This window comes from Anolis carolinensis, chromosome 2 (assembly GCF_035594765.1).
Source record: "Anolis carolinensis isolate JA03-04 chromosome 2, rAnoCar3.1.pri, whole genome shotgun sequence".
Classification (NCBI taxonomy): Eukaryota; Metazoa; Chordata; class Lepidosauria; order Squamata; family Dactyloidae; genus Anolis; species Anolis carolinensis.
Window position 1 is genome coordinate 167,136,859 of NC_085842.1, and position 253,067 is coordinate 167,389,925.

The following is a 253,067-nucleotide window of genomic DNA, read 5'->3' on the forward strand; positions in this document are numbered from 1 at the left end:
GTGAAGCCCTTTAGGGAAGATAGGCTCTGCTTCAAAGATAAGTCTTGCTTTGACCATATGCAGAGCGAAGTGTGGGTGGTTGTTGCATGGCTGTGCAGAAATTACTATGGACCACCACTAACCACGTAGGATCTTGGAGCATAGTGCTCACTCCCCACAGGATCCTTTTCTCTGTCCGTTGAACTGCAATCTTCATATTTGTCCATGGTGGGGAGAAGCATCCACCTTTTTGCTTGTGAAAACATCATTTTGGATATAGAATCACACAATGCCATAGATCAGGTAAGGGCTGAATGCTTACTAAGATATCCCTGAAACTCTGTACTTTCCTAAATTAATGCTGAAAACTGTGTAGTATTAGGAATCACATATGTGGGGCATTGCAGTATCGCCAATTTTAGGCTCTCCACAGTTTATATCTCATTGCTTAGTCAATTTTACCAGGTGAGAAATGTGACTAGTCCTCATCTTAGGACACTGGAGCTTCCTATCCTAGTTTTCTCTTGCCGTACTGCCTATTTTGTATATTCAGGAGGGCAATAAAGGTATTGATTATAAGCAAAGGAACATCACTTGGTTTTTCCTGCTTCAGATAGCCATTTCCTAAATCAAGAAAAATAAGTGAATCAAAAAAGTTGTCTGTTGAAAAGGTTGTGAAAGGAAATTAACCATACACACACACACAAAAGAATAGAAGCAAGTTCAAAGCAGCATTATTCCTTCAGCTCTTTCTAAATCTCAGAGAAATTTTATTTAGGTTAGGTCCCATGCCTACACATAGACATTTTAAAATGAGTTGTTAAATTGTTTGAATAGCCTTCTAGTCATTATGTCTTTTGTAGTTGGGTCATATTTCCATGGCTGTCCACCCTTTGGTGAATCTGTAATTCGACGGGGCCAAGTCAAGACAAACAACAGCATTCTTGAATACAAACTATATTTTAATGATGGAAAGCATTAGGAACTATGTAAATCATACTATAATATTAACACTGAGAGTTGTAACTAAGTACTGTCCCTCTAATATTCCCACTGCTTTAATACTGTATTGCCTACCCCATTAATTACTTGAGCAAGAACCGACATTGACCTTCTGCTTTCTTCAGTCATGCTTTACTGCAAAAATTGTAAGTCAATTTTGTTTTCAGCTGGATAAAAATAAGTTACAGAATTCTTGTTTACGACAACATAGGTTTGTGAGACTCCAAATAACTGATGCAGTAACGTCAGTTTTAAGTTGACATGATGGTGGATAATAGTCAGCAAGGAAACTGTAAAAACATATTGAGTGGGATGGAAATGGCTATTTAACAAGAAAGAAATGAAGGTTATTGGATAACTCCAAACCAAACAGACTCATTCAATCAGTTGTTGCATGGGAGCCAAAGTTGGCAAATCCCATTGATTCAATTAGTCTGTTGTAGGAAGGACTAGCAAGAGGGCTTAGGCCTAGTTATTTATGTCCTACAACTTAACACAACTTTAATAGAAACTACTGGAGCTAGATAACCTTTCTCTTGATGTCTGAACCAAAAAACACTAATTGCCAAGATGTTAGAAGAGATGTGGAAATGTGTAAGGTGACAATTACATGTTAATGTTTTGGATACCCTCGTACTACAAAATATATTTTCTGCTTTCAAACGAGTATCACTCTAACCTAATTCTTACCCCACCCTCAAAAGCAACTGTTCCCCTCCCTCCAGTCTGACCTAACTAAGCAACAGTCCACATTTTATATCAAAATGTTTTAGTTGACATGATGGCACTGACTCAAAATTGGGAAGATGTCAGCCACTGTATCCACTGGACTGCCACCTTTATTTCCTGGCATGGCTCCATGGTCTTAAACAGAAGCAGTTCAGCTTTTTCCATAATTGAATTTCTGTATTTAACACTGCAGGAGTCCTGACAGAAACCAGCAGTAATGAACAGGTGCCAAGCACACATTTGTGCTAGCCAAGTTTAGTTCCTGCTCTTCCTACTCACATTCTCCACCTCAATGTACAACTCTATTCAGTCTTCATTAATGCTAAGACCTGGAGGGATTTCTTTCCCTGCCACCTATCTTAGATTGGCCATTCCTCTAAGTAACAGCATCAAAATTATGACTGCCTCTCTTTACTACCATGTATGAAAATAACTTTCAGGTTTCATCTCTAGCTGTCAAAGTCAGAGGCCATAATTTAGTTGTAGAAGTCCTTGCCTGCATAAAGTTTCTGATCTGATCCCTGTCCTTTTTTGTTTCACACATCAAGGCTGAGCAAAACCCTCTCTGAGATTCTGGAATGCCAGAATTAGTCACACTAATTGCTACCATTGGGCCGGGTAAGTATAAGTCAAATCTTTACATTATTAATCAGCCCTAGTTTGGGAGTTGGCAGTGAGGGACGAGACCAGGTATGAAAAGGTGATGATGGCAGCTGACTAGGCATCATCCTGTCTGGATCGACAGCCCATGGGTTTGACACACAAAAAAGAAAGGGAAGATGGAGTCACTACTGGTGCTTAATATGGGATGATGCATGGAATATGACTATCTTACACCAGTATTTAGGACCTATGTATGATACTAGTTTTGTTGGTTTATGCGTAATCTGACTACATTCCTTCGTCCTCTGATGACTATTCTCTAGCAGAAAAGAACTTGATTCATTCTGTCCCCAGCTAACAATGTATGAAGAGGTCATTGTCACAGCCATTCCTTGGGTTGAAGTATAGCAGATGAATGCCTTCAGCACTTCTTTCTCAATGTGGCAGAGAGCTATTTGTTTTGCAGAGAGTTCTTGTAACTATTTCATCTGGCCAACAAAACACAGACTCATTCCTAGGAAGAGGGTATCCCCTCCCATCCACATTGCTGCATCCCAAACAGATTGCATGATTCCAGCTTCTTCCAAAGGTCACAATGACCAAGAAAATCAGCAGTGTGGAGGAGGAAAATAACATTTTTTTTCAGTGTCATTTCCATACTGAATGTACAGCTTCTCTCCAAAATGCTTCTTCCTTCCCATACTTGTAACCACAGCCAAGTGGAGGGCAGCAATGGTCAGCTGCTCTCACGACCAGACCTAGCCAGCACCAGAGGAAAGGGAGAAGAGAGCACAATGGAGACTTCCCAGGGTTATGCTCAAGATCGTTGCTCCTTCTTGTGCAGCTGTGTAGGGATGCTGGGCATCAGGAACTGGATGAGGAAATCAGAGGGATTCTGCCAGGTTCTCCTCCTCTTCCTTTATGTCCTGAATGCTGAGTTCCTGGTTGGCTTGCAATTCCAACTCACTCTCTTTTGGATTCTCTTTTGAGTGACACTTCTGGTGCTTCACCAGCACTCCCCTCTGCCTAAACCTTCTCCCACACTCAAGGCAGCGATAGGGCTTCTCTCCCGTGTGAATGCGCTGGTGCGTAATAAGGTCAGAGAGCCGGGTGAATCTCCTCTCACACTCTTCACAGGGGTAAGGCTTCTCTCCCGTGTGGATTTTTTGGTGCCTAGTAAGATCGGAAGGGTAAGCGAACTTCCTGTCACACACTTTGCAAGAGTATGGCTTCTCCCCTGAGTGGGTTCGCTGGTGTGAGACTAGGTTTGAATGCTGGATGAATCTTTTCCCGCACACGCCACAGGCATGGGGCTTTTCCCCTGTATGGATCCTCCTGTGGGTTGAGAGGGAGGAAGAGGAAACAAACCGTTTCCCACAGTCAGTACAGGCATAGGGTTTCTGGCCCATGTGGTTTCGTTCGTGGATCTTAAGGGCCGACTGATGGCTGAAACATTTCTGGCAGTATGAGCAGCGGTATGGCTGTTCTCCCGAATGGCTTCTCTGATGGCTGACCAGGTACGCCCGCTGGCTGAAGGTATCTCCGCACTCAGAGCAAATGTGTGGTTTTTCTCCTGAGTGGATTTTCTGATGTCTTGTAAGGTGAGACAGCTGGCTAAAGCTTTTCCCACACTCAACACACAGGTATGGTTTTTCTCCAGTGTGAACATTCAGGTGTTTAGCCAAGTCCGAGGGACGAGTGAAGCTTTTGCCACATTCAATGCAAAGGTGGCATTTCTCTTTTCTTTGGATTCCCTCGGATGGTTGAAGGGCTTCTTCGTCTTCCTCTGCTTCTCTGGACTCCTTAGAGTCACGCTGTTCCTCAGTTTTGCTTGTAAGATTGGGACCTTCAGGGCAAAGAAGAAGATCACAACTTTATCCAATGCCCATCTCTATTGTCCAAACTGACCTTACTTGGCAACCTACACATGTAGTAGATGAGAACTCCCATAATTCCCCAGCCATATAAAGTAACTGTCCAAACTTTTGCAGGGTGGCAGTGTGGGAAAGATTGCTCTATTTTGAGACATTTACAACAGGGTTGGTAAATGTGCAGTCCTAAATATATTGTTGGACAGCAATTCCCATCAGCCTTAGCCACTGTTAAGAGGAATGCTGGGAGCTTTAGTCCTGGATATCTAGAAGGTCACAACACTCCCAAGCACCAATTATATACAAACATTTATACTTCCACACAGCCAGTAAGGTAGATATCTGTGGTGCAACTCATGATCACGGCCATTGATCCAGAATTCTGCAGTAAGACTAACAAAAATCTGCAAACATCTTCATTCGTTTTAAAGGACTATGTGAGTTTACCCACAAAAATGCTTTGCATATCTCTCATGAATTGTTTTGTTTATAATTTGATTTAGAAATTCCTTCTGGGTCCAAGGCCTTTAAAGAGCCTTTCCATAATCAAAAGGCCATGCAGCAATTGTGATAAAATGAGGATATATTTACAAATAAATAAAACAGTATAAACAGTTGACATTTAGATTGCAGAACAATGGTTACCAATCTTTTTTTTTTTTTTTTTGACCAGGGACCACTTTGACCAAGGACCACTCTCCAACATTAATACCAAAAGGGCTACAAATCAGTTTTTGGTCAACTTTAGATTTGGTTTGGCTATATGGGGTGCTGATTCATAAAATTGCATTGGATAGACCACATCAGTTCTAGTTTCTGATACAGAACATATGCCATTCAGTAGTCACCATCAGCTCGCCCATATTGAATAATCTAGGGCTGATGTGATCTATCCAATGCAATTTTCTGAACCAGCACTCCTAATAACCACAGGAACAGGCCTAAAAAAGAAGATACAGAAAAAAATTGGTTTGGGCTGCGTTATTATCCATAGTAGTAACAGTGAGGCCACAGACCATATTTTACTTCTTGCGGACCACTGGTGGTCCATGGACCACAAGTTGGGAGCCACTATTAGAAGGAAAAGAGCAAAATCCATTTCTGCTCTCAAAAAGCACCGATGAATTTGACTTTTTACTGAAGTTAGGTTGTAAACTAGTCAAGCTCAATAACAACTTATCTTATATGAAGCCTATGAGTTCAGAAGCTAAAAATGAGCTGCCATGTTATAAGTGGAAGTTTCCAATGAATTTTCAGTGTCAGCTTTATACAGGGAGCATTTAAATTAAGATAGACTTCTTATATAGTGAGTTTATGCAGATAAATATAAAATATAGAACTCTGGAGAAATTCCAAAGGATAATTCTGGTAGCAATCAGCTTGAGTTTCTTGACATCACTTCCTGGAAGCATCTAACAAGGCAAAAGTTGAACTAGTGCAAAGTGGAGCCCATAGCAACACAGAAACAGTGCAGGAGGATATGATAGGGTTAATAGAAGGGCCAGTTTACAACTGTTCCTTAGAACTAACAGCGGAAGTAATTGAGGCCAAATATATCCTTACCCAAAGCATTATCCTGCCTTCTCGCCTCCTTGGCAAGCTGCCTCTGCCTGGCATTTGGAGGAACTCTTTGTGCTTCTGAAAAATCCACAGCCGCTTCTTGGAATTGCTCAGGACCCTGGAACCACAACGGAAGTTCAGTTCACAAACAGTCTTAATGGGAAAGGGTACATTTTCCTATATCAAAGTAACATTGATTTCTAGCATACCTTTAGAACACAAGGATGCATGTGTTGGATCAGACCAAGTTTCCATCTAGTCTAACACTTTATTTGTTCAATGTTACAACCCATTACCAGAACAAAAACATAATACCAACCTCCTTCTCATAGTCTGTAGCAACTGATATTGCAGGCATGCTACATCTGGGACTGCTGGAAACACTTAACCATCATGACTTGTACCATTGTAATGTATATGTAGCAGGTTCCTCGCTCCCCGCTCTTCTTAAACATTGAAAGGGTATATGACACCTTATAGCAATGGTATTCAGTTTCATGCAGAAAGATAGCAAGGGTTGCCAGAGTGAAAACTGGAGGTGGCTCCTGTATCTTTAATGGTTGTGTAGAAAAGGAAATTTCAGACAGTATTATTTTATTTATTTACTGTATATACTCAAGTATAAGCCTAGTTTTTCAGCCCTTTTTTAGGACTGAAAATAAACCTCCTCGGCTTATACTCGGGTGAGGGTCCTGGTGGACTTATATTCAGGTCGGCTTATACTCAAGTATATATGGTATATTTATTATTTTTCTCTAATATTATTGGTATTGTTACATTTATTATTTTACCCTGTTATTGTTGTTACTTTTCTGTTTATTTTACTCTATTATTATTATTATTATTATTATTATTATTATTATTATTATCTTAAATTAGTTTGATGTAAAGATTCAAAAACATTTAACCTACTGATGCCTCAATTAATGTAATTTTATTGGTATCTCGGCTTATACTGGAGTCAATGTTTTCCCAGTTTTTTGTGGTAAAATTAGGTGCCTCGGCTTATATTCGGGTCGGCTTATACTCGAGTATATACAGTACTTCATTTCTACCCCGCCTTTCTATTGTTTGTTACCTGTTGTCGGCATGACAGGAACTTACTGAAATGCCGTCTTCTACACAACTACAAAAGGTACAGGAGTCTTCTCCAGTGTTCAATCAGACAAACCTTCAAGAGATAGACAAGACAACCACACCAAAGAAACAGAGGATATAGGCCAGGCATCTCCAGGTGTTTTGTACTTCAACTCCCACAATTCCTAATAGCCAGTAGGTTGTTAGGAATTGTGGGAGTTTCAGTCCAAAACACATGGAGGGCCAAAGTTAGCTCATGCCTGAATAGCCTATGCTCTCCTGCTGCTTTTGCCACTCTGCTCCTCCTGAGAATTATTCACCTCTTCTTCCCGCAGCTCGCCTTGCTGCTGCCTCAGGATGAAGCCTTCTGCCAGGGCCACTGCTTGGGCACAGGTCTCCGGGCTTCGTTCCCTGACCTGCCTCTGGATCTCCTCCGGCAGGACGGTCAGGAACTGCTCTAGGATCAGCAGCTCAAGGATCTGCTCCTTTGTACGGCTCTCTGGCTCAAGCCAACAATGGCAGAGTTCTCGCAAGTGGCTGCAGACCTCACGGGGGCCCTCGGCCTCCTGGTAGCAAAACTGCCTGAAGCGCTGGCGGTGTATCTCTGCACTGACAGAATTCCCATGCAGGAAGGCAGCTTTAACCTTCCCAAATTCCATTTTGTCTCTAGAGTTCAGACAGTTAGCGGCCTCTTGGGTATCTGAGTGAAATGCAGGCGTTAGCCGAGCCACCGTGTCTCCCGGAGGCCACTGGCAGGCCCCAAACACCCTCTCAAAGGCGATCAGGTCATCCCAGGAGGTCAGTTCTGGCAAGGGTGGCCTTCCCCATCTCAGTGGAGTGGACTGCATGGTCTTCAAGAAATCCTGCCACTGGGATTCCAGGTGGTGCGGGATGCCCTCCTCTCTCGGTACGGTCCAACGGGGTAGATCTCGCATGATCCCAGACTGGATGGAAAAAATGTCTCTTCCTGTACTCTCCAGTCCCTCGGTGGGACCTTCCCAGGTCTGCTTCTCCATTTTCACGACTGGAGTAAGCCTCTTGTCAAACTTTCTCTGAACTTGGAGACCCAGGGTTGCCACCACCTTCAGCTATTTTATGTCTCTGGAGACATATTTATCTTCACTCACATCTGGATTTCTTTGTCCCCTTTATTGTTTCCTCACTTAGAAGCCTCCCTTGCTTTTTTTTCCTCTGTGAGATATCAAGAATTCCTGCTTGATACATGCTTCTGACAGCTCACAGGGCACATGGGTTGGAGTCAGTTTGGGCATGCGTTCCTCTTCATTTATCCGGAGCTTGTTCCTAAGAAGAAAAACAAATAATATAAAAGAATCAAAGGAGCACAAGAAACAAAATATCATCTATGACAGTGGTTCTCAACCTTCCTAATGCTGTGACCACTTAAGACAGTTCTTCATGTTGTGGCAACCCCCAACCATAAAATTATTTCTGCTGCTACTTCATAACTGTAATTTTAATACTGTTATGAATCATAATATAAATATCTGATCTGCAGGATGTATTTTCATTCATTGGACCAAATTTGGCACAAATACCTGATACACCCAAATTTGAATACTGGTGGGGTTGGGGGGGGATTGATTTTGTCATTTGGAATTTATAGTTAAGCTACAATCAAAGAGCATTTTGAACTCCACCAACAATGCAATTGAACCAATCTTGGCACACAGAAGTCCCATGACCAGCAAAATATATTGGAGGTCTTTGAGGAAAAATTCACCTTAATTTGGGGAAGTTGTAGTTCATCCAGGGAACACTGTGGACTCAAAACAATGATGGTTCTGGACCAAACTTGGCACAAATCCTCAATATGCCCAAATGTGAACACTGGTGGAGTTTGGGGAAATAGAACTTGACATTTGGGAGTTGTAGTTGCTGGTATTTATAGTTCACCTACTATCAAAGAGCATTCTGAATCCCACCAACAATAGAATTGGGCCAAACTTTCCACATAGAACCCCCATGACCAACAGATAATACTGGAGGGATTTGGGATGAATTGACAGTGATTTAGGGGAGATATAATTCACCTACATCTGGAGAGGATTGTGAACCCAAACAACAATGGATCTGGATCAAATTTGGCATAAATTTGGGAGGATTAGCCATCTGTTTCCAAAAAGGATGAGAAGGACAGGTGGAGACATCTTCAGTCTTCTCTGCCAGTGGGGTTCCCAAGACCATCAGAAATGTTTTCTGATGGTCTTTGGCGATTCCTCTGACACCTCCTTGCAACACCCCCCCCCCCCAAGGGTCCCGACCCCCAGGTTGAGAAACACTGATCTATGAACATTCTCTGTCTTTTCTCCCAAAATGCTCAGGATAGATAAAGTATGTTTACTCATTCTTTCACTCACAAGTTTACCCATTTTTCACTCTCAAAACAGCTCTGTGAAGTACATTAGCCTGAGAAAGAATGACTGACCACCAAATGAACGTTGTGTCTCCTCTTGGCAGACTTGATCAAACCACACCTGGAATACTGTGTCCAGTTCTGGGCACTGCAACTTAAGGGAGATGTTGAGAAGCTGGAATGTGTCCAGAGGAGGGCGACTAAAATGATCAAGGGTCTGGAGAACAAACCCTATGAGGAGCGGCTTAAAGAGCTGGGCATATTTAGCCTGCAGAAGAGAAGGTTGAGTGGAAACATGATGAGGGCCATGTATAAATGTTTGAGGGGAAATCATAGGGAGGAGGGAGCAAGCTTTTTTCTGCTGCCCTTGAGACTAGGACGTGGAACAATGTCTTCAAACTACAGGAAAGGAGATTCCACCTGAACATGAGGAAGAACTTCTTCACTGTGAGAGCTGTTCAGCAGTGGAACTCTCTGCACCGGAGTGTGGTTGAGGCTCCTTCTTTGGAAGCTTTTAAACAGAGGCTGGATGGCCATTTGTCAGGGGTGCTTTGAATGCGATTTTCCTGCTTCTTGGCAGGGGGTCGGATTGGATGGCCCATGAGGTCTCTTCCAACTCTATTATTCTATGATTCTATGACTGAGAAAGACAGGCGAGATATTTTAAACAAAGCAGCATCTCGACCATATTGGCCGCAAATACATAAGATGCAGCCCAGCACATTTATAAATACACTACTCAATGAGGGAACTAAGTTAAAATGCATGATGTAGCAGCAAAAGGGTAAAATCTACAGCAAGGGGACAAAGATTAACGCCACTGTGTGAATTATAAGAGCAACATAAACATACTGTCACTATTATAATGTTACACACCAAAAATGGTAGAATGAGTATTCATTTATGCCTGAAACAGCATTGCTAATTTTGACCGTTCAGATCTTTCATTTTTGTGCTGAAAGCGGGGAATGTTTATCGATTATAGATATTGGAAATCGGGGTTTAAAGGTTATCTTTGCTGGTTTATTGACTCAGTATCCGTCTTTCTTCTGTAAGCAGTAAGATAACGTGGGACAGCCACAGATGGTGGATTATTTGCAGGCACTCTCTTGTGTACAAACAGATAATGCCACGATTATGTCCCACAATGGATTTAAGTCAGGAAAAGCCTATAGCCTGTTGATGGGCACAAACCTCTGCAGCTCAAAGTAAATCAAAGCAGTTCAGCTCAGTTAAGGGAGCACATGGTATGTTCCTGAATACTGTAATGTAGGTCCCTTCCACACAGTTGAATGAAATCCCACATTATCTGCTTTGAACTGGAATATATGGCAGTGTGGACTCAGATAACCCAGTTCAAAGCAGATCTTGTGGGGTTTTCTGCCTTGATATTCTGGGTTGTATGGCTATGTGGAAGGGCTTTTAGTTTGTTCATTGACTTGTGGGACTATTTAGTGGCCAATTTTTTTTTTAAAAGAGGCACCAATAATGGTGAGCAAACACCCTTCTAGAGACCACATCCTATAAATTGAAAGCTCCTAATCCCAGACAAGAAAGCCCTGGGTTACGATGACTTGAATGCATGCTTACTTCTGAAGAATGCAGAAGATCCAGGTTCAATTCTAACATTTCCACTGGAAAAGTCCATAAGAGAGGCAACGGGAAAGACCCTGGCTTACTTGAAGCCCTAGAGCAGTGGTTCTCAACCTGTGGGTCCCCAGATGTTTTGGCCTTTAACTCCCAAAAATCCTAACAGCTGGTAAATTGACTGGGATTTCTGGGAGTTGTAGACCAAAACATCTGGGGACCCAAAGGTTGAGAACCACTGCCCTAGAGAACTGTTTCCAAGCAGCAGAAGCCATATTGGGGCGAGGAGGATAAATAAGTGGCTTCTTAAATTCCTAGTGTGTTTGGTTTAAGATTGATTTGGGTGTGAGGATTGGCAATAATAGCTGTAGTAGTGGAGTAACAACAACAAAGCTATAAACAGCCTGTTGACAAGAATGGAGTGGATTGTCCTGACCTGTTTTTGCGGATTAAAAGGCTTGATTTTGCTCATGATGTTTGGAAAGAAGTATCAGTTTAGTTTCTTTTTTAAAAGAATTATTGGCCAGATTCTCTATTACAGTGTTATGCAGAGTAAGCTATGTATCAGTGGCACTAAGAAATACTGATAATGAATTGCGAGGATGCATAAAACAACATTATGCTTATTGGCACTCCTTAGTCCCAATACACAATGAATGGATTTAGATGCACATCGGGCTCAATTCTGGCATGGCCCTGGTCCTAATCCCTGTGGGGATTAGGATATGGCAGGCATCCTCAGGGAGTGTGAGGTATATTAGAATCTAGGCATGTGAGGTTTATATATCTGTGGAAAGTCCAGGGTGGGAAAAAGAACTCTTGTCCGTTGGAGGCAAGTGTGAATGTTGTAATTAATCACCTTGATTAGCATCAAAAAGCCTTGCAGCTTCAAGGCCTGGCTGCTTCCTGACTTGGGGAATCCTTTGTTTTGAGGTGTTAGCTGGCCCTGATTGATTCATGTCTGGAATTCTGCTTTCTGAATGTTGTTCTTTATTCACTGTCCTAAACTTTTTTTTAATACTGGTAATAGAATTTCTGGACCACTCTAACAACCACAATGTCAGACTACACAGATAAGCCATTGAAATCTACTAGCATGTGGACAATTTCAACAGAAAGGAGGAAACCATGAAAATGAACACAATCAAGCTACCAGGATTTTTTAAAAATCTAAAATCAGGACAGTAAATAAAGAACAACAGGGAAATTTCAGACACAATCAGGGCCAGCTAACACCTCCCAACAAAGTATTCTCTCAGGCAGTAAGCAGCCAGACGTTGCAACTTAAAGGCTATTCAATGCTAATCAAGGTAGCCAATTAAAACATTCACATCTGCCTCAAGCAGGCAAGAGTTCTTTCATCCTGGACCTTCTACAGATATACAGTAGAGTCAAACTTATCCAAGCTAAACGGGCCAGCAGAACCTTGGATATGTGAATATCTTGGATAATAGGGAGGGATTAAGGAAAAGCCTATTAAACATCAAATTAGGTTATGATTTTACAAATTAAGCACCAAAACATCATGTTAAACAATAAATTTGACAGAAAAGTAGTTCAATACGCAGTAATGCTATGTTGTAATTACTGTATTTACGAATTTAGCACCAAAATATCATGATATATTGAAAGCACTGACTACAGAAATGCCTTGGATAATCCAGAACCTTGGAGAAGCGAGTCTTGGATAAGTGAGACTCTACTGTATAAACCCTCTTGCCTAGTTTCCAACAGACCTCACAATCTCTGAGGATACCTGCCATAGATGTAGGCAAAATGTCAGGAGAGAATGCTTCTGGAACATGGCCAGACAGCCCAGAAAACTCGCAGCAACCCACCAGTTGGACTTGTTTCCTACCCAGTTTATGATAGGTGGACACATGCTGTGCCTGTCTGTCTGTCTGTGGTACAATCACTTCTCAACTTCTCACTTCTCAATTTCTCAACTTCTCACAACCTCTGAGGATGCCTGCCATAGATGTGGGCGAAACGTCAGGAGAGAATACTTCTGGAACATGGCCACACAGTCCGAAAGACATACAACAACACTTCTCAACTTTACTGCAGGGTCTCTTGTTTGTGGACCCCACTTCCCTGGAAGTGGCTCTGCTGAGACTGACAGGTGCTCAGACCGACAGGTTTCTCCGAGGGTCTTGAGGTTAAAATACAGTCAACCGACCCCCTCCCCGCCGCCCTCCAGAGCTGGAGCAGGAGGCCAACAGGGCTGTTATTGTCTGGGAGCAGGAGCGCCCAAGAGCGGGCTAAGCGGCGTCCTTAATCGGGTTAGGAGTTAAATCCGCTCGGGAGGAGAAGCCTTCAGCGTCGCCTCCTTCAACGCCCCTTTCTCCAAGAAGCCAGATGGGAGGACCCCCCCCCCCGCTCCTACTCCAGAGATGGACTCGTCCTCTCTCTGCCAACGGGGGGAACCAACAATGACACAGAAAAGGGGGGGGGAACGCGGATGGGAAAACTCGAGGAAGAAACCCAAGGGACAGGATTGGGCCATTTTAAAAAAGGGAACGGGGGGAGGTTGATCCTATTCTACCAGGAGAGGCCGTAAAATAAGGGGGTTATTATTTATCAGTGTCCAGTGGGGGTGCAAAGGGGGACAAAGGGGGAGACCTCAGAGAAGACCCCCCCCCCGGCAGAGACACATATACACACGTTGTTTCCCCGCCTTTTTCCCTCCTCCTCCTCCTCTTGCTTCTTTTCTGCCCCTGAGACTCACCTCTCTCCTCACGGCTCTGTCCTCCGCGTCTGCAGGGCAGTTGCTGCCCCCCAAAGCCTCCCCTTCCTTCCTTCATGAGATTCAAATCCCGAGGCCTTTAATCCAGGGCGGAGCGGGAGGGAGGGAGGCAAACTCGGGCATCCCCCCTTCCTTCCTCCCTTCCTTGATCCATCCCTCCCTCCCCTCCTCGCTCTTCCCGGGCCTCCTCTTCTGCTCCAGGGCTTAGCGCTCGCTCACTAGCACTAAGCCGGCTTAAGTCCAAGGGCTCCTGTTCAACTGGTTTCAGGATCGGGCGGAACAGGCGGTTTAACTCTTGCAAGGACTCCCTCCGGCCTTGTTGCTTTGGGCGGGGAAGGGGACTTGGCAAGGGAAAGTCTCCTGGCAGTGCCCGACTCGCAAAGCTCAACTCCTCTGATGTCCATCGCCTTCACCAAATTGAGGCCCACTCTTTCCTGCAGCCTTTGCATGACATGAATTAATCACAGTTTTAAAAAAAAATGCCTCTTGCTTGCCCTAACTGGGAGGGATAGCTAACACTCCAGAAGACAGGAGCAGAATTCAAAACGATCTGAACAGACTAGTAATTTTCTAGTAAACTTTTATTACAGCTCCTAACAGGGGTACCCAGTTCTGTACATCCATGTCAGACTTCTTTATTTCCAACATTTATATCCCGCCCTTCTCACCCGAAGGGACTCAGGGCGGCGTACAAAATTGGCAACAATTCGATGCCTACACATAATTAAAACAGCAATAAAAATCCAATAAAACAATTAAAACAATATAAAGATATAAAACATATGATTAAAATCCATTCCTCCAAAATCCTCGTGCTGTAGCCGTTAATTAGACTTCGTTGATAATAATAAAATTATAATTAAAAAAATTAAAAATCATTACAAAATTGAATTATTTACTGATTTAAAATCTAGGCTAAAGACTACATACAAGTAACAGACTAGAGAGATGGGCCGAAACTAACAAAATGAAGTTCAACAGGGATAAATGCAAGATACTTCACTTCGGCAGAAAAAATGGAAATCAAAGATACAGAATGGGGGACGCCTGGCTAGATAGCAGTATGCATGAAAAAGATCTTGGAGTCCTCGTGGAGAGGAAGGTGAACATGAGCTTACAATGTGATGCGGCAGCTAAAAAAGCCAATGGGATTCTGGCCTGCATAAATAGGGGTATAGCGTCTAGATCCAAGGAAGTCATGCTTCCCCTCTATTCTGCCTTGGTCAGGCCACACCTGGAATAGTAAAAAGGTAAAGGTTTCCCCTGACGTTAAGTCCAGTCATATCTGACTTGGGGTTGGTGCTCATCTCCATTTCTAAGCCGAAGAGCCGGCATTGTCTGTAGACACCTCCAAGGTCATGTGGCCGGCATGGCTGCATGGAGCGCCGTTACCTTCCTGCCGGAGCGGTACCTATTGATCTATTCACATTGGCATGTTTTCGAACTGCTAGGTTGGCAAGAGCTGGAGCTAACAACAGCCACTCACGCCGCTCCCGGGGCTTGAACCTGGATCTTTCGGTCTGCAGCTCAGTGCTTTAACACACTTTGCCACCGAGGCTCCTTGCACCTGAAATACTGTGTCCAATTCTGGGCACCTCAATTGAAGGAAGATGTTGCCAAGCTGGAAAGCATCCAGAGGAGGGCAACTAAAATGATCAAGGGTCTGGAGAACAAGCCCTATGAGGAGCGGCTTAAAGAACTGGGCATGTTTAGCCTGCAGAAGAGAAGGCTGAGAGGAGACATGATAGCCATGTACAAATACGTGAAGGGAAGTCATAGGGAGGAGGGAGCAAGCTTGTTTTCTGCTTCCCAGCAGACTAGGACACGGAACAATGGCTTCAAACTACAGGAAAGGAGATTCCACCTGAACATCAGGAAGAACTTCCTCACTGTGAGGGCTGTTTGGCAGTGGAACTCTCTCCCCCAGACTGTAGTGGAGGCTCCTTCTTTGGAGGTTTTTAAGCAGAGGCTGGATGGCCATCTGTCGGGGGTGCTTTGAATGCGATTTCCTGCTTCTTAGCGGGGGGTTGGACTGGATGGCCCATGAGGTCTCTTCCAACTCTACTATGATTCTAACTTCTGGAAAAATCAGGGTAAACCATTGTTGACAAGAGGCTACTGAGTTCCAGTTCTGGTCCTTCTACCTTGTATGTATTCCCTTGTGGCTTGACACAACCTGAAACCTGTTATGGATGGACTATAACACTTTTCTTCTGGTGGATCGTTGTCTTTACTCTCGTGGCTTGTTCTTGGCCTTGCAGCTCCTCTGATGTCCATGGTGGGGGTCTCCATTGGCCTGTAGACCCAGTTTAGGTGGTTCTGTTCACCTTGGAGGAGGTGGGCTTCGCAGATTCTTTTTGCGTGGTCTGCTAGAGCTTTTATTGTGCCTTTTAATTATCTATCTATCTATTTATTTACTACATTTACATCCCGCCCTTCTTACCCCGAAGGGGACTCAGAGTGGCTTACAAGTTATATGTACATACAATATATTATATCATTAGCATAGCACAATATTAGCATTATAATATGATTATAATGGAGCGTTTCCATCAGCGTTGCCTCAGAAAAACCCTGAAAATCTCTTGGGAAGACAGGTGGACAAATGTCAGCGTGCTAGAGGAAGCAAAGACCACCAGCATTGAAGCGATGCTCCTACGCCATCAACTCCGCTGGACTGGCCACGTTGTCCGAATGCCCGACCACCGTCTCCCAAAGCAGCTACTCTACTCCCAACTCAAGAATGGGAAACGGAAAAGAGATTTAAAGGAAAAGAGATTTAAAGATGGGCTTAAAGCCAACCTTAAAAACTGTGGCATAGACACTGAGAACTGGGAAGCCCTGGCCCTTGAGCGCTCCATTTGGAGGTCAGCTGTGACCAGCAGTGCTACGGGGTTCGAAGAGGCACGAATGGAGGGTTTAAGAGAGAAACTTGCCAAGAGGAAGGCCCGTCAAGCCAACCCCGACCGAGACCGCCTTCCACCTGGAAACCGATGTCCTCCCTGCGGGAGAACATGCAGATCAAGAATAGGTCTCTTCAACCATCTACGGATCCATCCCCAAAATAAAAGAAATGGAGGACCATCATCCTCGAACTACGAGGGATCACCTAAACAAACAGAAACAAATTAGCATTATATGTTACTATATTGTACATTTACTATATAATATATAATTAATTATAATTAAAATTAGAGGACGAGGAAAAGCCACTTCCCCCCCTAGCTGCCAGTTAAAAGGGTATTCCCCACCCACTTCGTCTCCTAGCAACCCACTCAGCAACAATGGAGCTCAGGGCTTTTTCACTCAGGCCTCTTCCACACTGCCTATAAAATTTGAACTGGATTATATGGCAGTATAGACTCAAGGTCCTTCCACACACCTATATAACCCAGAATGCCAAGGAAGATAATCCACAGTATCTGCTTTGAACTGGATTATCTTGAGTCACACTGCCATATAATCCAGTTCAGTGTGGACTTTATACAGCTGTGTAGAAGGGGCCTCATATAATTCAGTTCTAAGAAGATAATATAAGATTATAAATATAATATATAATAATTACTGAGGTATAATAATACAGAACAATATAATCTCTAAAATCAGGACAGTAAATAAAGAGCAACACTCCATGGCTTCAAATGGTGAAGGTGTCATCCACAAATCTGAACCATATAGTGGGCTCTACAGGCCAATGGAGACTCCACCACAGACATCAGAAGAGCTGCAAGGCTAAGAACAAGGCATGAGAGTAAAGACTAAGATCCACCCAGAGCAGTGGTTCTCAACCTGTAGGTCCTCAGGTGTTTTGGCCTACAACTCCCAGAAATCCCAGCCAGTTTATCAGGATTTCTGGGAGTCGAAGGCCAAAACATCTGGTTGACCCACAGATTGAGAACCACTAAAAGATTAAACCCGTTTTGGTGGGGGGGACGACTACGAATAGCTGCATGTGTGCAGCTACAAGATGCAACCACAAGAGAGCAGCATATACAGAAAGGCAACCTCAGAGGCCGAGAGGACAACTAGAAGAACATCAGCAGGGAGACATTCTAGGAGGTGCAGACTATGCTAAGGAGGCATTCTCAGGGGGTGGAAGTAAGCTGGAGAAGGGAGAAAGGAGTCCTTAATATGACACAATGTGAGGAATATTTTCGTTCTTCACTTACTCCTATATTCAGAAGATTTATTTATTTTGTGTCAAAAGCATTGCATAATAAGTATGTTTGAAAGTGATAAAATAAAGAAATCACAAGCAGCTTAATAGTTTTAGACCAAAAGCGGACAACAGCAACCGTATTGTCCGTAGCTTTAAACAACTCCTCCTCTGTGCATGAGTCAGGACATCGTGGGCAAGCATACATATGCGGAGTTGTTTGTTCTGCTCCACAGTCACACAAGGTGGAGGATTCCTCCAGGTAGTGCCATCTTGCCAAGTTGTCTTTTTTTGTCTTTTGATCTGCCCACTCCACTTCTGAGTCTGTTCAGGGACTTCCGAGTTGCCCATTCTTGGTTTGCCCCGGGAGGAAGACCCTTATGGGGGGTCATCCAGTTGGGATTTCCTGGTTTAGCTGCCCAGAGGGATGCCCTTGATGTTGCTGGGGGAACATCAAGAGGAGTGGTGGTTCTCATGAAGCTCCTCCTTGACCTGAGTCTACTGGGATAGTCATAGCTGATAGTCATGCAGTGGGTGGCTTTCACAAAGTTCGACCTTATTTCTCTCACCATGAATTTCTAGATCATGGAGCACAACTCTGTGGTCAACTTCTGTTGGAAACTGAATACAGAATCGCATTGGAGGACCTACAGATTCCTAGAAAAATCAAATCTGAATAATCAATTCTGCAAAAAGTTCAAAACCACAAATGCGGAGGAATGGTGGCATATGGCTTTTAGGAAATCAGATTTAAGGAACATTTTCCACTATGTAATCTCATTAAAATAATGGAACTGATTGAGAGAGAAAGCAGCATTGCAATTGGATACCAAAACTATGAATCTTCTGTAAACTCCTTTCAAAAAGGCATCGGATTTGTAACATGACTGCTGTACTCTCGCCGCAAACAACTGTGGCTGCTGGGTTGCGGTGAGTTTTCCGGGCTGTATGACCATGTTCCAGAAGCATTTTCTCCTGTTGTTTCGCCCACATTTGTGGAAGGCATCCTCAGAGGCTGTTAGGTCTGCTGGAAACTAGGCAAGTGGGATTTATATATCTGTGGAAGGTCCAGGGAGGGAAAAATAACTCTTGCCTGTTGGAGGCAAGTGTGAATGTTGCAATTAATCACCTTGATTAGCATTGAAAATCATGTCAGCTTCAAAGCCTGGCTGTTTCTTTCCTGGGGAAATCCTTTGTTGGGAGGTGTTAGCTGTCCCTGATTGTTTCCTGTGTGGAATTCCTCTGTTTTCTGAGTGTTGTTCTTTATTTTCTGTCTTAATTTTGGATTTTTTTTAATACTGGTAGCCAGATGGTGTTCATTTTCATGGTTTCCTCCTTTCTGTTGAAATTGTCCACATGCTTGTGGAGTTCAATGGCTTCTCTGTGTAGTCTGTGTAGTTTCCCCCAGGAAGGAAACAGACAGGCTTTGAAGCTGCCAGGGTATTCAATGCTAATCAAGATGGCCAACTGCACCATTCACGCCTCCAGCAGACCAGAGTTCGTTCTCCCACCCTGGACCTTCCACAGATAAACCCCACTTGCCTAGTTTCCAACAGACTCACAACCTGAGGATGCCTGCCACAGGTGTGGGCGAAACGTCAGGAGAGAATGTTTCTGGAACATGGCTATACAGTCCGGAAAACTCACAGCAACCCAGTGATTCCGGCCATGAAAGCCTTCGACAACTGTGGCTGAGTTTTTGCACAAGCATGGACAAACTGGCAAAATATGATGCTGGCAGAGCGGAATTTCCGTAGGAGATGGTGCTAATAGGCTGTTAGGAATTGTGGGAGTTGAAGTCCAAAACACTTGGAGGGCCGAAGTTTGCGCATGCCTGTTTAGCATAAAACTAGGAGAAACTACATCTCCCAGCACGCACCTCTCCAAGAAAGGCCGCCAAGCCCTCCCCGTCCGCCGCTGATGCATTGTTTGAGAATCACACCTTTTTGTTAACAATAACCTTCCGCTCCAGAGGAGAGGAAAAATAGTCCCTCTCAAAAAACACGGCGAGGGTTGAATTTAGTGGGGTGGAAGTGAGATTTAATTCCATTTTCGTTCTGTGCGGCGTGAGGGGCGCTTTCTTTCCCTCCAGGATTCTTTCTTCCTTCGCGTCGCGGGAGGAAAGGGTGGGCGAAGCACTTCCGTTTCGCGGAGGGAGCGCATATAAGGACCGCGGTGGGGGAGCCGGACCCTCTTTCGCCTCTTCAGCGTCGACATGGTGGGTAGTGCACGCGCCGCTTAGATGAGGCCTGATACTATTAGGGGACAACAGAAGGTCCGGCAAAAGGAAAAAGGGGGGGAGGAGCTTTGAGAAAGAAGAGCCGCGGTCATCTTTGAGGGTATCCGTGTCTCTTTGTAAGCTGGCTTTGGTGGGTGGGTGGATACAATAGCCATGGCCTGCCATCTCCTCGTAACAGATTCCCTGCGAATCTTTAAGCGAGCCATTATTTTCCTCCCCGCCTCCCCCACCCCCACCCCGCTTTGGAAATGGTACGCTCCCCCGTTAGAATGCGATAGCTGGGCCACGTTCTGTTGGGGCGCGAGGCTCCCAGGAGACGGAAGGCCGCCTCCCTTCAGGCCTCGCGCTCTCTCTCGGGCCACCGACCGGGCGGAAGTGACGTCTGAGAACGCGAGGCCTCGTTCGGGCCCAGTTTCAAGAGGAAATAAATGGGCCATGCGTTGTCGAAGGTTTCCATGTCCGGAATCAATGGGTTGCGGTGAGTTTTCCGGGGTATATGGCCATTTCCAGAAGCATTCTCTCCTGACGTTTCGCCCGCATCTATGGCAGGTATCGTCAGAGGTTGTGAGGTCTGTTGGAAACTAGGCGAGTGGGGTTTATATAGCTGTGGAAAGTCCAGGGTGGGAAAAAGAACTCTTACTTATTTTGAGGCAAGTGTGAATGTTGAAATTAGCCAGATTGATTAGCATTGAATAGTCCGGCAGCTGCCTGGGGGAATCTTGTTGGGAGGTGTTAGCTGGCCCTGATTGTTTCCTGTCTGGAATTAGTCTGTTTTCTGAGTGTGGTTCTTTATTTACTGTCCTGATTTTAGTGTTTTTTAAAAAATACTGTTGGCCAGATTTTGTTCATTTTCACTCAGAAAACAGGAATTCAAAACATGAATCAATCAGGGCCACCTAACACCGCCTAACAAAGGATTTCCCCAAACAGTAAGCAGCTAGATCTTGAAGCTAGAAAGCTTTTCAATGCTAATCAAGGTGGTCAGTTGCAACATTCACACTTGCCTCCAGCAGTTCTTTCTCCCACCCTGAACATTCCACAGATATCTAAACCCCACTTGTTTTAACAGACCTCACCACCTCTGAGGGTGCCTCCCATAGATGCCGGCGAAATGTCTGAAAAGAATGCTTCTGGGACATGGCCATACAGACCGGAAAACTCAAAGCAACCCAATAAATTGTTCCTTTCTGAAAACAGCCTTTGTGGTGCCTGTTGTTTTATGTTCACAGCAAGGGCACCTTGCTTGCAGGCCCTTGTGGTGGTTGCCACTTTGGCTTATGAGATATATATCTATGTTTAACTGTTAAATCAAATTGATGATGAATCCTTTAAAATCCTTTAAAGGCAAGAAAGAACATTTGTTGAACAAAAGGCATTTCTGGACTAGAACAGAAGCCCATCTAATGGAAGGATTGGTTGGCTGAACTGTCTTTAGTTTCAATCTGTAACATGGAACCTGTTTTAATGTTAAGATGCGTAAGTACATAGTACTATGCATCTGCCATTGTCCTATTGTCTCATCTAGTCGGGATTTTTCTTAAATTACACAAGCCAACGTATTTTTCATCAGATATAATTTTAAGTCATTCTTAGTTTTTTTGTGCTGAATTCAGATCTGTGTTTATTTTTTTTTTCTCTATCACGTGTAGCTTTTGCCATGAGGCTAATCGAATAATTAATTCATTTACGTATGGATATCAATTAGATTCTATTGATATCAGTGCGTAAATGCATTAATTAAGTCTAGTTGTGTCCAACTCTGAGTGTTGGTATTCATCTCCAGGGAAGAGTATGGACACCTATTAATGTTTTCTTTTCTGTTTTACCAGACGAAGAAGAGAAGGAACAACGGCCGTGCCAAGAAGGGCCGTGGGCATGTCCAGCCAATTCGCTGTACCAACTGTGCCCGCTGTGTCCCCAAGGATAAGGCTATTAAGAAGTTTGTCATCCGAAACATTGTAGAGGCAGCAGCTGTCAGAGACATCTCTGAAGCAAGCGTCTTTGACTGTAAGTACCTTCTGCCACCACACATGTTTTATTTTACCATTCTGTAAGTGGTGAGATAGAAAATTAAAGGATGATGATGTGGGGTGATTTTCTCAGATCCAGGGGTCACCGAGGAGTTGCTAGACTGGGAAGGCCCTGTCGCCTCTTACCTCAGCTCCATTTTTGAACAATTTTCCAATATCTTCCAGAGCACAGTTTTGCAAGGTTTCCCCACCCCTCCCCAGGCCCTGAAAATTCAAGAGCAATAACATAAATTAATCCAAATTGGAGGTAAATCCCAAACTAGATTGTTCACAAAATTTGTCAGAATAATTAAATGAATAGTGTGATTAGATATCTTGCCAAGATATTTTATTTATCCACCATAACTAAAAAGAAAAATCTTCGTGCGGAAAAGAGTAGATTCACCTGTCGTAGATTGCTTACTGAAACATGTTGGATGTTACCCATGTGTTGTTTTGCCAGAATAAACCTGAAGGCTGTATATGGTTTTAAACTCCTAGTAACAATTAAAAATGTTTTCTTATAAATCATTTCCTTTTGGGAAGATTTTGTGAGCCCTGTGGGAGTTTTTCACCCACAGGGAGTCATGGAGATATTGTTGTTGGAAGTATCTGGCTGACTTTGGCTTTTCTGGAATGACTCTGTGGTTCTGACCCTGCTGTTTGTTCTTTTCCCAGCCTATGTGTTGCCGAAACTCTATGTGAAGCTTCACTATTGTGTGAGCTGTGCCATCCACAGCAAGGTGGTGAGAAACCGCTCTCGTGAGGCTCGGAAGGACCGCACCCCTCCGCCTAGGTTCAGGCCTGCAGTAAGTAGACTGACTCCAAAGATGGAGGCTCACTTGCAATTAAATGAAATGAACGCTCCTGATATCAGAGGTGAAGCCCTCTCATGGCTGCCTGTCCTCTTTGTATTGCATAGTGCAGTCATGTAAGCAGATGAGATCAGTAGTTGTCATGTTCAGAGATAGAAAAACAAATTGTATCTAAAATACACTAAAATGTCCCGCCATAGACATGTGATGGGGTATCAAGTAATATAAATCAGCATTCATTTAAGTGCGTGATCTGGAAGGTGAGGATTATGCGCACTTGCCTGTTCTGTTGAATCCACCCTGCAAGTTGACTAAAAGCAAAATGATTTGCTACAGGGAGAACTGATAAAACCACACGAATGTTTTCTAACAGATGGTTTCCTTTTTCCCTCCAGGGTGCTGCACCAAGACCACCCCCCAAGCCGATGTAAAGAGATTGTTGGAATGATGTCAGTTTGCTAATATCAGCTAAATAAATACATTTACAGTCATTCTGCATGTTACTGGACTTTTTGTTTGTGGTTGTATCATAAAAGGAGCAGGCTTTTAAAGCTGTTGAGATTGACGGGCATATAGAATCAGAGTTGGAAGAGACCTTGTGGGCCATCCAGTTCTGCCATGCAGGAAAAGTACAATCAAAGTACAGATGGACCCATCCAGCCTCTGTTGAAAAGCCTCCAAAGAAGGAGCCTCCACCATACTCGGAGGCAGAAAGTTCCACTGCTAGACAGCTCATACAGTCAGGAAATTCTTCCTAGTTTCCAGGGGAACAGAAAACAAGCTTGTTCCCTCCTCTTTATGACATCCTTTCACGTATTTTTACATGACTCTCATCATGTCTCTAAGCCTTCTCTTCTGCAGGCTAAACATATCCAGCTGCTTCTCATAGGGTATGGTCTCTAGACCTTTGATCATGTTAGTTGCTCTCCTCTGGACACTTTCCAGCTTGTCAATATCTCTAAAATTGTGGTGCCCAGAAATGGCCACAGGATTCCAGGTGAGATCCGACCAAAGCAGGATAGAGGGGCACCATGACTTCACTTGCTTTAGACACTGTACTTCTTTTGATGCAGCTCAAAATCCTGTTGCCTTTTTTAGTTGTTGCATCACACTGTTGGTTGAAGTTCAACTTGTTCTTCACAGACTCCCAAGATTCACATGTGCTGTTTGTCAAGCCAGGCATCACCCATTCTGTATCTTTGCATTTCATTTTTTCTACCTAAATGTAGTATTTTACATTTATCTTTGTTGAAATTCATTTTGTTAGTTTTGGCCCAGCTCCCTAATGTGTTAAGGTCGTTTTGAATTCTGATCCTGTCCTCTGGTATATTCGCTATCCCTCTTAATTTGGTGTCATCTGCAAGCTTGATAAGCATGCCCTCTAAACCTTCATCCAAGTCATTAATAAAGATGAGCAGTGCTGGGCCCCAGGACTGAACCTTGCGGCACTCAACTCGCTTCTTTCCAAGTTTGAACACCCTTTGGGTTCGGTTGCTTAACCAATTAGAAATCCACCCAATAGTAGCATTATCTAGCCCACATTTTATTGGTTTGTTTGCAATGATTTGGTGTACAGTACAAGGGAAAAGGAGATCAGCAACAAAAACAACTTTCTATCTCCTTGCAATATGTGAAGTAGTGACGTCCCTTTTTATTTAGTAATGAGGTCTTTTGTGTGCTGAAAACAGTTTTCAGATAAAAAGTCTGGCATAACAGTGAGAGCAACCGGAATAATAAAAACGTAATTGGGACACTGCACAGCCCAGGCACCTGCTCTTTCCCTTTGCGCTTGCCTTTCCTTGGAGGGGAGTTGACTGTCGATTCTATTCAAATCTTCTGATTTTGTTATACACTGGTTTGTGTTGACATTCTTATTTCCACTTTAAAGAAAGGAAAGAGATGGATGAGGGTAGCTGTCTCTTTATCCCCTTGTTCAGAGTGTGTGCTGTCAAAAGCAGTTGTCAGGCAAGTGTCAAAAAGAAGCAAAAGTGCATGGCTCAAGTTAAGGGTAAGTGGCTTGCCTCTCTAAATTGAATGGCCAAGCATTACTCCAAATGTTTGTTTTAAGCTTCCAGCCTGTCCCATCTTTGGCTATGCTAGTCCATGTTGCTACTATTTGAAAGGAACAGTGAGTGATCAGGAACCAGAGAGTAATCTGGTGTTTTTGCTGTCACAAACCATTAATCTTTGGACTCCACCTAATACAGAGTAGAAAATCTGGAGCAACACTGAAGTTTCTACAGACTTCCCCTTTGTGTGGGTGGGATGGGAGGATCCATTTAATAAACAATAGATTTTGGCTCCAGATTTTACTATTTGTACGTGTATACATCAAAGTGTAAGTTTAAATTGCAGAATGTAGTTCAGTCAAAAAATGCATACTAGTTCTTCAGATTAACGTGGCATGGCGATGTTCAGAATTACTAAATCTCTTTCAAGGTGTTATCCTTCACTCACTTATGCGTGTGTCTACACTAGAAATGTATGCTGAACTTAGAAGTGCTAGCATCAAGGAGAAACATACACACTGTTTTGACATTTTGCTGTGAAAATGTTTATAGGTGAATGTTTCCCCCTGACATTAAGTTTAGTTGAGTCTGACTCGGTTGGTGCTCATCTCCATTTCTAAGCCAAAGAGCCGGTGTTGTCCATAGATGCCTCCAAGGGCATGTGGCTGGCATGGCTGCATGGAACACCATTACCTTCCCACTGGAACGGTACCTATTGATTTACTCACATTTGCATGTTTTCAAACTGCTAGGTTGGCAGAAGCTGGGGCTAACAGCGGGAGCTCACCCCGCTCTCTGGATTTGAACCGCCAACCTTTTGATCATCACGTTCAGCAGCTCAGCGGTTTAATCTGTTGAGCCACTGGGGGCTCCTGAATATGCTTATACATGTTGAGTATCCTATATTGTAAAAGCTTAGAACCAGAAGTGTTTTGAATTTTGGAATACTGTATTAGCATATACGTACATAATGAGATCTTAGGGAACCCAGTTCTACACATGAAATACATTTATGTTTCATATACCTCTTATTGTACTCATAGCCTGAAAGTAATTTTATATGCAATTTTTAAATAATTATGAGCATGAGACAAAATTTGTGTACACTGAACCATCAGAAAGAAACGTACCACAGTCTCAGTCACCAATGTAGGCAATTTGGTGTTTTGGAGGAATTCAGCTTCATACCTGAAAGCAACCATAACTCCTGAGTATGTAAGTATCACTACTGTAACAGCTGCTATTGTTCTGAAATACTGGCCATTGCATAGAGTTAAGATCTGTTGATATTAAAGATCACATTAATGTATGGTAGAGCTATGAATAAATTGTGTGCTTTGCTGTAGCATGAAGCAAGAACTCTTATAAATATGATGAAACTAATGGTAGATTTTAGTTTGCAAGACCAACTTGCCTTGCAAAAGCAAATAGACATGGTTTATTTTGCGCTACTCAGCTTATAATGCAGATTGTGTGATATCTGTCATGTACCAGGTTCACTTATGTGAGGCAGAAAGCATTTTCTGCATTTTATGGCCTAGTTTAAACCTGGTGTTGAACTGAAATTCCTAGAATTTGAGTCCATTAGGGATATTGTTCATGGTGCCTGGAGGTATCTTGGAAAATCCAATCAGATCTTTAAAATGACATCATATATTCTTTGTTCTGTATTCCATTTAATGTTCTATCAGCTACATTATGGATCTGTTGCAATACTGGAGAAAGTACAGTAACCAATAGTGTGTCACAGTAGGACTTTCAGCCTGGTGTTGTCCCTGTTTCACAAAGCAAGGATAATAGTTTTTGTTAGTAAATACTAACCCAGTGGTTCTCAACCTTCCTAATGCTGCAACCCCTTCATACAATTCCTCACGTTGTGGTGACCCCCAAACATAACATAATTTTCATTGCTACTTCATAACAATTTTGCTACTGTTATGAATAGTAATGTAAATATCTGATATGCAGGATGTATTTTCCTTCTCTGGACCAAATTTGGCACAAATACCCGATATGCCCAAATTTGAATACTGGTGGGGGGTTTTTTTGGGGGGGGACGACTGATTTTGTCATTTGGGAGTTGTAGTTGTTGGGATTTATAGTTTACCTACAATCAAAGAGCATTCTGAACTCCACCGACGATGGAATTGAACCCGTCTTGGCACACAGAACTCCCATGACCAACAGAAAATACTGGAAGGGTTTGGTGGGCACTGACCTTGAGTTTGGGAGTTGTAGTTCACCTACATCCAAAGAGCACTGTGGACTCAAACAATGATGGATCTGGACCAAACTTGGCATGAATACTCAATATGCCCAAATTTGAACTGGTGGAGTTTGGTGATAATAGGCCTTGACATTTGTTAGTTGTAGTTGCTGGGATTTATAGTTCACCTACAATCAAAGAGACCCCACCAATGATACAATTGGGGCAAAATTTCCCACACAGAACCCCCATCACCATCAAAAAATACTACAGGGATTTCTGTTCCTAAGACCATAAATATGTGTTTTCTGATGGTCTTTGGTGACCCCCCCCCCCCCGAAACCCCCTCAGGGCTCCCGATCCCCAGGTTGAGAAATGCAGGTGACTCGATTTTTAGAAGCCTTCAAAAGCAGCCATTACATTATGTCTCAATAATCGCATCAGGGCTTCTAAGAATTAAAGGGATGTGGAGAAAAAGAAATTTGGCAGCACCTTTAAGACTAAATGGTTTTTATTTTAGCATGTGCTTTCAATTGAATCAATTTCTACAGAAGCAGTACAGAGGGATCCTGGGCCTCATTAAACTTAAGTAAAGGTAAAGGTATTCCCCTGACGTTAAGTCCAGTCATGTCTGACTCTGGGAGTTGGTGCTCATCTCCATTTCTAAGCCGAAGAGCCGGTGTTGTCCGTAGACACCTCCAAGGTCATGTGGCCGGTATGACTCATGGAGTGCCGTTACCTTCCCACTAGAGCGGTACCTATTGATCTACTCACATTGGCATGTTTTCGAACTGCTAGGTTGGCAGAAGCTGGAGCTAACAGCCGGTGCTCACTCCGCTCCCGGGATTTGAACCTGGGACCTTTCGGTCTGCAAGTTCAGCAGCTCAGTGCTTTAACACACTTCACCACCGGGGCTCCACAGGAGGCAGCCATAGGATTTAAAGTGAGATGCCAACTCTATGCCTGCTCTTTAAAGTATAGTGTGATTAAGGCGCTTGTTTGGAAACGATCAAGGGATTTCACCTTGGCTGGGTTTACAGTAGTGATTGGCTTCCCAGAGTGTAATTCAAAGCCGTGGCCACAGGGAGGCGCTAATGGGCAGCCAAGGCAGCGTTGCCGCCTTCTGTTTTGCTTCTATTTTGGAAGGAGTGGACCATACAGAGGCAGGAACTCTGAAGCCCACAAGACCAAGGCCCTGCAAAAGTAGGGAGGGAGCACTTAAATGTTTTAGTCAAGACTTAGCAATCTTGTCTGCCTGGAATCCTCAGTCATATTTGCATGAGGCTTGTTTTGATTGCGTTCCCTGCGAAGGGAGAGCCCTGGCTGCTAATTAGGTCAAGAAGGACTTTTTCCTCCTTAGTGGCACCATGTTTCCTGCCTGTGATTCGCCCTCTGGGAGGGGTGGAGGGAAATCAGAGGTGGAAACGTAGCAACACCTAAGAGAAAGAGGCCCAACAGGTGCCGGTTAGGAAATGTAGACTCACTTAAGGGTCTCCAAGTCAGAATTGGCTCCCATCAGAAAGAAGCCCTTCAAATGAGGAGGGGTGGATCTGACCGCAACTTCAGATCAAAGCAGATTTAAAGTCCCACTTATTGAGTTTGTTCTCCATCATGCTCCTACTTAGTAGCTAAGCTGCAGAACTTGCTGACCGGAAGGTCAGCGCTTTGAATCCACGGGACCGGATGAGCTCCCGTTGTTAACCCCAGCTTCTACCAACCTAGCAGTTAGAAAACATGCAAATAATAATAATAATAATAATAATAATAATAATAATAATAATAACTATTTTTATACCCCGCCTCCATCTCCCCGAAGGGACTCGGGGCGGCTTACATGGGGTCAAGCCCAAATAAAAACAATAACTATAAAACACATCCAATGAAAAAAAGACATGCACAGTTAGAAAATTTAAACATTAACATATAAAGATAAAAATGTGAGTAGATCAATATATCCCTTATATTCGGAAGGAATTGGGATATACAGTAGAGTCTCACTTACCCAAGCCTCGCTTATCCAAGCCTCTGGATTATCCAAGCCATTTTTGTAGTCAATGTTTTCAATATATCGTGATATTTTGGTGCTAAATTCATAAATACAGTAATTACAACATAACATTACAGCGTATTGAACTGCTTTTTCTGTCAAATTTGTTGTCTAACATGATGTTTTGGTGCTTAATTTGTAAAATCATAACCTAATTTGATGTTGAATAGGCTTTTCCTTAATCCCTCCTAATTATCCTAGATATTTGCTTATCCAAGCTTCTGCCGGTCCGTTTTGCTTGGATAAGTGAGACTCTACTGTACCGCTTTGGTGGGAAGATAACGGCACTCCATCCAGTCATGCCGGCCAAGTGACCTAGGAGGCGTCTATGGACAATGCCGACTCTTCGGCTTAGAAATTGAGATGAACACCACCCCCCAAAGTCGGACTTGACTAGACTTAATGTCAAAGGGAAACCTTTACCTTTAGGGAAGGGGAATGATTTGGGTCAGAAACACAGAACCAAGGAGAAGACACACCGTACAGAACTCTGTCCTGACTGATTAGGAGAAGAGCACTTAAAGCAATGGGTCTCAACCTGTGGGTCCGCAGATGTTTTTGGCCTACAACTCCCAGAAATCTCAGATAGTTTACCAGCTGTTAGGAGTTCTGGGAGTTGAAGGCCAAAAACATCTGGGGACTCTAAATTGAGAACCACTGACTTTAAAGAAAAGCACATCACAGCTTAAAACAAGAGTAAATCACAACTCCCATTGACCCTGACTAACGCTCTGTGGTGAGGACTGATGGGAGTTTCAGTCTCATGCCCAGAAGACCCCATGTTGGACTACTCCCGGCAAAAGCCAAACGATACTTGAGACTCCTATTTTTAACATTTTAAACTATTTTAAACATAGTCACTGCTGGATTTAATATTTTCAAAAACAGAAGAAACACTTGTTCTTTTTTTTCTAAGAAGACCTCAATGGAATCTGAAATATCTTGACCACCTGCCAAAAATTAACATAATTAAAAATAAAATATAACAAAACTTTGTTTCTAGACCATCCTCTCTCCTTTATACACAGAAAAAAAGGCAAAATTCAATGCCCAAATTAATACAAACACATCAAAAATCAAAGTAATACAGTAGAGTCTCACTTATCCAATGTAAACGAGCCGGCAGAACGTTGGATAAGCAAATATGTTGGATAATAAGGAGAGATTAAGGAAAAGCCTATTAAACATCAAATTAGGTTATGATTTTACAAATTAAGCACCAAAACATCATGTTATACAACAAATTTGATAGAAAAGGTAGTTCAATACGCAGTAAGGTTATGTTGTAATTGCTGTATTTACGAATTTAGCACCAAAATATCATGATATATCGAAAACTACAAAAATGCGTTGGATAATCCAGAACGTTGGATAAGCGAATATTGGATAAGTGAGACTCTACTGTACACAATAATAACAGTAAACTTGTAGCAAAAGAATTAAAACAGTATAAAATAATCAAATAGACATGATAACACTAATAACATGAATCAACATTAAAACATATACCTTGTAGGACAATTAAAATACATTAGAAATGGCTATAATTGGTCTTCACTTAAAATATGTCATAGCCACCATAAGGTGAAAATATATTAGTATCCTAGTAATCCTACTAGCATCGTCTACACTCAATTTTAAGACTAAAATGATGCATCCTTTGAGATTTGAACATCATGGTTCTCTGCTGCCCACATATAAAGATAGTTAAATACTGTGCTATGTTTATTGTAATAGCGGCATTACTGTCTGTTTCTCCAAAGATGCAGCTATGTTAGTTTTTTTCTGTGCAAAATGGAGGAAGGAATCAGAAGAAAACCACCAGCATCATCATCTTTAAGACTGATTCTTATGTTGGCAAGAGCTTTCGTTAATCGCTACTACAAAGGCAATATAGAAAGATATCAAAGTCTTTGTTTATTAATCATATTTACACAGTTGTGATACTGGGATGGAATGTAATCCAAAAAGATGCAAATCACAACCCTCACCCAAAATCTTCAAAATCTTCATGTGTAACATGATACAGGTCTTTCAGATCGTTAGTGATCAGTCTTTGTTCATATCTCTGCTAATAAATTGAAATTTGTGGATGCAATTGCATTCAGCTGTTTCCCTGTTTCATTGCAATTTCTTTGTTCAAGGAACTTCATCTTAGAATCATAGAATCATAGAATAGTAGAGTTGGAAGAGACCTCATGGGCCATCCAGTCCAACCCCCTGCTAAGAAGCAGGAAATCGCATTCAAAGCATCCCCGACAGATGGCCATCCAGCCTCTGCTTAAAAGCCTCCAAAGAAGGAGCCTCTTGTAATGTGTTGTCAAAGGCTTTCATGACCGGAATCACTTGGTTGCTGTGAGTTTTCCGAGCTGTATGGCCTTGTTCCAGAAGCATTATCTCCTGACGTTTCACCCACATCTATGTCAGGCATGTTTTGTCGAAGGCTTTTATGTTCAGAATCCCAGGGTTATTGTGCGTTTTCCAGGCTGTATGGCCATGTTCCAGAAGCATTATCTCCTGAAGTTTCACTCACATCTATGGCAGACATCCTCACAACCTCTGAGGATACTGAGGCGGGAGGTTAAAGAACCCCAGGAAATGCCATATATGGGCAGAGATGGCAACGGCTAGCGACCCGGGTGCATAAGCTCACAGAAACATGTGATTTCTGGGAAATCACGTGTTTCTGAAGAAATGAAAGCTAAAGATAAACAAACAGCGCATGCGTACGCAGGCGCTCTGAATGATTTGTGAGCACGGCACAGAAAGAGTGCAGCCGGCCTGCTGGTCAGCACTGATTGGGCAGCGTCACAACTCTAAGCCAATGAATTTGCTTGTGGGCGGGCATAACCCGAACCCTGTAGTGTGTATAAATATTTTCTCAGCCCGTCACTGGGGGTTCTCCCTGGAGAAGCACTTACTTTGTGCTAGGGGGAACCCTAGTGGCCATTAGCGAAATAAAACTGCTTTCTTGGAATTCCTTCAGTTGTCCGTCTCCATTCCTCCACTGCGCTCAAACAAGGACCGGAGCACAAAGGTTCCGCTACATTTTCTGGTGACCCCGACGTGATTTCCTATAAGACGGGCCAGGAGATTGGAGACAGATCCCGTTGGCGGGACGGCCTCAACTCAGCGGTGGGGGCCTGAGGCAACTACCGTGAGACGAGAAGGGGCCCCTGAATATTACAAGACCGGCTACGGTGCTTGCCTCTGATGCCAACGCCGACTGACGGTGAGAGCTGCAACATCAGCGAGGTTCCATAGAAACCGGCTAGGAGGAAAAGGATCCAGGGAAAAAAGCCCAGGGGCGAAGGTTGGTCCGACGTCTACAGAAATCTGGCAAGTATAGGGGTTTGCATGAGATATTAAGGGAACGCCAGCGCTGGGAGGGACAAAAAAAAGTTCCCAGGGAGGTAGAAAGGGGTTCTGTCTTGTGTTTCCTGACGCATGCCATTGAGTGGCCGGGTGCCCAGGCCAGGACAGTCCCCTCTATTAGGCAGGATGGGAGGGAAAAATTCAAAGAGCTCCACTCCCTTACAATGCATCTTAGATAATTTTGGCTCTTTTGCTAGCAGAGCCGTAGCAGGGAATCCAAGGGACCTGAGAGATTATAGACTGAGGAATTTGTGTCAGGGAGAATGGCCAGAGTTTGGTTTAGGTTGGCAAGTAGAAGGAACGTGGGATCTGAAACTGATCCGAACAGTGGAAGAATATTGTGCTGTGAATCATCCGAACCAGTGGGTCTATATTGCTACGTAGGAACGGGTAGTTAGAGAAGATCCAGGTTGGGTTCGACAGTGCAGGAATGGCAAATGTATGGTGGTGAAGAAGGAGGGGAAAAAGAAGGAAGTTTTCCAATCCAATGAGGAAGACTACCCAGATTTACAGTTGAGTGTACAGGCTAGACAACAGGAATTATTGCCGCCACCCTTGCCACCGCCCCCCCCCACCCCAGGGAACAGCCCCCGGTGCACCTACACTAGGAACGAGACCCCCACCCTACTCTTCGGAGTCAACCGAAGCGGCCAAGAAACACTATCCTAGCCTAGAAAAATATCAGGAGGAAACAAAGGAAAAGAAGAAGTCACAACGGATGCCCAGTGATGCTTCTCCGGCACAAACTCGGAGACATGGAGCTCCGGTGTGGCCTGGTGATTCACCGACCGGACTGGCCCTCCAGATGCCCTTGAGAACGGTGCCTGTGATAAACAACAGGAATGAGATAGTTCAAGCATACCAGGTGACGAGGTTCTGGTCAAGGATTGGAAGATTGAGCCATTGGGACCCAAGTGGCGAGGACCCTATGTTGTGCTCCTGTCTACCCCCACTGCAGTGAAGGTGAAGGAGATTAAGCCGTGGATACATTACACCCGTGTAAAACTAGCACCTGAGGAGTGGCGGACGGAGCGAGTTCCTGGTGAGGACCTGAGACTCAGGATCATCCGGCAACTCCCTAAGGGGTCAACAAGGCCATGAAGCTGATCCCTTCGGGTGCAACGGAGCGTCGGTGGTCAAGTATGTCGCAGCATGGCCCAACAAAGGCGCTCTCCGGGAGATGGTGGCTAGACATTTTGAGAGGAAAAAGTGGGAGACAAGTTATGAGGAGGGGAGGAAAGCGCACTGTGTTTGGTATATTATTTGTGCTGAGTTTTATTCTCTCTTTTGGAAAAAGAGCACATGGGAATTGGATAAAAGAACATGCCAATTATATGTTTGAGCAGCACGGGAAAGAGGTAGCATTAATATATGAACACCCCCTCACCGTAGGAGATTTTTCATTTCTTCCCGATTTAATTGATGAACCACAGATTGTGTTGGAGGGATTGTCCAAGGCTCAGGAGGGTCCACCTACCGTGTTTTCTAGCATACCGCAAAAGATAAATAAAACTCGGTTTCGACGGTTTAGATACCATACCTCCACCAGGGGTTTGTGCTTCTGTTGTGGAGGATCGGGAATATGGAATTCTGAGTGGAAACACTGGGGAACTAGGCAGGCGTTCTTTTCCCGATTAGGCAATTATTCCCATTGTCGAGACCGGTTCTATCTACATGGACGATTTAATACATCTTATGTCTCACGATTAAATCTAACCGCAACCGAGTGGGCTAGCATGTATCCAGATTATCCCACATTTAGTGTGAATGATTCTATTGAGGGCCTAAAATCTTATATGAACATACTGCAACAATTAACCCAACTGAGCCTAGGTAAAAGCCTCTGTCCGTTATGGCAAATTAGGGATCCAAATCTATGGTTTTTCTTTGATAAATGGGCCACAAATTATCACCCCGGCAACTACCAGTGTGTCGGTGTGGGTTATTTGACATTCCCAGTTCAGGTCTTACACAAAAGGCATCAGCGCCTGAAACGGGACATTGTGCAAACAGGCCCTCTAGGACCAGAATGCTCGGATGAGGTCATTATTAACAAGGCCCTGTCAGGTTCAGAAGCCTCCCGTGTAGGAGGAGGCCTGATCACAGGCTTGTTGACCCTGGGTGCTTACCCAGGGATTGTAGCTCAAGCAAATCGTAGAAGTGTTCTAGGCCTGACTTGCCGCCTTGAAAAGTCCATAAATGCCACTGGTAAAATTTTCCGGGAAATCCAGTCTGAAGTAGAAGAAATCAGCCAGATGGCCCTACAGCATAAGTTGGCCCTTGACTACCTACTGGCGGCCAGGGGGGGGTTATGCGCCATGGTTAGAGGGCGTTGTGTAGTGAAATTTCATAACTTGAATAGTACTATTGAAGATGACATCGAGTCATTACAAAAGTTAATTTACAATAATGTCCAGGAGATAGAAGGTTGGTCTCCCTTCTCCTGGGTGACTAGCTGGTTACCCTCAATAGAATGGTTGAAGAACATATTGTTGATAGGGATTTTAGGATTGTTCATTGTTCTCATAGTTATGTGCTGCACTCCAATAATGATGCAAATGTGTACTAGGTGTGTCACACAATCCTTACCTGAAAAAAAGATAGCCATACTCCAAGCCAAGCGGGATTGGATGGAACCATAATGCTTTGCTTCAGCTTTTGTACATGCGCTTCGCAAAAAGAAAATGGGGGAGTGAGGCGGGAGGTTAAAGAACCCCAGGAAATGCCATATATGGGCAGAGATGGCAACGGCTAGCGACCCGGGTGCATAAGCTCACAGAAACATGTGATTTCTGGGAAATCACGTGTTTCTGAAGAAATGAAAGCTAAAGATAAACAAACAGCGCATGCGTACGCAGGCGCTCTGAATGATTTGTGAGCACGGCACAGAAAGAGTGCAGCCGGCCTGCTGGTCAGCACTGATTGGGCAGCGTCACAACTCTAAGCCAATGAATTTGCTTGTGGGCGGGCATAACCCGAACCCTGTAGTGTGTATAAATATTTTCTCAGCCCGTCACTGGGGGTTCTCCCTGGAGAAGCACTTACTTTGTGCTAGGGGGAACCCTAGTGGCCATTAGCGAAATAAAACTGCTTTCTTGGAATTCCTTCAGTTGTCCGTCTCCATTCCTCCACTGCGCTCAAACAAGGACCGGAGCACAAAGGTTCCGCTACAATACCTGTGGGCAAAACGTCAGGAGAGAATGCTTCTGAAATATGGCCATACAGCCCGGAAAACCCACAGCAACCCACAGTTGAAATGCTCTGCTACTAGTTTTGGGGGTACTGCCATTTCTTATGTCAGATTTGAGTCCATTTATCCTTTTGCGTAGAAACTGATGCAGAGCATGGAAGGGCACTGTAGAAATAGGATGGTGTATATCACAACGGAGGAGAGAGCAGGCAAATGCCCCTTTTGGCAGTGTGAAATATTTTTAGCCCTTGTAATATTGCTTCCTGAAAAGAGGTGTGGACAGAGTTGGCATCTGGGTTTGTGGTAGGGCCTTGTCCTTGTCCTACCACCCATATTAGGAATTCTGTTGTAAATTAGTAGTTGTTTCAGACTGGAATGCTGTCTGTAGACTAATGAATGCCTGCCTCCTGGAGCTTGCAAGAGGGCTGTATTGTTCTGCAGAATTGATTGTTGCTCAATCATATGCTTCAGTGATCTCAGCTGGTGCCTGGAGATGACACATAGAGGTGTTCCTTCATTGTCTGTCTTGTAGTAGACGTTTCCTGACCTTGCCTCATTGGTTTACTTTTTCACCTCTTTAGGCGAGTCTTGGGGTTTGAGAAATAGCTTTTGCAAATCCACGAGTTTTGAGTGTCTGTCCTGTTGGTCTGAGCAGATATGTCAGAGACTTTGGCTGTAAACAATAGATCTGGCAATATTTTCTGATTAGAAACTGGAAGTATGTGCACATATGTAGTCATCATGCCTAAAAGTTCATTATGCAATGGCTCAGAAAGGGAATTGCAGTGTGGATTGTTCCAGGCTCAGGTTGATCATAAGGTTAAAGTTATTAAAATCCTGGCGAAACATCTGTAATGGACTGTAGTATGACATGTCTGAATTGCTTTCATTAACGAAATATTTCTCTCCCAGCTCTCAGTCTGGAGATGATTGCTACAAACTATATAGCCCAGGGGTCCTCAAACTTTTTAAGTGGAGGGCCGATTCATGGTCCGTCAGATTGTTGAGGGGCCAAATTATCATTTGAAAAAAAAAAACGAACAAATTCCTATGCTCACTGCACATGTCTTATTTGTAGTGGGAAAAAAACAAACCTAGCAACAATTACTTATTTATTTATTTACTACATTTATACCCCACCGTCTCTCACCCCGAAGGGGACTCAGAGCGGCTTACAAGTTGTATGTACATACAATATATTATATTATTAGCATAGCACAATATTAGCATTATATAATACTATATTGTACTATACCATTATACCGTAATATTATTAGAAATATTACATTTAATATATAATATATAATTAATATTATTATATTATACAATATTATTATATTGTATTATTATTATTAGCCGCCCTGAGTCCCCTATTGGGTGAGAAGGGTGGGGTAGAAATACTGAAATAAATATTATATTGTATTACATTATAATATTATTATCAATATTAGATGTATACACAATACATTATATTATTACATATCATTCATTTACAATATTTCATTTACAATATTGGTAAATAAAAGAACAATACAATATTTAAAAATAAAAAATAATTTTAACCAACATACTGTAAACTTATCAGGATTTCAGTGGGAAGTGTGGGCCTGCTTCTGGCAAATGAGATAATCAAGTAGGATTGTTGTTTTTGTGCCTTCAAGTCATTTCAGACTTTGGGTGAGCCTAAGTCTAAAACTGAGGACGGGGGCCAGGTAAATGGCCTTGGAGGGCCGCATCCGGCCCCCGGGCCTTAGTTTGGGGACCCCTGATATAGCCTATCAGTCTATCAGGAATCCATCTCCCTGGTTAGGTGTACCTTCGCAATCTACCAGGTTTGAGTGTGTTCACTTGAAAGTGGGAGGCCGGGACAGTTTGGGGAGTCTGCTGGTGTACCGACCACCCCGCGACACAGCAGTCTCCCTTCCAGAGCTTGCTGAGGTGGTTTCTGCCCAGATCTTGGGAGTCCCAGTGGCTAGTTGTGCTGGGGGACTTCAATATCCATGCGGAATCCACCTTATCTGGAGCAGCTCAGGACTTCATGGTTGCCATGATGACCATGGGGCTATTCCAAGGGATATCAGGACCCACTCATAAGGCTGGGCACATTTTAGACCTGGTTTTTATTGTGGACGGAAACATGGTTGGAGTGGAAGAGCAAAATATTCTTCCATTGTCATGGACCGATCATCACTTGATCAATTTTAGACTATTCGTGGCCTCAAACCTCCATGGGAGTGGACAACCTGTTAAAATGGTTTGTCCCAGGAGGCTTATGGATCCTGATGGATTCCTGACGGCTCTTGGGCATTACCTGTCATGATGGCTGACGATCCTGTTGATACCTTGGTCAATCTCTACAACACCAAGATGACCAGGGCGGTGGACACGATCGCCCCTGAACATCCCCTCTCGTCTTGCAGACTCAAGCTGGCTCCTTGGTTTTCTGTGGGTCTGGAGGTGATGAAGAGGATGAGACGGAGGCTAGAGTGCCTCCGGCAGAAGACTCGTAGTGTATCTGACTGAACACGGGCTAGAGCCTCACTTAAGGCCTACTCTGCGGCGTTGAGGACAGCCAGAAAAGCTTTCTTGACTGCCCGCATCGCGTCTGCAACTAATAGATCTGCAGAGTTGTTTCGGGTGGTTGGGGAGCTTCTCCACCCTCATGAGGGGGGGGGGGAATGGCCCCCAACCAGCCGGCAACTCGATGTTGCGATTTCGCACATCATTTTGCAGACAAAGTCGCTCAGATATGGCCGACTTAGATTCTAGTTTTTCTGCAGTACCAAAGGAGGTAATCGATGCACCAGCTTGTCTGATTTTGATGGATTCGTTTCAGCTTGTTCAGCCCGAGGATGTCAGAGGGATCCTTGGGGCAGTGAGGATGACCACTTGCTCTCTGGATCCTTGCCCTTCTTGGCTTATCAAACCTACCAGTTCAGGATTGGTAGATTGGTTTGCGAGGATCATAAATGCTTCGCTAGATCAGGAACATATTCCATATAGCCTCAAGCAGGCAATAGTAAGGCCTAGCCTGAAGAAGGCATCTCTACGATCCAATCTCCAATCTTCCCTTTTTGGGACAGGTTCTGAAGCAGGTGGTTGCCACGCAGCTCTAGGGTTTCCTTGACAAGACCAACTATCTGGATCCATCCTAGTCTGGTTTCGGGCCTGGTCACGGTACCGAGATGGCTTTGGTTGCCTTGGTGGATAACCTCTGCAGAGAGTTCGACAGGGGGAGTGTGTCCCTGTTGGTTCTCTTGGACATCTCAGCAGCTTTTGATACCATTGACCATGGTATCCTTCTGGGTCGACTCTCTGGAATGGGCATTGGGGGCATTGCTTTGCAGTGGCTCCGCTCCTTCATGGAGAGTCATTACCAGTTGGTGAAGCTACCCTGTTTCCCCTAAAATAAGACATCCCCAGAAAATAAGACCTAGTAGAGGTTTTGCTGAATTGCTCAATATAAGGCCTCCCCCGAAAGTAAGACCTAGCACAGTTTTTGTTTGGAAGCATGCCCGCCAAACAGAACACCAGGGCATGCAGGATCGGTAAATGTATGTACCATAGATTGTTGTACATGGAAATAATGGTAGTAACAAGAAATTCTTTATAAGGTTCACAGTTTGTCTGGTTATGCTGGTTTGTGATGACAACTACTGTATAGTATACAATAAATGTTCATTTTTTTGGTTCAACAATAAATGTGAATTCTTCTTCATGGAAAAATAAGACATCCCCTGAAAATAAGACCTAGAGCATTTTTGGGAGCAAAAATTAATATAAGACACTGTCTTATTTTCGGGGAAACACGGTAGGAGATACTTGCTAAGACCCCTGGCTTTTGACCTGTGGGGTCCCGCAAGTTTCTATTCTATCTTCTATGCTATTTAACATCTACTTGAAACCGCTGGGTGAGGTCATCTGGAGTTTTGAAGTATGGTGCCATCTCTATGCAGATGACACCCAACTCTACTACTCCTTTCCACCACATTCCAAGGAAGCCCCTCGGGTCCTGGACCAGTGCCTGACCGCTGTGGTGGACTGGATGAGGGCTAACAAGCTGAAGCTTAATCCTAACAAGACAGAGGTCCTCCTGGCCAGTCGCTCGACCAATCGGGTTATAGGGTGGCAACCTGTGCTCGGTGGGGTCACACTCCCCCTGAGGGCACAGGTCCGCAGTCTGGGGGTCCTAGATTCAGCGCTGACGCTTGATGCTCAGGGGTCGGCGGTGGCTGGGAGGGCCTTCGCACAATTAAAGCTTGTGCGCCAGCTGTGACCGTATCTCGAGAAGTCTGACTTGACCAAGGTGGTCCATGCCTTAGTTACCTCCAGACTGGATTGCTGCAATTCATTCTACGTGGGGCTGCCTTTGAAGACGGCTTGGAAACTACAGTTGGTTCAAAGGTCTTCAGCCTGATTGTAAACAAGAGCCAGTTACAGGGAGTGGTCAACCCCCCCTGTTTAAGCAGCTCCACTGGCTGCCGATAAGTTTCTGGTCCCAATTGAAGGTGCAGGTTATTACCTAGAAAGCCCTAAATGGTTCGGGACCAGCCTATCTTCGTGACTGCATCTTTCCCTACGAACCTGTGTGATCTCTAAGATCTTCTGAGGAGGCCCTTCTCTCGTTTCCTCCCCTTTCGCAAGCACGGTTGGTGGGGACGCGGGAGAGGGCCTTCTCGGTGGTGGCTCCCCGGCTCTGGAATTCTCTTCCCAGGAAATTAGCTCCTGCCCTCTCCATATTCCATTAAGAACTAAAAACATGGATATTCTGCTGTGCATTTTATTAGACAAGTCCTTATAACCGCCCCCTATTTGGATTTGCAATTTGCACTGGTCACTTTACTGTTGTTCTCCACCTCAAGATCATTTTCCTCACCCTGTTTTGTCCACCCCATGCATTTTACTTGACTCATGCACTTTATTCATCAGTTCTAAATTTTAGTGAGTGTTTGACAGCTACCCACTCATGCATAGTTTGATTTTTCAATGGCTCACGGACGATTGATTAAGATTGTTTTTATATTTTATGTTTTATAATTTTAAGTTAACTTAAATTCCAGTTTGATTACTCTGTTTTTAACTATGATGTATATGTTTTTTAAACTGTCTATTTTATGATGTTTATGATGTTGATTGGGCTTGACCCCGTGTGAGCCACTCTGAGTCCCTTTGGGGAGATGGAGGCGGCATACAAAAATAAAGTTATTATTATTATTATTATTATTAGTCAAATGTTCACATTTACAGGTGGATTTATTCAGGTTTGATTCCACTGATCCAACACACATTTTGGTACCTCAAATGTCAGCCCTGTTTCTGGGTTTATTTGACAAAAATGGCACATTTTCCCTTATCAGCTTGTTTTTAAAGCACAGAACACATGCCATCTGCTTGCTCACAGAAAACCATGATAACCACATCTAAGACATAGAGCGGTGTGGTTCGTCCAATGCAACATTTTTCCAGCAGGTGTAATTATTCCTTAATTTTATGAATTATGTGGACTCAAGTCCAGGATTCAAATCCTATCAGTCTCGAAGGAAGACAATGGCAAACCTCTTTGGAACAAATCTTGCCTAGAAAACCCTGTGATACGTTCACCGTAGGCCATTATTAGTAGGAAAGTACTTGAAGTCATACAACAACAACAATATAAAAATTAGTTAATTGTTGTATTTTTTTAACTGACAGTGAAGGGACTTTCTGCTTTATGTAGCAATATAAATTGGCTGGCATAGAGTGCATTTGTTTTCTGCTTTTCCTCCAAAGAGTTCCAAGTGGCATCCATGGCTCTCCTGGTTTTGACTTTCTCCCTGTATGACTGGTGCAAGGTCACTCTTTTGAGTTTCCTGCCTCCATGGCCTTGTACTGTCATATGGATCTCCCCAGCACTGCACTCTCACTGCTGAAGGCCACTAGTTTTCAAGTTCAGGGAGCCTATTTTCCTCAGGTAATAACTATAAGGTAAGGTAAAGGTTTCCCTGTGACATCAAGTCCAGTCATGTCCGACTCTGGGGGTGGTGCCCATCTCCTTTTCTAAGTCGAAGAGCCGGCGTTGTCCGTAGACACCTCCAAGGTCATGTGATCAGCATGACTGCATGGAGCGCCGTTACCTTCCTGTCGGAGTGGTACCTATTGATCTACTCACATTTGCATGTTTTCGACCTGCTAGGTTGGCAGAAGCTGGGGCTAACAGCGGGAGCTCACCTCGCTCACTGGATTTGAACCACTGATCTTTCAGACAGCAAGTTCTGCATCTCAGCGGTTTAACCTGCTGTGTCACCAGGGCACCGATAACTATAAACCCTGGACGAAAACCTTGCATTCCTTACTACTCCATTTTGGCTTTCCTTTCAGAATGTCATATAATATGAAGAGGTGCACCGCAACTCTTTTTCTTTGAGATGCTACACTGCACTCCCACTGCAGCATATTTGTGGGTTGCAGACATAGCCTGGTACCAGCCTAGGATGACCTTCCCAAAGCAGCTGGCATGAAGGAGGATCCTGTTCTACTTCTTGATGCTAACAGATTCTGAATGTAATAGAATGAAAAACCGGTTCTGTTTATCTTTTAATGTGTTGTTCAGTGTACTGGAACACCAACCCTACTTAAGGGGAAGAGCAAGGACTACTGCTAAATGGTTGTTTGTCAAAGTGTCCTCTGCTACATGATGTCTGTGTCCGATGAATCACGCCTGCCTGTGGCAGTCTCAGGCAAGGACACAGAAGTTGTTTACAGCAGGCCTCTAATTGATGACTTCCCTTCTGAGACTGATTTGCCTTGCAAAAATGGGCAGACGTGGTGGTTTACACCTCATCCTTTAGGTTTTTAATCGGGGTGCAACTGGGGCTGGATTTGGAGTCAGATGTCTGGAGCCTCACAACTCAGGTGCCATCTACATCTAGATCATCTGCTTTAAACTGGATTATATGGCAGTGTAGATCCAGTTTCAGTCCCCCTCCAGAGTGCAGCCAGTGATGCGGGGATGGCAATGGCATAAAGCCGGGCCAAGCCCAGCTGGCACTATGGAACAATATAGTTTTGTAAGGTAAAGGTTTCCCCTGACGTTAAGTCCAGTCGTGACCGACTCTGGGGGTTGGTGCTCATCTCCATTTCTAAGCCGAAGAGCCGGCGTTGTCCATAGACATCTCCAGGTCATGTGGCCGGCATGACTGCATGGAGTGCCGTTACCTTCCTGCCAGAGTGGTATCTATTGATCTACTCACATTGGCATGTTTTCGAACTGCTAGGTTGGCAGGAGCTGGAGCTAACAGCGGACACTCATTCCGCTCCCAGGATTTGAACCTGGAACCTTTTGGTCTGCAAGTTCAGCAGCTCAGCCCTTTAACACACTGTGCCACCAGGGGCATAGTTTTGTAGAGATTGATAAAGACTATAAGTTAAAGATACAAACTGAAACGTTTTAAAGCTTGACCTGACAAGAAATGTACCTGTATATTTAAATACATTAAGTTGTGAGTAAATCAAACATGTTATTCTAAAGAAGCCTACTTGAATCTTTGTCTACTGAGAGCATTGAATAGATACAAGATATTTATGTACCCAGTGATCTTCCATTACCCAATAAACTAAAGGAACACTCCTGAAACTCTGCTAACCAATACGTTATGATCCTAACAGGTCATAATTCCCAATAGGTTATGATCCTAACAGGTCATAATCCAATAGTCCAACATAATGGAGATTATCAAAGCAGATAATCCACATCTGCTTTGAACAGGATTATATAAATCTACACTGCCAGACAGCTGTGTAGAAGGTCCCTTATTCTGTCAGGGCCCTGAAATTATGGCATATCCTTTCTTGGGATATTTGTATCTTTTCTGATTATAATTCCTGTCCCAAGATTATCCTTTTTTGTAAGGCCTTTGGGACTCTGTGAGTACTTTCCACTTGATAGTGGAGCCTCTGAACCTTTTCCCTGCAGCTTAGTTAGCTTTGATAAAGTTGCCATTTAAAGGTGTGTGTTGTGCATTTGTTGATTTACAATCTTACCATCTTGATCTTTAGAGCAATGTTTTAAATACATGAACAATTTACCACATGCTTTTTGGCCTCTTTCTTCATTTCCGTGAAGAAATGGTGCCACATGCAAGGTTGACTTTGTTTTTAAAAAGTTCCAAAATGAGAGGGCTGGTAAAAAGGAATATCAGAAGGAAAGCCAAAATAATCATCGGCTTTATCGGAAACAGGATACAGAACTAGACTGGGTTTTCTTCTGATCGGACAAAACTTTACAAATGTTCTTAAGAGAACCATGTTCTTAAGAGAACTCCCATATTCGTCCCCTCAAATTTCAGGATTAGGGATTCTGCTATGCAACAAAATAAAACTTCTCAGGGAGTAAGAGACTCTTAACTATCTTGAACAATGAAGTACTGTGATATCAGGCAGCGAGAACAGTGCACACTTTTGCCCATAAACCCATGTCCTACCAATGGTCATGGATAGTATCAAACTTCTAGGCAGGGCCATTTCTACCATTAGGCACCCCAAGGCAATTGCCTGAAGAGACACACATGAACAGGCAACCAATTGTTCATTGTAGACCACTTGTTGGAGTAATTCTGTTTCAATGAGTTGAGTTTATTTTGACTAATTTTAGAATGGTGGTGACTTTCCCCTGGTTTGTTCCGGTTTAAAACCACTGGGAGGCGCCAGAGGGTGGCAACAGGTGTCTTTCCTTTCTCCTTCACAATCCCATTCCCATCCTAAGGAGCTACATTCCAATTGGCAAGGGTGATTATTATATTTTAACAGGGAGAGAATTTTAGCTTGTGTTATAGCTGTGTGCAATATATTAGAACATACAGTAGATGGGAAGGAAGAATTACAAGAAGGCAGAACAGGAAAACAGACTGGAAATTGTTTGGGAAGGACAGGGTGAAGCAAAAGGGAGGAACCCCAAAGCCTATGAGAGTAAGACTATTCAGAAACAAGAGCACTTAAATGTCCTCTCCGCAAAATAATGACACCTCTCAAACCAGGGGCAGTTTGTGGTCCTCTAGATGTTGGACCAGATCAGCATCACAGATAGTGGTGGATGATGGGAGTTGCAGCTTAATAACATCTGGAGGGCCACTGAAACCTTGCCTGCCTGGCATCTTCTGTGAGGCTTGTCTTGACTGAATTCCAGGCTGAAGGAGAGTCCAAGGTCCTAATTAGGTCAAGACAACCTTTTCCTCCTTTGTGTCACCCGTTTCCTGTGTGTGATTCACTCTCTGGGTGGAGTGGAGAGAAAGCAGGGGTTAAAACTCAGCAAGAAACAGGGTGGACAAGCAGTGGGTTGAGTTTTTGATCTCCGGATCAGTGCCTGGGCAGGACTTCAAGGGGGCCTGGATTGGGAATGGGTCTCAGCTTGAAGGTTGTTGTTAAAAGAAGACCAAACCCTTAGGTACTCCAAGATTCTAGCACTGAATACATTTCAGGGCACTTGATATTTTGCCTGTATGTTTGTCCTTCCATGTCCAGCTAATAATAATAATAATGACTGAAAAGTCAACGACCGATTCCAAGTGTAGACTGCAAGGAAGCAGACAAAATGACGGATCACATTCTCAGCTGCTGCAAGAAGATCGTGCAGACATACTACAAGCAGAGGCATAATACCATTGCTCAGATTATCCATTGGAACTTGTGTCACAAATAACATCTGTCTACGACAAAAAATAAAAATAAAACAAAATAAAAAACTGGTGGGATCACAAGCCTGGAAAAGTTACACAAAATGAACACGTCAAACTACTCTGGGACTTCCGAATTCAGACTGACAGGATTTAGGAGCACAAGACTCCTGACTTCACTATTGTGGGGGAAAAAACAAAGTATGGATCATCAATGTTGCAATCCCAGGTGACAGCAGAATTGAGGAGAAGCAACTGGAAAAGCTTATACAACCTGAGGATTTAAAGATTGTACTGCAAAGACTTTGGCACAAGCCAGTAAATATGGTCGCAGTGGTGATCGGCACACTGGGTGCAGTGCCTAAAGACCTTGGCCTGCAGTTCAATCGGCCCTGATAAAATTACCATCTGTCAACTGCTAAAGGCCATCCTGCTCGAATCTGCACACATTATTTGCCAATACATCACACAGTACTAGACACTTGGAAAGTGTCCAACGTGTAATTGAATACAACAGCCAGCATAGTGATCTTGTTTGCAGTGTACTAAACTTGTTGTGTATTTAATAGTAACAACAACAACAACAACAACAACAAACATTATTTATAACCTGCCCGGTCTCCCCAAAGGGACTCAGAGAGGTTTATAAAAATAACAACAATGACAAACATTCAATGCCCAAAACTTAGTGTACAATAAACTAGGCAAAAAACTAGGCAGATGAATAAGAGGCATTTTTGGGTCAGATTTGTGGGATAGAAATGGAGGACCTCACCAGCTGTCTTCCTGCTGTGATCGAGGATGATTTGAAACAACAGACAAAATCACTGAGAGTCAAACATGATTTGGTCTATAAATGATCTGCTGCCCATATATCAGGTGCATTTACATTGTAGAATTAACACACTTTGACACACTTTAACTGCCCTGGCTCAATGCTATGGAATCCTGGAAATTGTAGTTTTACAAGGTCTTTAGTCTTCTCTGCCAAAGAGAGCTGGGGGGCTCACCAAACTACAATTCCCAAGTTTCCATAGCATTGAGCTAAAGTGATGTAAAGTTGAATTAATTCTAAAATGGAGATCAGGCATGGGCAAACTTCAGCCTTTCAGGTGTTTTGGACTTCAACTCCCACAATTCCAGAAAGTCTACTGGCTGTTAGGAATTGTGGGAGTTGAAGTCCAAAACACCCGGAGAGCCGAAGTTTGCCCACGCGTGGTGTAGATACACCCATAGTACTCAGCTTTCATTGCTTTGGGTAGCATTCAATTTCTCCTCTGCTTATGTACTACAATTTATTTTCCTTTGAGGAGTTGTAAGAAAACAGTCATTTCAGTAGTGTTAGGGTTAGGAAATAGCTCATGGATGTTTCTTATTGCTTGTTCATTAGTTATTTACGGTATTTTTAAATTAATGTTAACTGTATCCCTGATGCTAGTGCACTGCTTTCATATATTTCAGTTTTATGAAAATTATTAAAAACATAGCTCTAATGATCAGAGAAGTCAGCCATAGCAGAGCACTTGATGAACCAACCTGGACACAGCATATTATTTGAGAACACAGAAATGCTGGACCACATTAACAACCGCCATATCAGAATACACACAGAGGCCACTGAAATCCACAAGCATGTGGACAATTTCAACAGAAAGGAGGAAACCATGAAAATGAACAAAATCTGGCTACCAGTATTTTAAAAAACCTTCTAAAATCAGGACAGTAAATAAAGAACAACACTCTAAAACAGGAAAATTCCAGAAATGAAACAATCAAGGCCAGCTAATACCTCCCAACAAAGGATTCCCCCAGGCAGGAAGCAGCCAGGCTTTGAAACTGCAAGGTTATTCAATGCTAATCAAGGTGGCCAACTGCAACATTCACACATGTCTCAAGCAGACAAAAGTTCTTTCTCCCATCCTGGTTTCCAAAGGACATTGCAACCTCTTAGGATCCCTGCCATTGATGTGGGTGAAATGTCAGGAGAGAATGCTGGAACATGGCCATACAGCCTGGAAAACTCACAGCAACCCAGCATGGCTCTGTTTTTGTTTTTCAAAATATGTTCTGCCCTTTCTTACAAACAGCTGTGGCAAAAAGCTCTTTCAGGCTTTAGCGAGTGGAATCCTATCCATGTCTACTCAAGTGAACATAGTGGGACTTCTAAATAAATATGTATAGAGTTTCAGCTTGAGAGCAACAGAGAAGTTATCCATCTTTCTGCTCCGATACAGATATCACTCACACTTCGGAAAAAAAAATTGAGCACTGCCAACAAATGTCCAAACTGTCCACATTAACCTCAATGAAGCGCCGAGAACTTCCTTTCCCCAAATATTTGTGGCTTTGTGGTTCACACTTCATGGTTCAGCCTTGATTGTTATCCTCCTGCCTTCTTTCCTGCTCTGGTATATACTCTAGACTATGATTTTTTTGGAAAAATATATTAGCTGATCCAGCAACTGCAATATACACACATTTCCAAAGGAAAAATCATTTGCAAGATGTTACTGCTTTATCCTAATTGGAAAAAAAAATGAGGGGAGGAATTAATCAAGAAAAGAAAAACTCCATTAACTGTGCAGTATTTCAAGTTGTATTATTTTGAAAAATTCAACTGGAATAGGGGAACCTTCACCCATCTTGATCAACAATCAAAATCAAGCATCGTCCAGATGTCTTTAGCAACTTCCAGCATCCGTAAGGAATCAGTGGGATTAAAATTCAAAGAGGAGTCCTGTACCTTTAATGTTTGTTCAGAAGAGGGAATTTCAGTAGATGTTGTTTCTGCATGAAATTTGTCTTCTGTACAATCATTCAAGGTACTCTTGTTTTTAAATTGGGAGCGGTAGAGTCTTGTGAAGTGTAGTTTAGCCACATCTGCACTAGATGTGACTAGATGAGTTGTTGACAGACTCCCGCTCCTGTCATGCTTCATCATCAATGTAGTGGTAATGCCAAAATGTAGACTATCATATTTATTTATTGTGTCAGTAGCAAATTGAGAATACAGTTATAATGTATAAACAACCACAAAGTTAAAAATTTGGCATTATGTTAGACTTCCTTTGATCAGAAGCTGGCCACTTTGAGTGTGTCTGGTGTCGCTGTAAGAAGTTCTCCATTGTGCATGTGGCAAGGCTCAGACTGCATTGTAGTAGGTGGTCTGTGGTTTGCTCACTTACTACAATGCAGTCTGAGCTCTGACACACGCACAATGGGGGACCTTCTTACAGTGAGACCAGATTGTCATCATAACAGCCTTTTAGGAAAACCCATAAAGAGTGGCCAGAAAGCCAGACTGCTGGGCAGATTATTTTATATATAAACATTTGTGTCATAGTCTTGCAAATAATAAATAAGTCACTGCGATTTTGACCCTGTGAGCCCTGGCTACACTATCCCATGGCTCACTATTGGCCTGGCTAGTGAAGGATGGAAGCAAGGAATGCAGGAAGCCTATCTGGAGGGACACAAGTTGCCACTGGACAGCCTGCCCATTTGTCCTGCAGTATCAGATGGAGCTCTTGTCTGATCTACTGATGGCCAAGGAAGGTATATGAAGGACTGTCCTTTGGAAGATTGAGTGGGACTATTTACTGCTGCTTCAGAGAACAGGGCCTGAACTGATGCCTTCAAATGACACAAAAGAAGATTCTGGTCAAAGGAAATTCCTGATGGTCAGCACTATGCATTTGATAGTGGGAATGAAGCCCTGAGCCCTCAAAATGTGGTTGTCTCCTCTAATACTAATACATTTTGAGTTGCTGTGAGTTTTCTTGGCTGTATGGCCATGTTCCATAAGCATTCTCTCCTGACGTTTTGCCCACATCTATGAAAGGCATCTTCAGAAGTTGTGAGGTCTGTTGGAAACTAGGCAGGAGCAGTTTATGTGGAGAAAGAGCTCTTGTCTGTTTGAGGCAAGTGTTAATGCAGCAATGATTAGCATTGAATGGCCTTGCAGCTTCAAGAATTGGCTGCTTACTGCCTGGATGAATCCTTTGTTAGGAGGTGTTAGCTGGCCCTGATTGTTTTGTTTTGTTATTTGCCTTTCCTCATGGCTTGCGGTGGGGTAGAATATGGTTAAAACACACAGATAGAATAGGATACTACTAAAATGCATGTATTAAAATATATTGACACCAATAATAATAAAGGGTTGTTGTATGTTTTCCCGGCTGTATGGCCATGTTCCAGAAGTATTCTCTCCTGACATTTCGCCCACATCTATGGCAGGCATCCTCAGAGGTTGTGAGGTATGGATAAACTCACAATCTCCCATACCTCACAACCTCTGAGGATGCCTGCCATAGATGTGGGCAAATGTCAGGAGAGAATACTTCTGGAACATGGCCATACAGCCCGGAAAACATACAACAACCCTGTGATCCCAGCCATGAAAGCCTTCGACAACACAATAATAATAAAATTCACAGTATAACATTGACTGGGTTACCCGTCTACACTGAGTTTGGATTCCTACCTTTCAGGGTCGTTTTAGCTCATGGATTTCCTAGTGCTGGCAAGAAGTTGGATTACAGAATGTCCAGGATTGGAGAAAGAACTCTTGTTGGGATTAGCTGGCCCTGATTGTTTCCTGACTGGAATTCCCCTGTTTTCTGAATGTTGCTCTTTATTTACTGTCCTGATGTTAGAATTTTTGTTTTAATACTGGTAGCCAAATTTTGTTCATTTTCCTGGTTTCTCCTTTGTTCATTTAACATGTTGTGGATCACTTATTTTAGGTGAGGAAAAGTCCTAAAACAAAAGGGAGGTGTTCTGGAGAAGATGGGTACATCTATACTATAGAATTAATGCAGTTTGATTCTACTTGGAAATGACATGGCTCAATGCTATGGAATCCCGGGAGTTGTAATTTTACAATTTCTTTAGCCTTTTCTGCTTCAGCAAATGAAAGCTCTCAGGATTCCATAGCATGGATCGATGCTGTTCAAGGGGTGTCAAACTGCATTAATTCCCCAGTGTGAGGACTGCCTCCAGTTTTGCCCTCCCCATAAAAAAAACGCAAGCATGTGGACAATTTCAACAGAAAGGAAGAAACCATGAAAATGAATAATAATAATAATTTTAATAATAATTTTATTTTTATACCCCGCCCCATCTCTCCAAAGGGACTCGGGGCGGCTTACATGGGGCCAAGCCCAGGCAGAAGACAATATAAAACACAACAATAAAACAAGTCAATCAACAATAAAACAAGTCATAAACAAATGAAGTCACATACAATAAATATACTATGATAAAATCCTGGGTTGGCTCCAAAAAAAAAAAAAAAAAACTGGGCCCAAGAAAGTGCAAGTAGTGACAGTTACAATTAGGGAGAGGGGTAGATACCAGAACTATTGTTCCCATTAAAGTGCTGGGGAAAGCGTACACAAAGGGCTAAAGGAATGGAGTGCAATGAAGATAAGATAGGGTTGTTGTATGTCTTTCGGGCTGTGTGGCCATGTTCCAGAAGTATTCTCTCCTGACGTTTCGCCCACATCTATGGCAGGCATCCTCAGAGGTTGTGAGGAATGGATAAACTAGGCAAGGAAAGTAAATATATATCTGTGGAGAGTCCAGGGTGAGACAAGAGTTCTTTGTCAGTTGGAAGCCAGTGTTAATTAATTAGCATTCGAAAGCTTTGTCTCTTGCCTGGGGGGCATCCTTTGTTCAGAGTCATTAGCCGTCCTTGGGGCTTCTCTGCCCTCAGAGTGTTGCTTCCCATCTACTTTTCTGATTTTTGAGTTTTTTTAATACTGGTAGCCAGATTTTGTTCATTTTCATGGTTTCCTCCTTTCTGTTGAAGTTGTCCACATGCTTGTGGATTTCAATGGCTTCTCTGTGTAGTCTGACATGATAGTTGTTAGAGTGGTCCAGCATTTCTGTGTTCTCAAATAATATACTGTGTCCAGGTTGGTTCATCAAGATAAGATAGGCAACAGGTCGATTCTTTACTATGGAGTTCAGTTGCCAAAGACCTGTTGGAAAAGCCAAATTTTCAGGCTCTTCCGAAAAATAATCTGGCTACCAGTATTTTAAAAATCTCTAAAAACCAGAACAGTAAATAACGAACAACACTCAGAAAGAATTCCAGACATGAATCAATCAGGGCCAGCTAACACCTCCAACAAAGGGTTTCCCCAGGCAGTAATCAGCTAGGCTTTGAAGCTGAAAGGGTATTTAATGCTAATCAAGGTGATCAATCGCAACATTCACACTTGCCTCAAGCAGACAAGAGTTCTTTCTCCTACCCTGGGCATTCCACAGATATATAACCCCCACTTGACTAGTTTCCAACAGATCTCACAACCTCGGAGGATGCCTGCCATAGATGTGGGCGAAACGTCAGGAGAGAATGCTTCCAGGAGAGCCCGGAAAACTCACACAGCACCTCAGAAAACACAAGCCTCCCTCTTTCCATTCCTGGATTCGGGAGCTCCCTCGGGCTGCCCTCGGATTGGCCAGAGCGCGGCGCAGCCCCGGCCAATGCGGAGCGAGCTCGGCTTCCCCTTGAATGAAGTGTGTGCAATTAGTGAGTTGTGGTGCGTAAAGGGGAGCGGATCAAAGTCTGGGCGCTGAGCGGGATCGGAGGTCCGATCCAGCCCCAAAGAAAAAAGAAACAGAAGAGGAGAAGGAAGAGGAAGAAGAAGCGATGGCCGACTAAGACCTATTTCCTTCGGGGATCAGGTGGCTCCGGACTCTTGTTCACCCCGAAAGAGGAGGAAAGGGACGCCTACGCGGAAGGAAAGGGGAGAGGCAGCACCTGAGAGAGTCCCAATCCCGGTTCAGACATGAGGCAGAGCCACCCGGTGCCAAGTCTCCTTTTGGGGCTGCTTTCTCTCTCGAGGTATCTCCTGCCGGCCGCTTCCCAAGCAGGTAAGACCACAGGAGAATAGACTGGGTTGTGTTTGATTCCCGCTCGGTCTTGCTCTTCCTGGAAATCCGAGACCAGGTGTTGACTTCTCTCTCTATCTCTTTACTTTCGGTTGAGCCTAGGTTTCGCTCCCTGCTCAAACATGAGGGTCTATTTATTTACCTCAGGCATGGGCCAACTTGGGCCCTCCAGGGGTTTTGGACTTCAACTCCCAGCATTCCTCACAGCCTCAGGCCCCTTCCTTTTCCCCCTCAGCCGCTTAAGCGGCTGAGGGGGAAAAGGAAAGGGCCTGAGGCTGTGAGGAATGCTGGGAGTTGGAGTCCAAAATCCCTGGAGGGCCCAAGTTGACCCAGGCCTGCTCTCTGCCAAGGGGAATTGAACTGGGGTCCAACTGCATTCATTCTGCAGCGTTAAATGCCCTCCGAGGGGCCAAAGTGTTAGAAGGCGTGGTGCGCGTTTTTCTCCCCCGCCAAAACCCGCAGCAGAAACTTCAAGGCAAACTTTTTGGAATCCGCGAGATCTTGTTCCACCAGATTCGCGGCTCTCTGCCTTCGGGTGGAGTCTCTCTGTCTCCCTGGGCCCTTGCACACAGCCCTGCTATATTCCCAGTCCCAGAATATCCCACAATATCTGCTTTGGTTCTCAGATAATGTGGCATTTTCTGCCTTGATTTTCTGGGATATAGGACTGTGTGGAAGGGCCCTCTGTCTTTCTGTCTGTCTTTCTGGAGGCTTTTGGTTCAGGCACCTGTCCAGGTTGTGATAGAAAGAGGCCCAAGGTTGAAAGCCCTCAATCCGACCCTAGACCCGGAGGGCGCATCTGTTGGCACCTGCTGCTGCCTCCCATGAAAAGGCAAAGCCCAGAACCTCCCACAAGGTCTCTTCCCAACCAGACACTTAGTCTCCTTCCACACAGCCATATAACCCAGAATATCAAGGCAGAAAATCCTTGAGGCAAGTGTGAATGTTGCAATTGCCCACCTTGATTAGCATTAAATGGTCTTGCAGCTTCAAGACCTGGCAGTTTCCTGCCTGGGGGAATCCTTTGTTGGGAGGTGTTAGCTGGCCCTGATTATTTCATGTCTGGAATTCCTCTGTTTCCTGAGTGTTGTTCGTTATTTGCCTGTTCTGGTTTTAGCGATTTTTAAAACTGGTAGCCAGATTTGTGGGGGTGGAATATAACGTAATAGGATTCAGAAAAGTGCAAATCATGTCTCTTGCCCTCTTTCCTAATCTGTACCGTACAAAACTATTTGCACTTTTCTGGCCCACTACCCCTTTTAGAAGCCAATCCAGGTTTTTATCAAAGTGTGCTTATTGTTTATTGATATATGTGATTTTATTTGTTTATGATTTGTTTTTATTGTTGAGTTTTATATTGCTTGTTGCCTGGGCTTGGCCCCATTTAAGCCGCCCCGAGTCCCCTTGGGGAGATGGGGCGGGGTATAAAAATAAAAATATTATTATTATTATTTTGTTCATTTTCATGGTTTCCTTCTTTCTGTTGAAATTGTCCACTGGCTTGTGGATGAATTTTTCGGGCTGTATGGCCATGTTCCAGAAGCATTCTCTCCTGACGTTTCGCCCACATCTGTGGCAGGCATCCTTAGAGGATGTGAGGTTTGTTGGAAATCCCATCTTAGTTGGCCTTTCTTTGGTACCTAAACAATGAGTAGTAAAGGTGAAGGATACGCCAGAGAATGGATCTCCAGTGAGCCATCTGCCCTTGGTTTCTCCTTGGCCCCATCAACACCGACCATTTAATGCAGTTTCAAAGTGGTATTTAATTAAGTGGTTTCGCTGAGCAGATACAGTAGAGTCTCACTTAACCAACACTCGCTTATCCAATGTTCTGGATTATCCATTTTTGTAGTCAATCTTTTCAATACATTGTGATATTTTGGTGCAAAATTCGTAAATACAGTAATTACTACACAGCATTACCACATATTGAACTACTTTTTCTGTCAAATTTGTTGTATAACATGATGTTTTGGTGCTTAATTTGTAAAATCATAACCTAATTTGATGTTTAATAGGCTTTTTCTTAATCCCTCATTATTATCCAACATATTTGCTTATCCAACATTCTGCCGCCGTTTATGTTGGATAAGTGAGACTCTACTATAGTTACATTGAAAACCAGTACAAGGCCTTGATGGTGATGACACAAACCATAGAACACTGATGTGCACACTTTTGTGGGGTTTTGTTTGAAATAGCTGTTTAAAATTAGCTCCGAACTGCATCAAAAGATCAGTGTAGATGGGGCCCTCCTTCCTTGAATTTCTGTTGCCGGAAAACAGGACTGCTTCCCACTTCAGCCACCTAGGGCCTTTCCACACAGCCCTATATCCCAGAATATCAAGGCAGAAAAATCCCACAATATCTGCTTTGAACTGGGTTATCTGGGTCCATATTGCCATATATTCCAGTTCAAAGCAGAAAAGGTGCAATTTTATTCAGCTGTGTAGAAGGGGCCTCAGATTTTTATTGGAAACAGAAATGTCCCTTGTTTGACTTTTGGCCATTCCCATCTTATAAAAAGAGGAAAGTTTCAACTTGGAAAGTGCGCCTCCCCAAACATTGAGCAGACGTCTCACAAAAGTGTCTATTTAGCTGTCTCTGTGACGGCATACATGTGCCACAGTTCGCAGGGTGGCTCCCTGGTGCAGACAATACACATTTGCTGCCATGGACACGAACATCCAGTCATAAACACATTCGGCGAATGCAACACACAGAGATACTTTCAGAGGGTCCCCACCCACCCCGTCCATTGCATGGATTCCATCACTCAGGCCTCTCAGACATAAACGCAGCCCTCCATTCGAAACCCCATGCTGTAAAAATACAAATGAATCTGACCCATCACGCAGCTGTTAAGAGCACAGAAGTTCAAATAGCAGGGACAAGGACTAAGATTTCGGGACAATAACATATCTTTTCCCAAAAAAACCCAAATAAGTCTAGGCTTCTGCAGTGATACTCTTTTGATTTTGGATTATTTAGGTCACTGATGAGTTGCTTCCTTGTGTTATCATGCACCTTCAAGTCCACTCTGACCTGTGGCAACCCCATTGTGGGACTTTTTTTTTTTGCAAGATTTATTCTGAGGAGGTTTGCCTTTGCGTCCTAATTGCCTTTAATGACCCTTTCTTCCTGTTGGTTTAAAAGTGGCAAAGGTGTGATTTATCCTGCCCTTTCAATGCCTGTTTATTGGTTATACAAGGGGTTTATTGGAATTATATAACAGGGTCAGAAGAATGGCCCATGATCCTTAGATAAATCAGGAGTACTTCAGAAGAGACTGGAGTTTGGAGGCACTACTTTTGGATATTGTTGTTGTTGTTGTTGTGACTTATGGCAACTCTGAGATGAGCCTATCATGAGTTTTGCTTTTGTCTTCCTCTGAGGCTGAAACAGTGTGACTTGCACAAAGTCATCCAGTGGGTTTTCTATGGCTGAGCAATGATTTGAACCTGATCTTCAGAGTCATAGTCTAACACTCAAACCAATACATCACACGCCAAACAAAAAATACACCAATTCAGATAGGAATCAAACCCACAATCCCCAGCTCCAAAGGCTGATGACGTACCTATTGGGGGTGCATCTACATCAGTGGTTCTCAACCTGTGGGTCCCCAGGTGTTTTGGCCTAAACGTCTGGGAATCCACAGGTTGAGAGCCACTGATCTGCATTGTACAATTAATGTTGGATTAATTCTTCTTTAGCTGCCACAGCTCAATGCTATTGAATGCAGGGAGTTGTTGTTTTGCAAATCTTCTCTGCCAAATATAACTCATCCAATGATGACTCCCATGATTGTATAGTATTGGGCCATGGCAGTTCAAGTGCTGTCAAACTGCATGAATTCTACAGTGTAGATCCACCCCAGGTTGTCTACTTTTGGAATTCAATTCTTGTCATTCTTGTGCCAGTCAGACCATTGACTGGGGAGGGAATCTGAAAGCTGGTATAAAACAAAAGTCCTGCACTCAGCCTTGAAGATTTTGCAGCCCTTTCTTTCCTTGCCCCCAAATGCCCAGAGAAGCACAGAAAATGGCATTGCTCCAGGGCATTGTAGGAAATCAGAGGGGATGGCCAGGCCCTGCTCATTTTTACCCATTGCTGGAGGGCATTTGCGCTCCAAAAGGCCCCTCCAATTTAGGTCTGCTTCTGGTAACTATATTAGGGAGCGGTGACCATTCCAGGTTAATAGAGTACCAGGGTGTGTGAGCCTTGTGTGTCTGACATTCCAGTCACTCACATAGATTAAAGTCCTTGCTCCACCCACGTCAAAAAAGCAGCAGAAAACAACAGCCAACCTACCAGTGTCACTCGATGTGATTGCGAGAAAAAAAAATCCAAAACAGTAACTGAATTCTCTTGAGTTGCTACTATGGATGGATTTACACTACCATAAAATGCAGTTCAATGCATTTAAACTGCATTATATCAGACTCTACACTGACCATATCATGGATTATATGGCAGTGTGGATTCAGCCTATGAGTGCATCTAAGTGTAGAATAAATGCAGTTTGACACCACCTTTACAGTCATGGCTCCATGCTATAGAATCAGGGGAGTTGTAGTCTTTAATTTTCTCTGCCAAGGAGTGCTGGTACCTCACCAAACTACAAATTCTAGGATTTCATAGCTTTTTTTCCGTGTCAGGAGTGACTTGATGGCGTGAGATGGTCAATTCTGGTGCGAGAGAATTGGCCATCTGCAACAACGTTACCCGGGGATGCCCGGATGTTTGATGTTTTACCATCCTTGTGAGAGGTTTCTCTCATGTCCCTGCATGGGGTGCTGGAGTGGACAGATGGGAGCTCACCCCGCTCTCTGGATTTGAACTGCCAACCTTTCGGCCAGCAGTCCTGCTGGCACAAGGGTTTAACCCATTGCGCCATTGGCGGCTCCATTTCATAGCATTGAGCCATGGAAGTTAAAGTAGTGTCAAACTGCATTAATTCTGCAGTGTAGATGCACCCCTATGACAACAAATTCTGAGTCAGTAGACTATCATCATGATATTTTGAGGTTAACTTCTATTGGAAGTGTTCAGCCCTTTTAATACAGCCTTCTCATAGCTGATGTCTCCTTATCTACAACTCCCATAAGCCCTATCCATGTTAGTTGGGGCACATGGAAACTGTAGTCCAGAAACACAGGTCTGTGCTAGTCTTGGGAGGCTGCAGCCGGTTCTACACTGTAGAATTAATGAGTTTTAATTGTATGCTATGGTTCAATGCTTTGCAATAGGGAGCTGTAGTTTGGTGAGGCACCAGCACTCTTTAGCAGAGAAGACTAAAATCCTTGTGATACTACAACTCCCATGATTGCATAGCACTGAACCATGGCAGATAAAGTGGTATTAATTCCATAGTATAGTTGCACCCTGCCGCTGTGTGTTTCTCCCTTTCAGGGCACCTGAGAGGAAATGGATATCTCATTGTGTTAAGGGTTCAGAGACAAAAAGGTGGCTTTGCTGTTGGCTGGTGTCATGAATTTATGAAGAGGAAGCTTCAGGTGAAGTGAAATGCTTTTTCTGCCTGTGGCTGCAAGGCCTTCTGTAGTTTTTCCTGCCTTCCCAATAGTGGGAAAGGCAGGAAGTCCTCCCACCTCTGCCTATAGGTATTTTAGGACACTTGTCATTCCTTCACTCTGTCCAATTCATCCATACCTTGGTCAGGAGAGGTCCAAAGTGTGCCCATTACACACTGCAAAGGCTTTGACCTGCACAGGGCTCAGTCCATTGCTGTGTCTATTTCTCTGGCTTCTTAAAACAACAGACTTGGCAAAATAGAGAAGTCCCTTGAATGGATGCTGGTCAAAAGGTTAACCTCTCCCACTGGGCACTGTAATTTTTGGGGGAAGATTTTACATATCTCCTCCCACCCCTTTGGCTACTTGTCACAAAATAAACACTATTGTTTGGGGTGTGGTGGGATAGAAAGCACCCTAAGTGTTCAATTACTCTGTCTTGATGCCTAGTGTTTGAATGCTACCAACAAAATGGCATAGTTGTTTTGTTTATGTCTGTCTGTCTGTGTCTTTGAAGCCCCTCACCACATTCCTTCTATATCAGGCTGTCCTTGCCCCAAGCAATCTGGAAGGTCAGTTTTCTTGTTGTGTTGTAAGGCAGTGGCTCTTGACCTTTAGTCTTTCTAGGGCTTTGTCTGTCACAGTTGGCCATGCTGGCTGAGTCTTCTGGGAGATGAACTCCAAAACATCACCAGGAGGATCAAAAGTAAGCAGCAGCTGCTCTGAGAAATGTTTAATGGTGCTTAGGCATCAGATCCTGTCTGATTATGAAAGTTAAGCGGAGTCAACCTTTGTTAGTACTTGGATGGGAGACTGCCAATGAATACCAGGCACTGTAGGCTATATTTTAGGAAAAGAAACTGGCAAAACTACTTCTAAGGAGTCCTTACCCTAAGAAATTCATGGGGTCGCCATAGGTCAACAAGTGACTTAGAAGTACATGCACAGACAGACAGGCCATCAGATTTTTTTTATCGTGTCAGAAGTGACTTGAGAACATACTGCAAGTTGTTTCTGGTGTGAGAGAATTGGCCGTCTACAGAGACATTGCCCAGAGGATGAACAGATTTGTTACCGTCCTGCTGGGAGGCTTCTCTCATGACCCCGCAAGCTAGAGCTGACATACAGGAGCTCACCCTGTTTCACAGAATCAAATTAGCAACCCAACCTTCAGGTCAGCAGTCCAGCCAGCACAAGGTTTGCATCACCACGGCTCCTTAGGCTTTGAGATGATTATCACCTGTGGGCAGAATAGAAAAGAGTACATAAAGTTATTTGTGCCATAAAATCATAAGAAGAGTCCTGAAATTCTTATCAGTCCAAAAGCCGAGGTAGTTTAGCATCCTGTTTCCAGTGGTGCCAAGAAAAGCTGCAGGGAAGTCATGAAGGCAAGAGCAAGGTGATAAAAACAAGGACAAATAGGTGGAGAGATAGCTTCTATCCTAGAGCTGTGACTATATTGAACTCTGCTTTCACATTGATGTGGCTTTAGGGGTTGTGCAATAGCTATTAGAATCTGGAAGGATGGGTGCTTTGTTTTGTAATTTGTACATGTATAATGTGATTGTGGATGGAGCCGTGGTGACACAATGGGTTAAACCCTTGTGCCGGCTGAACTGCTGACCTGAAGGTTGGGTTGCTGACCTGAAGTTTGGCAGTTTGAATCCGCGAGACGGGATGAGCTCCCATCTGTCAGCTCCATCTTGCGGGAACATGAGATAAACCTCCCAGCAGGATGGTAACACATCCGGGCGTCCCCTGGGCAACGTCTCTGTAGAGCAGTGATTGTCAACCTGTGGGTCCCCAGGTGTTTTGGCCTACAACTTATCCTAGCCAGTTTACCAGCTGTTAGGATTTCTGGGAGTTGAAGGCCAAAATATCTGGGGACCACTGATCTAATGGACTTAGCATCCATTGGGGGGGGGGGGTCATGGAACCAAACCCCAGCGGATACTAAGGACACACTGCTGTTTGTTTTCTGTTGTTTGTTTTCGGGGTGTGTGTGTAGAAATTTCTGTGCGAGACCTTTAGTAACTGCAAGGCAATGTATTAAATCATAACAAACAAATAACATGCCACTGTGGCCACAGCAGTCCACTCAGTGCCAAGCTTTTGTTCATTCTCCTTGTCTGGAGTCATGTGATGACACACACACACACAGAGTTGTGAAGTATCCTGCATAACAATGTCTTTGTTGTTTTCTGTGTGGTCCCTTCCATGCAGAAATATAAAATCCACATTGAACTGGATTATATGGCAGTGTGGACTCAGATAATCCAGTTCAAAGCAGATATTGTGGATCATCTGCCTTGATATTCTGGGTTATATGGCTGTGTGGAAGGGTCTTGCTTTGTCCAGTTCTGGACTTGCAGAAGTTGGCTTCCTTGTTTATTGCTTTGCCTACTTCCTTTGCCACCTGATGCTCTCACAACATTTTTTCAAGATTTTGGGCAGGGTCATTGATCACATCTGTGTCAATCATTTGTGTATTTAAACATCATGGCACTTTCACCTTTGCTGTGACAGCTTCACTTTTTTCTTGAGATTTGTTCCTCTTAGGGCCCTTCCACACAGCCCAATATGCCAGAATATCAAGGCAGAAAATCCCACAAGATCTGCTTTGAACTGGGCCATCTGAGTCCACACTGCCATATATTCCAGTTCAAAGCAGAAAATGTGAGATTTTATTCAGCTGTGTGGAAGGGGCCTAAGAAACAAATGATGTCTCTTTTGGGTTTTCATGCTGAATTTTTAGTCCTTAAGACTGTGCCACAAGGTACTTGTGTATTCAAGCTGGCTGCCAGTGAGTTGTGAAGCTATGTAAGCTGCCAAAACTCTTTTAAAAAACGTTATATTAAGTTTATATTCCACTCCACCTTCCTATATTTGGAATCCAAAACAGCTCACCAAACATTTGTTTTATCAGAAGTTAGATCAATCTTTCTTTATCTCACCAGGAAGTGGACAATTCTATGAATTGCGAATTTAGAGATCATGCTTCCACCAGGCTGGTACTTTCCATGTGTAGATGAGGCTGATCTAACTGCAATTGTTATTCCCCACTAGAGTAAACTTAGTGAATCAATGAGAATTTATTAACTTATTAATATTTATTGGCATTCCGATGACTCAATAGTTTTACTCTCATTCGGTTCAGAATTGTATTTAGGTCCTATTTTACTGGCAGCACAAACATACATGACACATATTTAAGCTTTAGAGCTACTACCTGCTTGTTAAGGTAGGAGTTATGGATTTGTGTTTGTGTTTTTAAAAGACACAATGAAACTGGACAAGAAATGTCTCCGTAATCCCTATCTGATCAGGAATTATTTTTATTTATTGCTCTTTTATTTTCTGTACTTGCATTCCACTTGCATTCCACAACTATATTTCTTTGGTACCATTTTAACAATTATGGTGACATTCTGTTGAGTCCTGGGATTTGTAATTTGGAAGGTACTTAGCATGCTCTATAGGAGAGCCTTAATCCCCTTCTAAGGTAAAGGTAAAGGTTTTCCCCTGACATTAAGTCTAGTTGTGTCCAACTCTGGGGGTTGGTGCTCATCTCAATTTCTAAGTCAAAGAGCCAGCATTGTCCGTAGACACCTCCAAGGTCATGTGGCCAGCATGAATGCAAGGAGTGCCATTACCTTCCTGCTGAAACGGCACCTATTGATCTACTCACATTTGCATGTTTTCGAACTGTTAGGTTGGCAGAAGCTGGGGCTAACAACGGGAGCTCACCCCACTCCCCGGATTCAAACCACTGACCTTTCGGTCGGCAAGTTTAGCAGCTCAGTGGTTTAACCCACTGCACCACTGGGGGCTCCTTATTCCAACATAGAGATCATTTATTTGTGACCAACTTCACACTCACACCTTTGGGGTGACACACAAATAATCCAGTTCAAAGCAAATAATCTGGGATCAAATCCTGGGATATAGGGCAGTGTAGAAGTGGTCCTAGTGGTTGTTGTGTGTTTTCCAGGCTGTATGGCCATGTTCCAGAAGTATTCTTTCCTGATGTTTTGCCCACATCTATGGCAGGCATCCTCAGAGGTTGTGAGGTATATACCTAACAACCTCTGAGGATTCCTGCCATAGATGTGGGCAAAACATCAGGAGAGAATACTTCTGGAACATGGTCACACACAGCCCGGAAAACACACAACAACCCTGTGAATCTGGCCATAGAGCCTTTGACAACACAGAGGTCCTAGTGTTTATATTTCAGGAAAATGAGCTGATGCTCTAAGTCCTCAGTTGAAGTTGTATCAGACTGCTGTTACTCTGAAAACTAAGTACTGTGCACTCATAGAAACAGTAAAAAACAAACTCATGTATGTATAAACTGATATGGTTGCCATCTCTCTCTACTGATGGGACCTTGGTACCTTCCAATTACCGCACCAAACTACAAATCCCAGGATTTCATAGGACGGTACCATGGCTGTTAACATAGTATCAAACTAATATAGACTGTATAGTGCAGATAGTCTCTTTCCCAAAAGAAACAGACTCTTCTCTTTTGATATCAGTCAGGCAAAGATATCTATATCAAAAGGCTACAAGAATGGTATCAATAGGAATAAGCAATTCACAAAACAATTTCAGTGCTCACTCTCATGTTAAAGTGATTCTAGAGTATTGACATTCTCATATAAACTCAAATATATATGTTCTCATACAAATTTAAATGTGTGTATTCATAAAGCAATATGTCTGTATTTTCTTTACAATCTCAACTGTTTTTTGAATTGTTTATTTCTATTAATACCATTCTTGTAGCATCTTCTCTTTTGATAAACTGGTGTTTGAATCTCCTTGTTATATACTGTTGCATTGCACCTACAGCCTGTGTGTTGTGGACCTTGTTTACAGTTTCACGACTGCCTAATGAGTCCTCCTCCCTTAGTTATAATAGAGGCCAGGTTTCCCTGGTTGCTTGAAACCAGCTCTCTGTCAACATTCTTGACCTCTGCTAATTGCTTTCCCCTTGGATGCTGTAGTCATTGTGCGTGGAATGAAAAAAACAAACTCTGCCCATCAGGTAAAGTGGAAGGAGGCCTCTCTGTAGAGATCCCACCTGCATGAGCAATTCTGAGAAAAGTATTGCTTAGGTGTCTAAGGATCACAGTTCTATGTCCACACACAAGTTGGCCAACAATCACATTCATCTAGAAACACTTCATATTTTGTTGCATTTTCCCCTTCTAAGTGCCATGTGTGTGTACACCCACACCAGCTTCCACTGACACTTTCAAATGCATATACAATCCCTTTCACATTTTCAGGAGTGGATCTACAGCACTGCTTCTTCAACTATGGGTCCCAACCCCAAATTTATTTGTTTATTGTGTCAGAAGCGAATGGAGGGTGCAGTTATCATGTATTTATAAACACAAAGTTAAAAACTTGGCATTATAATAAATGTCCTTTGACCAGAAGCTGGCCACTTGGAGTGCCTCTGGTGTTGCTATAAGGTCCTCCATTGTGTATGTGGCAGGGCTCAGGCTGCATTGTAATAGGTGGTCTGTGGTTTGTACTTCTCCACACTCTCATGTTGTGGACTCCACTTTGTGGCCCCATTTCTGAAGATTTCCTATGCACCCTTAGCTCAATGTTGGGTTTGTAAAAAATTGGCAACTGTAAAAGGTTTCTGAATGCCATCTAGACATTTTCACCAATTTATTAGAGACAACATGCAATGTTTATTACAGTGAACACTGCAAAAATGATTCAGCTGTATCACAATGACCAAAAAAAAAAAGGAAAATCAGCCTGTTTAGCAAGCCTCGGAAATGCTCATTTATTATCAGTAAATGTTTTATTTTTATATCTGTTTTTGTGTCAGGAGCAACTTGAGAAACTGCAAGTCGCTTCTGGTGTGAGAGAATTGGCTGTCTACAAGGATATTGCTCAGGGGATGCCCAGATGTTTGATGTTTTACCATCCTGTGGAAGGCTTCTCTTATGTCCCAGCATGGGGAGCTGGAATTGACAGAGGGAGCTCACCCACTCTCCTCGGATTCGAACCACCGATCTGTCCATTAACAGTCCTGCTGGCACAAGAGTTTAGCCCTTTGCACTACTGAGGGCTCCTATTTATATACAGTACCTATATACCCAGGGTTATGTAAAACTTTCTTGGGTAGATAGGGATTGTCAGTGTAAAAAGTTTTAAGAGCCCTGATCTATAGGATGTGTCCCAAAGATGGCAATTCTCATGTCTGCCTGTTTCCATAGGATGAGAAGATGGGATGAGGTAATGAAGCTGATAGTGGCACACTCCTGTTGTCTGGTGTGATGACATCAGTGTAGGCGGAGGAGGCAAGGCAAGAGTGGCAGCCGTGATGTAAAATGCCTTCAGGCACAGCAGTGAGGGGGCAGAAAAATCTGCCCTGTCAGGAGAGACACCCGCCAGGGAGCCGGCAGGGCAGCTTTTTCCATTGATGGAGATGGTGTTGTAATGGGAATCACATCACAATAAGGTACGAACAAGATCCCAGGCTCTATTTTAATTATTCATGTAGTGCCCCCAGGCCCAGTGAACACACGATCCCAGAGACATCAAGGCAGTACTGGCACCAGCTCTCATTTTTGGTGACTATGGGCACAAGGACTTCTGCTTTGCCCCATTGTGGCATGGAGGTGAGCCTGGATGAATGCCTGCATAGCATGAATTCAGGCATAGTTTTGAAACAGTGGTTAGTCTGTGAGGACATCCCTGAAAGAGGATGACAATCTCTGTTAGCCATGGACTAAACTAGCTAGTAGAGTGAAGCTCATCACTGGGATGTTGGCCACCAAATGATGAATTGGCCAGAGCAGTTGCGTGTGATTTAGGCCCCTTCCACACAGTTGAATAAAATCCCACATTTTCTGCTTTGAACTGGAATATATGGCAGCGTGGACACAGATAATCCAGTTCAAAGCAGATATTGTGGGATTTTCTGCCTTGATAGTCTGGGATATGGAGCTATGTTTCCCAGTCTGTACTGGAAGAAGGGCAACCTGCACTGCTGATTGATCATTGATCTTCAGGGCAAATATCAATAGATCGAAGGCCCTTCCACACAGCCCTATAACCCAGAATATCCAGGCAAAAAAATCCCACATTATCTGAGTGTGGACTCAGATAACCCAGTTCAGAGCAGATATTGTGGGGTTTTCTGCCTTGATATTCTGGGATATAGGGCTGTGTGGAAGGGCCCTGCGTGGTGGGATCTCCCATACCAAATATTGAGTTTAGCCTTACACTCCTCGCATTGCTTAACACTAAAGAACAACCTTTTTAAATATACAAAAACACCAAGAGATTGAGGATAGGGGGATCTCATACGAGATATTGAGCTTTGTGTCATACTCACGATATTGCGTAAGAATAAAGAACAATCTCTGCAAACGTGTTGGGTAACCTTGCCTGAGGAATTGCATTCAGCTGACGTTTGGACAAACACAATTCGTCAACGTGCCACTTTCCACAAAGGTATCCTGCCATCACTTGAAGGCTATGGAGATAAGAGGAAATCTATTTTGGCCACCCGGAGCGCCACTCTCTCGCTAGCAGCACTTTGGCCCCATATCATCCCAGCCTCACAATCCACACAACACTTTTCACTTCTCCTAGAGCAGTGGTTCTCAACCTGTGGGTCCCCAGGTGTTTTGGCATACAACTCCCAGAAATCCCTGCCAGTTTACCAGTTGTTAGGATTTCTGTTATTTGAAGGCAAAAACATTCGGGGACCCACAGTTCAGAACCACTGTCCTAGAACTTCTCATAGCCCTTTTCAGGAAGGCAATACATACATGAAGTCAGATACTGGATTTTTTTTTTTAATGCCTGGATTCTATGAGCCAGCATGTCACTAGCTTAGGGAATCTTGGAAATTGTAGTTTGAAAAGTACCTTTCCTAAGATGGAAGTGAAAGCCTCTCTCAACTTTGCATGCATCAATTATCAAACTACAATCCCGAATGGTGGAGACTGTGCTTCAGCAACCCTGGAGGGAACCAGATTAGGAAAGGTTGACTTCTAAGATTAAAGAGAATGGCCACAATCATGTTGGCTTTCAGAGCTACAGCAGTGTTGGTGATGGTAGGGATGGGGTATAGGGAGAGAGGATGTTGTCTCTGTAGAGACAGAAACTGCCCAGCCAGTTCCCAAATGGGTAGGAACTTCAGAGCCAAGAGGCAGCTTTCTCTTTCATCCACCCATCTACCCCTTGCTGCTGTGAATGCCAGTCACCAAGGTGCATTTTTCTGTCCACACAACCATGAATAATGTGCTTTATTACTGGTTTAAAAAGAGACGTGTAGATGTTTTCTAGGTTATGTACAAAATAATTGTATCTTAGGGTTGGGAGGGACCAGAAAATCTTCAGTTCAGGTCCATCCTGCCTCTGTGTTGCATGAGCCACAAATTGGCTCAGAAGTAGAATAACCTGCCATTCAATTTGGAGAGCCGAAGTAAATGAGATGCACCATCCCAGAGTTCCTAGAAAACACACAGCTCAAAGTTTACACAACAGACAACTGAGTCCAGACACATGTCACAGGAAAAAGCAAGGCTTCATTGCTTTAGGAGCTGCAGTGGTGCAATGGGTGGACTGCTGACCTAAAGGTTGGATTGCTGACCTGAAGGTTGCCAGTTTGAATCTGCGAGGCGGGATGAGTTCCTGTGTGTCAGCTCTAGCTTGCGGGGACATGAGAGAAGCCTCCCAGCAAGATTGTAACACATCCGGGCATTCCCTGGGTAATGTCTCTGTAGATGGCCAATTCTCTCACGCCAGAAGCAACTTGCAGTATGCTCTCAAGCCGCTTCTGACACAATTAAAAAAAAAACTCCAAGAGCCACATTAAATCTATTACACTATGTAAAACGATTTTTGTCCCTGGGTTATAAATGTCATTTCCTAATTGTCTCAATCATTAAAAACATGGAAAAGGTTTATTAAACTGCATATCTTTGTTTATGTGGGACATCCTGTAGCAGATTTTGTTATAATTTTTCAATGAATATCTCATTGAGTCTCAACCAATTCAACATAGTTTGTGTCTGCCACAAAAACAAAGTTTATGGAGTATAACAACTAGTTTCATAGTAAGAACCATACATTTGAACAGGAAATAATACTTTCAAAACAGGAACAGAACACTTGCCAAATTTTGTTACATTGTGTTACTGGTTTGTCATATTTGTGTGTCATTCATCTTTCTAGAGTGCAGAGTTATTTACTATAAGATATTCTATTTTAGATTTACAACAATCCTGTTAGGTAGGCTAGGCTTAAGAGGCAATTAATCTTTTAGGTCAACAGGGATTTAAGTCAGAAACACAAAATTGAAACCCAGCCTTCTGCCCACTTCAGTTGTTGTTTGTGTGTGTGTGTGTGTGTGTGTGTGTGTGTGTTATTTTTGTTGATTTATTTATATCATGCCATTCCAAAGCCCTGGAATTCAAGGGCACAGCTAGAAAGACACATCATACAAAACTTCAAATATAACTAAATTTTGATAGAATTAAATCCAGATCTGCAATTTCCAGCGACCATAGATTGTTGTGTCTCATATTAGTAAACGGTGATGATATGGACACGCTGAAAATTTTTACTAATACTGTATAGGCAATAATGGGGCCCCAAGTGGCACAGCATGTTAAAGCGTTGAGCTGCTGAACTTGCGGCCCAAATGGTCGCAGGTTCGAATGTGGGGAGCGGAGTGAGCGCCCGCTGTTAGCCCCAGCTTCTCTCAACCTAGCAATTCAAAAACATGCAAATGTGAGTAGATCAATAGGTACCATTCTGGCAGGAAGGTAACAGCGCTCCATGCAGTCATGCCGGCCACATGACCTTGGAGGTGTCCATGGACAACGCTGGCTCTTCAGCTTAGAAATGGAGATGAGCACCAACTCCCAGAGTCGGGCATGACTGGACTTAATGTTAGGGGAGAAAACCTTTACCTTTACCTATATAGGCAATGGCCATCCACATTTTTTTGGGACTGTAGCAGGTCCTAGAACTGAATCCCCACGTATATGGTATGGCTGTTGCAATGGTAAAAACATGCCCATTAAAAGAAAAGCAACAAATTGAAGGTTCCTTCCCAAAGTGCCATAGTTTTAGTTTAGGTTTGATGTTTTAGCCATGGATAAGTCTGTGAAAAGAGACATGAAACCTGTGTCAAGAATGAAGACGTGTGTAGTTGTGGGTTGTGTGCTCCTGATGCCGTTCTATGCATAGAAGCAGGAATGCCTGACTTGCGTGGGGGGGGGGGGGGAGATAAGCATCTGTGGGTCTGGGATGGGTGAGAGGCAGCGGTCAAACAATGGGGCTTATTTCCCTGACATATTTATTTCTGACTGGAATGTGTCCAGTTTCCAGCCACTGGTTCAGACCCTGCCTCCCCGCTCTGAGATAAAAGGTCCCTTTGTCTTGCTGTTTTCCCCCCAGTAAGTTAAAAAGACCGGGCTTCTTAAGTCTTTTCTTCGGTATTTAATTTGGAAAATGAGGAATCTTGGTTGATAAATGGAGTGACTTTGCAACCAGAGGGTTTACCCGTATTTGAGTAGCATTCAATGGCAGAGCCAGCTTAGTCTGTCTATGCATAATGGGATATAAAAGAATCCTGTAGCGCAGACTGAGAAAAGGAAAGTTCTAAAATAAGCTTTTGTGGACTCAGCCTATTCATCTGGACTGATGAAGCATCTGATTAATCTGATCATCTGATTCATCCAAGCATTTGGTGATGTGGACTTAACCTATGAAAACTTAGGCTCAATTTCCCTTCTCTGCCTCAAAGATGCTGCATGATCTCTTTATAACTTTTTATACCTCTGTTTCAGTTAGTTTTCATCATGGATCATTGAGTGCCAATTTTCATATTAGATGTAAAGAAGGTGTTTATGTCTATTGCTGAAAGGGGGAAAAGGGGGCTGCACTTTAGCCATGCTCATACCTCATTTTTTTGGAGAAAGGGCACCTACTCTTAGAATACCCAAAGGCATAGTGATGGCTAGGCTCCAATTTTGGAAAAAATACATTTTAGGACTTTGCAACTCCCTGAATACTTTGGCCCCAACAACCAGAAAATTCAAGAGAGCCAGCTGATCCAAAAGAAGCAATTTTCCTAAGCTCTAAATCTGTGGTTTCCAACCTTTTTTTTGACCAGGGATCACTTTGATCAGGGATCACTTTGACCTGGGACCACTTGAGCAAGGACCACTCCAACATTAGTACCAAAATGTTTACTAATTGGTTTTTGGTCAACTTAAGATTCGGTTTGGTTATTTGGGTGCTGAGCCAGAAAACTGCATTGAATAGACCACATCAACTCTGATACAGAACATATGCCATCCAGGAGTCACTATCTGCTCATCGACAGAAAACCATATTTAATAAACTATAGATGATCAACTATAGATGATGTGGTCTATCCAATGCAGTGTTCTGAATCAGCACCCCAAATAACCCCAGGAACAGGCCTAAAAATGAAGACACCAAGGCGCCCCTGTTTCCAGGTGCCACATGGAATGGCTCTGCTCAGGGGGAGGAGAAGCATCAGTCAGGAGGCTTGCTGTCACGCTTTTTGTGGGTAGTCAGCTTCTCCCCTCCTGACATCCCCATTGCCTCGGCACTATAAGAGGGTTTCACGAGACCAGTCGCTCTTGTTGCAACGGTGTAGTAATGGTGAGGCTGTGGGCCATATTTTAGTTCTTGGGGACCACTGGTGGTCCACGGACCATAGGCTGGGAACCACTGCTCTAAACAAAAGGTAAAAATTTGGCCATTTCTGGTGGACCATCACCCTTCCAAAAGAGAGCCGGCCTGCTCTGCTTCTTGTCCAGAAGGGCACTTTGCATCATCTTGAACATGCAGAAATACCCAAAAGATATTCAGCACAAGGTAGTTATGGTTTAATAGGCCAGAAATTGCACTCACCTGCTCTTACTTCATCAAAGTGCAATATACTGGAGGACCATTGTGTGTTTTGTTTTTTTAAACTAGACCCCTGAAGACAAGAGTCTGGATACATCAGATACCAAAGGCTCTACATTAACTTATTTCACTGTTAGGATTTGACACATGAGAGCCCTGGTGATATTTGATGCCTGCTTTGTTTGTTTGTTTTACATACCGGTATATGATCCAAGAAACTTAAAGGTCATATACATGATTGTTATGCCTACCCTGTGCCATCACAACAATCCTGTGAAACAGTTGAGTTTAAATGGCAAACATATATCCATAAATCTACTGTAGAGTTTGGTCCCAACTGAATGAGTCCTATTAAATCACTTGTTGTATGGTGAATTGACTCTTATTTAAATTAATCAGTTTACTCTCATAGGGGTAGCAAAAGGATTTACATTTTTTTTAGCATGAAGGAGCAAACCTGTAGGACTGGTGGATTCTGTTTTGTATTAAATTATATGGCCTTCTTGATGTTGTTAGACCAGGAATGGGCAAACTTCGGCCCACCAGATGTTTTGGACTACAACTCCCACAATTCCTAACAGCCTCAGGCTTAAGCGGCTGAGGGGGAAAAGGAAGGGGGATGAGGCTGTTAGGAATGGTGGGAGTTGTAGTCCAAAACATCTGGTGGGCCGAAGTTTGCCCATTCCTGGTCTAACAACATCAAGAAGGCCATATAATTTAATACAAAACAGAATCCACCAGTCCTACAGGTTTGCTCCTTCATTTGCTTCTGGGTCTCTTCTGTGAGGCATTGGTTTCTGTGAGGCACTGGTGTGGTAGATAACTCCCAGAATTTCCTCAATTCTCTTCCTCCTTGGAACTTTCTCTTGCCCTCTTCCTCCTGTTTTTCATGCAGATCTGTGTAATGCAACCTTTAGCATGGGGCCAAAAAGGGGCTGTGCCCGTAATGTTTCATTTTCTATTTGCATGGCCAAGGCTGGGCAGGATTGTCCCTCCCAGCTGAATCACTTCTGGAGAACCCTTTCACAACAGGTAGCTCTCTCCTGAGTAAACAGCTACGACCTGGAGACGTGGAAGCAAGGCAGGCTGCTTCATCGCAAAGTGATTCAACCCCAACTGCAAAACAAGAGGGAGGATATATCTGTGGGTTGATATCTTTGAGGGATCATTTCCAAACAAGGTGTTGACAAACATTGTGACCGCTGCCTCCTCCCACAGCTAGGGTGGGAATCCTCTTTTTTTCTGGACTGACTCAGGGTTTCTTTATAGACAACTGAATTTATTTATCGTGTCAGAAGCAAACTGAGGATATAAGTTGTAATGTATTTGAAAACACAAAGTTAAAAAAACTTGGCATTATGCTGTCCTTTGACCAGTAACTGGCCACTGGAAGTGCCTCTGGTGTTGCTGTAAGAAGGTCCTCCATTGTGCATGTGGCAGAGCTCAGGTTGCATTGTAGTAGGCGGTCTGTGGTTTGCTCTTCTCCATACTTGCATGTCGAGGACTCCCACTTTGTAGCCCCATTTCTTAACGTTGGCTCTGCATCTCAGACAACTGAATGAGAGAAAGACAATGCAATCCTATGGTTAAAGTGGGAACCCAAAAGTTTGCTGCTGGAAGCAGAGGAATGCCATCTTCAAGGAGAAAGCCAACAATGAACTAGCTTTAAGAAAAGGAAAGGATTTTGCATTTGGCTCTCTGCTTCCGAAGCCTCTGCTTAAATAAACGTGATTTCAATTCGGCTGGGTGGCTCAGTCATTGCCCCACTTTGAAAGGATTCAGCTTTTGAGGATAAAGTAGAAACATGGTACTGTCTATGTGATGTTAAAGGCAGCAAAATCAAAAGAATGAAAGACCACAGTCCCCATTTATGTGGAAGTGAACCCCACTGTGTTAAGTGCGGTTTCCCTCTGGGTGGACACATATGCAATTGTGCTGTAGATCATTTTTTCTTGTGTATACAGTCGAGTCTCACTTATCCAACATAAACAGGCTGGCAGAATGCTGGATAAGCGAATATGTTGGATAATAAGGAGGCATTAAGGAAAAGCCTATTAAATGTCAAATTAGGTTATGATTTTACAAATGAAACACCAAAACATCATGTTATACAACAAATTTGACAGAAAAAGTAGTTCAATACGCAGTAATGCTATGTAGTAATTACTGTATTTATGAATTTAGCACCAAAATATCACGATATATTGAAAACATTGACTACAAAAATGCGTTGGATAATCCAGAACGTTGGATAAGCGAGTGTTGGATAAGTGAGACTCTACTGTAATTGCAACTGTGTAGATATGTGTGTTTAGGTCTGTGTTTCTCCATCTAATTTTTCACTCCCTTGGAATTACCAAGGCTCCCAATTGCAGGGAAGCCCTCAGGGGAGTGGCACACTTGCTGCTTTCCTCTTTCCTTGGAAAGATGGGAGCGGAGGAAGTGGGTGGGGAGAAAACACACACAGAGGCACCTGTGCCCTCAAGTGCAGCTGCCTGGGCTAATTTTAGGTCTTTCGGCTTTGACATAGCCCCCTGTAAAAATGCCTTTCAGAGTCTGCCTTTCCTGCATTCTTCCGCCTCCTCCTCTGAACAGAGTAACGCCTTTGGACCACTGGCACGAAGAGAAATGTGCAGCTTGCATTTCCCTTGTAGTATCGCAAACACTCATGACAGACTTAGTACACGACATACTTTTAGCAGCCAATTGTCAAGGACTATTTATACATCCATCCTACAGTTTCTCTACGAAGCTTGGGGAAAGCTGGGAGAAGACAAGCTCAGTTTATCTAGTTCAGTAGAAGGACATGATGCCCATTAATAATTTCTATCTGCGTGAGACTTGTGCATTGAACTACAACTCCCGAGATCAGGCTTTGATTCCCCACTTGACTGGAAACCAACTGGGTAACTTTGGGCAAGTCAAACCCTCAGTCCAAGAAAACCCAGTGATAGTCTCCACAAGTCAGAAACAACTTGTAGGCACATAACGACAACAAACTGTTCAAAAGCTAATGTTTAAGCATCATGATGGGCATGTGACTGTCTGGTAGTGACTGTCATAGCAAAGAGGTGGTCTGAAACATATGTGCCTCCAAAAAATTATAGGTTGCAGAACATGCTTTGGAACTTTATAGCAGAATATGTAGAAAAATGTATAGATACTGAGTTGCTGTGAGTTTTCTGGGTTGTATGGCTATGTTCCAGAAGCATTCTCTCCTGATGTTTCACCCACATCTATGGCAGGCATCCTCAGAGGTTGTGAGGTTTGTTGGAAACTAGGCAAGTGGAGTTTATATATCTCTGGAATGTCCAGAGTGGGAGAAAGAACTCTTGTCCAGACAAGAAACAATCACCTCCCAACAAAGGATTCCCCCCAGGCTAGAAGCAGCCAAGCTTTGAAGCTGCAAGGTGATCAATTCCATAATTCACAAGTGCCTCAAACAGACAAGAGTTCTTTCTCCCACCCTGGACATTCCACAGATATAAAAACCCTACTTGCCTAGTTTCCAACAGACCTCACAAACTCTGAGGATGCCTGTCACAGATGTGGGTAAAATGTCAGGAGAGAATGCTTCTGGAACATAGCCATACAACCAGGAAAACTCACAGCAACCCAGTGAATCCGGCCATGAAACCTTCAACAACACATTGTGTAGATATTGTGCTTCAAGACTCTCCAGTCCCTGCTTTTTGTTACTCTTTCATGTAGATTCCTAATCTATCTATCTGGCTCTTCCTAAAGCCTCTGTCAGATCATTCACAATTACACTCAAATAACTTTTTTAAGGGAATCTAGTCTGGGAGCTTCGAATTTTCCTTGGAAAACAAGAGTTTAGAGATGATATTTTTCCTTTCTTCCTCCTCCACATCATATAGCACTTGTGCAGTCAGAATTCTTACTGTACATAATCCTTGCTATCCATACAGCCCAGTTGTAATTTAGTTCTCAGTTAATAATTCCAGATTGCATCAGAGGAAGGGACTATCAGGAGACAGACAAGCTTCTATCCCTACTAGAGAATTCATAGTTGAAACAAGTCCTGAACTGTAAACTTCCAAGGTCTAAAGATCCACAATTCAGCCCTGATCAACTTCAGGGTGTATGTTGTCATAATAGAGCCGCAAACTCTGTTGCTGACATTTAAGACCAATTTAAGCAATGTTTCCATCATACAAATCCTCCCTGTACCTGGCCGGGGCCCCAATTCTCCCCATCCCTGCGACTTCTGAATCCACAGGAAAAGCATCATGCGTTATTCTTCGCCAAGATAAGGATGGTGATTGTCTTTCTTCTCCCTGATGTCATGATGGCATGGCCCCAGTTGGCACCAAGGAACAGAAAGGGTGGATGGAACTGATGGGACTCTTTGGCCGTTGGAAATGGCCATGAGCCAGGTATGAGAACACAATTGGCAGCCAATGATTTATAGAAACCTGAGCTGTAGATGGAGGAATTGGAACTTGTCAGGATTTAGTCAATTGGGCTGTGTTCTGCATTTTTCTGCCCAAGCCCACTTCTTCATGAGTTTAATTTTAACCCCAATTATTCTCAAACTGTCAACCAAAACCACACAAATGACAGCTGTGTCACGTACAAGAAGAACAATTGTAGTTTCATGGTTGCCTAAAGTGACTGAAATGCCTTATGCAAAGATTGAAAAATAAGCCAGATGTTACCTATGGATTTAACAGATATGATGGAGTAGAACACTGAAGAGGTGCAATGTAAGAGGAAAAAGGAATGGGGAGAGAAGAGGAAAATACTCGCAGGTGGTTCTGTGTTGAATGTGAATGCAAAATGGCTTGCTTTGTTTCCTTTGCTATCTTTTTAGATTAGAAATATTCATGTAAACGTTTTCCCCTGACATTAAGTCTAGTCGTGTTCGACTTTGAGGGTTGGTGCTCATCCCCATTTCTAAGCTGAACAGCCAGCGTTGTCCATAGACACCTCAAAGGTCATGTGGCCTGCATGACTGCATGGAGCGCTGTTACCTTGTTACTGGAACAGTACCTATTGATCTACTCACATTTTCATGTTTTCAAACTACTAGGTTGGCAGAGGAGCCCCCGGTGGCACAGTGGGTTAAACTGCTGAGCTGTTGAACTTGCTGACCAAAAAGTCAGCTGTTTAAATCCAGGGAGTGGAGTGAGCTCCCTCTATCAGCAGCTTCTGCCAACCTAGCAATTCGAAAACATGCAAATGTGAGTAGATCAATAGGTACCACTCTGGCAGGAAGGTAACAGCGTTCCATGCAGTCATGCTGGCCATATGACCTTGGAGGCATCTACAGACAATGCCAGCTCTTCAGCTTAGAAATGGAGATGAGCACCAACCCCCAGAGTTGGACACGACTAGACTTAATGTCAGGGGAAAACCCTTACCTTTACTACTAAGTTGACAGAAGCTGGAGCTAACGGCAGGAGCTTACCCTGCTCCCCGGATTCAAATCACTGACCTTTTGGTCAGCAAGTTCAGCATCTCAGCGGTTTACCCTGCTCCATAAATGTTCAATGCAGGCTTAAACTTGTTTCAGACTTGGGGCTGTTGTTTCTGAAAGGCAGTAGTGAAGAGCAATGTATTTATAAATAGAAGAATGCATTGAAGGTGTAGCGTTCTCTGCCTTGTGGGGATATATGCATCCAACCAACCCTATCTTGGGAGGAGAGCAATGACCAATCTTGATAAAATATTGAATAGTAGAGACATCACACTGGCAGCGAAGCTCTGCATAGCTAAAACAATGGTATTCCCTATAGTAACCTATGTATTCAAAATCTGGACCATAAGGAAGGCTGAGCGAAGGAAGATGGATGCTTTTGAACTGTGGTGTTGGAGGAAAATCCTGAGAGTGCCTTGGACCACAAGAAGATCCAACCAGTCCATCCTTCAGGAAATAATGCCCGGCTGCTCACTGGAGGGAAGGATATTAGAGGCAAAGATGAAGTACTTTGGCCACATAATGAGAAGACGGGAAAGCTTAGAGAAGAGAATGATGCTGGCGAAAATGGAAGGAAAAAGGAAGAGGGGCCAACCAAAGGCAAGATGGATGGACGGTATCCTTGAAGTGACTGGCTTGACCTTGAAGGAACTGAGGGCAGCCACGGCTCTGGCGTGGGCTGGTCCATGAGGTCACAAAGAGTCAGAAGCAACGGAATAAACAACAAAAAACCCTATCTCACTGTGCTGACTATTTCTCCCAACTGCCACAGAACTCATAAACTCTTTTTGTAGGTTCACACTTCCTCTGAGCATAGTATTAATCCTACTTTCCCCACTTGTTTTATCAAAGGCACTGAGAATCTCCATGTGAAAAATTCTTATTCTGTAGAGTAGACTAGCAATTTTAATACTTTGCTTTAACCGTGTTCCCCGGTGATTGTTGCTGTTGTAAGCTTTTAAGCTGTTTCTGACTTATGGTGAACCTAAAATGAACCTATCACATTTTTGTCTTGGCAAAAGGGGATTTTGCCTTTTTCCTTCCTCTGAGGATGTGAAAATGTGGCTTGCTTAAAGTCACCCAGTGGGTTTCCATGGTTCAGTGGGGATTCGAGCCCTGGTCTCCAGAGTCATGGTCCCATGCTGAAATCACTACACCAGGCATGTGCAAACTTCAGCCCTCCAGCCAGTAGGCTGTTAGGAATTGTGGGAGTTGAAGTCCAAAGCACCTGGAGGGCCAAAGTTTGCCCATGTCTCTACTACACCATGCTGCCTCTCTCCACGATGATAGCAACAATTAAATAGATGGGCTTTACAGAACTGAATCCGAGAGCTGTTTCATCTTCACTTGGATTGGGAGATTTACCAAGTGTCGGTTGGAGACTGGGATACAATTTAGGAGCACTTCACTGTTGGAGCAGATGGGGGCAAAATTCATGGCAAGGTTCAAACACTCATGCTTAATTTCAAGATCAAAGGAGTCAAGGCTTAAGAATAGCATTCATTGTGACTGCCTTTTCGTACCTCATAATAAAGATATGACACATTTGCAGGATGATCAGAAGTTGTCACGTAATCTGAAACAAGGGAGGGAAGTGGTACAGTGCGATGTCCCCACCACATGTCACCACAATTGTGGTGGTTTCTGCCCCTTCAAGATTCAGCAGATCCTTTTGAGAGGCAGTTCTTTCCAGCAGGAAACAAAACAACTCCCCGTTGATAAAAATGCATGCATTCAGCTTTGCTATGCTTCATCGTCCATCTCCCAGCCAACTCTTTCTTCTCTTTCTGCCGACTTTTTAGTCATAGCTCAGTCGAGCCCAACAACCTTTTCTTCCTATCTGAGTCACTTTATGTCTCACCTTTTGGTTTTAGTTTGGGGGGTGGGAAAAGAGCAATGGTGGTCTCCTGCTAGAGGACAAAGGCAAGGGCATTTCTGAGAAGGAGAGAGATAAAAACGCTGGCCAGCAGCAGACCCAAAAATGGAAACAAACCGCAGCAGCCGCAGCAGCATTGTCGCCAGAGGCAGCACATTGTGTATGTGTGTTGCTGGGCGTGTAGGAATGTAGATGGTGTAGTACTTGGTTTCACGTGGCAAATACCAGCTCGGCAAAGGAATGCATATATATTGCTTCTGATGGGGATTTAGGATTGGAGGATTTTATCTTGAAAGTGCCAAGGAATGCAGGAAGTTCATGGGACTCCATTAAGAAATGGCTGGCCCTGATCAAAATCTTGGTAAATGTGAAGAAAATTATTCTGCAGCAACGCACATTAAAAGCATCATTATAGCCACCCTCTTAAAGTATATTCTGTGCCAAGTTAAGCCACATTTTGACTCAGGCAAAGTTGAATTTTGCACCTGTGCTGATGATTTCACATACAGCTGGCCATAATAATAATAGCAACAACAACAACAACAACTTTTTTTCTAGACCACCCTCTCTCCCCAGAGGAACTCAGGGCGGTTAACATACATATAAACGGCAAACATTCAATGCCACGACTACTCCACTAATATCAAAAGTATAAAATGACAATAACATACTCGTTATAATAAAAATTACAAATTAGAAAAAATAATAAATTTAAACATGACACTCAGTAAAAACATTATTACACAGTGAGCATATACCTGGACCGATTTAAATGACCAAGTTACTGAAAATGTTCAGTATTTGTTGTAGTTTCGCTTAGAGATCCACAGACTCTGTATCCTCAGATTTCACCACCCATGGCTAAAAAATATTTTTTTAAATGTCAAAAGCAAACAATGTTTTTCCTATTTTATACAAGGGACACAATGTTACTGCACCATGCTATATAATGAGAACTGAGCATCTACGCATTTTGTTATCCATAGTTGGGTCCTGAAACCCGATCTCAACAGATACCAAGGACCAACCATACTCACACATATTACTTCACTTCACTTCACTTCACTTTATTTCTTAATTAGTCGCTCTCCACCAGAGTACTCCGAGCGACTTACAATTTAAAATATCATTCCACAATATTATATTTTATTTTATTTATTTATTTTTGCAATATAATTTTTATTTATATCTTAAGAGTGTCAATACATCGAAAGTGGGAGAACAAAATAAATAGTAAAGAATAGTGGGAAGGGAAGACAGAAGAGAAAAGAGAATTAAAAAAAAAAAGTCTCCCAGCAGGATAGTAACACATCCAGGCATCCCCTGGGCAACGTCTCTGTAGACGGCCAATTCTCTCACAGCAGAAGTACTTGCAGTATGTTCTCAAGTCGCTTCTGACATGATAAAAATGACATTTTATTGTGTTGTTGAAGGCTTTCATGTCCGGAATCACTGGGTTGTGAGTTTTCTGGGCTATATGGCCAGGAGAGAATGCTTCTGGAACATGGCCATACAGCCCGGAAGACTCACAACAACCCAGACATGTTATTGCTTCTGCTATTTACAGGAATTGCGGACCTGTAGGCTGCAGAGGTGAATATCTAGTAGATGAAGAAATGGAAGAGACTGAATTCTGCAGCTGTAGCAATGTCTCTCTATGTTGGGCTTACTTGCAGAATTGCATCATACACACACAGAGAGGCCTGGCCTGTACTTGAACATTTCCCCAGCCTTTGCTTCTCCTTCTCTTTGGCTTCTCCATCCAGTGAAGGGTAAATTGGAAGGAGCCGCCTCCCCCGCTGAGAACATGGATTTCTCTTTCCTCCCTCCTTCTTTTTTAATCTTGGGACATGGTGCTACTGCTTTCTATCTCTGTAGCTCTTTTGTTTCAAGCTAGTAGCTGCTCTGAAAAGAAAGCATTATAGAAAAGTCCCCTAATGGGCTACAGCAGTGGAATGAAAGCCAGCCCAACGCCTTTTCCATGCAAGGGCATAAAGGCTCCCCATTGTGTAGCCATGACAGCCCTTTAATTGGCAGGGCTCTGGGTCGGGACCCTGGGGCAGCCCGCGACTCAAAAACGCCTGCCCCTTTCGCCACACACCCACCACCGGCCGACTACAACGGCAGGCCCCGGCTGTGGGAATGGTGAGGCGGTCCTTGGCACATCCGCCTGAGAGATGCTGAGAGAGGCGGGAAACTCCTTCTTCATGTGGGAGGGAGGGGAGATAAGGAGATGGACTGCTTCAAAGCACCATTGTGATCTGTGCCTTTCCATCAGCCATAGGAATCTCTATAGGGATTGCTTCAGTCACAGGGAGAAGCAAAAAGCTAAGCAGGGTCATTTTCTCTCTCCAGTCTTGCCTTTTAAGATTTCACCTTCCTTGCATTTTATTTTATCGCATTGATATCCAATGCTTTTCTCCCAAAAGCACAAGGTGGCATACATGGTCCTTCCCTCCCATATCTTGTAAGAACCTTGTAAGGTTTGGAAAGTGTTTATGGGTTTTTTGATCAATTAGCAGAGCCCCCGGTGGCGTAGCGGATTACACCGCTGAGCTGCTGAACTTGCGGACCAAAAAGTTGGCAGTTCAAATCCAGGGAGCGGAGTGAGCTCCTGCTGTTTGCTCCACCTTCTGCCAACCTAGCAGTTCGAAAACAGCTGGACATGACTAGACTTAATGTCAGGGAAAAATCTTTACCTTTACACTGATCAATTAGCAAGCTTATAATATGATAGTGGATCCCCCAGTGGCACAATGGGTTAAACCCTTGTGCTGGCAGGACTGCTGACTGCTGACTCCCCAAATCCAGGGAGAGCTGGTGAGCTCCTTCTGTTAGCTCCAGCTTCCCATGTGGGGACATGAGAGAAGCCTCCTACAAGGATGGTAAACCATCAAATATTTGGGCATCCCCTGCGCAACGTCCTTGCAGACGGCCAATTCTCTAACACCAGAAGTGACTTGCAATTTCTCAAGTCACTCCTGACATGAAAAAAGTAAGGTTTTTTTTATTTTTCTTTCCATTTTAGACAGGACAGAGGAATCAGAGCCCTACTCTGTTTTCATTATCTATCTTTTTCTTTTCTTTGTGCATTCTTCTGTTTCTTCTTTTTACAATGTATAGTATTTTGATTGTATATCAGATCGTCCTCCCTGCGCCGCATCAGACTCTTGTTCATGCATGCTATTTTCACAGCTGCTGAAGACTAGACACCTGAGGGATTAAACACATAGGGTGGAATCCTGTGGTTGTATGTACTAGCATAACCTCCTATTGCCACAGTGTATGTGTTCTTTCCATAATTGAGGAAGGAAGATATTGAATACCTCCTTGTGCAATGAGGCCTTCACCCAGAGCGAGGGAACATTTCAGCAATGAAGCATGCTTCCGTTGTGAATTAATGGTTGAGGGTGGAAAGGGGGCTCTGGGTAGCATCTAGCTGCACTTCCGCCACCAGGAGGAAAGAACAGCCTCCCCATATTTCCAGTGAGTCACTGGGCTTTTCGATGGAGCTTCCTGTAGATTTAAGAGGATGACATCTCTCCTTTTGTCCCAGCTGTGGAATTGCATCCGGATGCTGTTGTGGCACCCCTCGCCCACTCTCAGTCACCAGTTGGCCATGGGGATGTGGAAAGATTCCTAGTGTCCGGGGTGGAAAGGAAAGCCAAGCCCAGAAGTATGCTGTGGGCATATAGGACCGAACCTCCCCAAAACGAAGGGTTGTGATGCTCAGGATTTGGGGTTCTGTCTTATATACTGCTTGCTGTATTTGCTAGCTTACACAGATCTGAGTGAGTTTTGAATGTTTTTGTTTGACCATCAAATGTTTGTTTTGTTTGATCCTTTGCAAGATAGGAGCATCTGCTTTGCCTCCTGTTAGAGGTTTTGTTCTGAGAACCACAGCCTTTTTGGTTCACACCCCATAGTCCTTTCCCATTCAAAACATTGTGTCCATGTTTTGCTATCTCTTGGATTATGCCTGCCATAATATTCTCCCTGAACTGCCTGGCTGCCTGGTGCTATTTTCCTGAAAATCTGCTGCTCTACATCTCTCAAGTGAGATCTATACTTCCCCATACCCATCTTCAGCTGGAACTAGGGAGCCACGGTGGCGCAGTGGGTCAAACTCTTGTGCCGGCTGAACTGCTGACCTGAAAGTTGGGTTGCTGACCTGGAGGTTGCCGGTTCAAATCTACGAGACAGGGTGAGCTCCCGTCTGTCAGCTCTAGCTTGTGAGGACATGAGAAAAGCCTCCCAGCTAACACATCTGGGCATCGTCTCTGTAGATGGCCAATTCTCTCACGCCAGAAGGGACTTACAGTATATTCTCAAGTCGCTTCTGACATTATAATTTTAAAAAGCTGGAACTAAATTTTAGGAGCCTCCAGTGGCACACTAGGTTAAACCGCTGAACTGCTGAACTTTCTGACTGAAAGGTCGGCGGTTCGAATCCAGGGAGCGGACTGAGCTCTTGCTGTTAGCCCCAGCTTCTGCTAACCTAGCAGCTCAAAAACATGCAAATGTGAGTAGATCATTATGTAGTGCTCTGGCAGGAAGGTAACAACACTCCATGCAGTCATGCTGGTAATATGACTTTTGAGGTGTCTACGGACAAGGCCGGCTCTTTGGCTTAGAAATGGAGATGAGCACCAACCTCCAGAGTTGGACACAACTAGATTTAATGTCAGGGGAAAACCTTTGCCTAAACCATGTACTGAGCACCATGGATTAAGGCCTCTGCATAGAATAGCAACTGGTCCTTCAATGGCATCACACCCCATTTGTTTACAGTCCCAGAGAAAGCTCTGTCACCAACAGCCCTCATCTTTAATCTCCCAGCTGGAGCCAAGCCTGTGAGAGACACAGAAGTGTCAGTCTATGCAGGGAAAGCCTGTGGAAGCAGGGATGGACCTAAAATGCTCCTCTAAAAAGAAAGTACACAATGGCACTGCAGTTTATATTGATTTATGTAAGTATTTCATTTCATATATTTGTACCCTGAGCTTTCTGTCATAAAGTGTGGTTATGGCAGTTAGCAATAAAAAAATATAGACTAAGAGTAAAAGCCTAATTAAAACATAACTGAAGGATAAAGTAAAATAAAAACACAGTGAAAGACATATAGCTGGGCCCAAGCTGATGAGACCCTCCTGCCCTCCTTCTGTATCCTAGAATTACCAACTAAAAGGCATGCAGATTTCTTTCCCCCCTCCTTAACAGACGTGTGTGAAGTTTTAAAAAAAGAGAAGCTCAGACCAAGTGGTGGGAAAACATGGGAGGGTTATCATTGGGAGACAAGGTCATCTGGACCTCCATAGAACTCCATGAATGGGGCAGAGATGGCACAATGGACCCCTTGTTTGGAAGCGCCCTCAAAGAAGCCAAGTCTCAGCTGGAACCTCTGAAATCTGAGGCATTAAAAATGTACACCTTTGCCCCTTGCCTAATAACTCTTTATCCATTTGATGACATGCAACTTCCATTGTAAGTCGCCTCTAGACCTTTGGTTAGTGGGCAGAGTATAAATACCGCAGATAAATAAGTTACACATAAATAAATATAGCACTACTGGCAATCACTGCCGTATCTGGGTTAGGAACGGGAGAGTGCCAAAGAAGGCAACCAAGCAAACTCTCAGGCATTAGCAGAACTCCAGGCATCATGTTTTCCCAAAGGAAAAAAGGAGTATGTGGGAGTGTACGGTTAGGGACGGGAAGAGTATTCCATGCCACTGAACTAATTGGAATTACAGCTGAAACTTTCAGACACAAGACGTTCTGTGTGGTTTGTATGTTTCCTGCTGCTTTCGCCCTTCCGTGCCCCTACACCAAGACGTGCAATCCTTATCCGCCTCAAAAAAGGACATGCTTTCTTTAGCAGCTGTGCTCCCTCCTCTGTCCCCCCTTCTTTCCTTCCTTCTCTCGAAAAATGAATCCCCCTCCTGCCCCCATTCAGGCGGCCCTATCAGTCCAGCATGCCATAGATATCAGCCATATTCCACACATGCCTTCTATACTCAGGGAGAAAGAGCTGCGGCAGAGCGGTTTCATCTGATAATGTATGACAGCATGAGCTACTGTTCATTGCTGGACACCAGCGCCTTTCATCAAACATCTCTCAGCTCCTTGGAAATGCCTGGGGAATAAAAGTGACCAAGCTACAGCGTGCTTACAGTTTGGATGTGCCACAGCACCGCAGGAACATAAACATTATCAGACCACCAAAGGAAGACATGAAGTGGGGTGTTTCTAAGGAGATAATGGCAAAGGAAGTATAAACCTTGCCTTACCTGTGGACTGTGCCATCCCTTTGCTCTCCATATGCCAATTAAGCTTCCCTTTTGGTGCCAGTGGAAGGATATCTTTTTGTCTAGATTTAACTTGCGGTAGCTCAGTGGGTTAAATTGCTAAGCTGCTGAACTTGCTGACCAAAATGTTGCTGGTTCAAATTTGGGGAGCGAGGTGAGCTCCCGCTATTAGCCCCAGCTAATAGATCGATAGGTACTGCTCCAGTGGGAAGGTAACGGTGCTCCATGCAGTCATACCAGCCACGTGACCTTGGAGGTGTCTATGGACAATGCCGGCTCTTTGGCTTAGAAATGGAGATGAGCATCAACTCCCAGAGTCGGACACGACTGGACTTAATGTCTGAGGAAACCTTTACCTTTACCCTTAACTTAATGGGTCCCTTGAGAGGGAGCGAGTTCAAGTCTGGGTTTGTGTGAGTGAGGAGAAAGGGAAGTTGAGAGAGAATGAAGGAACAAGAAGTAGAGATAATGAGAGGGGGAACTAATTGTGTTTGTCGACCTTACAAAAGCATATGGTGGAACTTCTCTAGGTACCCAAAGCATGTGAAAGACCTGGGTATGTGTGAGTGTGTGTATATGTGAATGGGTGAGTGGATGATTGTTGATGGGCTCGTTTGATCTCTGAGTGTCTCTCAGCCAAGTATTTGCCAATATTTATTTATATTTTCTTACTGCTCAAAAATCCATAAATGGTTTCCGATCTTTACAAACAATAAATCTTCAGTTGGCTTATCCTTTGGAAACCCATGTCAGTTTGGCAATTTGGGCTAACTCAGCAGCCTTAGCAATCCACCCTTCTGCTCCAACCCAGCCTTGTAGGAAGAGGTACTTAGTGTGGGCTGAGTCAGGAAAAAAGGAATCTAGATTCCTGCCCCTGCAGCTGAATTCTACCTCTTCAACATGTTTCACACATACCTGTAGACCCAACTATTAGAAGGGTGGGATGGATATGGAGATGTGAAATGGAAGGGATCTGAGTTTGCAGTATTGAAGAAAAAAGGCATGAAAGGTGTGCAGAGAAGATTTGTGCAGTTAGTACTGAACAGAAAAGGCATTAGTACAAAATGTGTTGCTTTTTGGTTGTCATTCCTAACTAGAAATGGAAATATATCTGGAAGGCACCAGTTTGGCAAAGAATGACTGTAGGCAGTGAAAGTGCACTAAGTGCACCAAGAGCTAAACTTTAGCAGAACGTTAAACTGCAGCATTTCTGGGATTCTACGTCCGGTGAAGTTCATTATGTTAGTTTCGTCATAAAAGAACTAACAAGATAAAGAAGTTGATTGCAAATACGGTTAGACTGTATATGGTTCATAGTGGCATCATAACTGTATATCTTTGTTTTATAGTAAGTTTAATCTTTGCAAAGTCTTCTATGTGGAACAGCTAGAAATGTTTCAGTAGCTGAGTTCTTTTCAATTTCACTTGTGACATCTTCTTCTTCACATTTTATGGCTTCTATCAGGTTCCATCAGCATTGAAAAAGGTCAGGAACAAAGAACTAAAATTTCAAAACAGAATTGTAAATACATCTAGAGCCTGCTTCAAATCTTCTGCACTCTTCTGTTGCATTCCCCTGTTATTATCCGGGAGCCGCAGTGGCACAATGGGTTAAACCCTTGTGAACTGCTGACCTGAAGTTTGGGTTGCTGACCTGAAGACTGCTGGTTCGAATCCACGAGACGGGGTGAGCTTCCGTCTGTCAGCTTTAGCTTGCGGGGACATGAGAGAAGCCTCCCAGCAAGATGGTAACACATCCGGGCGTCCTCTGGGCAACGTCTCTGTAGATGAACAATTCTCTCACACCAAAAGCGACTTGCAGCATGTTCTCACATTGCTTCTGACATGATAAAAAAATCTGTGAGCTTGAGTTTAGGAACTTTTGTTCCTAGGTGAAATCTACTAAGAGGGTAAAGCAGAGAAAAAGGAAACACAGAGTTGAATTAAGATGGCTGTGAAATTAGCAGAAATTTCCGTGCACATTAGCTAAGAAAAACTGGAATTTATTTTGTATGATTGGAAGACCAGTCCTTTCTCCCTTGATTTCCTTCTCATCATTGTATAGATATTAAAAAGTTAATATGCAATTGTCGTCCCTCCTCTTCCAAAGGACCCAACTTTTAATGTCCACCTTTGGTTGCCCTAATAAAGATATTACATGGATAAGGAGTTTAGAAAGTTTCTTATAGGTGATACACAAGTGTTGCTTTTTAATATGAAGTCGGGAAGTGATTTTGGATTAGGTTTAACCCATGCAGAGGAGCAGGCATTTCTGATGTGCTTTTCTGTTATTGTCTGGGAAGAGTTTACTCTTACTCTTACTTACTGCTTACTGCCGGATCTCTTCTTGAGTCCATTTCCATACCAATAAAATGCCTTTAAAGGAAGGAATTAGCTGTCTTTTCACAACCATTTGTCTCCCTGAAACTGTTGAGAGCAAATGGTTGAGTCATTTAGATGCTGATGGACCACAGACTTTTTACAACCATGACTTAATCCTGTGGATCTCTTCTACCCTCAGCTGATGACCTTCCTGTGAAAAATTGTGTCTGCAATCTTACTTTTTTGTTGTTGCTCCTGACACCTTTTCACTTCATGATGAAAGCTGATAGGAGCCATTAAATGTGAGGAAGGGGATATCACAACTGGAGGTGAGAGGAACCAGGTTGGAGAAGCACACTAACAATGTTTTGACCTCACAATGTAGAACTTAAAATGGAAATTCAGAACAGTTAACAATTCAAGATTGAAGGGAGAATTTTTCCTAAAATGTAAAGCAAACAAAAAATTTCCTTGATTAGAAAATAAATTCATATTTCTGAGAAAGCAGCTTGACATATTTGTAACTTCTCACCCAATGCCTTTATGAGTCATTGAATGCTGTGTGAATCACAGGGGCAGTAAGGCCACAGGGCAAGCCATAGAGTCCTTGTGGCAGTGAAATATACGGAACTGTATCAGAATAAACTTATTTAGAATTAATTAGTTAAACTCCAGATCACTGATCTTCCTATTATTCATTTCTTTTTACTTGCTTTTTGATTTTTCAAACCTCTATAAACACACTCACATTTAAACTGTAAACTGTGACACCACTGTGATGTTTTCTCTCCCTATATAAATATTATTGACTTGAAAAAATATGATATGATGGTTTACTGGATATGTACTGTATATGCACCCTACCGAATAAGGCTAAACTTGATGGCTGCAATCTCTGTTTGTTCATGTGAGAGTAAATTCCACTTCCAAGTAAACATCCACAGAATTGTATTGTTAGCATAGGAAACTAGAGTAAGTAGCATTTTACTTTACTGATTTTATTTTCGTGATGTTGTGAAAGGAGGCATCTAGTACCATCTCCACATTGTCTTTCAATGCAGTGCATAACTGTGTCTCAGTCAATGGCTGTGATGCAACTGCCTATGGGTATCTCCAACTGACACTATTGATCTTATTTTTAGTAGATATATATATCCATTTGCTCTGTCTGCCTGAAGTAAGAAACATGAAGGAATAAAGACCACTGCATTCAATGTGTTACTGTGTTCAGTAAACATGCATAGGATGACATGACACTGCTACAAGATGCAGACATTGGTACAGTGTCTTCTTTGGTCTCCAGCATGCATCTGTTTTGAATGTAGCGTGACCCTTTTGGGAGAAAAGAAATGGTAAAGTAGAGAGAATTGGTTGCACGCTGTGGTCTGGGCCCTGAGAGTGACATCAAGCTCTGCAGGCTCCACAACAAGCCCTTTTGTGAGCTGACAGGTCCTCGAAGTCTTGGCGCACTCCCCAGAAGCTTTCTCATTTGGCTTTGATGAATTTTGCTGAAAACCTCCTTTGAGTTTCTGTAGGATTGGTCAGAAACAGAAGTTGCAATTCATGCTCTGTAAAATGTTACTACGGCAGGTTAAAAATAGCTCAGCAGGGCCCTCCCTTGCATTTCGAGGGAGCCTTAAGGTGATTAAAATGGAAAGGAGTCAAATACTGGGTTTAATTCCTTATCTTTCAGCTTGACCTTTTGAAAACAGCTACTTAAAAGCCAAGAACTGTCTATAGAGTCCGTGCTCTTTCCTTCACTTTATGGGACAAGGCTTCTATGTTATATTGAACACTATGCATCACTTAGAGTTGTCAGGGTGAAAACCGAAGAGGACCCCTGGCCTTTCACTGGTTGTGTAAACCAGGAAACAAGCATCACTCCTGAAAGTTCCTCTTTTACACAACCATGAAATGTACAGGACTTTATTCCAGTTTTACTCTGGCAATCCTAGTGTCAGTTCTGTTGGACTAAGCTAACAGATACACTTTATCTGGGGCAGTGTTTCTCAATCTGGGGGTCGGGTCCCCTGGGGGGGGGTCATGAAGGGGGTATCAGAGGGGTCGCCAAAGACCATCAGAAAATATATTTCTGATGTTCTTGGGAACCCCTTTGTTGGTGAACTATAAATCCCAGAAACTACAACTCCTATATGTCAAGGTCTATTATCCCCAAACTCCACCAGTGCTCACATTTGGGTATATTGAGTATTTGTACCAAGTTTGGTCCAGGTCCATCATTGTTTGAGTCCACAGTGCTCTCTGGATGTAGGTGAACTACAACTCCAAAACTCAAGGTCAATGCCCAGCAAACCCTTCCAGTATTTTCTGTTGGTCATGGGAGTTCTGTGTGCCAAGTTTTGTTCAATTCCATCATTGGTGGAGTTCAGAATGCTCTTTGATTGTAGGTGAACTATAAATCCCAGAAACTACAACTCCCAAATGACAAAATCATTCCCCCCCCCAAGCCCAGCAGTATTCAAATTTGGGCGTATGGGGTATTTGTGCCAAATTTGGTTCAGTGAATGAAAATACATCCTGGATATCAGATATTCATGGATAAATCACACAGATAAAACAAAACAGTACAAAATGAAAACAATGGGCACAAAAATATCTTTCCATTTTAAAATTCCATCTAAAGATGACAACATTTGGACACTTTCCATCTATTGTATTACACTTTATATGAAAATGCTACACATTAGCAAATATATATATGTGGCATACTGTATGTAGCTAAATGAACACCAGTGTGGTGGTGAGGTTAGAATGGTAGACAGGGAATTGGAAGAGACTTCACTGAGCCATAAAATTCATTGCATAAGCTTAGGGCCATAGTTATTATTGTAACTTACATACCTCTCCGGTCCAGCTTGGAGGTAGCTGGTCACAATTACAGTTGTCCCTCCACATTTGCAGTTTTGACTTTTGCAGATTTTATTATGCCTGGTTTTGATTTAAAATGTTCTCTCCAGGAATCCCTAGGTAACCCAATATTGCTCTTTAGTGAATGTCCTTTTCATACTGGAGGATCTAGAGATTTTTTAGAAAGAATATCACTGCATTCATGTAGGGTACAAATGGTGCACAAGGACCTAAATACCATAAAGGTACTAGATCCCATCTGATCTTGGAGACTTTTTTCATGTCAGGAATGACGTGAGAAACTGCAGATTGCATCTGGTGTGAGAGAATTGGCTGTCTGCAAGGCAGTGCCCAAGGGACGCCCAGATGTTTGATGTTTACCATCCTTGTGGGAGGCTTCTCTCTTGTCTCTGCATGGGGAGCTGGAGATGACAGAGGGAGCTCACCTGCTCTTCCTGAATTGAATTCGAACCACTGACCTGTCGGTCAGGAGTCTTGCCAGCACAAGGGTTTAACCCATTGCACCACCAGGGGCATCATGGAGGTCAGTTCTAGTTCATATTTGAATGGGAGACTGCCAACAAATACCAGGCTATATTGAAATATGTAGGCTATATTTCAGAAGAAGGAACTGGTAAAATCACCTCTCAGTATTCTGTCAAATTCATGGTGTCCCCATTAGTCAACAGGCAACGTGAAGTCACACAATACAAATGATGCACTCCAAACCTAACAATGTGCACGCCCCTGTGTAAATGGGAATTCCCTGCATGGCAGAGGGTTGGACTTATGGCCCATGTGGTCTCTTCCTTCTCTGTCATTCTATGACAGGGCACAATAGATCCAGTCTCACATTCAAATGCCAGTTATAGACACTGCATACCCATATATGTTACATTTTAACTCAGTGCAAGAATGCAAATGAATATGTATTACAACTCTGTTTTTAGGAGAAAACAGCATATTCTGGCATCTATTCATAGAGAAAAAGAAACCCCATGTAGCTCCTTTTATAATTTCAGATGTTCTTTGGACTTTTGTTGGCCAAGTGGCAGTTTTCTGTATAACAAGCATCTTTTGAAACTGAGTTTCAAACCTGGTTAGTGATAACGCAGAGCTGGTGAGTGAGCCAATGTGCTAAGAAAAGCAGAGAAGTCAGGATGGCAATGCCCTAAACTGTGGGTGTGTCCTGAACATAGATGGTCTTTGGAACGCAGCCTCTGTGGAGTAGTGACAAAATGAAGAAAAAGCACACCCAATCATTCTACATACACAATCGGTATACACAACATACATGCAACTGTATTTTCAAGTTCCGAATAAAGTGCATTTTAATTTGCAACAAAACAATAACAGGCAGAAGTTTGTCCATACGCCATAACTACAATACTCAATATTTGTAGGCATACATGAGACTGTAAATCTCAGGGTTATCAAATTACACTTTTTGAGACAGCAAATGTATTTTTAACTTTCAAATGGACAGCTGCTTGTACAAGCTAAACCTATAGCCTGTAGGCAATGCAGTCTTGCCTTCACAGATATTCTGTTGGAAAGGCATTACTGTATACTATGGGTTTTTTTCCGTATCAGGAGTGGCTTGAGAAACTGCAAGTCGCTTCTGGTGTGAGAGAATTGGCCTTCTGCAAGGATGTTACCCAGGGAATGGCCAGATGTTTTGATGTTTTTACCATCCTTGTGGGAGGCTTCTCTCATGTCCCCGCATGGAGCTGGAGCTGATAGGGGGAGCTCATTCGTGCTCTCCCCAAGTTGGATTCAAACTGGCAACCTTCAGGTCAGCAACCCAACCTTCAGGACAAGCACAAGGATTTAATCCACTGCACTATTGGGGGCTCCACTTATACAGTGGTTGACAAAATGTCTTATTTCTATTTCTTCCTAAAGAAGGCTGGTTCCCTCCTTTCCAAGGAATTTGCATCGTCCAGGATTGTCTATAACAGATGAAAACATACCCACAACAGAAATATCCCAGTGAATTCTATCCTTGCATATGCATTTGAACTTTAGGAGTGTCTGGAAAATATATCTAGGGAATGCTGGTTCCTCATTCCACACAGAACCACAGTTGAAGCCAGCATATTTCCTTAGATAAAAGCTGCTTCACATCAGGTCAAAATATTTGTCCATCTGATCTAGGAGCGTCTACTACTCTTAGTAGCTTTAGGGTTTCACATACAGACTGTTTCTCATTATCTGTTCCTTGGTCTGTTCTGTTCCTAAGTATACCAAGGACTGGACCCTATTCCTGCTCCTGAAATAGAATTCATCCCCTGTCAGTGCTGCAGTCCAAAGGCACATATTTACCATAGTTTTGCAAACATACTTTTTAGACTACAGCTCCCAGAAAAATACTTCTTGGACTACAGCTCTCTGTAGCCTGAGAAGTAAAAAAAGTATTTTCAAGCTTTGAGAATTATATGCATTAGGTAGCAAATTAGACTATAAGTAAAGATTGCAATTTGGGAGCCACCGCTGGTGCAGCATGTTAAAGTGCTGAGCTGCTGAACTTGCGGACCAAAAGGTTGCAGGTTTGAATCCGGGGAGCGGAGTGAGTGCCTGCTGATAGCCCCAGCTTCTGCCAACCTAGCAGTTCAAAAACATGCAAATGTGAGTAGATCAATAGAAGGTAACAGTGCTCCATGCAGTCATCCCAGCCACATGACCTTGGAGGTGTCCACGGACAACGCTGGCTCTTCAGCTTAGAAATGGAGATGAGCACCAACCCCCAGAGTCAGACACGACTGGACTTAATGTCAGAGGAAAACCTTTACCTTTACCTAAAGATTGCAGTTCAGGCTTTACTCCTTCAAAGAGGGTGTATCTTTATGTGTGTGTGCCTTGAAGCCACCTATCGATTTATGCTGGCCCAATTGAATTTTTCGTAGGGCTTTCTTAGGCAAGGCATGCTCAGAAGTGGTTTTGCCAGTTCCTTCTTCTCAAATGTAGCCTACAGCACCTGATATTTGTTGGCAGTCTCCCATCCATTGTTGTTGATGTTGTTGTTATTATTATTATTGTTATATATATATGAGCCTTCAAGTCATTTCCTACTTATTGTGACCCAAAAATTAATCTACCAGTATTTTCCTGGCAACATTGAGGGCCTTTGCCTTCCTCTGAGGTGAAGAAAGTGTTTCCATGCTTGACTGGCTCTTTGAACAATTTCCCCTACAATCCTAGTTCAACATCTAAATCACTACACCACGCTTGCTCCCCAATGAACTCAGGTGTATGCTTGAATAAAGAAATGAAGCACCCTTTCTCAATCTGGCACCCATTAGGCATGTCAGACTACAGTCCCCATCCTCCATAGTAATACACATGTGGGTTGCCAGCCTGAATTGCAGCTCTAACTGAGTAAAACCACCATGAAAAAAAGCAATACCAAAAATTTTTGCTTTGGCCAAAATCCAAAGACATTTCGGCGATACCTTTATTACTCCAACCAAAAGGCACAAAGTGATTTATGGGAGTCCTTAAAGCTTGCTTTCATCAGACAAAGATATTAAAAATAATAAAGACATTTACTTTAGCCAAGGCCCCAAACATTTTGTACATAAACTGAAAGAATCCACTAGTTTTCCCAACAGTGAACAGGTGTTGTGGCTGCAAAAGGAAATTTCTGTAGGACAGACTAGGCTCACAATCATCCGACTGAGGCCCTCTTATGGACAGTGTCTTTTACAAGCTTTTGGTGTAATAAACCCCTCAATCCCCAGTGTTAACACCACCCTCGTTAGTTAATCCTGTGTATTGATTTACAATAGAGAAAGCTCTTTAAGTCTGCTGTTGTAAAACAACAAAGAGGGATGTGCCACTATGAGTATTAAGAGATTTATTATAACATGCCCTTTTGTGACTACTTCGTACTACGTATGCATGGAGTACATAATCTTTAAAGAATTGACATATATTTCTAGTTCTGCATACGGTTGGGAGTGTCCTCTTATAGGGTTGCTGTGAGTTTTCCGGGATGTATGGCCATGTTCCAGAAGCATTTTCTCCTGACATTTCGCCTGCATCTATGGCAGGCATGCTCAGAGGTTACTTGTGAGGTATATTGGAAATTAGGCAAGTGGGGTTTATATATCTGTGGAAGGTCCAGGGTGGGAGAAAGAACTCTTGTCTGTTTGAGGCACGTGTGAATGTTGTAATTAATCACCTATTAATCAAATTAGCATTTAATGGTCTTCCAGCTTCAATGCCTGGCAGATTCCTGCCTAGGGGGAATCCTTTGTTGGAAGGTGTTAGCTGGCCCTGATAGTTTCATGTCTGGATTCCCCCTGTTTTCAGAGTGTTGTTCTTGATTTACAGTCTTGATTTTAGAGTTTTTAAAGTACTGGTAGCCAGATTGTGTTCATTGTCATGGTTTCCCCCTTTCTGTTGAAATTGTCCACATGCTTGTGGCTTCTCTGTGTAGTCTGGTACGGTGGTTGTTTGAGTGGTCCAGCATTTCTGTGTTCATAGAATCATGGAATCAACACCTCCCAACAAAGGATTCCCCCAGGCAGGATTCAGCCAGGCCTAGAAGTTACATGGCCATTAAATGCTAATCAAGGTGATTCATTATAACATTCTTACTTCCCTCAAAGAGACAGGAGTTCTTCCTCCCACCCTGGACCTTCCACAAATATATAAACCCCACTTGTCTAGTTTCCAATATACCTCACAACCTCTGAGGATGCCTGCCATAGATGTGGGTGAAACATCAGGAGAGAATGCTTCTGGAACATGGCCAGACAACCCAGAACACTCACAGCAGCCCAGTGATTCTGGCCTTGAAACCCATTGACAACACAGTGTCCGGGTTGCTGTGAGTCTTTCGGGCTGTGTGACCATGTTCCAGAAGCTTTCTCTCCTGAGGTTTCGCCCACATCTGTGGCAGGCACCCTCAGAGGTGTGAGGTATCCTCTTATACTGTGATGCACATTGACGGTTAAATAATGACCACTAGTAAAAACAATTATTCATTTACTAGCAAGAATTCCAATGGTAGTTAATAATAGTAATTTATGTATTCAGTAGCATATCTTTTAATCATTGAAAAGTTTTTCATACAGTGTGACCCTAATCTTCAAAACAACCCTGTAAATATTGTTCATCTCCTTCCATTATATCTTGTAGCAGGAATGGGAATCTGCTCCAACTGTTGGTGTACTACAAATCCCGCATTCCTCACAATGTTGGCTATGCCAGCCAGGTTTGCAGGGAGTTATAGTCCTACAACCTCTTGTGCCCAGTGTGGTTTTTATTCTTGTGCTGAACGGTGTGATGAGATGCTAAGGCAGAAACCAACAATATGGTTTGCCCAAGGCCACCTTTGACTGAGTAAAGGTGTTATAAGGCTTCCTGGCTGGCTTTGCAGACGGTTGTTGCCCTTAACCATTGCACTGTGCTGGTCATTAAAAGGCATTTGAAGGGTTAGCTGGGATTTGCTGGGATAACCAGTTATAAGCAGTTGGAATGGAGAGACATTAGCACAAAGGAATTATGGGGTTGTGTAAATATCAGTGTTATGTTTCAGGTCAGCCAGGGCCAAGGCCACGTCTATTTGTGTGTTAATCTGTAAAGGAGCACAGTGGGTGGGTAATTATTTACTCTGTGCAGCTTGTATCCTAGGGCACCACTACTCCAAAGTGCTCTCCGAGTAGCACAACAACAGCCTACACTGACAAAGCTGAGAAACAATGCAGAAACTTTGGGATAAGAACTATGTTTTTAATGAAAGCTACTGAGCCCCATTCCCCCCATTTTAAATCTGTGTCTCAGGATGCACGGCCTTGACCGTCAGGAGTATGTCTCTCGTAGCTTCCAAGGACAGGCATTGTGATGTAATATAATAATAATAACTTTATTTTTATACCCCGCCCCATCTCCCCGAAGGGACTCGGGGCGGCTTACATGGGGCCTTGCCCGATAAAACAATCAAATATCAAAACACAGCAATAAAACAGTTATCCAATAAAAACATCAGCAAGCAATGTGTTCTTCTTGAACTGAGGAGATCCAGGTTCAAGTCATATCTCTTCATCTAATGTATGTCTTAGAGGAGTTGTGAAGATAAAATACAGCCAGCTCCATCTTGAGCTTCATAGGGGAAAAACTCAGAGTAAAAGTATAATAATAGCAATGCAAGGGATCCCCGTGTTTTCAGCAGTAGAAGCAAGAGGCACAGGATGGCATTCTAGTAGCTCTTGGATACTTTTTGTTACTTGATGTCTTCTTACAGTCCTCTCTCTTGTCCCTATTAAGATTTTACACTTCCCAGTCTTCTGGTAAAGGCCAGACCTCGCTGTGCGATTCCATCGATTGGTCACTGTGTGTCACCTCAAAGATGTGACTGGGAAGTTAGTCACAAATAAATGATATCTATGTTGGAATAAGGAGCCCCTGATGGCACAGCGAATTAAACCGCTGAGCTGTTGAACTTGCTAACCAAAAGGTCGGTCGGTCGAATCTGGGGAGCAGAATGAGCACCCGCTGTTAGCCACAGCTTCTGCCAACCTAGCTGTTAGAAAACATGCAAATGTGAGTAGATCAATAGGTACTGCTCCGGTGGGAAGGTAATGACACTCCATGCAGTCATGCCAGCCACATGACCTTGGAGGTGTCTACGGATAATGTCAGCTCTTTGGTTTAGAAATGGAGATGAGCACCAACCCCTAGAGTCGGATACGACTAAATGTCAGGGGGAAACCTTTACGTTTAACCTATGTTGGAATAAATGAACAGAAGGAGGGGAGGCAGAGCTAACTGGTGGTTAATGCGCATTAAAGATAGCATTTTAAAGAATCTGCCAGAGCATCCTATGCTGAAGGCCCTTCCACACAGCCCTATATCCCAGAATATCAAGGCAGAAAATCCCACATTATCTTAGTGTGGACTCAATAATCCAGTTCAAAGCAGATATTGTGGGATTTTCTGTTTGATATTCTGGGATATAGGGCTGTGGGGAAGGGCCCTGAGTTTATATTTTTGTATTTTTTTACAGAGCATGTAGTATAAAGATTTATTTTGAATCTGCAAGAGCAAAATAAGTTTTGATGTTGGAAGGACAGTTAGATCATCCTTCCCTAGCAAAGAAATATTTCTGATGTGGTCACACTACTAGGTGATGGTGGTTATTGTAGTCCACACATCAGGGGAGTGCCATACTGATGAAGGTAGGGTTAGAGCAGTGGTTCGCAACCTGTGGGTCCCCAAGTGTTTTGGCCTACAATTCCCAGAAATCCCAGTCAGTTTACCAGCTGTTAGGATTTCTGGGTGTTGAAGGTCAAAACACAGGTTGAGAACTACTGGTTAGAGAGATTGCTTCACCACTACAGCAAAATAGATTTCAAGTTAAGAACTCTGTGGAATATTGGAGGTGTGTGTCTTTCCATTAGTATGGTTTTGAGTCATCTGTTGGGTAAGTTCCGGATGATCCAAGTGCTGAATTGAGTTGGATGCTTGTTTGTAGGTTGAGGTTTTTGTGTTGACTTGTATGCCGCTCCTCCCAGCCCTTAAGCCTTCTTCCTGTATTTCAACCCTCAATTCTTACCCAGGTCTGTATGATTTCATTCAGGCAGGCAAAATAGACCTGACTCTCTCTCTTTCTCACCCGAATAAGGTCATACACTCATTTCCACAAAATAAGAAATTATTCAGTTTTAAGTGACTGGATAGAAGTAGACTTTCCATTGTTATTTGTGTTCTAGAGAGTCAGAAAAATATAAACAAGAATAAGAAAATTCCTTATTCTTGCCTCTTCTGAATATGGTAGTATAGACCAGGGCTTCTTAAACCTTTATAGTTGCAACCTGTTTTGGCCCAAAATCTTTTTTTACGTGACCCCAGGAAAATAGGTATATTAAGGTATAAAAATCAGGCATTTACCAATCAGTGTTTGCTAAACAGGCTGATTTTCCTTTTTATAAAGTACAGCTGAAGCATTTTCTGCAGAGTCTACTGTAAACATTGCACAACAAATTCATGTAAATATCTAAAATAGACATATTTACTGCTTCCCCAGCATTGCAGTAAGAGACCCACAGTTTTAGAAGCAGTGGTATGGACTGTCAAGAGTCAGACGCCAATTAGCGAACAAAAATAGAGTTTATTCAGCAGATAAGCCAAAAGGTAATGTTAACACAGAAAAGAACCTTGAAACACTTCACTATCAGTGCTTCAAGAGCAGTTCAAACAAAAATATAATTCAGCAACACAAGCAGGTAAAAACAAAGCTAAACAAACTTAGTGCAAACTGCACTTTCTGAGTCCAAGCCCTGCCAGCCGGCTCTGTAGTTTTCAAAGGAACAGTTCCCAAAAGAAAACACCAAATTGGTCAGGAAACAAACAAACAAACAAAGAATGCAGTAGACTGCTTCCACAATGTGGATAAAGCCGAAGGCTCCAAACGGATGGTGAAAAGACGTCGTCCGGGATTCCAAGGTCAGGTCAGGAGATAACAGCGGTGTCCAAAGAGCAAGCCAGGAGTCAAAAGCCGATAGTAGTCATCAATCAAAGGGTGAAGGCAGTAGCAAGGTCAAATTCCGATCCAAGGTCTGAAGAGGGTGCAGTCATCCAAAACAGGTCCACGATAAGACACAGCGAGAGCCAAGCTAGGTGATAACAGCAGATTCAAATCATAGTCCAAGTCCAGTCTTCATGGAAACACAGAGATCCCAATGGCGCCTCAGCAACACCTTGCCACACGCAAAGTGCAGTGGCCAAACATTCCCATTTTATTCCCCTTCCTCCTGGGTGACCAAACACTCACACCCAAACACCAGGTGTCCCAAATCTACTCAGAGTCTGAGCTCCACACAGCTAGAGCTCGTGGATCTGGAGTACCTAGCAATTCGTCGGAGTCCCAATCATCCTACCCACACTTAGCCCCATGAACACTTAAAGAACCATCCTCCCTTCTCCAAGCATCCCAATTGGGATCAGCTCCTGCAGAAACCCCAGGTTCAGAAGTATCCATAGACCCCAAATCCCCAGACATCTCCGGTGGCTGTGCCCATTCAGTGCCCGCTTCCCCAGCCACCACCTGTTCCTCAGCATCCATCTCCCCATCTGAATCTTCCTCAGAAGATCCCCATATAGCTCTCTAAGTCGCTTCCTGCGCAACTCCTCCAGTGAACCCTCATCACGAGGGTTTTTTCTTCCTCTTCGAATTCCATCACCATCAACCATAATCCCCGAAGGCGCAGTCACAACATGGACTGTGAACTAGCATTGTGCAGTGGTTTGAGCATTGAAATATGATTTTGGAGACCATGGTTGGAAACCCCAGTCAACCATGGAAACACAGAGAAGGGCAAGGTTCTGCATTCTCCTTTCCTCTCTCCCTCCTACTGAGATAACTGAGTGCAAACTATTACTTTTGTAGTTCAAACTCAGTTTGCAGCTAAGAACAAAAGGGGAAAGTGACAGAAGGAGAGAGAAACTGTGAAATGTAAAAGCACCTGAAAAAGTGGGGCTATGAATTTTTTTATTGTGTCAGAAGCGACTTGAGAACATAGTGCAAGTCGCTTCTGGTGTGAGAGAATTGGCTGTCTACAGAGATATTGCCAAGGGGATGCCTGGATGTGTTACCATCTTTCTGAGAGACTTCTCTCATGTTCCCGCAAGCTATAGCTGACAGGTGGGAGCTCGCCCCATCTTGCAGATTCGAACTGGCAATCCTCAGGTCAGCAACCTAGCCTTCAGGTCAACAGTTCAGCCAGCACAAGGCTTTAACCCATTGCGATGAATCGGGACTGCCCCTGCCAAATCAGGACAATTGGAGGGCATGAGCATGGGAATGTTATTTTGTAGATGATCATTCCTAGAATCTCATGCCAGCATCAGCAGTGGCCTTATCGGCTGAGTAAATGCAGGAGTTGTAGTCCAATAAATAAACCTCATTGTTCTGCTGAGAAGGACAAACAAGGATTGTACAGTCAGCATGGCTGGCTCTCTATTTTCATAAACAAGAGGAGGGTGGAGGATCTTTGGTGTTGGACTTCAGCAGATACCATCCTTTCCTATTGACTTTGTTTGACTGCAGTTTGGGAGAGCTTAAAACCGAGAGGGAACCACTCTACGGGCTCTGTGTCCTAGGCAAGATTATCTTTGTTATCACATTCACAGAAACACTTTTGGTTGTGCCAAATGGAGCCAAACCAGGAAAGCAAGAATTTTCTTGCCAGACTAAGGAAAGAGGCTCATTGGGTCTGTCTTTGATCTCCACAGTGGATGTAGGACAGTGGTTCTCAACCTGTGGGTCCTGAGGTGTTTTGGCCTACAACTCCCAGAAATCCCAGCCAGTTTACCAGCTGTTAGGATTTCTAGGAACTGAAGCCCAAAACATCTGGGGACCCACAGGTTGAGAATCACTGATGTAGGATGAGTGAGAACATGGATTCCTCCCATCTATGATGGGTTTTAACCAAGCTTCTCTAGTATGATAAAACAGCTATGGGGACTAGAAACTGCACACTTTAATATGCTCCCTTTCAAGTACAGTTGCTGCGGAGACCTGAACATTGACTTTTTTTGTACTACAGTGTCCCAGAACACTCCACAACGAATATGCCTGGATAATTCTGGCAGCATTACAAGCTCTGGTTGCCCCCACTGGTGTTTTGAGCCCCAAGATGCCAGGAAAGCAATTGTTTTCCCTGTTAAAAGCAAACCTCAGGTGTCCAAAGCTGGGTGGGAGAGTAGAGCGACTGTGGTCATGTTGGCGCGTAGAGCGGTGCTGGTAGGCATGATTCCTCTTATCTCAGCCCAGCAGAGACAAAACAGCTCTTTCTCCTTCAGATGCTGAGCTCTGACTCATGTCTGGGTCTTGAATAGCAGCCCCGCAGAAGACTTGTCACTATGACAGGGGAACAAAACCCAGCAGCATTGGCTCCTAGCCGTCTTCGGCTTATAACCATTTGCTGTCATTTCCCTCTCTTAGCCTGGAACCCAAGCTGAGCACTGGCCCTCAGAAGACCATCCAAGTCTTCAGTGCTCTAACCCATGTTAATTCATATTATACTGCAATCTAATCTATGTCATCTCAGAAATACATTCTGTTCAGCTCAAAGGCTTTTGCTTTCCCCTCATAAAGTGAGGTGGCTTGATCACTGGATTACGATTCTGGAGATCAGAGTTCAAATTCCCTGCTTGGCCATGGAAACCAAATGGGTGACTTTGGGCATGTCACACTCTCTCGGCCTCAAAGGAATCATAGGATCCTCATGGGCCATCCAGTCCAACCCCATTCTGCCAAGAAGCAGGAAAATCGCATTCAAAGCAGATGGCCATCCAGTCTCTGCTTAAAAGCCCCCAAAGAAGGAGGTTCCACCACACTCCGGGACAGAGAGTTCCACTGCTGAACAGCTCTCACAGTTAGGAAGGAGAAGAAAACATATGCTGAACAAATCTTACAAGAAAACTTCCTGATAGGTTCCTGATGTACAGAGTGGCAGCCTTGTAGTTCCCTGCCTGCAGGGCTGATGAAAGGAAATGGAGGGGGGCTTAGAGAGATGATGGAGAGGTGGTAAACACTTCCTCCTGGCCTTTCATGTTCCCCTCCTCCCTCTTGCCCTCTTATCTCTTCAGGAAGGGGCTTGACATGCTTGGCTGTGATTTGCCTCCCAGGCTGGAGACACTGGTCTGGATTGGGGAAATCAAGCAAGTGGGGGGTTCTTAGGGCTGTCTCACCCTCTCCTCCATTCCTGCCTTTTCTTTACTCATTGAGTAAAGTGGCTGCAAAGCCAGAGGTGGGGGCATTAAGGCCTGTGGACTGATCTGTATGAACGCTCCACTCCTATAATACAGGGTGTTTGAAAAAGAACTCCCTAGTTTTAATGTATTTATACTTATACTATGTGCTGGCTAGGATTCTGGGAGATCACGGTTCAAATGCCTGCTTGGCCATGACACTCACTAGATTTTGTTGTTGTTATATTGCAAGTTGCTTCTGGTATGAGAGAATTGGCCATCTACAGAGACATTGCCCAGGGGATGCCTGGATGTGTTGCTGGGAGGCTTCTCTCATGTCCCCACAAGCTAGAGTTGACAAAAGAAAGCTCACCCCATCTCGCAGATTCGAACTGGCAACCTTCAGGTCAGCAACCCAACCTTCAGGTCAGCAATTCAGTCGGCACAAGGGTTTAACCCATTGCGCCACCGCTGCTCCTGGATGACCTTGGGCCACACTCTCAGTCTCAAAGGAAAGTAAAAGCAAATCTGCTTTGAACAAATCTAGCCATGAAAACCCTATTATCAACAGCTAGTCAGAAACAACATGAAGGCACACAACTACAATAATTTCACAGCAGTCCTGTTTTGTCCATTAAGGAGACTTTCACATCTGCAGTAGAGTAGTTGGTAAAGCCTACTACAATCCTCTCCATCTTTCCCCCATGATAATCAGCTCATTGTTGTCCAGCCAGAACATTGCTCTTAGGCTATCTCTTCACACAAAGGGGCTTGGAGAGCGCAGCAGCTCCATTCAGGCACAATGAAATCCCTGTCTCCCGTTCCCTCCTCTTCAAGAACGAGCAGAGGCTTCCATCTCGACACCCCAAAGGTCTGGTTCCTATGTGGCTGCTCAACACTAGGGATGACTACAGGCAGCCCCCATGTTACGAACAAGGTTGTGTAGGTTTGTTCTTAAATTACATTTGCAAATCAGAACAGATACATTTTTAAGTGTAACTCCAGACACACACATACACACACACACATTCATTTTTTTGGATAGCATGTTGTTCTTCAATCACTCAGTCATTTCTTGCTATTTGTGACCTCATGGACCAGTCCACACCAGAGCTCCCTGTCAGCTGTCGCCACCCCCAGTTCCTTCAAGGTCAAGCCAGTCCATCCATCCATCTCACCCTTGGTTGGCCTCTCTTCCTTTTGCCTTCCATTTTCCCCAGCATCATGATCTTTTCCAAGATTTCCTGTCTTCTCATGATGTGGCCAAAATATTTCATCTTTGCCTCTAATATCCTACCTTCCAGTGAGCAGTCGGGCATTATTTCCTGGAGGATGGACTGGTTGGATCTTCTTGCGGTCCAAGGCACTCTATCTTCCTTCGCTCAGCCTTCCTTATGGTCCTTATGGATAGCATAGGGAACGGTTAACACTACTTGGATGTTTGTTTTACTGCCTGTGCCCCTGTTCAGAAGATTTTGCCTCACTTGTGTCCCTGTGATAATAGGATTTTGAAAAATGTGGCTTGCTGTGGAAACAAGGATTGATGAATAATAATAATCATAATCATAATCATAACAACTTTATTTTTCTCTCCCGCCTCCATCTCCCCACGAGGACTTGGGGTGGCTTACACAGGGCAAAGCCCAAAAACAAGTAAGAAGCAAAGTAAAATACATTTAAAACTGTTTTAAATGTATTTTACTTTGCTTTAATGATGTTTCAGTGGAGACACCTTTTCCCCATGATAAGTCTTTCAGGAGTGAATTTCCCTTTCTAGGGATATATTTTTCTCATTTCCTGTTGTCTCAGCCCCATTCTTAGCTATGAGTCATTTGTAAGTTGGGGACTGCCTGTAATGAGATTGTTTATTGTGTTGATTTATGTTGTGAGGCGCCCCCGAGTCCTTTCGGGGAGATGGGGTGAGATAGAAATAAAGATTATTATTATATTGAAGTGTGTAGGACCTGCTGGGATGACTTCTTTAATGCATGTTTAATTGTTGAGAAGCCCCGGTGGCGCAACGGGTAAAACTGCTGAGCTGCTGAACTTGCTGACCGAGAGGTCGGCAGTTCAAATCCAGGGAGTGAGGTGAGCGCCCGGTGTTAGCCCCAGCTTCTGCCAACCTAGCAGTTCAAAAACATGCAAATGTTAGCAGGTCAATAGGTACTGTTCTGACGGGACAATAACGGCGTTCCATGCGGTAATGCCGGCTAAATGACCTTGGAGGTGTCTATGGACAACGTCAGCTCTTAGGCTTAGAAATGGACATGAGCACCAGTGAGTCAGACACAACTAGACTTAATGTCAGGATAAACTACCTTTATAGAAGGGAGATGTTTTGGGTTAGAAACACAGAAAACCTTTACCTTTACCTTAATTGTTGAATAGATTAGTTAATGCCTTGACCAATTTGTGAACTGCCTTTCAAGTTAAATTATTCCACCAGTAGGATCCTTTTCTCCTATCCCACTAGAAAGGCACACAAAGCACACATTTCTAGCCACTTTGGCCACTCATGAATCTCTGTGCCCTCAGACTCTCCCCACTCCCTTCCCTAGATAGTTGTGTGTGTGTATATATATTTATGGTATATGTGTGTGTGTTCAGAGGATGCCAAAGTCCTGTTGTGTTCCGGGTACAACAACAACCCCTGGCCAGCACTGCCCTTCCCTCGCCCTCCCTCCCCAAATGACAGTTGTGTTGGTTTGTTGATTGGCTGGAACTGTTGGTTGCTTGGATTATTTGTTTGTGCTGCATTTGGCAAAAGAAGCTGCCCAGCCAGTTTGGTGGTGTGTCAGTTCTGAGGCAACTGCGAGAGGCTTTTGTGGGCTTAGGAAGGTTCGTGCTTAACTCTGATGAACTTTGTAGATACAAAGGTACACACCCAAACCGGGGCCTCCGATACTGCAGAAAATAGTTTAACAGTGTGAAACCCAATGTTTTTTTTCTCACTGGGTTTCATGTAAGTAGATTTTCTTGCAGGTGCATGCATCTGCGTTTTTTTATTTTCTGAAATGCGATGTCCCAGGCTCATGCTTGCATGGAAGCCATGCCAGGGGCGCCGTGGGCTTCCCAAGCCTCATATCTTGTTGCCACACCTTTTTATTACTATAGTGGGCATGAATCATATGCGCAATGCATGTGGTCATCTGAACTGGGCATTAGGCTTAGGCTGGAAAAGCCTTGGTATGTTTTTTATATGAACAAATCACTATCTTTTCCTAGGTTGCTGTGAGTTTTCCGGGCTGTGTGGCCATGTTCCAGAAGCATTCCCTCCTGATGTTTTGCCCACATCTATGGCAGGCATCCTCTCAACCTCAACAGTATCTTTTAATTTAAACTAACTTTGCAGGATAACGCGAATAAGCAATTGATTGATAATTTTGTGTAATATCCCCTTTTCCTACTGATTTGATACATAAATTAGGCAGAGTTCAAAAACAGAGTATAAATAGTTTCTGCTCCAGAATTCTTCCTCTTCCCCATAACCTAAAAAAGAACTGATAGTGATTGTGCAAAGCCATTACCAGCTTATCAAGCAACCCTATTTCCTTATGATTTCAGACCTCTGCTGCCCTCCTTCTTACAATGAAGTTATTATGTGCCCGTTTAGCTGTGGGTTAGGAGTAGATTGCTTGTTTACCTTCCAAGGGGGTTGAGCTGGGTGTGCACGAGCTCACGGTTGTCCATCATTTGCTGGAAGCAGGCCATCTAGCTCTGGGTGAGAGTAGTCAATGGCAAGCAGCCAGTATACTATGACGAATGCTATTTTTATTTACCCACTTCCTCTTTTTGTAGAGAAGTAAAACGGATCAGTTGTACCTGTGGGTCTTCCAGCAGAACTTCTGCATATACACAGTATTTTTGAGAATGTTGTTTCTGATATTCAGTGGATACTTTTGTGTGCATATATATCATTAGAGCCATAGACAGACAGCAAAACCTTATTGTTCAGTTTTTTTTAAAAAAATTCTGAGCTCTTACCATAAAACTGAAACACTTTTTATTACATCATCGGTAGTTAAGTGAAGTTTTACACTTAATAACACTTGATCCTTTACACTCTTTTCCCTCTTTCTCTTTGTCCATATCACATTTTTTTTCCAAAATAGAGACTTAGGTCCCTTCTACACTGCCATATAAAATCCAGATTATCTGCTTTGAATTGGATTATATGGCAGTACACTCAGATAATCCAGTTCAAAGCAGATAATGTGGATTTTCTCCTTTGATAATCTAGTTTATATGGCAGTGTAGAAGGGGCCTTAAAGATTCAATTGCAAAATTTAGAATAAAATAAAGATAAAATAACATGCAAAGGCACAAGTAAAACATTTTTAAAGTTATTGTTAAAACAAAATTAAATTTTAAACAAATCCATGACATTCTGTAATACTTGCTGAACTGAACACTATTTGTTTCTTAATATTTGCACTAAAATGTGCAATGCAAGGCTAGGAAGTTATAATAATAATAATAAAATTTTATTTATACCCCACCACCATCTCCCCACGGGAACTCGGGGCAGCCTACAATGTTACAAAAGAACAACACACATACATTAACACAATATGCAGAGGTTAAAACACAATATGGTAATAAAAACAAAAGTTAAAACAAAAATTAATACAACAGTAATAGTATTAAACAATCACCAATACAATTCAGTCAAATTCATAGGTGGGGGAACTGTAGCAGCAATATAAATATAAAAATAGAATCATTAGATTAAAATGCCCAATTAAGAGAACTAGTAGAATTCAGAATAGAGTTATAGTGAAGCTGGTCTTTTGTTATTTTTGTTCTTTACAATATGTTCTGTCTACTTGATCTTTATGAAACAAATTGCAAAAGTACATAAAACAGGACGCTTTTATAAACTCTTGAGGCCAGTTCCTTAAATGCCTAGGTAAAAATAAAGGTTTTCTCCTTGACATAAAGTCTATTCGTGTCTGACTCTGGGTGCTCATCTCCATTTATAATCCGAAGAGCAAGCATTGTCTATAGATTATATGGCTGGCCTGGAGCACCATTACCTTCCCGCCGGAGCGGTACCCATTGATCTACTCACATTTATATGTTTTTGAACTGCTAGGTTGGCAGAAGTTGAGGCTAACAGTGGGAGCTCACCCTGCTCCCCGAATTCAAACCACCGACCTTTCAGTCAGCAAATTCAGCAACTCAGTGGTTTAACCTGCTATGCTATCGGCGGTTCCTAAAATGCCTACTGAAAGAATGGTTTTCACTTTTTGATGGGAGGACAACAAGGAGAGGGCCATCCTGACATTCCTGTTGAATGTATAGCTCTGTCCCTACAGTCTTGTGCGTTAATTTTTTGTGTGCCTAAATGGACATGTTTTTTCTTGAGCAGAAATGTTCGATATGCCTAAGAAGCATGAGACATGCCTTTTCTTACCATTCCTGTTTTGAACCTTGGCTTCAAAAATGTTTGCATGTGGCAACAGGGTCAGTTACTCTGAGGGGAAAAGTCAGAAAGTTGTTTTTGTAAGAGCTGTTCCACATCTGAGGAGCTACATGTTTTCTTACAGATGGCTGTTTATCATTAGTAATGATAGTGCCAAACAGGAAGTAGAAAGAGATTTTGTAAGCGATAACCATCAGGTATGCTCATTTGGTGTTACCGTCACTGTTCTTTTTTCTCATCTTGTGATCCTGTTAGTCAATTGAACCAGTAACAATTAGCTTTAGGGCAGTATTGCATGTGCCCGTACTTCACAAAAGGCCCTTCAGATTCTGGAGACATCCCAAATGAGTCTAAAACAATGCTACTCAATCCAATTATCTCTAGACATCTTAGACTGTAACTCCCATAATCTCCCACCCAACTTGGAATTAAGCAAGTTGTACCTCTGGAGGGTGGCAATTTGGAGAAGGTTGTTAAAAGACATGAGATGCATCCAAACAAATGATTTAGATAGTCATTCCTTGTCTTCAGGGAAATATGAAAATTGTGATTCTGTGAGTTGGAAAGTATGCAAATCCAATTATCACCCCCATGATTTGGGGTAGGAAGTTATCATGTTTAACTGGCATGAAGCTGATAGAGGTTGATATATGTTCCATGTGATCAAGTGGATTAACTCATTTGATTGATATCTTGTGGATATTAGCTTGCCTATGAGCACAGCTAATATTCACCTATGGCATTTTCTGAATTGGTTTATGAAATAGTGATATGTGGATGAGTCTACCAACGATGGGAGCTTCACTCAGATGCAGTAGGTGGTTTCCATATCAGTGAACACATATCCATTTTTCCTCTGAAATTTAAAAGATTTAGGAAAGGCCCTGCACCTTATCACCAAAATAATTTCAGTACCTTGGACAACACACTCAAAGATTGGATTAAAACTGTAGTGCGTTGACACGGAAGTCCAAGGAAGGAACTGGCAAAACAATCTCTGAATATATCTTTCCTAAGAAAACCCTATAAAATTTATGGAGCGGGGGGGGGGGGGGGGTGTAACTGAAGGGGCATCTTGGATGCACCCTCCACGACAGAGCCCTCCGTGGCCAATGGGTTAAATCGTTGTGCCGACAGGACTGCTGACCAAAAGGTTGGCAGTTCGAATCCAAGGAGCGGGGTGAGTTCCCATCTTTCAGCTTCCCATGCGGGGACATGAGAGAAGCCTCCCACAAGGATGGTAAAGCGTTCCCTGGGCAATGTCATTGCAGACACAAATTTTCTCACATCAGAAGCGAACTTGCAGTTTCTCAAGTCACTCCTGACATGGATAAAAAACAAAACTCAGCCATGACTGTCTGGACTTGATTGTTCCTATTATGGCAATTACTTATGCACTTCTTTCTTTCCCTTTTTGCAGTCTGTGCAGGCACCCTAAATGGATTCAGCGTGACAGGAGATGCCCACCAACGGTACCAGACACTACAGAAAATGTACAACAATTGTGAGATTGTTATGGGCAACCTCGAGATTGTGCTCATTGAACAAAACCATGACCTCTCCTTCTTACAGGTAAGGAGGGAATCAGAAAGTAGATCGGTTTGTTATGTTGTTAGATTTGTTATGCCAGCCTCATATAATCTGTGTCTGAAAAGGGTCAGTAAGAAGTGAAGCATACCTTGTTTCCCCCAAAATAAGACAGGGTCTTATATTAATTTTTGCTCCAAAAGATGCATTAGGGTTTGTTTTCAGGAGCAGTTATTTTTCCAAATTGACTTTTTAAATGAACTATATCTAGGGCTTATTTTTGAAATATATTTCGAGCATCCTTAGAAATGCTGAAAAATCATGATAGGTCTTATTTTCAGGATAGGTCTTATTTTGAGTGAAACAGGATAACAAGGTGCCCGAACACCGCAAAACAGATGGGAAAAGATGCTGCTGTTCTCGCAGCCCTCATGCCATTCTTTGTTAAGATTAAAATGTGAAATTGAACCAATTGCTTCCCTGTATCTCCCTCTACATCCCTGTCTACCCTTTTGGTTGTTGGCTCTTCTGTGTCTAATTTCCAATGATTGATTTCTTGAGATGGGAATCTGTTTTCTCATACTCTGAATATGATATTCACTGAGGGCCATAAAAACATCTATCTCAACACAGCAACAATAGTAGTACAACAGCAGCAGAAGTTGTAGCAATACAGATACACCTGTTAGATATTTGCTTCCCCACAAATATTGGCTTGCAAATCAGGAACTAACTCTGTAAATATATATAAATATTTCCCTCCATGTTTACTAGCCATTTCCTGGTTCCATTCTGTTTACTTCTCAGAATTAATCATACGTCCCCTAAAAGGATTATGGTTAATAAAGGATTGTGGTTTGCATTACTATGGATGAGGCTGGGACATATATAACGAAACTATGGTTAATATTTTGAATGAAGGAGAAAAAGAGGGTTCTGAAAAGAGAACTCATTTCTGAACCAGGTCTCAGTTTAAAAAATATGGTTTGTGAAGACCCAGTGTTATACTTTCAGTAGATTTATATTTATATTGTCTAACTCTTATGAGTTATAGATCAGGCATGGGCAGCCTCCAGGCCCATGAGTTGGATGCAGACCATTGGGTTTTCCATCCTTTTGCATGCTTCTCTTTCTGTTATCTCTGATTTGTGTTCAGAGAGTATTTAAAGGTGGCCAATTGCAACATTCACACTTGTCTCCAACAGACAAGAGTTCTTTCTCCCACCCTGGACTTTCCACAGATATAAAAACCCCACTTGCTTAGTTTCCAACAGACCTCATAACCTCTGAGGATGCCTGCCATAGATGTGGGGTAAACGTCAGGAGGGAATGCTTCTGGAACATGGCCATACAGCCCGGAAAACTCACAACAAGCTGAAGACATTTATACTGTGAATTCCCTAAATATAGCTGAGGTTTTGAGGCCAAGAAAAGTTGTTACATGGAAGTAAGCAGTCCTTTTCAAGGGGGATGTTTATTGCACTGGAGATTACTCTTAAGCAGCCAAGTGACAAATGGAACTATGTTCTGAATGGTGAGTTGGAGAATGTCCACATTGATAAGCATTAAATCTGGCCCCACATATCTGACTTTATTTCTCGCTACTCATCCTTGCCCCCCTATGCCCTTAGCCCTGCTCACTGTTGGACTAGACCCCTCCCAAATGGGAATCCAGCCCTAGGGTTGAATAATGTTCCCCACCCAGTTAGAGAGAAAAGCTTGAAAGTCTACATACTTTTCCTCCTGTTCCACCTGTTCTGTTTTTTGTTCTCTCCCCCACACCTTGAAACACCTGAATCACAAAAGAAAAATAACTTGGCACAAATATATGAAAAATCATATCAAAGAGGGCTATTTTAATCATATTGAACTATCACATTTCCTTGTATTTAGTGCGCTGACTGCTTAATAAATAGGTTAAAGCCTGATCACAGGGTCGAGGTTTCTTGGTTGGAGTAGTTGGAAGACGGCAAGGTGGGGCAGGGAAGGACATGAATATGCACTCCTCTTGGTAGACATATGGTTGGCCATAGATGTGGTACAAGATGGAAGTACAAAATGGAATTGGATTTGATGTTGTGGCTGGAAGGCTGTGAAGTAAGCAACACCGAGCTACTCTTTCTCTTTCATCCTTGGAATCTGCCGTATCTCACTTGCAGGGAGAACCATGCTGGTGACTTTATCTTTTCTTTTCCCTCCTTTCACCTAGCCAGACAAGGCCCTGCTGTGACTTGCCTTTTGCAAGCACCAAGCAGGAAGACTGTGCATGTGACATAGCACCTAGACTCTGCCTTTGTCAAAGAGCCAAGGTGCATCTTTAGGTGGGGAGCATCAGACCGATGCCAAGGCTGAAGGAGACATGAAACAGTGCCATGTCTCTTCTGTCAGGGCTGCGCTTTAGGGATGAACAGAAGCAAGGACAGAACAGGCGGTTTTCAGCCTCTGGGGTCACCAAGGGACTGCATAGCGCAGTGGTTCTCAACCTGTGGGTCCCCAGGTGTTTTGGCCTACAACTTCCGAAAATCCCAGCCAGTTTACCAGCTGTTAGGATTTCTGGGAGTTGAAGGCCAAAACATCTGGGGACCCACAGGTTGAGAACCACTGACGTAGACCATCCAAAATGTTTCCTCCTCCTCCTCTCCCAAAAGACAGAGAACTGGAAGTTGATACATGCCTATTTTTTTGAAAAAAAATACATATTTTTTTATTTTAAACAACAGTTTGCTGCTCTCATAGCCCCCAAAAGAACAATTTGTTCCTTTTCTCCATCATCAGAATAAAGACAGTTTGAAGCGTAGAGGGAAAAGATATTTGAAAAAAAAAAACAGCCTATATATGGCTGAAGGTTTCTGTGTTGGTTGGGCAATTTGCTGCAATCCACAGCTGAGGCAATGGAGATTTAAACCGTGAGCCACGGGATGAAGCTGAGATATCCAGCCCTCAATTGCCCTGTAATATCTTAATCTAGACAGAGCTTCCCTGTGGGGTGTGGGATCCATGCCACTGTGAGTGGGAAGCATTCTTTGCAATGTGATTGTGCAAATGGGGCCAGCTCATCAAAACCAGCATTAACTTTCTTCCTTCCAAGGGCAAAGAGAGTTGTCAACAAGTAACAATGTTTTCTGAAATCACAGGGTCCCTTTCCATGCCCATTCTTTCTTCATCTCACAAGGGAAAGTCCTTTTTCTCTAATAATCGCTTCCACTTAACAAGAGATGAGACCTCGGTGAACCAGTGGGTTAAATCCTTGTGCTGGCAGGACTGCTGACCTGAAGATTGGGTTGTTGATCTGAAGGTTGCTGGTTCGAATCCAGGGAGAGCATAGATGAGCTCCCTCTGTCAGCTCCAGCTCCCCCATGCAGGGACATGAGAGAAGCTTCCCATAAGGATGGTAAAGCATCAAAACATACAGGCATCTCCTGGGCAACGTCCTTGCAGACGGCCAATTCTCTCACACCAGAAGCGGCTTGCAGTCTCTCAAGTTGCTCCTGACATTAAAAAAAATTAGATGAAGATAATGTTACCTCAAGCCTTGTTATGTATGAAAGAAACCACCCCCCAACTCTTTCCTATCACCTAAAATGCAAAAAATTGCTTAAAAATATATGGAAGACTTAAAGTGCAATTTGGAAATGAATTCTGGCCACTCCTGGACCATATTTGTGCCTTTTTTTCCACCTGAAACTGCCCTTGTGGGTCCTGCTTCAGGAGCACAGAGAAAACAATCAATGTAGAATTCATATGTTCTGCAGTGACTGCAAGATCAAGCTCAAAGAGAATTGGCTGAACACATGAAGGAATAGAACTGCCAGTATGTTTCCATTTTGGAGCTTTCATGTACAGAGATTTCATGGTTGACACACATTAACAGATGGACACAGCTCTGTGCTAGTGAACTTCTTTGTGGTATTTGCAATAGGAAGAACGCTAGGACTCTTGCTCTGGCCCACTTTGGTCAGTCATGTAAATTCTGGGAAACAGACTTCTGCCTCACTTAGAACCGAAAGAGTTGTGTTCATTTATGAAACCCCACTTGCCTCGTTCCTCATAAAACTAGGTAGGAAGAGATTATTGTTTGTATCAAAATTAGTCCAGAGGGTATAAATCTTGGCTTCCTGTCCCGTACCTTGCAACATTAAGACACCTTAAGCCAGTAATGTAAATGCTACTGCATTGTAGGCCATCATAGCTCGCAGTTGGCTATGCCCAATGGGAGCTGCAGTACAGCAACATGGACCCTGTTGTTTCAGCTCTCAATGTCCATAAGCCAATGACTAATGTTAGAAGTGAGCTGTACTGCTGCAAGGGGCTAAACTAATATCACTGCAATGAATGAAATGGGAAAGAATCAACATAGCCCCCCATGTTAATTTATAGCTAAGTGGACAAGCATGTGCTGAATAATCATGAGCAGCTAGAGTTTGCCCCTTAGGCTTGTTGGTCACATGAACAGGCTTCCACCTTGACCTTTTTGTTGCAAAGTAAAGAGTAATCTGGCTGCCTGTAGAAGACTTCCTGGGGGTGTTTCACCTTGGTGAGGTAAGATTTTTCAGGGAGATGTGCATCATTAATGCTCCACTCTTGGCAAGTACAAATTCAGACTGGAGTTTAATAACCCTTTTCCCCAGCCCAGGGGAAACCAAATTGTAGCTACTAGTAGAAAGCAGGTGGGGAAACAGGGTGAAACTCAGAAATTACTTTTGCTTTAATGCTGTAAACACAGAGATATAGAAGATGTTATCAGATATTCTAGCAAGTTGTCTCACTGCAAAACAAGAGCAAACTGTGTCTAATCTCGGAAGAGGGAGGATGTAATGTAGTAATGACTCTTGCTGCAAATGTTATGAGCAATGCAAATAGGGGATCGGTGTGTACCAAGAAAGAATGTGGGAATTTGAAAGTAGGGCAGGCTTGCGTGTGATGGAGGCAGGCCTCCATATATAGGTTGTCTCCAAACACCATTAAAGGAGAAATGGAGACATTGGGGAGGAGAAGAATTTTTCATCTGCTACCTGCAACTCACCAGTCTTTTCTCCAACCCACTTTCATCATTTCCAGTTAGGGATTACTGGTCGTGGCAGTGGATATTCTTCCCTTCCCTTCCCTTCTTCCCTTCTTCTCTTCCCTTCCCTTCCATGGGTCAAGAGGTTTTTTTCGTGTCAGGAGTGACATTGCCCAGGGGATACCCGGATGTTTGATGCTTCATCATCCTTGTGGGAGGCTTCTCTCATGTCCCCACATAGGGAGCTGGAGCTGACAGAGGGAGCTCACCCACTCTCCCGGTCAGCAGTCCTGCTGGTACAAAGGTTTAACCCACTGCACCACCGGGGTCTCCAAGTAGGTCAAGTGAAAACCACTTAGCGAGCTCCTTTGCAGTTGCTTGGCAATAGCTCACCTTTGAAGACACAGTCTGTTGCAATCCAACGTCTCTCTTAAAACAGTATTAGAGTGGCCTTCTTAGCTCTAGGTTTCTTGGTGGAATTTCCAAATTCTTCCATCATACAACCCCTTGCAAAACACCTTGGTTCTAGAATATCTGCCCTTAGAGTTTCAGCTTGTTTCTCAATCTGTCATCAAATGAGAATATGCTGAGCCAATGACTGGAAATGAATATGAGTCTCATCTCCTGTCAAGTCCAAAAATCCCAAAATGTTGCTTGTTTTGAGTGGCGACCACATGATCTATTAGTAAAATGATTAGCAGTGCAATTTGGTAATGGCCAGCTGGGTGTTTTGAAGTGCTTAATCTTTCCCTTTGGCTCTTTCCAGACTATCCGAGAAGTTACTGGCTATGTTTTGATTGCCATGAATGTCTTCACATACTTGCCGCTTCAGAATTTGCGCATGATACGAGGGACACAGTACTATGAAGACAAGTATGCCCTCTACATCGTTCTCAACTATGAAAAGAACGTCACCCATGCCCTCCACCAAGTGGGCTTCAACCAACTCACAGGTGGGTCAACAGCAGGACTGAAGTCTCATACTAACAAAACAGGTTGCACTACACTTCTCCTTACCAACATGTTTCCACTGTGAAATCTTTGCAGTGGAAATTAAAGGGTGTCTTGTAGTATTACAAGACTCTGGTAAAAATGGCCTGTGGTCAGGAAGGAGTGAATAGACTGAAGTTGCCTTTTTGTGCAACCAGGGGATATCTTAAGCTTGTTGGCATTTCTCTCCTGATACTACCTGGGTCCCCACTTCCTCCTCTTGCTGATGACTTGTCCATTGTGTCACCCATCTGCCTTCCCAATTTGTCTCTTTGAGCGGGTGCCTTCAACGTTTAGCCATTCAAAATAATGCTAAAAAGAGTTGATCTTACACATGTGCAGAATGTCTTATTTTGCTAACATTAATGCATGTAGTCTCACTGGCTATGGCTTACCAACATATGCACTTTATGGTCATCTGTATCTCCCCAAACTCTGAATCACTTTAACAACAACAATTTCCAACAGAAGAGGGCTTTTATCATGTGGTATATGTTCTTATCTCATTTCTTAGTGGGTAGGACTACTGTCTACTTTCTCCAAATTATCATTTCATGTTGCCCTCTGTACTTTACACTGCTAAAGCTGGGAGTGGGGTAGAATCCTTTGGAAGCCTGGATTAGATTGGCAAATCAAACTAAATACATTCATCGATCTAATTGTTGGATGGTGAATCAAAACTTGTGTAAATCTTACTAATTCTCCAGATCTAGTTGGTAGTAACAGTAGGATTCAAGCATTTGTTCTCTTTTCAGTTAGTATATAAGCTTCTTTAGAAATCCAGCTCTATTTATGATAAGAAAAACAGCACATAGTGCTGGATAAGCCATCGTATCTTTTGTGCGTATCATTCTCCCTGAGCTACGCCTTACAGGCAAGAATGGGGTATATTGGCAGGGAGTCAACATATGTGGGACACTGGGCTGTTGCTGGGTGGAGTACGATTGCTCAGTGAAGAAATAAGATGACTTCAGCGTCACCTTGAAGTAGTAGAAAATGCATTCCACTGCTGAGAATTTGCACCGTCAGCCCAAACGATCACCACTTGTTGTGTTGCTTTTGGGGACTCCTAAACCAGCTGGTCTTTTTCCTTCCTTATTGCATGATGCCATTTTACTCTTGTTAGGCGAGTGGGCTTATTAACAAAAGACCCTCCTCATAAATGCACAGCAAAGTAACTTATTAGCAGCAGCGTAACCCATCACCAGTAGCCAAAAGTGATAAAAATAACAAAACACACAGACCAATGTTATCTCTTCCTTAGGAGGCTTTTCTTTGAAGCCAAATAATATGGTTGCACTATTTACAAGAACAAGGTTTCCATAACACAAATAAAGTTCCTTATACTTCCTTCTTTGCTTCCACGCTGAGCTTCTTTCCCATGAAGATAAACAGCTTCGCTCTCACAGAGCCTCTTCTCACACCAAACTTACACAAGAGCTTCACACACAGCAACCTTCACACTGGAGCTTCACACATGAGGCCTTCAACCCAGAACTTCTCACACCGAAGTTTCTCACACCAGGCCTTCTAACACTAACTAACAGGCCTACAAACACCGAGGCTTCTCTCACTGGGTCTTCTCTCGCACAGAGGCAATTTCTTCAGACATGCCTACTAAGCTACAGGCACACCTGCTTATATAAAACTGCAGCTTTTGCTGAGACAATGCATCCATTTAACCCTTTCAGTGCTTGACTCACATTTTTTTAAATTAAAAAAAAACCTAGTTAATTTTTTAAATTTCTGACAACTCTTGGGAGAAACTCTATAAGGATATGTTTCCTAAATACACATAGAAGCATTCCAGTAGCTGGTTCTGAAATATGAAATTCATGTTGATTACAAAAAACGCAATGACTTTTGATTTTCACACTTAATCTCTGTAAATCTCTGTAAGTGAGGAAGTGCTAGGTTAGTATCTTTGATTATAATTATGATGAGTGAAATGAGAAAATGGGTTTATGTGGTGGAAAGGGAAGATGATTTAGGCTGGATCTACATTACTCTATATCCCAGGATCTGATTCCAGATTATATTCTTATCCCAGATTATTTGGCAGTGGAGACTCATATAATCCAGTTCAAAGCAGATAATCTGGGATTAGATCCTGGTACACAGGGCAGCATAGATCCAGCCTTAGTAAGGCTATAAGCCTGTGTTTAATTTAATAAGACAGGAATTCTGAAAGTCATCATTTTGTAATGATTGTGTGGGCTTGAATCAGAGAATTATTTGCACCAATTATTCAGCAAGAGTTCATTGGATTCGTTGATGGAAGCTAAAATGGTTACACAAGATTAATCTGCATGTGGACAGGCCTTTACTTGTGACTTTGGGGAATTTGCTTTGGTATCTTCGCTGTTACATTTTGTAGAGAAGGGGAACAGGAGGATGAAAGAAAATGTAATTAGATCCATTGGGCTTGTATCAATAGTGTGAGATATAGAAGGGGTTTTGAAGTCTCTGTGTTTAAAGCTGATATTTAAATGTACCAGCCATCTCTTTGAGCTCTGTTGAGGGAGTCTAGGGGCTTGAAATGGTACGCATGCAGACCCATGCTTGATCTCTAAGGCTTGTTCTTTTATCCTTCAGAAGTAACATTCACTCACTGGCCGCAGATCAAACTAGATTTTGAGCAGCTCACATCTACACCGAGTAACAGCTTGCTCTTACTGGTGCTGCTAGATGGGATTAACCCTCTGGGAAGAAGTGTCTAAGAGTTTGCTTGGCTGTGTTCTCTCCAATTCTGGACTCTCTTCTGTGATTTTTATTGTTGTTTCCAACTTGTGGCAGCCCTAAGGCCATCACTGGGTTTTGTGGGGCCAAGAGTATATGGCTCATCCAGTGGGCTTTATGCAGTCTCCAGAGTTATAGTCCAACACTCAACTACCTCTCTCTTTACATACCATAATTTACAATAATCCATTTGGGCTATTTAGGTAGGAAGTATTATAGGTAAAGGTAAAGCTTTCCCCTTGACATTAAGTCTAGTTGTGTCCAACCCTAGGGGGTGGTACTCATCTCCATTTCTAAGCCGAAGAGCTGGCATTGTCCATAGACGCCTCCTAGATCATGTGACCGGCATGACTGCATGGAGCACCGTTACCTTCCTGTTGGAGCAGCACCTATTGATCTACTCACATTTTGCATGTTTTTGAACTGCTAGGTTGGCAGAAGATGGGGCTAACAGCAGGAGCTCTGTGTATTTTAAATAGATTCATATATGTCTTGGAATGTAAGAGGTTAAACCTTTCAAAAACTGCTGCTAAATTTTAGAAAGCAGAATAGATGGAGATCCTAGTATGAAGCTGAAGAAAGAGGTTCATTTATAAAGCACTGCTCAAATCTGTTTTTTATAGTCTGCGTTCTCCTAAAATCGGCAGCAACAAAATTCGTGTACAAGACAAAACACACACAGTAAGCAACTGATGTGACTTAGGGCTTTGTGATTTTGGAACTTCAGAGTTTTAGTGCAAAATTCTTAAGCTCCACATTATGGTCTATATATGTAAAACACTGGCAGTTATCTTTGTCCAGTGTGTCACGGATAAGTCCCGCATTGATGCACTTAGGCTACAATTAGTTCTTTCTTTCGTGGAAACTTAACAAGGTCAGGCAACCAATGGCTCAAAGAATGGCACCACCTTATGAAAAAATAATAATTATTTATGCATAGAGTTCTCCCTTTCTTTCTCTTTTCCCCCTCTCTCTCTCAGATCTTACAGCAATACAGTTTTTGCCCAATATTACACTATCCTAGCCTGGTAACTATCAGGAATTACAAAATTGTTATCACTTAGAACTCTTAGGGTACATCTGCACTGTAGAATTAATGCAGTTTGATGCCACTTTAACTGCCAACGCTCAATGCTATGGAATCCTGGTAGCTCTAGTTTGATGAGGCACCAGCACTCTTTGGCAGAGAAGACGAAAAATCTTGTAACCACAAATCCCATGATTCCATAGCATTGTGCCATGGCAGATGAACTGCATTAATTCTACAGTGTAGATGCAACTTTAGATTTTGAAGTGTCTGATTTCTATGTCAAATAAAATTCAGTTTCTCTCCTCCACTTTCTGCCTTCAAATTATTTATAGAACTGAGTAAAAGGGCGTTCAGTGTTACAAAATTAGAACGGGGTGAGCTCTCTTTAAATGCTGCTTTCCAAGCAAGACAATTTGCAGGGGCTCAGGGTTGAAGGGACTTTGTTGATCAGATAAAATAAGAATCATGCTTCTTTATTTCTAACCAAATGGGACAAATAGTCTTAAGACAACCTACAGCTCTGTTCCTATTCTTACCAACCCTCTGTATTTCACATAATATCAGAGAAGACAATATCTTTGCCCTCTGATCTGGAGATTTATGGGTGAAAGTCCAATCAACAGAAAGGATTTATAGATATACTCAGCCAATTAGCACCCAGGATTTGACTTAACTGCCACCTTATCAGTTCAAAGAGTAAGTTGATGGTTCGGTCAAACCACTCAGCCCTTTATCTGACCAAGTTATTGAATAAGGTAGAAGCTTGTAAACAACTTGTGGGGTGGAGACTCTTTCCAGGGTTGGATCGAAAGGAATGCTATAATCGAGAAAATGGCTAAACAAAAGAGGCTCCATCAATAGCACAATTTTCAAGAGACTCTGAACCAACTTAATCAGCAGTGAGATACAATGCTGCTTCTTGTCTCACTTATCACAAAATAATCCTAGGATTATTTTGCAAGAAGGGCTAGATTTACAAATATGCCAGTCACGATTTCGATCATCAGATTATGAAGGGTCTCTAACTGCAACACCCCTATTACAAAAACAAAAAGTGTAATCCTGTCTGGCTTCTTAAACCTGACATAGCTGAGGATCTCTGGATATTTTTTATCTGATCCTGTTTGCTCTACAACAGTGGTTCTCAACCTGTGGGTCCACAGATGTTTTGGACTTCAACTCCCAGAAATCCTAGCAGATGGTAAATTGGCTGGGATTTCTGAAAGTTGTGGGCCAAAAACACCTGGGGACCCACAGGTTGAGAGCCACTGCTCTAGAAGAATGTCAACTGTTTTGCATCTTGACATTTGCCCAAAGAGATTGTGTGAGTGTGTGCGCTTTTGTCGTTTCCCAGTTTATGGCAACCTCATGCTTTTCATGGTATTCTGGCAAGGAATACTCAGAGGCAGTTTGCCATTGCCTTCCTCTGAGTTCAGCTCATAACACCAAGTATTCATTGGTGATCTCCCATCCAAGTACTACCCAGGCTTGACCCAGTTTAGCTTCCAAGAGATGACATGAGTTCTACAAGCCCTACATTGGCTTCTTTTGAAGACTTCTAAAATGCAGTTGGTCCACAATGTAGCTTCTGCTTTCTGACACCTTTCTGTGCCTACAGAAAGCCTATAGCACCTGGTATTTACACTGCCATATAGCCCAGGATCTGATCCCAGATTATCTATTTATCCCAGATTGTCTGGCAATGTAGACTCATGCAATCCAGTTCAAAGCAGATAATCTGGGATCAAATCCTGGAATATAGGGTTGGGTAGATCCAGCCTCAGTTTCCCATCCAAATACTAACTAGGGCTAAGTTTCCAAGATCAGATGCATTATGGTGCCTAAAGGTATTTACGCCCTATGGTTTAGTAGAGAGCTCCTATAATGATTGAGTTTAATTTTACTACCGGTACTTGATTGGTGACTTTCAGAGATGTTTTTATATTATGATGAAAATGTACCTTAATTAGATGAATCAGAATGGTCAACCAGACAGATGAAGGTAGTTTCTACTCTCAAATGTTGTGTGTGCCCACGCACGCATGCCATCTAGTCACTTGTCTTATGGTAACCTCATGAATTTCGTAAGGTTTTCTTAAGCAAAGTGAATTCAGAAGTTGTTTTTCCAGTTCCTTCATTAGTATAGCCTATAACACCTGGTATATATTGTTGGCCTCCCATCCAATTACTAACCAGGCTGGACCATGCTTAGCATCCACGATCTGACAGGGTCTGGTGCCTGTAGGATATTTAGACCCTGTGATTTAACAAAGGGTTCCTGTTATCCTTGATCTTTCTACTGACATAGGACTGAGCTTGAGATTTTCTTGACTGATTGGAGGTGGCAGCACAGATAAACCATGTGTAAAAGATACGAGATCGTATGGATCCTTTAGTAGAATTATTAAAAGAGGAAAGTAGACGAACAGGAGCAAGTCCCTGCTTGTCCTAGGTTCTTGCCTCAACCAACCGGTTTGGTTGATGTTGATGTTGTTGTTGTTGAGTGTTAGTGGCACCAAGAGACAACACCTGTCTATCAGCTTTCCCATCGCTTGATCTCTCTGCTGGCTGACAGAAGAAACCTGTGCTGGGGAGACAGGATGGGTTTTCAGAATTACCTGGGCAACGTTCCATGTTACACGAAAGTGCCTTTGGCATTGCTAGTGCTTAAAATTGTATTTTGAAGCCAAATAACAGCATGCAAAGTATTATAAAACAATGCAGTAATATTGCATTCACCCTCCCAGCACAAAATGAATAAGAATTGTAGTCTCATTAGAGATTGTAAATTTGGACAAAGTTGTTCGACTGACAAGTGAATGGAAGTGGAGCAGCAAAAAATGATGGTGTTTTGGAGTTTTTGGCAGTACTTTATCAAGTGTACGTCAAAAAGCAGATATTAAAATCATCATGCATAAAGAACCCTATTTACAGTATTGAAGGTATCTGACTTCCTTACAATGCAGAGGTTGACCACATGGTCATTTCTTCTCATGTATTCATAGAATATGACAAATGGCCCCAAGGATCAGTAGAAATGTTCATCCCAAAAATCCTGATTTTCCAGAACATTGTCCAATCAGATTTGGCAATAGAACTGTGAAACTCTGGAATCCCAGGCTTTTTGGGCTGGCTGTTTCTCTCCATAAGTCATTTGGTTTCTCATCACCAAGAGGGAATGTGATTACATGCTATCCCTTTTGCCTTCCAGAAATCCTCTCCGGGGATGTCTACATTAGGAAGAACAAGCAATTGTGCCATGTTGACACTATTGACTGGAAGGACATCATCCGAGATCCACGTTTCCAAGCAGTGGTCCAAGATAATGGGGAGAAGTGTGAGTATATCAACCAGGAGTTGTGTGGATGTGTTCCCTTACAGACTGTCCTGGTCAAAGCCCCAACCTGTTCACCAAACCAGGCTGGTTTAGATCAGTGCTTCTCAACTTGTGGGTCCCCAGGTGTTTTGACGTACAACTCCAAGAAATCCCAGCTGTTTGGATCTCTGGGAGTTGAAGGCCAAAACATCTGGGGGCCCACAAGTTGAGAACCACTGGTTTAGATGGACCCACATAAAATCTTTTTAAAGGGATATTTGCAAAAATTATAACACACTTGTCTTGAGGTTCAGCACATATGAGAAAACCACAGAAGAAGTACACACCACATGTTAGAAATTATATTTGAGCCATCCTACCGGTTTCAGTGTCTAATGCTGTGCTTTTGTTCCTCTCCAGGTTTGCCATGTCATGAGAACTGCAATGGCCATTGCTGGGGTCCTGGTCCGGAGGACTGTCAAAAATGTAAGTGTTCCAGTGACTCTTGAGGCCTCATCCAGATAGTGCCCTTGAATGAGAAACTGGTATTCATCCATCTTTGGGGAATGAACGTGATCAACTGAAGCACAGGATATGATGAGTGCCTCAAGGTCTGCTCTAGAAAAGGACCTTACATGTTTTCATGGCAGCTTGGAACAAGAGATGCATCATATGTGTTGTTGAAGACTTTCGTGGCCGGAATCACTCAGTTGCTGTGAATTTTTCAGCATGCAGCAACCATGGGATTGAAGATTCTCTTTTCTGGTTAGCAAAAGTTGATCAAGCATTTCTCTTTATCCTGAGATGTGACCAAACTAGACCAGTCTTTTAAACCAGATCAATTGCCTAATCACTTTTAATTGCTCACTCTGCTTAGGCTCTATAGGCCTTGGAAGGAATAGGTTGGGGACAAGAGGAAAGCGTCCCCCTTTCCCTGCTGTTTATCCATCCTAATTGACAGGTGGTGCAGCGGGTTAAACCACTAAACTGCTGAACTTGCTGACTGAAAGGTTGGCAGTTCGAATCCAGGGAGTGGGGTGAGCTCCCACTGTTAGTCCCAGCTTCTACCAACCTAGCAATTCGAAAACATGGAAATGTGAGTAGATCAATAGGTACCGCTCCGGCAGGAAGGTAACGGTGCTCCATACAGTCATGCCGGCCACATGACCTTGGAAGTATTGATGGACAACGCTGGCTCTTCGGTTTAGAAATGGAGATGAGCACCAACCCCGAGAATTGGACACGACTAGACTTAATGTGAAGGGAAAAACCTTTACCTTTACCTTTTTAAAAGCACAGTTAAACAGTTGGCCTTTCGTCCAGTTTTTAAGTACTCTAATAGGGCCATCCTTCTGTCCCTTCAGGAAACATACATTAACCCTTTTGTCGTTGTTTGCTTTCAAGTCATTTTTTACTTATGGTAGCTTTGTCTTAGGGTTTTCTGAGCAAAATTTGTCCAGAGGCATTGTCATAGCTTTCTTTTCAGATTGAGAGAATTCAAAGACAAAGCTGTGTTTGTTTGTATTATCAAGATGCAAAGGGGTCTTGTAGCACCTTAGAGACCTAGAGAACATAAATTGGTAGCATAAGCTTTCATTGACTAAGTCTGTTTTCTCAGTGAACTGCCTAGGAACAGACCTTTATAGGAAGACTGTGTAGATGAATAGCCACAGAAATGCCATACTTGTGAGAATGGTAATGTGGTGACAAGTTCAGTTTTACCAAGGCTGAGAGAATGTGACTTGCCCAAAGTCATCCAAAGTGTTTCTGTGTCTGAGTAAGAATTCAAACACCAATCTTCCTAAATCCTAGTCCTGTATTCAAACCACTGCACCACACTGGCTTTTGCCTGAACTTCTACTCAGCAATGCAAACCCATAGTTGCCACCCTACTGCCAACCCTCTGCACATTGGCATATTCATTGAGGCCTCACAAATATCTCACAACTCACTCAAGGCAAGGTTTTGTTTTCCTTTTAAAATATTTTGCATATGAAGATTGATTAAATCTCTGGCATCTGAAGTTGTGAGAGCCAGCAAGATGAGTTCCTCTCCCATTCATTACGTGTGAGTATAATATCACGTGGATAGTGTTGAAACTGAGGGTTGTATGATGATCGCACTAAAAATAGAATACACTTGAGCTCTGCTTTAAAAAAATGCCTAAAAGTTCTATGTTAAGTGGCAAATAATCCAGATTAAGTGGGCCATATGCCCAGGCCATGGATAGAAGAGAGTGGGAGGTAGTATTTGTTGCATGGACAGCTTTTCACCAATATTTCTTCCTTCCTTTGCCATAGTGACCAAGACCATCTGTGCCCCTCAGTGCAATGGACGCTGTTTTGGTCCCAACCCCAATGAATGCTGTCATGATGAGTGTGCAGGAGGATGCACGGGGCCACTCAAAACGGAGTGTTATGTAAGTAGCCAGATGCCAATGTCCAGCTTTATGTCTGAGCCTTGTTTGCTGTGAGGATGGGGACGTTCGTCTTTGGTCAGGACAACAGTACTGAGCTCTCTTGGTTTGGAATGACTGAAACTAGTGTCTCAATCTTTCTCACCTGACCCCCTTTCTTCAATCCTAGGCCTGCCAGCACTTCAATGACAGTGGCGCTTGTGAAACACTCTGTCCACCACCACTGATTTACAATAAACTCACCTTCCAGCTGGAGCCCAACCCTGACACCAAGTACCAGTATGGTGGCATCTGTGTTAAAAACTGCCCACGTAAGTCTCAAATTGTGTTCAGAGGGTCCTCATCCCTGTACTCTTCCACTGTGTGAAACATTGTTTCTTTAAGGGACAATCCAACAATATGGGCAGAAGTGCCTGCCTTGTGAGGCAGGACTCTATGGAAGGGGATGTTTTGTCTCAAAGCTTTTTACTGTTTATGAATTCCCAAATGTATGGAGAAGTCACATAGCAACACCTGCCTACAACATGCCAGCCACATGATAGGACTGCTGTTTTGGTTAGGACAGTGGTTCTCAACCAGTGGGTCCCCAGATGTTTTGGCCTTCAACTCCCAGAAATCCTAACAGCTGGTAAAATCACTGGGATTTCTGGGAGTTGTAGGCCAAAACACCTGGGGATCCACAGGTTGAGAACCACTGGGTTGGAAGCTACCATGGAGAATTAGTTTACATCTGTTTGAGGGGATATATAAGGAATCAAGGTAGGAACTGAGATCAGCTATATCTCGATATGATATGCATTGTCTTAAGGAAGGGCTGGATGGTTTGACAGGAAATAAGTAAGTAGGTTTAATAACCCTATCTCTAACTGTCTGGGTATATGAATGAGTGTTTCTGCTGTTAGAAATAGTACATTGCAACTGATTCTGAGCAACTAGTGGACACTCCCCAATCCTTCAGAAGTTTTTTTGCTCTTTGCTTGGGTCAAATACATTTTTTACACTTGTAGTGTTCCTGGAGCTAAAAGGAAGTCACAGTCATGAAAATCATTGTGCTGTGTTTTTGAATGCATGGATGTTTTGTCATGATCTTGAAGCAAGCTTAGAAGTCCATGTCATATAACCATCATACATTGGCTTGTGCCATTCCAGCTCTTACAGCTCTGATTAGCTTACTTTCTTAAGGTAAAATGCAGAAATCTGAAATCCTATCATCATAGGCTTTCACTCATGAAATCTCAATGCCTTTTCCATATAGTGGCCTACTTCATCTTTTTCATTTTTCTAAAGACTGGAGATCGTCCTGTCTCACAGCCTCTCTTTGAACCTTGTACTCTAACCCTAAACAATCTGTTTCTGTCCTCTCCAATCAAGAGAGAGAGAGAGAGAGAGAGAAACAGAAAATTTCCAGTAATTACTTTCAGCCCTCTATGTCTGCAGGTGTAACTTTTGCGGATTTGATTTTTCACAGACTTGATTACTGCGTCTTCTCTAAGAGGTTCTCTAGCCCAACCCTATGGTTTATTTCCTACAGAATGACCTAGAGCAGTGGATCTCAACCTGTGGGTCCCCAGATGTTTTGGCCTTCAACTCCCAGAAATCCTAACAGCTGGTAAACTGGTTGGGATTTCTGGGAGTTGTAGGCTAAAACACCTGGGGACCCCACAGGTTGAGAACCACTAACCTAGAGGTTCCTAGACAGCCTACTTTTCTAGGCATTTTTAGGTCCTCCAGTGCAATTCTGTGGTCAATTTTGTAGAGCTAGAGGACTTATAGTGTGCTCTCAGGTAAAAAAAAGTTTATTTCAATGTATGGGTTTCCTCACTTTTGCAGGGGTCCTACGCCTCTAACCCCTGTGAAAGCAGAGGGCCTACTGTAGTTCCTTCATGTTTGCATCCTTCCCTATTATCTCACACCTTCTTTCACAACTCCTGCAGATAATTTTGTTGTGGATCGAAGCTCATGTGTCCGGACCTGTCCTCATCACAAAATGGAGGTTGAAAAAAATGGCCAGAAGATATGTGAGCCTTGTGAGGGACTCTGCCCAAAAGGTATTAAGAGAACGAAGAACTTCATTTGGCGGGGTGTCTTGGTGGGCTTCCAGTGAGGTGTTATCTGCAGCCTCTGTTGGCTCCTGGATTAGAAAGTCCCGCAATGTCTTTGTGCTGTAGGCCTTGATCAAACATGGCAGACATACACATGCCAAATTAGTTCAACCACTCTTCAAACAAATAAAAGAAATTAAAAGAAAATGAAAATATCTCACATGAATGATCTGGGAACAGGCCTAGGGAGTGCTGGCCTTGAGTGGCCTTTGCATTTTATAAGACTAGTGTTTTCAGATTTTCAAAATATAGTAGAGTCTCGCTTATCCAAGGTTTTGTATTATCCAAGGCAGATTGCCTTTTAGTAGTCAATGTTTTTGCAGTCAAATTTTCAATACATCGAGAAATTTTGGTGCTAAAATCATAAATACAGTAATTATTACATAATGTTATCATGTACTGAACTGCTTTTTCTGTCCATTTGTTGTAAAGCATGATGTTTTGGTGCTTAATTTGTAAAATCATAACATAATTTGATGTTTAATAGGCTTTTCCTTAATCCCTCCTTATTATCCAACATTTTTGCTTATCCAATGTTCTGCTGGCCCATTTATGTTGGATAAATGAGACTCTACTGTAGCAGTAAGGGAGAGTCAACATTCAGGACCTGCCAGGTTATTAGGAAACAGCTATTAACAAGTTTGTGCCCCCATTACAGTATTGATTTCAATTAAATTTAGCCATGTATTTGTAAAATTGCCATATTTGTCCACATTTATAAATGACATTTCTGTCATTATGAAGAGCCCACAATAAAAAAATGCAGGATATGGATATGTATCTCATTCAGTCTATGGCTTTCCAATTGTCTAAGTGTCCCACCCCTTATAATATAGGACAACTGGCAGCTCTGTGTAAGACATATGTTTTGTATATACCTTGAACAATTTCAAAAAACGGAATTGACACCTAACTGTGTAGCTGTTCCCAAAACCTATTCATTCTTGACGACATTGTCTGCTCTAGGAAGTCATGTGCAAGGTGGGATGTCAAACTGGTATCACTCACCTCCTTGAACATTCCTCACTTCTGGTTTTGCCTTTTTTTCCAGCTTGTGAAGGCACTGGATCTGGAAGCAAATACCAAACTGTTGATTCCAGTAATATTGACAACTTTATCAACTGCACCAAAATCCTGGGAAATTTGGACTTCCTTATCACTGGTCTGGAAGGGTAAGCGTGCTAGGCTATCCTTTGTCTTGCTGCTCTAAACCGGGGGTAGGTAACTGGCAGGGGATCTTGGGGTGGGTCATACGGCCACCTTGGCTTGCTTTTCATGTAGCTAAACATTGTTGTCCTATGTTCTCCACAAGCTGGAGTTATGGTAGACATCATGTCTTTTTTACTGGAGAGGTGATTTGCATACTCCAGTACTCCCTCCTTTGCCACCTAGTTGTAGGCATTTTAAAGAAACCTACTGTGGGGATTTACAGACAGAGTGGTCCATTGACATCCATGGTTTTTCATTCTGGCTTATCACTATAGGTTTTCTTGGATATACTCCTAATCATATTAGAGCCCCTGGTGGCATAGTAGGTTAAACCCTTGTGCAGGCAGGACTGATGACCTGAAGGTTTCCGGTTTGAATCAACCCAGGGGGAGCGCGGATGAGCTCCCTCTATCAGCTCTTTCCCCATGCAAGGACATGAGAGAAGCCTCCCACAAGGATGGTAAAAACATCAAAACATCCAGGCGTCCCTTGGGCAACGTCCTTGCAGACGGCCAATTCTCTCACGCCAGAAGCGACTTGCAGTTTCTCAAGTCATTCCTTACAGAAAAAAAATTAGTAAAACCAAGATTGAAGTGGTTATTATGATATGGAAGTTGGTTGTGAAAATATGTTTCTAAAAAGAACACATACTGCCTCTCAAGATGGCTCAGCCTGAGACCAATGGCTGGTCTCATATCTTTGCTATGCTCTCTTTCCATAGAGACCCGTGGCACAATATAAGTGCCTTGAAGCCGGAAAAACTGAACATCTTCCGGACGGTGCAAGAGATCACAGGTGAGCTGGGATTGTAGAGGCAACAAATAATAGGATGGCTCATTTTCTTATCTAAATGTAGACTGTAAAAAAGGATTTTGTCCTGGTTTTCAATCAAACGCTTCTTGTGCTATTGGTGTGATGTAAACAGGAATGGGAGATAGAAAGTTAGAAAGGACTAAGTTTATAGGGCTCTTTGTTTAGGAAAGGAATTGTGGAATTGGACAGAAAAGTGAAAAAATAGAGAGCTGGGTACTAGAGAGGTGGCACTGGGTGATGTTGTACTGTGGACAAGGGACTTCAGAAGTCACTATTATTCTATTCTTCCTCATAGGCTACTTGAACATCCAGTCGTGGCCCAAACATATGCAAGATTTCAGTGTCTTCTCCAACCTGGTCACCATTGGTGGGCGCAGCCTTTATAAGTAAGCATTGCTCCTTTGCCTCATTCTTGAGCTGTTGAAGGCCTTAGGGCTCCATTGTTCCCTTGGTAATGTTCAAGGCCAAACCTGCCCAGAAGATCTGCTGGAAAGCAGTGGGCAAGGATGTGGGTGAAAACGTTACAGCGGCCAAAGTGAATGTACCTGGAATCTTGTCATCTACTAACAACCCACAAACACAGACATGTGCATATACACACACACACTTCTGTACATGTGCAAACACTCCCCTATGTGTTGTTCAGGGATTAGTTTGGAGTTCTACATTTAAGCCATGTTTGTTGTACTGCAGAAGCAACATGTATTTGTCTCTTCCTAGTCTCCACCACATTCTTCCTCTTGAGACTGACTTGTTTTTGTTTGTTTTTTTGCTAGCCGTGGGTTTTCCTTGCTGATCATGAAAAATATGAATGTCACCTCTCTACACTTCAGCTCGCTTAAGGAGATAAGTGCTGGCAAAGTCTACATCACTGAGAACCGACAACTTTGCTATTACAATACCATCAACTGGGAACGTCTCTCACGCCGGAGTTCAGATCTTGATATTAGGAGCAACAAACCTATCAAGAAGTGCAGTGAGTGTGTGGGCAGCAAAATGTTCCTCTGGACTGGGAGATGTGGGTGCCTGCTATACTAGGATACATTCACACAAACAGGTGGAGGTTGAATTGGGAGATCCATAGAGGTCAATATTTTCTGTACTATGTGCAGATGCTCACTTTCACATCTCACACACTAACACTCAAGCATAGGCATCCAGTAAAATATGTGAATTCCCCACTTTCTCATCATAGAAAGAATCCTATTGCAAGTATCTCAGAATTTTCTTACTCCTGTATTTCCAGAGTGTAATCAGCCACTCTTTGGTGAGCAGAAATACCATAGAAAGATCAAAATCAGACCTGATTTTAGATCATGTTCTTACAAATCAAGCAAAAGCTAGATGTATATGTGTGCATGCCTTCAAGTTGCCTGTCAACTTATGCTGACTCCATGAGTTTCAGAGGGTTTCCTTAGGCAAGAAATACTCAAGGGTGGCTTCTTTCTCTAGGATCTGGTGTCTGTAGGGTATTTATATATCTTTCACTTGTGCCGTCACAGCATCCCTCATCCTTTACAAATGAACACAATATGTGGAGCTGCTTCTTTAGTGTAATTCCATGGAAAAGGAGTGACCTTTTTAGCCATGCTATTCTAGCTGTTCTAGTTTAGAGCCTCCCCAAACTGGTATCCTCTTTCATATCCATTGGCTTAAACAATCTCACTTGCATGTAGGCAACACTTAAATGTTAAAAACCGTTAATTTCCTTTTGCACTCATCTGCCTTGGCCTGTAGACCATCCACTATCACATGAGATGAATTAATGGTTGCCAACTTTTGGTCCTCTGGGTGTTCTGAACTTCAACTTCCAAAAGCCTGAACTAGCTTGGCACACAATCAGGAATTATGGCAACTGAAGTATAAAGCCTTTGAGAGGATGGCTGAGCTGATGACACGTAAGGCAGACAGACAGGCAGACCATGATGGGTGGCCATGCTGTAACATTAAAGCAAATGTTTCACTTACTGCCCAATGACTCATGGGCTATTAGTACTCATGTTATTCATGCCTGTGTGCAACACGTTTGAATGGATAAGTATTTAAGAAATTTGATCACTGCTATTCCCAAAAGATATTTTGCTTACAATGTTGAATATTGGCCTTTCCCTTTTTAACAATTTAGCAACAATGCATCAGGGAGATTGCATTCCCGCCCCAGGAAATCACAATAACTTGGAAAAGTGATATTTTTAGACTACAGTTCTGTGACTCCCCCTGGCCATCTTGACCAGTGGTAGTCCAGGAAAGCATCTGCAGGGTGCATATGACTTTCAGTTAAACATCCCAGTTGTAACCTTAGCACGTTGTTTCTCTAACCAGAGCAAGAAGGGAAGCTTTGTGACCCTCTGTGCTCCCATGATGGCTGCTGGGGACCTGGGCCAGACAACTGTGTCACCTGCCTCAACTACAGTCGTGAAGGAACCTGCGTTGGCTCCTGCAACTTCTTTGAGGGGTGAGAATAACCTTCCATAAGCAGCTCTTCTTCTCTATTCCGTCTTGGCCCCAGCTTCCTAACATCTCTTCTCACCTCATTTTCTACCTATAGGGATGTTCGCGAGTTTGCAGAAGGTGGTGCCTGCTTCTCTTGCCACCCACAGTGCCAGAAGATTGAAGGAGGCCTCACCTGCAACGGTTTGGTATGGGATTGTTACATATTTCCAGAATATGCTCCTATGTGTGTATGTGTGTGTGTGCACAAAGCAAAGATGTGCCTGTTTAAATTGTGCATCTACATCCCACTTTTTCAGATGAGCAAGGCAGCCCCCAGTATTGAAAACAATTTAAAAGACTGTTGTTCAGGTAGATATTTTTTCCTGAACAAATGCGACCTTTCCTGAAATCCAGCAAAGAAGAGCTCCCATTAGTCTCCTCTAGGAGATTCTTATTTAGTAGCACAGGGGATGTAGATGTTAAAACCTTACTCGCTATTGAACCTATTGGACCTTTACACCTTGGGATTGAATCCAGTCTTGTTTTTGGGGTTCCCTAGATTGATGCCTTTTCCATAATGAAACAATCTTCATGTGTTTTTCCAACTTCCAACTCCTCCATTCTAAAAAACTGTCGGGTATTTTATTTATTTATTTACATCATTTTTACCCCACCCTTCTCACCTGTAGGGACTCAGGGCAGCTTACAACAATCAGCAAAATTCCATTGCCCCAAAACACGTTCAATAAAACAGTAGCAGTTCAATAAAACAATAAACAATTCCAAAGTCAATTTAAAAACTATATTAACTCTATTAAAACATGAATTATAAAGTATTCAAATGAATGTGTAATTAGATTCATCCGCTGACACCTTTCACGTACGCCTTGATTCAAGCTATATCACCTCAGATATTTATTCCTCAAATGCTTGATGGAGTATGATGGAGTGGGTGAAGCCGTACCTAGTGCTCCAGGCTAAACCTGGCTACCTGATCCTGCCTGGTCCGCCTTTGCCCAGGTATACCTCTGCCAATGCTGTATTTTCTGGCACATTCACCAGGACCTTCCCCAACCCAACTTCTGTGTCTGCCCTCCCCCCCTTAGAGAGGCCCCTTTCTTTCCATCTTCTCTATTCCACCACCAGTAGCAGCTGAATCCTTCCCATACTTCCAAGAGTCTGCAATAGATCCACTGGTTGAGTTCAGTTGGAGGGTATTCATCTTTGAAATACTGATCTGCCACAGGCAGAGTCACTTGGGATGGTATATTTTTAGGATTGCACTCACCATGCAATGGAAAGTGCATGCAAAGATCCACTCAGAGGAAAAGTGTTCTTATGATACATCAAGGGAACCACTGACCGCAGAGGGAAGCTGATGAAGAAACACAACCTGCAAACTATCTACAGACCCACTAAGAAAATCCAACAAATGCTACGTTCAGCAAAGGACAAGAGGGATCCTCTCACCTCTGCAGGAGTCTACCATATACTATGTGGAGTAGTCTACTTAGGGAACACCAAGCGCAGTGTATCAAGGAACATGAAAGGCACTGCAGACTGATTCAACCAGAGAAGTCAGCCATAGCAGAGCACTTGATGAACCAATTTGAACACAGTATATGAAAACACAGAAATGCTGGATCACTCTAACAACCACCATGTCAAACTACACAGAGAAGCCATTGAAATCCACAAGCATGTGGACAGTTTCAACAGAAAGGAGGAAACCATGGAAATGAACAAAATCTGGTGACCAGTATTTAAAAACTCCAAAATCAGGACAATAAATAAAGAACAACAGGGAAATTCCAGATATGAAACAATCAGGGCCAACTAATACCACCCAACAAAAGATTTCCGGAGGCAGGAATCAGCCAGGCCTTGAGCTGCAAGGCCATTAAATGCTAATCAAGGTGATTAATTACAACGTTCACACTTGCCTCCAACAGACAAGAATTCTTTCTCCCACCCTGGACCTTCCACAGATATATAAACCCCACTTGCTTAGTTTTCCAATATATCTCACAACCTCTGAGGATGCCTGCCATAGATGTGGATGAAACGTCAAGAGAGAATGCTTCTGGAACATGGCCATACAGCCCAGAAAACTCACAGCAACCTAGGTATAAAACACTTATTGAGAGGAGTAAACGGCTCATTTCAGAAATTCAGCATGGTAAAACATTGCCACATAAAATTGCAATATAATTTTCAAAACTTATTTTAAAATATGAATCCAATGCTAGCTTGGGGCCTATCCCTTCCTTAGGTGTCTGTGCTGAGGAGTTTGACAGTTTCCCCAATGAACGTCATTTCCTTTCCCTCCTCAGGGTGCCGATGCCTGCACAATTTGCTCTGGCTACAAGGATGGGCCACACTGTGTGGAAAGCTGCCCCAGGGACATCCAAGGGGAGAAAGGGCTTATCTTCAAGTACCCTGATGCCAACAGGGAGTGCTGGTCATGCCATGAGAACTGCACAAATGGGTAAGGATGACATGGAGGGTGTGTGTGTTGTGCTATAAAAGACATGCTGTTTTGAAAGCACTCTCTCCAGTCTGTTCTTCCTAAGCTGTTTTGCAAGCACACAATATAATAAATAGTTAGGTGGATCTCATTTTCAAAATAATTATTCTACCCAAGCTGAAGGAATCACTGTCTGGTATGATAGTAGGTTCCTTAAGCAGAATTGTAAGTCAAAGCTTGTAAATATTACTTTTGGGGGGACTACAACCTCCAGAATTCTCCAACTATCAGGGCAATTGTATGTCAAGGTCCCAATTCAAGGGCATACCTTGGGAAAGTTACCTTTTAAACTAAAATTTCAAGAATCTGACTGGGAGATTCTGGGAATTGCAATCTAAAAGGGCAACGAGTCTAAACATTGTATGGAAAGTCATCACAGACAGCTCTCGATTAAGGCTCTTGGATGCAGCCAGCGTTATAGTAGTTCAGAGCCACAAGTATTCAGTTGGTCATATTGTGAGTGCTCCTTTGACAGTCACAATGGAGTCCAGCTTTGAGGAAGAAATAGGATTCACTTGAAAGACATTTTTATTTGATACAATATTTTGTGGGCTACAGCCCATTTATGCCAGATAAAGCATGTTAGTCCTTAAGATTCTCAAGACTAGACATTGTTCTTGGGGCAGTGAATGCAGCAACACTTTTATGTTATGAGCAGCTTCAGTTGCAGTGCCCCTTTGAACCAAAACAGCATATTCTTTAACATCTGAAATCATGTCTGTTATCCTCGGTCATGGTCAGCTGCTGAGAGGGAAGGGGCACATATTTTCATTTTCATTGTCTTTGTGCTGCTGAAGGAGGCAACCATATATCCAACTTGGAATGCGTGCTTCTTATTTTTCTAATTTGCTAGGAGATACCGTATATTGTATCCTCTATCTTTCAGCCCAAACTAATCATTTGGTTTTATTGCTTGTAGGTGCGATGGCCCACAAATTGAAGACTGCTTCGTGGAGGAAATGCCTGTTGTCGGGTATCTATCTGCTTCCCAGTAATTGGATAGACTGAAGGAATAGAAAACTTCTCTTTGTGAAAGAGGGTCTTAGTGTCAGTCTTTGGTCAACAACAACAACAATAATAATAACAACTTTATTCTTATATCCCACCGTGTCTCCCCGAAGGGGCTCGGGATGGTTTACATGGGGACCAAGCCCAGTAATGCAACAGTAAAATACAACAACATGATACATTCAATTACAATGAATTAATACATAAAAACATGTAAAAATCATAAAAACATAAACTCAACAATAACCAATAAGCAATATATTGTAGCACTAGTGGGCTTTCAGAAAGTCTCTGGCTTGTTGTGGCAGATTACTGGAACTAATCAGAGAAGGCTAGATGGACCAGTGATCTGACTCAGTATAAGGCCTAGTCTCTTAAGTTCAATTAACACTATGTAGCACATTTTTCTGTTCCTGGGTTATATATGTCAGATCCTAATTTGTTCTGTAATAAAAATACAGGAAAAGCTTATTGCAAAAACTTTGTTTTTGCAGAACATCCTTCAGCACATTTTACTATAGTTTTTCAGTGAATATCTCATAGAGTCTCAACCAATTCAACATAGTTTGTGGAGTATAGCAACTACTTTCAAAGTAAGTACTACACAATTAAACAGGAAATGACATTTTCAAACCAGGAACAGATTTTTTTTCAAATTTTGTTACATAGTGTAATGCAAAAACCTGCAAGACATGGGACAAACACATATATCCCAGAAGCAGAGATTTATTTTAAAAGTGTCTTCTCACTCAGGTTTCAGACCTTGAGGGGCTTTTCCTTCTGAAAGAGGTCTTAATTTTGTTTAGGCACCAGTTTATTTTCCCAGCACATAAAAATTATTGCACAATCAAGTGCGAACCCAAGAAACATTTAGACGGGATTGTGAAGTGTCTATGAATAGTTGTTCACTAGGAGTGAAAAATGCACGGACAAAATGAACAAGACCTGACTGAATTGGTAACTGTATACACTGCCTTGAATTCTCCAATATGGATTGCCTTACCCTCCTTGCAGTATAATCAGTGCAGAAAATCAGCAGCCTTACTATTACTAACAACTAAGTAATTTTTCTTTGAAGTTAGGAGATTCTTTAAAAGGTTATAGTTCTCTCCTCCTTCTGTTAAGATCTAGTTGAGATAAATCATTAAAGCATCCGATTATGTATGTTCTTCTTCTTCCCCTGCCTTTCTTCTTCCTCCTGACTTTTTCAGTCAAGTGACACCTGTTTCAGGTTGCTTTTCCAACCCTAAATCAGCTTGACTCTCCCCAAGATTAACCCTGTTTCAGATCCTGGTTCTTTAAGGAGCCTCCAGAACTTGAGCAGGTTGAAGCAGGGAAACCAACTAAAATCATAGCCTGTGACTGTCTTGATCTGCCATGGACAGCTTCAATTAATGCTCTGTCCCACTTCTTCGGCTTTTAAAAAATATTCCAGTTCCAATTCTCTTTCTTCCTTTTGTCTTTAGCTTTTGCCACAAACTGTAGGAAAGTAGTTTGCATTCAGTTGACTTAGCAGTAACTTCTAGTAGGCTCAGGCAAAAGCAGCCTATCCTAGACCATGTTTTTCTTTATTAATAACTTTTTTCATCTTGCTCACACTGCGATTGGCCACATGCATTCTTATTTCCATGTGTGAAATGCTGGACACTATGCAAGAACATAACTCTTCTTTCTGATGTGCTCATTCCCACCATCACTTCACATTTTATTAGTTTTTGAACTTCATTGCTTAGGTAAAAGTAAAAGTTTTCCCCTGACATTAAGTATAGTTGTGTCCGACTCTGGGGGTTGGTGCTTATCTTCTTTTCTAAGCCAAAGAGCCGGCATTGTCCATAGACACCTCCAAGGTCATGTGGCCAGCATGACTGCATGGAGTACCATTACCTTCCCGCCGGAGCAGTACCTATTAATCTATTCATGTTTGCATGTTTTCAAACTGCTAGGTTGGCAGAAATTGGGGCTAACAGCGGGAATTCACCCCGTTCCCCAGATTTGAACTGTCGACCAGTAGGTCAGCAAGTTCAGCAGCTCAGTGGTTTAACCCGCTGTGCCCCTGGGGGGCTTCCTTCATTGCTTATTGCATCTTAAAGTTCATTTTGACCTGGACGTAATTTGCTTATCAATTTGGAGAGAGATCTCTCAAATCAAGAACCTCCCCACCCAGTGCAAACTTGAAAGGGCCATTCTTCTCAGCCTTTCCCCACTTTCCTTCCTATTTGATTGATGACTGCACCCCAGACTATGTTCTGCCACCGGTGCCAGTGTGCCTCGAGGCCTTTGTGGGCGGCAGGAAGGGAGGGCAGGGCCATTGCAGGCCCATGCCTGTTGCCAAAGGGGAGGGAGTGGATCACGGCTCTTTGATCTCTTTCCCCCTGTTGCTTGCTTTCTCCCTTAAAAAGCATTACAGGGTGGGGGGAACCTCCTCCCACCCACATGTGAAAGTTCATTTCCCTCCTCCTTTTTTAATGCCTTTGGGGTTAACCGGACTAAGGATATGGCAAAGGAGCAAAGGATTAGGGCGGGTTCAGATTTAAGCATGGGCATTTGCTCCTCTTGGTTGCACCTCTGCTTGGTTCATCCGTGCAATGGAATAATGATAGTTATCAATGTTACGCACCAAGAAAAAAAGAAACTCTGCCACCTATATAAATTACAATAGTAATAGATTAGTACATGTGTCCTATTTTAGATTGTTCAAAGTTTTTCATCTGCCTTAGTCTCTATAGTCCTTTCATGAATCCAGTAAGTTGGGGTAGCTATACTATTAAATCCATGGTGATCCCATTTCTTATATTTGCCCAGTTATTCTATATTTCCTTGTCATGAATAGGGAAAGGAACAGTGGAAGGTAAGGGGGGGTCCCTCCTGTCATGTGTAAATGTTACTCTACCTCTACCCCTTTTGAGGTTTCTTACTAGCTTTTGTTGTAAACTTGAGTGCTAGCAACTTTCTCCCCACTAAATTGAAACTCAGGTACTTTGGTAGCTGTATCTCCTCTACCTGTGTTATCCATTTCACTTCTTTTGCTGCACTTCTATGGAATTGGGGCCAAACTGTTGCCAAAGGTTTTCATGGCTGGAATCACTGGGTTGCTGTGAGTTTTCTGGGCTGTATGGCCATGTTCCTCCTGACATTTTGCCTGCATCTATGGCAGGAATCTTCAGAGGTTGTGAGGTCTGCTGGAAACTAGGCAAGTGAGGTTTATATATCTGTGAAATGTTCAGGGCAGGAGAAAAAGCTCTTGTCTGTTTGAGGTAGGTGTGAATGTTTCAATTGGTTACCTTGATTAGCATTGAATAGCCTTTCAGGCTTAAGGTCTGGCTGTTTACTGTATGGGAGGATCCTTTGTTGGGAGTTGTTACCTGACCCTGATTGATTCATGTCTGGAATTCCTCCTTTTTTAGTGTTGTTCTTTATTTACTGTTCTGATTATGGAGTTTTTAAATACTGGTAGCCAGATTTTGTTCACTTTCATGGTTTCCTCCTTTCTGTTGAAATTGTCCACATGCTTGTGGATTTCAATGGCTTCTCTGTGTAGTCTGGTATGGTGGTTGTTTGAGTGGTCCAGCATTTTGTGTTTCCAAATAATATGCTGTGTCCAGGTTGGGTCACCAAGGGCTCTGTTATGGCTGACTACTCTGGTTGGATTAGTCATAGATACAGGTGAAGCGTCAGGAGAAAATGCTTCTGGAACATGGCCATACAGCCCAGAAAACGCACAGCAACCCTGTGGTCAAACCTTGTTTATTTAGGCAAAGAAGAAGTTTTAACAATTTAAGGCAGGGGCTGCTGTGGTTTTAGCTTCAACTACATTTTCATAGGTTTTTAAGGATTTTAATTATGTACTTTTTTTATATAATTTTATTGCAAGTAAGTGAAGAATGGGGAAGGGTACAAGAGTGCGAAACATCATTTTCGGGAGAACATTTATTTTAATTGTAGATATTCTTCTAAGCAAAAAAAGTTCTAGCTGGAACCATCATTTTAAATCTTTTTGCATTCCAGATTTTTCATAGTCATGTAGATTTGTTGACAATCTGAATACCTGTCTTTTCCTTCAAGATTTTCTGATCCTGCTGCTGGATATTTTTAATCATTTTTGATTTCTGCTTGTTAAGTCCAGCCACTTTTCTAAAATCCTCAATAATTTACAATATTTTAGGTTTTGTTTCTATGGGCTCTTCTGTTCCTATCACCACATCATCTGTAAAGAGCCTCAATGTCATGATTTCATTTTTGATTTTCACTCCTCTAATGGAGTATTCTTGTTGTATTTTTCTTGTTAAAACTTCTACTGTTTACTGTATACAATTAATATTTCATTCTATGTTAATATTTGTATATTTTAAGTGTGAAATTGTATTTCATTTGGTTTTACTGTAAGAGTCTCTTTTGTACAGAGAGAAAGTGGGCTATAAATCAACACAATAATAATAATAATAATAATAATAATAATAATAATAATAATTTCACACAGTCCCATCTAACAGCTCAGTGTTTGCTTGCATCCTAGGAAACCCCCAACAGTGATTGCTGTGATGGTTGTGGGCTGCCTTTTTGTCTTTTGCTCCTGCGTCTTGCTCACCTTCCTGTATTGCCGTGGCAAGAAGATTCAGAAGAAGCGGGCCATGCGCAGATACTTGGAAAGAGGAGAGGTAAGACTGTACAGCTCTGGCAGATATCTTGTTGGGGTCCTTCCATTCCTAAATACAATATGGCAAGGGCCACCCAGGAGTTATGTGCTTTGTGTGTGCCCAAGTCAAATTGCCCAGTTTCTTTGAGCACTTCTTGAGGAGCCAGTTAGATTTTTGTCATACTGAGGGCCCTTCCACACAGTGACATAACCCAGAATATCAAGGCAAAAAATCCCACAATAGCTGCTTTGAATTGAGTTATCTGAGGGCCCTTTCACACAGCGCTATGTCCCAGAATATCAAGGCAGAAAATCCCACATTATCTGAGTGTGGACTCCAATAACCCAGTTCAAAGCAGATATTGTGGGATTTTCTGCCTTGATATTCTGGGATATAGGGCTGTGTGGAAGGGCCCTAAGTCCACACTGCCATATATTCTAGTTCAAAGCAGATACTGTGAGATTTTATTCAGTTGTGCGGAAGGGGCCTGAGTCAAGACAAGTGATGGGAGTAACTTACCTTTGTACACAAGAGTCTCTTTCCAGTGAGGGACAGAAACTCATTGAGGGTGCGGGTCTTGTGCTCCTTTACAGAGAGGAAATGTCATGGAACCCAGTGGGGCTTAATTCAGAATAAATCCATTTAAGATTGCATTGTATGCGAAGGTTAGGTAGAAATCAAATATCAGGAAGTGAGGAACTAAAAGGCTTCATCTGTCACTGAATATCTTCAGGAGTTTATAATCACTTTTGTGAGACTTTTGGGATTTGAAAGGCTTCTATAAAACCTCAGGATTAGTGTGGAAAAAGTGAGAGTCTCTGTGTCTGAAAGAATGTTACAGTGCTTGGTTTGGCACTACAGTGGTCCTACCAAACATGTTCAGATGAGTTCAAATAAAATTGCTACAAGCTCAGTGAAAAGGACTGTGAATTAAGATACCTTTGTCAAATAGGGTATCTGGAAAACTGTGGGTTAAAACTGTGGCAAAAGCCAACTATTATCAGGTATTTATTTCTTGTGTACACTTCCTGCATTTTTAATTGATTTTTCATCTACTTTATCGAATTTGGAGTTGGCTCTGGTTTGGGTGGAGCTGTGCGGTTTAAGAGCAAACCTCTCATTAGGAGCAGTGATTTATCCGTCTGGAGCAATTTATTTGCCCCTTCCGTTTTTGAAAATTTTTTAGGGTTCTAGTGCCTTTGGAGATGTTGAGGGAGTTTGAAGAGGCTGCAAAAAGGTTGGATCCATGGGCTGCATTTTCCTACCTTTGTATTAAAGTTTCTCCATTACTTTCTCTCTTTTTCTCCATTTGCTCCCATAGAGTTTTGAGCCCTTGGATCCCAGTGAGAAAGCCAATAAAGTCCTGGCCCGAATCTTCAAAGAGACAGAATTAAAGAAACTGAAAGTTATAGGATCGGGGGTCTTTGGAACAGTGCACAAAGTAAGTCCGATACTGGGAAGGAAAACAGATTCTGTTCAGTTTAGACTTTAGAGAAATAATTTCCTCAAAGTAACCTTCTCCTTTTGTGAAGTGGAAGAGAAATTCCCTTTTCCAGCAGCTAGTAGAAGTAAAAGGGAGCAATTCCACCCACAGAAGAATGAGGTGGAGTTGTGGGTGGCTACCTAAATGTAGGTGCAAAGTAGCAATACTGTGTCTCAGATGGAAGAGAAGGGTCCTGGGTGGCTATGATGACTAAATCCCTCAAAGGCCATTGTTTTGTTTGTGGTTCGTCATTTCAAGAATATGGGTAATCTCCCCTGACTTCCTTTTCCTTCAGGGTGTCTGGATCCCAGAAGGAGATTCCCTCAAGATTCCCGTGAGCATCAAAGTTATACAGGATTCAAGTGGTCGACAGACATTCCACGCTGTCACTGATGTAAGTGTTGCAGACATCTTATTGGAATGGGGGTTGGAATGTCTCCTCAGGTCATGCCTTATTACAAGTCATTTATTGAACACACAGCTTTTGCTCTTTCATGATTATGCTTGTAGCCACAGTGAGGAATGCAACCTCCTTGATGGGGGCCAAGTAGAGATGCATAACTAGGTTTCCAAGCCTCTTTTCCTTTCTTGAAAAAAACAGAACAAGGCAAAAAATTGAATCAGGGCTAATTCTCTCTTCCACCAATATGGCAAAAAAGCCAATGGGATTTTGGCCTGCATAAATAGGAGTATAGTGTCTAGATTCAGGAAAGTCATGCTCCCCTTCTATTCTGCTTTGGTTCAGACCGCACCTGTGTCCAGTTCTGGGCATCACAATTTAAGGGAGATGTTGACAAGCTGGAATATGTCCAGAGGAGGGCGACTAAAATGATCAAGGGTATGGACAACAAGCCCTATGAGGAGTGGCTTAAAGAGCTGGGCATGTCTAGCCTGCAGAAGAGAAGGCTGAGAGGAGACATGATGATTGTCATGTATCAATATGTGAGGGGAAGTCATAGGGAGGAGGGAGCAAGCTTGTTTTCTGCTGCCCTGGAGACTAGAACGCATAACGGCTTCAAACTACAGGAAAGGAGATTCCTCATGAACATTAGGAAGAACTTCCTCACTGTAAGGAGAGCTGTTCAGCAGTGGAACTCTCTGCCCTGGAGTGTAGTGGAGGCTCCTTCTTTGGAGGTTTTTAAGTAAAGACTGGATGGCCATCTGTCCGGGGTACTTTGAATGCAAAATCCTGCTTCCTGGCACAGGGTTGGACTGGATGGCCCATGAGGTCTCTTCCAACTCTATGATTCTATGAAATGCCTTCCCCCAAGTTATTAGTAGTTGGGAATGATAGGAAAACTTACCCTGCAGGTACCTGTCGTCTTCTCACTCCCACAGATTAAATGTTTTTGATTAAGACTAGGAGTCTTTTAAATTGAGAAAGGTGCAGGTGGAAAGGCTTAAAGCCGCATTCCATTGGTGCTGATTGCTTCTCACATTATTGAAGAGAATCTAGTTATGCATATGCTGTGGATTCATGGGATCTCTCCACCTCATGGATTTCTAAAGGCATGTTTAATCTGGTCACATTTCACAGCAAACTAAAGTATCTTGTGAAGGCCAAACTAGGAACAAAGACAATGTGTAATTCAGAGCTTGAAAATATTTTTTTTAATTGAGTTATCTTATTTTTAAATATATATATATTTGTGTTGTTCACATTTTAAAATGGCATTGGAGCCCTTCTATAAATATAAAAAGTACTGTATATAGAATTGAAACTGTAAAGATAATTTTGACACCCTTTGTTAACTTTACGTATTATTTTTTTAAATGTACTGTACTACTTTTAAATTCTATTACTTGTGATTTATTCATTGACTTTGGAATAAAATTTAACTTACATGGAATTTGCAGGATTATTTGGGGAATTCTGTCCTTTTTAGCAGTCTTAAATGTTTTTGAAGCAATGGTTTCACAATACTTTAACATTAACAGATTAATTTATTCAAGAAGTAATATTGTCATATTAGTGGTAAGGCTAACAATTCCAAGCTCTGGTCTGATTTCAAGACCATATCAACCCTAAGAGACTTCAATTGGTGCACACTTTAAGGTGGCAGAAGTGGCCTCCAGGTGCTGTAAACTATTTAGTGAAGAACAATGAGCCACAGCAGTGTTAGTCATAAAGGGTTCAAAGCCAAGAAGTCGGTCACAAGCCAGGGAAACGAGACAGATAGACGAAAACTCTAAAGAAAGTCAGGATCTGTTTCCAGGTGTCAAAGAAATTAAGGCCAAATTTCTGTGCTGGCAAGGGTGTGCCTTCCACAAGGAGCATCAGTTGTTGCTTCCGGCACCCAAGTGTGTTTGTGGCTTGCCCTATATACGCAAGCTGATTGCTGAGTGAGGATAACTGAGATAACTCTGAGTTGCAGTTGTCTTAAACTTGACTCTGTGCTGGGTTACTTCTCAAATGCCCTTGTGCTTGTACCATCTGAGAGGGGGGCACAACACCATGAACATTAATCTCACCAGCTCTTAATTAGCAGAGAAAAAGACAAATTCAATGCAATTCCAGGAAAGTGCTTTGCAAGGCAGCTTCCCAGTTAGCTTCTCTTTGTATTGGCCAAGTACTGGTAAAGGTAAAGGTTTTTGCTTGACATTAAGTCTAGGCATTGTCTATAGACACCTCCAAGGTCATGTGGCCAGCATGACTGCATAGAGCGTTGTTACCTTCCTGCCAGAACGGTACCTATTGATCTACTCATATATGCATGCTTTCGAACTGCTAGGTTGACAGAAGCTGGAGCTAACAGCGGGAGCTCACCTCGCTCTCCGGATTTGAACCACTGACCTTTCGGTCAGCAAGTTCAACAGCTCAGTGGTTTAACCCACTGTGCCACCAGGACCAAGTATGGTGCTCCTCATAGTAAACTGTCACTAAAACCAGCAGACGGGGACTGAGCCAATTAGCACTTGATGAGCCATGTAGCAATGCCTGTGCTCAACATCATTCTATACTTTTTCTTGATGTTCAGTCAGCTCCTTCCTGAACTTTTGAGCATAAATCAGCACTGACTTTTGTCCTGATCTTGTGATTGTTTGTTTCCTAACAGCACATGTTGGCAATAGGTAGCCTGGACCATGCTTATATTGTCCGCCTCCTGGGTATTTGTACTGGCACCCATCTGCAGCTTGTCACCCAGCTCCTGCCGCTGGGCTCATTGCTGGAGTATGTCCGGAAAAACAAAGATGCCATTGGCCCCCAGGTGATGCTCAACTGGTGCGTGCAGATTGCCAAGGTAAGCATGGGCTTTCCAGAGGAATATTAGGATTCCGCATTAACAGTTCTTTCCCACAGTAATTAATGCAAGAGATCATCGGTCCCAGGTAATTGTTTGAGGGAAGGAAAGCCTTTCACCCAAATTGCACTTGCTCCAGTTCCTTTTGAGAACCCAAGTGTAATTTATTCAGAGTATTCAAGGAACAATCCCAAGCTTTAATGAAGGCAAAAATATGTGGGCTGAACACAGAACATATAATTGGGCAAAGAATACTTGGCACCTGTTGGGTGCAAGCGGGGTTGCAAAATGACTCCTCTTCCCCATTGCAGCATTCCTCATTCCACCTCTCAGTGGAAGTGCTTTGTGAGGATGAAGTGCCTTCTGAAGAGACATGGGATAGGTGTCAGCAGAGAAATTAATCAGGAAATTGCCAGCATTGCGTGAGCCTAATGAGAAAGCGAGGCACCTATGGGTTCTGGCTGTTTGGCTGGGCTCCCAAAAATTAATTCCCGTCCATCCACCTCTCAGAGATAACTTTTGCAAATATATCTTTCCCTGTGTACCTATAGTACTGACACATAGAAATCACACACTTCATACAGATCAATAATACTGTAGTATGAGAGGTTGAGAAAGAGGTGAAGAGGACTCAAAAGCCTGGTGGTTGCTGAGAGCAGCCAACAGATAGCTGGGCACTGGAGTGACAGCTGCCAAACCAAGTTATTATGCAATCAGCTAAGGATTAATAAATGTTGCATAGTTAAAACTGATTTCATTATGCAATATTTAGATGACTGGTGCTTTTTTCAGGAGGTATTTTCATTGGGGGTTGCTTTTTTGGCGTGGTATGTATGTATACTGCTGATATGAAAAGAGAAGTGCCAAAAAGCATCCGTCTCATAAGAAGAATGTGGAATAATGTTTATCACTGTGAGAAAAACAGGTCTATCCCAGGGTGTGAGCCCTTTTTGAGGAAAATTGGAAACAGCCTGTCTCAGCAGAGTTTAACAAAAATAATGAGCCTCAGTCAACTTAAGTAAAGAAACAAAGAGGCAGCATCAAATGACAAACTAAAGAACATTACTAATTGTTTTTCAAATGCACGTACACTTCAAATACCTACACCCTAACTAATGTAAAAGGAGATCACAGTGAACTTTCAGTACAACATCTTGGTATGAGAACGAAGAATGACAGATGTAAATACGGGAGATTTTTAGAAGTGTCTTAGTCGCACAGTCTGGCTGCTGAGATATGCAAAGTATTTATGACAATGTATTGCAATGGATAGAAGAACAAATGGAGAAAACCCAGAATGAGCATGACATGAAAAACATGAAGAAAGCTTCTCGTTATTACATGTTATTTAAAGCCTTTGTATTCTACCATGTACCGTATATACTCTAAGATAAGCCGAGTTTTTCAGCCCTTATTTATGAGCTAAAAAGCCTCCCCCAGCTTATAATTGGGTCAAGGTCAAGGCCGGCAACTGAGCCTGCAGGCTATTGCTTGCAATATGTGATCTATTTCTCTCTTCTCCTCCCTTATCAGTGTGTTTACTTTTGCAAAGCCTCCCTTGCTCTTAATCAAGGGAATGTTTTGAAAAGAGAGACACCCTTGCAAGTCAGGAAGAAAAAAAAATATTCATTAATCTTATGAAAGCATTTTCCCCTGAAATATTTGTTAAACTCTCCTATAGATATATAGGCATTAACCCCTTGCAAGCTTTTGCAATCTCTATGTACCTTTATATGTGTATCTATCTATATACATTAATTTTATATATGAATTTCCCCTCATATGTTTGCAGGTCTTTGCAAATCCTTTATACATATAGATCTATGTACCTGTGTATCTGTAGCCATACATATACATTATATATGAATTTACCCTTATATGTTTGCAAGTATCTGCAAATATCGATATAAAGAGAGATGTCTGGACAGATACGAATATATTCTTACCTACCTATATATAGGGCTTGCAAATATTACAGGGGGGAAATGAACACACAAATATATATAGACTATATATATATATATATATATATATATATATATATATATATATATATAGGGCTTGCAAATATTGTAGGGGAAATGCACACGCACGCACAGAGGGATTTGCAAACGTTTCAAGGGGAAATGCATATGTGAAATTAGTATCTATAATTATAGATCTATATCTAGCTCTGCATTGTTTATATAAGCATTGATTGTTTGCCTGTTACTATGTTGGAAGCCGGCCTGAGTCCCCATGGGGAGATAGGGTGGGATCCAAATGAAGTTTATTATTATTATTATTATTATTATTATTATTATTATTATTATTGTTAGGTTATTGTTGATACCATACTGTTTTTGTTGCCCCTACTTTTCCACTTACAGAGCTAGTTTATTGCTTTTCTTTGAAATACGGTAAATATTCAAAAACATTTAACCTACTGATGCCTCGATTAATGAAATTTTATTGGTATCTATTTTTATTTTGAAATTTACCCGTAACTGCTGCATTTCCCACCCTCGGCTTATACTCGAGTCAATAAGTTATTCCAGTTTTTGGTGATAAAATTAGGTACCTCGGCTTATATTCGGGTCGGCTTATACTCGAGTATATACGGTAATTACCAATTTGTTAAACAAATCTTCAAATCCCACAAATAAATCTTCGTATTTATTTTTCTTTTTTATACGAGTCATCAAAGGTCCCCAGCTTTTGGAAAGTTTTATAAGGGTTCCTGTTTTATCATACAAAATAATGTGTCAATTTCTGCTATTTCAGACATTTTTACAATCCTGTTCTTTCTTGGTGGCAGATCTGTATTCTTCCATTTTTGAGCATAGGCTGTTCTTGCAGCTAGAACCTTATAGTATACCAGTTTAAAATTCAACATTTTAGTTTGTTTTATTCAGGAATGCTTGATTTTTTAACACCACCCAAATATCACTATTGAAACAAATTAAACTAGTGTTAGTGAGAAAGTAGATCTGAATCTACTGGATCTACCGCCCCACAACTGTGGAACAACCTGCCGGATAACTCTGACAGTTAAATGAGCTGTCAAAATTTTAAAACCATGTAAAGACCAATCTCTTCCGGCAGGTCTAACCAGAAAATCTTTAAACATGAATTTTAAGTGTCCTTTGTTTGATCTCTGTTTTGTATATATTTTAGTATATACTTTAGTATATAGTTTTAGTATATATTTTGTAGAGATACGTTTTGGTGTGTAGCTTTTATGGAGGTACATTTTAGTGTGCGTGTTTGTAGTGTTTTTGCTGTGCTTATGTATTTTAATTGTTTTGGAGATACAACAGAACATCAAATGCCTGTATGTATCAGGATCCTGCTAAATAATAAAGCTTTAACTAGCCATTTATAGTCTAGAGGTCTACTGCTGTGGTTGTTTTTCAACAATGCTCCAGGAAAACCCAAAAATAAGGCCAGATGAATCTAGTATTGTAGTACATTCATTCATCTGTTCCTCTTTTTGTTCAGGGTATGTACTACCTGGAGGAGCACCGCATGGTCCATCGCAATCTTGCTGCTCGTAATGTTTTGGTAAAATCCCCAAGCCAGGTACAAGTGGCGGATTTTGGCATTGCTGATTTGCTTTATCCAGATGACAAGAAATATTTCTACAATGAAATAAAGGTAGGCACTTGTCTGAGAGAAAGGGCTATGCTTCTATCCTAATCTCTGCTAAAATGTCCCAGGGAAGATATTGCTGCTTAATTCCTGAAAATTGAATCTGTAGTATGTTCAGAAATTGAGGTGCTAGAATATGGAAGGGGAAATTATAACACACAGGGTGAGAAATATGAAATCTAAGAGGAAAGTTTGGAAGAAAACTGTTGGGGACTTGAAGATTTAACTGAAAATGGGAGATGATGTGAAGACTGCATCTCCAAGAAAAATTTGGAGGAGTAGAGTTTTGGAGCTGGAAAATATTAGTTCAAGAATGCCGAAGAAAATTAATCAGAATTCCCCACCATAAATCTTAAATTTGAGCCTTACAGATAGCATGTCTCTATGTGTGTAGGATGTCTATGTGTGACGTACATATGAATTTTTCTTCCTGATTTTATTTTCCAGACACCAATAAAATGGATGGCTTTGGAGAGCATACATTTTGGAAAATATACACACCAAAGTGATGTATGGAGTTATGGTAGGTGTCCCAGACAAGCCATGGCTGCCTCCCAAGATTTTTCAGTCTTTGCAATCACAGCAAGTTTCCCATTATAAAAATCTGGTCTAACTTATCTTATTGTATGTAAGGCTCGGATTGTATTTCAGTATATAGTTTTATCCCAACCCAAAAACAAGCAGAGAGAAAGAGAATGCATAAAACATAGAGAGAGTCCTGCTGTAGCAGGCCAAAAGCCTATCTAGTCCAGCATTCATTTATAACATACAGGTAGTTGCCTATGAGAAGCCTTGATGTTTCATTGTACACAGACATTGTTTCGTGCACAACATTATTAAAATATTGTTTATAACATTACTTCCTGGTATCTATTAAGTGTATATCAAACCTACATGAATTCGTGTTTAGATTTGGGATATTCAATCGGTATGTTATCTTACTATTGTAACATTTAATGAAAGATACCTTTATTAAAAGGATTTTGTTGAGTTAGGGTTTTGTAGGATTTTTTAAAGGTAGGGTTGTACTAAATGGTGGCAGAGATAAACTGATTCATGCTCATGCTACTGGCTCATGCACTCTTATGAGCTTTGACATAAAAATGACTTAAAGAAGAATGTGCCTTTGTACAAGATACCAGCAGTTTGTAACCTTCAGGTGGTTCTTCTAAGAAAAACACAGGTTTTAAGATTTCACATTTGCAGATTGTATTGTTCAAAGATTACTTGCACTAGAGATGCTTCCAGGGCCTAGAGCTGCATAGGGAAGTGTTCTCTCATGAAAAAAATACACAATTTTAATTATATTTATGGTTTTTCCACTTTCATGGGGACCCTGTTCCTCTAACCCAGTGGTTCTCAACCTGTGGGTCCCCAGGTGTTTTCGGCCAACAACTAATGCCCAGAAATCCCAGCCAGTTTACCAGCTGTTAGGATTTCAGGGAGTTGAAGGCCAAAACATCTGGGGACCCATAGGTTGAGAACTACTGCTCTAACCACTGAAAAAGTAGCAGGACTAGTGTAATTGTTGCTTACTTACTTAATTGCATTAATTTTTAAAAGAAAAAAGAGTAAAGTCTTTAAAAATCACAGTGTAGCTATCATGTTTTGAGAAACCTTGGAACTGCCAACTTTCGAAGTGCCATTCTTTTGTATGGTACACTCATTCATTCATATTTTCTGTCTCTTCATCCACTTTAGGGGTGACCTTATGGGAGATGATGACTTTTGGGAGTGAACCTTATGCGGGAATCCACCTCTCAGAAGTGCCTGACCTTCTGGAGAAAGGGGAACGTCTCTCACAGCCCCAGATTTGCACCATTGATGTCTACATGGTGATGGTAAAATGTACGTGGCAGGAATACATTTCCCATTCTTTCACTGATAGATCCATTGATTCACTTTGTCCAGTGGTATAATTTTAAGCCAAAGGGCTTCTCACACCACACAGTTATATCACTATACCATACCTCCACTTTTAACAGTCATGGCTGTTGGGCAAGTGGACTAAAGACCTTCCACATAAATGGACAGCAGATTATCTTATTAGCAGCAGCGTGACCCAGCACTAGTAGCCAAAAGTGATAAAAAGAACAAGAACACACAGACCAATGTTATTTCTTTCTTAAGAGGCTTTTACAGAAAAATAATATGTTTGCACTATTTACAAAAACAAGGTTTCCATAGCACAAATCAAGTTCTTTATATTGCCTTATTTGCTTCCATGCTGGGCTTCTTTCTCATGCAAATAAACAGCTTTGCTCCCCCAGAGCCACCTCTCACAATGAACTTACAAGGAGCTTCACACAATAGCTTTACACACAGCAGCCTTCACACTGGAGCTTCACACACACTGAGGCTTCTCTCATACCCCTCAGGACGACACTAGTTTTGATCTACTAATTCTAACAGGCTTCAGCCTACTCACTCTCCTCAGCTTATTTAACCCTTTCAGTGGTTGACACATTTTTGTAATTAAAATACCTAGTTAATTTTTAATATTTCTGACAATGGCAACCTCCTATGGAATCCTGGGATTTATAGTCTGCTCACAAGCACCTAGAAGAGCTCCCTGACTGAGAATTCTGAACTGCACATCCCAGTATTTCCTACAATATTGCCATGAAAATTAAAGTAGAATCATTGTGCCGTAACTCTGTGGTGTGAAAAAATCCTGATTCCATAGACTGGGATTGTGGACCATAGGAGAGGTCATGGTTGGTGCCTGGCTGATACTCATCACCTCTAACCCCACAGGCTGGATGATTGATGAGAACATTCGCCCCACTTTCAAAGAGCTAGCCAATGAGTTCACACGGATGGCCCGTGACCCTCCTCGCTACCTGGTGATTAAGGTCAGTGTTACGTTCATCCAACTTCCTTTCTGCAACCTAAGCTACACATTAAAACCTTTAGCAACTTTGGAAGATAGTATGCAACTGATGGTTTCGCCTATTTCTGTCCTTGCCATAAGCCATATCTTTGGTGGTCTGGTGCAATCATAGGAAAATAGGAAAGCCACTTAGACAAGCTTTTGTCTTTTTCTTCCATTCTCCTTCTCTCTTCTTCTCTCACAGAGCCATGATTTCATTACGCAAGCCTCCCCTTCTCTGCAAAATTGTTTTTTTGAAAATGTTAAAGTTTCTGTGTAAACAGCAGAATTATCGTGCTGAGCTAGGGAAAACGCCTGGTCTTTTAAAGTCCTGGATCCTAAAAGAGGTCTCTGCTCAGAACTTTTTTCAATGTAAGGCTTGACTCCAGACTAAGTGGTTTGGCATATTGTGGGAAATACAATAGGCCATCGATATCCATTGGGCCGGCATTGTTCATAAACACATCCAAGGTTATGTGGCTGGCATGACTGCATGGAGTGCCGTTACCTTCCCGCCAGAGCGGTACCTATTGATCTACTCAGATTTGCATTTTTTCAGACTGCTAGGTTGGCAGAAGCTGTGGCTAACAGCAAGAGCTCACCCTGCTCCCCAGATTCGAACCGCCGACCTTTCGGTCAGCAAGTTCATCAGCGGTTTAACCACTGCACCGCCAGGGCAGTGTATACACCATATACAATGGTGTAGTAAAATGGCATCCCTTATATAAAATGGTAAACAACTCAAAAGAATTTTGGAGAAAAGATCTGTGAAATGACAGGAGGTTACAGCAGGGCATGCCTACACATCAACATGTGGTAAAATCAAGGTTTGGTTTTAAAAAATATTCTCAAGGAGGTTGAATTCATGGATGCAGAACCCGTGAACAAAGAAGGCCGACTGTATGTGAACTGGGGGTATTGGTGTGTACACTTGATTATTCACAGCATGACTAAAGGGAAGGATGCCTCTGTATAGCTACATAGAGCTCTTAAAAACTACTGTATGTACTCATTGCATACATTGACATCATGTAGAAGTCAAGGGTAAGGTTTTGATCAAAATTACAGCTTTTGATATGACCTGTGGACAAGCTGAAGATTGTTTCATGAGCAAAAACATCAGTGCCGCCTCAAAGAGTCAACCGCTGAGCTGCACCACCATTTCCCCACCCAGGCATTCAAAAAGGCCAGGCAAGACACCACGGGAGAGAAAGTAGAGGAGGCCAGTGCTTCTTTTATGTTCTCCCAGGACAGATTTTAAGCACTTACCTTTTGGCACTCAACTCAGAGAAGAAGACAGTTTTTAAAAAACTAGAGTTAAAGTACAGTACTTATATAGACCTGTGGCTAAGTCAGACAAAAATGTTTTGGACTGATTTTTAAACTAAAATTTTTAGATTTATACATGAGTTTATGTGTGTGTGCCTGTAGGACTGGGATTCCAGGAAGAAGATTTGATTTCTTTCCATTTCTATACCGAGGCGCTGCCTAAAGACCACTCTAATCCTAAAATTGTACATTCCATTTTTGCTCAGAAACTTCATGGCAGTGCTAAGCAATATTGGTGTGGCATTGAAATCGTACTGTTGTAACCATAATGAGAAATACTTTCCTTTCTCCACAGAGAGAATGTGGAACACTCCCCCATGCTGAGCCACCGCCCCTCACTGAAAAGGAACTGGATGAGATGGAGACACTGGATATGGAGTCAGAGCTGGAAGAAGAGGAGCTTAATAACCTCTTTGTTTCCAGGCAGTGGATTGACTCCACGCGGGTAAGTGAGGCTTCCACACTACCACCCCTTGCATTGATACATTGAGAGTCTTCCTGGCTCTGCCCTATTTATGTCATATTCTCCCTATGGCTTCACCCATTGTTCCTGTTCTTCAGTCAAGTGGGGAAAGTCTTGTCTGAAGTTGCAGCATGATTGAACGTATTAATCCTTGATCTTTCCTGGCAGATTTCTTGAACAGCTAATCTAGCTATTGGATCTTTCATTGTAGGAATGTACCCGTAATTGTATCAGTTCTGTCATTAGGATTGTTGCCACATAGGACAAATATTGCCTCATAGATGTCTCCAAGAATAAGAAGCTTTTAAAAAGGCCTTCTCTTTTCTCTGCCTCCCCTGTGTATATGTTTGCTGCCAATCCTGATGGAAGAAACGTTCCTTTGTAGTATAGGGTTAACCCAAGATATTTAATTGCTGGAGCAGAGCAGCAAATGGTGCAACCCAACCACTATTTCCAAGAAAATGTGCAAAATAAACAAAGCTTTTAAACTTATTTTAGCAGCTAAGGCAGGCTTGAGCAAACTTCAGCCCTCCGGGTGTTTTGGACTTCAACTCCCACAATTCCTAACAGCTGGTAGGCTGTTAGGGATTGTGGGAGTTGAAGTCCAAAACACCCGGAGGGCTGAAGTTTGCCCATGCCTGAGCTAAGGTAACCACTCCAAATGTCTCTGTCTCTCTTTTGAAAGCACAAAAATGATGTATTTAACATCTAAAATAAGCTTGAGAAGGCTATGGTTGGCTCAGACCTTCTTACCTGCTATTGTTTGTATACAAATATTGTGTATGCATAAATTAAATAATGTGAGTATCTTACTATTATTCATGCTTTATCTTTTAAAAACCATCTCCAGGCTCCAAATCCTCTGAATCCTTCTGCTGGGTACATCCCTATGAATCAGAGCACCCTGAGTGGAAGTCGCCAGGTAACACTTTCCTTATGGGGATCAGTACTAATGTAGTATGAGTGACTGCTTGTCCGGTCAGAGGAGTATCACAAAAATGGAGTAGTAGAGGAGGAAAGCCTGCCTGTAAGTTAGTTTGGAGGGTGTTGTTAGTTTTCGCAGAGAAGGAAGAAAGGGCTAGAGCAGTGGTTCTCAACCTGTGGTTACCCAGGTGTTTTGGCCTACAACTCTCAGAAATCCCAGCCAGTTTACCAGCTGTTAGGATTTCTGGGAGTTGAAGGCCAAAACATCTGGGGACCCACAGGTTGAGAACCATTGGGCTAGAGCAAAAGCTCTGAGTTATTCTGCAGCCTTCGGAATCCACCAGTGGCCAAGCTGGCAGGGAATCCATAGCAGTTCTGGGTTTGAGGGTTTAACTTTTGGTGTTTCGGGTTAAAGAGGTATGGAGGGCAGGATGGAAACTGATCTTAGTTGTGGGTCAAACATAACTCTCCTTTTATATCAGAGCACACCATCGCCCCTACAAGGAGAAATGTATCTCTTCAGCTGCATCAATGTGATTGTCTGCATCCTTGACAATTGGCCTGTTTTGCAACTCTGGACAGGCAGCAACACCAGCCGGGCTGTTGAGCCTCCAGTGGGCTGCTAAACATAGACAGGGATATATGTTTTTCTTGTTGGACCATAGATTGTGTAGGCTTGCCATAGACCCTGACTGAATGGAGCTCTTGCCACTTATGTCTGAACTTGGAGGTGATGCTAGTGGTATAGTATGTTTTAGGGTCCCATAGGTTAAGACTTGATCGTTCTAATAAGGATGAGAGGGAATGGGAGCCTCTGGCCCTGGTCAAACATGTTTCTATGTCTAATTCTTGGTGAGTAATGGGAGCAGTACAACGAGAGACTATAATTTCATAATGACAACTCAGACTGGCCCTGGAATATGATCTGAATTATGTGATACTTTTATTGATGTTTTAATGTTATGCTTTAAATTGTTGGTTTTAATGCTTCTATTTATTTACCGATATATTTTTATATGCGGCATCGAATTGTTGCTTTTGGTAAGTAAATAAATAAAATAAATTCTTGGCTTCCTGTGATACAGAGCACTGGTCTGGGGTCCCGGCAGACTTTGCGCCTAAGGCAGGAGTCAGTGGGTCGTACGATATCAGAATCATCAGAGGGGCGAGGCACAGCCTCAGAGTATGACCTTACAGAGGATTTGTCGCTGTCTGGGAGCCTCTGCCGCAGCCTACGGTCCCGTGGAGATAGTGCCTACCTGTCTCAGCGAGAAAGCCTGATGCTTCCAGTTGGGAGTGCTGATGGAGAGGAAGATGTCAATGGCTATGTCATGCCAGATCGAAGTGGCAGAGGTAAGGACTGCAGCAGAAAGAATAATTGCTAGGGAACGAGACACAATCAATGTTTCCTATGCATACCGGGAGGATTATGAGCGGCTGATCACCTGTAAAAGGCTGTTAGTCCACCCAGAGTGACTAAAGAATGACAAAGACTATTGTTTTCCTCTCCCATACAGAGCGTGCGGCTGGCCTTGCTGCCTCCCTGGTCCGAGGTTCTTTCCCAGTGCATGAAGCAGAGGAAGAGTACGAGTACATGAATCGGCGCCCTGCACAACCCTCGCAGCCTCGGCCGGCCTCTTTAGAGGAGCTTGGCTATGAGTACATGGATCTGGGCTCAGAGCTGAGTGCATCCCTGGGTAGTGTGCCCAGCTCCCAACTAACTACGCCTTGCCGGGATGAAGGGGATGAAGAAGAGGATTATGAGTACATGAACAAGCAACCCAAGCTCAGCAAATCCCTGAGCAGTATCCACAGCTCTCGAGGAGACTATACTGATATGGACTCGGGCATCACACAGGGCTCTCCAGATGAGCAAGGCTATGAGGAAATGGATGCCGTCTTGCCCTCGGTTCAGTGTCTCGACAGCCAGAGTCCCCCCTATCCAAAGAATGGGTTCATGAACCCCCTACGGACACTGGAAGCCTCGGACTGTGCTTTTGACAACCCAGATTACTGGCACAGCCGGATGTTCAGCAAGGCCGATGTTCAACGAACTTAGCCAAGGGTTGGCAGCTTCATCTATCTCTAAGGAAGATCCGCCTTAATCATGGCTCTTTATCTGCCAACAACCTTACTGTGATTTGTAGGGTGAAAGGGGGAGAATTTCCATAAGGCTCCTAAGCCCCAGGGACGTTGACCTCAGTAGGTGCGACCAACCAACACAGGTCTCCCTTTGGGTTGTACAATAGCACCTCGGTCTGGCACAGTGGTCTGTTTCTCTGGTTCAAACACTCTGATTTAGAAGGCAAATAGGAACCACTTGGGGAGGGAGAATCCAAACTGGTGGAATTCACTCCACTACAAACTGAGAAGGCCTGATCTAGTGATAAGTGGTCCTTTTATGTGTGGAGAAGATATGACTTGCTGGCTGTGTCTAGGCGCAGTGCTCTACTGTACGAGGACATAATCTCTTCAGGAAATAACTCCAGTTTTGAAAGTCAGGCCAAGTCTCCCATGCTGACCCGCCAAAGTGCAACACCGCAGTGGTACCCCATGCTGAACCTTTGACAACAGTGGGGTCTATGGGGGCCTGCCACTGCCACCACAGCTTCTGTAATGACAACCCCCTGCCCTTCTACAGCAGGGGGGCTGACGCATGAGCCAAGCATGCTGAGAACCTGCAGTTGGCTGTAAGACTGAAGGGGAGGAAGTGCCCCCTTTAAAAAAAAGATAATGCCCTTGTTTGCTATGCTTGACAATGTATGCAATGGAAGAGAAGAGGATTAGCTGTTGGAGAGAATATGAAGGATAATTATGCTTTGTTCTTTCTTGCCATGTGCCTGACATAACCTCATTTAGGGAGAAAATGTGTCTGAATGTGAAGCTGTGAGAAAACATAGATTCATAGAGTTGGAAGAGACCACAAGGGCCATCCAGTCCAACTCCATTCTGCCATGCAGGAACCTGTGGGTTTTGGTCTTACCTCTCATAGAGAGGCTGGAATCCAGAATTTCTAGTCTCTGCCTTCAGCTCACAAACTGATATTCCAAGGTATTATTAACAAGCCCTGTGCCTTACAAATGTTCATATCTAGGAGGAATAAAGACAGTGGACAGAAATAAATGCTGACCATACCAGAAACCCACATTTCTATCTCCAGCATTCAGATGCTCACTATCAGCAGCATCTCTCCCACCTGGCAGAAGTCATCTCTAGCACAGCAGGGAGAAAGAGAGTGTGTGGTCTTGCTCAGGAGATGGGAAATATTTCTATCCCACCCCAAGGAGGTGTTTCAGGATCTTTTGAAAGGCATCATTCTCAATATTGGCTCCCTTAGTGAAAGGGAATATAGGATGTTTCTCAGGACGGGGGCCATGTAATAGAGGCAGCCTGAACTTAATTCCCACGCCAACAGTTGAATAATCCAGTGGAGTTGTGTATTACTGCTGAGTTGACTCATGCTATTCAGATGGCTGCAAAGTTGCACTGTGGGCTTCAATACTGTTTCTCCTGAATCAGGCTTGTTTACACAAGAGTATGACTTGGGAATACATTTCTCCTTTCCATCACCACCGTCTGCCCAACCTTGCCTTAAAGGCCAGTCATACTGTATGTAACCTTAACTTTGTTTTCACATGTTCTCAATTGCATCATAAAAGGGATATTTACAAAAGGAGGGAAAATCAAATGCAGTCAGGGAGAGATGAAGGCTGTTAGAGAAACCCTGCCTTTGATCTTAGATCTCAGCGTCTTGTTTGAGTCCTGTGCAAAATCCTTTCTGCAGTGTGTTTTAAAGAAGTATCACCTTTAGGTGCTTGATCTGTATTTGAGTTGGCTCAGCAAAACATGGTTAAGGAGAGAAAAATCACCCAGATTGGTGAGGTCCCATGTTGGTCTTCAGAAGTTCTTCTAACTTAGAAATAATATGCTTGAAAGTTCCTTGGAGAAGTTTTGAAAATATGTGATGCTACTTGTGTTATCAACAGGCTGGTGAATTGCTTACCGATCCGCACCCCAGCAAATTCCTCATTCTCTTCAGTTCAAACAGAGGAAAAGAGTAGGTGACATACAAACAGGAGCGCCATTCTTTTCCGAGCCATTTTGAATCCCAGTATTTCAGATGTTATTCACTGAACTGAGAGAAGCAAGCACTTTTGGTGTGTAGGTGAATGGCGTTTAAACAATGCTCAGATGACTGAGGCTGCATCTACACTGACCATTTAATGCATTTCAAAGTTAACTTCCAACTTCAGTGACCAGACAAAAAATTCCCACAAAAGTGCACAAAATAAAGCCCTTAAAGCGTATCAGTGGCTTGTATCATCACCATCTGGGCTTCAGAACTGATTCACAGATTTTCGATGTAATCATCTCCATGGTGAAACCACTTTCTTCAATACTGGTTTGAAACTGCATTAAATGGTTAGTATAGACGACATGAGTGGATTCTGAAGAAGAGCTCTCATTTAATTTGCCTTGGAGGTTATAAGGCTCTCTGGTTACAATGCAGCTGTCCATGAGACATATTACACACACACACACACACACACACACAGAGAGATAGTTCTCCTGGCCCAGTGTGGGAAACAGGGAGTTGATAAATTAGCTCCCTGTCTGGATTGGAATTCTGCAGGGTGTGGTGAAATCTTGAAAAAGTTGAAAAGCAGGTAGAGCTACCTGTGTTGCGCCAACTAGACTGGCACCTGAACTGCAAGGGGCTGGCTAAGGCCTGGGAAGAGTGCTAGAGACGCTATTAGATTGCCCTCTACAGGAAAAAAGTTATAAAATATTGCCAAAGTTTGTTCTTATTAAGTGGAATCTTTTAGGGGAGAAGATAAGAAACTGTCACTTCTGGTGTGAGAATTAGCCGTCTGCAAGGACGTTGCCCAAGGGACATCAGGATGTTTTGATGTTTTTACCATCCTTGTGGGAGGCTTCTCTCATGTCCCCGCATGGAGCTGGAGCTAGAGGGAGCTCATCTCGAGCCGGCAACCTTTAAGTCAACAACCCAACCTTCAAGTCATCAGTCCTGCCGGCATAAGGGTTTAATCCACTGTGCCACCAGGGGCTCAGTGGAGTCGTAAATAACCATAGTAGTCAGTGGTTTGAGTAGTGATGTCAGCAGTTCATATCAGAGAAAATGACAGGCAAGGGGAGGAGACATCCTGGTTCAATGCTGAAATCATGGTGTAGGCTGATAAGTCTAAGGGTGCAGTCTAATGCACATACCTGGTAGCAAGCCACATGCACACAGTGGGAGTTTCTTCTGAATCAACAAGCATAGGACTAAACCATCGGGTTCTACCAGAACAACAGGAATTGTTTCTTTGCCAAGCAATTTCTCCCAGTATTCCTATCTCTTTCATTTTGACCAACCAGCCAAAAGATCCTTCTTTCCTGGAGGGGAAACACTGTGTTGAGGAACACAGAACTGAAATTAGCTTGGCAGTAGTTTTCTAAGAGAAGTTACCCATTAACAAAAGCAACAGAACCATACATTACATTTTAGCAATTCATTTTAAAATCCATCTTATGCAACTGAGGATATTGTGTTTTACTCACTGATTATACATGCAAAAGATTGCAGCCTTAAAGGTATGACAGCTTCTTGATCAGTTAGCCTGGCTATCATTATAATTGTTAGCTGAAATTTGTGTGTGTGTGTATGTGTATATATATATGCTTAAAAGTCAAGACTTACAACAACCTCATTAATTTCAGTCTTTTCTTAGGCAAGGGATATTCAAATGTGGGTTTGCAAGTTCCTTCCCCTGAAATATAGCCTAAAGCACTTGGTATTTGTTGGCGGTCTCTCATCCAAGTACAAACCATGGCTGATGCAGCCTAGTTTCCAAGATCAGACAGGATCTAGTGCCTTCAGGGCATTTAAGCCAAGTTTAAATTTGCTGTCTCATAAAGCAGGAAGAATAAAAGAAACGCATTTTGATGGGCAACTAGTTCTTTTGATTATAAAATGCAGAAATTGATTAGAATTTGATTTAGCCTAGAAAGGAAGTTGAAGGATGCAGGAACAAGGGAAATCGTTTAAAATGGGGAGAGTTGTGAGATGGAAGTGTTTTAACTTCTGTATTTACCTAGATCAGTGTTTCTCAACCTGTGGGCCCCCAGGTGTTTTGACCTACAACTTCTAGTAATCCCAGCCAGTTTACCAGCTGTTAGGATTTCTGGGAGTTGAAGGCCAAAACATCTGGGGACCCATAGGTTGAGAACCACTGACCTACATTATGCTTTTCAATAAAACATGTGCTATCAATGGCTTGAGCACAACAGGCATTCAAAGACAGCTTCTTAAACTGTGTTTGGGTCACAAAAAATTGGCCACCCATTTACATTTGGTAGCAATGTGCAGTGTTTATAGTAAACTCTTCAGAAAATGCTTTAGTTGTACTCCACAAAAAGGAAAATCAGCCTTGCAAATGCCAATTTATCAGTTAGTGTTTGATTTTTTATACCTGTTTTATTTACCTATATAGCTGGGGCCACATCAAAATTTCTCCGGCAGAAAGGGGTCGCAAGTGGAAAAGGTTTAAGAAACACTGCTTAAGGGGACAAATGAACTTTTTAAAAAAATCATTACAACAGTGATGAGCACCAAACAAAAAGCATGCTATTGTCCTTGCCGACTTATGTGATTTTTGTCTGTGTTTTTCTAATAGTAGCATAATAATGTCTTTAATGTGTTCTCCAAAGCTGAACATGTATACTGTCTGTTAGACTGTGACTGTTGTTTTACCATGTCTGGAAACTGATAAAATGAAGGATTCTGTCTTCTTCTTTATTCTGAACTGGAAGGAATCCAAATGTTTACACACACTAAACGGCTTTGTACCATGTCCCAACTTCAGCATAACAAGAAATGATGGTGTTGTTTTTACAAAAACAAGAACAGTAAAAGCTAGACACTCTCCCTTGTCATTGGCCAGGACAATGGTGTCCTCTTGTGCCAAGACATTAGCAAAATGGAAGGGATGGCAAGGCGCCCTCATTGCATAAGGGCACCCAACCAGATGGCTTCCTTTTAGTTTACCTTTTGCTTTCTAATCAAATACTCAACAGGGAAGCTGATTTGGGCAGGCAAATGATACTCATGGAAAGAGTATAAAATATTCAACTCTGGGCTCAATTCCTGTTCTTTAACAGCACAATCTTGTATATGTCTATTCAGAAGTAAGTCTCATTGACTTCAGTAGTTTCCTTCCAGATATGTATAGGATTGCACCCAGTGTGGTGTACAGTACCTTGACTTAATTTATGCAGGCTGTTGACAAAAATACAAAGAGCAGAACTTGTAAAAACAAAACTGTCACCTCTATGTATTAAGAGAGAAATACAATGTCAAGTTATTTGTGTTGTAAATTGTAACTATGTAAATGTGTGTATTTACTGTATATGCTTTAAATTCATCCATTATCAAGCCAAATATAGAAATGACCAGTGTACTAATTTGGGGTCCTTTGACATAAAATAATTAGTCTTTTGACTCCACTTATTACTGTCATGGATGCATCCTATAGGATCCTGGGACTTGTAGTTTAGTCAGAGGTAACGGGATAATTTTCTGGATGAGGAGTCCTCTCTCCCAGGCTTTCATGGGATGGTACCATGACAACTGAAGTGAAATCATAGTGCTGCAACTGTATCATGTGACAAGGCCCATAGACATGAATCCCGCAGTGAATATTTGAACTGTTTCAAATGTAACCCATTCAAAAGGTGCACTTTGTGGGACACTTTTCAAAAAAGCTCAGTATGATTGCCTAAAATGAAAGATAGTTTCTTCAATCCACATTCTCACCTGACGTATGAAAAGAAAGCCTAACCCCAGATCCTAGCTTTACTACACACTTTCATTGGCTTCACTCAAGGAATCAATGCCTGGGTATACATTGAGTAGAAAGATAATTTAAAATTGCTAGCACCCCTCCTTTTGCAGTTTCCAATCAATATCTATTGAAACAGTTTAAATCTGTCATGTGGATATGCTGTCCATTATCTTGTCTCAGTTGCTGTTAGTAAACAGCTTTCTGTAACACTGTGTGACCACAAATATGTTTTGGGAGTTGGAAATTAGTCCTTTTCCTTGGTGGGTGGGCAAGAGCTGGATGCAAACCGGCTTCAAGAACAAGAATGATTGAGTCCTTCCTGACAGAGGTTCTTCCACATGCTGAAGACCTTACATAAGTTTGTGTGTATGTCTGTGCGCGTGTGTGTGTTTTGAATACAAAATAAAAGTGACATTGATAAACTGTGGTGTTTGTTTCTGTTTGACTACTGGAGTGGATAAGAATCAGTAAACGTAGGAAAGAATGAGAGCTACTTAACATTCAGCATTTATAACCTTTTTGGTGTCTTTCATGCACATTGTTGCAGCAGTAAAATTTGGAAAGTGAGTGTGGGCTGGCCATGTGTTGGGGTACATGATCCAAAAACGTTTGCAAAAGAGGCATTTTGTGGAGGCAGGAGGGAGGGCAAAAATGCAGTTTCTTCGATTTTGGCAGGAAGTTTTCCATTGCTGTATGTTCATGTTGAGAAAGGCCGCATTGTTTAATGTCTGCATGTTGTACAATAGTGCAAGGCGCAGGAATTTTGCTAAAGGGACAACTAGAAAGCCTAGGTCATAGATGAGGAAACTGACTTTCTGTGTAATTAATATGACAATTCCTAGAAGCTCAACCAACATAGTAGGCAAGAATAAAGGATTGTGAGAGCTATTTTATGAAACCTCCGGAGGGAAAAGGATTCCCCACTAATCTAAATCTGCACTTATTGTCAAAACAGCGCTGTTCTCTTGTTTGACATAACAAGAAACTCAGATTTATTTATTTAATTTATTACAACATTTATATCCCGCCCTTCTCACTCGAGAGGGGACTCAGGGCGGCTTACAATAAACACACATATAAAAATTATACAATACACTATAAATCAGATTAAAAATTATTAACTTTTTAAATAATTTATTAACAGATATTATTATTAACATAAAATTATTAACAGATATTCAGGGGATGTGTGTAACTGGCCTGTACACAGCACTATATCTCCATACTAGAAGTTTCTAAAATTTCTCTTATGTTTTGAGTTGGAGTGCTACAAAGACTCCATGGGGAACTCACCCAGCTATACAAAACTTGATGCTGATTCTTATAGATATTGTAGCATTCGCATGCTTTAGATGGGGGAGGGATTCTGCAGCTCTCCAGATGTTGCTGAACTGCAACTCCCAGCATTCCTCACCAGTTGCTGCTATGAGCTGCACTGAAGGTCCAGCTTGGTCAAAGCTTGCTCAAATCAAAGGTTGTATCTACCCTGTTGAAAAAAATGCAGTTTGACACCACTTCAATTGCTATGGCTCAAGGCTATGGAATCGTACGTAGGAGCAATTGTTTAACAAGTTTTATTAGTTTTTCCACCGGTGTGGAAATCACACATTGGACAGATGGCAAGCTCTTTAATCTCATCAGGCTGAAAGCCAGAAGTAAGGTCACAACAACCTCTGTTATAGAACTCCAATATGCTGATGATAATGTAGGCTGCGCTCATTCAGAGGTAGACCTACAAATCACATTAAACACCTTTGCAGAAGCCTATGAAAAGGCTAAGAAACACTAAGAAAACCAAAGTGCTCTTTCAGCAGGCACCAACCAATCCTTCTGCAGTGCCAGCAATAAAGCTTGATGGTGTAAATCTAAAGAACGTTGACCATTTCTGCTTCCATTTGCAGCCACCTCTCCACAAAAGCTGACATTGACACCGAAATATGACACTGTCTGAGCTCTGCGAGTGCAGCATTTTTTCTAATGAAGCAGAGAATGTTTGAAGATCAGGACATTTATAGGGATACCAAGATGCTTGTTTATAAAGCTATTGTCCTTCCAACTCTGTTGTATGCCTGCAAAACATGAACTGTCTTCAAATGTCACTCTCGACTTCTAGAAAGATTCCATCAGTGTTGCCTTCGAAAAATCCTGAAAATCTCTTGGAAAGACAGGCAGACAAATGCCAGAATTTTGGAAGAAGCAAAGTCCACCAGCACTGAAGTGATGCTTCTCCACCATCAACTTTGCTAGACTGCCTATGTTGTCCAAATGCCCGATTATCATCTCCCAAGCAGTTATTTTACTCTTAGCTCAAGACTGGAAAATGCAAATTAGTGGCCACCAAAAGAGAGTTAAGGACAGCCTTAAAGCTACCCTTTAAAATGTGGAATAAATACTGTGAATTGGGAAGCCCTGGCCCTTGAGCATTGTTAAATAGAGGCCAGCTGTTACCAGCAGTGCTGTGGGTTTTGAAGAGGCACAAACAGAGGGCAAAAGATGCATCAAACAAACTCTTGTTGGGACTTCCTTCCATCTGGAAATCGACAAGACCATGTGGAACCAGAATACATCTCTATAGTTACCTTACGGATCCACAGCCAAGACTCTACTTTTGGAAGACAATCATACTTTGCTTTGAGTGATTGCCCATAATGACTTTTACAAGGTCTTTAGGCTCCCCTGCCATCAACTGATAGTACCTTACTAACTACAACTCCCACGATGTCATAACATTGAGCCATGGTAGTTAAACTGGTGGCAAAGTGCATGAATTCTATTGTAGGTGCACCCTCTAGGTAGGTAAACAGTGTGGGAGACAGGTGGATCTTTCACACTATTTCAAGGCACAATCTTTCATCAGCATTTATACTTGTAGCTATGAAGCCGCTATTCTGGATCAACCTGCAGTACCAGTTCCTATGTGAGCCTACTCCACAAATCTATCATTAACTTCCAGGATGCAGGTCTTTTTTGGGGGGAAAATCAGGTCAGATTGAATTTAGGCCCCTTCTACACTGCCATATAATCCAGATTATCAAAGCAGATAATCCATATTATCTGCTTTGAACTGGATTATCTGCATCTACACTGCCATATAATCCAGTTCAAAGCAGATAATCTGGATTTTATATGGCAGTGTAGAAGGGACCATAGTCTCAAAGCTGCATCCACACTGTAGAATTAATACTGTTTGACAACTCTTTAACTGCCATGGCTAGACACTATAGAAACATGGGAGTTGTAGTTTCACAAGCTCTTTAGCCTTGTCTGCCAAAGAGGACTGGTACATTATCAAACAACATCTACAATTCCATAGCACTGACTCGTAGCAGTTCACGTTGGGTCACACTGCATTACTTCCACAATGTAGATGTACACAAAGAGAAGGAATCCTGGGAGTTACAGTTTTACAGGCTCTTTAGCCTTCTCTGCTCAAGAGTGCTGGCGCCTCACCAAATTAAAACTCCCAGGATTTCACTGCATTGAGCCATGGTAACAAACTGCATTAATTCTACAGTGTAGATGCACCCTTTCTCGCTGACACACACAAAGATTCTGTAAAATGACAACTCCCAGGATTCCACAAAATTGAGCCATGGCAGTTCCAAGTGGAGTCAAACTTCATTAACTGTACAGCGCAAGGGGTACTCAAAAGAGACAACCCTTGAAGATGTGGCATAATAATAATATGGCTCCTTTCAACTGAGTCCTCAGGCCCCTTTCACACAGCTGTATAAAATCCACATTGAACTGGAATATATGGCAATGTGGACTCAGATAACCCAGTTCAAAGCAGGTATTGTGGATTATCTGCCATGATATTCTGGGTTATATAGCTGTGTGGAAGGGCCCTGGGTTATCTGAGTCCACATTGCCAGTTGAAAGCAGATAATGTGGGATTTTATTCAGCTGTGTGGAAGGGGCCTCGGGAGCATTTCCACATTAGAGATGTTCAGCTTGTCTGAAGCCATATTCTTAACTGAGGGCCCTTCCACACATCCATATGACCCATAATATAAAGTCAGAAATGAGTCCACACTGCAATATATTCCAGTTCAAAGCAGATAATGTGAGATTTTATTCAGCTGTGTGGAAGGGCGGGCTATGTATATAATCAGAGATAAGAAGATAATCTGGAATCAGTTCCTGTGATTAAGGCCCCTTCCACACAGTTAAATCCACATTGAACGGGATTATATGGTAGTGTGGGTTCAGATCACCCAGTTCAAGGCAGGTATTTTGGATTGTTTGCCTTAACTGTTGTTGTTTATTCGTTCAGTCGCTTCCGACTCTTCATGACCTCCTGGACCTCCAGCCCACACCAGAGCTCTCTGTTGGCCGTGGCCACACCCCCCCCCCCCCCCGTCCTTCAAGGTCAAGCCCGTCCCTTCAAGGATACCATCCATCCATCTTGTCCTTGGTCGGCCCCTCTTCCTTTTTCCTTCCATTTTCCCCAGAATCATTGCCTTCTCCAAGCTTTCCTGTCTTATTGTGTGGCCGCCTCCAATGGCCTAGGGGATAAAAGCTTTGTGACTTGAAGGTTGGGTTGCTGACCTGAAAGCTGCCAGGTTCGAATCCCACCTGGGGAGAGCACGGATGAGCTCCCTCTTTCAGCTCCAGCTCCATGCAGGGACATGAGAGAAGCCTCCCACAAGGATGGTAAAACATAAAAAAACATTCGGGCGTCCCCTGGGCAACATCCTTGCAGGCGGCCAATTCTCTCACTCCAGAAGCAACTCCGGTTGCTCCTGACACGAAAAAAAAAATTGTGTGGCCAAAGTACAGTAGAGCCTCACTTATCCAACATAAACAGGCCGGCAGAATGCTGGATAAGCGAAAATGTTGGATAATGAGGGATTTAAGAAAAGCCTATTAAATGTCAAATTATGTTATGATTTTACAAATGAAGCACCAAAACATCATGTTTTACAACAAGTCCGCCACTTATTTGGGAGTGTGGCTGCACTTGTGTTGTTGTTGGGCATGCTGGCCCACTGCGTGTCGCTGCCTACAGAAATAGCTGTGGATTCGGATTGATGGCAGCCTGCGTTGGATAATACATAATGTTGGATAAGCGAGACTCTACTGTACTTCATCTTGGCCTCTAATATCCTTCATTCCAGTGAGCAGTTGGGCATTATTTCCAGGAGTATGGACTGGTTGGATCTTCTTCCAGTCCAAGGCACTCAGAATTTTCCTCTAACACACCACAGTTCAGAAGCGTCTCTCTTCCTTCGCTCTGCCTTCCTTATGGTCCAGTTCCCACATCCGTAGGTTACTCTGAGGAATACCATTGCTTTAACTATGCGGACTTTCATTGCCAGCGTATTGTCTCTAATCTTTACTTTTCACTATGTGGAAGAAGGGGCCTTCAAAGCAGCCTAAGACTGTCTGCAATTCCACCAGCGGCCTTGAGGTGGCAGGCGCGGGGCTTGACACGAGACGCTTCCCTTTCGTGGCATTGTAAGGTGGGTTTTTTTTTCCCTTTCCCTTCCCGGCACGCTTTGCGCCGCCGCGGCGGCTGACGGGAGTCGTAGTCCCTTGTGAGCTGAAGGCGGCGAGCGGGCTGGCTTCCCAGCGTGCCGCGCGCAAAGCCCGCGCGCTGGCTGGCCGCCTGTCTGGTCGTCGCGCGCCGTGAGGAGGAGACGAAACAGAGGCGGCGGCGGTGAGGTGGACTCACGGAGAGAGGGGCTCGGAGGGCGGAGGCGGCGGCGGAGGGTCCGACCATGTCGGGCGAGGAGGAGACGTCCGAGCTGACGATCGCGGAAGACGTGGTGGTGAACAAGTACAAGATGGGGGGAGAGATCGCCAACCGTGAGTGTCTTGCCTGCCTACCGGTGGGGGGCGCGGCCTGGGCCCGAGGCTCTGGGATCCTGGGAGTTTGGCCGAGGAGGGGGAGGAGGGCGAAGGGAATGGCGGCAACGCAGGGAGCAGCCTCTTTCTCTCCCTCCCTCAAAGAGGAACCCGAAGCGGCCCACGACCCGCCAGGGGTTCAAGTTGGGCTCCTTTCAACTCGAGGCAGAAGGAGAAACGGGGAGGAAGAAGAAAGGAGATATATATGTGTGTGTGTGTGTTTTTAACCCTCTCACATAATAATCCTCGATGGGTCCTTCTTCGAAAGCCCAATTGTCCTTGGCCTGAAGAGAGGGAGCGAGGGGAGGTTTGGACGACTCAGCCGCACATGGCGCGCTCTTCACGTGTTAAGCCAGACCTGGGCCAACTTGGGTCCTCTAGGTGTTGTGGACTTCAACTCCCACAATCCCTAACAGCCGGTAGACTGTTAGAGATTGTGGGAGTTGAAGTCCAAGGAGGGCCCAAGTTGTCCCAGGCCTTGCTTAAGCCCTCTCCTTGCAACGTAACGCAGTTTGACTCCTGTGGAATCCTGGGAGTTGTAGTTCCGCAAGTTCTTTGTGTGTAGGTCGGGGGGTGCTTCCACACTGTCGAATTACTTCAGTTGGTCCCACTTTTTATCTGCCAAGAAGTCTTAGAAGTTGTGGTTTTGACAAGGCCTTTGTGTGTGTAAGGGGAGTAAGTGTACAGTTTGAGCCCCCCCCCCCCGGCTGAATTCTATGGAATCCAGAGAGTTGTAGTTTTCACAAGGTCTGTGAGTGTGCCTCTACACCAGGCATGGGCAAACTTCAGCCCTCCAGGTGTTTTGGACTTCATCTTACACAATTCCTAACAGCCTACCTGCGATGGGAGCTAAAGTCCAAAACACCTGGAGGGCCAAGTGTGCCCATGCCTGCTCTACACTGTAGAAATAGCGCCTCTTTTAACTGCCATGGCTCAATACTATAGGATGGCGGAAGTTGTAGTTTGGTGAGGCATCAGCAGTGCTTGGAAAAGAAAGCCTCAAGACTTGTAAACTACAACCCCTGACTTTGAAAGGGAAAGCGTTGTCGAATCACCTCAGCTCTACCTTATGTAGAATAGATTTACTCTGAGGTCTTTCCAGAAAGGCATTCTAGTACTCTTGACTTTATTGACTTTATTAGCAGTATATTCCTAGCCATTGGGTTGTGCTGGAGACTGGCTTCCCAGGCCCCTTCCACACAGCTGAATAACATCTCACATTTTCTGCTTTGAACTGGAATATGTGGTAGCATGGATACATATAACCCAGTTCAAAGCAGATATTGTGGGATTTTATGAGTTGATATTCTGGGATATAGGGCTGTGTGGAAGGGCCCTCACTCTCCTCTTCAGCTTCTCTTTCTATAAGGGAAAGAAAGGGGTGCCCTGCTTTTGGGGAGAAGCAAGTGAGTTGAGTGAGTGTTCTCTCTCCAGGCGCACATGGTCTGGCCCTTGCCATGTGGAGCTGGCTGGCGCGCTCTCCCTTTCACTAGGAGTCCTGGCTCCCTCCCAGGTGGCTCCTTTTGTTGAAAGAAGAACTTCTGCTTGGGATCAGATCACCTCCTTTTAAAAAAAAAAATCCCTACTGTAATCTAGGAAGTTGATGATCAGGCATACAGGGAGCTAGAGCAAGGGAATCCCTCTCTTGTAGCTCATCCAGGAGTTTGCTCACGCACTATGTGATATTTATAGAGAGAGAGCTCGCAGTTCACTTGTAGGCCAAAGCACTCTCAATGGGTGGGTAAACACGTGCGCCCGGATTGGGGGATTGCGTACCTTCCCCTACTAGGCTTGGTTTTAAAATGGTGATTTATACTTTTGCTCTCTTCTCCCCCACCACCCACTTTATTTTATTCTGTCAAGAATTATGACTAGTAGCTCTGCCTCAAGAATGCTGTTTAAAAATAGGCTAACTTCATGGAGTCCTGCTAATAGATTGAGTGGGGGCGAGAGGTGCTTTGAGTTCTGTCTAGGAGCAGAAAGCAGGATTTCAGTAAATATAATAATTATTACTGAATTTAAGGTGCTGCCTTGTGTAGCTTCATAACTGAGAGAGCCCAATGCTCTCAACCTTATGTTTAGGATTTAGTTTGAGTAATTTAAACCTCTAGACTCTCAGACATCTTTTTCTGGTTGAGTTTTAAAACTTGAAGAGAAAATCCTCAGGCTTGACAAAACTTCAGGAAGAATATGTTTGTATGATGAAGACATTTTAATTAGATAAATCAGAATTGTCAGGCAGTGTTTCATTTTCCTTATATTTCACAGAAACTATATAGTAGTAAACATGTTCTGGTGTCAGTAGGCCTTTTTAGCTTTGTTGTAGGAATAATTAAAAACTTAATAATGGGTCTATAACTAAAGCAGACTTTGAAGTAAGGACATAGAGGTTACTAGCCTGCAAAATAAAATAAAAAAATCTTGATGGGTGAGGAGACACTGAGGTCTGAATTTCTATGATGGTTTTCCTCCTGGAGCACCCTTTTGTTGCTTGCCTATATGACATTCTAGACACACGAGTGCGCATTTCTTGATATCCTATGGCCACCAGGCCAGTGCTCACATGCAAGGCTGAGTTAAAGAGATCTGTGTCAGTTGTCAAAGGACTCAGTGTGCCTATCAAATTGATCATTGTATGCACACTTATTTATGAAGTTCTCAAGATTAGTTACATAGCCCATACATTCTTTTTTAGGTTGGCTCATGTTCTTTCTGTTAGGAGAGATTACAGAAGCCCATATATGCCTTTGGAGGGGGGGTGATTAAATCTCAGGGACTGAAAGAAACAAAGGTGACTGCAACCTGTAGAGTGAGCCAAGGTAGAATGGACAATTAAACTTCCACTAAGCAATGTACTTCCAATACAAATATTAAAAACTTAACACAATTACACAAAGTAGGTGAGAGCATTCTACTTTGGTAGTCACAAACACCTCATAAAAGTAGACTTTCAGGATAAGCATTTTCTAATGTTATTTGCAGAAGTATTCTCAAATTTCAGCTGCCTGCCATGGTGCAACTTAAAAATGACTGGAATAAATTTCCTAACAATTTGTGCTGGCTGCTCCCCCCCCCCCCCCCCCAGAAAAAAATTAAGGAGATCTAAACACTCTGCTTAATATGAATCTGGGTTTTCTGACTTTGGGTGTTCTGGTATTATAGAACACTGTTTATTCTGCAGCCAAAGCAGTTGTCCAGGTATGAGGCATTTTTCTACCTCATAATACTTGGGGGGCTTAAAATATCCCAGATTAAGTCACTTGGTTGAAATGTTTTATCACCTGGATTACTGTTAATATACTGTACGTTTGGCATATGGCTTCTCTGGAAGTAGAGCTTGAGATTCCTATCATTAAGCCTCAATGCATCTTTGGAAAAAAAACTGCTTATTTTTCTAATTCAGATAATTTTGTGGACTGTATTATTTCATGTGCTAGAAAAAAGGCTACAAGGTCATTTTAACTTTTAAAATTATTTTTGCTTAATGAAAAAGAAATGCATTTTCATTTTAGACAGAAGAAGGAAGCAGAATAGTTGTCGTGATCCTCAGCACAGAGCTTCAAACTTAACTTTATGCTAACAATAGTTACTTTAAGGCAAAAATCAAGTAACCCTGTGAACTATCAGAATGTCTCCATATTGGCTTTCTTTTGTAGTTGAAGTAATGTTGTTTTTGGCATATAGAATGGCATAGTTTTAATGCAATGATGAAAGGTACTAAGTTACAAAATGTGGAATTTTGTCTTGAATGGCAGGAACCCTGCGTACTGTCACAGAAACAGCTAAGCCTGGAGTGTCTGTTCTCAGCTTATGTGAAAGAGGGGATGAGATGATTATGGAAGAGACCGGCAAAATCTTTAAGAAGGAGAAAGATATGAAGAAAGGTAGTATATTGCTCTGCAACTTTGTTTTTTGTTGTACAAGTAATCCTTTTCTTCTTAAATTACACATATTTTGAATGTTTTTGTTGGCATGTGGCAAAATTTACTGCCACTAACAAACCCAACCAGATCTTACACTGTGATTTGCTGCAAATAGTTCTTATTTCATATACACCTGTGCTAGGTTTTTATTTAAATACTGAAATATCAGTTGCCACTCAGAGTTACAGCATGTGAACAGGCATTCTTCTGTTGCTAGCCTAGACCTTTATGGAAGTTTGTAAAATTAAGACAAGGGACACAAAAAGAATACTTGCATTTGTGGGAACTTGTGGCACATTGATGGGGGGGCGTTAAAGTTAGTTTTGTTCTGCTCTAATAATACTAATGTAATATTGAGGCACTCAGCATTTTATTTTCTTTCTTCTTGGCACTCACACATCTTGAAGTACTTCAAAAATTTTAAATGCTGATGTGAAAACCAACACATTGATTTTATAAAATGGCTGTTCTCAGTCTTGGGAGGCGTAACTTAGCTATAGACAGAAAATAGGATGAATTTGCCTTCCTGTTGTGCATCATGCCTGACAAAAAAGGGTATCCTAAATTGCATAGAACAGTGGCCACCAGTACAGTGTTCCACAATACTAATAATTTATAGTGAAGATTACAATCAAGCAAGCAGGCAACTAATCAGAGGATCAGAATGACAAAATTGGGAAGCTGGGATTGATACTGACCGACCAGTTTTAATAACATTTTGAGCTGTCTTTAAGAGGGTTACTTTGAGAAATATTTTGGCATAGGGTTTTCCTAATAATGCACCATTGCCACATATGGTATTGAAGGCTTGTTGTGAAGATAAATGCTTCTAGTTACATGAGCCCCATGGAAAAAGAGTTCCAGCGATTAGCAAGACTTGTTTTGGTAATTTGGATGATAATCCTAAATTCCCATTTTTAGGAGGGAACCACAGCTGTACACAGTAGGTCCTCCACTGTACACATTTTTGTGTGCCTTCTGAGTTTCCTGTTGACCTATCAGGAGCCCCATGAATTTCATAGGGATTTCTTAGACAAGGAATACTCAGACCTACATTGCCTTTCCCTGAAATACAGTGTAGAACACATGGTATTCCTTGGCCATCCCTCATCTAAGTACTAACCCAGTCCTGACCATGCTTACTTTCCAAGATCAGATGGGATATTGACATCGGAATAAACACATGGGATTGCGATGTTAAAGCAATTGAGTTAGCATTGGGGTCTACAGAAAATGGTGTTCTGAAAAGTAATACAGTGCCATCTGGAAAAGTTGCTGATGTTGCATCAGCTGTTCCAGGTCACATCTGATGTGTCGCCCTTTAAGAATGGCCCAAGCCCAACTCCTTTTATGTTGAGGAAGCCCATAAAGTTACAAGACAGGTTGGTGCAGCTCAAGTAATTGTTCCATACACGCACAGTGTCAGCAGGAAAAATTATAGCTATCCTGCTATTAGACAAATGCATGCCAAATCCAAACAATTCCTTTTGTGATGCAGACTACAAACATTTCTTCATAGGGTGTCATTTTTTATTCCTATAATTTTATATCCTTCAAAATTATGCATGTACAAATATACCATATTATATTTGACTGTAGTGGGTTAAAACGTTTATGTGGCACTTAACATGATCTCACTGTCCTTTGTTTTGTATAGGTATTGCTTTTCCCACAAGTATATCAGTAAACAACTGTGTCTGTCACTTCTCCCCCTTGAAGAGTGACCAGGATTACATCCTCAAAGAGGGTGATTTGGTCAAAATGTAAGCATCTGAAAATACTTTTTCTGATGATGTGTCACCTAATGATTGCTCTCTGTTGCATAATTTAAATTAGTTTTTTTCCCTAGAGTGTACATATACACACTAACTGATTTCAGAAGGTTCTGTTTTGCTTGCTGAATAGGAGTAGTTTATATAATTTCAATGGAACTCTTGCTTTTTCCGTATAGATGTATCAAGTTGGGGTGATGTAGACAAGCAGTTTGTAATCAGTATATTGAAGTGTTGTGGTAATGAAGGGTTCCTCGTTATTAAATATTTATCTCTCTTTCTCCCCCCGTTTTGCAGTGATCTAGGAGTCCATGTTGATGGCTTCATATCAAATGTAGCACACAGTTTTGTCATTGGTGCATCAAAGGTAAATGTATGTGTATTGACTTTGAGAAGCCATGTGACCGTGCCTCTTTCAAGGCAGAAAGGGTTCAGTAGAGGCAATTCATTTAAGCAGCATTCTTTGGTATGACCAGTTTGCCAATAATGCTGTGCAGCAGTAGATACTACAAAATATTTTAAGTGTTTCTAAAATAATGTCATTCAGAAATAATATTTGGATGTTTAATTTCTTATGCATTTGTAATGGAAGTGGCATCTCAGTCCCTTCAATAGTTTGGAAGAATAGCACAGTAATGGCAAGCCTGAGCAACTGATATCTCCAACTGCTGTGATGGAAGTAACATGGTTCTGGGCACATAAAACAGTGCCTTTTGTTATTGCATTTTCATTCTTTCAAATAACTTAAAAGTAGTTGATGCTTTTAGCATAATCAGTGCTGAGGTTTCTTGTTGCTAATAAACTTGCCATTTGCCAAATGGCTACGTTTATTTCTGGAAGAAAGTAGATCATTTAGATTGCACTCCATTTCTTGCAAATACTAAGGAGATTTAAAAGTTTTTTGTGACGTCAAACATTCTGTGTCTGCTATTTGTCCACTGTGTTTCCAAAGTTTTTTTTCCAATTTAGCTTGCAAAGCAAAATTAAACATTGCTTATGCGTGTTGGAGTGTCTTTCAAATCCCATATGGCAAAATGTGCATGGCATAATTCGATGGTAGATAAATACTTTAAAGGTTTTATTAACTTTAATAGGAAGATTTAATCATGGGTTGAAATCGTTGGCACAAAAATATTATCAAAAGTTTGCCCTTAATGTTCTGTGGAACTGGAGTGTTTTCATGGAGGAGGCTGAGTAGAAATTGGTCCTTTTTCATGAATGCTTATGTGTAAATGCAAGCTAATTTCCTTTCAGGAAAGTCTGGTGACAGGTCGTAAAGCTGATGTCATCAAAGCTGCTCACCTCTGTGCTGAAGCTGCCCTGCGCTTGGTCAAACCTGGAAATCAGGTGATAATAGCAGTTACTTTGCACATTTGTTTCCTGTATCAGATTGTGGTAGGCTGTGAAAGGTACAGTGTGCAAATGAAAAAAAAAAAATCATGGGCTTATTCTGGGAGGAGCTGTCAGTTGTCTAGGAGATCTGTGAGCAGCTGACCACAGCCGAGTCAGGGCTGAAGCTAATTTCTGTAGTGTATTTCTGTGGTCTCAAACTGTAAATGACTATAGCTGCCTAGACAACATTTGAGCTGATGCATATCAAAGGATTGTGGTTTTTTAGTTCCTCATGTTTGCATTAGTTTCTTTGAACATGACTGAATACTCTTGATGTGTTTTTCAAAAATGGTACAACTATTTAGCTGAAAATATGTTTATATGTTTTGTTTTCTGAAACCGGCTGAAATTTTGTTTTTCCTGGTTAATCAGTCTATCTTTGTTCAGTAATTTATGCTGATATTATACAATATCTCTGTAGTTAGTTTCTGGATTGAGAACTGGACATTTTAGCTCTTTTCCCACTAATTATTCCGTTTCTGTCTCATTCATACAACTTATTTAACTGTTTGCACAACACTGAATTTAGTTACAGCTGCTTTATATTAAACTGTGAGATTTGTGTGAAGGTGTTTGGATTGTAGCCTTTGTATTATTATTAAGCCACTTAGAGTGCTAGGTAGGTTTTATTACAGTATTTTCATTATTAGCTTCTATGTGTGTGCCCATGCATTCACACACCCATAGACACAGTCAGGCACATGAGGTGGAAGGAAATGAATGTGTGGTCATCCAATTCTCTAAAAGTAGTGACCAATGCAGGAGCCATAAAATGGGAAACAAGGAATTAGTTTCAGACTTGATTGCAAAATAGTGTTGAATTGAAATTAAATTTTAATCTTCCCTCCCAACAGAATTCCCAAGTGACCGATGCCTGGAACAAGATAGCTCATTCATTTAACTGCACACCCATTGAAGGTAAGAGCTACTGATAGAAGCATGAAGTGACAAAGAGCAGGAGTAAAAGAAAAGTCCTCATAAGCTATGATGATTAAACTTTTTTAGCTGGATTAATGAAGATCTTAAAATGCTTCTGTGTAAAATCATGTCATCTTTAAATGCTTTAGTTACTTTTTATAACATTGTTGCAAATAATTGTTTCAGTTTATCCCAGTCTAAGATCTGAAGATGCACAAAAATTGAAGGCTGCCTGTTTGGATCACATTTTGGGAATATTTATAAAATGATTTGACACCCTTTTTAAGAAATTAAAATAGATTGGCTTGTAAAAGTGAATGCCTTCAAATGGCGACCTCTTTTTGTTGAGCTTGTTTTCAAAAAATACCAAATCCATCTGAACAAATTTTAAAGGAGTCAAAAAGGATGTGCCATTCTTTTGCTATAAAATGCAATTTGTTAAGCCACGTATTGAAGTGATTTGATGCATGTTGATAGTTTTGATCTGTACATAATATTCTATTTCAAGCCAACAATGTGCTGCCACTTATAACTAATTTTTCAATTTATTTGAATTTGGTATGTTTTAGAAACAAACTCCACATTTTTCCTTTGACACTGGCTTTACCTGAATACTAAAAGAGCAAATTAATTTTAGGAAACAATTCAGTAAAATAAAACAAGGAGTGGAAGAGGGAGTTAAATTGAAAAGAAGTCGCACAAATGGATTTTGGCATATATCCTGTGTGGTGATGATGTCAGTATAAGAACAATTTGAGTTTTTTAAATGATGTATGTGTCCCAAGAGAGTTCTTTGTTGCTTTCAGTTGAAAGGTTCGTTTAAATTTTCTATATAACTAGATTGGACTAGAATTGCAGTTTCAAGTTAAATTGTTATTCCCCAATGATGTCTTATAGATTTATTGTCTTCTGTCCTGTGTAGAAAAAATGTCAGTAGAAGAGTGAGGAGGTGATTGCTTATGCTGTCAAGGGAATCTTATACAATAGCTCTTTTAGAAACATTCAAGTAGCGTAATCATCTAGTCAGTTTGCGAAACTAAGTAGAATTGTCTTCTGTGTTGGTCAAGCCTTATTTCTCCCCACAAATAACTGCCTTCAGGTGGAGAGCTTTTGTTCTCTTCATGTTTTGTGATATGAAGGCAGATGAGGGGTTTTTTCCCCCTTAATCAAATCTCACAAATTGAAATGGATATTTGATCATGTACTGAGCAGGACTTTGGCAGAGAGCATCAAGGAAAATGGAATACAGCACCAGCAAAATAGAAAAAAATGTTCTGCATAATAGTCATTAAATGTGTTGTCTGTTGAGTGTAGTTATGGAAGAATGCCTTCATTATGTTGCTTCTCCTCCCTCAATTCAGAGACATGTAACAAAGTTGGCACCAGTTTTTCAAATCTGCTGTGAGACGTCAGCTGTGCTGCACAACATGTCTATGGATATGACCCTGAGGCAGATCTGCATATTGTTTTTAAGTGTACATCCCAAGACTTCTTTCAGAGGCTGAATCTACACTGCCATATAACCCAATTTAATGCAGTTAATCTGCATTCTGAAATTGGATTATATAGCAGTGTAGATTCAGCCTGAATGAAAACGATATGTCTAAAACCAGGCCTGTCATAGTAATTAATATGATCTGAGTGCAAGGATTGACAGCTGTCCCATTTGTATTATTTTTGTGGTTCTGTGTTGCTGCGGAGTGCAGAAAAGTGTTCTTAATGTGAACTGCAGAAGGAGTGAGTGCCTATGGCGTAGTTAAATTTAGCAACGAACAGTAGAGGCAAGTAGGGAAATGGGACTAGGAAACAATATTAAGAAGTTTAGTTGGAAAGAAAGGAGATGAGAAATAGGGGTACAGCAGTAGGTGGGAAACAGAAAAAAATAACGAAACTGAAGCAGAGTGAGAATGTATGAACTGGGGAGTGAAAAAAGTTAACATGATACAGTATGATAGCAAAATCAAATGGAAATCAAAGACAAAAAAAAAGGTTAACCGGGTGGGTGGATTAACACCCACAGGGTGCCCACCATATAGAATGTAATTTTGGTAGTTTAGCTACACATCCCAGCTCTTGGGCAACAGAATATAAAGGGCAATGAAAGCAAATGTATGGATTTCCTTAATCAATTTTAATTGAGGCCATAATGTGTTAATGAGCAATATCTTTGTATAAAGAACAACATCCATATCTAGCCATAGTTCTGCTTTCAAAAAGTCTAGTGCCTTCAAATGTCAGTAGCAAGTCACTTTGTCTACTTCCCTTCTAATGCCCACTTACTTCTACAGGGATGCTATCACACCAGCTAAAGCAGCATGTGGTAGATGGAGAGAAGACCATCATTCAGAATCCCACAGACCAGCAAAGGTATGTGTCTCTGTCTGGAACTGATGCCAGGATGACTTAAGAATTGAGAACGGGCTCTGATGTTATACAATGCAATGACAGTAACATCAGTATTTATTTATTTATTGCCTCTCTCTGTGGATCTTGGTGGGGAACAACAACAGATTCAAATACAAGACATAACATAGATTTTTTTTAAAAAAAAACGTAACATCAGTTTAAAACAGGCCTGCACAACCTACGGCCCTCCAGCTGTTTTGGCCTCCAGCTCCCAGAAGCACTAGTCCAGTGGTTCTCAACCTGTGGGTCCCCAGGTGTTTTGGCCTACAACTTCCAGAAATCCCAGCCAGTTTATCAGCTGTTAGGATTTCTGGGAGTTGAAGGCCAAAACATCTGGGGACCCACAGATGGAGAACCACTGTCCTAGCCCCATTGTCTAATGACCAGGAATTCTGGGAGTTGGAGGCCAAAACAGCTGGAGAGTCGCAGTTATGCAGGCCTGGTTTAAAAGAGCATAAAAAATGATGAATCTTAAAGCAACAGGTGTTCTTTGTGTTGTGCAATGAAAATAGTTGTAAGATGAAGTGGAATCCAGTATATGATAGAAAAGGCTTGTTTCATGTAGGTTCCAAAACCATTAATTCCCCTTCGTTGTGGTCTTCATTTATCTTTACTTATCTTAATCTAGAAAGGATCATGAAAAAGCAGAGTTTGAGGTCCATGAAGTTTACGCCATTGATGTTCTTATCAGCACTGGAGAAGGGAAAGTAAGTGTGCTTTCTTATTGCTCTGTAAATACAAATCCTAAAAAATTAGAATCGGAGATTTATAGAATCTTAGAGTTAGATGAGACCGCATGAGCCATCTAGTCCAACCCCCTGCCATGCAGGAAAAGCACAAAGTACCCCTGACAGATGTCGTGACAGATTGAGCTGAACCATTTGTTTTCATCAATAATGAAACCATATGAATATTGAACCTCATCAATAATGAAAATAAAATATCATTTTCCTAACTAAATCACTGTGTCTTAGGAAATCCATTCATTATGTGGAAGAATCTATGTATAATAGTGTTCCAAAAACTCACTTTATCCACTTTTTCTATTTTGTAATACTACTTGCGTTTGTCCTGGTAAAATTGTCTGAAATTACTTAACTATATTTAGGCCAAGGATGCTGGGCAGAGAACTACTATTTACAAAAGGGACCCGTCCAAGCAGTATGGTTTGAAAATGAAAACTTCCCGTGCCTTTTTCAGTGAGGTGGAGAGACGCTTCGATGCTATGCCATTCACTCTCAGGTACTTGGTTTCTGTTGTATTAGCTTTTGCACTTCCAAACCAGGGATCTTCAGTAGTTGAATGGTTAATAACCATTTTAACAGTATCTGGATATGTACTGTAAAAAGAAATAAAATGTTCCGGTGTTACATTGTTCTTCTCCGTTTAACAAGGCATCTACGCCAGGCATGGGCAACTTTGCCCCTCCAAGTGTTTTGCACTTCAACTCCCACAATTCCTAACAGTCAGTAAGCTGCTAGGAATTGTGGAAGGTGAAGTCCAAAACATCTGGAGGTCCCAAGTTTGCCCATGCCTGATCTACACTGTAGAATTAATGCAGTTTGATACCCCTTTATCTGCCTTGGATCAGTGCTGTAGAATTGTTGTAGTTGTAGTTTTTTGTGTTGTACCAGGCTAAAGACTGTAAAACTACAACAATCCATTGAGCCACTGTTGGTGTTAGACTGCATTAATTCTACAGTCTAGATGCATCCTAAGATCCATGCAAGATGTTAACCCTGTGCTGGAGGTAGTAAGCAGGAGTGTATACACTATGTTATACTTTATTCCAGTAGAGTAGGAATTTTCTAACCTGTACATGCCAATCAAGTTACGACTACTGAAGTGTGTGTGGTTTATTTTTGGTAGTTTTAGTAATGTAGGGAAGGGAGAAATGTGATAGACAGGAAGACATATTCACTCACCCCCTTTAGCTTGTGGGGGTTATTCAACATGGCCCATACACTCTACATATTATAGATGTAAGGGCTTGGTACTAAACATGGCTTATATTCTATGCAAGTGTGCAAATATCCATTAACAATAGAACTAGAATGGAATTAAGTATTTATGTTTTTAAGCTTGTATAATGTGCTTTTTATTCATTATTGTTAATCGTTTAAATGTATTGTTGATTTTTATTGATTTTGTTGGGGCATTGAATTTTGCCAGTTGTAAGCCGCCTTGAGTCCCCTTGGGTGAGAAAGGCAGGGTAAAAATGTTGTAAATAAATAAATAATAAATAAACTATGCTGCTTGTGTAGATGCTGAAATGCCTTCACCTGGGTTCTTAACCTATTTTTCCTTTCCTCTCAGGGCATTTGAGGATGAAAAGAAGGCCAGGATGGGGGTAGTAGAGTGTGCCAAACATGAGCTGCTCCAACCTTTTAATGTCCTCTATGAGAAGGAAGGTGAGGATTTGGGGCTATTTAAGATTGGGATGGAATGTTTTTGTATTATTTGACTTTAGAATGCAGTTTGAGTAACTGTGAAGTCCAATTTCTAAATAGCTTTTTGGGCTCTGTTCCCATCATCCTTGCCTACTGAATTTCTTGTGTTTTGGATGAGAGTTGGAGTTCAGATACATTTGGAGAGCCAAAATTGAGAACTTCTTTGAAACTGAATTTGAGTCTTAAGGTTTCTCACCCTTGTTCTAATCTAAGCTCTCTCAAAATCTTGCAAAAGGACACTAGGTTTTTTCTTTCAGTTGTGCTGAAGGAAATGCTCAGATAGCTGAAGTAAGCCAAAAAGGAAAGAAAGGAACCTTTCTATTTGGAATGTTGAAATGAACTCTTTAAATCCTACTATTGCAGTAGTTAGAACTGAATCATTCTTACTGGTGCATTTTTTTTTCTTTTTTGCATGCATGTACATGAGTAGTCATAATATGGGAATTTTTTTAATGTGTTGACGTATTGCTATTTTCCAGGAGAATTTGTTGCCCAGTTTAAGTTCACAGTGCTTTTAATGCCCAATGGTCCTATGAGGATAACCAGTGGCCCCTTTGAGCCTGAGCTCTACAAATCAGAATTCGAGGTGCAAGATGCAGAACTGAAGGTCAGTGCAGCAATGCTATTATAGCTTCATAGATTTCAAATGTGCCCATTAAAATCAGTGTTAAGAAAAACAAAGCTTTTTCCTATTACTAGTGTAAAAACAATCTAGCTAGTATTAACAGAGCCTTTTTGGTTACCTAAATTGAAGAGACTGATCCAAGATAGCAGGAACATAGTTTGAACCCGAGGTACATTTTAAGCCATAAGATTGTAAATGTGGAAAATTAGCCCCTAGGGAAATAGAATGTTATAAACCTATGTTACTAAGAGTATTAAAAGTGCAGCAAACATTTTATCTATACAGTGCTGAATGGGTACTGGAATTAATGCTAGTATACTGTTTTCCCTTGGTCAATTCAAGAGAAATACTGTGGAAAACTTTGTGTCCCTGGGAAATACATACCCACAATGTGGCGTGTGCGTGTTTTAAAATTTGCAAATTTCAAATGGTCAGGTTAGATGTGATGTTTAATCTATTTGCTACTTCTTCCAGTACGATTAGCCTTTCACATGTTGTGAGTAAGATTTTCTTCAGCTCTAAGTTACATAGGCATATAAGAGCAAACTCTGTACAATCCTAGAAAGTGATTTTGAATTAAATCAAAGCAAGTGTGTTGGCCTTTTACAGGTGATAGTGATAGTAATATTTGCGTGGCATCATCCCACCCACCCCCTTTGTCTTGATCATGGATACTGTCGAGTAATTCTCTGCAGAGAAACATCAAGTAGCTGGCTCCAAAGGATGCGTAGCTCAGCACTGTGACGCCAAGTGTCAATCCCAGTCCGTGCCAAGACTTCTAGGGCTGGCTGTGTTCCTTTATGGCTGCCAGTAATTTTCCCTTTGGTTTTGTTGTGGGAAGAAAGAACTGCATTCTAGGTATCTTTCTTTACTCTTAACCATTTTCTTACTTTGCCAGGCACTCCTACAGAGTTCAGCAAGCCGTAAAGCCCAGAAAAAGAAGAAAAAGAAGGTAACTTGATCAGTCATGTGTGGTGTGTTAACTATGATCGCCCACAGTCAGTGAAACCCACAAATTATTATATTTAATAACTTAGATCTTCCTAACCCAGGGTGTATTGTCACTTCAGTATGTAGTATGGTAGTCCCCTCGGCTGAGAAGGGCGGGGTAGAAATGATAAAAATAAATAAATAGTATAGTACTGCCTTTATTAAAATGGCATGAAAATGTTCAGAGCTTGATAAGAGCTGGTTGAAATGGACATTGTCATGTCCTATTGGACAGTGGATGATTTGTTCATAGCCATAGGCAGGATTTATATAGTTAAGCAAATCTAATTAACAGAAGTTTAATGTCTTTATATTTAAGTCTTTTAATAGTGTGAGCTTTAAACAAGAGCAGGATCTCGTCCTATGACGTGTTGTACTGCAGCCTCACAACACCAGTGCAGTCTCATTTTGTTGGGTGATTTCAAAATGGAAAAAGCATTTAAAAATGTAAATAACAACAACAGCAATAGCAGCAGTTTGGCAAATCAGAAGCTGCTTGAGCAAAGCAGTAGAGTGAATGAGCTTCAGCAATGCAGTAGCAGAGTGAAGCATTAAGAGATGCAAAAGACTTCATTGAAAAAACTACATTTCTATATTGGAAAGTTAGGTCCTATCTTTTTAGAGACATCTTGTCTCTCCCCATGCTCACAGTAGAAGAACAAAATGGAAGACTCATAGCCTTGCCATGTGCTCAGATATTTTGTATAGAAAGAGGTGCTTCCCTAAGAAGTATTAGTTTAAACAAGGAGTGGATAAGAGGAGAAAATAGAATGACAGGCAGAGAAAGAAACCAGTGAGGGAAGGGTTTTCCTTGCGAGATAGCGCATCTGACAATTTTCTTGATGAGGACTATAGACATATGCAGGATGTGGTTGAGTTCCAACAGAATTATTATCTTTGTTCCTCTAGGCCTCTAAGAATGCGGAGAACGCCACAACAGGAGAAACAGCAGAAGAGAATGAGACTGGCGACTGACCGGCTTTAACTTCTCTGCATAGCGCCTGATTCTTTCTCTCATATGCCCCCACTCAAAACAAGAGAAACAAATGTCCCCTAACGGCTGTTTGTCTCATAGGACCAAATGACAAATAGCTTGGACTTCCCACAGAGTGCAGCCAGCTGTCGATTGACTTTGCCACTGAGGGAGGAGTCTCTTGGCCACTTCAGAATATTTTAAAAGGGTGAACTAATAAAATCAGGAAAAAACCTAGCCTACATCCAGTCTTTCTAAACTTTGATAATAATTGTGTTCATTAGAGGCAAACACACAATGTTCTGAGCAAGAGGGAATGTCCAGTTAGCTCTCCCACCCTTCTTTTTTACAGGTATGCCCATCCTCTGAAAAATTCTTTGGCATCTTTCCACAACTGTTCAAACACACAAACACTCTGTCTTGGGATTCCATTTCATCCACTTAGTATAACCTGCATGCTCGATTGGTGTTCTGATCCTTTCATTTCTCTTTCTTCATCTTACAACCCTAGGGTATTCATGTGTTTCTTTTTGTGCTTTTCTTTTTAAACTCACAATGTTGTGTTTTTAAGAAAGCTGGTTTAAAGATCCGTTTATATGCAGACATCTTTTTAGTTTTTTCAAAATCCGTTCATGTGATTAATTTTTTTAGAAAATTATTGTTCCGTTTAAATACATGTTAATTTTTTCAGCGTACCTTGCAATATTTTTTAAAGACTCAGAGGCATTGCAGCTGATCTTTTCAGAAATCCACCAGCTCTCAACAAAAGCTTTGACAGTTTTGTTCTGCATTGATCTTTTGAACACGGTTGCTTTCTGTAGACAAAAAGTCACCACTGTCCTGGTTGATAGGTTGTGTAAAGCAGGATTTTTCAGAAGAATCCTCACCATGTGTTCTTTTTTTAAAAAAAACACAGTGAAAAGCTACAAAAGTGGGTGGACCTGGAGGATACTCGGTTAATGAGGATCTTTTCTATAGTATGTTTTTTTTAAAATTGTCCCATTGAATTGTATATTATTATGGGATTTTTTTTTCCTGTTGTAAAAACCAGGTTCCTGTCTAGGCATTTATTGTAGCAGAATTGATGCCTGTAACACTGCCTTGTAAGGAACGAAAGTACCGTCCTCTTGGACAGGAAAAGTCCTTCTGACCAATATATTGGGAGTTTAATATTTTCAACAAAAGCTTAGCAGTTACTACCAAAGTTGAATTCCATACAATAAACATGTGTTGTTTTTCTCTGAAAAATCTTTTCCATCCCTCTTTGTAAACTTTCTATTTTAATTTCTAGACTGTTCTTTTGCTCTTTTTGTAAAGGGTGGCTTTGAATGCTCAGACGGGGATCAAATGGGGAACTGAATTGTCTGGAAGTGGGAGGATCATGCACAATACTTGCAATTAACTGCCAGTTTAATTTTAAACTGCTCATATTTGTTAAAACACAAACTTAAGGGAAATGGGTGGGATGGGAAAAGGGGGAACACAACTTGTTCCGAAGGAGGAACATTTTAGCATTTATAAGTAACATGTTTTCTTACTGCCCTTCTGTAAAGGAAAGGCTCAAATCAGCCACATTACCAGTTTATGAACCACTATGAATTGCTAGCGGTTTATTTAATTTTCTATCTTTATTTGAAACTTTAAAACAATTGTATCTCTCAGTTTAAAAATGCAGTTGGAAGTTTTGGAAGAAAATTCCCACCAAATGTTCTGTAATTTGATTTTTTTCCAAATAAAATTGATTAGACATCTATGGATAGATGAATGGGTCTGATATGTGGAGGGGAATAAAGTCTTGACATTAAGTGTGCGGGGGAAGTGTATGCACCTTTTTGTATCTAATCATAATCAGAAGATTAGAAAGTAATGAATAGTCTTGAATATTTCCAACTGGTCTTCCTTTTGAATGTCCCAAACAAACTAAATAGCTAGTGCTGCTTTTTCGACTATTGATTTGTATCATTGGGATAAAACCCTAACCCAGTTGAAGGTGCCAGCTTTGTTTATTTTATTGTCTTCAGTGTAAATGAGCCTTTAGTGTTTACTTTGCATTGGATACCTATAGACTTCTGTACCCTGCAATTTACTACTGTTTTTGAAGAAGTGTGAATCTGGGTTGGGTTGTTTTAGAATTTTCCGTACTGTGATGTTTTGATTGTTCTGAAGTTCAGATGCTATTTATTTGATTTAAGCGGGAGAGAAAACCCCTACATTCTGAGATTAGTGGAGTAAAGACCACTGAAAACTCATGCAAGAATCAATTAAGTAAAATTAGTTGTTTCTGTTACCAACATACAGTAGAGTCTCACTTATCCAACACTCACTCACCCAACGTTCTGGATTATCCAACGCATTTTTGTAGTCAATGTTTTCAATACATCGTGATATTTTGGTGCTAAATTCATAAATTACTACATAGCATTACTGTGTATTGAACTACTTTTTCTGTCAAATTTGTTGTATAACATGATGTTTTGGTGCTTAATTTGTAAAAGCATAACCTAATTTGATGTTTAATAGGCTTTTCCTTAATCTCTCCTTATTATCCAACATATTTGCTTATCCAACGTTCTGCCGGCCCGTTTACGTTGGATAAGCGAGACTCTATTTCTGTATCTTGATCCTATGCTCTGTATCCTAATTTCATGTTCTTGTCATTCAGTAAAACTGCAAACCATGTGATTCCTAAAGGGTGCTATAGTTCCAGCACAGGTATATGTGTGCCTCTTGAGTATTTCCTATGCCTGCTCAGCAATATGTATTTATCACTTCTAAATCCATCAAGCTTCCAGTGGAGCTGCAGAATACATAGAAATATTGACTGGCAACATGTTTAGTAATTATGATGGCCTAAGAGCAACTTACAATATAATAACTTTATGTATTAATGTTTACAGTTGTTGTCCCAGCACAGCTACTAAATGTGTCCCCCAAAATCTACCTTAAACCCAGGCATCTCTGCAAACTGGAGTTTCTGAGAGAATGGAACAGGGTAATGAAGAAACATCCAGCCGTAGCAGAGGCATTTTGGGATTGCTTCAGTTCCAATGTGTATCACTGTTGGCTACATCTGCTACAGGATGGTTTAAAAACAGCAATCCCAAAAACACGCTCTAAAACATCTTAAGAATCAAAGATAGAAACAGAGAACAGAAAGACTTGGGGATGCTACCAGTGAGACTTCTCTTGAGAGGAAGTTCAACTATTCAGGTACACCTACAGAAAAAATATTTGGAATGCTCACCAACCTAGTGCAACAGTGATTCAAGGCAAAGGAGTGCTGTGCAATCCCTTTTTAAAACCATCCTCTTGTGTTCTGCAGAGTGGTATTTTGAAAAGAAAAACACTACTTGTATCTGGCCGTATCACTTTGCAACAAGTTAATTACATAGATATTGGTAAGTTAGAATTTATAACTTACAACAGTTATGTGTTATAGTAGCATGTTTTTTCAAGTGCAGGGTATCTTAACTCCTGCTCACTTACTATGCAAGTACCTCTCGCCCATTTATGTTCCTCAGATCTAGTGTCATGTTCTTGTCAAAAAGGTCTCATGCTTCTTGCTACTTTCACCAAGGCTTTGCAATAAAGGTAAAAGTAAAGGTTTTCCCCTGACATTAAGCCTAGTCGTTTCCGACTCTGGGGGTTGGTACTCATCTTCATTTCTAAGCCGAAAAGCTGGCATTGTCCGCTCTTCAAAACAATCTGAACAGATTGGGCCGAAACTAACAAAATGAAGTTCAACAGGGACAAATGCAAGATACTTCAGCAGAAAAAATGGAATGCAAAGATACAGAATGGGGGACGCCTGGCTCAACAGCGGTACATGTGAAAAGAATCTTGGAGTCTTCGTGGACAACAAGTTAAACATGAGCCTACAATGATGCAGCAGCTAAAACCAACGGGATTTTGGCCTGCATCAATAGGAGTATAGCGTCTAGATCCAGGGAAGTCCTGCTACCCCTCTATTCTGCTTTGGTCAGACCACACCTGGAACACTGTGTCCAATTCTGAGCACCTCAGTTGAGGGGAGATGTTGACAAGCTGGAATGTATCCAGAGGAGGGCAACTAAAATGATCAAGGGTATGGAGAACAAGCCCTATAAGGAGCGGCTTAAAGAGCTGGGCATGTTTAGCCTGCAGAAGAGAAGGCTGAGAGGAGACATGATAGCCATGTATAAATACATGAGGGGAAGTCATAGGGAGGAGGGAGCTTGTTTTCTGCTGCCCTGGAGACGCAGAACAATGGCTTCAAACTACAGGAAAGGAGATTCCACCTGAACATTGGGAAGAACTTCCTCACTGTGAGAGCTGTTCAGCAGTGGAACTGCCCCAGACTGTGGGGGAGACTCCTTTGGAGGCTTTCAAGCAGAGCCTGGATGGCCATCTGTTGGGGTTGCTTTGAATGCGATTTCCTGCTTTTTGGCAGAGGATTGTACTGGATGGCCCATGAGGTCTCTTCCAACTCTATTCTATGATTCTACGACACCTCCAAGGTCATGTGGCCACCATGACTGCATGGGGTGACATTACCTTCCTTCCGGAGCAGTGCCTATTGATCTACTCACATGTTTTCGAACTGCTAGGTTGGCTCACCCTGCTCCCTGGATTCGGACTGCCAACCTTTCGTCAGCAAGTTAAACGGTTTAATCCGCTGCACCACTGGGGGCTCCTTGGCTTTGCAATACAGATGGGTAAAACAATTAACTTTAAAGCTTTTCATTTAGCTTCTAATGTGCTTTTAATTCATAGCTCTGAAGAGGGGTAAATAGCTGTTCTTGTTGAACACAGATTAGTGAATGAATTGTACTTCAAATTAGGAAAAGTGCTTTAAAGTTTCTAAAATTAGTTCTGTTCCACGGTTGACCATATTTTGTGCTAGACATCACATTACACTGAATCATTTTAAGCTCTTTTGAAGTTGGTTTAAACTATACGTATAAAGGTACTTTTTCATATTTCACTTTGTTTTCATTAAGTCTCATCCAGAGAGGCAGTAGCCTGGGACCCCAGTTTCTTGCTCAATTCCATTTCTATGATCTGTACAGATATAATTTCAGTTTGAGCCATTACTGGTGATTACAATATGTTACACCAGCCAACTTAGCCTTTTAGTACATAGGATCGACTAAGATCTGAACTCTGCCTTGTATCCCACTTTATATATAAATCTATTCTGAGGCTACTCCAGACTGGGATTGTCATTGACTTGACTGATTTACAAAGAGTTTGAAGATAAACCTGTGAACAAAGCCTCAGTTTTTACCTTTTTGTGTATGTGAAGGCCTTTGGGAAAGTTGATCTCTTGAATATCAGTAGGGTTTTCCCTTCGGATTGAATGGAGAACATTTTTGTTATGTAGGATTAATGATCAAATTATTTCAAACTTCTCTTCAATGTGAATTTGAGAGGCTTACATTCTTTTAAGTCCTTATGTATTTCCTAAAGGATGTACACTTTTCTCAGCCACACATTCTTTATGAAAAAATAGAATGCTATGAATAAATGGTTCTTCAGCTTATGAGAATTTCTTTCCTGTCCTTCCATATGGCATCTGGAGATCATTCATCTGTTCAAGGAGATACATAATCAGTTTCTTTGGCTTCTGCATGTAACATTACCACTTCATTGTTTAAAAAATATTTTGTGGGAGAATGACCCATGTTCAATCTCCATTCCCTAGACGTTGGGGATCAATCAATAATTTTCCTCAGTTTGAGCTTTCATGTTTGTTTCTATCTTGTCTACACTGTAATTTTAGTTCAGAAAATGTGTGCATTTCACAGTTCAGTGGACAGTGCATTCCTGCTGCTACTCGGAGACAAGACCAGTCGTTATAGTTTTCCACTTTTTAAATAGGAGAAGCATGTCAAGGAAAGTCTACATAAGCCATTTTAGGGACACTGTAATGCTGGAGCCTAATGCAGATAGGTATTTTGGACAGCAAGGTTAGACCCAGAGCACATCCTGGCTTTCCTGATAATCAAACAGTTGGGGTGGAGAATAGAAGAAAGTATTGAACTGGTATGCATGGTAAATATCAGCTATCCACAATTTTGAATTTGAAATTGTACTCTGTAGTGTAATTGGGATGTGGCTGGGACCCTGGGCCCTCACAAACTATATGGCTAGCTCTTATGAGTAAGCCTTGTCGGGTTCTATAAAGCCATTAAGGCCTTAAGTCCGACCCTGAAGGCAGACTGCAGTCAAAGGATCAGTTTTCCAGCAGCAGAGATACCCATCACCACCATGCTGGCCATTAGATGGCAAGTTGGTCACAACAACTATGAACCCAGTAATAAGTGAAATTTCTTGGGGCTAGGAAAACAGGATCCCAACAGAAGTGGAAAAATGCAATGTAAAATGCTGTTTTTTTCCACTGATAACACCTCTCTAGGAATAGCATGACTCTTGACCATATAATCAAAATGGGACACCTAGAAATTTCTAGGGAGAACATCTCTCAAAGGCACAAATGTGGAAGGCCTAGAGATTCCTATAAAGCAGTGGTTCTCAACCTGTGAGTCCCCAGATGTTTTGGCCTTCAACTCCCAGAAATCCTAACAGCTGGTAAACTGGTTGGGAGTTCTGGGAGTTGAAGGCCAAAATACCTGGGGAAAACCCACAAACTAGGAAAGGCTGCAACAGTTTACTTTTGCTTGTTCTTGCCGGGAAGCGCAAGATCCTGCCTCTTCCCTTCCCACCACTTTAATGGCCATGGCTCAATGTTATAGAATCATGGGAGTTGTAGTTTTACAAGGCTTTTTGCCTTATCTGCCAAATAATGCTGGGGAGCTCACAAACTACAACTTCCAAGATACTATAATATGAAGCTGTGACACTTAAAGTGATTTCAAACTGCATTAATTCAACAGTATACATCTATTTCTGATTAATTACCTATTCTAAAGCCTTTGACTGTGTGGATCATAATAAATTGTGGCAAATTCTTTGTGGTATGGGGATACCAAGCCACCATGTCTGTCTCCTGAGGAATCTGTATAACGGACAAGTAGCAACAGTAAGAACAGACCACGGAACAGGCTGGTTCAAGATTGGGAAAGAAGTACAGCAGGGCTGTATCCTCTCACCCTACCTATTCTGCTTGTATACAGAACACATCATGCGACGTGCGGGGCTTGATGAATCCACAGCTGGAGTTAAAATTGCCGGAAGAAACATTAACAACCTTAGATACATAGATTATACCACTTTGATGGCTGAAAGCGAGGAGAAGCTGAGGAGCCTTCTAACCAAGGTGGAAGAAGAAAGTGCAAAACCTAGGTGGTAGTTAAACATAAAAAAATCAAGATTATGGCAACGAGACTGATAGATAACTAGCAAATAGAGGGAGAAAACTTGGAGGCAGTGACAGACCTTGTATTTCTAGATGCAGACTGCAGCCAGGAAATCAGAAGACATTTACTTCTTGGGAGGAGAGCAATTACGAATCTTGATAAAATAGTGAAGAGTAGGGGCACACTGGCGACGAAGGTCTGTATAATTAAAGGAGTGGTATTCCCTGTAGTAACCTATAGATGCAAGAACTGGACCATAAGGAAGGTGTTGGAGGAACATTCTGAGAGTGCCTTGGACCGCAAGAAGATCCAACCAGTCCATAATCCAGGAAATAATGTCAGACTGCTCACTGGAGAGAAAGATATTAGAGGCAAAGATTAAGTACTTTGGTCACATAAAGAGAAGACAGGAAAGCTTGGATAAAATAATGATACTGGGGGAAATGGAAGGAAAATCAAAGGAAAAAGAAAACGGGGCTGATCAATGGCAAGATGGAGGTGGTGATGGCCGACAGGGAGCTCTGGCATGGGCTGGTCGAGGAGGTCACAAAGAGTTAGAAGTGACTGAACAAATAAACAACATACATGTATGCTTAGATAACTGAGTGGAAGATGCCACTGCTAATGAACTGAAGGAAGGTGAGGATAAAGGGGAAAAGAGAGACATTTAACATTTAATGATGCATCTACACTGTAGAGATAATTTTAATTGCCATGGCTCATTACAGAATACAGGGGTTGATAGTTTGGTGAACTGCCAGCTCTCTTTGGCAGAGACCTTGTGAAACTACAATTAACAGAATTTCATAGCATTGAGCCATGGCAGTGGAAGTGGCGTCAAACTGCATTAAGTATACAGTGTAGATACAGCCTTAGTGGGGGACGAAGCGTACTTTTCTTCTGTTGTTGAAGGCTTTCATGGCCGGAATCACTGGGTTGCTGTGAGTTTTCCGGGCTGTATGGCAATGTTCCAGAAGCATTATCTCCTGACGTTTCGCCCACATCTATGGCAGGTATCTTCAGAGGTGTAAGATCTGTTGGAAATTAAGCAAGGAAGGTTTATATATCTGGAATAATGTCCAGGGTGAGAGAAAGAACTCTTGTCTGTTTGAGGCAAGTGTGAATGGTGCAACTGACCACCTTTATTAGCATTTAATGGCCTTGCAGATTCAAAACCTGGCTGCTTTGTAGGGAGGTGTTAGCTGGCCCTGATAGTTTCATGTATGAAATTCCCATTTTCAGAGTAGTGTTCTTTATTTACTGTTGTTTTTTATTTACCATGCAGCTGTGGACAAGTCTACATAGGGGCCACCAAATGCAGTGATGCTCAAACACAAATCAAAGAACATGAAAGGCACTGCAGTCTAATCCAACCAGAGAAGTCTGCCATAGCAGAGAACTTGATGAATCAACCTGGACACAGCATGTTATTTGAGACCACAGAAATACTAGACCATTCTAACAACCACCATGTCACACTACACAGAGAAGCCATTGAAATCCACAAGCATGTGAACAATTTCAACAGAAAGGAGGAAAGCATGAACAGGAACAAAATCTGGCTACCAGTATTAAAAAAACCCTCTAAAATCAGGACAGTAAATAAAGCAAAACACTCAGAAAAGAGAGGAATTCCAGACATGAATCAATCGATGCCTGCTAACACCCCCGAAAAAAGGATTCTCCCAGGCAGACTTTGAAGCTGCAAGGCTATTAAATGCTAATCAAGGTGGCCAATTGCAACAGCCACACTTGCCTCCAACAGACAAGAATTCTCTCTCCTACCCTGGACCTTCCACAGATATATCAACCCTACTTGCCTTGTTTCCAACAGACCTCACAACCTCTGAGGCTGCCTGCCGTAGATGCAGGCGAGATGTCAGGAGAAAATGCTTCTGTAACATGGCCATACAGCCCAGAAAACTCACAGCAACCCACTGTACTTTTCTTATTCTCACTTTTAGATACAGTACTTCTAATTTAAAGCTGGAACCACGATGGCGAAGTGCGTTAAAGCACTGAGCTGAAGACCCGAAAGGTCTCAGGTTCAATCCCAGGGAGCGGCGTGAGCGCCCGCTGTTAGCTCAAGCCCCTGCCAACTTAGCAGTTCGAAAACATGCAAATGTGAGTAGATCAATAGGTACCGCTCCGGCGGGAAGGTAACGGCACTCCATGCAGTCATGCCGGCCACATGACCTTGGAGGTGTCTACGGACAACGCCGGCTCTTCGGCTTAGAAATAGAGATGAGCACCAACCCCCAGAGTCAGAAATGACTGGACTTAACGTCAGGGGAAACCTTTACCTTTAATTTAAAGCTGCTTTTCTATCCTCATTTCAGGGGAAGCCCACTAAATAAGAGCGGGACCCTTTTCTGGACAAAATGTTCATTGGGATCATTCAGAAATGTTCCCAAATTTCAAACTTTTATCATTAGATATTATAATTCAATGACTATTTTGTTAATTTTGAGTGAACGTAATTGTAAATGCCATTCCTGAAAGAAAACAACAGGAGATAACGTAACTCTGCCCCTCCACCAACTTCTGCTGTTCAGTTCCTCTGCCTTCTTTTTCATTCAAAATGGCGGCGACCACATTGTATTGTACACAAATCGAGGCCTTCCCACCCTCGAGCTGTTAACTACAACTCCCGTCATGCAACTCAAAGGACACGTGCGTGACGTAAGCCTCCCGCGCGTTACGCTGGCTATAAATAGCCGCCGAGGGCGTTCCGAGGCCTTTCCGCCGTTGTCGCTGGTTCCGCCATCTTGAAGGCGAGGAAGCTGGAGGGAGCTGGCGCGGTTTCGTGAATCTGTCGCCATCCGGCCGCGGCCTTATTGAATCTTCTTGAGGGCTGAGCCCGGGGGAACGTCCCCGACATGAGAGCTAAGGTGAGCGCTGTATTGAGCTGCGGGATGGTGTTATTTGGGGAAATTGAGCGGGTTGGAGGCCTGTGGGGAGGGAGAGGCCTACTTCATTGCATTATGAGGTAGGTAGATACACCATCATAGGGGATGTGAAGGTAAAGGACGGGCAGAAGGGATGGCCGAGGCATTTCGGAGGCTCCTTGTAGTGAAGGTCCATAGAATAGAAAGGACATCTGATTGAGGCCCAGGCTATCTTACAAATGAAGCTTGATGGTGGATGGAAATGGAGGCAGCCCTCTTGTGTTTCGAGTGGAGAGCGCCTGGAGGAATAAGAATAAAGGTGCTTCAATACTGCAGAATTTATGCTGGAATGGATTTGTAGCTTGATAAGGCACCAGGACTTTTTGGCAGAGAAGGCTATAGACATTGTCGGGCCACAACTCATGATTCCATAGCATTACATCATGGTCGTTTAGAACGGGCCCAAGCTGCATTCTACAGTGTAGATCAGGCATGGGCAAACTTGGGCCTTCCAGGTGTTGGACTTCAACTCCGACAATTCCTAACATTAGTTGAAGTCCAAAACACCTGGAGGGCCCAAGTTTGCCCATGCCTTCTGTAGATACACCCTAAAACATGGTGCTTTTCAAATCGTGGAAGCAGAGATTCGATCCCTTTTGAACTCTGCATATAAGATGGTACTTTTAAAGAGCCTTTTTTGTCCCATGCATGATTACTGAGTGCAGTAAAGTGCAGAGTTTGTGGGCTTCTCTACAGATGTGTTAGTCATAAGATGTTTGCGTAGTTTTCTCTATGCATTTTGTGTCCATTTCATTTAAGGAGGTAATGATAGTCCTTATTTGGACTGGTAGTTAGGCCTTTTTTTAAAAAAAGGAAGATTACCCATTTTTAAAGTAATGTAGCACATAGTGTGATCATCCTCAGGTGATTGTTCTGTTACTTGATCCGGATCATAAATACTAATCTGTACCTCTCTTTTCTCCCACAGTGGCGAAAGAAGCGGATGCGCAGGTATGGCAGCATGTGCCTTTATTTTACTTTTGAGCTCACTGTTCTGTTCTCAGAAACCTTACTGTTGAAGATCTTTACTTAAAATTCTTCAATTCATTTGCCCATAGTTCATAGCATGGTTCATATATGTCTTATCTGAAAACTAAAGGGTGAGGTTAAAATTTGAATGTCTGTTTTGTATGCAAAAAATTGGTATAATGCTGGAGGTGGTTGAGATAAACATTTTGTTTGATTTTATTTGAAAATTCCATCTTTTCGGACTTACATTTGGTCAGAGTGTAATGGCCTTTGCTTTCCCTTGAGGCTGAGAGGGTGTAATTTCTGCGAGGTCACCCATTGGATTTGTATGGCTCAGCAGGATTTGAACCCAGTGCTAAAGCCATCTCATGTTGGCTTTTCAGTGTGCCTGACTCCCTAGTATGTGTTTGGGTTTGTGACTGAATATCATTTTCACTGGTTCACAGCTTTCAACCATAAAAATAATCTAGGTGGCACAAGCTAATCCATTCAGGTTGGCCATCTGTCAGGGGTACTTTGACTGCTTTTCCTGCACAGATGGCCCATGTGGTCTCTTCCAACTTTATTATTCTATGATTCTATGTTTCAGCTTGTCTTGATCTCAGCATGCTGGAGACAGTGTGAAGTGGTTCTTCTCAAGGCTGTGTTTGAGAAGCATGAGTAACAATTGAAACACAAGTGTCCTTGCGAGGGAGCCAGAATAGTGGGATATATGAAGTGATTTTTCTTGAAAACATTAAATAGTAGTGTTTTTCCTCCAGTGCCTTAAATACAATGGACATAAGTAGACTACGTTAGGTTTCTTAGATCTGCTTTGTTTTTTCACTAGAAGCTTGGCCTATACTAGTTAAAGTCAGGTGGAGAATGGTAGCTTTAGAAAATCAAGACACAGATGTGTAGATTAAGATACCTTTTGACTGCTCAGCCTCCTTGTACACTCTTAATAGAATTGAATCTTTCATCTACCAAACATACTGAGAATAGTAATCGAAAACCACTGGCAGTCTCTTAATCACTCTTGAGATTACCTACACATATTGATCTATTTTCTGATCACCCTTTGCATTTGAGACCAAGGTTTTACTAGGCATCATACATTTTATCTCTTGAGATTCTCAATTCATACAGTGTGTAAGTTAAGTCCTGTGAAGGACCACAGACCGAATATTGGTTTAGCATCACTGGGAGATAGTTTGTACAGATCCAAGTCAGAATGCTGTCATGTCTTTATTGCCCGGCTCTGATGCTTGGTCAATCTTCACTTCTGTTCATTTAAAATATTAGTTTATATTCCTTATTGCATCCTATTTGCTCTTGTTCCCTGCACATGCAAGGAAGCATAGAAGCAGGCATGAACTTGCAAAATACAGACACGTCTTTTACTTGACAAGAAACTTGCCAACTGTACATTAGTGGTTGGTGTATTCCCCATTTCTATGCACACAAACTGTTTGTTTCTGTTAAAAAATCCTCTTCCATCCTGTCCCTTACTGAACCAAAAGGTCAAATAACTTACTTCTGCAAAGTGAGCTCCCCAGTAAGTTGTATCTGTAAAAGTTAATAGTCTGTGCTGTTTTTTAGAACTCAAAATAAAGATTGAATCTTAAATTAGTTGATCAAATACCACCAGGTTGTTGCTGGCACATTGTCAGTCTCTACTAATTGAAGAATGTGAATTACTTGGCCCATCTGCAACCTATCCTAAGTGAAGGTGATGAAATTTGTAGTCCAATACATGCAGAGGGTTAGGAAGCGGCAGACTAATAAGGAAAACCTTCAGGTGGAATTTTTGGTATTAGGATAGGGAAAGTGGCACAGACTGCATCCTTATGTGGATGTTAGCATTAGGTAAGGAATGACAGGTGCTTTGGTTGAGCAGAAGTAAATGCCAGTTGAGGAGTGCTTGGGTATTTTCTTTTGAGGTGAATTCATTTAACAAGCTTCCTTGGTGATAGTGATAAATATTTATAGTGGCTACAGCAGCATATAAGTTAGTGGTTCTCAACCTGTGGGTCCCCAGATGTTTTGGCATTCAACCCCTAGAAATCTTAACAGCTGGTAAACTGGTTGAGAGTTCTGGGAGTTGTAGGCCAAAACATCTGGGGGCCCACAGGTTGAGAACCACTGATATAAGTCCACCCACTTGGTCTGATTGGATAGGTCTACTTGGTGGTCTTTAATGGGTCCAACCTTAGCCAACTTACCAGAAATTAGTTTCCTTCCACTCTGGGACTCTATTTGAAAAGTTGATTTTGCAAGAAAATTGTTTGGTAGGGTGGTTAACAAAGTGTGATAGGCAGCACACTGACAGAAATAACTTGCTATTTTATTTTTATTTTTTTTGGGTCTGGAAAGTAGCTAGAACAGTGATTCCCAAAGTGGGTGCTACCGCCCCCTGGTGGGCGCTGCAGTGATCCAGGGGGGTGGTGATGGCCACAGGTGCATTTGTCATATGCATTAATAGATATAGCTTTCAGTTTAATTGCTATTAAAAATTTTAAAAAATAATTTTCAGGGGTCACTGAGTAATATTTTTTCCTAGAAAGAGGGTGGTAGGCCAAATAAGTTTGGGAACCACTGAACTAGAGTATTAACTGAATGGTCAGTGCACACACAGTTAAAGAATATTATCTCTTACAGGCTGAAGCGCAAAAGAAGAAAGATGAGGCAGAGGTCCAAGTAGATGTTGCTTACAGTGCTACTGAAGCTGCAAAATGGAGTATGGAAGGATGGAGCTTGGGAAGCTGAATTCCATACAATGCCTTCTATTTGCTGCTGCCAGAAGACCCCTTGCATACCTTCAGGAGATTCCATCTTAAAGTCTAGGAGCCATGCTTCTTCAAGGGTGGTGCTTTGAGCTGTACTATTCTGGACTCATCCTCTTTGTGGCTTGATGTAGCGACTGTATAAAATAAAGCCCTTTTCTTGGGAATTCAGCACAGTTTTTTTCTGAACAATTGTTGAATAATCAGTAAAAGGTTTGAAATTATAGAGGTTTTAGTTATTTCAGTTCTATTTGGAAATTTCATTTGCAGCTATTAGTTAATGGTACTTTAAAACTTGCTTATACAGAGCTATTATGCTGCAATCTAGTCATGGGTTAGGTAAAGATAGGATCCAACCATCTTCAGGTTGAAAGATGAGAATTGCTACTTTGTGGAAGCCCTTTGGCATGGAAGCATTCTGCATTCAACCTGTTAGTGCTGTTTTCTGAACGATTTTTGCTGGGAAATAAGTGCTTAGACCAGAATCAACTTGGAAGACCTCATGCTATCAGATCTTCAGCAATTCATAATCTTTCTCTGGGGTGTATATCTTTGCTAGATAGCAACAGTATATTCTTACTCAAATATGAATACTGCTTCTCTATATATAAAGGATCTCCTTGGGCTAAAAAAGGTTGACAGCCTGTCTATTGCTAGAATTAAAAAAGAATGCCATAAGGGACCATTAACAGGTAAAAATGTATATGTGACTTTCATCCTCTATTAGGTATATTTAGTGAGTTTCTTATACATGTCATGGCAGGATTGTAAGTCAAAATTGAGCATTTTCATTGCATTGTGCCATCAATTTGACTGACGTATGTTGATCCTCTCTGGTTTCCTAAGATTTGCCATTGCCTTCACCTAAGGCTGAAAGAGTAATTTGTCTAAGGTCACACAATGCATTTCCATGTTTGAATGCATTTTAACTTTGGTCCAGCACAAAACCACTACACTAGTTCTCAAGCAAGTTGTGAACCATTCTTTTTGGAAATACCAGGTCCTATAAATTCTGCTATTTTGGGGGCATGAGGGAAGATCTGAAGAGTGACTGGTAGTCTTTCCCTGCTTCCAGTTTTTCTGCATGAGGTAAGAGAAGTTGAAAATAGTGAAAATTTTATATGCCCCCTTTTAAAAGGACAGTATTGAGTTTGAGAAAATTCACAACTTGTTTTGTACAATAAGCTTGCTTTTCCAGAGAACTATAGAAACAATAGGTTTAACAAATGGATCAATAATTGGAATTAATAAATTAAACGTACAGGTTGAATGTCTTATTAAAATGTTCTGTACAGGTGGCAGGCTGATACTTTTGCTTTGTGGTGGGTCAGTGCATATATATATATATATAGTTCCATGCACAAAAAAAGTAAAAATACTGCATAAAAGTTAAAATTAGCTTATGAGTACAAGGTGTCTGAAACATTTCAGATTTTAGACTTTGATCCCATTTATGTGTGTGTATTCATAAAATCCGAAGTACTTCTAGTTTCAAATACAGTAGAGTCTCACTTATCCAACACTCGCTTATCCAACGTTCTGGATTATCCAACGCATTTTTGTAGTCAATGTTTTCAATATATCGTGATATTTTGGTGCTAAATTCATAAATACAGTAATTACTACATAGCATTACTGCATATTGAACTACCTTTTCTGCCAAATTTGTTGTCTAACATGATGTTTTGGTGCTTCATTTGTAAAATCATAACCTAATTTGATGTTTAATAGGCTTTTCCTTAATCCCTCCTTATTATCCAACATATTCGCTTATCCAACATTCTGCCGGCCCGTTTATGTTGGTTAAGTGAGACTCTACTGTACTTCGGATAAGTCATACACTCAGCCTACAATAGCATTTTAAAGTATCTTTCAGAGTGTTCAAAGGCTTTCATGGCCAGAATCACTGGGTTGCTGTGAGTTTTCTGGGCTGTATGGCCATGTTACAGAAGCACTCCTGTTGTTTCACTCACATCTATGGCAGGCATCCTCAGAGGTAGGAGCCATGGGTTTTTTTTTCTTCATATCAGGAGCAACTTGAGTCGCTTCTGGAGTGAGAATTGGCTGTCTGCAAGGACGATGCCCAGGGGACGCTCAGATGTTTTACCATCCTTGTGGGAGGCTTCTCATGTCCACGCATGGAGCTGGAGCTGATAGAGGGAGCTCATCCAGGCAGCCATCAGATCAGCAACCCAACCTTCAAGTCACGCTTTAATCCAGTACGCCATCGAGGGCTCATGGTGGCGCAGTGGGTTAAACCCTTTTGTCAGTTGAACTGCTAGCCTGAAGGTTGCCAATCTGAATCTCTGAATCTCCTGTCAGCTCAAGTTTGAGGGGACGTGAGAGAAGCCTCCCAGAAAGATGGTAACACATCCAGGCATCCTGAGCAACATCTGCAGATGGCCAATTCTCTCACACCAGAAGCGACTTGCAGTATGTTCTCAGTTGCTTCTGACAATAAAATCCTCAAGAGGTGTGAGGTCTGTTGGAAACTAGGCAAGTGGGGTTTATCTGAAAAGTCCAGGTTGAGAGAAAGAATTCGCCTGGGCATGTGTGAATGTTTCAATTGGCCACCTTGATTAGCATTGGATGGCCTTTCAGCTTCAAGATTTGGCTGCTTCCTACCCGGGGGATCCATTGTTGGGATGTGTTAGCTGGCTCTGATTGTTGCCTGTCTGGAATTCCCATGTTTTCTGAGTGTTGTTCCATAAGTGATCACAGACGGAGTTCAAAGCAAAAAAAAAATTTAGTCAGTAGCGCCAGGGGCTAAGCAGCTGTAGGGACGTTAGTTACACTATAGCGCGGCTGCTTGGTTATGGGCCTTTATTCCGCCAAAGGTTTCCTCCGAGTCTCGTGCGGCTAAGAACTCGCGGAGGAAGGGAAAGCCCTCGGCGGAAGAAACGATAGAGCACTTCCGGTAGGGGTGGCTAGACGGGTGCTCCCGCGCCGGAAGGGGCTGCGCTTGGCTTGGAGCGGAGGAGGTCGGAGTGACGGGAGTGGGTGAAAGCGGGAGGAGCGGCCGGGTTGGTCAGCAGGCCTTGGCTTCGCCCCGCTGGGTCCTGGGAGCCTGGCCGTGTGGCCCGTCTCCTTTCCTGAGGCGGGAGGTCAGGGCCGGGCTCCCTCTGCCGCCTCCTCCTGCTGGTGCTTTTGTCTGGCGGGCTTTTGCGCTCTCCCTGCCTCGCTCCCGAGCATTGGCTCGGGGAAGCCCTCCTCCTCCTCTCTTTTTCAAGGGAAGGGAAGGGTGGGATGGGGCTCCAGGGAACCAGGAAGCCGCGGAGTTGGCGGGAAGAAGGGCCCCGCATCGCCATGGACTGAGGCCAAAGAGGTCTGTTCCTCTTCTTTTCTTATACCGACACCCTCCCTCACTCTCCCGGCAGCACCTGCCCCGGAAATACCGTAAAACGGACCCACATGTTCGCAAGTCGAGTTGGAAAAGTTTTTGCTGGCTGTACCTGCACTGTAGAACCCATGCAGAAAGATTCACTGTAGAAGACAATTGTTTCCCTCCCCAGTATTGCTGTGTAGGGAGCTTCTAGGCAGAATTCATAACCCTGTTTTCAGGAGCTTCAAGTTTTCATTTGAGGGGATGGAGGCCAGGTTAGGAAAATCAGATGGGCTTTGATAGTGCCGGGCTGTGGCGCAGGCTGTTGAGCAACCAGCTGCAACAAATCACTCTGACCAAGAGGTCATGAGTTCGAGGCCAGCTCGGAGCCCCGTGTTTGTCTTGTCTTTGTTCTATGTTAAGGCATTGAATGTTTGCCTTATATGTGTAATGTGATCCGCCCTGAGTCCCCTTCAGGGTGAGAAGGGCGGAATATAAATACTGTAAATAAATAAATAAATAAATAATAGTGACATAGTGAAATATAGTAGGATGCGGAACTGGAGGTTGCATCTAGGATTAGAGGGAGGGAAGAAAACGTAGATTCCCCAAGCTATTAATAATCAGATACATAAATAAGGATACCTGTAAGGTATGGAAAAATGTCTTCATTTAGAGCCCTGATTATGAGAACAGAATAGTTAAAATGTGTTGATTGCCCTCATTGGGTGACTTTGTATACACACACTTTCCTACAATGCCAGTCAATGAGATCCTACACTGCCCCACACCTACGTAAACCTAGGCTGCATGGCACCCTAAACACATAAAACAATAACTGTTACTCAGAGAACATGCTATACCTACTTTATTTGATAATCCTGTGCAACACCTGTTAATTTTCATTCAGTGTAGACCTTCTGAGCCTCAAGAACCCCAAAATGCTGGTACAGTAGAGTCTCACTTATCCAACACTCGCTTATCCAACGTTCTGGATTATCCAACGCATGTTTGTAGTCAATGTTTTCAATATATCATGATATTTTGGTGCTAAATTCATAAATACAGTAATTACTACATAGCATTACTGCATATTGAACTACTTTTTCTGCCAAATTTGTTGTCTAACATGATGTTTTGGTGCTTAATTTGTAAAATCATAACCTAATTTGATGTTTAATAGGCTTTTCCTTAATGCCTCCTTATTATCCAACATATTCGCTTATCCAACGTTCTGCCGGCCCATTTACGTTGGATAAGTGAGACTCTACTGTATTAGGTAAGAGATATGTTGAAGGTCTTTGCAGAATCTAAGGACATTTAATAGCAAGTTGGTTGTGTTATGCTAGATGAGTGCTTTATTCATTTGCAGCAATTTAATTTTTTTAAATTTATATTTCACCCCACTGATAATGAGACTTGGTGTCAGATTTATTATTATTATTAAAATGTAAGTTGGTTTGCTATTCACAGCCACTAATGTCCTGCTTATCCAACGTTCTGCCGGCCCATTTACGTTGGATAAGTGAGACTCTACTGTATTAGGTAAGAGATATGTTGAAGGTCTTTGCAGAATCTAAGGACATTTAATAGCAAGTTGGTTGTGTTATGCTAGATGAGTGCTTTATTCATTTGCAGCAATTTAATTTTTTTAAATTTATATTTCACCCCACTGATAATGAGACTTGGTGTCAGATTTATTATTATTATTAAAATGTAAGTTGGTTTGCTATTCACAGCCACTAATGTCCTGCTCTTGTAATCCTGTATTCAGAGCACAGTCATTTGGGACTGCAAATGCTACTGAAGCACAAACCAGTAATAACTATGTGATTCTTGTAAATATTTGAAATTGGGCTGTTGTAATGAAGGCAAAAAATTGTAGAACTAGGAAAGAAGAGAGAAGACAACCCAGCTGTGTATGTCTATGTGAAGTGTTTTGTTCAGGCCTGGAGTCAAATGGCAACAGTAAGGGAAAGAATTAGGAAAAATTAAAATTACGGTATTGAGGCCATTCTAGCCAAGCAAATACTGAAAGAGACCCATATAAATAGACAGTAAGATACATGTATTAAATGAAAGAATATTACACATGCCAACAAAACATTTTCCCTTTATATCCCTGTACAGTAGTTTGACTTCATTTCTCAGCCCAGACGGGGCTAGAAAAAGATGCCTGACCGCGACAACAGCTATAACGGTAGTGGGAATGATGAAGCGAGTGCCAATTCCTATGTCATCTGCCGAGATTTCTTGCGTAATGTCTGCAAGCGAGGCAAGCGCTGTCGTTTCCGCCACCCTGATATCAATGAGGTGACAAACCTGGGAGTCAGCAAGAACGAGTTCATCTTCTGCCACGACTTCCAGAACAAGGAGTGTGTCCGCATCAACTGCCGCTTCATCCACGGCACCAAGGAGGATGAGGACTGCTACAAAAAGACCGGGGAGCTTCCCCCGCGACTCCGCCAGAAAGTGGCAGCTGGGCTTGGCCTTTCCCCAGCTGATCTCCCTAACAGCAAGGAGGAGGTACCGATTTGTAGGGACTTCCTCAAGGGGGATTGCCAGCGTGGAGCCAAATGTAAATTTCAGCATTTGCAGCGGGATTATGAGTATGATGCCCGGGGCCTGGCTACCCGGGAGCAGGGCATCACCACTCCTGTGCGTCGGTATGACCCATATGATCCGATGTATGACTCTGACCGGTGCTATGATGACCACGATCCTGTGCTCAAGCGGCGGCGGGTAGATGGGCTCCATTTTGAGACTTATGAGTACAACTTCACCAGTCCACGTACAGTAGAATACCGGCTTTTGGAGGAAGAAAATATCATGCTCCGGAAACGTATTGAGGACCTCAAGAAGCAGGTGAACAATCTCCTGGCCACAAATGAGGTTCTCCTGGAACAGAACGCCCAGTTCCGCAATCAGGCCAAGGTGATGACTCTCAGCTCCACTGCAACAGCCACTGAGCAGACTCTGGCACCCACGGTGGGCACTGTCACCAACTACAATCATAGCATTGCCCAGACTCACACTACCTTGAGTAGCCAGGCTCTGCAGCCACGGCCTGTCTCCCAGCAGGATTTGGTGGCTCCAGCTGGAGCACAGGCAGCCCCTCCCAGCAACGCAGCACCTCCTATGAACCCTGAAATCACCCCACTGTCAGCAGCTCTGGCTCAGACAATTGCTCAGGGGATGGCTCCACCTGTCTCCATGGCACCAGTAGCTGTTTCAGTGGCTCCAGTGGCTGTATCTATGGCTCAACCCTTGGGGGGCATCACCATGAGCCATGCCACCACGCCCATGGTGACATACCCCATAGCGTCTCAGAGTATGAGGATAACAGCCATGCCTCACTAGCTTACATCCAGGCGAGGTGCCCTCATTCAGTCTGTGCTACCCCTAAGTCAAGGGGAAATGCTTACAAGGATCTAGTTCTGTCCTGTTGAAGGATATAGAAAAGATAATGAAATTGGTTTCAAATGTGAATCTGAAAGTCACCAGAATTCTCATCTCTACACACTGGGGAAGGACAGTCGCTTGGGCCGACAATTTTCCTCAAGCAAGCATATGTGCCCCCCCCCCCCAAAAAAAAAAAAAAAAACAGCAAGACTCAGGGATGACAGAACTAGCAAAACAATTTGGAGAGTGCAGTAATCTCATAGCCTCTGTGTGTGTTTTGTATCTCTTTTGCAGCTTGTCCATCCTCATGGAATTTACCCACCAAATCCTTTGAGTGTATTAATTCAGCAAATTGCCCTGCTTAATGGAAACATTGCTTGCACACACATGCTTATTACTCTGGTGGACTAGAGAAAATACATTTATACTCCCTAGTACTTGCCACTGAGAAGGAGAGAGGCTTTTGTTGACTTGGTCAGAGAAAAGGCTGAGGCTCAAAGAGTGCTAGCTCTAAAAACAGCAAAGACAGAGGTAGACTTTTCTTGGAGTAGTATTGCAGGCTCTCATATTTAATCTAATTGGTCTCTTTTGCTATAATATACAGATGAATGGAAAAGTCCCAGAAAAGACCAGATGTAATATGGTTTCCTTCTGACTTGACCGGGAGTGTAAGTTAAAATTGTGTGTTTAGAAAGAGCAGAGTCAACGTGCTTAGTGTTACTAAAGCTTTTTGAGTAGAGGTGATTGCAGAGATATACAAAAATTGCATTTTTGTATTCATTTCTGAGTTCTTAAAGAGCCTAGGATGTAGTGACAGGATCTCTTGGAACCACCCAAAATATGGGCATCTTAATTTCTTATTCATACTTGCAGGGTCACCTGGTGCCTTGTAATATCAGAATCCATTAATGAGTTGTCTCCCATTCTCTTCTTTCCACCGCAGTCTTTACTGCCTTCTGCCTGTATTTCATGTCTGAATTTCTCTCACTTCCAAATAATTCGTTACTTGTAGGGGCTTTTCTGCTCTGCACTGCTTCATGTTTTGTTAAACAAAACAACACACTTCAAAAAAATACAAGAAACCTCCCCCCATATGTTTTTATTTGGTCTTTTGGCTTCATCTTGATACCTTTTTATTAGTTGATGTGAATGTGAATTTCAGCTCCTCCTTGGGTTAAAAGTAGCCTTTGCATCTTTGTGTTACATTTGGATTGGTTTTTATTAGAAGGTTTTTTTAAAAAAATGAGGGAAATGTTTCATGACCCAGCTGTTTCTACTGTTAACAGTGCAAATGTTTTCAGCTATTAAAGCAAATGTACAGTCATCACAAATATTCAGTGGTTATATGATTTTATATATAGATGTTAAAATGCTTATTTTCTTACTCTTTCCCTGGTGTGTTGCTTGATCTACGTGCATTTTAAAATTTTCTTTCTGAAAATGTTTGAATCTTGAAATATATTCTACTGTGGTTTCCTAAACATTAACAGTATTACAGGAGAGAATGGGAGAATGAAAGTGAATGTATGGGAATGGGTCTAGAAGAGTCTTGATTTTAGGGGAAATTGTAACCTTATTTATTTATTTATTTATTTATTTATTTTATGTGTCACTTTTCTCCCCCAGGGAGAATTGATTTCCAGTCCTTGAAGATTGAGGTCAATCAAGATTGACCACCTTGATTAATTTAACTAGGCTGCTAACCTAGGAAGATATCCCTTTTCTGTCAGTGTTAGAATGGATTTAGAAACTTGAGAAGGATATCATCACGTATGTTAACCAAAGGTTTTGTTTTATACTTGCTTATTCAGGTTTAGGTTTGTTTGGGGTTGTAGACTTGGGGTTGTGGAATCTGACTTAAATTACCCATCTACTAGAGAGATCTTTGAGCATTTTGCTTATCTAATATTGTTTTGTACACTACTGTTTAAGCGACTCTACGCATGGGTCCCTTGAGAAACCCTGATTATTTGAGTCCGAGTCATCAGCTCAAGTCTTGCAAACTTAGGCCTGTGGTTCTTTTAGCTGTGGCAACCCACTATAATGTGGTTTTCTTTTTCTGTTTCAACACTATCAAATGCTGTCATTTTTACCAGGGCATCATTTTTTCTCATTATATGTCCAAAATCCAATAGCCTCAGTTTAATCATGTAGACTCCTAGGCTTGATTTTGTCCTTCGCCCATTTATTTAACTTGCTGCATGTAGCATGCACAGGTTTCGCTTCTTGAGGTATAGCACCAGACGTGGTTGGGCAAAGATGAAAGAGCAGCTGAATTTAATATTGTCATAATCTATGACAAGCTCTTATGCATATGACATTCACTGCACATTAAATAAGAAGGATGAATATTTATATTGTGAGACACATTCAGTACATTCAAGTTGTTTCCTGCCTGTGTGTAAGTGAAATTAGATTTTTTTTACAAAATGTAATCTATATATAAAAATGTAATGTGCCGTTTTACTATGGAGTAAACAACAAAACCACTGAACCCAATCACACCAAATTTGGCCACAAAAGACATAGTCATCCAAGCTATTTTTTTCAAACAAAAAAACTCAGAAAAACACAATTTAGAGGACGAGGAAGAGCTGTTCCCCTCCCCCCGCGCTGCAGCCAGAAGGATAGGCCCTGCCCCCTTTAGGCCCCACCCACTTCATCTCCTAGCAACCCACAATGGCCTGGGGACAGGCAGAGTTAGGCCTCACTTAGGCTTCTTCCACACTGCCTATAAAATGTAGATTATCTGATTTGAACTGGATGATATGACAGTGTAGACTCAAGGCCCACACAGCTGGACATGAACAGCATTTTTTTTTGGGGGGGGGGGGGAGAAAGTTGTATAAAAAGTTGTAAAAAAAGCTAAGGGCAACAAAGTAAAGTAAGGGTGAGGTGTTATGTCCTTCACACTCTTTTGATGTAAAAAGCAGACTCCTTACTTTATAGGCAAATGTACAGATGTTTGGTTACATTGACTTTTGCCTAGTGAGGTAGAAATATTCCTTATCTAGAGAAGTGGTTACTGCAGTAATAAAGAACATGAGGTTGTAAAGGAGAGAACCAATGTTTTGTAATGGTTTGAACACTGGACTCAGACTTTGAAGACCAGGTTTGAATTCCTGTTCAATTGCGAAAACCCATTGGGTGGCCTTGGGCAAGTCACACTCTCAGCCTCAGAGGAAGACAAAATCAACCCTCCTCTAAACTACCTCCTCTAAACTAAATGTTATATTAGGGCAGGCACAATTTTGCCAAGAAAACCCCATGAAATGTTATATTAGGGCAGGCATGGGCAAACTTTGGCCCTCCAAGTGTTTTTGGGCTTCAACTTCCACAATTCCTAACAGCCTACCGGCTGTTAGGAATTGTAGGAGGTAAAGCCCAAAAACACCTGGAGGGCCAAGGTTTGCCCTTGCCTGCTTTAAATTGTCATGGGTGGCTCCTCTGATACAGTCAGCCTTATACATTTCTCGGTGTTAAAGATGTGGAACCCCCATAAAAGTGGGGAAACCGTGAGGAAAAAATTCATTTTTGTTTAACTGAAAGAAATATCTCTTTAGGAATCTCTTATTCCTCCACCATGACATTATAGAATCGTATTGGAAGATCCAGAGAGAACATTTCAATCAAACCCACCAATATGGAGGCCTAACTGTATGTTAAATATTCATGTATTTGGAGAAGGTGCATATGTGTTAATACAGAAAAGGATTTTGTAACAGCACCACCTGCTGGGTGAGTTGGTGTTATATTTTCAAATGTTCATAAAGGATATTCCATCTTCTGAGGTAAGTCCTTGATCGTGGACTTTTAGTAGCAAAACTGAGGTAAAATGTCTGCCACATTGACAAGGATAAGGGGAACTGAGGAAATAGGAAAATAATATTTTCAAATGTTCAGAAATATTTTATTTTTTTGAGGTAAGTCATTGGTCATGGATTTTAGGCGGCAGAGCTGAAGTAAAATGTCGGCCGTGCTGACAGGAATAAGAGGAACAGGCGAAGAAGACGAATCCCTGGAAAAAAGCTGTGAAACAGGGAAGGTAAATGTTGAGTTCAGTGAGTTCACTGCTGAAAGCAGAGAAAGCCATGAATCTAGGAATTTGAGGGAAGATACAAGCAGCAGCCATGTTTTTTAAAAAAAAACCAAAGCTGCAAGAGTATTCGAAATGAGAAAAGATAGTGGCAGCAGATGGCCCTCAGAAATGGTCAACATGTAAGACAAGCCCACAAAGAAAGGTTGGGTTGGTGAAGTCAGTGATGTGAGGGACATATGCTTAGAAATGTGGCTTCCATTACAAAATGGTGGATGGGATATACTATGCAGCATGATTTCTGTTCCTGGGTTATAAATGTCATTTCCTAATTGGTTCTACGGTATGATAAAAACATGAAAAACGTTAAACTGCAAAAACTGTTTCTGCAGGATATCCTGCAGCACATTTTGCTACAGTTTCTCAATGAATATCTCATCGAGTCTTAACCAATTCAGCGTAGTTTGTGGCGGCCACAAAAATGAAGTTTCTGGAGTGTAACAACTACTTTCAAAGTAAGGACCACACAATTAAACAGGAAACAATACTTTCAACCCAGGAACAGTTTTTCAAATTGTGTTACATAGTGTTATTGAAGGATACCAAAGTAACACTGAACAGGTGATAAGTACTCAGGTTGCTAGGCCTATAAAAATAATGTCTTACAGTTACAGCTCCAATCCCCAGTAGTTACTGTCATAGCTGCAGTTCGTAAAATATTTTTCAGTTTCTCAATGGATTCCTTCAGTTATTCATAAAATCGGAATGCTACTAGAAACATTTCGGAAAGGCATAACCTTTTTAGGGATCATAACCTTTTGGAAAACCAGAATCTCTAACCTTTTGAAGAAAAATGGCATTCACAACCATTTGAAAATCATAACCTTTTGTTAAAATATGATCTTCCAGAGAAGAGCCAAAAACGTGTTTGAGTAAAATAATATTTTCAGTGGTATATATCCACATGTACTTATGCAAGGCAATTTGGCTTTCAGTTGTTAGGCTGATAACTTAGTTGTCTTTGATCTGTTAGGAACAGATTATGCCAATGCACAAAATATGGCATTTCTTAAGAATTCTTTTCAATGCCCAAAAACATCTTCCATAAAATGTCTTGTTTCTATATCATGCTCTTAGGAGACAAAAATAGACTTTATTAAAAGTAACATCTCATTTACTCACAACCTTCATGTATTCAGCATATAGGTACTTGTCAATCCCGTTACAGATCAATTTGAAGTGGTTTCTCTGTGCAGGTAACACAGTGCATCTTCCTTATAATCAACAGCAACATGAATTTTCTCTTAACAGTCCAAAGTCAAAATGGAGTCTGAGCTCTGACCAGTCCCAAATCTGATCATGTGGTCTGCGGCCCCTCCCACAACCTCAAGAAACATAAAGGGGAAGCTGCATGCCAAAACATACATGTACAGTACAGTAAGCAAACAGAATAATATACAAAACAAATTACTAGTGGAGGCTTGAAGAAATATGCTATTTCCAACACCACAGGCCTGTATGTTACAAATTCTGCCCCCTTGACAGAATTACTTTTCCTTCAAAGTATCAATGAACAGTTCAATTCTATATATGTCTACTCAGAAGTAAATACAATTGAATTCAGCAAGACTTTCTTTTCAGAAAGTGGATATAAAATGGATTGTAGTCCAAAAGATAAAAGTTATTCTGGAAGGAGAATTTTCGCTCATCTACAATGTCACCAACATATATAAATGAATGTGCCTCCTTCCCAGTCTCAACTGGAGGAGGAAGATCATATTTGCAGGAAGGGAATAGGTTGTTACACAGCATGCAACAACAAGGCTATTTCTTGGTGGCTATTTCATCAGATAAATGTAATATTAAAATGCTAATTGTTAGCTCTCAATCTTCACACTGATGTAGAGGGATTTGTATTAGCCATGACTGACTTAACTGGTAATTGTATAAGTCACAACTGTCTGAATGCTTGTGAATCTAAACTAAATATGATCAGTTCTGGATCTAACCCATTATTTCTTTGAGTACTTTTCTATTTGATATTTATAGGGCACAGGATATTTTCTACATTTTTACCTGAATGTCATGAGCAGCAAGTCCATTAAATGAGAAACCTAGATAAAATTTTACGTTTTCATTTCCAGGTGGCACTGAATCAAAATGCAAAGGTAAAATTGGAACCCGCCCTGAGTGACCCATTGCAAAAACTCTGCCATCTTCTGTCCAACCATTGACTCTTTCCAGGATATTGTGTACGTCTGGGATTTTCCATACTTCGCCATTCTGCCAATTTTTCCGACGCTCATCTAGGGATCCTTTCATGAGTTTATCAATCTTTGTTCTGGACACAATTTTTGTCAAATCATAGCCTTTTCCCAAGAAAAATATGGTGTAGATTCTTTTCTTTCTTGGGGCAACATCTTTTATTTTGATGTCATGCAAGCGCTTCAAGGTATTAAGGGCAGACTTTAAGATGTCATCTTTATCTGAGGAAGAATCTTTGTCCAGTGCAGCGTCAGGCCAGTAAAGTAAAGTAAGCAAAAAATGAGCGCTGGCAGGGAAGATAGCGTGCCTCTTTTTAAAGAATCTCTTGCTGAATTCTCGGAGCGTCCGAAGGTTAAGGAGTGCGGAAGAACCAGGTGACAGACATGCAAGAGTAAAGTGGCACAATATATAATTTATAAGATCTGTATCATCCACATTTTTTGGGTTTGAGTACAAGCTTATTATTTTTTCTAGACTTTGAATGGATTTCTTATCATTTTTATCTGACAGGAATGAGAGAATAGTGGTGACATTTCCTCCACCATGTTTACAAATATTCATTTGTCTGATCAGCTGGGTTTCAGATCGTGCACCATTTTCTTCAATCAATGTACTGGAACTAAAGAACGTTGCATAAACCTTGCATTGTCTTTTGAGCCATCCTCTGGGATTATTAACTTGTTCTTCTCTCTTATCATCATCATCTGCTTGGTTTTTATCTGTTTGGAAATAACTTAGATCTTCTGAAATCCAGTCAAGAGCATTGTAAATATTCTGGCGTAAGCCTTTTAAGCGGCTGTGAAGATTTCCCCAAGGCTTCTTAATGTCTTCCGGGATGTAATCTGTAAGTAAATACTGAACAAGTTCAGGATTCTCTCCTTTTGCATCTTTAGGAAACACATCAAGGGTAGATAGTAGTTTCAGTAAGCGACATCCCACTTCTACCTCTCCAAAATACCCTGAGTTATTCATGGTGTCCCTCTCAGATTTTGCAGCTTGCTGTGTGGCTCTGAAGCACTTCATAGCCTTAAGGGCAATTTCTATAATTTCAGTGATATCTCTAGCAATCTCTTCATCTGATTTTTTGTCCACTATAAAGTTAAACCACTTCCTGTACACCTGCCCTTCTGTGTCTAAAATAAATGAATCATTTGGCAAGTGGGATTTTGCTACTTCCGCCCAAAATTTTGCATCCTCAAATTTTTCATAAACATAATGCAATCTGGCAAGTTGTTGCGCAAAGAACGCATCTTTTCCCAAGCATTCATACGCGTATTTTAACACTTCTATAGCTTTTTCAGGATTTTCTGTGGTACAGATATGCTCAATGAATGGAGAGAAAAGGCTGTCAGTGTTGTCGCCCCTACTCTTCTTGTCACGCCTTATAAACAGATCTCTGATGAATTTTATAAGTTCTTCCCTCCCAAATCGATGTTGAAGAAAAACTTTTTCTTGGAGAAGTTTCATGGCAATTTTACTCTGAGGCTGACTTCCGGAAAGCTGGCACAGTATTTCTTTTGCCACCAAGTGGTGGATTATCCGAATGGATGATATATATGTGGTCGTTTCTCTCAATTTAATGAAAATAAGCTGGGCCTGTTCACTTAAGTTACTTATGAAATCATATTGTCTCACTGATATTTCTTCATATGGCATAAGTCCCAGGAAAGCTTCACAGTGGGATAACGAGATGTAGGAATTATGGACGTAGAAATTGAGCAAGGCAACGTATCTCATTAAACTAGTTTCTTGGGAAGATAAGTCTATATCTTTAAGCAAGTGTTCCACAAATTCTCTCACATATGCTGGGTCAAACTCATTGCTCATGAGAACAAATGTGAGTATATATTCCAACTTAAAATCCTTTTGATTTTCAAATTTTTCTAGCTTTGTTCTGAACTGGTTTTTCTCTTGGTCTGTCAGTTTGTGAGTAACAGACACTGTATCCAAAGGAGATGCTTTGCAAAATTTATTAGGGGCATTGGACCGTTTACAACACAGAAGGATGAAGGAAGGCTTGGAAGAATGTTTTTTATTAGGCCCCATGGAATTCATTAAAGTATAGATTAAATCTTCAAAGTACTCTTCATCATAATCTTCCACCAAAAGGAGGACGGGGAGACAGTTTTGGGGGTCTTTTTCATCATAATGTCGGAAGTCAACTGCATGCTGACAGACAGTAGCGACTGGGAATGTGGTTTTGATGACAGCACATCGCAAATCGGTCCTCTGTTTCCACAGCACTTGCCTGGCTATGGTACTTCCTCCGCTCCCGGGTTCGTGGAACACTTTCAGTTTCACTACGGAATGCTGGAACAGGCTCCCGTATATCACATCATTCAACATTCTCGATAGCTCCTTAGAGGCTTCCCTTTCGATAATTTCCCCACACTTCCTTTTATCAGCAAGCCAAAAATTTTTCCAACTGACTTTTTTACCCCGATAAAAGGTTTCATCTATCATCTGTATTTCTTTTGTACTCAGAAGGTCTAATATGATATCATCACATTGATCAGCACACAAAATTTCAAGAGAATACATTTTCTCTTCTTCAAGTGTGGGAAGTAGACACAGACCCTTTGTGGAAACAGGTAAATGCCTGTAATTGGTTGTACAAGGCAGTTTGCTTTGGATAGTAGCATCCACATGGCTTAGCTTCATGCCTACAATACTCTGCTGCTCTAGTGTCTCAATGCTGCAGGATGCCTGTGCTAGATTAGCCCATTTTTCATAGTTTTCTCTAGACTCAGAAAGGCATATTATGAAATCCATGCCATTCATTTCACTGTAAAATTCATGGAAGGTGTCTACGATTGGTTTCTCCACAGGCGAAAAAAGTAAGAAGAGCACCTTAAAAGAGCCCTTTGGGAGGAGATCGTCACAGATAAAAGATACTGCCTTTTTCAGGTACTTTCTCTTAGTTCTAATCCAAGTGTTCTCATCACATGCCTTTTCATTCCCAGGGAAGTCACTGCGCCCATTGCAAAATATCCAACTTTTCTTAACAAATAAGCAGAGATGTTTTGAGAAGTCATTTGTGCTCATCTTGTTGTCATTGGAATAATCTTTCAAGAAATGAGAAGTAGTTGCATGGTATTTTTTGTACTTGAAGTACAAACCTGATATGCTGGAGTCTTCATCAAAATCAAATACACAGAAAATGTTAATGTGCCTCAAAAAATCAATAGACTTGATGTCTTCCTCTCCACATTTGTTGGCAACAAGAATGTACCACACAGAGCTGTCTAAACAGCTTTTGCCATCTGTCAATAAGACAGATAATTTTCGCCCTAAATTTTGAGGGCTATCTGTTTGATTTTTGTGATTGAATGTTTCAGCCTTCTTCCTCCAATGGTCTCTTTCTTGTAAATCCTGAATGAATTTTATGAGATTATCATTTTTTACTGGTTCAGACTTTGAACCAACTCTTTGGAAAGCAATTTTATCCCTTTCAAAATTTATCTTATTGCTTTTTTCAATAAAATCTGGTATGCGTACTTGAAATAGCTTTCCTTTTACAATGTCGAATAATGGTTCAATGTCAACTTCTACTACAAAAAACTGTTCATGGCTATCTGTCGAAATAACTTCAATAAAAACAGGGGGGTGAATACATTGTCTTGCAGTAGCATGAACACTGGACTCAAAACATTTTTCTATGTAATCCAAAGCATCCACATACATTTCTGTCTCTCTTATTGGTATTCCAATGATTTGTCCATGTGTCCGGTTCTTTTCCTTATCACGGTCCATCACCCCAAAGTGAATAGTGCCATTTGTTCGGATGTTCAGGCAGGCAGACGCAAACTTTATAACTTCACGGGCAAATTTTACTTGAAGTCTTGGTCTGTCCAGCATGGCAGCTGTATCAAATGATTTGTATTCATGACAAGGAATGATTAGATCATGGCTTCCTGTTTCTGGAGCAAAAACTGAATTTTTAACATACTTAAAATTAATGTCAGTGCTCTTGAATGGCCTGAATGGGCTCAGGCGTACTGGATCAAGTGGAACGGAGATATTCACTGTGCTTTCCATTTCGCTGTGAGTGTCACTTGAGTGTGTTGTGTTTTTTTCGTTTGAGCACTGTGGTTTTAAAGATCCACGTGGCAAAGAAGCTGGTTTAAGGTCAGAGGCGGGTTTGTGTTTGTTTTCCTCTTGGTTCCCTTTTTTTTCTTCAGTTGATGAGTCTGACTCTTTTGGATATTTGCTCTCTGAATGAGTTTTGTTGTGGTCTAATGCAGTCACTCCTCCAATCTTGTCTTGATAGCCAATATTCCCTTGCAAAAGTTTATCCCTTTTCTGTATTAGTATGTGAATCTGGCCTTGTTTCATACCCATTCCCTTGAGAAATTTATCATCTAATATTTTAAGTGCTGGACCAGTTACTTCCTCTTCGCAGAGCTTTTCAACATACACTTTCTTAATCCCAATGGATTCAAGCCAGTACTTCACATGACTCTCATTCCATTCATCCAGAGGTAAGTCAGTGTAATCTGAAAGTAAAAAAAATAAATAAATATCCTGACATTGTAGAATTAAAATTCTACATATATTTATCTAAAAATTCACTTTTAGAAAAATGAAAATCCAGTAATTGAAAGCTCTCAGAATTTATGAAATGGAGATTATCTGCTATTAGGGCAGGTGAATGCCAAAGAGAGAGACATGACTTTGGTTCAATCATTCTCAGTTTTTGCATTTTTATTATATACTAACTTGGGGACCCGGTGATGCCCAGGTTATTTGAAAAAGGCATTGTTTGTTTTTGGATGTTAGGTATTCTTAGTTTGGTGTGGGTAAACTACAATTCCCATGTTTCTCTGGATGCAGGTGAACTACAACTCCCAAAATGAAGGTCAATTCTCCCCCAAACTGTGCAGTATATTCATTTGGTCATGGGGGTTCTCTGTGCCAGCTTTGGTCCTGGTCCATCATTAGTGGGGTTCGGAGTGCTCTTTAATTGCCGGTGAACTATACATCCCAGTACCTACATCTCCAAAATGTCCAAGCCAATTCCCCTCAAAATTCACCAGTATTCAAACTTGGGCATATTGGGTATGCATGCCAAGTTTGGTCCAGATCCATCACTGTGGGATTCATAGGAGAGTATAGCCTTTCTACTGGTGTACTGTGCGCCTAATGCACCAGTGGACAGCCTATCACAGCTGCTGGAGGTTGTGTCGGAGTGGGCCTTGAGGTTCCCCAGGCTTATTGTTTTGGGGGACTTCAATGTCCACATTGAGGCAGGCTCCTTCTCCTCAGCAGCTGAAGACCTAGTGTCGACCATGGCGACACTAGGACTCTCACTTTATAATACTGGGCCTACACATCAGGCTGGCCACACACTAGATTTGATCTTCAGAGTTGGAATCCAAGTGACTCTAACCTCCGTTTCGGAGGTCCCATGGTCGGACCACTGTGCCCTAGGAATCCGTATAGAGCACACCAACCCACCCAGCCTGGGCGCCAAACCTATTTGGGTTTGCCCGAAGAGACTTATGGAACCGGTCAGGTTCCTGAATGCTCTAAAGGCCATAGAACCTGTCAGCAACTCACTGGAGGTGCAAGTGGATATATGGAACACCAAATTATCCAATGCACTCTATGAGATCGCCCCTAGACTCCCTCTCCGACCCCGTAAGAATCAGTCTCCTTGGTTTCCTGAGGAGCTCCATGCAATGAAACGAGAGAAGAGACGGCTAGAGATTGTGTGGCGGGAACGCCGTGACGAGGAATCAAAAGCAGCTTATAAGAAGTTCAGAGAGTCTTATGAGCAGGCTATCACCGAGGCAAAAAATTCGTATTATGCTTCCTTGATAGCGTCTGCGAGCTCACACCCAGCACAATTATTTAAGATCATTAGATCCCTGACAAGAGTCCCTTCTGTTCCAAACAATAATGATCTGGCTCCTTCTGCTGAGGTTTTCCAGATCTCACTTCTCCGCTGGGAACTCCCTGCCACGATGGATACAGTAACTGAACTTGAGACTCCGTGGCCACTCACTGGGCCCATCCTCGACCGGTTTACCCCACTGGATGCAGAGGCTGTCGACAGGATCATGACTGCAGCTAGGCCGACCACCTGCTCCCTTGATCCATGTCCCTCCTGGCTAGTAAAATCCTGCCTAGAGGGATTACGTGAACCTCTGTTGAATATAATAAATAGCTCCCTTGAGCAAGGAGTTTTTCCAGAGGGTTTAAAAGAGGCGTCGGTATCTCTGCTGCTGAAGAAACCAGACTTAGATCGTTCAGTTCCCGCTAGCTACCGCCCAGTCTCGAACTTTCCGTTTCTGGGTAAGGTGGTTGAGAGGGCAGCAGTCGAACAGTTGCAGCAGTTCCTTAATGACACAGCCGGATTTGACCCCTTCCAGTCTGGCTTCCGTAGGAGGCACGGGATGGAGACTGTGCTGGTTGCCATCACAGACCAACTTTGCTGCCAGAGGGATCAAGGCAGATCAGCGCTGCTCGTGTTATTGGATCTCACAGCAGCATTTGATACGGTCGACCACAATCTATTGACCCACCACCTAGCCATGACGAGGGTTAGGAGATACCCCTGAAATGGGTGTCCTCTTTCCTCCAGAATCGGGGACAGCGTGTGGTGAGGGGAGGGATGGTTTCCGAGAGGTCTCCGCTAACTTGTGGGGTCCCGCAGGGAGCTATTCTCTCTCCTCTGTTATTTAACATCTATATGCGACCGCTTGCCTGACTGGTGAGAAGCTTTGGGCTTGAGTGCCACCAGTACGCTGATGACACTCAGCTCATTCTGAGGATGGAGGGCCAGCCGGACTCCGTACCCGATAGTTTCTATCAGTGCCTTGAGGCTGTTACCGGATGGTTGCGTGCCAGCAGGTTGAGGGTGAATCCAGTGAAGACGGAGATCCTTTGGCTGGGCCGTCCGGGGGGGAGGGAGATCCAGGTGCCTACCCTGGATGGTGAGACACTACGTCCTTCATCTTCTGTAAATAGTCTTGGTGTCTTACTGAACCCTCTGCTCACAATGGAGGCCCAGGTCTCTGCGGTGAGCAGATCTGCGTTTTTCTATCTATGTCAGGCTAGGTGACTGGCTCCCTACCTATCTAGGAACGACCTGGCTACGGTGATGCAGGCGATGGTTATCTTGAGGCTTGACTACTGTAATGCCCTCTATATTGGCCCCCCTTTGTCAGTGATCCGGAAACTGAAGCTGGTGCAGAATGCGGTGGCTCGTCTTCTCGCCGGGGTGCCGGCATGGTGGTGTATCACCCCAATCCTTCAACAGTTGCACTGGCTTCCGATTGAGCACCAGATTACTTTCAAGGTGTTGGTACTAACTTTCAAGGCCTTACATGGTCTAGGGCCGGTGTACCTGAGGGCCCGCTTATCCCCTTACCAAGCCCAGAGATTAGTTCGGTCTAAAGACCAAAATTTGCTTGAAGTCCCTAACATCCGGACCTATCATTTGTCTTCTACTAGGCAGAGAGCCTTCTCGATTGTAGCTCCTTATCTATAGAATGCCTTGCCAGTTGAAATTTGAACTACCCGAGACCTACTTGCCTTTCGGAAAGCCTGTAAAACCTTTCTCTTCCGACAAGCCTTAGAAGGGTGAAAACTTGGGGCTATGTCCGTTCTTATTGTTATTTAAAGCTAACTGTATTGTTTTATCTATTTTTGTAAACCACTCCAAGCCAAATTGGGAGTAGCGGTATACAAGTCCAATAAATAAATAAATAAAAATGTTTGGGGTTCATAGTGCCCTCTGGATGTAGGTGAACTATAACTCCCGCCAAAGAGGTCGTGAGGGTTCTGTGTGACAAGTTAGATCCAGTTCCATTTTTGGTGGAGTTCAGAGTGCCTAGTACCTACAATCCCAGTATCTACAATGGCTAAAAATCTAGGTTAATTCCTCCCAAATTCCTCCAGTTGCTTTGTTGGTCATGGGGTTTCTGCATGCCAAATGTCATCCAGGTCCATTATTGAAGGGGGTCACAGTGCTCTGTCTTGATGCAGGATGAACTACAACTTCCATGCCATTGAGTCAGTCCACCAAATCCCTCTAGTCTGTTCAGTTGCTGTTGAATTCTTCTCTGTGTGCTGTGTGCCATAGGCAAGGGTAGGAAAGGGTTAATGGAGAGGCAGTGGGTGGGGTAATGCAAATTCCACACCAATGGAGAACCCTGGATGCCTCCCTGTGGTGGAGGAAACTCGTAAAACTCGTAAAATCTAGGGTGAAATGATCCCGGAATGAAAGCATTCCTTGGGTGGTGGGCTGTAGTGTTTGGGGAGGACATTGGCAGGGTTTGGGCTACATATTCACAGCGCTGGCTGTAACCTGCATGTCAGTGGAGGGAGGGCCATGGGTGTCTCTTGAGTCCTGGGAGTTGTAGCTGTTTGTGGAGGTGGGGGGGGGGGGGCTGTGTAAGTAGACATGTCTGCCACATATACACTTACAGATTTTCACTTTTATTATGTGTATAGATATGCATTTATTTTCACATACATCAGACTAATAAGGATGGCAAAATTTAATCCTGTGCTTAATCTTTGTTTGTGCTGCATAGGTCAGTGGATCAGGCTCTTGGTTTAAAGCACTGACCACTTCCTTAGAACTGGAACCATTTTTTGTGCTGGCAAAGAATTGCTGTGAAGGAAGCTTTTTTGTTTGTTTCCGTAAGGGAAGAATTATCCAGTGATGCATAGCTTCCCTTGCACTCAGCTTGTACCTGATGAGACACAAATTCCTTCCAGCTGTGGGGAGTTTGGAGCAGTACTGTGGTTAAAAGTGTCAGACGAGATTCAGTTATTTATTTCGTGTCAAAAGCATTGTACATTTCAAATAATGGAAATAAAAATAAAATTTAAAAAAATAAAAGAAAGAAATCACAAGCAACTAAATAGTTTTGGACCAAAAGTGGGAACCGCATTGTCTGTAGCTTTAAACAACTCCTCCTCTGTACATGAGGAGATATGTACGAGATTCAGTGAGATATGGTTTCAAATCCCCAACTCAGCCATGAGGTTTAAGTGAGTGATATTTGATGAATTGTTCTCTCAAGGAGCAAACCCCTATCTCACAAACTCTATACTCTTTGGTGAGATGAAAACAAGGGCTGTGGAAGGTCCATACGGGTTGGCTTTAGTTCTGTAGAAAAAGTGTGAGATAAAAATACTAAATGAGAAAGGTACAGACTGCTGGAAGACGAAAAACATACCCATTTTGTCTTTGAAGTTGTTTTCTTTTCAAAATAATAAGCAGATCTGAAAAGGAAAATAAAATTGTGAGAGATAGCATAGATGGCTACCATTTGCTTTGTAGGCAGGTTGAATGAAATTTTGAAAAACACTGTTGACCACACTGAAAAAATAGAAGACACTGCTTTAATTGTAGACAAAAAAAATTCATCCAGCAAGATTATAGAGTCCCTTGTGCAGGAGCTGCCACAAAAATTGGGGGCCACATTTCCTACTTCTGATCTAGCACCAGTTTACTGTAATACATTTCCAGAATAAAAGCAAGGACAGATGGACACATTTATTCACTCTTGCTTTTACCAAGGGGGAAAGTTTAAGGGGGAAATATCCTCATTTTGTTGTCCTCTGCAGTAAGACGCCAGCTCATACTTATTGAACCCCAATTCCCATTATCATTAGCCAGCAGAGTGAATAACGGGTGCCAGAAGTTGTAGTCCAAAAAATCTGGAAAGTGCACATGTTCCTCTTTCCAGCTCTTGCAAGTATGATTTCTGTCTTGTAGAATCACTTCTTTCTCTGTAGCCACCTAACTGATTATTTCATCAACTGAAGGAGAGGTGGGAATCTTGTGATCAAAGTGGGAACAAACACCCAGTATGAAAGTTAAAGTTTTACTGGTTCATGCTGCAGAAAACATCATAAAATGGTGCATAATTGTTATCCACATTCCCTGTTTTCAGAAAATCTCCAGTCTGCTGGGAGATTCTTCAGGACTCCATAGCAATTTAATAGTCCAACCAGGAATAGTTGTGCAGAATCTTAGCTCCCTCTGCTTTACTTTTCTGTCCACTTTTCCCTCCACAATTTAGATGACCCAGGGCTTTCCAGACAGGTCCTATATTTTAGGATCTGATCCCAGGATTTCTGCTCTAAACTGGATTATATGAGTCCCCACTGCCAGATAATCTGGGATAAACAGAAAGCCTGGGATCAGATCCTGGGATATAGGGTTTGTCTGGAAGGGCCCCCATGTGATGTCCGGTGTTTGCCTCTTTAGGCACAGTAAATCAGATAGAGTTCAAAAATCTTTTTGGTGTACTGAGAAATTTCTCACCACCCAACAATAAATGACACACTTGGATCGCAATGTGCATCGTTGAAAAAGGATATACTTGTCCAGGGAATTCCCCATTTGATTCTAAAGGATTGTAGTTTCACAGAATACTCCCAAACATTACAGTAGGACCAAAAGGTATGGCAACATAATAATGTTATAAGGCCTCTTCAAATTTGTTAAATCAACCAGTGGACTGATGGTATAGATGTCTTCATTTATTAAAAATACATTTCCTGTTCTCCTAGATACGATACACTAAACACACACTTTACCTTGTGATTGCCGTAACCTTTAGCACATTAGTAATCTGGAAGTGGTGGAAGCCAGAAAGAGTATGATGGCTGTCCTTGGCATTCCGTTTCATAATTTATCTACTGTGTGATCCTAGAAAAGAGGGAAGTGCATTTAGGAATTACTGTAGTTCACATGAGTTTGTTGATCCATTTCAAAATGACCATAGTATATATGGCAATGGAAAAATGTCCTTGTTGCCCTAAACATGTGTATTTTGCTTAAGAGGTTTGTTGATCCGTTTCAGCATGACCAGTCACAATGTCTGAGAAGCAAAGTGTTGGCCTGGATTCCATATCCACTAATATCTATAAGCAAGACTTCTTCATCATATTGACACATGATTTAAGGAAAGCAATGGGGGAACTCATAGTATCTGAAGCCATACTCAGTTTGAGGGCAACTAACTATTTTTTGTGTGTGTCAGGAGCGACTTGAGAAACTGCAAGTCACTTCTGGTGTGAGAGAATTGGCCGTCTGAAAGGACGTTGCCCAGAGGATGCCCGGATGTTTTTACCATCCTTGTGGGAGGCTTCTCATGTTCCCACATAGAGCTGGAGCTGATAGAGGGAGCTCATCCGCGCTCTTCCCGGGTTGGGTTTGAACCTGGCAGTCTTCAGGTCAGCAACCCAACCTTCAAGTCACAAGGCTTTAACCCACCGGGGGCGCCATATTACTATTGAAGAGTAATTATTGCAGACTTCCAGTTGACATGGCAGTGTGACCAGTTGGGAAGATTTCTCTGCTCCCAACAGCAACAATTTAGTGTCTTCCAGTGTGCTATTCAAGGGTCAGGAAGATTACCAAGGCTTAAATAAATGGACAAGGTTGATGTGCAAACTCCTTAATTAGTAGTAGCAGCCCAGGAGAAGTTGTAAGGCCCACAGTATTCCCTTATGGGGAGTGTGCGAAGCTACAGCCTCTCCGAAAGGCAGTCATTGGGCAGGAGATGAACGGTACACACAATCAGACTGCAGTTGTTTCTTATCATTTAACAGCACCAACCAATTCAACATGTTTAAATTTGTTTTTGCTTTTTCCATATCCTTGGAGTTAAATGGAACTAATGAAACAGAGAAAGACAAGGAAACTTCCATCTCAAATGTGGAAGGCGGAGGGGAGAAGAGAAGAAGAGGAGAATTAATTGAATCCTTGGGTCACATGTTCAACTACATGGACGGAATGATTTAATGATTTACGTCTTCAAAACAAGGACAATAAAAAGAAAAAAGATAAACTTAATAAAGCAGACGAGATCATTCTGAAGCATAATTAACAAATATATTAAGGAAGAAAAAGGAGAGAAAAGAGAGAAAGAAGGAAAATTTTTGTAGGAGAATGTGAGAAATAAGCTTTCAAAGGAAACTGTAAAGTGTATCTTCTGTTAAAGTAACTAACAATTTGTAAATCTCACTCAGTTGTCAGACTAAAAGAAAAAGGAGTAAAGTCTTCCTGAAGACTTGACCTTGAAAAAAATACATCGATTCAAAACAACATTCCATTCCATTCAAAAGTGAAAGAGACTCTATTTTAACAGACAATCAGATAGCCAGCAGAAAGACAATAGAAGGCAACACCTAGTGAACAAGTTTCATAGTGTTTCAGTTAGATCAAATGCTTGATTAGAAGAACTGGAACCCAGAAGGATGCCATAATCTATGGTATCGAAAGCCGCTGAGATATCCAGGAGAACCAGCAGGGACACTCCCCCTATCTAATTCTCTGCAGAGGTCATCCACCAAGATAACCAAAGCTGTCTCCATTCTGTGACCAGGCCTAAAACCAGATTGCGGGGGTCTAGATAATTGGTTTCATCCAAGAATCCCTGGAGAAGCCACCACCCGCTCTAGAACCTAGGCTGATGGAGGAACAGGAAACACGAGTATCCCACCATTTCTTGAACAACATCCTACAGGGCTATTATATCTTTTACTTAACAAAACCAATGTGTTCCTGGTTGTGGTGTGATACCAGAGGTATAAATAAAACGGAAATAATAGATCCTATCCCACAAAAAAAGAAGAGCAGTTTAACATGTTTTGGGAGACTTTTCATTAGAAACTACATCATATGCATGTGACATGAAATGAAATGACCAAGTCAATTAAGCCTTACATAAGTACACAAAAACATTTTCAATCCTCTGGTGAACTGAAGCACATATGAGAAAAAGGTAGTTTTATTTAATGCAACACCACTGATGCCTGCACCAAAATAAAAAAAGATGTATGCTCTGGTTGATAAACAAGCATGTATATTTTAAGACTCATATTTTCTACAACAGATAGGCTTACAAATGCCACATAGGCAGAGGATAAGGTGATGAGAGGACTGCTTCACTATTTTACCCCCTTGCTGGAGTTTTGCTGATTACATTCAAGGGTGTGGTTAGTATGTGGCTGTTTGCCAGAGATAGACTTAGTTAAATACATTCCAAGAAATTCTAAGGCACGGCATAACATATACTCACAGGTCTCCTTATTTCTGCAGTCCTTTATCACCATCTATTCAATGCTGCTAAACAGAGTCTAGTTGGCGATGAAAAGGGGACCTGGATGGCATTAAAAAGATTTTGTCTAAAGGGCCTTCTTTGTGAGAGGCTTTAACTAAGGCTTGCTTGCATTTACTCTTAGTATGCTTTGAGTGTAGTGCCAGAAGAGGGCAGGAAAGTCCACCAAAACAGCATTTTAAGTTTCGTTTCCTGCTAAGTTGATCAGGGTGTGATCAGAATGACTCAAGTGAAGAAATTTTTATAAAAATCTAGGCTTACAGTAATATATTTACATAGTGACATATGGCACTTTTACATACAGTAGAGTCTCACTTATCGAACATAAACGGGCCAGCAGAATGTTGGATAATAAGGAGGCATTAAGGAAAAGCCTATTAAACATCAAATTAGGTTATGATTTTACAAATGAAGCACCAAAACATCATGTTAGACAACAAATTTGGCAGAAAAAAGTAGTTTAATACCCAGTAATGCTATGTAGTAATTACTGTATTTATGAATTTAGCACCAAAATATCACGATATATTGAAAACATTGACTACAAAAATGCGTTGGATAATCCAGAACGTTGGATAAGCGAGTGTTGGATAAGTGAGACTCTACTGTATATAAGAACAGAACTGTTAACATTTTCATAGAAATGTACATCTATGTCACACTTAATATCACACAGACTGCCTTTATTGGCATACAAGGACAAAATTACAACACAAGTATATACAACAAAAGAAAGTTACAGATAAAAAGAGCACATACTTAAAAGTTACTAATCTCAAGAATAAAATTTACAAGTCTCACAAAAGAATACATCCTTGCCATTGAGAACACTGTGGAAAAATGTAATTCTTGTATTTCACTTAATATCAAAGGCTGACAAGTGACATTGCTATAAGTACAATTATGTATACTAATGCACATCTAATTTGCCCAGTGTTTAAATAAAGTACTGTAACAGGGTGTAGCTATGGAGTTGGGTTAAGAACCAACAACCCACATTTCTGGTCTTCAGCACCAAAATTTCAAAGCTTTACAGTAATTTAACTTCAGTTGAGCATTTACAAATAAAGTGTAAACATCAAAAGGGGAAGGCTACAAACATGTCAAGTAAGTCCCCAAGATCTACATGTAATAGTGTACATCCATCTACTTTCAAACTTGAGTTTTCACATATCCTTCAATTTGGCTGCAAAATTGTTATACTAAGGATGTCCTTTGTATACACTAGAAAAATGTAACAGTATAACACTCTGCCTTCCATTTCTCAAATTCTCAGTTCTCAAATATAAATTGGTGACACACTCTTGCTAGAATCCCTGCAAGTGGTTTTAAAGTTGCATTGTAAATTATATTTTGTCATTGTATACATTATCTGAGTTAATTAGTTCAGACATTTTACAAATTACAGGGACAGCAAATTCTAATTTATCTCTTGTTACACTTTTTGTTTATGTATTGCCTCCTTTTCTTTCTTCAGCCTTTTACCAGCCCCAGAAGAAAGTTGTTAAATATTACAGCCTGAATTTCATTGTAGGTAAAGGTAAAGCTTTTCCTCTGACATTAAGTCTAGTTGTGTCCATCTCTGGGGGTTGGTTCACATCTCCATTTCTAAGCTGAAGAGCTGGCATTGTCCGTAGACACCTCCAAAGTCATGTGGCAGGCATGACTGCATGGAGCGCCGTTACCTTCTTGCTAGAGCTGTACCTATTGATCTGCTCACATTTGCCTGTTTTCGAACAGCTAGGCTGGCAGAAGCTGGGGCTAACAGTGGGAGCTCACCCTGCTCCCTGGATTCGAACTGCCAATCTTTCAGTTAGCAAGTTCAGCAGCTCAGCAGTTTAACCCACTACGCCAATGGAGACATGAAATGCATTGTAAATAACTGGAAAAATTAGATGGGATGGACTTTTCACAACCCTTGAGACTTTGGGTGAATCTACACTGTAAAATTAATGCAGTTTGACAGCATTTTAATTGCCATGGCTCAATGCTATGGAATCCAAATACTCTTTGGCAGAGAAAGCTAAAAGCCTTGTAAGACACCTACTCCTGTGATTTCATACCGGTAGCATTGAGCCAAGGCAAGTGGTGCCATATTGCATTAATTCTACAGTGCAGATGCACTATGTCTTTTCTTTTCATCCTGTCCATAGTAAATTCCACAGCTACATGAACTTCTAATCCAGAAATTATGGGATTAATTCTTCACAACTGTTGCTGTGTGTATGTCAGTATCTATGCCCCTGATCTTGACTAGATCACACACACACTGAGATTGAAAGCAGTTAACTAGGGTTTCCTCTCAGATCTGATGCCTCAAGCAATTTCTTTTTGTGGTTCCTCAGGCAGTCGGTTTCTAGCTGTGAATAAGTATCTTACCTTGTGTAGCATGTTGAATCAACACAAAGTTTTCAGTGGGCTTCCCAAATTGCAAATTCTTAAGGTACTGCTTTGAAGAAAGGAAGGAATTTGCTTGATAGCTGAGTCACAGTCTCCTTTATATCTTTGTACCAGTGATGTAAAAAACGTTTCACTTTCCAGCAAGGCAGAGAGGAAGTGGATTGAGAAAGGAAGGGCTCTTTAAGGAAGGAAACTTGGATTGGCTGGGTCCCATGCACTATTTTGTTTCATTTAGAAAAAAGGGAGGCAACGATTTGAACTGCAAGATCTAACAGCCTCAACATTAGAAACAGGTTTCACAGCTATAAGGTAAATTATGAGGGGTGTTCATTAAAGATTTCCCCTGACCCACTTCTATTTATCAAAAGGCACTGAAACTGCACATGTGTAATGATATGTCTCTATAGGTTACGTGCCAATCTACAACTCAGAACAAATAACGGTCTTGATTGTACAGGTGCTGATGTGGTGTGAGGTTTGATAATGGACCCAATGGAATACAAAGCAATCATCAAGTTCCTTTACTTGAAAGGCCGAACACCAAAGGAGATGTTCAATGAGATGAAAGAGGTTTATGGTGATGAATCCCCATCATATGATGTAGTCAAGAACTGGCATCGTCAATTCAAATGTGGTCAGACTTCAGTGCAAACAGCTCCAATTCCAGGGTGACCCCACTCTGCTATTGATGAACACATAATCCAGCAAGTGGAGGTCAGCATTTTGGAAAATTGCCATGCAATCACTCATCGCCTAGCCCAAAATGTCAAGATTACTGTGGGGTCTGTGGAAAAAATAATCCAAGACCATCTTCACATGCATAAGGTATCTGCTCGCTGGGTTGCCCGGCTGCTCACACCTTTCCAGAAGCAGGAACGAGTCAAGTGCTCTCAGGCTCTATTGACGATGTGCCATGAAAACCAGGAGGACTTTTTCAACAGACTGATCACACAGAATGAAAACTGGGTCCGTCACTATGATCCTGAGACTAAAGTCCAGTCAATGCAATGGAAGCATCATTATTCACCACCCCTAAAAAAGGCCCAACTTTCAACAGGCAAGGTCATGCTCACAGCATTTTGGGACCAGCATGGAGTAGTATTGATGGATTTCCTAGCAAAGGGCACCATGATCACTGGGGCATACTATGCTTCACTGCTGCAGAAATTGCAGGAGGCATCGAAACCAAAAGACATGGTATGCTCATCAAAGGAGTTCACCTTCTGCAAGACAATGCACCATCACAATTCACATGTTGCCCAAATGGAAGCATGCTCCTGTGGCTTTGACATTCTACTGCATCCCCCTTGTTCACCTGACCTCACACCATCGGACTTCCACCTCTTTCCAACCATGAAGTTATTTTTGAAGGGGAACCATTTTTCAGATGATGAGACACTGATTTCCGAAATCACAATGTGGCTTTTGGAGCAACCCGACGACTTCTACAAGCGAGGTGTTTACAGTTGATTAAGAAGATTGGAGAAGTGTTTGTCCCTAGGTGGCAGCTATGTAGAGAAGGACTAATAACTGTGCCAAGTTTCATTGCTCTTAGTCCATAGGAACTGGGTCAGGGGAAATATTTAATGAACTTTCGTATATGCAGACCTAAGAAAAAAGATACATGGATCTAAGAAAAAAATGCCAGGGAGGGACAGGAGACATTTGTTCTTATTGAGTTACTTGTTTTTGTGGCCTTCTTCATAACACCCACATTGCTTCCTTTGTCTTTCTCTCCCACTTTCGCCCCTTGCAGCCGGCCCAGGTAACCACATGACCCCACGGCCCCCAGACCCCCGAAATGGCGCTTCCTCCCTTCCATATACCACATCCTTGCACCCCAACTAACTCTGGCATCAGAATCCTGTTTTCCTAGGCACAGCTGGGTTTATGGGGTCAATAGAGATGGATTGGTCCCGGAGATTATGGGTGCTTGTATCCATTGTGGGTTTTTTTGTGTGTGTCAGGAGTGACTTGAGAAACTGCAAGTTGCTTCTAGTGAGAGAAAATTGGCTGTTTGCAAGGAATTTGCCCAGGGGACGCCCAGATGTTCAATGTTTTACTATCCTTGTGGAAGGCTTCTTCCATGTCCCCGCATGGGGAGCTGTAGCTGACAGAGAGAGCTCATCCACATTCTCCTCAGATTTGAACCAGCAAACTTCAGGTCAGCAACCCAACCTTCAGGTCAGCAGTCTTGCCGGTACAAGGGTTTAACACACTGTGCCACCAGGGGCTCCATCTATTGTGGTGATGATCAGGAAGAACTGGAGGGGGCTTTGAGGTGAAGGGATGCAGGTGAAAGGTTACTGGAGCTGGATCAGTGGCTTGATGCTCCAAAAGACATTTATATTAAGACATAAAATATAACACATTAAACATATACATATATAGGGGTCCGTGGATACCGAGGGGGACCCAGTTTATGGGAGCTTGTTATTCATGGGGATGAGAGTTGACTAAGGGGTTAGTTGTTGGTTTTTAAAGAGTTTTTGAATAAAAAAGTTTTTCAAAATAACATTTTTTGACAACATCTGAGGGTTGAAAAAATTTTTTTTTATTCATTAACAAGTTTTTGAAAATAACAGCTTTCAAAATGGATTTTTGAAAATACCCATTGGAATTGGAATAATGTTTTAAAATATACAAACCCCCTCCAGTTTTTTATATAAAGAGTTTTTGAAGACACAGGGGTTGGAACAAATGGGTTTTTTTAAAAATGGGCTTTCAAAAACACAGGGATTGGGGAGAATGGGTTTGTTGAAAAAATGTTTCTTGGGGATAAACTGATATTTTTTGGGGGGGGGGGGGGAAGCTTTTTAAATTAAAAAAATCAAGTTTTGAAAATACCCGGGTACAGAATTTTTTTAAAAACAAAAATAGTTTTTAAAAAAATTAAATAATTTTTAAAATTGTTTCTTCCCAAAATGTTTATTTTTTAAAATGGGTTTTTAAAAACAACAAGCAGTTAGAAAAACGGGGAGTTGAAAATAAGGTGAGTTCCAAACAAACAAACAAACAAACAAACAAAGCCGGGGGGGGGGGGGGGAGGGTTGGATACATCATTTTAAAAATATCTTTTTAAAAAATGAGTTTTGGAAAATATCTGGCAGTTGGAAAAAATGGGGGTTTTGGGGAAAAAAAGTAACCAGATGTCCTTGTTTGTGAGAAACCTCAATCCACCAACCAAACCTTTCGAGTTTTTGGATCAATTATTGATTTCCTTTACAAGATTTCAGGGGAGAAAGCAGAAACTTGAAAATGTAATGTTTTGTCCTGAGCAGCCTTGCAAAACAAACAAACAAACAAAAAACAGTATAATACATAGAGATGAAAAGCACCAGTTTTCTCAATGCAAATGAGTGGTATAATGCTGTGTATGTCTATTTAGAAGAGTGTTCCACTAGGTTCACAACTTCAATGAATCAAACCCCAAAGTATGAATATATATATATATATATATATATATACACACACACACACACACACACACACACACACACACATATACACACACACACACACACGATGAGGCATGGCTTCATTGGTACAGGTTTCTTGAAAAGAAAGTGCTTTCTCTACTGACATCTTCTCAGGCCATTGAGAACAACCTCTGTTTTTGCCTTTGACTCGTTTCTGTCCATTCGGCTTTCTGGAAGGCTGGGGACACCAGGCCTGCAAACCCGTGGTTCTTGTGGTAGCTGAAGTCATTTGACAATTATAAATAAATTTGCACCCAGTGCCTTTGATTTCAATCATCGTGGTGTTTTTAAAATCAGTTTACTATTACAGTTAGCCCTCCACCTTTGTGGGTTGATTAATATATTCTTTCTAGGAATCTCTAAGCCTTTGAATGTGACTTTATGGTCATGTTCTGGCAGAAACAGACCATGAAGTTCTATTGGATCCCAGGATTTGGGATTTGGGCTAAATTCCTGCATATCAGACTGAGATTAAAGACCCAGGGGCAAGACTTAGCATGGCAATTGCATTAATGCTAAGAGGAACATGGAATGTATATTTCAATCTGCAAGAATACAAAGAGCATATTAAATGTTATTGCTGTTGTTGTGTGCTTCCCAGTCATTTCTCATCTATGGAGATCCTAAAGTGAACCTAAGTGAGACAAAATAACATAAATTACAGAATTGGCAAACAACTACTAGATCCATTTCACTATTCCTTAATCCGAGTGCATAACAGGACTGTTACATCTTGTGAATCTTCTCAGGTGTTTAAGCCTCCCGTTCGAGGCAAAGTCCCATAATACAGTAGAGTCTCACTTATCCAAGACTCGCTTATCCAAGGTTCTGGATTATCCAAGGCATTTTTGTAGTCAATGTTTTCAATACATCATGATATTTTGGTGCTAAATTTGTAATTACAGTAATTACAACATAACATTACTGTGTATTGAACTACTTTTTCTGTCAAATTTGTTGTACAACATGATGTTTTGGTGCTTAATTTGTAAAATCATAACCTAATTTGATGTTTAATAGGCTTTTCCTTAATCCCTCCTTATTATCCAAGATATTCACTTATCCAAGGTTCTGCTGGCCCATTTAGCTTGGATAAGTGAGACTCTACTATAGTACAGTGGTCCTTTGATGGATCCGACATGGATACCAAAATCTGTAAAATGACATCCCTTATATAAAATGGCAAAGTCAAGGTCTTCCTTTTGGAATTTTTTTTAAAAATATGTAGTTTTAAACTATGGATAGTTGAATGGATACAGAAGGCCAATTGTAATCTTCATTTAATGAAGAAGGGACAGAAAATGTGGCATGTGATTATCCAAAAGTGCCACCTCATGGTCAGTGATGGAAGCACGGCATCTATTGAGATACAAAACCTAGCTTTACAGTAAATGAAAATTACAATTGCCCTTCTGTAGCCATCAATTCAACTATCCATAGCTTGAAAGGCCTGACACTGTTTACGTAGGTCATTTGCATGGAAGCCTTTCATGAATACAGTCCACCTTCCTAACCCCTGCTACTCATGTTCTATATTTCAGAAGGCTGTGGGCCAGACTGGAAATAAAAGATTATTTTCAATGATAGTTTGATTTCTTATAAAGAATTTCTGCAGACAATAACATTTTTAAATAAAATAACATAGAAAAATTACAATGACTTCTGACTTTCCTCATACAAAATACTTCTCCACTTAAAAGATAATACACTTCTTCAGCTGAACCTAAACCTACTATTTATCCAAACTCACACTTGTATCTTATTTTATTCCATTTATTTGTATTTTAGCATTTTTATTAAGGATTTATTAAGGCCAGCTCTGGCAAAATAAGATAGTCATTACCTCTTGATATTAAGAAAGGACAGCTCTGGGAATATAAGGTCATCATTAGTAAAGGTAAAGGTTTTCCCCTGACATTAAGTCTAAAAAGGTAAAGGTAAAGGTTTTCCCCTGACGTTAAGTCCAGTCGTGACCGACTCTGGGGGTTGGTGCTCATCTCCATTTCTAAGCCGAAGAGCCGGCGTTGTCCGTAGACACATCCAAGGTCATGTGGCTGGCATGACTGCATGGAGCACCGTTACCCTCCCGCCGGAGCGGTACCTATTGATCTACTCACATTTGCATGTTTTTGAACTGCTAGGTTGGCAGGAGTTGGGGCTAACAGCGGGCGCTCATTCTGCTCCTGGGATTTGAACCTGGGACCTTTCGGTCTGCAAGTTCAGCAGCTCAGCGCTTTAACACACTGCACCACCACCAGGGGACCCAACCTATTGATGTACTCACATTTACATGTTTTCAAACTGCTAGGTTGGCCAAAGCTCGGGCTAACAGTGGGAACTCACCCTGCTCCCCGGATTGGACCCGCCAACCTTTCAGTCAGCAAGTTCAGCAGCTCAGTGGTTTAACCCACTGCACCATTGGGGGCTCCTTTTTTTTTTTTAGTTACTCTATTTACTTGAGTCTAATGCATCCCTGAATCTCATGTGCACATTAATTTTCAAAACCCTGAAACAAAAAAAGAGTATTTGCTGCTGAATATAATGTGCAGCGGCAAAAAGTGCACCTTTTGTACTTTGGCCAAAAAAGGTGTGCAATACTGTGGCTGTCTGCTTTGAGTTCCTTCATTATAAACAATTGTTTTGGCTCAGCACTAACATTACTGACTGATGTGAATCTAATGCGCACCCCAATTTTAGCAAGATCATATAGACAAAAAGGGTGAGCATTAGATTCTAGTAAATACGGTATTCCTTCCCTCTTTCCTTTTTGGCTCCTCCCTTTTAGCTTCCATTCTGACTTTCGCTTTCCTTCCTTGTTTCATTTTCTTCCTTCCTGCTTTCCTTTTTGCTCCTTTCTTCTTCCTTCCATTCTGCCTTTCTCCTTTCTTTTTTTTCATTCCTTCTTTATTGTTCCTTTCTTCTTTTCTCTCTCCCCAAAGGGTTTAAATCAGGGGTCCTCAAACTTTTTAAATGGAGGGCCGGTTCATGGTCCCTCAGGCTGTTGAGGGGCCGAATTATAATTTAAAAAAAATACGAACAAATTCCTATGCACACTGCACATGTCTTATTTGTAGTGCAAAAAAAAAACAAAAACAAAAACAAAAACAACCCAACAACAACTATTTATTTATTTATTTACTACATTTATACCCTACCCTCTCTCACCCCGAAGGGAACTCAGAGCGGCTTACAAGTAGTATGTACATACAATATATTATTGGCATAGCACAATATTAGCATTATATATTACTATATTGTCCTATACCACTACCGTTATATTATTAGTAATATTACATTTAATATATAATGTATAATTAATATTATTATGTTGTAGAAATTATTAATATTATATTGTATTACATTATAATAATAATAAAAATAGAGTAAAATAAATTTAATAGTAGCAACAATAATAGAGAAAAATAATAAATGTAATAATACCAATAATAATAGAGAAAAATAATAAATGTACCATATATTCTTGAGTATAAGCTGACCCAAATATAAGCTAACCAAGACCCTCGCCCTAGTATAAGCCGAGGGGGGCTTTTTCAGTCTTAAAAAAAGGGCTGAAAAACTAGGCTTATACTCAAGTATATACAGTATATAATTATTAGTATTATATTGTATTACATTATAATATTAGTATCAATATTATATGTATATAATAATAATAATAATAATAATAATAATAATAATAATAATAATAACAATAATAATAAATATATTTTTGTACCCCGCCACCATCTCCCCAGAGGGACTCGGGGCGGCTTACAGATATAAAACCAACATACAATAATAACGAATACAAAAACACACAAATAAATTTAAAAGGCATTAAAAAATCACAATCATTATAAAACTTGAGAAACACAGCAATAAGAACATAAAATCAGCTGGGCAAAGTGCACTGAGTGGAACTTGTAAACAAGAAGGAAGTTAAGGTGCTACAAGGTCATGGGAAGAGCTTTAGACTGGGGTGAACACTGAGGCTATGTCAAGGAGTTATACACAATATATTCAATTGTTACCATAGCACAATACAGTACTAGTAAATGAAAGAACAATACAATATTTAAAAATAATTACAATTTTAACCAACATAAACCTATCAGGATTTCAATGGAAAGTGTGGGCCTGCTTCTGGCCAATGAGATAATCAAGTTAAGTAGGATTGTTGGTATTGTGTGAAGTCTAAAACTGAGGGTGGGGGCCAGGTAAATGACCTTGGAGGGCCGCATCCGGCCCCCAGGCCTTAGTTTGGGGACCCCTGGTTTAAATGAAGGAGTGCTTCTGGGGGAAATATAATAAAAGTGGCACAATTACCTGATGTTGCCACAAGATGATGGTAAAGAGATGCCTAAGGCTGGGCATAGGCACCTCTGGCTCAGCCACCCGCACCACTCTGGCTCTACCACTCGGTTATAATACAAGGGTGCAATTTTCTGCTGTGTCCACTGTATGGCTGCATAGGGCTGTACTTGGAACAGCCTTGGTTTAATGAAGGAATAGAATATCAAGGAGGTTCGACCCTTGATGTGTCCACTGGAGGCAGCAAAGGAACTGGCCCTCAGGACATTGCAGGGCCACCAAGGAGGAAGAGACGCACAGGAAGAGATGCTCATTGGGAATCTGTCATCTTCTGCATTTTGGGGATGATGCGGACTGTTGATTGTGCTTTTTCTGCATGACAGGAGGTTGGACTAGATGGTCCCCGTGGTCTCTTCCAACTCTATTCTGTGATTCTCATTCCATTTCTGCAACACATCTACATACAGCAGCCAACACACTAATGTGTCACAACATAGTTTGGAAAGATCTGCATTACGTTTCCTGAGTCAGTTCCCTTTGTTCTACCTGTTGTAGTGCTAGGGCTCACCCTCTGGTCTGCTCTGTATCCACCTTCAGGTTAGAAGCAAATAGGCTGGCCCATTACTCCTTAAACTGTGGGTCCTGACCTCAAACGGGCTCCCCCTTGGCTCAATGGCAATAGTAAACACTTTCTGAATGTCATCCAATTTTAGACATTTTTACACATCTGTTGTGCCATGTTTACAATGAACTCTGCAGAAGGTGCTTCAGCTGTACATCATAAAAAGGGAAAATCAGCTTGTTTAGCAAGCCTTGCAATTGCCACTTTGTTGCAAGGCAGAAAAAATGAAATGCAAAAATACAGTATGGAGAATGCCTGGCTCGACAGCAGTATGTGTGAAAAGATGAGTCCTCATGGACAAGTTAAGCATGAGCCAACAATGTGACACAGCAGATTTTGGCATGCATCGATAGTATAGTGTCTAGATCCAGAGAAGTCATGCTACCCCTCTATTCTGCCTTGGTCAGATCACACCTGGAATCACACTGTGTCAAATTCTGGGCACTGCAGTTGAAGGGAGATGTTGACAAACTGGAATATGTCCAGAGGCGGGTGACTAAAATGATCAAGGGTCTGGAGAACAAATCCTATGAGGAGCGGCTGAAAGAGCTGGACATGTTTAGCCTGAAGAAGAGAAGGCTGAGAGAAGATATGATAGCCACGTATAAATATGTGAGGGGAAGTCATAAGGAGGAGGGAGCAAGCTTGTTTTCTGCTGCCCTGCAGACTAGGACGCGGAACAAGGGCTTCAAACTACAGGAAAGGAGATTCCACCTGAACATTAGAAAGAGCTTCCTCACTGTGAGAGCTGTTCAGCAGTGGAACTCTCTGCCCCTGAGTGGTGGAGGCTCCTTTTTTGGAGGCTTTTAAGCAGAGGCTGGATGGCAATCTGTCGGGAGTGCTTTGAATGCGATTTTCCTGCTTTTTGGCAGAAGGGTTGTGTGGTCGAACCCGGGCGACCATCTGCATTTAGTTTAATCTGACCTGCAGCAGTGAGTTCCGCAGATCAGGAGGAGCCATGCTGAAATCAATTCGGGTGTGCAAGCATGCCCCAGCAGCAAGTTAAAATGTATCTTTTGCTCCCTCTCTGTGCTTTCCAAGCTTTGGACTTTGTAACCACTTCAAATAAAAGCTATTTTGTATCCTCTATTGCATGAAAGCATGAATTCCCCCTCGCAGCTCTGCCCTCCCTTCCTTTTCTCCCTCGCTGGGTGAGCCGCGGAACTGCGGGCTACCCCCCCCCCCCCCCAAGCCTCAATTTCCGGTCATATCTCTTTTGTTTCAACCTCAAGCATGATCATTTTTCATATTCCTAACTCAAAACGCCTTCTCGTCAGAAGGAGACCACCCGTTCTGAAAACTTTATTAAAGTTTTCAGAACCAAATCAGCTGATTCCTCTTCCATGGACAAAAGATTAGGTCTTCCTCCCATTAAGACATTGGAACAGGACCATCTAATGGGAAGGCAGCCATCTGGTTCCGGGACCACTTAACAATAGGGACAATCAAAGCGCAATCGTCCCGGCTGCCAACATGAACTGGACTCTTTTCAAAAACAAATACAGCCCATCTGAGTCACCGGAATCTGGCGAAGCCTGCCAGACAAATATGTATATTTGCATTCCAAGAAGCAGTTTAGAAACTCCTTCTGGACATTTGCCCAATGACTCAATCATAATCCCTCGTTAATCCCTGGCAAATCCATTGTTCCTAGTTAAGCCCGCCTCCTCATCCCTGATTGGTAGGGAACACTGAGGCGTAGGGAGCCCCCTGATTGGATGAGGGTTCCCGCCGCCGTCTCAAGGACCAATCAGCACGCAGGAAGGCGGGGAAGTGAATAGCACAAAATTCAAATCGCGCCTCCCATTTTTTGTATTATAAAAGTTGTTGATCTGTAATGCATGTCATGACTTCTTGACGAACGATCGCAGACTGTCATCCTTTTCAGCTGAACTGAATAAAACATCTCAGTCTTCTTTCTTCATGTCTGATGATGAGAATTTCTGGCTAATCCTTGATTTATAGCAGCTCCCCCCCTTACCAGGCTTTTCGAACCTACAGCCGGGGGCAGGAGCGGGAATTCCCTTCAAAAGGGAATTCCTTACCAAATCGTAGCTCGATATCAGTTTGACTGGAATGCCCATGAGGTCTTTCCCAGCCCTATGATTTTATGATTCTATGTTATCAGTAAATATTTGATTTTAATACCTATTTTATATACTTGGGTCACATAAACATTTCAACGGACAAAAGGAGTCCCAAGTGGAATTATTTAAGAAGCCCTGAGCATTTCTTTCCCTTTGATGTCGAGCACCGACCCCCCCCCCTCCCCGGTTCAAATGAATACATGTACAAAATTAGAACCGTGGCAGATACTCCAGCGGAGGAGGGGTAGTCCGGAGCCTAGCTGGCCCACCAGCTAGGGGAACAGAGAAGACCTGCAGCAGCTGCCAGCCTCAGTGATACCATGCATCACAACCCCTTTCCCCACTTGACACAAAATAACCCCTTTAAAAATATACACTTTGGTGTGCTATCCATATTTCTGATTTTTTGTGTCCTTTTTGCCTCCTGTGTCTTTCCCTCTCCTTTTTGCCTCTTGCAGCTCGCCCCTGGAACCTCTTGGCCTCCACGGTCCTAAGAGTGGGACATCCTCTCTTTTTCTTCCCAAAATATAAACCTCCTTCACCTCAACTAACCTCAAGTCAACCTCACCCTCATGGGTACCTGGCTTCCACGATTGGGTGCCCTGGTGTCCATGGACCCATTTGTACGTGTAATGTATAATATTTTGTTTTATATAGAATTTTGGAGCTATGAAGCCACCATTCAAAACTCAGGTAACCTTTCACCGGCCGCTCTTAACCCTCCAGTGTTTTCCTGGTCATCACATCAACAATTGACTCAAGCACCCATCATCTCTGGAAGCAATTCATCTCTATTGGTTTCCATAAGACTGGCTGTACAGGGGGGGGGGGGTAACAGGACCCTGAGTGATTGGGCTGCCCTTCGTTTGAGCAGTCACACGGACACAAAAGGGACATTAATCACCTGTCACTCTTCCCTGATACCGGGAGGTCCTGCCTGGCTTTACCAAGATGCCACTTCCCCTTTCCCAAGGATGGATCATTGAATCCCATGATCTCAAACAATATCTTGCTATGGAAAACCATGGAATCACTAGAACCACATGTTGGGGACTCATGATAATTAACAAAACAATAAAACTCAAGGGACCAAATGGCTCTCTTTGTTTGTCTCAGGATTAAGACACTGTTATCCACGTAGGAAACTATGTATTCTTTTGTCTTACTGATCATCCTGCCCCGTTAACCATTGGAGAGCCAAAATCTGCATGGGAATGGGGAACACTCCCTGATTGGCTGGCGTGTGCCGCAGTCCTGCCTCACAGAGGGAATCCTCCCAGCTGCTTGTGACATCAAGACCAGTTCCACCAATCAGCATGAGGCTGGCCCCAGCTGGGCGTGAGCGTTGGATTTCAGTATCTGTATGCTGGGTCTCACTATCTGCGGTCTGGATCTCACTATCCGCGAACCGCCCTAAATTGCTCAATTTCATCTTGTCCTCACTTCACCTTGCTCTGGGAACAGCCCCTTTATCTAAGATTTCTGTCTTGGTTTCCAAAGAGGAAAATAGGTTATCTGCTTCTGTGTCTGAATGACAAGCTGTGGGCAACAGTTAGGGTAATCTTAATGCGTAAGTCATAGAATCATAGAATAGTAGAGTTAGAAGAGACCTCATGGGCCATCCAGTGCAACCCCCTGCCAAGAAGCAGGAAATCGTATTCAAAGCACCCCCGACAGATGGCCATCCAGCCTCTGTTTAAAAGCTTCCAAAGAAGGAGCCTCCACCACAGTCTGGGGGAGAGAGTTCCACTGTCGAACAGCTCTCACAGTGAGGAAGTTCTTCCTGATGTTCAGGTGGAATCTCCTTTCCTGTAGTTTGAAGCCATTGTTCCGTGTCCTAGTCTGCAGGGCAGCAGAAATAATAACATCACCAGGAGCTGTCTCTAGGTTTCTGGTTTTCGCCCAATTTTGAACAGGCAACCTTACAGCAGCTCCCATTATTATCACTCAAGGAATATCAGTCCCATGTGTCAGAAGTGATTGCACTTCCTGGTCTCCAGCCCCAGAGACCCATGGAGTGTTGTGGGGACACATCTCTGAAGGGCATAACAAAAAGGCATGTCATTAGCAGTGAACAGTTTGATCTTGTTTTTGGCCCAGAAACCTTGACCGTCTGGAGACAATTCTCAGGGAGTGGGATAGAGCTTATTAACACCCCCGTCTTGTTCAACAGTTCTTACACAAGCCCAAACACTACACTTCCTATGACACACAAACCAATTAAAACAGACGCTCAGAGACCCACCGAGTGGACTAAAGGCACCTCCTGCTGTGTTTGTGTGCTCTTCCCAGTCTAATGAATTCCCTTCCCACCCTGTCTTTTTGCTTTCTCTCTCCCAGGCAGCCCCTTGCAGTCAGCGGTTCTGTCTCAAGTAATCTGTGACTAATGAACACCCAAGCTGAGCCCTTCACTGGCAACCAGTTATCTCTGGAAGGATTGGGAAGAGGGAGATCTCAGCAATGCTGAATCTGTAGCAGCCCTGTGCCTGATAACCCCCTTTGAGCCTACTGCTTTGTAGTACTATTGGATCACAGCGTCTACTATCCTTGGCTGTACTGAGGCTTCTGAAATTAACCAATCTTTGTTAGCTGTATCATGACGTCATTGAATGAGATTCTCTCTAATGGTCCTTTGACACACTTAGGGAATTCCTGGACAGGATTCCTTATCTGGAATCCTGAAATCCAAAATACCCCAAAATCGGAAATTGTCCACAGTGTGACTGGCATAGTAAAACCTTTGCTTTCTAATGGTTCAATGTACACCATTTTTTACATGCCCAATATTATTACAAATATTCTATGAAATTACCATCAGACTGGATGTATAAGGCATATAATGAAACACGAACGTTTTGTTTAGGCTTAGATCCCATCTTAAGGTATCTCATTATACAGGGTGTTTCAAAACGACGGACCTGATTTGAAAGCATTGTATCTCTGCAACCACAAACTGCTCATGAATGAAACCCGTAGCCATTGAAAGAGTGGGGCAGAATTTCAAAGGATTTCCATGAGGTGCCTCTCCCATTGCACAAACAGCCTCTGGACTCACCCATTCACAAGATGGTGACCCTGCAACATAAGACATTTGTGTCCTGCAGTTTAGCAAAACTGAATCTGCCATTGCAGTGCAGCGTGCATTTCAACAGCCTTTTAGCATTTATCTGCCAATGCCAAAGAGCATTTTTGTTGGTCCTGATAATTCGAAGAAACCTGCCATTGTGAAATTGTATGTGTGCTTTAAAATTGTATGTGTGCATGTGTGTTTATATGTATGTGTATATATACACACACATATCGTATTCATATGGAGGAAAATATAGGTATTTCAATAAAAACAAACCAAATAATTCCAGCATTTTAGATAAAGAGTACTTAAACTGTATTAACAAAAGATGATTTACACTCAAATTTCTTTTCGTTTGTGGGGAGCCTGATTTTTCCTTGTCAGAAATCAACATTCACCACTCTCTTTTTATAGATGTTTTGCTTTGTTTGATTTAGGTCAAACCTATTGAAATCACGTTGCTCTGCCCTTGCCAGCACAGCAACATCTACATTTGGAGTCAGAGAACTGGGGAGGGGCAGTATCGGATGATCAAACTGTGGTGTGACATTGAGTTTCTGTTTATAAGGAAGTGGTCAAGAAAATTCAGGGTTATTTCTGCATGAGACTAGGAGCTATTCATGTCATATTCAAAGTAGTAGCTACACAATTTTCTATATATGCTATCCCTTGATCATTATAAGCAGCACCAGCCATTATGCAAATGACAGTGTATGTGTCGTCAAGTCACCTGTCAACTTATGGCAACCCCATGAATTGCATAGGGCTTGTTTAGGCAAGGAATATTCAGAGGTGGTTTTGCCAGTTCTTGACTGAAATACAGCAAACATCATCTGGAATTGGTTGATGGTCTCCTATATAAGTACGAACCAGGACTGATCTGGAAAGATGAGTTTGATTCATTTTGTGGGTTATTTATATCAGGGATGAAACTTTTACCCTCACCAGGCTGGCCAGGTCCATGGCGAGACATGTGCATAACAGCTCATCATCTAAACTGTCAAAGGCTTATACTTTACCTTATCTATATCCTCAAAATAATTTCCTCTTACATCTGTCAGTCACAAATGTCCCACAAGCCGGTTCATTGAGGGATTCCACTAGAGCAGTTGTTCTCGATTTCTGATCCTCCAAATATCTTAGACTTCATTTCCCAGAAGTCCCAAAAATCATGGGAAGCATTCAGGAACTGGAGGAGCTGATTCTCCCAGTATCAGGAGTTTGAGAGAAACTGCCACTTTAAAAGTACATGGAGGGGGGAAACATTTGACCCTCTGGATATTGTGGACTGTAAATCCTATCATCCCACATCTGGCCAGGGCTGCTGGGAGTCACAGCCTGATAACATCAAGAGGCCACATGTTCCTCATTCTTGAAGTGGTTTGCTGTATAGAATGTACATAAGGTAAAGGTATAGGTTTTCCCCTGACATTAAGTCTAGTCGTGTCCAACTCTGGGGGTTGGTGCTCATCTCCATTTCTAAGCCAAAGAGCTTAGACATCTCTAGACACCTCCAAGGTCATGTGGCCAGCATAACTGCATGGAGCTTGGTATCTATTGATCTACTCACATTTACATGATTTTGAACTGCTAGGTTGGCAGAAGTTGGAGCTAACAGCGCGAGCTCGCCCCACTGCCCGGATTTGAATCATCCTTTTGGTCAGCAAGTTCAGCAGCTCAGCAATTTAACCTGCTGCGTCACTGGGGACTCAGAAAGTACATAAACATTTATACATATAGCATTTCCCATGTCTATGGATAGCTGTGAATTATCAATACCATAGTATTTTTAGATTCTTTACATGACTATGAAAATTAGATACTGAAAGGTTAAAAGAGGATCAAATGTTTTGAAATGTGGACTGCCAAATAATTGGATCCGAGAGCAAATAAAGCATGAACTCTCACTACAAATCGATGTCTAAACTGAGACTATAAGATTTTGGACATGTAATGAGAAGATATGACTCATTAGAAAAGACTCTAATGCTTAGTAAAGTGTCTTAGTAAAGATTGTATTATGTGTGGATTTGATTCAATCCAGGAAGCCACAGACCTAAGCCGAGCGGGAGACAGCGAGCTCTCTCATTCATAGGGTCACCATAAATCGAAACCAACTTGATGGCAAATAACAACAAACCTAAATAAATCTGGAAAATGGGACTCACCTCCATCCTCTTTTTCTGACATTTTTAGCATTTGAAGAAAAGCCACACAGAGAAGGGGAACACACAGTGCCAGCACTGAGTGGCTTTAATTTACATCTTTAATTGTGCATTCACTTGTACACCACATTAGACCGTTCACATGATAAAAGACTGTATATAACACCATTCCCTGTGACTCCCTTGACATATAGTAGCTGGACCCAAGGAGTCCTGTTTCACATTTTTTCCTGGCTAAAGAAATAATCATATCAGTTACACAGTGCTCCACAAATGTACCATTTCTTTTAAAAAAATAAGAAGGGAAAGAAAGAGAAAAAGAGAGAAAGAGTGCGTGTTAGTTTAGTGCCGCTCCTGAGCGCTACGACCAGACGTGGAGACCGTGCCCTGGAATGTTAGTGGGCCAGGGCTCTACCCAAAACCCACATTTGGTGGATTCCCCCCAACCCAAAAGGGTGCAGGAGATGCAGATCTACAAGATGGAGTGCTTCTCAAAGGGAATCGTCAACTCCTTTGCAGCCGGCTCATCCAAAAACCAATACAGCTTCCCTGTATGAGGCTGGACCAGGGCAGCTGGCAGTGGGTTTTCCTCATCACCTTCCAAAATACGCTGTTCAGAGAAAAACAAGGTTAGAACCTGGTATCTCTAGAGCTTGTGCACAATACTCAGGAAGTCCAGGTATTTCTGTTACCCCCTCCTCATAAACACACATCTCCAAAACTTGCAATTATCTTTCTCTGAGGGTTGGTTGCCATTATCTTTCTCTGAGGATTTTTTTTATTGTGTCAGAAGTGACTTGAGAACTGCAAGTCGCTTCTGGTGTGAGAGAATTGGCCATCTACAGACACATTACCCAGATGTGTTACCATCTTGCTGGGAGGCTTCTCTCATGTCCCCGCAAGCTACAGCTGACAGACTGGAGCTCACCCCATCTTGCAGATGTGAACCGGCAACGGTCAGGCCAACAATCCAACCTTCAGGTCGGCAGTCCAACTGGCACAAGGGTTTAATCCACTGCACCACTGAGGCTCTTCCTCTGAGAGAATGTAACTTGCTACAGTGGGTTTCCATGGCTGAGCAGGGATTCAAATTCTTGTATCCCAGTTTTCAAACCCAGTGCTCAAATCACTAGATCACAATGACTTTTTTCAGCAGTGCCTTGACATCTACTGAACTCAAAAAAGCACTTTGATTCTAGATTATTGATAAACAGTTGAAGTGCAGTGGCCCAAAAGCAAACAGTGTGCTTTAAACCCCATGCCTGATAATCTGCCATTGTAAATGCATGAGCGGCAGTCAATTTTTAAAGAAGATATATATGTTTTCTTCAGCTGTAAGAGATTTTGCAAATATAGAAACCAGCTGATGAAAACTCAAAAGAGTATTGGAGGGGGGATAGTTAGCAAGGGACTCTAATATACTCATTTCATGAACCAGAGAATGAGCCTTTTAAGGCCACATTACTAGTTCCCTTCCACTGCTTGGGAGGTAGAATGCCAATGGATGAATCCCCAGAGGCCTTCCAGCAGGCATATATACAAAAGTCATGGGCCTGGTTACCGTCTCATCCGTTTAATTCGTGTTTTTGTACCATTTTGTTCATTCGGAATGCACAAAACGGTGCACCCCCCTCCGGAACAAAAATATCCGTGAAACGAAAGGGAAGTGGGAACGGTAATCATTTGGTCAGCTGATTTTTGGCACTCTGCTGCAGGCCCTGGCAGGCGCATGTGCTTTGGGGGCATGTTTGCCACACACACACTCTTTCCAAGACAGGGCCTACAGCCGAGTGCCTCTTATTCGGCGCTTGATGCGCTCAGATGTAGGTCCTGGCAGGCCTGGCGTTTTGCTGCCAATGGGCTGAAAATATTCAATTTTTTGGACCTTGGATGGAAAAGCTCATTTGGAAAAGCACTCATTTTCGGGAGAGGTGCTCAAAAATGAAAACGGGGACTTACGAATGAAACCAACAGGAACAGATAGTGATTCTATACAAATGCACAAGACTAATATACAATGTTTTCAATTTATAAATTTTAAAGCATTTATTGATGGATTTTAATAAGTATTGGATTTGGCTGCTCTTTCAACTGATGTTTTATGTTATGTTATTTGTTTTTGTTTCTTAGCTCAATCCACAGGAAAAGGCAAGGAAGAAATTATGATTCAAGTGTCTGGTTTTACCATTTAAGTGGGCCACTTCTGCAGGAGTCCCTTGGAGAAAAAGCCATCTAAAAGCAAGTTACCTTTATCACAGCAGCCTTGCTATCCCCAGTGGCTACGAACACCACGCTCCTCGCAGCATTCAGCACCGGGAGGGTCAGAGTGATCCGCTCCGGTGGTGGCTTTGGAGAATCGCTAATGGCAGCCACTATCTTCTCCCGCTCCTGCCCCGGGAAGGATATCAAACACAAGGAAGGAGAGAGGAATAACAGAGGTATTACAGTACCACCACATTGCCAAAGTGACAAGAGATTATTTCAGCCAAGCTGTTTGCTGCATCTCAGAGGTCCACCATTTTTACTTGGCAACTGATAAAGTGGGCTGCAACAGAGAAGAGTATAGAGACTAAAAAGAAATAGGGAGATTGTGTTGTCGAAGGCTTTCATGACCGGAATCATAGGGTTGTTGTGTGTTTTTTGGGCTGTATGGCCATGTTCCAGAAATATTCTCTCCTGACGTTTCGCCCACATCTATGGCAGGCATCCTCAGAGGTTGTGAGATACTTCTGAGAATACTTCTGGAACATGGCCATACAGCCCAAAAAACACACAACAACCCAACAGGGAGACTTTCAACTCATGAATCAGAGAGGGAACCTTTCCTGTTTCTGTTGCAACAAATGAACATGGCTAACTGCTGGAAAGTGTTACAGGGCTATTTGAGAACATTGCTCTTAAACATGTGATGTTTTTCAACCTGTTTTCAGCATAATACTACTTTTGATAAGAAAAAAAACCCTAAATACTTTTATTTGTAACACATTACATTCATACTTCATGTACATCAGACAAATGAGTCCTGGATCTAAATAAATTAGAGATGGGTACCCAGCAACATTCACTCACTTACTCCTTCCTTTCTTCCTTCCTTCCTTCTTCTCTTATTTATTTCTCACAAGACTGAAGCTTAAGCAGATGATTAGGCAACCTGTCCTTAAAACAGAATGATACTCCCTAAAGATATATTCAAACATACTCAGGTTTCTACCTCAGAACAGGGACTTGTGCACCCAACCATCCACTTGTTGTAAGAGAATCAAGACTTAAATCAAGGAAAAGTTTTATGAGAACCACCACTCCTCTAAATGTTCCTCCAGCAAAGCAAGACTATCCATGTGGGCAGCAAAACCAGGCAATTCCAACTGGATGGCCCCCCATGAGGGTCTTGCCTCCAGGGGCAAACCAGGAATGGGCAACTTGGAAGTCCCTGAACAGACTCAGAAGCTGAGCAGGCAACCTGGCAAAATGGCACTATCTAGAGCAGGGGTCCCCAAACTAAGGCCCGGGGGCCACATGTGGCCCATCGAAGCCATTTATCCGGCCCCAACCTCCTCCCTTGCCTGGTGCGCGCCTTCCAGAGCTTTGCTTGTTTATAATGGTATTTTAATTATCAATTAATTAATTAACTAATTATCAAGGGGGTGCTTTGCTAGTGCTTTTGGTGCACAAAGGGGGATGGACTAAATGGCCCAAGGGGTCTCTTCCAATCCTCTTTATTATTATTATTGTTATTGTTATTATTATTATTGACACAAAGACACAGTATAACACAGCAAACGAGATATATATGCTGGATTTCGTATCACAAATCACAAGTTTCCAAGCGTTTAGGGGTGTGTGATGCATTATTATTATCATTATTAACAACATTGAGGCTGGATGGCCATCTGTCAGGGGTGCTTTGCTTGTGCTTTTGGTGCACAAAGGTAGAAGAGGGTTGGACTCAATGGCCTAAGGGGTATCTTCTAACCCTCTTTATTATTTTTATTATGATTATGATTAACATTGAGGCTGTATTTATTCCCGTTTGGTTTTTTTTTACTTCAAAATAAGAGATGTGCAGTGTACATAGGAATTTGTTTATAGGTTTTTTTTCAACTCTAATCCAGCCCTACAACAGTTGGAGGGACCGTGAACTGGCCCCCTGTTTAAAATGTTTGGGGACCCCGATGTAGAGGAATCTTCCACCTTGTGCGACTGTGGAGCAGAACAGACAACTCAGCATCTGTATGCTTGCCCACAATGCCCCGCCTAACACACAGAGGAAGAACTGTTTACAGCTACAGACAATGCAGACGCTGTTGCCCGTTTTTGGTCTAAAATTATTTAGCTGCTTGTGCTCCCTTTATTTTATCAGTTTTGAACTTACTTATTTATGCAATGATTTTGACACGAAATAAATAAATTAGCCTTAATATGATTTCATACAGTCTACTTAGAAGAATTGGCTGGGTGAAAATCATCCTCCTGCAAGAAAAGCCATACGAACAAGAGAAGGCTCCCCACGGCGCCTCTGCTGGGCTCACCTGCAAGAGGGGATGATCTGGGAAGAGTGAACAGGTGTGTCCATCCGGCCCCACTCCCAAGATCAAGAGGTCAAACACAGGCATATCATCACCCTGGAAAGCCTGCAGAGACACAACCAAGAAACGAAAAACAATTATGCTTACCTGCCTGTCTGAATTTATACACACAAATATTTTCAATAGACATTTATTGGGTGGGGTAGATGCACTGAGTTTAAAATAAAAATTTCATATCAGCAAGATTACAAATATGTGGTGTACACATTCCCAAACTTCATGTAGATACACAAGATTACAGATAATGATGAGCCCAATTGAAATGAAGTACAGGGTGTTTGAAAAAGAACTCCCTAGTTTTAATGTGTTTTAACTTAAAACTAGGGAGTTCTTTTTCAAACACCCTGTACTTCCAGCCCATGAATGCCATAGAGACAGAGGAGCCCCCGATAGTGCAATAAGTTAAACCTTTGTGCCAGCAAGACTGCTGACTGAAAGATCGGAGGTTCGAATCCAGGGAGCGGAGTGAGCTTCTGTCTGTCAGATCTAGCTTCTCATGCAGGGACATTTACTATCCCACAGGACATTTACTATCCCATTGGTTCTTCCCCTGGGCAACATCCGTGCAGATGGCCAATTCTCTCAAACCAGAAGCAACTTGCATTTTTTCAAGTCGCTCCTGACACGGAAAAAAAAATCATGGAAAAACAAGTAAATGCCTAGATAGGATATATTTTGTTGGATAAGGATAAATGAAACTGTGTCTTCCAATCCCACACATACGGAGGTGATACTATATAAGAATAGGATAGAAGGGGCACCTTAAAAAAATCAGGTCAGAGTGATAAAAAGCCAGAAAAAAGATTAACAATTCTTTGCCTGGCATAGGAGAATCAATAAATCAGGATCAAGGCAATTAATTCCTTGGGATTACTTTGCTCAAATGAGGTACATGATATTGTTTCAATACAGCTCCTGATATCGGCCAAGAGATCAAGGGAGCTTTAGCTCAGCAATATCTGAACATCACTTTCCTTCATCCCTGTGTTATAGCAAATGTGAGCAAAATATCTTGATGGCACCTCCATGGCGCTTCTCACCATGGCTTATGGATGGCTAGAGCTGACGAGTTGCTGTCCAACAACACACCTCTCCCACATTTTCCAAAAATGGCAATTCTTCGGCTGTCGTGTTAGATGGGACAGGGGAGGGGGGAAGATATGTTTGGCCAGTGGAGATGTACATTCCTGTAGCGCTCCAGAATGCCTCTCCAGGAAGATTCAAGCAAATGATGGAAGAGCAGAACTTATATCCCAGCTTTCCTTCCCATATTTGGCTTTGCTTGTCTTGTGTGGCAATACAGGATGGCATTATGAGGTCATCTCCTGTATCTTGCCCAGTAACCTCAACCTCATTTCAAAGGCAAAGAAAGCCATTTTGAAGGCAATTACTACAAACCCAGCTCCTCCTTGAGACAGCGTCTTTTCATCCACAATTACAAGGTGAACTATCATTGAAATTTTGGGCATCTAACTATTAAGAAGCCCACTGTGAGATGTATTTCTATGCTATTTCTTTTCAGAGGAACGTATGTTGTCTTAAAAGTCCTCCCTGCTCAGGTAATGAGCACTATGAGGTAAAGTAGGGCTGGGGAAACATGGGCCTATGTCACTGGACTGAAACATTCTGAGTTGTATCCAACTCAGGTACAACTGATGGGAACTGCAGTTCAGCAACATCTGGAAGGCCATAAGTTCCTGGCCCTGGAATTATAGATTTGAGGTATCAAACACCTAGGAAAATACTACCCCTCGGAATTCTAGATCATACCTATTACCCATTTTGAGATATATTTCACACTCCTTTTAATGGGAAGATATAACTATCCAATGTCTAGTATTTTGGAACACTGTTAGGTACTGAAGGAGATCATTATCAGAAACCAGTTACATCACAAAGGGACACAGGTACACTTCCAATCATACCTCTTTCAGCTTTGCAGCATAATCTGCAGCTGCTTCTTCTACTGATAGTGAAGGGTTGATAACAACAATTTGGTCCTCAGGTACAGCAAGTTTGGGAAGGAGATATGTCTGAAACAAATAAGAATAAGTCACATTAGAGTAATTGAAAAAGAAACCATAATAAGGCTTACCCTATATACCTTTACTCTGTGTCAACTTATCCATGGGTCAGTGTGAGTACCAAAACATTCAACTTCCATCCCCTTATTGACACTTAAATTATAAGTTTCTTGGGAGCTCCAGCTGGTGCAGTGGGTTAAAGTGCTGAGCTGGTGAACTTGCTGACCGGAAGGTTGGTGGTTCGAATCCAGGAAGTGGGATGAGCTCCCCCTGTCAGGCCCAGCTTCTGCCAACCTAGCAGTTCGAAAATATGCAAATGTGAGTAGATCAATAGGTACCACTCTGGCGGGAAGGTAATGGCGTCCATGCAGTCATGCCGGCCACATGACCTTGGAGGCATCTATGAACAACGCCAGCTCTTCGGCTTACAAAATGGAGATGAGCACCAACCCTCAGAGTCAGACACTACTAGACTTAATGTCAGGGGAAAACCTTTACCTTTACCCTGGGAAATAATACTTTTGACGCTTCACAAAATGTATGTATGTATTTATTTACTTCACTTATAGCCCACCTTTCTCACTCCGCAGGGGACCCAAAGCAGCTTATAAAGGCCACCTGTGTTGTCAGCAGTAAAATATATTTGATAATGTATCTAAATTTCATCATATGTCACAAGATCTCTGGGCAGTGATCAAATAAAAGAACAAAAAGAAAAATATTATGTTTTTTTAACAAAATAGGTGAGGCTGCTCATGCCTCAACATGTTGGTCGATTCAAAGGTTACTTGCATATATTGTTTACCTTCAAATACTTTGAGGGCAAATCATCAGTTGAAGGCAGTGTTCCAAATTCTATGGAAGGGAAGCTCAAAGAAACTGCTATGTTTTCAGACCTTCTGATATTTCATAGATGGGTTCAAGCATGGTCAAGATGGCAAAAGATATTAATGAGGAAGAACAGACCAACCAGGTAGGAGAGGATGCAGCAGTTTGTTTTTGTTTGAACCTACTGGGAAGAGCAGGATTCTGCCTATTCAGGACCAATTCTCCATTGAATAGAGGATGTATTTAACAACCTCAAGAACAGGCCTAAAAACCAAGGCACCAAGAACTGTTTTGTTAGGCTATATAATCATAGCTTCTTGAGAATGACTCTCCACAATTTATTTGGGGGAAAACTTGTATTTGTTTCCAACCTGGTTCTAGGGGCTCTTGCAAAGAATGTTGAGCTAGATAGGCTTTGGGATAGATAAGTTTTGGGACAGGCCCAAGGAACTTATAAGTAAGATTAGAATGCCTTAGCTGATAAAGAGAGCCTAAGCTGACCCACTTCCTTTCTATATATAACTTAACTATAAACAAAGAACAGCAGAGTATCAAGATTATGCAGCACAGCCTAAAAATACACCCTGAGTGGATCAGAAATCAGGGGTGGTGGGGAATCTGCAGTTATACACACTTCAATATCCTAAAATTACAAGAGAAACTTCAAAGCAAGATCTGTAACTCTGCTTCAACAATGCCAGCACTGGAGTGACCGTTTAACACCTGACACAGAATTGTAATTCAATGTGGAATTTGGAAAACATTATTTTAATACATATTTTTCCATATAAATGAATTTACTCAGCATTCAAATAATCACCATAGCTATTATTAGCTCTTAAAGGGGGTATAAGACAAATGCAAAGAAGCCAGAATGGATGTCCAAAGAACTTCTAACTGAGCTAAAGCTCAAAAGTGACATGCACAAGAAGTGGAAAAGGGGAGAAATCACCAAAGAAGAATTCAAACGTATAGCCAACACCTGTAGGGAAAAGGTTCGCAAGGCTAAAGCGCAAAATGAGCTCAGGCTTGCCAGGGACATAAAAAACAACAAAAAAGGCTTTTTTGCTTACGTTGGTAGAAAAAGGAAGAAAAAGAAAATAGGGCCACTGCAAGGAGAAGATGGGGTGATGGTGACAGGGGATAGGGAAAAGGCAGAACTGCTTAATGCCTTCTTTGCCTCGGTCTTCTCACAAAAAGAAAGCCATCTTCAACCTCAGCAACATGGAATGGACGAAGGATTGGGGGAAATCCAACCCCAAATAGGGAAACAAGTTGTCCAGGAACACCTGGCCACTCTAAACGAATTCAAGTCGCCAGGGCCAGATCAGCTACATCCAAGAGTATTGAAGGAACTAGCGGAAGTTATTTCAGAACCACTGGCAATCATCTTCGAGAGTTCTTGGAGAACAGGAGAAGTCCCAGCAGATTGGAGGAGGGCGAATGTGGTCCCTATCTTCAAGAAGGGAAAAAAGAACGACCCAAACAATTACCGTCTGGTCAGCCTCACATCAATACCAGGCAAGATTCTGGAAAAGATCATTAAGGAAGTGGTCTGCAAACACTTAGAAACAAATGCGGTCATTGCTAATAGTCAACACGGATTTACCAAAAACAAGTCATGCCAGACTAATCTGATCTCTTTTTTCGATAGAGTTACGAGTTGGGTCGATACAGGGAATGCTGTGGATGTAGCGTACCTGGATTTCAGTAAGGCCTTCGACAAAGTCCCCCACGACCTTCTGGCAAACAAACTAGTAAAATGTGGGCTAGACAAAACTACGGTTAGGTGGATCTGTAATTGGCTAAGCGAACGAACCCAAAGGGTGCTCACCAATGCGTCGTCTTCATCATGGAAAGAAGTGACAAGTGGAGTGCCGCAGGGCTCAGTCCTGGGCCCGGTTCTGTTCAACATCTTTATTAACGACTTAGACGAAGGGTTAGAAAGCACGATCATCAAGTTTGCAGATGACACCAAACTCGGAGGGATAGCTAACACTCCAGAAGACAGGAGCAGAATTCAAAACGATCTTGACAGACTAGAGAGATGGGCCGAAACTAACAAAATGAAGTTCAACAGGGACAAATGCAAGATACTTCACTTCGGCAGAAAAAATGGGAATCAAAGATACAGAATGGGGGACGCCTGGCTTGACAGCAGTGTGTGCGAAAAAGATCTTGGAGTCCTCGTGGACAACAAGTTAAACATGAGCCTACAATGTGATGCGGCAGCTAAAAAAGCCAATGGGATTTTGGCCTGCATCAATAGGGGAATAGCGTCTAGATCCAGGGAAGTCATGCTCCCCCTCTATTCTGCCTTGGTCAGACCACACCTGGAATACTGTGTCCAATTTTGGGCACCGCAGATGAAGGGAGATGCTGACAAGCTGGAAAGCGTCCAGAGGAGGGCGACTAAAATGATTAAGGGTCTGGAGAACAAGCCCTATGAGGAGAGGCTTAAAGAGCTGGGCATGTTTAGCCTGCAGAAGAGAAGGCTGAGAGGAGACATGATAGCCATGTACAAATATGTGAGGGGAAGTCATAGGGAGGAGGGAGCAAGCTTATTTTCTGCTGCCCTGCAGATTAGGACACGGAACAATGGCTTCAAACTACAGGAAAGGAGATTCCACCTGAACATCAGGAAGAACTTCCTCACTGTGAGGGCTGTTCGGCAGTGGAACTCTCACCCCCGGACTGTGGTGGAGGCTCCTTCTTTGGAGGCTTTTAAGCAGAGGCTGGATGGCCATCTGTCGGGGGTGCTTTGAATGCGATTTCCTGCTTCTTAGCGGGGGGTTGGACTAGATGGCCCATGAGGTCTCTTCCAACTCTACTATTCTATGATTCTATAATACATTTTGCCCTGTATGTAAGATTTGGTCTGGTCCGAGTGCCAATTCAGGGTCCCTGAGACTGTTGGGGGGGCCAGACTAAAGTTTGAAAACAATATGAATGGATTCTGATGCATCCTGTACATATCTTATTTGTAGTGCAAGAAAACAAACAAAAACGAACAAAATATGAAAGAACAATACAATATTTAAAATTTAATTTTGACCAACATAAACTTACTAGTATTTCAATGGGAAATTTCTCCCTCCTTTTGGCTGATGAGATAGTCAAGTTAATTTGAATGGTTGCTGCGAGCCTTCGAGTTGTTTGAGACTTAGGGCGATCCCAATACTAAAGTTTAGGGCGAGTGCAGGTAAATGACCTTGGAGGGCCGTGTCTGGCGCATGGGCCTGAGTTTGAAGACCCCTGATCTAAACAGACCATATTCATTTCCATCTTTAAAAAAAAATAGTTAATCACCTCCCAACAAAGGTTTTCTTCCAGGCAGGAAGCAGCCAGACTGCACGGCTATTCAATGCTAATCAAGGTGGCCAACTGCAACGTTCACACTTGCCTCAAACAGACAAAGAGTACTTTCTCCCACCCTGGACATTCCACAGATATATAATCCCCCCCCCCCCGCCTTATTTCCAACACTTCACAACCTATGAGGATGCCTGCCATAGATGTGGTTTAAACATCAGGAGAGAATGTTTCCAGAACATGACCATACAGCCCGGAAAACTCACAGTAACCCAAAAAATTAGTTGGTTTTTTTTTAAGAGCAATATAAACAGACAAAATTGTGAGAAAAAGAATGGAGTAAACATGATCTGTCCAAAACAAAATTCAAGAATAGCAGAGCATTAGGATTATAGTTTAAAATGCAATGCAGTGCACTACACAAAGTGAAATCAGACCATATTATAGATTGATTATCCTTTAATGCCAAATCTAAGATCCCAAATAGTCCACAAGGGAGGCTGAGACTGTGACACTTTTGCTTGCTGATGGTTCAATGTACATAAAGTTTGTTTAATTAAAAACATTTAGAAATATTGATTATAAAATGCCCTTAAGCTCTGTGTGAAAAGATATATAAGAAACATAAATGAATTTAATGTTAAACACGAGTCCCATCGCCAAGATTATGTATGTACAGTATACTCTGAAGCAACTGGCCTATATAAATATAATTAAAATTGCATATGGCATCAACAAAACTGTTTTGATAACACTATGTAACAAAAATTGAAAAAATTGAAAAGCAAATATCTTGGATAATAAGGAGAGATTAAGGAAAAGCCTATTAAACATCAAAATAGGTTATGATTTTACAAATTAAGCACCAAAACATCATGTTGTACAACAAATTTGACAGAAAAAGTAGTTCAATGCGCAGTAATGTTATGTTGTAATTACTGTATTTACGAATTTAGCACCAAAATATCACGATATATTGAAAACATTGACTACAAAAATGGCTTGGATAATCCAAAAGCTTGGATAAGCGAGACTCTACTGTATATATTCCAGGTTCAAAGCAGATAATGTGGGGTTTTATTAGGCTGTGTGGAAGGGGCCTGAGAGCCTACTGTATGCAAATGAAGGTATTCTTCAATCCAAAGCAGTTCTATGTGTTGTCGAAGGCTTTCATGGCCGGAACCACTGGGTTGCTGTGAGTTTTCCGGGCTGTATGGCTTCTGGAACATGGCCATACAGCCCGGAAAACCCACAGCAGTTCTGTTTCCCAAGGCTTTGAGCGAAGGGAGGTGCAGGGTGGATCCCCGCTGACAGGTAATGAAGTTCAAAGCAGACCGTGCGGCCTTTCTGGCGGTGCCTGGGCCTGTGCCTGCCCGCGCCCTGGTCCCGCCAACGCCCTTCCCTCCCTCCCTCGCTGCCCACCTTGTAGGCGCCGAAGTTGCTCTCGGGGTCCTCGAGGGGGACGCGGCGCTCGTCGACGAAGGCCAGGAGCCACCGGGCCGGGGAGGCGGCGGCGGCGGGCAGCTCCTGGGCCAGGATCCGCACCAGGCTGCCCCCCGAGAGGCCCAGCGAGAAGCGCCCCGGCCCGGACTGTGCCTCCCGTTGCGCCACCAGCTGCGCCAGGGCCGAGCCCAGCTCCTGCGGCGAAGGGAAGACCGACACCTGCGGGGAGGCCGAGGCAGCCGCGGAGGAGGATGCCGACCCTCCACCGCGCCGGGGCACCGACGAGCCGGGCATGGCGAGCGAGAGAGCGGAGCGGGCGGGAAGGGGAACTGAAAGGCCGGGCCGCGGCGCCCGGGGGGACCCATGGCGGGGAAGGGAGCAAGGCCGGGCGGAAGTGACGGAGGAGGCGGGGGACGAACGCAGTCATTCCAGGCCCCAGGAAGGAAGGGAGAGGCGCGGGCGGAAGTGACGCAGAATGCAGAAACCGAATAATTCTGTGCACTGCTCGACCGCAGGAAGGGAGGGACGGAGAGAAATAAACATGGCCATACAGCCCGGAAAACTCACAGCAACCCAGTAAGGCATCTGTAGCTTTGTGACTTGAAGGTTGGATTGCTGACCTGAGGGCTTCTAGGTTCGAATCCCACCCGGGGAGAGCACTGATGAGCTCCCTCTATCAGCTCCAGCTCCATGCGGGGACATTTATTTACAGCATTTATATTCCGCCCTTCTCACCCTGAAGGGGACCCAGGGCGGATCACATTACACATGTAGGCAAACATTCAATGCCTTTTAACATAGAACAAAGACAAGACAAACATAGGCTCCGAGCGGGCCTCGAACTCATTATTTTTTTTATTGTTATTAAACTTTATTTGTACCCTGCTAGCATCTCCCGAAGGACTCGATGCGGCTTACAAAGGCCAAGGCCTCAACACACAATATAACAATACAAAACAAAAGGCAAATTAAAAACAATTAAAACAGTATAAACAACAAGCAATAAACAATACGCTAAAACACAATAAAACTGGGCAGGGACAGAGTAATGGGTACAAGATTAAAAGTGCTGATGTGACAGGTGATATATAAAGCTTCTAGGGCAAGTGCAGAGTGCGATATACAATCTTAGTTCTAATAAAGTGCTTATGGGACTTGGTATTGGAGATTTCCTATTAATCTGGGAAGGCACATTGGAACAGCCAGGTCTTCAAGTTCTTTCTGAAGACTGCCAATGTAGGGGCCTGTCTGAGATCCTTGGGGAGGGTGTTCCAGAGTCGGGGGGCCACCACAGAGAAGGCCCTGTCTCGTGTCCCCACCAACCGCGCTTGTGACGCAGGTGGGATCACGAGCAGGGCCTCTCCAGATGACCGAAGTGAACGCGTGGGTTCGTAGGCGGAGATGCGGTCACGGAGGTAGGATGGTCCCAAATCGTTCAGGGCTTTGTAGGTAAGCACCTGCACCTTAAATTGGGCTCGGAAAGTAAATGGCAGCCAGTGGAGCTCCTTGAACAGGAGGGTTGACCTCTCTCTGTAAGGGGCCCCAGTTAACATCCTGGCTGCCGATCGTTGGACCAGTTGGAACTTCCGAGCCGTTTTCAAGGGCAGCCCCACGTAGAGCGCATTACAGTAGTCCAGTCTGGAGGTGACCAAGGCATGGACCACCCCGGCCAGATCAGCCTTCGCGGGGTACGGTCGCAGTTGGCGCACAAGTCTCAATTGTGCGAAGGCCCTCCCAGACACCGCCAACGCCTGAGCCTCGAGCGTAAGCGATGAATCCAAGAGGACTCCCAGACTGCGGACCTGTGGCTTCAGGGGGAGTGTAACCCCGTCCAGCACAGGTTGCCACCCTATACCCCGGTCAGGATTACGATCGACCAGGAGGACCTCTGTCTTGTCGGGATTGATCTTCAGCTTGTTCCTCCTCATCCAGATGGACACAGCGGCCAGGCACTCGTCCAGCACCCGAGAGGCCTCCTTGGAATTAGGTGGAAAGGAGTAGTAGAGTTGTGCGTCATCTGCATAGAGGTGACACCCAACTCCAAAACTCCGGATGACCTCTCCCAGCGGTTTCATGTAGATGTTAAAGATCATGGGAGACAGAATAGAGCCTTGTGGGACCCCACAGCTCAAAGGCCAGGGGTCCGAGCAGGCGTCTCCCAGCTTCACCATCTGGGATCGACCCTCCAGGAAGGATCGGAGCCACGACAAAACCGTGCCCCCGAGACCCATCCCAGAGAGTCGTCCCAGAAGGATACCATGATCGATGGTATCGAAAGCCGC

At 42.3% G+C, this 253,067-nt stretch overlaps 6 protein-coding genes and 1 long non-coding RNA gene across 9 annotated transcripts; 4 read left to right on the top strand and 3 right to left on the bottom strand.

The window, feature by feature from the left end:
• Positions 1–701: 701 nt before the first annotated feature.
• Positions 702–13,834, bottom strand: LOC100556130 (zinc finger protein 260). 2 transcript variants are annotated; one of them, XM_008114430.3, is made up of 4 exons: positions 13,511–13,834; positions 7,142–8,123; positions 5,748–5,862; positions 702–4,159 (listed from the first exon to the last, which is right to left on the bottom strand). In XM_008114430.3, the coding sequence occupies exons 2-4, from the start codon at positions 7,835–7,837 to the stop codon at positions 3,198–3,200; spliced, it is 1,773 nt and encodes a 590-aa protein (XP_008112637.1). In that variant the 5' UTR covers positions 7,838–8,123; positions 13,511–13,834; the 3' UTR covers positions 702–3,197. The 2 variants fall into 2 exon arrangements, with proteins under 2 accessions (XP_008112637.1, XP_062830100.1); XM_062974030.1 differs by lacking the exon at positions 13,511–13,834 and adding an exon at positions 12,641–12,873.
• A 5,909-nt stretch (positions 13,835–19,743) lies between these two features.
• rps26 (ribosomal protein S26) lies at positions 19,744–23,238 on the top strand. The gene is made up of 4 exons (XM_003223200.3): positions 19,744–19,902; positions 21,753–21,930; positions 22,611–22,741; positions 23,143–23,238. Exons 1-4 carry the CDS (start codon positions 19,900–19,902, stop codon positions 23,176–23,178), a joined length of 348 nt encoding a protein of 115 aa, XP_003223248.1. The 5' UTR covers positions 19,744–19,899; the 3' UTR covers positions 23,179–23,238.
• Positions 23,239–51,746: 28,508 nt separating this feature from the next.
• On the top strand, positions 51,747–158,025 carry erbb3 (erb-b2 receptor tyrosine kinase 3). Its single transcript, XM_008114447.3, has 28 exons — positions 51,747–52,103; positions 106,951–107,102; positions 112,826–113,012; positions 120,030–120,155; positions 120,555–120,620; positions 122,435–122,553; positions 122,720–122,861; positions 124,485–124,598; positions 125,704–125,824; positions 126,583–126,656; positions 126,970–127,060; positions 127,451–127,650; positions 128,997–129,129; positions 129,223–129,313; positions 131,441–131,595; positions 132,554–132,607; positions 137,156–137,297; positions 138,598–138,717; positions 139,055–139,153; positions 141,816–142,001; positions 145,482–145,637; positions 146,079–146,154; positions 147,333–147,479; positions 148,389–148,486; positions 150,128–150,277; positions 151,146–151,217; positions 152,305–152,572; positions 152,737–158,025. The coding sequence occupies exons 1-28, from the start codon at positions 52,019–52,021 to the stop codon at positions 153,276–153,278; spliced, it is 3,966 nt and encodes a 1,321-aa protein (XP_008112654.2). The 5' UTR covers positions 51,747–52,018; the 3' UTR covers positions 153,279–158,025.
• Positions 158,026–164,619: 6,594 nt separating this feature from the next.
• Positions 164,620–182,115, top strand: pa2g4 (proliferation-associated 2G4). Its single transcript, XM_003223201.4, has 13 exons — positions 164,620–164,874; positions 168,669–168,797; positions 170,494–170,599; positions 170,906–170,975; positions 171,863–171,955; positions 172,855–172,918; positions 175,207–175,285; positions 175,953–176,031; positions 176,433–176,566; positions 177,641–177,735; positions 178,254–178,381; positions 179,298–179,351; positions 180,299–182,115. Exons 1-13 carry the CDS (start codon positions 164,787–164,789, stop codon positions 180,362–180,364), a joined length of 1,185 nt encoding a protein of 394 aa, XP_003223249.1. The 5' UTR covers positions 164,620–164,786; the 3' UTR covers positions 180,365–182,115.
• Positions 182,116–190,374: 8,259 nt separating this feature from the next.
• Positions 190,375–202,455, top strand: zc3h10 (zinc finger CCCH-type containing 10). Its single transcript, XR_506777.3, has 4 exons — positions 190,375–190,551; positions 191,537–191,559; positions 194,218–197,667; positions 199,795–202,455. It is a non-coding gene; the product is annotated as a zinc finger CCCH-type containing 10 (long non-coding RNA).
• A 4,179-nt stretch (positions 202,456–206,634) lies between these two features.
• LOC100556524 (sterile alpha motif domain-containing protein 9-like) lies at positions 206,635–223,021 on the bottom strand. 2 transcript variants are annotated; one of them, XM_016994989.2, is made up of 5 exons: positions 222,838–223,021; positions 220,420–220,500; positions 217,931–218,042; positions 216,562–216,607; positions 206,635–211,863 (listed from the first exon to the last, which is right to left on the bottom strand). In XM_016994989.2, exons 4-5 carry the CDS (start codon positions 216,563–216,565, stop codon positions 207,167–207,169), a joined length of 4,701 nt encoding a protein of 1,566 aa, XP_016850478.2. In that variant the 5' UTR covers positions 216,566–216,607; positions 217,931–218,042; positions 220,420–220,500; positions 222,838–223,021; the 3' UTR covers positions 206,635–207,166. The 2 variants fall into 2 exon arrangements, with proteins under 2 accessions (XP_016850478.2, XP_008112638.2); XM_008114431.3 differs by lacking the exon at positions 220,420–220,500.
• A 15,625-nt stretch (positions 223,022–238,646) lies between these two features.
• Positions 238,647–251,156, bottom strand: pgls (6-phosphogluconolactonase). The gene is made up of 5 exons (XM_003223246.4): positions 250,765–251,156; positions 245,104–245,211; positions 243,122–243,223; positions 240,840–240,980; positions 238,647–239,202 (listed from the first exon to the last, which is right to left on the bottom strand). The coding sequence occupies exons 1-5, from the start codon at positions 251,077–251,079 to the stop codon at positions 239,065–239,067; spliced, it is 804 nt and encodes a 267-aa protein (XP_003223294.1). The 5' UTR covers positions 251,080–251,156; the 3' UTR covers positions 238,647–239,064.
• Between the last annotated feature and the right edge of the window lie 1,911 nt (positions 251,157–253,067).

Coding starts and splice junctions, on each gene's coding strand:
- rps26 (XM_003223200.3), top strand. Junction 21,931..22,610: donor TGAAGCAAGCGTCTTTGACT/GTAAGTACCTTC, acceptor TTCTTTTCCCAG/CCTATGTGTTGCCGAAACTC. Junction 22,742..23,142: donor CGCCTAGGTTCAGGCCTGCA/GTAAGTAGACTG, acceptor TTTTCCCTCCAG/GGTGCTGCACCAAGACCACC.
- LOC100556130 (XM_008114430.3), bottom strand. CDS start 7,837: ATGGAGAAGCAGACCTGGGAAGGTCCCACCGAGGGACTGGAGAGTACA. Junction 5,863..7,141: donor GCGAGCTGCGGGAAGAAGAG/GTGAATAATTCT, acceptor TTGTGGTTCCAG/GGTCCTGAGCAATTCCAAGA. Junction 4,160..5,747: donor AAGGCAGGATAATGCTTTGG/GTAAGGATATAT, acceptor TTTGCCCTGAAG/GTCCCAATCTTACAAGCAAA.
- pa2g4 (XM_003223201.4), top strand. CDS start 164,787: ATGTCGGGCGAGGAGGAGACGTCCGAGCTGACGATCGCGGAAGACGTG. Junction 164,875..168,668: donor GGGGGGAGAGATCGCCAACC/GTGAGTGTCTTG, acceptor CTTGAATGGCAG/GAACCCTGCGTACTGTCACA. Junction 178,382..179,297: donor TGCAAGATGCAGAACTGAAG/GTCAGTGCAGCA, acceptor TTACTTTGCCAG/GCACTCCTACAGAGTTCAGC.
- pgls (XM_003223246.4), bottom strand. CDS start 251,079: ATGCCCGGCTCGTCGGTGCCCCGGCGCGGTGGAGGGTCGGCATCCTCC. Junction 245,212..250,764: donor GCAACTTCGGCGCCTACAAG/GTGGGCAGCGAG, acceptor TATTTGTTTCAG/ACATATCTCCTTCCCAAACT. Junction 243,224..245,103: donor ATGCTGCAAAGCTGAAAGAG/GTATGATTGGAA, acceptor GTGTCTCTGCAG/GCTTTCCAGGGTGATGATAT.
- erbb3 (XM_008114447.3), top strand. CDS start 52,019: ATGAGGCAGAGCCACCCGGTGCCAAGTCTCCTTTTGGGGCTGCTTTCT. Junction 137,298..138,597: donor GATACTTGGAAAGAGGAGAG/GTAAGACTGTAC, acceptor TTGCTCCCATAG/AGTTTTGAGCCCTTGGATCC. Junction 147,480..148,388: donor CTACATGGTGATGGTAAAAT/GTACGTGGCAGG, acceptor CTAACCCCACAG/GCTGGATGATTGATGAGAAC.